We start from the raw sequence: 206537 nt of genomic DNA on the forward strand, positions 1-206537 counted from the left end.
ATCAGTCCTGAATATTCATTGGAAGGACTGATGCTGAAGCTGAAACTCCAATCCTTTGGCCACCTGATGCGAAGAACCAACTCATTGGAAAAGACCCTGGTACAGGAAAAGATTGAAGGCGGGAGGAGAAGGGGATGACAGAGGATGAGATGGTTGGATGGCATCACCGATGTGATGAACATGAATTTGAGTAGGCTCCGGGAATTGGTGATGGACAGGGAGGCCTGGTGTGCTGCAGTCCATGGGGTCGAAAAGAGTCGGACACGACTGAGCGACTAAATTGAACAGAACTTGAAACACAAGTGAAGTGTTATTGGAAGCCAGTCGCTCCTCCTCTGTGTGTTGACTATGACTGCTTTTGCAGGGCAATGGCCGGGGGAGAAGTTTAATGTGTTCCCCAAAGATAAAATGATTCACTGTTTGGTCCTTTACAGAAGATGTTCACAGGCTCCCAGTTCAAGAGAAAATGAAGGGTTAGTTGCTCAGTCGTGTCTGACTTTTTGCGATCCTATGGACTGTGCCCACCAGGCTCCTCTGTACATGGAATTCTCCTGGCAAGAATGCTGGAATAGGTGGCCATTCCCTTCTCCAGGGCATCTTCCTGACCAAAGGATCGAACCCAGGTCTCCTTCATTGCAGGCTGATTCTTTACCGTCTTCAGCCACCAGGGAAGCCGGGTTCAAAAGAAACAAACCTTGAAATTGGGAGTACTCTGGGGAAGATTCAGTTGGGGTTGCTGGTGGGAATCCCAGTCTAACCACCAACCAGTCACCTATCAGGCAAGGGACTGGGCCCTGTTCCATCTGAGTGTCCTTTTCTCCACCTATAAAATGCACGCAGACTCCTCCATTCAAGCCAGCACGGCTGGAAGGGCTCTGTTTATGAAGTCTGATCGCCATGCATCCCTTAGTGGGAAATAACTCTGCTTTTCTTGTTGTCCAGATGAGAGGCTGGGGGTGCTAAGGAGGAGGTGACAGTGTCATAGTGACCAAAGGGAGCTGGGACAAAGGACCCACCCTCTCCAGAAGCACGTGGAAGAGAAACAGCCTCTTTCTGCCAGAGGCTGTGTTTAGGGGCAGCTGGCACAGAGCAATTGCTAAGGCAGGGGGCTGCAGCCCGGGCGGGAGGGGGTAGCTCAAGAAGCAGCATTGCTGGGCTTCTGATGACTCCTCTCCCAACTCACTGGAGACAGGTCTGTACAAACACAGACATTCCAATCGTGTCCCTCACCAGCTCACCCCGTCAAAGCCAAGATCCCTACAGTGGCCCCGCAGGCCCCCAGAATCTGCATCAACCCTCTTTTGTTTCTGATCGAACTCCCCACCCCCACCCCTCCTCCCGCCGAGCTGCAGCATCCTTCTACCTGGCGGGGGTGGGGGTGGGGTGGGGACGACACCCTGGTATTTGTTGTTCCCTCTGCCAGAATGCCCTTCCACTGACTTCTGCACGGCTGTCTCCCCCACCTTCCTTGGGTCTCTGCTCCAATGCCACCTACTCAGTGAGGCCAACCCTGATGGCCTATTAAAAACTGCCCCCTTAACCCCCACCTTCCCAACAGAGTTTTTCTCCCCAGCACCTTCGCTAACTGACAGATACACGTTTCACACCTCATTTCCTTGCCGTCTATAAACCTTTGCCATGAGAACGTAAACTTCACGAGCAAAGGAATTTTACGTTCACTGTCTGGCACATAAGCAGGACCTAATGACCCTCTAGTGGATGATGAAATGATCAAATGTAATTAATTCATTAAATATGTCAACTTAAAAGTATTTACAACCTAAAAGTTGAGAGTTATGTTTTATTCGGTGGCAACTCTTAGGACTTCAAGCCTGGGCGGCAGCATCTCAAGTTAACCTGAGAAACTGCTCAGAGGAGGTGAGGGTAGGAGCCAGGTTATACAGAAGTTCTGCAACAAAGGGCAGGTAGCTGCTGCTGCTGCTGCTAAGTCGCTTCAGTCGTGTCCGACTCTGTGCGACCCCATAGACGGTAGCCCACCAGGCTCCGCCGTCCCTAGGATTCTCCAGGCAAGAACACTGGAGTGGGTTGCCATTTCCTTCTCCAGTGCATGAAAGGGAAAAGTGAAAGTGAAGTCGCTCAGTTGTGTCTGACTCTTAGTGACCCCATGGACTGTAGCCTACCAGGCTCCTCCGCCCATGGGATTTTCCAGGCAAGAGTACTGGAGTGGGGTGCCACTGCCTTCTCCGAAGTGCAGGTAGGCTGAACATTAAAAGATTATTGTTAATGAAAGGAAACCAGATGTCCCAAGTTAAGGAATGTAGTGCTTTTCTACGTATGGGAGGATGCAAGGCTCACTGAACTCAGTCCTTTCATAGGCACCTCAGCCACTTGGGGTCCGTTTCCTGTGTTTTTCACATCCTGAGCTTCCTTGGGGCTCGCCAGCTCACACTGGAGGGCTGCTATTGCTGACTGTGACATCCTTGTTTACTGATATGGCAGGAAACATTCCATTCCTCAAATACAATGAGCAATTATTTTTAATTAAGAATTACTTTTTGCTACCAGGGATAGCGGCTGTCTTTGTGATACATTTCCTTCTTCATTTAATTATCCCCACAGCCCTGGGTTGGGGGCACTCTCATATTTTCGTATTTTTGGCTGAGGAAACTGAGCCCAGAAAGGTGCCAGGGCCACCCTATCCATAAGGAGCCCGGGCTCCATTTACTAGGAGAGCAGTGTTAGCCCCATCTCACCAGGGGACTGAACCACCAGGACCTGATGGGTGGTGGTCTTTCTCCCAAAGCCCGTCCTTACCAAAGCAAAATAACTGGAGGAAGAACCCAAAGTGGTAAACACAGCCGTTTTAATGGTTTCCATACACACACCCGGTTCAGGATGACAGTGCCAGGTATGGGGGGCAGGCAGCAGCTGCTGTCCCCGCTCCCCTCAAGTGTCTCAGGGCGCTATGTCCCGGCCCCGGGTGCCCTGGGGCTTGCGGAAAGACCGCAGAAGCCGATCAGGCTTCATTCACCCCAGCCTGCCTGCTGTCTTTGCCACCTAAGGACAGCATTTGTCACCTGCCTGCTGGGCTCCACCCCCAGCTAGGCGAGCTCGGATTCTCGCCGTCCTGGGGTCAAGGCTGCAGCGCCGGGGCGTGTTTGCCGAAGGTCTCGCTGACGCACGGGGACAGGAGAAGATGACGTCGCTTGCCACAGCTGGTGGCATGGGCAAGGGCACCACCTGGGGGGCGGGGGGCGGGGGCGGGGTCCGGTCCTTTCTGGCCCCCATCCCCGAAGGTCGCTGCCCCTGCCCGCGGCCCTCAGTAGGGGTAGGGGGACACGGCGATGAGCAGGACAAAGACGCTCTGGTGGCGCGGCGCCGCGGCGCGCACGGTGAGCCGGTAGAGGCCTGCGCGGGTGAGCGCGCGGCGGGTGTAAACGGCGCCGTATCCGGCGCGCAGCGGGCGCAGCGCGAAGGGGCTGCGTGGGTCGGGTTCGAGCACACTGAGCTCCGTGCGGTTGGCTGGGACCCCGGCCTCGGAGAAGGCGGCCAGCCGGGCCACGTCGTGGAGGGCGCGCACGCCCAGGGGCAGCGGCAACAGCTTGTACTGCAGCGTGGAGGGGCCGCCCGAACTGCAGTCCTGGGAGCAGCGCCGGAAGCACGTCCTGCGGGACAAACAGACAGACCGACTCCGGGTTGCCTTCCGCGGGGCCCCGGCCGCCCGCATAAACCAGACTCCAGCCCCAACTCCAGCAGTTCAGCTGTGAGCTGTCCGACCACCACCTCGCAAGCCCCATGCCTCTACAAGTGTCACTGTTAGCCCATTTTAGAGAGCAGCAAACTGAGGCCTCAAGAAGCCAGAGACCTGCCCTTTACCACCCGAACAGGTCCCCCATCAGTGATAAGCCCTCTAGGCACTCCGGAACCCCAGAACTGGCTCTGGATTTGCAGCGGAGTAAGGGAGGTTTCTCTCTTAGCTCAGTTGGTAAAGAATCTGCCTGCAATGCAGGAGACCTGGGTTTGATCCCTGGCTCGAGAAGATCCCCTGGAGAAGGAAATGGCAACCCACTCCAGTATTCTTGCCTAGAGAAACCCATGGACAGAGGAGCCTGGCTGGCTACAGTCCATGGGCTCGCAAGGAGTCCGACACGACCTAGCGACTAAACCATCACCACACCAAGGGGGTTCAACCTTGCCAAGGGCGCCCACTCTCTCTTGCCTCCCCTCCCCCACTCCCAAACCTCAGCCTAGGTTTCGTGATTAATAGAGCCCCGGGCAGGTCGTCACCCAAGATCCTCGTGCCCTGACAGCTGCAGCTCCTGCCAGCCAAGGTCCCTTTCTGCGCATCTTTATGAGTATCTGTAGCCCTAGTGAGAGACCTGGAGGAAGTGTGTTTTGTGTTTATGTGGCTGTGTGTGTTTGAGTCCTCGGGTTTTGTGTGGGGTTCTGGGTGGAGTTTATGCGCCTGTGCATGTGTTCCTGTGTCCACTTTCCTGCATGGATTTACGTGTTCCCACGTGTCCCTGTGTGTCCATCCCCCAGCATCCCTCCCTCCCAGTTCTCTCCCAGCTCTGCCCTCTCCCTGCGCTCCGTGCTTAGAGGAAGCAGCGCTGTGCAGGAAATGATAACCATTCAAGTGAGTTCACAACCCAAATGGCTGCAGGAAGAGTGCTTTTCTTGATGGCATGTTGCCCTTGAGCTCAGGAGCCCTGCCCAGGAGTTCTGGCAGGGTTGACCCTCTGGCCCTTCGAAGGCCTCTGGCCCGAGACAGGGCCTTCCTGGAGGAGGAATCGGGCTCTCCAGGAGCCGGAGTGGCCCACTGCCCAGCTCCTGGCAGACAATCCGCCCCCACCCCTCCACTCCCAGCCAGCTCAGCCCTTACCCGGGGCTGGAGCCCTGCCGGTAGGTGGTGGGGCACGGCGTGTCCACACACTGGTAGCTGCCACGGGTGTTGAAGCACATCTGGCTGGGCCCGCACTCGATGCCATCCTCCTCACACTCGTTGATGTCTGGGCAGGGAGGTGGGTGAGGAGAGCAGGGTGAAGACATGGGGCAAAGGGGAAGAGCCCAAGGCAGGAGCCAGGGAGGCGTGGGGGGCGCGGGTTAGGTGGGAGAGTGCTGCACTCAGAGGACAGCGAGGCGGGCAGCCCCTTGCCCGGTTCCCAGCCAGCCTGACACTGTGACAGCCCAGCTGGCAGGCCCCTGGCACCTCCCTGTCTCTCCAGGTGGGTACTCTGGGGTCCGCGGAGCCTGGAGCTGGGGTGGAGAGGCTGAGGGAGACGATGACTGCCCTAGGACCCCGAGAGGCCATGGCCAGTGATCCTTCCCTGCTCTCCCCATCCCCGTGGGAGCCCCACCCTCTCAGAGGCCATTCAGTGACCCCCACGATAGAGAGTGAGGCATGGAGACTGGCAAGGCAGACACGGGGGTTCCTGCTTTATAGAGAAGCAGCAGCTAGACCAGCTCCAGAGCACCTTAGGGGAAATGTGCTGGCCTGGGGCTTAGAGGACTTCCCTTCTACTCCCAGCAGCCGCTGCCTTGCTGAGCATGGGCTCTGCGCCCACCCTCCTCATCCAAACATTTATTGGAGGGGCCGTGTGAGCCCCACCTCGCCAGGAGGCTGAGGCACAGAGAGGTGAAGCGAGTTGTCCAGGGACACACAGCCCAGCTGCTTTCAGAGCCTGTCCACAACAATTTCTTAGCTCCTGCTGGGAGTGTGTGCCCCGCCCTGGCTCTGGCCACCTGGGGGGGGGGCAGCACATACCCCCTACCTGCCCCTCTGTCACAGGAGATGGTTGAGAGGGGACTGAGATGGAGAGAGCAGACTGGGTGAGAGATGCCCCTTCCTGCTCACCCTGGCAGTTCTTCCCGCTGGGGAGGAGGCGGTAGCCTGCGGGGCAGAGGCACTGGTAGCTACCCTCTGTGTTTCGGCAGGCGTGTTGGCACAGGTTTCTCACGCGGCACTCGTCCAGGTCTGGCCCCGGGGCGGGGTAGGGGGGTGCGGGCAGAGAAACACTGAGTCACAAATGCCCAGGTGGCCGCACGCCTGCCCGCCGAGCTCGGGACAAGCCAGGGAGATCCCCTGCTTAGGCACCAGGAATTTTTCCCTGCCATGCCCCTTCCCTGGTGGCTCAGACGGTAAAGTGTCTGCCTACAATGCGGGATATCCGGGTTCAGTCCCTGGGTCGGGAAGATCCCCTGGAGAAGGAAACAGCAACCCATTCCAGTATTCTTGCCTGGAAAGTCCCATGGAGAGAGGAGCCTGGCAGGCTGCGGTCTGTAGGGTTGCAAAGAGTCGGACACGACTGAGCAACTTCACTTTCATGCCCCACCCAACCCTGGATGGGGAGGTTGGGAGAGTCCCTGGCTCCATGTGCACCAAGCCATTGGGTGGGGATGAGGGGCAGACAGCGCTCCCAGGACAGACGGTTCTGTCCAGGCAGTGACGCTGAAACACACCTGCCTTCCAAGCTACCTTCCCCCTTCACCTCTCTGCAGCCCAGCGCCAGTCTGCCTCCACACAAGGGGCCTCAACATGCACGACTCTGTAGCACTCCCTAGTCCCTGGTCACCTTCTCAGGTCAACCTGGAACATTCTCCTTCCCTCCCTGATTGCTTCACCTCTGAGCACCCATAGGAGGGTTCCTCCAAGTGGGTTCCCGGGAACACTTGCCCTCCCTCTGGGTAATGTGAATGTGAAAGTCGCTCAGTCATGTCCGACTCTTTGCAACTCCATGGACTATACAGTCCATGGAATTCTCCAGGCCAGAATACTGGAGTGGGTAGTCTTTCCCTTCTCCAGGGGATCTTCCCAACCCAGGGATCAAACCCAGGTCTCCTGCATTGCAGGCAGATTCTTTACCAGCTGAGCCACAAGGGGTAAAGTAGTCCTGAAGTCAAATGGTTTGGAAAACGCTCCACCCACTTTGGAAGCCCCCTGCCCATTGGCACAGCCAGGCTTCCAAGAAACCATGTAGTGAGGAGCCAGCTGTCTGCCTGCGTTGCCCATCCCACTTTCCTGTGAACCCTGGGTTTCTGAACACGGGCGTGGTGCCCACACGCCCAGCCCGGGGGCCTGAGACAGCACAGCGGGGTGTGTCCCGGGGGTGGTCTTACCCGTGCAGATGCCGTTCTGCCGGATGAAGCCGGGCGGGCACCAGGCCCAGCCCACGCTCAGGGCTCTGGGGCCCAGTCGGAGGGAGACCCAGGCATGGTAGGACCCCCCGGGCTTGGGGGCACGGGCCCGCAGCCAGGGAACCAGGGGGTCCCGGTGGTTGACGGTGGTCACGTTTGGTCCACTGCGCTCCAGCGGGGTGCAAGTCTTGCCATCGTGGAGGAGAGTCTGGCCCGGCGGGCACAGGCAGCGGTAGCCGCCCTGGAGGTTGTGGCACTGGTAGGCGCAGAGCCCAGGCAGCTGCAGGCACTCGTTGATATCTGGAGGGGAGCAGGGCCAGGCCGGGTGCCCAGGCGGCTCAGGGTTGTGCTGTTCCGCCTGGCTCCAACCATCTCTCTTGCTCTCCAGCCTTTCCCAGAATCCAGCTGCCTCACCCCTTGCACACCAACCTGCCACCAAGCCTTCCCTCTCTGCACCCCCAGCCTCCTCTCCCCTTCCAGGATCTACTGTTCTGAGAGGTTCCCATCTCCACCTGAGCCCCTGACCCCACGGTTCCTCGAAGCTCCTCCCTTCAGCCTCCAGGCTCATTCTTGGCAAAGCTTCTCTGAGACCCATCCACCTCTCACCACCCTCCTCCCCCGCCTAGGCCCCTAGGGAAGGTGACCTTGCTGGGCAGGGGGTGGGAAACAGCAGGCGAAGCACAGATCAGGCACGTGCTGGGTGCACAATTGGTCTTGGCTGCTATTTCTGTTCATTGAACTCAAGTGTCACCCTTGTTATAACGGCCCCTGCCTTTGAGCTGGGGGTACTGACCAGGGTCCCAGCGAGGGGGTGGCTCTCCCCGTACCTAGACAGGGCAGGCCGAGGCCCTGGACCCTGTAGCCCCTGGGGCAGCCGCAGCGGTGCCCGCCTGGGATGTTCTCACAAATCTGGTTGTAGTGACACTCGTCTGTCTGCTCCAGACACTCGTCCACATCTGGAAAGGCAGGAGCAAGGGTGGGCCGGGTTGGGGGGTGTGGGGGGAGGGTTGCTGAGCCCAGAGCCCCTCCCCCAGGACACATCACACATCCCACCATCTGGGCCTCATCCCTGTCTACTTCTTCAACTTCAGTGCCAGCAGGTGGAATGCCAGCCTTTGCAACCACTACTTTTAATTATACCAGGTTTGGAGCATAAGAAGGGTCTGAGTTCAAAGGAAGGAAGGGGCTTAAAAGGTGGGCTTTGGAGGCAGGGGGCTTCCCTGGTGGCTCTGACAGTGAAGAATCTGCCTGTAATGCAGGAGACCTGAGTTCCATCCCTGGGTGGGGAAGGTCCCCTGGAGAAAGGAATGGCAACCCACTCCGGTATTCTTGCCTGGGAAATCCCATTGCCTGGCAGGCCGGCTACAGTCCATGGGGTCCCAAAGAGTCAGACACGACTGAGCGGCTTAATGCTTTTGGAGGCAGAGCCCCAGGTTTGGACTGAACTCTGCCATGTCTCTTGATCCTTGAGTCAGGAACTTCCCCTCCCCGTGCCTCAATTTCCTCATCTGTAAAAAGGGGTCACGACAGGACTCCGTCATGGAGTCACGGGGAGAACGCTGGCTCATGCATGTGAAGAGTTTAGGACCCCAGTGTATGGGCGGAGCTCAAAGTATGGTGAGAAAGAAGGAAGGGAGTGCAGGAAGAAGACGGGAGGCAGAGGAGTCCTGCAAACAGTCACCAAAATGGAGTGACTGCCTCTTCTGAGTCCAAACTGACCACGCTCTCCCCACTCACTGATGGCCTCTCTCAGAGGAACCAGAAAAAAGAAAGGAAGTGAAGTTGCTCAGTCGTGTCCGACTCTGCGGTCCCATGGACTGTAGCCCTACCAGGCTCGTCTATCCATGGAATTTTCGAGGCAAGAGTACTGGAGTGGGTTGCCATTTCCTTCCCCAGGGGCTCTTTCTGACCCAGGGATCGAACCTGTCTCCAGCATTGCAGGCAGATGATTTTACCATCTGAGCCACCAGGGAAGCCCGAGGACCCACCATCATGAAAGCCTAGAATGCTAGGGCAGGAAGGACCTTAGAAGTCACGTATCCAGGGCTGGAACCTCAGTTTTGTCTCGAAGCGCAGCTGCAGTAGTCACTGTAGCTGGAGAAGCTGTGTTAAGAAGGATGCTGAGGCTGGACCACGACCCATGAGGGGAGATGGTAGCAGAGGTAGCCTGTGTTTGCCATCCCTGACCTGGCCCCCCTTCAACAGATGGATGACAAACCTGAAAAGGAGCAGACACTTGCCAAGGGTACCAGCAGCCAGGCTGGGTCAGGACTCGGACCTTCTGTGCCCAGCTCAGGCTTCCTCCCCAGCCTCTCTGGGTTCCTTCTGCCAAAAAGACTTCCAGCTTCCCTGAAGGCCCAGCGTCCCAGTGACACACAACAGGCTCTCTGCTGTGCCCTGGCAACCACTGGGCTCCCAGGAGCAGGACAGTTCAGCCCCCTGCCCTGATCACCTTCACAACTGGCTCCATCGGCAGCCACCCGGAAGCCAGGCCTGCAGTCGGGCAGGCAGTGGTAGGACCCCAGCAGGTTCACACAGCGCTGATCCTCTTGGCAAAGGTCGGCCTCCCACGCACACTCGTCCACATCTGGGGGTAGGGGGGCGGGGTGCATGAACACTTGTTCCCAGGCCCAGCCCACCCACACAGGCTTTGTCCCCTCAGGCCCAGACGCCCCTGGCAGGAAGGTCCCCGCCCCTCTTGCTAGCGCTGGCCATCATCTCAGCACCCCCAGGAGCACAGAGCCCAACCCGAGAGGCCCTGGGCCTTGGCCTGTGGCATCTGAAGTGAGGCTGCAGACAGCACCCTTTGGTGCCTGAAGCCACCCAGCAGTGCCAGACCCCACTGGTGGGATGGAGAACACAGGCGGAGCATCATTGTCTATACCACGGCTCACAGTCAGCTTTGTCGTCCAGCAACTTCGATAAGGGGGCAAATAGACCAGGAGGGGCAGGTGGGTGTCAGCATACTTCCAGTTGACCGGAAATGCCCGCTGAGGGCCGGGAAGGCTTCTCAGGGGGTGTGCGTGCTGTGAGCACGTGTATATCTTTGAGGAGCCCCCTCACCCCCAAGTACTTGAGTCTCCCCACTCTGAGGCCCTCAAAACAGCAAGTTCTCCATGAGAACAGGGCATTGGAACCCCTCAGCTCACGTCCCCTGAGGGGGATTCCAAGCCCGGAATCTCCCTGCGCGCACCTGGGCCTGGTCCCTGGAGAGCCTCTCCCCACCGGGGGCCCACTCACCTCTGCAGGTCCTTTCATCCCTGGCCAGGGCGAAGCCAGCCGGGCAGGAGCAGGAGAAACGGCCAGGTGTGTTGTGGCAGGAGTGGGAGCAGGGCCGGGGGCCGTCAGAGCACTCGTCCCTGTCTGTTGGGAGGGGAGAGGTCTGGCGGACTGTGCTCCTAGGCTCTCCCGCCAGCTTGCCCCTCCTAGGCCAGGATGCCTCCCTTGTCCGTGCCGGGGTGGGGAGGGTGCTCACCCACACAGAACTCTCCCTGGGCGTCCAGCTCAAAGCCCTCCGGGCAGCCGACCTCATTCTCTTCTGCAAGGCAAAGGGGACAGGCCCTGAGTTCATGCGGGCCCCAGTGCCCAAGGGGCCTGGGGAGATACTGCCCAGGCTCATCTGGGGGCCCTGGCTGGAGTCGTGGGAGCTGGGGAGACGGACAGGGCCTCACCAGCTTGCAGGGCCGTGGAGAGCTGGAAGCGCAGGGCCTCGGCCTCGGGGTCGAAGGCCGAGCTGATAGCGGAGGCCCGTAGGTGCTGCACCAGCTGGGGCTGGGGGCCCTGGGCTGCACTGTACCGGATGCTGTGGTTGCAGCGCAGGAATGAGCGGAGGCTGTCCTGCAGGAAGCTCTGCGTGGAGCCCACGAAGAGCCGGCCAGGCCCCGTCTGCACGTACTGCTCCTGGAAGTCCTGGGCAGAGTGTGGAGCAGGGGGACGAGGACATCAGGGTACCAACTTCCAAGGGGCAAGGGACCCTCAGTCCCCGACTGCAGACGCGGGCCTGGTGGGCCTTTCAGCTCTGCTTCCAACCATCTGGGTGGGCTCCCTCAGGCTCTCGGGGAAGCTGGACCCAGAGCATCCTCCTGCTGGGGGGCGGGTCCTCCCCTAAGTCTAGCCAGGCCAGGCCCAGACCCTGCTGGACGGCCCGGAAGGAAAGTGGGCCTGGCTCCTTGGGACGACAGTGGCGGGCTTGGGACGCGTTGGGGCAGGACCTCCCACTCTCCCTCGCCCACCCCACCTGCACAGCCCAGGGCTCGCCCTCCCCACCTGCACTTGCAGATCTGCGTCCGCTAGGCTCTCGGGGACGATGCCATTGACCACCACGTCGAGGAGCAGGAGGCCATTGGGATCCAGGCCCCGGGCCACCTGGGTCATCGTGAGCAGCTCCCCTGTAACCCACCCCACCCCCCAAGGCTGGAGTCACCGTGGGGGAGAGGCCCAGGGCTCAGACCTCAGCCCCACCCGGCCCACCTTGGGGGAGACCCCCCCCCAGCCCCCCACTTACCTGTGGCAAACTCCACATGCGACTCCTGCTGGAAGCTGCCGCCCGTCAGGGAGTGGCCATTCACGGCGTCTCCACTCTCTCCAGCCAGAGCCCAGTAGATGGGGGCAATGGTGACCACGAGCACCCGCATCAGAGGCCCTGGACGACGGGGTGGACACAGAGGCCAGCTCCTAAGGGCAGCGGCTCTCCCACTCAAGGTCCCTCTGTGGCTCTGTATTGCCCAATAGGAGAGATCGGTCCCTTCTCTCCCCACCCAGGCCCAGCCTCGTGATTACCTGGGCCAGAACCTGGGAAGTGGTGAAGACAATATCTGCTTCATGGACTAATTGTGAAAATTAGCAAAATATATTTATGCAGAGAAGTCAATTTAGTATTCAACTGAGTTCAATAAATACTGGGGGCTACTGGGTCACCACAGAGCCCAGAACTCTACAGACCATCACTGTATACATGCTGGACCAAGTTGAAAATTAACCAAGTCTCCTAACTTGTAGACACCTTCCATAAGAGCCTGGGAGACACAGGATTGTTCCAAACCACTGACTTGGAAAAAGGAGCCCCCCCCCCGCAAAATGTCCTGGACAAGGATTCTGAGATCTCCCGTGAAGCTCAGCCTCCACTTGGGGCAGGTGGGATCTGGGACTGGGGGAAGGGGGAAACCTGCTGGCTTGGGGCCAGGCATGGTCCAGCTTCTTGGCCAAACTGCTGGCTCAGAAGAGGCGCAAGAGGGCTGATGTTCACAGGAGCCAGCCAGGCCCCCGTGCCTGGGAGCAGAACCTTCTCCGCCTCTGTGTCTCTGCTTCCACTAAATAGAGCCTGAGCGCCTGGCCTCGGGCCAGAAGCTTCTCCATGGCTCCTGCTCCTGCAGCTGGAAGAAAAGCAGCTGCATCTGGGCAGTGTCTCACTCGCTCTCTGCCGACAGCAGCCTGGAGTGATCCCCTGCAGCCCCGCCCCAACCCCCCCAGCCAGGGCTGACAGAGTCTGTGGTCAAGGGCAGAGCTGGAGGGGCTGCTTGTAGCAAAACCCCTCTCAGCACGACCCTCTCCTTGCTCTGGGCCCCCATGAGGGATGTAGGAGCCCCTGGGCTGGGTGAGATGGTAGGGTCTGTTACAGCAGCGTTTATAATGTCTCTCCAGAACATTCCATCTGTGTGCATGCTAAGTCGCTTTAGTCGTGTCCCATTCTCTGTGACCCTATGGACTGTAACCCACCGGCCTCCCCTGTCTGTGGGATTTCCCGGGCAAGAATACTGGAGTGGGTTGCCATGCCCTCCTCCAGAGGATCTTCCCGACCCATTGAACCTGTGTCTCTTACATCTCCTGCATTGGAAGGTGGGGTCTTTGCACTAGCACCAGCTGGGAAGCCCATTTGCTTAGAACACACTATTTTATGAATCAATTTGAGAGTGGATATTTCTTGATACTCCAGGCCTTCTAGATAATTTTATTCTCCACGTTCCCCGTGTCCATCCCCTCCATCCTGAATCCCTTACTCCTTACTGGTGATCCCTTGGCTTCCCTAGCAGCTCTTGCCTTAACAGTGGAGAAAACCTCCCACGGCAATCAATGGTGGCAAAAAGTCATGATCTGACCCCGCATTCATATAAACCTGGTCATTTCACACTCTCTCAGGCTGATTTTTTAAAAAATGTATCTGGCTGCTCCAGGTCTTAGTTGCAGCACACGAACTGTTAGTTGCAGCATCCAGGATCTAGTTCCCTGACCAGGGATCGAACCCTGGCCCCCTGCATTGGGGGCGTGGAGTCTTAGCCACAGGGCCACCTAGCAAGTCCCCCTCGGGCTGATTTTAAATGCGGTTATTTTGTTTGGTTGGGGGCTTCGGGGTGGAGAGGAAGTGGTTTGCACCTCCACCCACTTTGGTTTGGATTCAGCTGGAGTCAGAGGGTCCTCTGGCCCCCACTTACCCACACTCGCGGGGATGTTGCTGATGCTACTGCGGATGGTGGTGACCCCGGAACGTGCCTCCTGTTGCACGCTGGTGTTGAGGAAGGCTGCGCCAAATTTCTGGCCATTGATCACCCCGATCATGCTGCCCAGGCTCCCCCGGGGCTCCCCTGTGAGGAAGGAAGAGAACAAGAGCAACACTATCCACCTCTGTGCCCTCAAGGATATGCAGATGCTGTTGTCCACTTTCCTGAAGGAGTAAACTGAGGCTCAGAGAGAGGCAGTAACTTGCTCAAGGACACGCGGCTCGTAGGTGATGAATTCAACACTTAGGGGGTCCTGGCTTTGAGAGAGACGGGGGCATTTAAGAGGAAGCCCTTGCAGAGATGATGCCAGCTTCTCGTTCCAATACCTTCTTGAAAAGCTGGGCAAGTCAGGCTCCCATGCCACACTGGAGTTGGTTCCTCTATAAAATGAGGAGGTGGGACCACAGATGTGCCAAATACCTGTTGGGTTCTAAAATGCCAGGTGATGGGGGGTGGTGACTGGCACATTGGAGGAGCCAGGGTGGAGAGGCAGGGCGCCGAGCCAGGAACTAAATGCCGCCACCTGAACACCTCCCATTCCATCAGTGTAGTCCTGGCTCCAGCCACCCTGCCGCTGGCCCCGCTGGGATGGGCTGGGTTTCTAGCAGCCGCCAGGCAGTCTGCTAGCAGACGCTCTTGAACACTAATCAAATGGTCGGTACGGACACAGGGGGGTGCTTCCTCTGCTTAATGGGCCAGCTGTCTCATCTGGACAGATGGCATTCCAGGGGGCAAAAGAACAGAAGCTAGCCTGACTCTCCGCTCACCAGCCCTCGGGGGAAATTAACAAGAAATTGCCAATGATCTGTCGAAAAAATAACATAAAACACTCAACTGCCAAGATCCTAAGTGGGTAAATCAGGGGGCTGGTTGATTTTGGATTCCAGGAAGCAGTGCCATTGCCTGCTGGGATTTGATGAGATTTGATGCCCATCTGGTATGTCTCCTGTCAATATCCGCAGCTCTAGGGTTTATTGGGGGAATAGGGAAAGGCCGTGAACTTAACCCTGGCCTTGTAATAAGGGGGCAAGGAAGGTAAAAAGGCAGAGTATGGCCCTGGCAGCTGTAGAAGGGGACAGCACCTGGAGGCCAGGGATGACAAGCCACTGTCAGCTTTCTCAGGTATGGGGTGACTCAGCAGCTTCTTGTCCCCCACAGGGCCAGGATGCTGCCCCCATCCTGGAGAGGGGTAGGGGGCCTCGAAGCCTTTGGGCGTCTTTTACCTAGCAATGTTGCTTAAGGGAATGTATCCTAAAGAAATATCCAGGCCAGCACACAAAGATGTGCACTACACCATGGTTTTCAGAGGGGAAACTGGAAAAGAAAAAACTGTTGCTTGTTTAATGAAGCCAACAGCAATTATGTTTTTAAAATGTTCCTATAGGACTTCCCTGGTGGTCCTGTGGTTAAGACTCAGCACTCCCAACCCAGGAAGCACGGGTTCAATCCCTGATCAAGGAAGATCTCACTGCTGTGTGGTGCAGCCAAAAAAATGTTTTTTTTTTATTAAAAATAAAAATGTTCCTATGAAATGATATGAAACCATCACAGAAGATGTGGACTAGGCTTACCGTCATGGAATATTGTCCGTAATAGAGTAACAAAGATGGCAGGTCGTAAACACAACTTGAACTTTTGACCTCATTTGTAAAAAGAAAAAAAGTGTATCTCTTTACGTTCAGAGAAAAGGGTAAAAATATACACCCCCAATAATTACCTGAGCTATTTCTGATAACTGAATGATCAGAGATAATTGATCACTATTTTTTTCTTCATGGATTTTAAAAAATTTTCTGGTCTTTCTACAGTTAGCATATATAAGTTAATATAATAATAAAAATTAGTTGTTTCCATTAAAAAAGTAAAGAAGCTGTTATGGACTGAACTGTGTCCTCCTAAAAGGATGTGTTGAAGTCCTAACCCTCAGTACCTGAGTGTGTGACCTTATTTGAAGATAGGGTCTGCACAGAGGTAAGCAAGTTAACACGAGGTCAGGAAAGTGGGCCCTAATCTGATATGACTGGGGTCCTTATACAGAGGGGAATTGTAGAGGCAGACATGAGCACAGGAGGAATGCCATGTGATCATGGAGGCAGAGACGGAAGTGATGCTTCTACAACCAAGGAGGTCTAATGACCATCACCAGGGACTTCCCTGGTGGTCCAGTGGATAAAACTCTGCACTTCCTTTGTGGGGGCCTTGGGTTTGATCCCTGGTCAAGGAATAAGATATGCATGCCGTGTGGTGTGGCCAAAAAATAAGAATCAAAATAAAGACTTCCAGCAAACTACCAGAAGCTAGAGGAGAGGGCTGGATAAATTCTCTATTACAGATTTTGGAAGCAACCAACTGTGCTGACACCTTGATCTTAGATTTCCACCCTCCTGCGAGATCATACATTTCTGTTCCTTCAGGCCACCCGGTTTGAGCTATTTTGTTATGGCAGCCACAGGAAACTAACCCAGAGGCCATGTGAAGAGCTTTGTGGTTTGGGGTGGGAGCTTTTCAACAGGACAGGGTAAGAACTGAAATAAAGGGAAGGTCTGCTCAGACCTGCAGTTGCTCTAGAGACAGCATCTGTGGCCGGGTGTCTGAGAACCACTGGGTTTTCAGAATTGCATGCTTCCGTGTTCCATCCCCGCCTTCAGGAAATGAGGAGGCCAAAAAGGCCAGAAAGGGTCCCAACGTTGGTTGGCAGTGGGTTTCGAGTGGGTTTTCAAGTGCAAAGTGTCGATTGCCAATCCAAGTCAGTGTGGAGGTGCTGCATGGAGAAGTGCTCTGTGGAGAAGGAATCTGATGTTGTGTGTGGTGATAGATTAGTGATGTCTGCCATGGACACGGACAGAGCCACAGAGCCACAAATATGGAATATTTCCTACAGATGCACAGAAAGAATATATTTTGTGACTTTCATTTATGCAATCTCAGTCATTTTAGTGCAGTTTCTCAGCATAGTCCTTTACCAAATTTTAAAGTTTGATCTGACCCAAAGGAAAAGGGAGCTGACTGAGGAGACCTGAGATGTCAGGGTTTAGCAACACCAGAAGGCAGCATCCATTACTGACCACCTGCCACAGCCGGGCAGAGCTCGGGGCAACTCTAATTCACAGACCTCACCACAACCCCCAAGGTGGGCACCATGCACACTCTTGCTTTACTCTGCCACATTATAGGGTTGCGTGTGCCCAAAGGGGCTTCCCAGGTGGCTCAATGGGTAAATAACCCGCCTGGCAATGCAGGAGATGCAGGCAGACGTGGGTTTAATCACCAGGTCAGGAAGGATCCCCTGGAGGAGGGCATGGCAACCCACTCCAGTATTCTTGCCTGGAGAATCCCCATGGACAGAGGAGCCTGGTGGGCTACAGTCCATGGGATCACAAGATACAACTGAAGCGACTGAGCACGCATGCACTCAATCCTTTGTGTCCAAACAAAGGACACCAGTCTGTGCCAGCTAAGCTGGAAGGGCTAGGATCCAAGAGGAGCAGCAAACACTCAGCATTTCAGAGCCTCAGTTTCCCCAGGTGTAAAGGGTAGGGTAGACAAGGTGACCTCTTAAGGCCCTCTAAGCTGGTTCATTCTAAGTGTGTGACTCCAAGCAAAGAGAAGAAGAGTCAGGGAGCTGACAGGACACAGAGCCAGGAGCCCCCCAAGCAACACACAGATCCCCGTCGGGCAGGGGATCCCACCCCCATCCATGAAGATCTGAGCAGGGGCGCCTCATACCTCTCACGACCAGGAACGCCCGGGCCGTGGCAGAGCCCAGGAGGTTGTGAGCGACGCACTCATACGGGCCCGCATCTCTGTCCTCCACTCGCTCCAGCCACAGGCTCCCGTCTGGCAGGGTCTGGAGCCGCCCACTGGCCTGCAAGGGCTGGCCCGCTCGCAGCCATTCCACCGTGGGCACTGGCTCTCCGGAAGCCTGGCACCGCAGGGCCACAGCATCCCCGGATCTCACTGTCACGTCCTGGGGCTTCACCTGGAACATGGGGGCACCTGCGGGAGGCCCAGGACAGCTTTCAGGAACATCTCAGTATTTTTGCACACAGGCTGAGCACGCAGATATTGAAGGTTCAGTTGTAGACCACCACGACAAAGCAAGGATCACAATAAAACAAATCATGTGAACCTTTCGGTTTCCTAATGCATACAGGAAGTATGTTTAGGGAATTTCCTGGCAGTTCAGTGGTTAAGACTCCACACGTCCACTGCAGGGGGCACGGGTTTGATCCCTGGTCAGGGAATTTAAGATCCTGCATGTCATTTGGTGTGGACAAAAAAAAAATAAGGAGAAGGAAAAAAAAAGTCCATTTACACTATACTGTAGTCTATTAAGCGTGCAATAGCATTATGCCAAAAAGAGCAATCTATCTATCTTAATTTCAAGATAATTGACGACTAAAAATGCTGACCATCCTCTGAGCCTTCAGTGAGTCATAATCTTTTTGGTGGGAGGATTTGAACTTGTTCAAGAATTATCAAAATGTGACACAGAGATACTAAGTGAGCCAATGCTGTTGGGAAAATGGTGCTCCCAGACTTGCTCAACGTAGGGCTGCCACAAGCCTTCAGTTTGTAAAAAATGCAATATTTGCAAAGTGCAATAAAGTGGAGCACAATAAAACGAGGCGTGCCTGTATTTAAGTGGCCCATATTCATTCAGACTAGAAAACACAGAGGCTAAGGACCCTCCCACTCCAATACTCATTTCGGAGTGTTTCCTTCTTGACAGTGTTTCCTTATGAGAATGTGATCCAATTGCCCTTTCTTTCTCTTTCTTCTTCCTTAATTCTATAACAGATCATAAGGACCTTTCATGGCATTACGTATTCGTCTTTAGTGACCACTTGGTGTTCCACTGTTTGGACAGGTTACAATTTGCTGAACCGGGTCCCTATTGGAGGACACTGAGCTTGTTTCCAGTGAAGCCCTGACGTCTGCCGGAAGTGCCTCTGCTTGACACCAGGGTACACAGCAGACAAGGACTCTGTCACCCACAGGTGAGCGATTCTCACCGAGGCACACCCTGATCCTCAGGTTTCTCCTCTGAAGATACTCATTCCTGTCTACACACTACCATGGACTCCCCAGAATGGCTAGACTGAAAAGGATGGAGATGCCCAGTGCTGGTGAGGCCCAGCCGAACTCTCACCCCGCGGGGGGGAAGCGTGTCATCACCGCGGACACCGTTTGCCAGCGTATTGGTTTCCTGTGGCTGCTGAAACAAATGGCCACAGACTTGATGGTTTAAAACAGCAAAAATTTGTCCTCACACAGTTCTGGAGGCCACAAGTCCCAGGTCAATCGTTTCTTGGGGCTAAAGTCAAGGTGCTATTCTCCTTTCAGAGCTCCATGGGAGGAGCTGTTCCTTGCTTCTTATAGCTTTCGAGGGGCTTCTAGCAATCTGTGGCTTGAATCCCGTGGCTGAATCACTACATCGTCTACCTCCATCTTAACATCTTATTCCCTCCTCTTGCTTCCTCCCTCTGTGTGTGTGTGTGTGTCTTTCTAATGTCCCTCTGCTTCTCTCTTACAAGCATACTTGCTAGCATTCAGAGCTCACCAAGGCAATTCAAGACAACCTCCTTATCTCAAGATCCTTAACTTAATTGCGTCTGCAAAGATTCTTTTTCCAAGTAAGATAATATTATACGGGAAACGGATCCAACAAAGAAGAGATACGTGTATACGTATAACTGAATCACTTTGCTGTACATCTGAAACGAACACAACACTATCAATCAACTATATTCCAAAATAAAATAAAAAGTAAATTAAAAAAAAAAATCACAGGTCCTGGAGACTAGGATGTGGCCGCATCTTTGGGAGCCATGCGTAGCCTTCCACAGCCAGTATGGCAATTCTGCTCCCGTGTGTGAATTTTCTCACTTGAAAACCTGTGGGGACTTCCTTGGAGGTCCAGTGGTTAAGACTCCACGCTTCCAGTGTAGGAGGTATGGGTTCGATCCTTGGTCAGGGAGCTAGGATCCCACATGCCACGCAGTGAGGACAGGAAAAAATTGTGTAAAAACCATATAAGATAAAATTTACCATCTTACTCGTCTTTAAGGACACAGTTCGGTTGTGTTGAGTGTATTCACATTTTGTGCAACTGTCATCACCATTCACCCGCAGAACTTTCTCATTTTGCCAGACCGAAACTCTGTATCCATTAAACACTAAATCCACATTCCCCACACCCAGCCCTTGGCACCCACCGTCTTACTCCCCATTTCTATGAATCTGATTACTCTAGGGACCTCATACAATTAGAATTATATAGTATCTGTCTCTTTGCGACTGGCTTATTTCATTTAATGTAATGTCCTCCAGGTTCGTCCGTGCCATAGCATGTGACGAGTTTCCTTCTTTTTAAAGGGTGGAGCGTTTTTAATAAGAATGGGTAGGTTTTATGGTATATAAATTGTGTGTCAATAAAGCTATATTTTTTTAAAAGGCAAAGCTCTGGACAAGTGATTCCCTTGGGTGGGGGTAGAGACCGCAAGGTGGCATGATGAGAGGAGGGTCAGGGAACGGATGCTGCTCTGTTTTTGGATCTTGTTACGAAAACTCACTGAGGGGAACTGATACTGCTCTGTTTTTGGATCTTGTTACGAAAACTCACTGAGTCACACTCTTGCAACATGTGCCCTCCTCTTTGTGTGTTAATCTTCAACACAGTTTCATTAAACATCCCTACTTATTTCTGTTTTGTAAATAAGTTCATTTGTACCATATTTTTCTGATTCCACAAAAAAGAGAAACCATATGGTATTTGTCTTTCTCTGTCTAATTTACTTCATTCACTATGACAATCTCTGGGTTCATTCATGTTTCTGCAAATGGCATTCCTTCATCCCAGAGTTGAGGGGAGGGGTAAACTGAGAGATGGGGATTGACATATACACACTACTATATATAAAACAGATAACTAAAAAGGACCTATTGTATAGCAAAGGGAGCTCCATACTCTATGTGGGATGACCTATATGGGAAAAGAATCTTAGAAAAGAGTGGATATAAGTGTATGCATGACTGTTTCACTTTACTGTACAGCAGAAACTAACACAACATTATATTAATAAATCAACTATACTCCAATAAAAATTTTAAAAATTCTTATTTAGACTGTTTCATAAGGTTATTCTGAGGCTCATGTGGTGCTTTGTTAGTTATAAGCTGCTTGGCAAATGTAGGAGCTGTCACGATCATCTTGGTGACAGTTTTGAGTTCCTTTTTTTAACGTTTTATTTATTTGGCTGTGCCACGCAGCGTGTGGGATCTTAGTTGCCCAGCCAGGGATCAAATTCATATCCCCTGCATTGGAAGCGTGGAGACTTAACTAGTGCACCACCAGGGAAGTCCCTTGAATTCTGAATAAACAGGTTCCCCCAGGCCTGGCTTCTGGGTCCCCAGGACTCACCAGCCTGACTGACACCCCACGCTGGGGAGACAATTCATGGGACTTCCACTGTGTGTTCTGAGTAAATATTCAGAATGGCCCTCCTGTCCTATCAGACAGCCACATCCTCAGCACATCTGCCCCCTGAGGACCCCTGTCACCTGGTGCCCCACACCCAGGGCCCAGGAAAGGCGGCCCCGAGACTCACTCTGCAGCGCAAGGACCACCACTTTCTCCACCACGCCCAGCTCGTTCTCTGCCAGGCACTGGTACTGTCCTGCGTCGTCCATCTGCGGGCGGGCACGGGAGGGGGTGTGGCGTTCAGGAGAGGAGGGAGAGGTGGGCGGGGAGCATCTGGGGACAGCTGGACACAGGAAGGGGCCCCTGGAGCAAGGCACACCTAACCAGGAAGGAGCTGAGAGCCCAAACCAGCCAGGGGCCGGCAGATTCCATCAGCAGGGAAGCCATGGGCGCTACTCAATAGAATCCGGAGAGGAAGCTCCTGCCCCTTTCACACCTGCAGCTTAAGGGTGGTGGCGGTTCATGGCTCTAAGTGGAGCCACGTGCTGCCAAAGCATGCTTGAGATCCACCTCTTCTAAATTACGTATATTAAAGTATTATGACTCCATAGCACGTTATTAGGGATGCCTTTTTAAATAAAAAGTTTGGGCAACACTGAGTTAGACAAGAACAGGTTTCTGAACTGCAGGCTCCTCGGGTGCACAGCTGCAAGACTTCCGGGAAAGGAGGGAGGGTTTACGGCACTTCCCAGCCCTGGTGATAGGGAAGATTTCGTCCTAGGATATCCATGACCACGGCAATGAGTCAACTCGGGAAGAATGCTGGCTCAGATTCACTTTCAAGGGGGCAGTACCGCCATGAGATGGAGCTGGGGGCAGCCAAGGCCAGGGTCCACACCCAGAAGATCATATCCGGGAGGCCGCTCCCAAGGGACTGTAAGCGGGAGGCATGGCATGCAATTAAGAGTGCAGAGTTGGGCGTCAGTCTAAGATAAGACCAGCTCTGGCTCCCCTGCTTACCATATTAAGCCCATTACTAGTGCATGACTGTGTCTCTGGAGACTCAGTTTCCCCATCTCTAAAATGGGGATGATAGGATTTTTGTAAGCATAAATGAGATCACGCTCACTAAGTGCGAGGCACAGTACCTGGCCCCACACTGTAAATATGCAGGTCACGGAAGCCCTGTTGCTGCTACTGTAGCTGCCTTGATACCGGTCTGAGACGGGCTCCCAAATGGGTGAGATCAAAGACCTCTAAAGTAAGTCCATGACAGCGCCAAACTGTAGGTTTCTGTGCAACCACTGAGACTTGGGACACAGAAGCGAAGGTGGGCAGACTGTCTCTGAGCTCCAGGCTTTGCAAACAGCGTGGAGTAGGAATCAGGATACCTTGGGTGGGGTCTTGACTCAGATGCTTACTGACTGTGGACCTCTCTGACCCTCAGTGTCTTCATCTGTAAAATGGGGCACTCTTACCTGCTTACTCTGCTCCATGGGGTGGTTATCGATTATATATATTAGCATTACCGAGGGGCCAGTCACTCTCAGATACCTGGTGCGGGTCATCTCACTGATTTCTCACAGCACATCTATGAGGTGGGATGATTATTAGCCCCATTGAATGGATAAGGTAATTGAGGCACAGAGAAGTGAAGCCATTGGCTGGAGGTTGCCCTAGGTAGTTGGGGGAGAATCTCTGGGTATGGGCAGGAAAGTGCTTGGTAGACTATATCAGGTGGTGCCAACCTACTAAACAACTGTCTTGGGCCATCAGACAGAGCGGAGGTTGTCCTGGGTGGCCCCAGCCCAGCCCCGGGCCCCGCCTTGCCTCCGTCCTGCGGATGATCAGCGAGCCATTCTGCAGCCGGTGCCGGAGCCGGCCGCCCCGCAGAGGAAGGCCATCTTTGATCCAGTAGATGTCAGGCACCGGGTCTCCACGGACCGCACAGTCCAGCCGGACGCTGCCTCCGACGGGTTCCACCAGGTAGGAAAATGACTCCCCTTGTAGGACGGGGGCCTCTGTGTCAGGTGACATTGAACAGGGGGTCAGAAAGGAGGTTCCCTTTAGGTTAAGCTTTCCATGAATCCATCCCCAAAGGCCTGCCTGCCAGACCCCAAGGAACCACAGAGGCTCCTGCTGGTTCGACATGGCTGTGTAAAGTCAATGCTTTAGGGACAGCAAACAACCTCCATGTCATGGGTCAAGTGCACTAGCTTGGCAGTGGCTGCCAGGCACACTGTGCTGAGAAGGATTTGAAGTAGAGTGGGAATAGTGCTACGACTGATTAGTGATGCCTGAGACAGGCACAGGAGGGGAGAAATGCTATGAGTGTCATATGCTTGTAGGGTATTTTGGAAAACAAGGATGACATGGTCATTAGGACACCTCTGTCGGACACAGCAACACTAACACGTTTCCGATTCTCATTCCATGATGCTTAAACCACTCTTGGCTGCCCTGTGCCGGTTTTCACCCTTGCTGGTTTCCTGAGGTTGTTTCTACCAACAGTAGAGTCCTGGTGCCGTGGGCAGCTCATTCTGTCCATTGGGCCCACCCTCCCATCCTAAAGTTGAGTCTACATGTCACGGTGCCATGAGGGTTACTGGGCTGCTCCTGGGGGAGGAGGGCTGTGGGGGGCAACTGGAAAACTGGCGAGATTCTCGCTTTGTTTGCCAGGCCCCCGGCCCCCTTCCACACTTACCTCGTTCAGCTAAGGGCAGTGCTGAAGGTCAATGGGTCAGATCTCATTCTACCTACAGCTGGGGCATCTGGGTACGCTAAGTCACTTCACTCTGTACAACCTTATGGACTATAGCCCATCAGGCTCCTCTGTCCAAGGGCTTCTCCAGGCAAGAATCCTGGAGTAGGTAGCCATGGCCTCCTCCAGGGGATCTTCCCGACCTAGGAATTGAATCCTCATCTCTTAGGTCTACCTGCACTGGCAGGTGGGTTCTTTACCATTAGTGCCACCTGGGAAGGCCCGGGACAGCTGGGGAGGGTAAAAAGCACTGATGCCAGGGCCTCGTCTTTACTGGTTGGGTGAAATCTGGGCCTTGGGGTTTTATGAAGTCCCCCGGGAGATTCCAAAGCCCAACCAGGGTGGAGAGGTACTGGTTCAGAGATCAGGAGACCGGTTTCTTAGAAAAACCACTAGAATGGGTCACAAGAAGCCTGGAGAAAGACCATAGGGTCACTCCCTACCCTTCACGTGGACGAAGCTGACCGCCTGCACGCGGCCCACTCTGTTCTCTGCCCAGCAGACGTAGGTCCCGCTGTCCTCTCTCGTGACTGCCGCCCGCTGCAGCGTGCTGCCCCCATCCTGCTCGGACACCCCTTCTGTGGCAGAGAAAGAGACGCCCCTTGGATTTCTGAGCTCAGAGTGCCGGGACCTCTTGCCCAGAACACTTAACTCAGGCCTAGGTATCCAGCAGGTGCTTCATAAAGGCACAAAGTGTCCCTTTTCCTGCTGGAAGCCTAAGCAAGTCAGACCTGATCATGGCAGGCACAGGCCACGTTAGAGGATGCTGTTGAGGACCTGCCTTTTCTCATTTTCAAGTTCACGCTGAGTTTGATGAGTGGCCCAGTGTAGGTCTTTGGGGACCTATTAACACGTGACACTTGTAGAGATGATGCCACGGTTTACATACAGATAGGTGCTATGACCAGCCTTTGATTTCCCTGTCATCATTCGACACGGTCCCTACCTCAGGAATAAGGGCAGGTGCTACACTGATGGGCCATTTACTCCAGGCGAGGCCCTGCCAGGCGTGCCTCCTGCATTAAATCATTCTGCCCTCAGGATCACACAGTTCTCTCCATTTTAAGATGAAGAGCAGGGTTCACAGGGGCTGAATCTCTCTCCCAAGCTCCCTGCCCAGGAAGTCGTGGGGTTGAAGCAAAGCTTTCTGCAGGTGTGCAAACAGGAGCCGCACACGTTCCCCAGCACCTGGACTAGGAGGGTCTGAAAATATCATTTGCAGTGGAAGGGGCTTAGCAATCATCCATTCAGCAGACACTTATTGAGCACCTACTCTATATACCACAGGGCCTGGATAGACCTTGTCTCTGCTTAGTCGCTGAATCGTGTCCGACTGCGACCCCATGGACTGAAGCACACCAGGCCTCCCTGTCCCTTACTATCTCCCAGAGTTTGCCAGGTTCGTGTCCATTGAGTCGGTGATGCTATCCAACCCCTGGGCCTCCTGAAATAGGGCCTGGGATGCAGGTGGGAGGAAAGAGCTCCCCAGGAAAGGAGTTTGCTGAGGGGCTGGGCTGGAGCTCGGTCCCTGTTCCCGGCCCGGAGGTCTCCAGAGTTGAGTCTTTTTTGCAGGCAGCTTCTTGTCGGGTCTGACCTGTGACTGGTCACGTAGGGCCGCGTGTGTTTGCCCTGTTCCTCCCACGCAGGGCCAAGTCTGGAGACCCAGAACCCACAGGCTGACTGGCACCCTCTTCCCCATCCTCTTCAACCTCCCAGGGCCCGGGTCCCTGTCCCGCCTGCCCCCAGCCGGCCGAGACCTGTGACCAGCCGGTTGTTGATGGTCCAGCCTATTCGGGGTGTAGGGCTGCCCCGGGCTGCACAGCGAAGCCACAGCCTGTCCCCGAGGCGCAGGCTGCGGTCCCCGGGCAGGGTGGTGAAGACAGGAGGGGCCAGGATAGTGAGATGCACTCGACGGCGGGCACGGCCCACGGCGTTCTCAGCAGTACAGGTGTAAGTGCCAGCGTCCTGGCTCTGCGGGCAAAGGGAGGGGTCAGCCTGAGAACTGCTCCTGCTCCAGCACAGGCCAGAATGTCCCCCGGGGACCTGCTCCTGGGAAGGTTCCCATGGACCATGCCGCCCAGAGAGGCAAAGTGACTTGCCCCAGGTCACACAGCTGGCAAACGGCTCAGCTTTACCATTGCATCTCCCTGCCACCTTCATATGGCTAGGCATCGTTTTTCTTTCTTTGGACCGTGCCGTGTGCGGTTTGCAGGATCTTAGTTCCCCACCCAGGGATGGATCACATGCCCCCTGCTTTGGGAGCACAGAGTCTTAACCACTTGACTGCCAGGGAAGTCCTGGCTATGCGCTTTGATGAAATAACATTTATATTTTAAGGCAGGACAAGAAAAATGAAACATCAGATTCTCTCTCCGTGTCTTTTCGGGCCTCCCCTTCCCCTGCCTAAAGTGTGTTACCCATTAACCAGACCTCCTCAAAGACGGACGTGCCTGCTCGGCTGTAAAGAACAATCTTTCTTCTTTCCTCTGACGATAGCAACATAACTTCTTAAAAGAAGAGCATTCTTTCCCAGCTCTCTAAGCGGGTCATGGTGACTCGCCGCTCATTTTGTACTTGCTTACCTGGAGTATGTGTCTTTGGTGAACTTTATCTAAAATACCAGTATCTCATTTTGATGTACGATTCGTTGTCTTAAAAATGTATGTGACTGTGTCTTTGATGTCTAACAGGTCCCCTGGGTTATAATCCTCGGTTGGGCTCAAATAAAATTCCCTTTTTAAAAAAAATTCTTCATTTGATTGTTTATTGAATTTTCAGCCTTTATCATCCAGGCCCAACTACACGCTCCTAAGAGTCACCATTTGCTGAGCACCTATTATGTGTGCAGGACGGGACCTGAGCTCGCCTCATCCATCATCCCTGAAGCCAGTCCTTCTCTGAGAGGAGACGTCCGACGCGCATATCAACAGGGCTCAGCACTGCACATCTGGCTCCCTGTGTGGCAGGATCCCTGCCTTCGAGACCCCCTCCAGGTGTGCCCGCCCAGCAGCCCCCAGCTCATCTGACTGGAGAGCGACCTTTTGTCATTATAGAACATGATGCATGCTGGTGGGGGAAGGGGGCCCAGGTCCCATCCACACCCGTGGTTCAGGCTGAGAACAGTAGGGGCAGTTTGGGGACATTAAGTCATTGCCATGCACCCCTCTCCTTTCCTCCAGAGCTCCTTCCCTCCCCAGGAACTAGCCACAGAGGTCCTGATCCAAATCTCCATGCTGCCTCTTGGCAACAGCATGTCTTGAACACCGGGGTACACTCTGAACCTCAGTTTCCTCATCTGTTGTTGTTGAGTCACTAAGTTGCTTCTGACTCTGAGATCCCATGGACTGTAGCCCACCAGGCTCCTCTGTCCATGGGATTTCCCCGGCAAGAATACTGGAGTGGGTTGCCATTTCCTTCTCCAGGGGATCTTCCTGACCCAGGGATTGAACTTGGGTCTCCCGCATTGGCAGGCAGATTCTTTACCACTGAGCCACCCGGGAAGCACTTCCTCATCTGTGGGGGGGGGTGATAATACCTACTTCCCCAGAGTCTAGGATTAAGAAATGGCGCGGGGTTCAGCACAGGGCATGACACACAGTAGGTGCTCAGCAGGTGTCTGCTGCTTCCGCTGTCACTATCATTTCCCGGGGCCAGGCCCTCACCTCCGAGTTTTTCACCAACAGCTCCCCGGAAGGCTGGATAGTGAACTTCCCCTCGGCTCCGGACACAGGCTGGCCATCCTTTTCCCAAGTGATGTTAGGCTCGGGGCTGCCGCTGGCGGTGCAGGGCAAGAGGGCGTGGGCGCCTTTGGTGATGGACAGGTTGGGGAGGCCAGTCTTGATCACAGGTGGGACTGTGGGGGGAGAGGGAGTTCGCTCGGGGACTGGGTCTGGCCTGGGGTGGCTTGCCCCTGTCCCAGTGCCCATGGGACTTGGCACACCCTCAGCCCCTTCTTCAACCTCACCTGCTGTACCCACCACTGTCCCTTGGTCATAAGCCATTGCCTGTGGTCTGCACAACCTGGGGATTTTCTCGAGTTTGGTGAAGCTGTGATATAGTGATCCCATTCACACACATGCACACACAAAGACTAACACGACAGAAATGGCTGTTGCTACTGCAAAGCCAACGTGAACGAAGGAAAACCAGACTCGTTTCCCACGAGAGGCCAGAGGAAGCAGAGAGGACCGGAGTTACTGTCTGAAGCCAGACCTTGGGTGCAAAAATGGGAGATGTGTTCCTTGAATTCCTTCCAGAACCACAAGCCTTCTGGGATAGGCATGGACACAGGGACATGCCCCGCCTGGGACCAGAGCCAAGCAGAGACCAGAGGGGGTCTCAGGAGTCTCAAAGCCCCTAGCTCACGGGGGTCCACTTTGGTCCCCCTCCCCGGGCCCACCTTGCACCACCAGCCGAGTCTTCCCCACGGCACTGCCTGCGCTGTTCTGGGCGAGGCAGAAATAGTTTCCAGCATCCTCTGGGCTGACATGGATAATCCGCAGCTGTCCACCGGCTAGGACCTGGGTACCGGCCCCTGGATTTGGTGGGGAGGAATTGGGAGCCGGTGGCTGGGGCAGCAGGACCCCCGAGGAGGGCAGGAAGGCTGCTTGGGCAGTTTGGTCTGACCAAGCAAGTGACTTGCTGTGGTCACAGGTTGACCGGGGCACAGAGTGAGCCTGGAAGCTGAACCCAGAGCCCGTCCGGGCTGTCCCCCTCCTCAATCCCCCAACCCAGCCACCGAGTGCTCAGGCAGAATGAAGGGCTCTGGGCTGGTGAGGAAAGACAGGCTGGCAGGAGGTGGGTGCCATGCCTCTGGGCGGGGCACGGGCTTTCCAGACCTCCCCGCAGGAGTGGGCAGCCCCGGGACAGGAAGGAGGACCCCAGGAGGGGACTCACCTGCAGGCAAGCTGAGCCCCTCCTTCTGCCAGGTGATGCTCGGCCGGGGGATGCCCGAGGCCTCGCAGGGCAGCAGCACCTCCTCCTCGGCCACCGCCCAGACCACACTGGGCAGTGGCTTCACCACGGGGGAAGCTGCAAAGGAACAGGGCGGCAGAGGTCCCTGAGGACACCTCCAACCGGGGGCTGTCTGAGCACCAGAGAGAGAGGCTTCTAAAGGGAACAGAGGGTTCTGGAAACCTCGGAATGGTAAACACAGGCAGGCTGAGTCTTTTCTCCCAGGGAATCCCCTAGCCCTCCACCTGCTCCCCTGCCTCCAGGGCCACGGGTGTCTGGCCTGGGGACGCTTACCTTGCACGGTGAGGACCACGTGCTTGTGGGCCATGCCTGCAGAGTTATGGGCCATGCAGGTGTAGCGGCCAGTGTGGATGGGGAGGGCCTGCCCGATTTCCAGGGCCCCTGTGGATGGGAATGGGACACAGAGAGGGATGAGGGGACCCGGAACAGACCTCCCAGGGAAGAAGCCGGCTGGGCTCTTACACATCCCACCCTGGTGTCTCTGTTGCAGATTGCTCAACCTGCCTCCCTGCCCATTTGTAAGGAGCATGGGGGAAATTGGGCCGGCCTCTCTCCCTTCCCAGAGCATAACCATGGGAAGATCCCTTCTGCTCTCTGCACCTTCCAGTCTCTGGGCCAGGTGTACAATGTGGAATCACACAGGATGGTCTTTAGACCTTTCTGGCTGTGATGTGCCAGGATCTGCCACTGCCCCACCTGGAATCCCTGGCCCACCCCCACCTTAGCAAGTTTCCACAGGCCTTCACGCTGCTGTCCTTATTGTGTGTGGCTCACAATTTGCCTCCTCCAGGAAGCCCTCCTGGGTTACCACCTCCTCTGTCCTCCCTTTGCCCTCTCTGCCTCAGTGTTGGCTGCTCAGTGAACACCATTTTAACCTTCCCAGACTGTAAGCTGTACCTTAACAGTCAGGTAAGGTGGTTTCTAAATCATCCCCTATAGACCCCTGAGGGCCTCCTGAGTGGGCAAGGGAAGCGAGGCCTGCCTGACTCTGGACCACTCTGCAGCACATACCCCAGCCCCAAATGGAACCAGAACCTAGCTTCTCTCACGTGTCCAGCTTCCTCATAGCCACTTGTCAGAAGGAAGCGTTCTATTGCTTTGAAAGAGTTGGACAACTACAGATCTGGCCAATGGTTCACACACTTTAGGATTTCCCTAACCAATCAGCTAACAAATATACTTAATTTGGAGAATCCCCGTAAAGTTGCCAACTTTTTATTTTGAAAAGCAAAGACACGTAAGTCACATCTACTACTACTTAAGTCACATCACATCTACAATCACCTTAATTTCATAAAAACTTTCAACCCCAAATTATTAAGAAAAGCATGATTTCAGGATAAAGGACAATTCTAATGAGCTAAAACCAGCTTTATGAAAACTCTCACACAGCTATTGTCTTTCTCATTTTGTCATTAAGCAGCACCGATTTACCAGCTAGCATCAGGGACCGACTGATGAACGTCAACACTCCAGTGAATGGACGGGGAGACCCAGAGAGGATCAGGGGCTTCTCCCGGGTCACATGGTGAGGGGATGGCAGAGTCGGGCCAGAACTTTCCATCTTGCTCAACCTCCAGGCCCCAGTGGGCTGCTTTCACAGCCTCTGCCCAGTGTCCCTTAGTGTCCCCTCAGCAGCGGTCCACGTGGCTCACCCTTACCCACCTGAAGGTGACACACGGTAGCCGTTCCCTCGCACCCCCAGCCGGGTGCCTGCTTTGCTCCAGGACACGACTGGGGCCGGCACGCCCGTGCTGTGGCACGTGAGGACCACGGGCGCCATCATTGTCACGGTGAAGTCTGTCTGGTCGTCGGCAATGGTGGGAGGCACTGAAACACAAGTCAGGGCTCGAGGTCCCCTGGGGAACACAGAGCCATGGGGCCAGGCGGGTGAGAAGGACAGACAGACACGAGGGACATCAGTGATGAGGGGCCAGGGAGCGAGGCTCAGCAGAGAGGTAGTCACATTTGTTCACTCAGCTGTGTTTTGCTGGGCATGGGGGATAGTTATGAACAGCTTCCTAGAGATACTAGCCAGGTATCTCAGGGGGCGTTTCACAAGACAAGGGCGCTTGGTGGGGGCACAGAGTTGGGGAGCCAGAGAAGGCCCTCGGGGGACATGACATTTAACCTGAGATCTGAAGGAAGAGCAGGTGGTGTTGCCTGGGTGAAGGGAAGGGTGTCCGCTGCAGAGGGAACAGCATGTGCAAAGGTCCCCGAGGTAAGGAACAAAAAGCTGAGCTGAACCTGGGGGTCAGCAGGGCTGACCTTGTGAGCCCAGGTGACACTGAGCTCCCTATCCTGAGGGGAGTGGGCAGCCATGGTGGGAGGGGCTCTTATCTGGGGTGATGACAAGGTCAGATTTGGGTTCAGAACATTCTGGATTTAGGGAGAAGCCTCTCCTACAAGCTCCCACAGACTGTGCTGGAGTCAGGTTATGTCAGTGTGGGAGGGCAGGATCAGAGAGGGCTTCCTGGAGGAGGTGATTCGGGAAGCAAAGAAAGACTGGGGGGGAATCCTCAGGTCCTTGCAGGTGGACAGAGCGCCCAGGAGAGGGAGGCACTGTCCTCAATCTTCACCCCTGACCATGAACTTCCCGTAAACCATCAGCCCTGACCATGAACTCACCATGAACCGTCACCCAGTAGAGTCTGCGGGCCTCGCCCACTTCATTGCTCACCACACACTCAAACTGGCCTGAGTCCTGGGGCCTGGGGGCTTCGAGGAGCAAGGCGTTGGAGGGCAGGAGTCTGGACAGACAGACAGACACTCATGTGCTAAGTGACTGGCTTGGCTGACCTGAAACCAGCCAGCCATGACTTCCCTGCCCAGGAGCTTGGAGGCGGGGCGTGTGTCTCCTGACCGTTTTCCCTTCCCGTATCTGGCCCCCCACTGCCGACTCGATAAGTTTCTCCTAGAATTTTCCACCTCCTAAGGTCTTGCTGTTGAGTTTGTGGGCAGTTTTAATGTCTGCCCCTGGGTTTCTCCATAATCCTAGAAAGTTTTCTACAGTTACCACCTAGGATAACTTCTGCAATAGCAACCACATCCAAAGCCCTGATTAGAACCGCTTGTGTTCACTGAACACCTGTCTCTTCACAAAGCTCCACGATGACCTGGCACCTAACACAACAAATACCTGGTGAATTCATTGCTGAACTGATCCCCTTAATCCTCCCAGGGATCAGTTCAGGATCAGATTTCAGAAACAGGGAGACCAAGGCTGCTACAGGCACTATGGGTTCAGTCTCAGCCAGCATGAACTTAAGCTTCTAGGTGGGTTTTTAAATAGTGACTGAAGTGGTTTCAAAGGCCATATATTCTCCATTTGTCTGTATGTCCCCAATGCCCCCACCTCCTACCGAGCATCTCCTGTAAAGACCTCCTTGCCCCCGGAGGTCCGGACACAAAAGTTCTGGTGCTGGCTTTGGTGAGTGAGACCCAAGCACGTCCCAACCTCAGTTCTGACCCAGCTCCCTCCCTGTCTGTGAGATGAGCAAGCCCTCCTCCACCCTGAGGATCTCACGATGTCCCTGGAAGGTCCAGCTCAGCACCTGTAGGTGCCCTGCTGCAGGCGGAAGTCCAGCTTCTGTCTGTCCTTCCACCAAGCCACGAGGGGCTTGGGGGAGCCACTGGCCTCACAGGGCAGTGAGGCTGGGGTGTGAGCAGTCAGGATCAGGTTGGAGGGGCCGGGGGCGATGGCTGGAGGCTCTGGGGAGAAAGCAGTGATCAGGATACAGGGTGCGGAATGCGGGCAGGGGCAGGGGGTCTGGCGGGGATGTGCCCAGAGACGAAGTCGAGGAGCAGGGTTTACTCTTATCCCTTTCAATCCACCCCCGAGGAAGCAGGGACTGGGAGGCAGGAGAAACTCCTGGAGCGGGTCTTCCAATGGGCTCCCAAAGCTGGGGTGATGGGACCTTGGCTCACCCTTGAAGTTGGCATCTCCCTAACTACCTCTCCTTGAATGGGGCCTCCAGGGCAAAATTCCCCAGCAGCTTGCCTGAGGCCAGATTAGAGCCTCTGGCTCAGTGATTCTGAGTGTTATACAGCTTGTACATCTTTTATCACTCAATATAATAGTATAGTAGTAAGTGTACATGTTTGCATAAAAACAAATATGCATCCTTGAGTATACACACTCAAAACTTTTAACCAATGGGCTTCATGGTCTAAAGACATTTGGAGACCGTTGGTCTTGGCTCCTACAGCTAGGATGACCCAGAAACTAAGCAGGACCCCACCCAGACAGGGGGTGGGTGCTGAAGGCAAAAAACACACCTTCTTCCCTTGTCTACCTACCGAAGACCCGGAGGTCACGACCCTGCCGATCTGAACCTGCAGGGTTGGATGCCAGGCAGAGATAGTGACCGGCGTCCTGGGCGAGGACTGGCTGGATCCTCAGGGAACCGTCAGGCAGAACTTGAAACCTGGAACACAGGGAGGGGACCCCTGGTGGTGTCTCCAGCAAGACCCTCCCCTCGGTCCCTCACTTTTCCAGCAAGAGGATGCCAACTCAGGAATCCTGCAGGTTTGAGGCCAAGGTCAGGGTGGGGTGGGGGTCACGACCATGGGCAGCAATCCACATGGTAACCTAGAATCAGAAAGGGTGAGAGGGGCTGCTTCTGGCCTTCCATGCTCCCATCTAGACCCTGCCTCCCCTCAAGAGCCAGCAGGCAGTGGTACCCCCTCTCTTTCTGAGAACAGCCTCTAGATCAGGTCTGGCAACTGCCCTTTCCCAGGGGCCTTGTCTGTACTCTGTGATCCCACCCCTGGCCACAGCCGATTGGACTGGGGACAAACACGCTCCGCAGGCTGGCCAATGGAATTCTCTGAGCTGGGAATCTGGAACTGGGATTCACAGACAGCTCTCCAGGCTCTGCAACTTGTGTGAACCAAGGAGTTATCACTTGGGCGGGGTGGGAGGCTGGTGGGGGAGCATCCCTAACCTGTTTACAGAGAAAGAAGGCATAGAAAATTGATCTGAGGGACAGAGAGGCCTGAAACCCGCACACGGAAACAGAGACTAGCAAGCAAGAGTCAAAACCAGACACAGACAGACAGACAGACAGGAGTTCTCAGGCCTTTAACCAATGGGCATGCCTGCCTTTGGGTTCTGAGAAGACTCATGTCCTTCCTGCTCCAACTGCCCAGGTGGGCTTCCATTTACAACCTGCAGAGAGGGCTCAGGTACCCCTCCCTAAGGCCCTCCCTTGCCAGCACCCACCTGGGGCTCCAGGGATCCAGGGGGACCCCGTCCTTTCGCCAGCTTACAAGGGGCTTGGGGGCACCATTTGCCTGGCAGGGCAGCAGGGTCGTCTGGTTCACGGAGGCGTTCACTATAGGCGGTCCTGGCTGGATGGTGGGCACCGCTGGAGGAGGGGCACAGAGGGAGCGGGTGCTGGGAGTCCATCACTCTCTGGAGAGTGGGCAGGGTGGGTGGGGTGGGAGCACTCACTGTGGACCTCCACGTGGAAGGCCAGGCTGGTGCTGCCTGCCGCGTTGCGGGCTATGCAGCTGTAGTTGCCGCTGTCAGCCGTGCTCAGGGCCTGCAGCTGGAGGAATCTGCCCTCCTCGGGGAACTGGGTGTGGGCATCCGCCTGTAGAGACCCCCCACGGTGGCAGACCCTCACCAGTGTGGGGCAGGGCCTGGCCAGCCCCCCAGGCAGCAGGGTCACGAAACCAGTGGGACTGGCCCGCAGCCCCTGCACTGGTGCCCAGCTGAGAACTCTCTGGGGAAACAGGCTCCTTTGGGAGGGAAGGGCATCCTCCCTGGAGCTCTGCCTTCAGGCCTGTTGCAGGGGGCTCACGCTCAGACCAGGAGCTGAAGCCTCCCTCAGATCTACAATCCTGGAATCCACTGCCGTAAATGGACTGCATTTCAGGGGTGACACAGAGAACCTCGAGAATGGGCCCCAGGCCATACAGTCACAAGGCCTGGCTCAAAGGTACAGTACAGACAGGCGTCAGAAGTCCTGAGTGCAAACCTTAGCCTTGTCTCAGTGGCCGCATAACCAATATGAGGTGATAATAATATAACAATTTAACAGGGTGGAGATACAATTTAACAGTCAGGAGTTATGCACAGTGCCAGCAACGAACAGGCTCCTGGCACCTGGGAGCCAGTCTGCTCAGGGTCTGGGGCCCGAGAGGGACAGAAGGCAGCGCCCCAGGGTGCCCAGCCTGGCACCCACCTGCAGCAGGATACCTTCTCGATGCCACTCGATCTCTGGCGCTGGGTCTGCCTCCACCGAGCACTCTAGAACCAGCTGTCCTGGGGCCAGGCCAACCACAAAGCGGGGGCCACGGGGCCCAATGACATTTGGGGGGGCTGGTGGGGCAGGCAGAGAGGGCATGAGAGATGGACTTGCCTCTGCCCGTCCCATCCTGCCTTCCTCTCCTGCCCCACTCCGGCACCCCATACCTTGAACTCTGACCTGGAAGCTCTTCTCCACTTCACCGGCAGGGCTGTGGGCCAAGCAAGTGTACAGCCCAGCATCGCCCACCTGGGGATGGAGCAGGGTGAGCAGCTGCCTCTGGCCCCAGCCTGCCCGCCTCCTGACCTGGCTTCTCACCTACAAAGCTAAGGGCCCAGGACTCAGACTCAGGCCACAAACCCATTCTCCTCTCTGGGACTTTCCTTCCCTATTACTGTCTCACCCTTGTTTCAGGGCTAAGGTGGAGCTCGTCTCCTCCAGGAAGTCCCCCTTGACTGTACCAGTTCTTTTATGGTTGGGCTAGGGATTTATCTGGTTTCCGCATCAGCCTTGAGTCAGACCTGACTGGGGGTTCCCAAGGGCATGGCCCCAGGCCAAGGGGGTCATCTTCACATTCTCACACCCCAAACAAAAGTGGAGCTTGGCCGAACCTTGCCTAGTGCTGCTGGGCCCCTGCCCTCCCCTCTGCAGCCTCGTCCCATGGCAGCTGGGGCAGCCGCACCTCCACACTCTCCACCCGGAGCACCCGCCTGGCCCCTGCGCCATCCTCTGGCCTGCTCAGGGCCTGCCCATCCTTGTGCCAGGTGATGTTGGGTGCAGGGGTGCCCCGGGCATCGCACAAGAGCTCCAAAGGGGTTCCAGGGGTCAGCAACAGTTCTTCGGGCTGGTCTGAGTCCTCGATGTAGGGGGGATCTGCAAGACACCCCACCCTGGGTCAGCCTTGGGGACATGCCAGGAGCACTGGGAGCTGGGGCTCCTCCCCTCCCCCACCATCCCGATGCTGACAGAAGATGGGGCCGCAAACAGGCGGTGGTGATCGAGTTGCTGCTGCTGATGTTTAGTTCTTCACTCGTGTCCAACTCTTTGCGACTCCATGGACTGTAGCCCACCTGGCTCCTCTATCCATGGGATTTCCCAGGCAAGAATACTGGAGGGGATAGCCACTTCCTTCTCCAGGGGATCTTCCCTACCCAGGGATCAAACCCATGTCTCCTGCATTGCAGGCGGATTCTTTACCACTGAACCACCAGGGAAGATCTGGTGATGGTGTTGGAGGGTCCTAAAGGCATCAGACCACAGGCGCATCTGCCTGGGGCAATTATTTGTGCTTTAAAACCAACCAGGAAACAGTATGAAGGGAGATGCATCTTTTCAATGTGGCACAGCTCTTGCAAAATCTTGTGCTTGAGACCCAGAGCCCCGAGACCTCAGTGGCTTTTTTCCTTCTTTACAAGGTTTGGGTGATGAGAGTGGGGGGCACAGCCCCAGGGGAACAAAGAATCTGGGCCCCCGGACACTGCAGCCGGGTCAGCAAGACCTGTTCCCTAAGCCCCAGTGGGCCTCTGGGGTGCTCACCTCGCTCACCACCTTCTCCATCGCCCCCCCACCCCGAGGACTCCTCTGCCACCCCAAGCCCAGAAAAGCTGGCACTGGGGGCAGGGGACTCACCCATCACTGTCAGCTGGAAGTGCCTCCTGGCTTCCCCTGCCTCGCTCACGGCCACGCAGGAGTAGGTCCCCGCATCCCCCGCTTCCACTGCCTCCAGCAGCAGGCCAGGCCCGTACTCCAGGCTCTGGGGCAACAATGGTTCCCCATCCTTCATCCATGACACAAAGGGCAGGGGGCTTCCCCGGGCTTCACATGGGAGGAACACCAGGGAGCCATGGACCACCGCCACGTCATTCTGGAACTCGACCGGCTCCAGGACTGGGGGCACTGTGCAGAGCCAAAGAGTGGGCACGAGTCAGTTTATCTGATGCCAGGTGGCCCCTGGACCCTTGCACAGGCTGTAACTATTGGCCAGAGTGCCCTTCTCCCGGTCTATTCCTTCTTATCTCCAGTCCTCGACTTAGACCTCACCTCCTCCAGGAAGCCTTCCCTGAACCCCCGAGGCCAGGTGAGGTGCCCTCTCTGTGCTCCCCTGGCATCCTCTCCTTCCCCTGGTATCACCAGTCATCTGGAATTTTAATTGTCTTTCTACAGAGCTGTTTTCCTCACTGACCTCCTAGTGTCAGCAGCCACCTCTGCTCACAGCCATATCCTGGGCGGCCCTGGCACACTAGTGTCCAAGAACCACTTGTGAGATCAGTGAAAGAGTAATTGAATGAACCAGAGGCTGAGTGTGTGTCTTGCCTTGACACCCCTGAGGGCCAACCCTTGGTTCCATACAGATGGGCAGAGGGGAGGGGACAGGGCCTTGATTCTCACCCCAAGGCCAAAGGACCCGGTAACCCACCCCCTGCTCCGTACCGAGCACCTGCAAGACGAAGTGCCTTTCAGCCACACCTGCTGGGCTCGCGGCCACACAGGTGAAGACGCCCGAATCTGCCAGTTGCACCTGGGAAATCCTGAAGCCCTCGAGCAAAGCGGGGGATGAGAGTGGGGTGGGGGGAGAAAGAGAGAGAGGGATTCAGTCCCCCTTCTCTTCCATCCTGTCCCCAACATCTCACCGGCCAGAGGGGTGGGCTCTGAAACATACACCTGACCAGGCCTGCCTCTGCTTAAACCCCCAGAAGGAAGCCCAGACTCCCCACCCCCAGTGCTGCCGCCTTCTCTTCCCATCTCACTCTGCACCCAGACTTCCTGCTTCCCAAATTCTGAAGCTCCACCATCCCTCCCCAGGGTGGCCTGCTATCCCCGAACCCTTTCTTCTAGACAATTCCGCTCAGCTTTCAGGACTCATCAAACATCTCTACTCACTGTCTCCACTGCCTGAACCCCTACTGTCTGTTGAACCCCCTTTCACCCTGACCACTCCTCCTGAGTTGCCTTTGTCAGTGTCCACAGTGACCCTGAAATGTCTGTTATACCCGCCCTAATGCTGGCAACCTGGGCACAGCCCACACTCGCTCCCCTGGGGACTGCAGCCTGTCCCGGCTTCCAACACCACCTGTTTGCTGACCATCTCCAGCACCTATCTCTTAAACTCCCAACCAGAGTATCCAGTGCATGGTTTCCACCTTTCCTTATGTCCAAGAATCTCTCCAGCCAACATGTGGGAAGAGAGCCCAGGTCTCAACTTGCCTCAACCTGCTTCTCCCACTGTGGACCCGTCTCAGAAAATGAGAACTCAGCCTTCCAAGTTCCCGGATAAAGACCCCAGAGCCCTGCTCAACTCCACCCACCATCTCTCCTCTCTCCACGACACCACCAGCTGGACCACCTCCAGCACCCCCGTCACATGGCTCTGACCCAGGCCCCCCCACCGCCTCTCACCTGGATTATGACCGAAGCCCCAGCACACCCTCCTACTGAGCCCTCAGCGCTATAGTCTGCTGTAAAGTACAGTCTGCCTACAGTACAGTCTGCTGTCCACACTGCAGCCTCAGTCACAACCCCAAAGAAATGAAAGTAGAAGCTCAAGTGAATATGTGTACTGCGATGTTCACAGCAGCATTATTCACACAACTGCTGAAACGTGGATGCAATCCAAGTGTCCACTGATGAGTGAGTGGATAAAGGAAATGTGTTCTACACATACCACTTGATATTATTCAGCCTTAAATATCAGGGAGGAAAATTTGACACAAGCTACAGCATGGATGATCCCTGGATTGCAAAGATCCCCTAGAGGAGGAAATGGCAACCCACTCCAGTATCCTGGCCTGGGAAATCCCCATGGACAGAGGAGCCTGGCGGACTACAGTCCATGGGGTCGCAGAAAGAGTAGGACACGACTTAGTGACTAAACAGCAACATGGACGAATCTTGAAAACATGATGCTAAGTGAAATAAACCTGTCACAGAGGACAACTATTGCACGATACCACTTACAGGAGGGACTTAGAATAAGGCAAATTCATAGAGACAGAAAGTACAATGCTGGATGCCAGCAGATGCGGAGGGGGTGGGGAATTGGTGTTTAATGGGTCAGAGTTGCAGTTTGGGATGATGCAAAGGTCTGGAGAAGGATGATGGTGATGGCTGCCCAACAGTGTGAATGTCCTTAATGCCCCTGAACAGTGCACTTAAAAATGGTAGATTTTTCTATTATGTATATTCTACCACTACAGACACAAAAGTCGAGCCACATCATGAGGCTTCTCCGCTGAAAACCCTCTCAGGGCTCTCCGTCTCTCCTTAGGAAACCCAAGTCTTTTGAAGCACCTATAAAGCCCTATGTCACCTGACCGACCTCTCCTTCATTAACCCTCCGACTCTGTTCCTAGAACACACGGCCACATGCCCACCTCAGGGCCTTTGAACCTGCTCTTCCCGCCTGGGGGCTCTTTCCCGTGGAAGCCACTAGCCTCCCCTTCTTATCTCGTTCCACATCTGCTCAAGGGTCATCTCCTCTGAGTCCCTGCCTCTGGCCACCCTAAAACTGCCCTCCACGGCCACTTCCTCTTCCCTCACCCGAGCACACATCTCTCGTGACATGTCACTTTTATACTTGTCTACTTTGCATCCCCATCCATCCCCACAACTAGGGTGGAGCAGAGGCTTTGTCTTGCTCACTGCTCCATCCCAGTGCCTGGAACTGCACCTGGGACAGCAAGCACTCCGGAAGTGCTGCTGAATGCGTGAAGACTTTGCTCAGGTACCTTCTTCCAGGAAGCTTTCCCTGATTTCTCCTACCAGGGCTAGGGTGAGTCAGGTGCAACCAGATGTCATCACCCGGATCTGTGCCTCCCCCACTGGGCTGTGAAAACCTGAGGGCAGAGGCCACTTTCATTTCTGGAGTTCCATTTGGGACCTCTCGTCCCCCTCATCAAAAATGTCTATATGTTTATATTATTTTCAGTCTAAAAGCCATTCAGTTGTGTTTTTAAGCAAGCCGCTTGAGGAGGATGTCTGGGGTACTGGCTGGTGGGCCAGGGAACCGCCACCTTACCGAAGAGTGCGGCCGGAGCTGTGGAGGTGGGTGCGGTAGGAGAGCGGAAGGGGCAAGCCGTCCTTGAGCCAGCTCATGTGGATAGGCGGGGAGCCCCGGACGGGGCACGCCATGCTCACCAGATCGCCAAGCCTGTGCACCAGGGTCCCCGCACCCTCTGGCCCCTGCTCGATGGTGGGAGGCACTGGTGGGTGGGCAGAGAGGAGAGAAGGAGCAGTGACGGGGTCAGAGAGCTGGACCATAAAGAAGTCTGAGTGCCAGAGAATTGATGCTTTCAAACTGTGGTGCTAAAGGAGACTCCTGAGAGTCCCTTGGACTGCAAGGAGATCCAACCAGTCCACCCTAAAGGAAATCAGTCCTGAATATTCATTGGAAGGACTGATGCCGAAGCTCCAATACTTTGGCCACCTGATTCAAAGAGCCGACTCACTGGAAAAGACCCTGAGGCTGGAAATGATGGAAGGCAGGAGGAGAAGTGGGCAAGAGAGGATGAGATGGTTTGATGGCATCACAGACTCAGTGGACAATGAGTTTGCCCAAGCTCTGGGATACGGTGAAGGACAGGGAAGCCCAGCGTGCTGCAGTCCATGGGGTCACAGAGAGTCGGACACGAACGAGCGACTGAACAACAACAAGAGGGAGGGGGTCAGGGGAAGGGAGGTGGGCCCCCCTCCAAGGAAGTCCCAGGAGATGGCACTGGTACCTAGACTTCTGCCACCAGCAATCATCAAGTGGCAATCACCACGTGGTTCTTAGAGCCACATCCACCCCCGGTGAGGAGGACACCCGTGGTGTGGGGGTGTGGCCTCACCCTGTGGGTCTCTCCTTAATCCCCTGACTCACTCGCTGTACCCCTGGGGCAGTTGTGCCCCGGCCTGAGGAGGAGTCAGAGGCCCAGAGAGGCCAGACATGCCCGGCTCGCAGAGGGGGCGTGGATGGAGGTTCACAGGTCCCCCCATCAGGGCCCTGTCTGCACCCTCCAGACGCCCCAGGGGAGGCCCCATGTTGGCCGGGCCGCTGCCATCCTGGGACGGCTGGACTGCCTGCCTCTCCTCGCCCTCAGCCGCTCACCCAGCACGTTGACGGTGTGGAGCCTGGCGTCCTCGCCGGCCGCATTGCGGGCCACGCAGGTGTAGGCACCCGAGTCCGAGGCCCTCAGGCCCTTCAGCACCAGGGAGCTGTCGTCCAGGTAGAACCTGTCACGGGGAGAGAGAGCCGGGAGGCAGGCGTGTGAGGACACGCAGGCTTGCCGCCTGGGATGGGGAGGGTGCTGGCCAGGCCTTACCGGAGGTGGGGGCCCACTCTATGGTCCAGCGGGCCGCCATCCTTCAGCCAGACCACGTCCGGTGGGGGCTGCCCGTCGGCCTCGCAGTCCAGCTGCACGTCCTGCCCCTCCAGGACGCTGTGCTCCTGAGTGGTACCTGAGCTCCGGATCTGGGGGGCCACTGTGGCAGGGGCTGCGGTGAGGCCCTGGGGTAGAGGCAGGGCTGGTGTGTGTGGGAGGGTGGGACATGGGGGGCTCAGGGTGCAGACGTACCCAGCACGGCCACCACGAAGTCCTTGTGGGCCTCAGCCTGGGCGTTCTCGGCCACGCACGTGTAGGTACCAGCCTGGTCTGGCTGCAGGTGACTCAGCTGGAGGCGGCCCCCCCGGGAGACCATACCACGTGCCATGCTGCTCTCTGCAGGAAGGAGGGGCATGGCTGGACTTTACCTGCTCAGACCCATTGCCTCAGGTGCCACTATTGGGCCCAGACACAAAAGTCACGTGACTCCCTGGGAGGGTGGTGGATCCCCACTCACAAGGCTGGAAAGACCCCGGGAACCCTTGAATTACCCACCCCTTTCTTACTCTCATAGGGAAACTGAGGCCCAGACATCACAGCCTTCCCCAGCCTGGGCGCCTTTGATTGCTCCAGTCCTTATAACCAACCCTTGAGTACACCCTTCCACTGGGGACATTTCTCCCCAAGGGATCCCACTCCCTTTATTGTCAAGGACTTGCTCCTCTTCCTGTTGACTCTCGGGCCCAGCTCATCTCCCACCTCCTTTCCAATCTTTCCCCCCGCCCCCGTGGATCACGGCAAATCAGCCACTCACTGACCTTGATGTGAGTCAATCGAGGGGCTCCTCTGAGCCTCTGCTCAGACTGCACCTCCCACCCCCGGCCTGGAATGCCTCCCCCTCATGTTCTGCAGCGGCACCTCTGCCCCAAAGTCTTCTTTAACTGCACCAGCCCAGGCTGGTCTGCCGTCTCTCAGATCCTCATCTGTCCAGCCAGCCTTTCAGCACCAAATGTATTGAGCAACTACTACATATCCAACAGTGAGCTCAGGAATCAAAGATGGGTGAAAGGTGGTCCCTGTCCTCAAGGAGTTCAAAATGCATCAGAGACAGTGACACAAGCACAAGCCCGTGTGAAACCCTGACGGAGCCTGGAGAGACGAGGCCGGGCTTCTGGAGGAGGTGAGTCTCAGCTGAGACTTGAAAGTTGGTATGAATCAGCCAGGTGAAAGTGGAGGTGGTTCAGGGAGCCCAGGGTGGGTATTTCAGGAAGGAAACAGCATGTGCCAGGAGCTGAAGGCCAGAGAGGAGAGAGCCCAGAGCAACTCCACTGCCAGGCAGATATCAAAGAGGAAGGAAAGCATATGCCATGCGCTTGTACAAGAACATTCACGCATGTTATCCCTCACAGCCAAAGGTGGAAACAACACAAATGTCCAGATGGATAAACAAAACGTGATATATCCACACACTGGAATGTTCAACCATAAAAATGAATGAAAAAAAAAAGCGTAAAGGATGAAGAACTGACACATGCTACAACATGGACGAACCTTGAAAACATGGTGCTAAATGGAATAAGAGGCCACATGTTGTGTGATTCCACGTGTTACATGAAGTGTCCAGAACAGGCAAATTTATAAAGACAAAGTAGGTTAGGGGGTGGCTAGAGTGGCTATGAATGAAGGTAATGGTAAGGGATTTCCTTTGGGTGGTAAACATGTTCCAAAATTATAAACAACAAGGTCCTACTGTATAGCACAGGGAATTGTTCAATATCCTGTGATAAACCATAATGGAAAAGAATGTTAAAAAGAATATGTGTGTATATATATATATACATATATATATATACATATGGGCATGCATGCATGTTCAGTTGTGTCTGACTCTGCACGCCATGGACAGTAGCCAACCAGACGCCTCTGTCCATGGGATTCTCCAGGCCAGAATACTGGAGGGAGCTGCCATTTCCTTCTCCAGGGGGTCTTCCCCACCCAGGGATCAAACTCACATCTCCTGCAATGACAGGCAGATTCTTTAAGATTCTTTACCACTGAGCCACCTGGGAAGCCTATATATATATATCTATGTATATATATATCTATGTATATATATCTCTCTCTATATATCTCTATATATACATATATATATATAACTGAATCACTTTGCCGTACAGCAGAAATTAACACAACATTGTAAATCAACTATACAACTATACTACAATAAAAAGGAAAAATTAAATACACAGTTAAAAAAAATGTTCCAAAATTGATTGTGGGTGTGATCTGTGAATACACAGAAAACAACTGAAGAATACATTTTAATTGGGTAAACTGTATAGTATGTGAATTGTATCTCAGTAAAGCTGTTGTTGAGAGAGACAGACAGACATAGGCACATGCAAGGAGCTGAGAGCAGCTGGATCTGTCTGGAGTACAGAGCAGGGCAGAGAGGGGCTGGCCCCGGCCAGTGGGCCCTGGCCCTGGAGGGCCTCCCGGGCTGTGGTCCTGAGGACTCCAGCCACGGAAGGATTTTCAACAGATAACTGACGCACCCAGACCTGCCCTTTGCCATCCCTTCTGCCCCAGTGGAGCCTGCATTGAGTGAGGCCTGGACGGGGCCCAGGAGACGAGTGTAGGGGCTGTGCCCTCACCCAGGGGTGTGGACCGTGGGGGCTGAGATGGGAAAGGCTATGGGGGGGAGCAGGGCTGGCCCCAGAGGTGTTTACATTGACAAGACGAGGCACCTACTGACTGGTGGGCGGGTGGGTTAGGGGAGAGTAAGAGTGGGGTAAGCATGAAGCCCTGTATGGGGGTGACCAAAAGCTGGGCTGGACAGAGCTGAGGTGCTGGAGGAAGAGCAGCCTTGGGGGCCAATGTGGAGCCCAGGGTCAAGCCAGCTGTACCCTCAGCACTCACTCTGTGTTCTGTCCTATGGACACAAACACAGGAGCCGCCAAGCCCCCATATGAATGGTCCTCAATGTTGGGATTTCAAGGCCAATGGGGTTGACAGACAAATGGGGGAATGGATCAACAAGGTGCTGCCAGCTTTTGATCTTTTTGCTAAGCAAGTACAGTTACAAATCCAACCAACTATCCCCTTCAGCTTTCATGCCATTTCATTAAATGAATTTGTTGTTGTTGTTTTAGTTGCTAAGTCGTATCTGACTCTTTTGCGACCCCATGGACTGCAGCCCGCCAGGCTCCTCTGTCCATGGGATTTCCCAGGCAAGAATACTGGAGTGGGTTGCCATTTCATTCTCCAGGGGATCTTCCCAAGGATCTAACCTGTGTCTCCCGCATTGGCAGGCAGGTTCTTTACCGCTGAGGTACCAGAAAAACCCCAAACAAAGAAATACTTGGCACCAAAATGATAAGGACTGATGGACTCACCAACAGGCATCCTGTCCTTCAGCCAAGTGACAGTAGGTGCAGGGACCCCGGTCACATCACAGCTCAGGACCAGGGGGCTCCCAGCCACCTGGCTCACGGTCTCCGTCTCTGGGTTCTCAAACGTTGGGGGCACTGCAGGAGAGAAGCCAGATTCCCAGAGTCCTATGACTCTGCCCCCTACTTCCTTCCTCTCAGGCTGATCAGGGATGCCTGAGAAGCACTGCCCTGTGGTCAGGAGCTGACATTTTATGTTTTGCCATTGATGCGGATGTGAGTTGTTTTATTCACAAACGTAAATACGACCAGCAGCTGGCTATTGCAAAACGTTTACAAAGCAGAGCCCAGAGGGGGACCACTTAGCCCAAGGATGGTAAACATGTGACTATTACACCAGCAGGCGTTAACCTAGGCCAGGGCAGACATCACTAATTGATCCCAACACTCTCCTGCTCAGCCAGCATGAAGTCATGCACCACAGGCAGCCACTGCCAGTGGAACACAGATGGCTGTGCTCAGGATGAAACATCTTCTCTCTCAAGGACCAGACATTCCACCCTCCCCCTGTTCATCAAGGTGGCCATCAGGAGAAGGAGCTATGAGCTTTGAGCAGCAGACCTGATATCAACAATTTTCAACACCAATATTCAGTATGGTCGGGGTTGGATCCATCCACTGTCCCCATGCTGGGGAAGCTGCAGGCGTTGGCATCTGCAGCAGATAGCGGGTGTCTCTCTACCTGTCCTTCCCATCTAGCACAGGGTCACTCAGGTAGAAACTACATTTCCCAGTCTCCTTTTCAGCCTGCTGTGGCCAGCTGCTCAAGTTCTCTATGTATGTTCATTTCTGCTTCACAGGCTGGAATACAATGCAACATGTGTGTGCTGAATCACTTCAGTCGTGTCTGACTCTGTGACCCCATGGACTGTAGCCTACCAGGCTCCTCTGTCCATGGGATTCTCCAGGCAAGAGTACTGGAGTGGACTGCCATACCCTCCTCCAGGGGATCTTTCTGACTCAGGGATCAAACCTGAGTCTCTTATGTCTCCTGCATTGGCAGGCAGTTTCTTTACCCCTAGCGCCACCTGGGAAAGCCCAAAGATGCAATGCAGACGGGGACAACCCCCAGGCAATGGGAGATCAATAGGATGGAAGGATCTTGGTCCCTAAATCAGTATTTGGTAAGTCCAGAGCTACCCTCCAGCCCAGACGCTCACTTCTAAGCTTTTGGATGAGAGAGGTAAACTTCTCTCTTCCTTGATGCACTATATTTTGGGGTCTTTTTGTTACACAGCTGGGTCTATACCCTAACTGATACAACATCTGACCACAAGAAAATCTGGCCAAGGCTTCATCCCTTGCTTCCCTAGGCAGTTCCGACAAGCTCTCCCTTCACCCCCAGCTTGAGCCACCCGCAATGAAATGCCCAGCTATGTTCCATCTTGGGCTGCTAGAGCAGGTGCCTCAGGGCTCTGGTGGGGATGACATGGCCCCAGGACCCGAGGGTCTGATCTCTCAGGCTTCTGTCCCCGTGCTCCCATCCTGGGCCCTGTGCTCAGCTATTTCTAGACACAGTCATGGCAGACCACAGATGGAGCGCTTTCTGTGTGCCTAATAGGCAGGGCCTGTTTTTGGCTCCTTTTACTGAAGGTAAATCTGAGGCTCAAAGGGACAAGGTCACTCAGAGCAAGTCATCAGTGGAGTCCTGTTCAGATCCTGGTCTTTTCAATTCCAGATCTTGTGCCCTAAACACTCAGCAACACGCTTCCCTTTTCAGCCACTGCCCTTCCCATCCTTCGTAGCCCCATGTGCTGCCAGGGGTCCCACAGTGGTGCTCGCAGGCTGGCCCCCAGCTTACCCTGGACCGTGAGGCTGAAGGCCCGCATGGCCTCCCCGGCTGCATTGCTGACTCTACAGCTGTATAAACCTTTATCCGACACCTGGGACAGAGAGCACGTGATGACAGTGTGCTTGCAGTGGGGGTGGGCTCCCCCAAAACCTCCAGGCCCCAGAACCTTCCAGAGCAGGACTCCCCAAGTATACTGGTCGTGCCTGGGGCCCAAGGGGAGATGGGACCTTCTGGCCTTTCCCAAAGCCTAGAGATGCAGGAGGGATGAGAGAAGGTGGGTGCAGAGGACCCACACCTCACCCTCCCCTGGGCCTCTGTGCCAAGTGAGCCAGGGGGAGAAGGTTCCCTCGCTGTGGGGATGGAGCTGAACCTGGAGAGGGGAGCCCTGGGTACAGTTCCAGAGGAACAGCAAATATTCACCTAGCGGACACTTGTGGGTATCTAATCCACACCAGGGAGGGGAGTGAGGAGGAAGAGACTCCCCGGAATTCATAACTAGAGGGGCCTGGAGAGGCTTCTGGATCCTGGGGAAACAGGCGGGCAGCAGGGCCCAGATCTGCTTGAAGTCGTTCTGAGGGTCGGTGTCGAGCCAGACCTGGGGTCCGGTGCTCTTTCCACATCTCCCGCCCCCGAGGCTACCAATCACCTTGGATTGGGGCCCTTTGGGCCGAGGAGGCAACAGCCCCCAATCCTGCCATCCAGATGCCCACCTCCCCCTGGTACACCAGGAGGTGACATCCCCAGGGCTGCCCAGGGCTGCCCGTACCACCAGACAGCTCACCTGGGCATCCTGGATCTCCAGCCTCTGCCCACCCAGCAGAGCCTGGGTTCGCTCTGTCAGGACCAGGGGTTGCCCGTCCTTCTCCCAGACCACAGTCGGCTCGGGGAGCGCGTCTGTCTCACAGCTCAGGACGGCCTTGTCCCCCGCACTCACCAGGACCGCATTCTGGAGTCTGCTGGGCACCTGCCTGAAGGTGGGGGGGACTGGGGCAGGAGAGGAGCCGAGTGAGGGGCCGAGGCCTTCCCCTGTCCACCCTAACCCCCTGCAGGTTAACTGTCTACGGAGAGAAAGGGTCACACAGCGGACCCCACCCCAGGGGATGGCACAGACCCAGGGGGCTGGACTAAGAGAATCCAGGCCAGCGCACCAAAGACCTGCTGGGTGACCTGGGAAGTGCCCCTTGCCCTCTCTGGGCTCAGCCTCCCAGTTGGGGTACATGCATGCTGAGTTACGTCGGTTGAGTCCGACTCTTACGACCCCGTGGACTGTGGCCCGCCAGCCTCCTCTGTCCATGGGATTTCCCAGGCAAGAATCCTGCAGCGGGGCTCTGTTTCCTTCTCCAGGGGATCTTTCCGACCCAGGGATTGAACCCTGCATTGGCAGGCGGATTCTTTGCCACTGAGCCACCAGGGAAGCCCTGGCACTGGGCTAAATGTTCACATACCATCATCTAATCCTTAAACCAACCATCACCTTATAGTGATGGGAGTCTCAAGGCTCAGAGAGGGAGAGTGACTTGCCCAAGGTCACAGAGCAAGAAAGCGCACTGCTGAATTTCAAACCCAAGGGCGTCCAAGACTAATAACCAGGAACCTAACCCACGGTGCCCCTAGATATCACTGCAGCAGAGGGCACAGTGTGTCCCAGGCTCCCCCGGGGCCGGCTGTCCCTCTTCTGACTGTGCTGATGGAGGGGTGTGAGGGCTGATGGAAGGAGTGGGGGACAGTGCAGGTGGGGGGACAGACGGCACGTACCCAGCACGCTAAGCTGCACCAGCTTCTGGTCTCGGCCGGCGGCGTTGAGGGCCTCACACACGTACATCCCAGAGTCCGATAGCTGAGCCCGAGCCAGCTGCAGGGTGTGGGTGCCTGCAAGGGGTGGGGGGGGAGCCAGCGCTTGGCACCCGTGAAGAGGCCCCAGTCCCCAGACCCCACACCCACAATCCTAAAGCCCTCCCAGACCCCCAGTTCTAGTCCCAGACTTACTAGTCCCAGAGAGGCTACTTGGCTTCCCCATAGAGCCTCTGAGCCGGGCCCCCTGCCTCAGTTTACCCACCCGGCAGGAGGAAGACCTCTTCTCCCAGGGAGAGGGTCCGGCTGTCCTTGTACCAAGTGACCTCGGGGCTGGGGTGAGCACGGACGTCACAGGGGAGGGAGACGCTGCTGTTGAGGGTGGCGGTGACCTGTTCCGAGTTCAGACCTGCGATTCGTGGTGGGACTGTCCCCGCGGGGCCACCGAAATAAAGAAAGACATGACAATGCAGACCGGCAGGGAGCCGACGGCCACAGGGTGACACACGGGGCCTTCCGGGGCTCCTGGCACTTCAAACCAGCTCCTATTCATCTTCCTCATCTTGTAGAGGAGATCGTGGGGCTCAGAGGTCAGAGAGGGAGAGTCATTTTTCCAAGGTCACTCAGCTGCTCAGTGGCAGGGCCAGAATATCCATTCAATTCAGGCGTGAGTCCTAGACCTCAAGTTCCCAACGCCGTCATCCCTCTGCCCCTGAGGCCACAGCTGCCCCATGTCTGGAGCCAGAGCTCTCAGCCCCTGAGATGCACATGTCGCAGGAACGCAGAGGTTGAGAGGGCTGACTCCAGGGCAGGGAGACCCGCACTGAGTGGCATCTCCGAGCCTGTTTCCATGGCCCTAAAATGGGGCCCACCTCTCAGCTTTGAGCCCAGGAAAGTAAGTCCCCTCATAGTAAGTGATCAATCGTGGTGCTGGAAAGGTCTCGCTCTTCTGAGAGCCTCCGAAGTTGCTTAAGATGATCTAGTGGCCAGGTCCCCCAGAGCTCTCTGTCCTGGGGCAAGGTTGGCACAGGCCCAGAGCCCAGGACCCTGGAAGGACCACGGCGGTCTGCCTGTCTGCCTGGTGAGCCCACGGAGCGCACCAGGGCCGACCCAGAGGACCAGCCCCTGCTCAGCTGGGGAACCCGCAGGGGCTGCCCGCTCGCCCGGCTCACCTTGCACCCTGAGTGTGAAGAGCTTCTCTGCGGAGCCCGCTGGGTTCTTGGCCACACACATGTAGCTGGCAGCGTCCGCCGCTTCTGCCGTGGAAACCTGAGGGTACATGTCGCCAACCTGATGGCCCTGGGCCCCTCAGGAACTGCGAGGGCTCCCTCCCACCCACCCCAGGCACAGCAGGCACCAGGCGGAGGCCCCTCAGAAGACCATCTTTGTCTACATGGAGCAATGCTTAGGGAGGTCACCCCACGTCCAGCTGGGGCTTTCTGTGACATTCAGGGGGTGTGAGGCTGACAGATGAGTCCTTGTAGCAAACTGGGTGGTGACAACGGTCCCCTCCCCCAGCCCCGAGGAGGGTGCTCTGTGCTGTGCTGGGCTCCAGGGGTCCATGTAGGGGTGTCTGGATGCTGGGGGCCCGAGGTGCTGCCTGAGGTCCCGGGTGCCCGCACGGCTCTGTGGGCATCCGATGGCCTTCCTAAGGAAGGCTGCCCTGTGCCAGGCTGGCTCCAGATGTGCAGCCTCTGCTCCTGTTCAGGGGCCACGAGCAGCCCTACAAGGCTCCTCTCATACGATTCTTTGGCGAATTAAATAATTAAGTAAAAGTGAAAGAAAGTAAAAGTGCAAGTCGCTCAGTCGTGTCCGACTCTTTGCGGCCCCATGGACTATACAGTCCACGGAATTCTCCAGCCCAGAATACTGGAATGGGTAGCCTTTCCCTTCTCCAGGGGATCTTCCCAACCCAGAGACTGAATCTAGGTCTCCCTCATCGCAGGCATATTCTTTACCAGCTGAGCCACAGGGAATCCCAAGAATACTGGAATGGGTAGCCGATCCCTTCTCCAGGGGATCTTCGCAACCAAGGATAATTAATTAAACCTTGAAGTAAATCCCAGGGGCTCCAACACAGTTCCAAGCAAAGAGCTTCGGATGATGGCAGTTCATTGGTCCCCAGACAAACGGAACTGAGTCGTGGCAGCAGCTACATTTATTTATTTATTTTTTGATCTTGCCACAGGGCATGGGAGATCCTAGTTCTCCAACGAGGGATCGAACTCAGGCCCCCTTGCAGTGGAAGCACTGGAAACGCAGAGTCTTTTTTGCTTTTGTTTTTAAATAAGTTTTTTTTTTAAGCATTTTTGGCCACACCCTGCAGCATGAGGGATCTTGGTTCTGCCCCCCAACCAGGGACTGAACCCAAGCCCTTTACTGGAAGGAAGGCAGAGTCTTAACCACTGGACGGCCAGGGAAGTCAGCCTCCACCTTTAGCCTGAGCAGGGGTTAGGGGGTCGCCCTGACCTGTAAGATTCGCCCGTCTTCCAGGACCTGCAGCTGTGGGCCTGGGGAGAAAGGCAGCCCATTCTGGAGCCACGAGATGGTGGGCGCAGGGTTGCCCAGGGCTGGGCAATACAGGTTGACGGTGCTGTTGGCGTTGACGGTCACCTCTTCTACAAGCTCCTCCGTTTCACCCAGGATCACAGGTGGGGCTGGGGGCGGGGAGAAGTGGGTGAGGAGCGGGCAGTCTCCTTGGGAAAGGCCCCAAGAGGAGCGGGGCATGGAGACCAGAGCTCTTGGTGCCAGGTGCTGGCTGGGGCTCCTTGAACCCCGCTCACCAAGCCCTTCCGAGCCCTGAGGCAGCTAAGGAATCTAGGGCACAGAGAGGGCTGTGATTCACTCAAGGTCACACAGCTAGCAAGCAGCTCATGTGTGCTGAGTCACTCAGCCATGTCCAACTCTGCAATCTCATGGACCGTAGCCTGCCAGGCTCCCTTGTCCCTGGGATTCTCCAGGCAAGAATACTAGAGTGGGTAGCCATTCCCTTCTCCAGGGGATCTTCCCAACCCGAGGACGGAACCCATGTCTCCTGCCTTGCAGGTGGACTCTCTGCTGTCTGACCACCAGGGAAACCCCAGGAAGAAGCTCACTTGGAATCTGAACCCAGTCCGGTCTGGTTTCAGGGTCTGAGCCCGAAAGCTCTGCATCGTCCACTTCGGAGAACGGCAGGACTACATCTGCTCTCTACTTGGGCCCCCTTCTGGAGGTGGGGTGCCCTCATGGGGCCTTAGACCTGAGCCCACCCCCTGCCACCCACCCCCTGCCAGGCCACTCACTCAGTACCAGCAGCTCGTAGTGCAGCCAGTCCTCGCCCACCTCGTTGGAGGCCCTGCATGAGTACCTTCCCCCATCCTCTGCCCGTACCAGGGGGATCTGCAGGACCCGGCCTCCTGCGGGGACATGGGGGAGATAGAGGTCTGAGCAAGAACCAAGAAACCTGCCCTTTTCCCTGGAGGGGACCTGGGACACATCCCCTCCCCCTCCCCCACTTCACCTGTGCCATGCAGAGAAGCACCTGCTGTGCCCGGGTCAGTTAAAGTGCAGTAACGACTTGCTCTGTGCCAGGCCCTGGGCTGAGCATTTCCCCCGGCCTCTGACTCTGTGTGCTGTCACTACCCCCATCTTACAGATGGAAAAACTGAGGCTTCCTAGGAGTACCTGGCAGGGCCGAGCCCAGCTCCTTAATAAAGGCAAAGAGAAGAGGCAGAGAGCTGGGCAGAGGCTCTCAGGAGGCTGTAGTGGTTGGAGGTGGGGGCTCTTGAGGGGTGTCACCTGGGACCCTCTGTGATTGAGAGCCAGCCAGGGCCAGACTCTGGCATCTAGGGGGCTGGAACTGGTCTCTAGCAGGAGCAGGGTTCAGGTCACTCTGTGCTCAGAATCCTGGGTTGGGGGGTGGCCGACCCAAGATGTGATGGGCTGTAAGCAGGATTAGAACCAGGGGCTCATTATATGCAGAGCCAAGGGATGGTAGCCTAGACTGGGGAAGCCGTGGCTGTGGTCAAGGGAAAGGTCACTTAATGAGTGAGATTAATCTATGATCAGGGCCAGAATTAAGGTCAGCAGTGACTATGACCACTGTGTGCCCAGGATTAGGGGTTCTGTGGCCAGGGTCAGAGGCCAGTGGTGGGACTGGGGGGTTAGCATGTGACTGAGCTCTCTGTGTCCCCAGGTCAGAGGGCAGTGGCCATTTAAGGGGTCAGTTACATCTTTCTGTAAGCGCTGCCTCTCCCAGATCTCCAAGGGGTCGCCTTCTTTCACAAGCACCAAAGTCCAAACCCCGGCATGACTCTGTTCAGCCTACAACCCACCTCATCCTTCCCTCTACCACCAGCGTCACCACTGACCCACGCCTGGCAGGGCACCGTGCGACTGCAAGCCAGGTGACCACCCCATCCAGGCTCTGTGTCTGGGATTCCTCCCAGTCTTGGACCCCGCCAGCGAAGCCAGGCGTTTCTAAGCCCCATCCCCAGAGCCCTTTAATTCAAAGCTGTCCATAAAAAACTATTCTAAGATAAAGCAGTTGTTTAGGCAGGACATGGAAACAACTTAGATGCCCATTGACTGATGAGTGAATAAAAAACATGTGGTACATAAACACAATGGAATATTACTCAACCATAAAAAAGAAGGGATCTGAGTCAGTATTAGTGAGGTGGATGAACCTAGAGCTTGTTATATACACAGTGAAGTAAGTCAGAAAGAGAAAAACAAATGTAGTATATTAACACATCTATATGGAATCTAGAAAAATGATACTGATGAACCTATCTGAGGGGAAGGAATGGGGATGCAGATGTAGGAATAGACCTGTGGACACAGCAGGGGAGGCAGAGAGTGGGACAAATGGAGAAAGTTGCATCAGCATAAATACAAAATATCCATAAGATGGATAGCTGGTGAGAAGCTGCTGTGAGGCACAGGGAGCCCAGCCTGGTGCTCGGTGATGACCTGGAGGGGTGGGGTGGGGGAGGGGAGGGAGGCGTGTACTGTATGATTATGGCTGATTCGCGTTTTGCATGGCAAAAACCAGTACAACACTGCAAAAATTAAAAATTTTTTTAAATATAAAAAGAAAAAGTGTTTATGTTCTTTAAAAAAAAAAGCAAATAACTTTAAAAGATTCTTTACCAACTGAGCTATCAGGGAAGCCCAACTTTAAATAACCAAATATTTAAAGTAGGAAAAAGGCATAAGAAGGTCACGTGACAACCTAGAGGGGTGGGAGGTGGGAGGGAGATTCAAGAGGGAGGGGACATACATATGCTTACGGCTGATTCATGTTGATATATGGCGGAAACCAACACAATGTTGTAAAGCAACTATCCTTCAATTAAAAATGAATAATTTTTTGTTTAAGTCACATGAGCCATGATCTTGGGTCCTGGGTGGGCGTCAGAGCCCCATGAGAGCTTCTTCAACATTTGGGGTCTTAATAAAGGAACTGCCCCCTCCCTCCAGAAAAAGGGGTCAAGACATTACAGATCTCGAAGCCCGGAGGTGGGCATGGTGCAGATGAGGACCTCTGTTCTAACCAGGGGCAGGAGGGGATCCTGTTCTTGCCTTCAGACTAGTAAAGGACTTCTAGCCCCAGTTTATGAAAGGTGGCTGAGGTCCAGAGTGGTCACATGCCCTGCCTGGGGTTAGACAGCAAGCAGCAGGCAGGAGACCTCAGGCCGCATCGAAAGGCAGAGGAGACCGGCTCTGGTGTGGGAGTGACCCGGGTGCCCCCCTGTAAAGGACCCGCTCTTCCATGCAGCCCTGGCCTACCTTGCAGAACAGACACCCCGTCCTCGATCGAGAGGGGGTGTTCCCCCCTGTACCAGGTGAGCTCGGGGGCTGGCACCGCATTGGTGTCGCAGTACAGGTAGGCGGGGCTGTTCTCCACGATCTGCCGATATTCCGTCACTCCACCCCGGGCCTCTTCCTCCCGGAACGGGGTCTCAAAGTCTGCAGTGGCATCGCCCACCTTCTGGAACATGGGGGGTACTGGGGGGCGGGGGACAAAGCCGTCAAGACACACCGTTGAGAGATGGGCATGAATCTCTGCTCAGAGATTCCCGTGCCAGCCTCCCCCAGGCAGGGAAATTCCACCGTTTGAGCCTATCCCTTCCATCAAAGCAGTTCTGCTTTTCTTTAATGGTCTTTTCTCCTTTATTATCAGTTAATTTTTTTTAAGATCTTTTTTTCTGATGCAGACCATTTTTAAAAAGTCTTTATTGAATCTGTTACAATATTGCTTCTGTTTTATGCTTTGTTTTTTTTGGCCACGAGGCCTGTGGGATCTGAGTTCTCAGACCAGGAACCCACACCCGCTGCACTGGAAGGGGAAGTCTTAACCACTGGACCGTCAGGAACGTTCCCTGATCACCCATATTTTACAAAGGTAAAACTAAGGCCTGGGGGGCAGTGATGTCCCGGTCCCCAGGTCAGTTCATGAAAGACCCCAGGCCAGGGTTCGGGGGCGCCAGATGTGCAGACAGCGATGAGAAGAGAGCCCTCCTGCCAGGCCGCCCCAGAAGCACCGACACCTCCCAAGTCCCACTGACCCCTGCCCCACACACCTTGGATGAGCACGTTGAAGTCCTGGTCATCCTCGCCTGCCACGTTGGTGGCTACGCACAGGTATCGCCCAGAATCCGAGACCTGCGTGGGCTGGATCTGGAGCAGCCGTCCTTCGCCGAGGATGTGGACACGCTGGTTGGGGGTCACGGGCTGGAGGTGGAAAGAGGGGGGACGGATATCAGGAATGAGGGCTAGAAAGCACCCAGATGAGTGTACTTAGATTTTCATACGATTTTTAAAACACCCTGACAATTCTGTAACACCAGACCCACAGAATGCAAAAATTAGAAGAGAATTCAGTGAGTAAATATAGGGTTTCATGTTTGTGAGACTTGTTTTCTAAAGAGTTGAACTTCTTATTAAAATATAAAGGACAGGGCAGGGCCCAGGACAGCTCTGGGGCCTGCTGCTATGCCTGCCTTTTCTGGAAGTTTCTGCAGACGAGGGGGACCCAAACTGAGAATCTGAGACCTCCAGGGGCTCCTGAGCTCACCTGTCCATCCTTGTACCAGCTGATGGTGGGTGGGGGCATGGCCCAGCACTCACACTCCAGCGTCAAGGTGCTGTTGACCTTGGTCTTCACTTCCTTCACACTGACTTCCCCCAAGGGGTCATCTTTGGAGATGGAAGGGGGGACTGAAAACCATAAGGGAGTCTGAGGAGCAGGCTGGGAGAAGAGGTGTTGAGACCCTGCAGCCCCCGGCCCCAGCCCAGAAATGGGGGACTGGCTCCCCAGAGCAGAGGAACAGGGAGCCTGCAAACCCACATGCTCCTGGGGAGAGATGGTTATGGGACAGGGCAGGTCTGAGGCAGGGGAATTCCTGGGGTGACCTCTGGGGATCCTTCCAGGGGTACCAGGTCTCCAGCTCCGGGTGCTATTATTGCACTGCAGTGTGAGTGGCAGAAGGAAGCCAGGACTGCTGTGGGTCTAGGAATCCATGTGGCCCAGTCCTAACTCACTGGTTCCTTCCTCCTAAGTTCTAGGCCCTAAATGGACCAAGCTGGCCTGGCTGGCCAGTGACCATCAGAGGAGACAAGTCACATGAAGGCATCTGGGGTGTCAACCACAGCCGCAGCATTCCCAGGCAGCCTCCTGCCCACCCAGCTGGTGCCCTGGAGGGTCCCTGACTCACTGAGGACTTCCACATGGTAGTTCTTCATGGCCTCGCCCAGATCATTGGTAACCACACAAGTGTACTGGCCCGCGTCTTCCTTCTGGGCATTCAGGATCTGCAGCCCGTGGGTGCCTGCTTGGGGTAGGGCAGCGGCCAGGGTCATCCCCAGGCTCCCTGCCTCTGACCCAGCCTGATGACATGTCACCTGCCCCTCCCCTCCTTGCCTCCCATCCCCTCGAGGGCATCACCTGGGAGCAGCTGGATGTTGTTCGAGGCCTCAAAGGGGGCCCCGTCCTTCATCCAGGTGATGGTGGGGAAGGGAAAGGCCAGGGCCTCACAGATCAGAGAGATGGGGTTGTTGATGGTCACGGTCACCTCCTCGTCCATGCTGTCCTCTGTCACTCCCAGGATGGTGGGAACCACTGCGGTGGGGCAGGGGGTGTGCTCCTGTTTGAACAGAGATCCCCCACCCTGGGCCCGAGGACCTGGAAAAGTCTGAGAGCCTGGTGCTGGACTTCAGTGCTGTTGTTTGCATTACACAGATGGGAAACGAGGCTCAGAAGAACCACGCCCTGTGCGGCCAGACTTCAGTTCAGGCCTGGGTGGCCCAGAGCCCAGGCTCTCCCTTACTAAGCAACATCATAGGGGAAGTTGGTCAAGTCTGCCTCTATCTCCCCAACAGGCCCTTAACATCCATGTGTGTGTAGGTTCAGTCATGTCTAACTCTTTATGACCCCGTGGACTGCAGCACGTCAGGCTCCTCTGTCCATGGGATTTCCCAGGCAAGAACACTGGACTGGGTTGCCATGCCCTCCTCCAGGGGATCTTCCTGACCCAGGGATCGAACCCGGGTCTCCTGCGTCTCCTGCATTGCAGGTGGATTCTTTACCACTGGGCCATCTGGGAAGTCATACCAACAGCATTTTGAGAAACAGTTCTGTCTAATCTTCTAGAACCCTGTTTCTCCTAATGAGACAGTTCTTGCTGATGGCTCTTGGGAGAATGACTGCCTGGGTGTAGGCCCCCACCCTGAGACCTGGAGTCTCGTCACCTCTCTAAGCCTCACAGCTTCATTGGTGACGGGGGGACAAACACATCTCCCACCTCCTAGGGTTGCTATAAAGATTCAGCTAGCCAGGGGGACGCCCTGGTGGGCCAGCGGTTAGGACTCCGCCTTCCAGTGCACGGGGGTCAGGTTCGATCCCTACTCGGGTAACTAAGATCCTACATGCTGCACGGTGCGCCCCCCGCCCCCATTCAACTAATCAGGCCTGTCCAAATGCCTTGTAGTAGATGTTTAGCCAATACACCTGCTATTATTACTTTTGCTGTTGTTGACATGGAAGAAACAAAAGTAAAGTGCTTTGTGGGAAGCTGCCTGTAAGGAGTTGGTCACCTTGGTTTTCCCTTCTGCTTGAATCTATGGTCACCAGGAGATGTTCAGCACTCACCCAGGACGCTAAGCTGGAAATGCTTGGTCTTCTCCCCTACGGCATTGGCTGCAATGCAGGAGTAGTGGCCTGCACTAGACAGGTTGGCCTGGAGGACCCGTAGGAGGGCTCCATCTGGAGAAACAAGGTGGGTGTCTCCACTAGCTAGGGGTCGGCCATCTTTGAACCATGTGACCTTGGGCTGTGGGTGGCCTGTAGGCAGAGGAGAGAGGCAGGTGAAACGATTCAGCAGGTTTTGACCAGGTCAAACCAGAGGTCAGCAGCTGCTCCGAGATGGGGTGGGAGACATCGTTCTCCATCTCGGTCCAGAGGCCCGTGAAGCAGGGCAAGACACAGAGGCAGCCATCAAACCTGGCCTGGACCCTTTCCTATGTGATTTGGTTACCATTTCCTTTCGCAGGTTGTGGGCAGGGATGGCTTGGTACAGACAGGCAGGACATAAAGGCAAATTATTCCTTCCATCCATCCATCCATTGTCCATTCATTCATCTACCCATCATCTACCCATCCATTCTTCCATTCATCTACCCATCTACCCATCCATCCATCCATCTATCCATTCATCTACCCATCCATCTATTCATTCATCTATCCATTTACCCATCCATTCATCTACCCACCCCACTCCATCCATCCATCCTTTATCCCTTCATACATACACACATTCACCCATTTACCCATCCATCCATTCATCCATCTATCCATCCATCTCTCCCAGGCCACAAGCATTAATGGGAGCCTATTTTGCCAGGCACTGGGGGAACCATGGTGACAAGATAGTTCTTGGTTCTCATGGAGCTCAGAGCTTGGCTGGGGTAAACAGATGTCACAAGGCCACTATGGCCCAGTGTGGCCAATGCTGGGACAGGGGAGCGCTAGGACCTTGTAGGAGAATAGTGGAGAAATGACTCCAGAAAGAATGAAGAGACCCAGTTGTGGATGTGACTGGTGATGGAAGTAAAGTCTGATGTTGTAAAGAACAATGTTGCATAGGAACCTGGAATGTTAGGTCCATGAATCAAAGTAAATTGGAAGTGGTCAAACAAGAGATGGCAAGAGTGAACATCAACATTTTAGGAATCAAGGAACTAAAATGGACTGGAATGGGTGAATTTAATTCAGATGACCATTGTATCTACTACTGTGGGCAAGATCCCTTAGAAGAAACGTAGTAGCCCTCATAGTCAACAAAAGAGTCCGAAATGCAGTACTTGGATGCAATCTCAAAAATGACGGAATCATCTCTGTTCATTTCCAAGGCAAACCAGTCAATATCACAGTAATCCAAGTCTATGACCCTACCAGTAATGCTGAAGAAGCTGAAGTTGAACAGTTCTATGAAGACCTACAAGACCTTTTAGAACTAATACCCAAAAAAGATGTTCTTTTCATCATTGGGGACTGGAATGCAAAAGTAGGAAGTCAAGAGATACCTGGAGTAACAGGCATATTTGGCCTTGGAGTACAGAATGAAGCAGGGCAAAGTTTAACAGAGTTTTGCCAAGAGAACACACTGGTCATAGCAAACACCCTCTTCCAACAACACAAGAGAAGACTCTACACATGCACATCACCAGATGGCCAACACCGAAATCAGATTGATTATATTCTTTGCAGCCAAAGATGGAGAAGTTCTATACAGTCAGCAAAAACAAGACTGGGAACTAACTGGCTCAGATCATGAACTCATTGCAAAATTCAGATTTAAATTGAAGAAAGTAGGGAAAACCACTAGACCATTCAGGAATGACCTAAATCAAATCCCTTATGAGTATAAAGTGAAGTGACAAACAGATTCAAGGGATTAGATCTGATAGACAGAGTGCCTGAAGAACTATGGACTGAGGTTCATAACATTGTACAGGAAGCAGTGATCAAGGCCATTGCCAAGAAAAAGAAATGCAAAATGGTTGTTTGAGAATGCCTTATAAATAGCTGAGAAAAGAAGAGAAGCGAAAGGCAAAGGAGAATAGGAAAGATATACCCATCTGAATGCAGAGTTCCAAAGAACAGCACAGAGAGATAAAAAAACCTTCCTCAGTGATCAAAGCAAAGAAATAGAGGAAAACAATAGAATGGGAGAGACTAGAGATCTCTTCAAGAAAATTAGAGATACCAAGGGAACATTTCATGCAAAAATGGGCACAATGAAGGACAGAAACAGTAGGGATCTAACAGAAGCAGAAGATATTAAGAAGAGGTGGCAACAATACACAGAAGAACTATACAAAAAAGATCTTCACGACCCAGATAATCACGATGGTGTGATCACTCACCTAGAGCCAAACACCCTGGAATGTGAAGTCAAGGGGGCCTTAGTAAGCATCACCAGGAACAAAGCTAGTGGAGGTGATGGAATTTCAATTGACCTATTTCAAATCTTAAAAGATGATGCTGTGAAAGTGCTGCACTCAATACACCAGAACATTTGGAAAACTCAACAGTGGCCACAGGACTGGAAAAGGTAAGTTTTCATTCCAACCCCAAAGAAAGGCAATGTCAAAAAATGCTCAAACTACCACATAATTGCACTCATCTCACACGTTAGCAACGTAATGCTCAAAATTCTCCAAGCCAGGCTTCAATAGTACTTGAACCCTGAACCTCCAGATGTTCAAGCTGGATTTAGAAAAGGCAGAGGAATGAGAGATCAAATTGCCAACATCCACTGGATCATCAGAAAAGCAAGAGAATTCCAGAAAAACATCTATTTCTGCTTTATTGACTATGCCAAAGCCTTTAACTGTGTGGATCACAATAAACTGTGGGAAATTCTTAAAGAGAAGAGAATACCAGCCTACCTGACCTGCCTCCTGAGAAATCTGTATGCAGGACAAGAAGCAACAGTTAGAAATGGACATGGAACAATAGACTGGTTCCAAATCAGGAAAGGAGTACATCAAGGCTGTGTATTGTCACACTGCTTATTTAACTTATATGCAGTACATCATGCAAAATGCTGGGCTGGATGAAGCACAAGCTGGAATCAAGATTGCTGGGAGAAATATCAATAACCTCAGATATGCAGATGACAACACCCTTGTGGCAGAAAGCAAAGAACTAAAGAGCCTCTTGATGAAAGTGAAAGAGGAGAGTGAGAAAGTTGGCTTAAAGCTCAACATTCAGAAAACTAAGATCATGGCATCCGGTCCCATCACTTCATGGCAAATAGATGGGGAAACAATGAAAACAGTTGAAGACTATTTTTGGGGGGCTCCAAAATCACTGCAGATGGTGACTACAGCCATGAAATTAAAAGACACTTGCTCCTTGGAAGAAAAGCTATGACAAACCTAGACAGCATATTAAAAAGCAGAGACATTACTTTGAAAACAAAGGTCCATCTAGTCAAGACTATGGTTTTTCCAGTAGTCATATATGGATGTGAGAGTTGGACCATAAAGAAAGCCAAGCACAGAAGAATTGATGCTTTTGAACTGTGGTGTTGGAGAAGACTCTTGAGAGTCCCTTGGACAGCAAGGAGATCCAACCAGTCAATCCTAAAGGAAATCAGTTGTGAATACTCATTGGAAGGACTGATGCCGAAGCTGAAACTCCAATATTTGGCCACCTGATGCGAAGAGCTGAGTCACTGCAAAAGACCCTGATGCTGGGAAAAATTGAAGGTGGAAGGAGAAGGGGATGCCAGAGGATGAGATGGTTGGATGGCATCACCGACTTAATGGACATGAGTTTGAGCAAGCTCCTGGAGTTGGTGATGGACAGGGAAGCCTGGCGTGCTGCAGTCCATGGGGCTGCATAGAGTCAGACCTGGCTGAGCGACTGAACTGAACTGAACTGAACTGAGGACCTTGGAGGCTGAGCTCTGCAGTCAGATGAGTAGGGAAGAGTGTTTGTGGCAGAGGCACAGAGAGTGAAAAGTCCAAGATGGCAAGAGACACTCTGCAGGGAACAGCAGGGCAGGGGGCAGGCACCCCAGATCTCTGAGGACCCCCTCCTCCCAACAGCTGCCTCTTCACCCTCCTGCAGTCCACTGTGTGTCCCTTACCTGAGACATTGCACATCAGGTGGGCCGTCTCCCCCTCAGGGACCTTGACTGCCTCCTCCAGGTCCTCCTTCTCAATACTGGGAGGAACTGCAAGAAGCAGGGAAGACAAACGCTCACTGACTGGGCTGAACAATCACAGAGCAGGAAGCCAAGCACCCATGGTACCTGTCTTCCATTTCCCCATTCCCTCACAGCTGTTGCCATGGGGCAGGGAGTCTAATAAAAATTTGCAGCTGGCTGAGGCAAATACCAGTGCCTCTGGGAGGAGGCCCCAGTCAGAGGAAGGCAGTTGGGTGGCATTGAAAATCTTTGCCCCCTTTCATTTTGGGCTAGTTCTGGTTGTTTCTGGAAAGCTCTATGGCAGCCTCCGAGAAGAGGCTGCTGATGAGGCAAAGAAGACAAGGCTTGGCCTCTCCCTCCTGTCTGTGCTGGGTCCACCCCCAGAGGCTCCCAGGCTGGGAGGAAGGATGGGTTGGCGCCCGTGAGAACCAGGCGGTGACGTACCCAGGACTTCCACGCTGAAGTTCCTCCGCGCCTCTCCAGCCTCGTTGCTGGCCAGGCAGGAATAGAGGCCTCTGTCTTGCTCCTGAGCCTGGGTCAGCTTCAGCATCCAGCCACCTGGGAAGCAGGGGAGTGGGCTCCAAGCACAGCTGTGAGCAGCCTTCTGTCCCAAGCTGAGCCCAGGCTGCCCACCAGGAAGAAGAGCATGCTGGGCATTATATTTAGATGTTTATGTGTCTGCCTCCCACAGTGTTCCATTCCTCAGAGAGGGAAACTGAGACCCAGAGGTTCAACAGATGGATGGAGCCCTCTGGACATTAGTCCTTGCTGTTGTTTAGTCACTAAGTCGTGTCCAACACTTTTGCAATCCCATGGACTGCAGCCTGCAAGTCTCCTCTATCCATGGGATTTCCCAGGCAAGAAAACTGGAGTGGGTTGCCATTTCCTCCTCTGGAGGATCTTCCCAACCCATGGATCAAGCCCTCATCTCCCAAAATAGCAGGTGAATTCTTTACCACTGAGCCACCAGGGAAGCCTGGATATTAGGGTAAACTTCTCTTAAGCTTCCAGGGTGACTCAGATGGTAAAGAGTCTGCCTGCAATGTGGGACATCTGGGTTCAGTCCCTGGGTTGGGAAGATCCCCTGGAGGAGGGCATGGCAACCCACTCCAGTATTCTTGCCTGGAGAATCCCCATGGACAGAGGAGCTTGGCGGGCTACAGTCCATGGGGTCGCAAAGACTTGGACACAACTGATTGACTAAGCACAACAAGCACAGGGTAAACTTGACCTTGTTCTAGTAAGAAGACTCTGTCACCTGGCTACCCTCTCCTCTGTGGATTGACTAGAGCTGAAAGCACAGCGATGGTTTATGCAGTCCTGGCTTGGATCAGAACCCCATTCTACCCTGATGGACCTGGTAAAAGGCTGCCTTCTCCCAAGGACCTCTCAGAGATGAACCAGCTCCTCTCAGAGGAACACAAGGCTCTCTAAGACCAGCCCAAGGAAAGCAGATATATAGAACTTGTCATCACAGCTACTCCTGCACCCAGGGCAGACATCACTAATTAATCACCACTCTCCTTTCTGCTGAACCCAGATGCAATCTCCGAATTCATCTCATCACAATGAATATTGCAGCCCCTACCAAGTGATATGAAGTGATACATGAGGGGAAACTTATTTACCATCCCAGCTTGGGCTGCATGGAATAATTGATGGGTCATTGAGGCTGAGCTTCAGTGGGCCTGGAAGTCCTTGCAAGATTCTGACGGGATACTGCCTCTTGGGCCTCAGTTTCCCCATTTGTATTCCAGCAAGAACCATCACAACCAGCTTTGTGAAGAAGATGAGCAGTAGTCAGAGGAGAAAGTGCTTGGATCAGCATTTCTAAAAGTTTGCTACAGATCCATGGGAAGTTATATAAGCTCAGTGAGAATTTTTTTGCTGCAGGACTTATCAGAACCTTGACTATGCAAGTGGTTCCTGTGGGTCTCCAGGAAAATCGAACAGGAAGCCTTTTCCAGACTTATTTAAATCCTTTTTTTTTTTTCTGGAGCACCTCATCTGACCAGCGTTTTGGGGTGCACTCTTGGGAGACTAAGAGCTGAAATGATTATCCCAACCACACCAGGCAGGGCAGGATCAGAGATCACAGGCACGTGATGGACAGAGGCAGAAGCTGAGTATCAGACCTTACCTGCTAAGAGGTAGGTGTTCTCCCCAGGGCTGACGGGCTCCTCCCCTCGGAACCAGCGGACCCCTGGTGGTGGGACGCCCGTGGCTTCACAAAACAGTGACAAGGGGCTGTGCAGGGTGGTTGTGACATTGGTCAGTGGGCCCAAGTCGCCAATGAGCTCTGGGGGCACTAGATACAGAGAAGGAGCCACATTCAGGATGCAGATGGAGGCTGTATGCTCTTTCCTGCCTTCCCACTGGCCTCGCCAAGGAACCCCCACCCCCAACCTCAGAGCTGCTCCCACTGAAGGGGGTGAGTGGTGGCCACAGGCTGGACTCTGGCATCAGGCGGGAGCCTCAGTTTCCCTGACCCCTCAGAGGACCGCCAAGAGAATCCGACAAGGACATGTGTGAAGCCCTTAGCTCAGACCCTGGTATGGAGCAAAACTGAGCAAAGGAGACAGAAATCATAGCCACGGGGAACACAGACAGGACCCCAGATCCACACAGCAGAGTCCCATTCAGAAAAGAAGCCCCACTCTATTAGGAAGGGACAGGTAGGCGAGGCCTGGGGTCCCAGCAACGCTGGCGATATGATGAGAAGATCCTCCCTAAAGGACCCCTGCCCACCTCTCTCCTTGTCTCTTCCCACTCCCTGCCTCCACCCTGAGGTATGCAGTAGGAGCTCAGTAAAAGATTAGAATCACGAGGCTGTTCTAGCTACTCTGCTCCAGGCCTCCGCAGAGTCTGTTCCCTCTGCCCAACACTCTTCTTCTCACCTCAGCTCCCAATGAACTCCAACTTAGCCTTTACATTTCAGCTTTAAAGGTCACCTTCTACAGGAAGCCACCCTGACTTCCTAAGACAGATGACGGTCTAGCTGATCTCTTAGGGGTGCCCAAATCCCAACATCACATATGAACCATACAGGATAAAGACTACCCAGAATAGAGCAGGGAAACAGCAAAGGAGAGAGAGAAGGAGGGACTTCCCTGGTGGTCCAGTGGCTAAGACTGTGGGCTCCCAGTGCAGGGGGGCCCAAGTTCAATCCCTGGTAAGGGAACTAGCTCCCACATGCTGCAACTAAAGATTCCACAGGTGGCAACTAAGTTCTGGTGCAGCCAAATAAGTAAACAAATAACTTTTTTAAGTGGGTGGAGGGAAATGAGGGCTATTTGGAGCCGGTCCTGATTTTTAGAGCAGTGTTTGCAGCTTCCCCTGACAGCAGCCTTCACCAGAGGCCTGGCTCCTGGCAGAACAAGGAGGTAGCCCCAGGAACACGGAGATGGAGGCAGCCTTGCCCCTTCCTGCCCTCCCCCGTAGGCAGCTGGTCCTCACCGAGCACGGAGAGCAAAAACCTCCGCTCGGCCCTCCCGGCCTCGTTCTCGGCCACGCAGGTGTAGCGCCCGGCGTGGGCGGCCTGAGCCCGCTCCACGTGCAGACTCTGGCCCTGGTTCTGCAGCCGCAGGCCGAGCTCGGCCACCACGGGCCAGCCGTCCCACTCCCACGTCACCCTGGGCGGGGGTTTCCCTGTGGCGTTGCATTCCAGGCTGGCCTCCTTGTCCTGAACCACGGACACCTCCGCGTAGGGCTCCGGGGGCCCGGCAATCTGCGGAGGAACTGGGGTGGGGAGAAGGCACGTCGGGGGGAAAGGGGCCACTGGGCACCACGCCTCAGGCCAGGCTCAGGGATCGCCTCCATCTGGCCTGTGTTCCCCCTGCCTCCCGCTGGCTGTGTGACCGTAGTCAGGTGACCTCACCTGTCCAGGCCTCCACTTTACATCTCTATAATGGGATCACCATGGTACCCCAGCCCCCTCTCCCATACCCTGGGAATCACAGGAGGGCCTGCCGTTTGGACAATGAGCTCATAGCACCGTCCTGAAGATTTGTAAGGACTTTTCTTCCTTAGAAACCAGGGGCATCTAAACAGTTGTTAGGCCTGGTGGTGGGGGTGGGGGATAGTTTCACAGGTGGGATTCTCCCCAAGACGTTGGACAGTAGTTTCCTTGGTTTTATTTTCTAGAATGATTTCTATAAGGCTGAGGTATTTAATTTTATCCCCCACAGGATAAGTAGATGGAGACTTGAGTTTCCATCACATATAGGAACTTCATATCAGTTTTACATTTCTTTAGTTTACAGCTGTTTCAAGCTGTGGTTTCCTTTGTCTCTCTGGGCCACTGGGGGTCTCTTGGCATCAGGTTGCTTGCTCTCTCACGGTCAGGAGCTATAAGAAGCTGACTTGGAGGGGGCAGTTAAAATGGCAGTAATCGAAAGGGGGACAAGAGAATCCAGCTTCTGTCTTTGCTTGGGTTTGGGGGGGTGAGGTCTGCCCTGCTGGGGTGCCTGGTGGCCCATCCTTCCACTTGGTCCAGGTCACCCCAGTCTGACTCACCGTACACCACCAGCTGCTGATCCTGGCTGCTGTTTCCAGCGACGTTGCTGCAGTCACAGGTGTACGTTCCCTCCTGAGCCGGCTGGGCCTGTCCCAGATACAGCAGCCGCCCCACAGCTGACACCTGCCCCAGGCTGGCCCCCTCCCCGGGCAGGGGCTGACCTGGATGCATAAGAAAGAAGCCCCTGTCCCTGGTCCTTCCACCTTGAACATCTGTCCTCTCATCCATCCTGGCCAACTCCTGTTCATCCCACAGATGCCCACTAAATGTCACCTCCACCAGGAAGACTTCCCTGAGCACCAAACCTGATCCCAGAACCCCCTCTGATAACCCACAACTCTGAGCTTCTCCCCAACCCAGCTCTACCTACAGGTGGCACATCTGAATCCTGCCCTGGCCTGGGCTGTCCTGGAGGGCAGACTCTGCCTCACTTTCCCCCTGGGGTCCTTGGAGGCTCTCCAGGGCCTGGCATATAATGGGGCTCAGTGAAGGCTATTGAGTGAATGACCCATCTGTCTAGCTACAGTGGTGGGGGAGGGAAGCCAAGCAGCAGGCACACCTGGCAGCAAGGAGACTGCGATGCAGGGAAGGATTTTGTAACCCTGGAGGCACTAACTTCCCCCCTGCACCTGGCACCTGTTCACGGAGGTGCAGCCCTCGGCTCCCATCCTCCAGCAGCACGTGTCCCAGCCGGGGGAGGGGCCTGTGTGCACACACGACAGGCTTCCTCGCTCTTATAGTCTATTCTCTGTCCACGCTCTCTCCCCTGGTGATCTCAGCTTGTCTTGTCACTTCCGGATTTATTCTTAGCCCAGACCTCTCCTCTGAGCTCCAGACACCTCTGTCTGACTGCCCACTTAACATCTCATTCGGTGTCTAACAGATCTGAAGATGAAAATGCTACAAACTCCCGGTCTGGCCCTTAAACCTGCCCTCACAGCCTCTCCATCTCGGAGATGGTAGCAACTTGCTCGATTGCCAGGCCAAAACTCCAGGTCATCCTCGACTCCTCGTTCTTCTTAGCCCCTCATCCCAGCCACCAGGAAATCCTGCCAGCATCGCCTCTGAAATGCATCCAGAAGACTGTGGCCCCCTCTCAAAATCTCCTGGCTACCCACCTAGTCCGAGTGCCAGTTTCTCTTGCCTGGAGTCCTTGCAGAAGCCCCCTCACTGGCATCCTGCTCCCACCCTTGCTCCCAATGGTCTGTTCTTATCATGCTGGCAGGAACCTATAAGTACAAATGGGACTGTGTCCCTCCTTTCCCCAGATTCTTAAAACAGCTCATCTCACTCAAGGTAAAAGCTGGAATCCTTACCACAGCCTTTGATCCAGCCGTCATAGCTCATGTGACCATCTTGAGCTGAATCAGCTGCAGCCCCACTGACCCCCTGTTGTTCTTCAAACACACTTGACTCACTCCTGCCCCAGGGCCTTTGCACCTGCTATCACCGCTGCCTGGGATGCTTTTCCCTACAGTAGTCTCATGTTCATCCCTCACCTTCTTCATGTCTGCTTGGTCAAATGTCCCTGACCACTAAACTTAAAATTGCAAATCCCACCCCTCCCCCAGCAATCTTCTCTTTCTTGGCTTATATTTTTCTCCATAGCATTTATCACATCAGGTATTAAGTCATTTACAGGCACACCTCAGAAATAGCACAGTTTCAGTTCCAGACTACTGCAATAAAGCAAGTATCGAAGCAAGTCACATGAATTTTTGGTTCCCCGGTGCATATATGTTGATAATATAGTCTGTTAAGTGTGCAATATTATGTGAAAAGAAAACAATGTACATAACTTAATTAAAAATATTTTAAAATCCTAACCATCATCTGAACCTTCAACAAGTCATAAACTTTCTTCAATAGTAACATCAGAGATCACTGATCACAGATCACCATAACAGACATAATAAGTCGTAATGAAGTCATAAATACTGTGGGCATTATCAGAATGTGACAGAGACCCAAAGTGAGCAAATGCTGTTGGAAAAATGACACCAGTAGACTTTTTGGAGGCAGGGTTGCCATAAACCTTCAATTTGTAAAATACATAACACCTGTGAAACTCTAAACACAGTGCATTAAAACGAGGTATGTCTGTATTCGTTTTTCATTTATTATCTGACTGTCTTGATCCACTGCTGCATTTCTAGCACCTAGAATGATGCCTGGCACAGATAGGCTCTCAATAAATACTAGTTAAATGAATGAATTCCAAATATTCACTGAGCATTTGTTTTGTATCAGGCACTGCTAAGCCACTGCTGAATTCCCAGACAATGCCTCCTGGGGATCAGGGGCTCATGGAGGAGCAGACATTGAAGGACTAAGGTGGGTGACATGACAAGTTAACACACAGGGGTGGTGTCAAGGAGGCCCCTCTCCCTAGACTTGGGGGGAAGGGAGGTCAGGGAGGGCTTCCTGGAAGAAGAGACATCTGATGGAGGGGAGGCCTGAGATCAGTCTAGCTCGCATTGGCTGAGAAGGGGCTGGAGGGGGGAGGGGGCTTCTGTAACTAGCACCTGCACCCATTTCCATCTCAGCCAGGGTCTGAAGCAAGGGCAGGGAGCAGCCTGGATGGGTGGGGCAGTGAGCCTGGGGCTCAGCCAGCCTACCGTCCTTCTTCCAGGAGATCTTGGGGAAGGGAACGCCCCAACAATCGCAGGAGAGCCTGGCAGGGTGCCCCTCGGTCACGGTTAGGATGCGTGGCTCCCTTGAGGGGAACACTGGAGGGACTGAGTAAAAACAGAACAGAGGTGAGGAGGGCAGGAAGCTGGGGACTGGGGTGAGAAAGAGACCCCAGGGAGAGGGTGGAGTGGAGGAAGGCTGTATCCTGAGACCCATTCAAGGCAGCACCGCCCTCCGCCCTGGGCTTGAGAGCCAGCCCCGACAGAGGCAGGGGGAGGGACCCCAGCCCAGCCCAGCCCGGGAGACCCTCACCCCAGACATTGAGGTTGTAGTGCTTCTCCGAGCGGCCCACTTGGTTCAGTGCCTCACAGGTGTAGCGGCCCGTATCCCCCACCTCGGCTCTGTCCACCTGGCCAAGAGCAAAAACCACCCATCAGTGGGGGCAGCGCAGAGAGGGTGTCACATCTGTGTGACCCTGGGCCCGTCACTTTCCCTCACCGAGCCCACGCTCCCACCTGGAACCTGGGGGTTGATAAACCAATGGTAACACCGCTGTACCTCCGGCACCGGGAAGTTTCTGGGAGCTAGGGGCTTGGTGGCCCTGCCAGCCTCACCCCACTTCACATCCACAGCCCTGTCCCAAGGGGGAGGCGGAGGGGGCCCTGTCTCAGGGCTCAGATCCTGACCTGGGGGATAATGGAGCCGAGCTGTGGCTTTGAAAAATGAAAGGAAGGAGGGAGCGGTATTCCAGGCAGAGGAAGCCAAACTGAAGGTGCTCGGAGTTAGGAATGATCATATCACAAAGTGTAGAGGGCTGGGGGAAGAAGGAGCAGGCTGGAGCGGAGCATGCCCCCCAAAAGCTTGGAGCTGTGCCCCCGCTCCCCTAGCTGACGTGGATGAGCTGTTCTCTGGGGCAAGCGGGGACCACACAGGCATTCTCTAGAATTCTCCCAGCCAGCCCAGGAGAAAGGTGTCAGTGTGCTCCCAGGTGAGAGACCTGAGGCCAGTGACGACCAGACAGGATGTAACTGCCACAGTCAGGAGGAGACAGCTAAAAGTGAGATCCGGGCTGACTCTAGACTCCCTGACTCTAATTAACCCTTGCCTTGCCAGGCCGGGTGAAGGGCCTTAAATGCCCAAAGACAAGAAGGCTTTCCAGCAAGGAGTGAAAAAGGGATGGAAAGCTTTGGGGGAAAGGGAAGGTGCTGAGAAGGACTGATGCTGAAGCTGAAAGTCCAGTACTTTGGCCACGTGATGCAAAGAACTGACTGATTGGAGAAGACCCTGATGCTGGGAAAGATTGAAGGAGGGAGGAGAAGGGGACAACAGAGGATGAGATGGTTAGATGGCATCACTGACTCAATGGACGTGAGTTTGAGTAAACTCTGGGAGTTGGTGATGGACAGGGAGGCCTAGTGTGCTGCAGTCCATGGGGTTGTAAAGAGTCGGACTCGACTGAGCGACTAAACTGAACTGAACTGAACTGAGGGGGCTAAGAGAAGCTCCCAGAGCTCAGTCCTGGGGCTTCGCTCTCCATCCTGCTTCGGCTGGAAGCAGCTCTGCCGGGTCCAGGGACTGGATGGGCTGCAAGTCGAGATGAGCTGAACTGATGCTGGAGAGGGCGTCCCAGCCTGCCCAGGTCAGGGCTCAGCTCCGCTCACGGTGGGGCCCTCCTTGGTGGCCTGGGAGGCCGCACACCTCCAGCAAGGCCTTGTCTGCAGAGAGGTGGACACCGGGCCGGGGCTCCAGGGCGTGGCCGTCTTTGCGCCAGCTCAGCACAGGAGGGGGCACAGCATGGCTCTGGCACTCCAGGGCCACGGACTCATTGGCCACAACAGACACGTTCTGCTCTTCTCCGAGGATGCTGGGGGGTGCTGCAGGAGGGGGCGGGGCAGGGGCTGTCTCAGGCAGGTGAGTCGAGTCACGTCCTGAGTCAGGCCCCCCCCTGCATCCAGTAGCCAGAAGCAAACACGGGGGAGGGGAGGGGCTGTGAGGATGGGGGCCACCCCCTGAACTGAAGCCCTCTTGTCCTCCTCTCAACGACCGGCAGAGGAGACCCCCAAACCTGAATAGGATGGTGGGTTATGACGTCAATATTCTGAATATGATTTTGTACTTTACTTTTATAAATTTTTTTAAAAAGAAACTTTAATCTTTATTTATTTAAGGTCTTAGGCCAGGCCACACACAGCATATGGGATCTTAGTTCCCTGATCAGGGATCAAACCCATGCCCCCTCCATTGGGAGCCCAGAGTCTTAACCCCTGGACCACCAGGGAAGACCCCTGATTTTGTACTTTAGCTGTATCAGATGTTACCACTGAAGAAAGGGCCCACCAGCCCACCAGTCCATTACAGGTGAGTTGACAGCTTAAGACATGGCTCAGGGGGGGTCCAACGGACCCCTACATGAAGGCAGACGCAGTCTCAGGACAGACCTGGCACATCCATCCCTGGGGATGCCACAGTCCCACTGTCTTGAGCCTCCAGCCCACACCCAGCAGCCTCCGGGGCCCAGGACTCACTGTAGACAAACAGGATGACGTCCCGGCGGTCCTCGCCCACTGCATTCACGGCTACGCAGGAGTAGCTGCCAGAGTCGGAGACCCGGGCACGGGCCAGCATGAGGACCTGGCCCCCAGGGAAGACCTGTGCCCCAGAAGAAAGTCCACAGGCGATCAGTCCCCTTCACAAGCTGGCACTGCTGGCAGGTGTACCTGGTAGCCTGCCCCAAGGCCCCGAGGGGAACTGTGAGCTATACCCAGACCTCAGGACCTCTGCTGGCTGGTGGGCAATTCCATCGGCCCTGAGGAGGGGTCCCCTGGGGAGTAGGGCTGGGGCTGGGAGCCCTTGAAATATGGCCAGCCCCCAGGTATAAGAGGCATGACAGATTTCAAAGGGTTTGTACAAAAAGAATATAAGATGCCTAGTTGATGTTTTATAATGATCACGTGATACAGTGATATTTTTTGGATGTACTGGGTGAACTAAAATGTATTTTTTATACAGCAGTTTTTAAAATATTCCCTTTTTATATAGCCAAAGGATATTCTGTTTGCTTGTTTCTTAGTTTATCCATTCATTTACTTTGGCTGCACCGTGCAGCTTGCAGGATCTTAGTTCCCTGATCTGGGATCAAACCCCTGCCCCTTGCAGTGGAAGCATGGAGTCCTAATAACCGGATAGTCAGGAAATGCCCTAAAATGTATTATTAAAATTGGTTTCACCTGTGTCTTTTTACTCAGTCTAATGCAATTACTAGAAAATTTTAAATTATATATTTGGTTCCTAACATATATTACATTAATATTACGTTATGTTCAGGTCAGTCGCTCAGTCGTGTCCGACTCTTTGCGACCCCATGGACTGCAGCACGCCAGGCTTCCCTGTCCATTCCATGCATAACGCTATGTATGTTATGTTACACTATATTATATTAGATCTTATATTGGTGGCGGACCTTGTTCTTGGAGACCATCTGGCTCCTGACTCCTTTTAGCGGCTCTCCTTCCTCCCTGCAGCCAACCATCCTGGGCCATCACTCTTGCCCTCTCCCCCCAGGGCTCCCAGGCCCTGACCTCCGTTCCCAGCACCTGCTGAGGCACCAGAGAGGTGAGCTGGGACCCCCACCCCCACTGACCTGGAGACCGGCGGTCCCTGCAGTGGACACGGGGTTTCCATCCTTCAGCCACATCAGCAGGGGGCTGGGAGACCCGGTGGCGTTACAGGTCAGCCGAACCGGGCTGTGGAGCAGCACGGGGCCTGGGAGGCTGGGCGGCAGCGTGATGCGTGGGGGCACTGCGGGGCGAGGGCGACACAGGGCACCAGCTGAGCCCCGCTGAGGGTGAAGCAGGCAGGGTCCCTGGCCGGGCACCCCCGCAGGAATGTATGGCCACTAACGAAAGCTCAGGGACAGCCACTCCCAACATGGGCAGGGCACTCCACGGGTCTCGAGGCTGCTCGTTTCATCCTTCAGACCCCACAGACGGGAAATCGAGGCTTAGAGAGGGCCAGTGACCTGCCCGAGGTTGACCCGCCAGGAGCTGGCAGAAGCAGCCCTTGAACTTGGGCCTCCTGGTTACCATGAGGTCATCATGATGCCGATAGTGTAGGGGTCACAGGGGTTGAGAATGCCCGGGCAGGTTTTGGTTCTCGACTCAGAGGTATCAGATGAAACACTGGCCTAGAGGCAGCCCCTCATGGGCAGAAAATGGTTAGAAGATTCAGTTGTATCTGGGAGGCATGAGCCATGATGCCCAGGGTCCCGGTCTCCTTTCCAGCCACCCAGCCCCTGCTCTCAGGATAAAGGCCCGGTCTCTCTAGCTTCCATCTGGTTGCCAGCACCACCTGACCCCTCCTCTGACTGATCGGTAAGCTCCAGGCCCCCAGCTCCCAAAGATGCCTCCCAGGACTCCCCAGACCAGGTCAACGCCTTGTTCCAGGCATTCAGTTGTACCTCACTTTTCCTAGCTCTCATCATAATTGTCATGAAACAGTTACTTGGGTGAGTAACCAGTTACTGTACCCTGCTCTAGACCAGAAGCTCCTGGGTCTGTCTTGTTCAGGGCCGCAGCCCCAGGGTCTGCCCAGAGCTCCATACAGTCACGGCTCATTTTCCTGTGCTTCACTTTCCTGCACTTTGCAGATGCTGCATTTTCTTTACAGATTGAAGTTTGTGACAACCCTTCCTGAGCAAGTCTGTTGGTGCCATTTTTCCAAAAATGTTTGCTCACTTCAGGTCTCTGTCATATTTTGCTAATCCTTGCAATATTTCAAACTTTTTCATTACTGGTATATTTGTCACAGTGATCAGTGATCTTTGATGTTACTATGACTCACCCAAGGCTCAGATGATAGCGGTTTTTAGCAACAAAGTACTTTTTAATTAAGGTATGTCCATTTTTTAGACACAATGCTATTGCACATGTAATAGACTGCAGTACAGTGTATATAGAACTTTTCTATGCATTGGGAAGCCAAAAAAACTCATGTGACTTGCTTTATTTTGGTATTTGCTTTATTGTGGTGGTCTGGAACCAAACCTGCAATATCTCTGAGTTGTGTCTGTACCCAATAAATGTGGTTGGATAGAAGAGGGACAGATGGAGGAATCGATGTTTGAACAGATGAATGGTTGGGGGAGGGACAGCTGGATGGTTAGATGGATGGGTGGGTTAGATGGGCAGAGAATTGAACGGTTGGTTGAATCAATGCATGGACAGTTGGGTGTTTCCATGTGTAGATGGAAGAATGGATATATGAGTGGATGGGTGGATAAATGATAGATGGAAGGAAGGAAGGAAAGATGAATGAAAGGAAGGATGGATGCATGGATGATGGATGGAAGGATGGGTGGTGGATGGAAGAACGGAAGGATGAATGGATGAGAGATGGAGGAAAAGACAGGGACAAACGGATGGGCAACAACTTTGGGGACAAATCCCTTTAGTCGTGGGCAGCTCACCATTGACCCTCAGGCTGTACTGCAGCTCTGTGCTGCCCGCCACATTAGATGCCACACAGCGGTAGCTCCCAGCATCGGAAAGCTGGGCTTGCTCAATGAGAAGAACTCTCCCATCAGGTGACACTATCACTCCATTCCAGGCAGAGACAGGCTGGCGGCCCTTAAACCAGGAGATATCTGGAGAAGAGAAGAGAGATGCAAGGGTCCCTGCCAGCCTTTCAGAGTGTGCCTCTGTCCTGGGCATCCGAGAGAGGCTTCCGGGGTGCCCACATGGTGCGACTTTATTTCAGGCACTGGAGAAAGCGTCTAAGGAAGATGGATGGGAGCAGAATACGGCAGTTGTCTGAGATGGAATTGAAGGCAGAGAGGGACACTGGCTGGAGCAGCCAGGAGCAAGAACAGTTAAAGCCAGCCTGGCCCCTTCACATCTTCCCCCTGCCAGGAGACCACCCACAAGGCAGATCTTTAGAAGAGAACACAAGACACCCCAAAACAGCAGCCTCATCATTACGGATCAACTGTGAATAGATACATGGGCCCCAGGTGCATAGCAGCACTATTCACAATAACTGAGATAAGGAAACAGCCTAAATGTCCATCAACAGATGGATGGATAAAGAAGATGTGGTACATATATACAATGGAATGTTACACAGCCATGAAAAGGAACAAAATAATGCCATTTGCAGCAGCATGGACGGAACTAGAGATTATCATACTAAGTGAAGTAAAGACAAAAAAAAAAACAGAAATAGAAAGACAAATACCATATGATATCACTTATATGTAGAATCTAAAATATGATACAAATGAACCTATCCATGAAACAAAAACAGACTCACAGAAGTAGAGAACAGATTTGTGTTTGCCAAGGGGGTGCAGGGGAGGGAGAGGGATGGAGTGGAAGGCTGGGGTCAGCAGATGTAAGTATCATGTGTAGGATGGAGAAACAACAAGGTCCTACTGTACAGCACAGAGAACTATATTCAGTATCTTATGAGAAACCACAATGGAAAAGAATATTTATAAAGAATGTACATATATATGTACAACTGAATCACTTTGCTGTACAGCAGCAATTAACACAACATTGTAAATTAATTGTACTGCAATTAAAAAATAAAGTTAATAAAGAGATTATAAATACATAAGGACCGACTGTATCTTCAACTCCCTTCCATCCCGCCAGGGCCCAGGCCAGAACAGGGTTCCCCCATGGCAGAGGACTAATACCCCCAGGGCTCACTATCCCAGGCAAAGCAGGGTTGCTGTGGTTCTGATGGGGGACAGGAAATGGACCCTTTTCCTGGGCCCATCCAGTCTGCTGCGCATTCACACCCAGCCCCAGCTCCCAGCCCTTTGCTCAACCACTGGTCTAGAGAAGAGTCTCATCCCCCAGCCTAGCGGCAGCCCAAGAAACCACAAACTCAGCAGAAACCCTGCAGGTTTGTTTCAGACACCAGCGCAAAGGCTCTGGGCCCTGGTGTGTAATGGGCATGAGATAAACAGCTGCTGAGAAGGACGAGGGGAACATGGAGAGGGAAGGGGAGGGTCTGCTGATTTCATGCTCAGCCAGAGCAGTGCCTGGAGCCCTGGCTGACCTCTTCAGATGGGAACTGGGGTTGGCTGGAGGTGGCTTTCAGACAAGAGGAGGGGTCTTACTTACCAGGAGAGGGCACGCCAGCAGCCAGGCACTCCAAGGTCACAGAGGCATTTTCTAGCACCGCCTTGTTGACCAGGCCCGGCTCGATGTTGGGAGGCACTAGGGGAGACAAAGAGAGCCTGGCTTTCGGGGTGAGGCTCCAGGCAGCTCATCTCAGCCACCCCAAGACCCCTCCCCAGCCTTCCCAAGGGGGCCTAGGCAATAAGGCACCCCAACGGCTCACATTTGCTGATTAAGGAACCCCCTCCTGGACCAAGCCCAAGAACAAAGGCGCTGGGAGGCAAGCTTTATTTCAATCGTACAAGGATGACCCTGGCACCCAACCCCCCCAACCCCCAGGAGCAGCCAGCATCAGGCACAGTGGGGAGGTGGACCCCAGGGACCCCAGGCAGTCATGAGGGGTGACAAGGGCAAGGATGTGTCCATATACCCAAGGACCTAAATGAGCCCTCAGATGAATAAAACAAGCAAAGATGTGAATGAATGAGAACAGGCAGTCCACTGAAAGTCTAACAGAAAGCAATCAAAAGGGAGGCTTCCCTGGTGGCTTAGTGGTAAGGAATCCGCCTGCCAAAGCAGGAGATGTGGGTTCGATCCCCGGTCTGGGAAGATCCCACTTGACATGTGGCAACTAAGCCCGTGGGCCACGACTACTGGTCCTGTGCTCTAGAGCCCATGAGCAGCAACTGCTGAGCCTACGTGCCACAACTACTGAAGCCCACGCGCCCTAGAACCCATGTGCCACAAGAGAGGCCACTGCAATAAGAAGCCGACCGCAACTCGAGAGTAGCCCCTGCTGGCCGCAGCTAGAGGAAAAGCCCGCGCAACAACAGAGAACCAGCACAGCCAAAAAAAATAAATAGATAGATAAAATTATATATATATACACACACATATATATAAACAACCAAAAGGGACCGCAGTAAATGACTTTCTACTTATTTTATCTTATTGTCCGCGTCGCAGAGCATGTGGGATCATAGTTCCCTGACCAAGGATCAAACCCTTTCCCCCTGCAGTGGAAGCGTAGAGTCTTAACCACTGGACTGCCAGGGAAGTCCCATCGACGTCTAAAGTTAAGTACGCGACATTGATTTTAGGACCCCCAGCCATCTCGGACCTCTGGCAGCAGCCCCGTGGGCCCTTAACCACCCACCACCCCAGTCATAGTCTCCTTACCTAACACCCTGAGCGTCACTGCCCTCCTGCTCTCCCCAGCCAGGTTAGTGGCGACACAAGTGTAGGTGCCTTCGTCCTTCAGGTCCACCTTCTCGATCTGGGTGGACAGGGGGAAGGGCAGGTGTGTACCAGGGGGGTGGGCGGGGCCCGGGGTCAGGGCAGTCAGAGCAACACTGGGATATGGCGAGTGGACAGGCTGCTGCTGACCCCAGCACAGGAGAAAGTGAGGATGGGCACAAGCTTGCTTCTGGGGTGGAGTTCTGAGCCCCGCTTTCAGATCCCAGAGGATTCCTCTGATCTTGGGGGGTACTCCCTTCCCCCCACTTTCTCCCTCTGGCCACTCCAACTCTGGGGACCTGGTCAAGGCTAAGGGCTCCCTTCCCTCTTCAGAACCAGCACCCCAGCGTCCCCTGAGCATTTCCAGGATGAATGGACATTGTTTGTTCTGCCCTCAGGCTGCCAGGGCCCCTCTTGAGCTCTCCAGGACCCCAAAAAGCAGCTGATTCATCTGTGCAGCTATCCCACCAACCCTGGGGCCCTTGCACATACCTGCAGGCTCCCCCCCGAGGCTGCCAGAGCCACCCCATCCTTCCACCAGCGGAGGCTTGGGGTAGGCACCCCAGTCCCTGCACATCGGAGGGTCACAGGCTGCAGGAAAGGGGCTGTGATGTTCTCACCCCCAACTATGACCACCGATGGGAGCTCTGGGCAGAGGAGAGGCAGGGAGGCCCAGTCAGGGTCAGGAGGGGTGCAGTGGGCACCCAGAAACCTCCTCAATGCCTGGGTAGTGAGGGAGTGGCCTTGTAGGGCTGGCCTCTAGCTTCCCCCCACTCAACCCTCCACACACCTGACCTTGTGGGGAAGAGCACCAGGCTGGGAGCCAGCAGAGCAGGTCTTTCCCTTTGAAATTCTCCCACCCACCATCCATCATCTATCATCCATCATAGATCCATTAGTCCATCCATCATCCATCCATCCATCCATCCATTCATAAACCATCATTCATCCAGCAATTCATCATCCATCCATCCATCAACCACCCACCCATCATCCATCATCCATCCATATGTGTACTGTGTCCCTCACTGCACCAGGCACAGGGACACAGCAGAGAAAGCTCTGTGCTGCCCCCAGAGCTCCCAAGCTGGGCAGGAGAGATGAACAACCAAACAAATAATTTCAATACAATAGGTGGGGGTGTTATGGTCATGAAGGACTGAGCAGTGCGGATTATAACCATGTTGGAATCAAGGAGGGCTTCCTGGAGGAAAGGAAGATCTAAAAAGACAGATCTAAAAGACAGAGAGGAGCTAAGCAGGCAAAGAAGACTGTTCCAGGCAGAGGAAACAGCATTTGCAGGCTTGAGATAAGAAAGCCAATGTATTTGTAGAGTTGAATGAAGTTCGTTGTGGTCAGCATAAAGAGAGCAAATGGGGCAGGAGAGGCTGGGGAGAGGATCGTGGGCCTGTGGACTGGGGAGACATCAAGCATAGTGAGAAACTGAGGCCCCGCTCACGTCTGTGTCTCTTTGGTGAGCTGGGGAGTCCAGCCCAGAAATGCCATCCTGAGCAGACCAGCACCCCACCCTGCCCAAGTCTACGAGGCCTGCCAAAGGCGCAGATGACCATGGCCCTCTGGCTTCACCCACCCCAGCCCTGGGACCCCAGGCCCCCTCACCATGCACAGAGAGCTCCACCTCGGCCCCAGCCGTGCCGGCCTCGTTGGTGGCCTGGCAGGCGAAGAGACCCGCGTGGCCCAGCTCCACGCGATCGATGTGCAGCACGGTCCCCTGCCAGGCCACCTCCACCCCGGGCAGCTCCTCAGCTGGGCGGCCATTCTGCAGCCACCTAGAATGTGGCGGGGAGGGGAACAGGTCACTCTGAGGCCGGGGCAGGCAGGGGAGACGGGACAGGCCAAGAGGTCAGGCACATCTCTCTGCTGCTCTCACGTCCCTGGCTCCGTGGCCTTCTTCAAACTTCTGGGAGGCGGAGTATCTCCCATCCCCACCCCTCCAAGCATGCTCTTTGCCCACCTCCCACCCCCCCGTTCTGGTCTCCACACCCCATACGCACTGGATCGTGGGCACTGGGGAGCCCGAAGCCTGGCAGGGAAGGTCCAGGGACTGTCCCACGAGGATGGTCACCTGGCTCAAGCCTTCAGCCACCAGGAGCTGCGGGGCAACTGCAGACAGGAGCCACCATTGGGTGTCTGGAGTTTAGAAAATGCCAGCCTCCAGCCCTCCCAAGTTCCTGTGCCACCGGAGGAAGGCCCAAGCTCCACCTCACCCTTCAAGTCTCCCTATAAGTGGCCCCTCCTCCAGGAGGCCTTCCAGAACCACCCAAGTTCGGCCTCCCCACCAGAGCGGTCTGTTTATTCAGTGTCTGTCTTCCCACCAGACCCAGGGCTCAGGAGTTCCGTCTGCCTGTTCCCTGACTTATCTCGGATTTAATGGTGGGAAGAAGCTGGCAAAAGCCCTGCCCACTTGTCCTGGGACTGGTGCCCACCACCCAGCTTTGGGCCTCAGGGAGTTAGTTCCCCATCAAGAGCATCTCCTGGAAGACAGGTGTCCTCCTTCCAGGGGTGGTGTCCTCCACCCAGGTGTCCTCCTCCACTACCTGGGTGGTGACCTAGCCCAGAGTACTGGGAGGGAACAGGGACCCTTGAACCTGGGAATTAACCCCGTCAACCCGGGAGCTCCGAAGGGCCCCTGCCCAAGGTCACAGTGCCCTCACGTCTCATGCCCTGGTCACTTCTCCCCCAGCTTCCATCCCCTCCGCACACAGCCGGAGTGCGAGGAGGGGCCCCCGGCCCAGTGACGCGAGTGGGGCAGGCCTGGGCTCACCCTGCACCTCCACGGAGTAGTGCAGCACAGCCTCCCCCGCGGGGCTGCTGGCCACGCAGCTGTACAGGCCTCCGGAAGCCTCCCCCAGGCTCTGCAGGCTCAGCACGCCGCCGCCCGCCTCCAGCCACGTCCTGTTGCTCTCCACCACAGGCAGCCCATCGTGGTACCAGGAGACGGCGGGGGTTGGGTAGCCTCTGGCCACACACTCGAGGGTCAAGGGCCTCCCAGCCACAGCCTTCACCACTTGAGGCCCTTCGCCAGCGCCCTCGATGGTGGGTGAGACTAGGGGAGAGCCGGCGGGGAGGGGGTGCTGTTCAGGGCCCAGTAGCCTGGTTAAGCCTCTCCCCGATCCCACCCCAGGTGAAACATCTCCTCCCTGCTCCGCTAGCTGAAAGCCCCGTTCAGACCTCACCTCCTCCTCCAAGCCTCCCCCAAACCCCTGGCTGGAAGCACCCTCTCCATCCTCTGTCTCTTGGTGGCACCCCCTCATTGCCCCCTACTCTGCCTGCATCTTCTCTCCATGCCTTGCTCCCCCCATGAGCTCATCTTCCGCAGAACACTCATCTCTGCGTATCCTCAGGAGGTCTCCATATCCACTGAACCCCAAATGATGGGCTCCCCCAGGCCCAAAACCAGAGCCTCTGCTCCTACTGGTCCCCTTCTTGGTCCAAGGAAGTGAACCAACCCTAGTCCAGGTGACCCAGCCTGTGGGGGCTCCTAACTCAGCCAGGGATGGCCAAGTGGGTAGCTCGGGAAGGGGGGCTTCTCTCTTCCCATTGGGGAGGGCGCCCCAAGTTGCTAAGCCCATGGAGCCATTGCTAGGAGACATCAGGCAATGAAGGACCAAGGATGGGCTTCTCAACATTGTGTGGGTCACAAGCCCCACTGAAAACACACATGGGCATTGTCCATCGACTTCCAGGAGGTCCTCAGATCCCTGAGTTGGCAGCTGAGCTCACTCTCAGAGGTGGCCCACAGACCCCAGACACCCCAGCTTCCCTTTGGGGTCCCCAGGGCTCTAGCACCCAAGCCCTGGGCATCTTTGGAGACCAGACCTCCAGAGCTGATCCTTCGAGAGGAAGCAGAAGGACCACACTGGCCTACATTCCGCCCACTCAGACTTCACCTGCTCAGACCCATCCCTGCCCATCTACACACACCCTGTCCTCTGAGTTCTTTGTGTGCCCTCAGAGCCAAGACCCTCCACGCAGGCCAATGCCCAGGTTAACAGCACATTGTCTATAGTCAGGGCTTCCCTGGTGGCTCAGACAGTAAACAATCTGCCTGTGATGCGGGAGACCAGAGTTCAATCCCTGGGCCGGGAAGATCCCCTGGAGGAGGAAATGGCAACCCACTCCAGTATCCTGCCTGGTGAATCCCATGGACAGAGGAGCCTGGCGGGCCATACGGTTGCAAAGAGTCAGACATGACTGAGCGACTAACACTTTCACTTTATCTATAGTCAGACCCTCTAGGTGTGAACCAGGTCCTCTCACCTCCTAGTGGGGTGACCTGGGTCAGTCCTAGAGCCCACTAGACTCACCCATGAGTTGGAAGACCAGGGCCCTAGTCCCTGAGATGAAATTAGCAGTTGCTGTGATGAGCCCCAGGGGGCCTGGACCACAGTAAGTGATTAATCAAGAGCAGTTAGTTATTAGTGGTGGTCTTGGGGGTCTGGATGCAAGTTTCTGAAAAGCCCTAAACCACGAGCTGACTTCTCCACTGGGCTCTCCCTGGGCCCCAAGACAGGCCTGTCTCCTGGTCTTAGTTTCCTGTCTGGCCAGGGGAGGTTGGATGAGATGACCCTCCTCCCCAGGGTAACTCTTCAATCTTATTATCTTGGGCCTTTGGCCACTCCCCTTGCCCACTGTGGAGCCAGACAGAGCCCACTGTGGTTCAGAGTCCTCCCACCGTTCCCCCCAGCTGACCCTTGCTCCTGCCATGACCCTGGGCTGCTCACCGTAAACCTCCAGCCGGGTGGTCTTCTCCACGACCCCCACGGCGTTGCTGGCCTTGCAGCTGTAGGTGCCAGCATCCGAGCCCTGGGCCCGCTCCAGCTGCAGCTGCCTGCCGCCTCTGGTGTAGACCACCTCAGTGCTGGGGACCAGGGGGTCCCCATCCTTGAACCAGGTGATGTCGGGCATGGGCACCCCTCGGGCCTCGCACAGGAACCACACGGGGTGGCCCTCCATGACGGCCACCTCGCTTGTCTCATTGGAGCCCCAGATGGTAGGAGGTGCTGAAGACAGTGGGGGCGAGAGAAGGTCACAGGGAGCCTGCCCAGCGCCGAGGCGGCTAGTGTCCCGCCCCTTGCAGCCCCCATGCCCCTGCCCTTGGGTCACAGCACCAGACCCATCACAAGCTTCCACTGCAGGGGTCAGGGAGGGGCGGGGGACTCAGGACAGACGGGAGAGGCCAGCTCGGGACATGCTGACGTGGAAGGCAAGCGTGGCCATTGCAAGAGGTGCAGGAGGTGGGGCAGGGGCCGCAGGTCAGGCTCTGGACGCCCCCACCCACCGCCTGCCTGTAAGTGGCTGTATGACCTGGATAGGTCACTTTCTCTGGGGTTCAGCCTCCTCATCTGTAAAACGAGGGGCTGAACTGGATCAGGGGTCCCACGGGGCAGGTCACACACCACGGGTGGTACCCAAGGGGGCCCTTGGGACACACGGACATGCATCTCATAACAGAACAGTTAGCCCTTCCCTAATCTCCTCCTGGCCTGATGACGACAAAGGAAAAGGCGGTTTGGCGTGTCTGGTGTGACTGTGTTCTTAACCTTTCCAGCACTTTCTATTCTGCACTTTCTACCACATGCAGGCAGCTCATCCCTCTTTGGTGGCATTTGTTTTCACAGCTTCCTCCCACAAAGGCCAAGCAGCCCTGGTTCCCACTTCCCTTTGAAATATCCAACATCCTTTTAGGTAACTGGGTTTCAGTGAAAAGAAAAGTGACTTGATTTAAAGAAACTACCATCCAGAGTGTACCAGGGATAGGAGAACTTGGGAAGCTCGGATGGGGACGATGGGATTTGGGGAATGTTTCAGATTCCCTCTGTCCGTCCCCTTCCGGTTTTACTGGACTTGGGGGCGGACTCCTCAGAGACCCCCATTTCTGCCCTCACTCTCCCTCCACGCAGTGGGCAGCCCGTGGTGAGGCCGGGAAGGGGCTGGGCTCACTGTAGATTCTGAGCTGAAAGTCCTTGGTCTGCTGGCCGGCTGGGCTGAAGGCCACACACTGGTACCAGCCCTCATCTCCCAGGTGACTGTTGGTGATTCTGAGAACCTGGCCGTCCTCCTGAAGCTGGACATGAGGCTCCCCCAGAAAGACAGATCTGGAAAAAGATGGTTGAGAGAAGTAAGGCCAAGGTGCTGGCAGGGGCGGGCTGCACAGAGGGGGCCTGCTGCTTGGGAAAAGGAAGACTGGAAGACTCACAGTCGCTGCAAAGTACCAACAACCCAAGTGCCCATCAATGGATAAATGGATAAACAAAATGTGGTCCTTCCCTACAACGGAATATTATTCAGCCGTTAAAAGGAATGAGGTAGCGTGGTTGTAGTGTGAAGGAACTTCGAAAGCTGTGTGCTAAGGGCAAGAAGCCAGACATGAAAAGACGCATACTGTGTGACTGCAGGAAATTAATACAAAATAGAGGGGAATCCGTAGAGACAGAAAGCAGGTTAGTGGTTGCCAGGAGCTGGGGGTGAGGAAGGAACAGAGGAGTGACTGTTCATGGGTGTGGGGCCTCTTTTGGGGGTGATGAAATATTCTGGAACCAGATAGAGCTGACGGATTGCAACCCTATGGAGGTACTACGCACACCGAATTGTGCACTTTAGGTAAAGTGAAGTGAAGTGAAAGTCACTCAGTCGTGTCTGACCCTTTGCAACCCCATGGACTTATAGCGTCCATGGGATTCTCCAGGCCAGAATGCTGGAGTGGGTAGATTTTCCAGAGTATCTTCCCAATTCAGGGATCAAACCCAGGTCTCTTGCATTGCAGGTGGATTCTTTACCAGCTGAGCCACAAGGGAAGCAATGGTAAACTTCCATTTCAGAATGACAAACATCATTTGAATACCTAAAAATTATTTTAAAAAACCTTTAAAAATACTTTTGAAAAAGTTTTAAAAATAAAAGGAAGGCTGGCCAAGTGATGAGAAGACTCTGCCCATGGAAAGCAGGGTCTCACCTGGGTGATCTCTGCCTGGGGCCTGGGTGGCTCATGCAACGCCTGTCAAACCCCATCTCTGCAGTTCACCTCCCCAGAGGACACCCCGCCACACACACTCCACCCGGCCCATGTTATCCACCAGGGGCCACTCACTGCCCGTCCTTGGTCCATTCCACCTGGGGTGTGGGGACCCCCGAGGTCCGGCACTCCAGCTCCACCCCTGCACCAGCCAGGCCCACCACCTCCTGGGCAGCCTCAGCTCCAAACACCGAAGGTGGGACTAGGGGCGAGAAAGGGTTGGGGTGAGGTGGTGAAAAATCCTCAGCTCCTACGATCCCTGCCTGCCCCAGGGCCTTTGCCTGTGCAGGTCCCCTGCCTGCCCACCCTTCCCTTCTCCCACTCGACCCTTGTGGGAAGTTCCCCCAAACCCCTGGCCAAGCAGCCCCGGCTCTGTGCATCCTCAGCGCCTGCACTGCTGTTCTGTATAACATGATTCAACAGCAGTGACACAGCTGTGCCATGGGCTCCTCTGTGCCCCCAGCTCCAAGCGGGCAGTACCCCCCTCCACACACACACGCCTAAAAGGAGAGGGGTCGCCGCAGGGCCAGACCCCCTGGGAGCTGGGGGAGCTCTGCCTCACTCACTGAGCACAAGCAGATCGAAGTCCCTCTGCGCAATCCCGGCCTGGTTCTCAGCCCGGCAGGAATAGAGGCCAGAGTCGCCCTCCTGGATCCTGGGAAAGTGGAGGGCCCGGGCTCCATCCAGGAGGCTGTGGCCGCCCACGGCGGGGATCTGAGCAGAAGAGGCCCGGGGGAGCTGGTGTGGGGGGTTGGTCCGGCCAGCCCCTAGCCCCCAGCAGTAGTGAGGAAACCAAGGCCCAGGGAGCTGGTCTGTGACTGGAACCCAGAATGGTGCTGTGCCCTCTCCACCATGCAGCCCTCCAGGCTTCATCGTGGAACCATAGTGAAGGGACCCCCGTGGTCCTGAGTCCCCCAGTGTATTCCCAAAGACACCTGTCCCCTTGCCACATCTCCCAGCCACATCTGGTTACATGCAGGAACCCATCCAGAAGGCCTGCACCCTGTACATATTCCACCCCGTCCATATCCCACCCCGAGCCTGTCCACCCCTGGGGGACACCCACCTGCCGCCCATCCTTGAGCCATGTGATCTCGGGGGCCGGGAAGCCGTTGGCGTCACACTCCAGCGTCAGGGACTGCCCGGCCATGCCCGACACGTTGGCCCTGGGCCCATCCTCCTGGAGGCTAGGGGGCACTTGGGAGAAGGAGAAGCAGAGGAGCCGCCCCTCGGCAGGTCAGCCGCGGCCAGGACCCCGGCTGGGCCGTTCTTCCTGGCCTGGAGGGCGGTCCCGACTCCCTCCGCTTCCCCAGCTTCTGGGGTCCCCAGCTTCCAGGACGCCCATTCCAGACCCTGGCCGTCAGGAGCCGCGTGTACCTGGGGATGGCCACGGTGGCCTCGCCCTGGGACCTCGCCCTGGTCGAGCCCAGGAACTCTCTACTCGCTCTGACATTCCGCTCACTAAGATGCAGGAGCCACCAGCTCCATCCGGTTCTCCACCCTGACGGTTGTCATGGTCACCAAGGAGGGTGCCTAGGGGACCACCCCGCCCCCCGCCCACGGAGTCAGAGTCTCTCTAGGTGGGGCCTGGGTATGTCTTTGAAACAAACTTCCCAGGCAAGTCATTATGGGCAAGCGGGCGTGGCTGGTTATGGGGGCGGGGGCGGAAGGTGGTTCAATTAGGAACCCATTATTAAAAGGGCTTCTCTCACCCCCTCTGTGAGCCCAAGTTGAGGGAAGGGCTCCCCTCCCCTTGCACACAGCACCCTGGATGAGGGGGTCGGGTACCAGGGAGACATGTGGGCCTTGGGAAGTGGGACTATGAGCCTCAGGTAGTTTCAGCAGCTTTAGTGGGAGGTGGGCTTTGACCATTGGTGAGCATTCTAAAGGAGATTCACTCCTAGCCCATTTTAAAGTCATTTATGGAATTCCAGGGTCTCCTTCCTCTGTCTCCATGGGGGCTCTCTGCATGAAGAAAGCACTCTCCCAACAACACCCTCAAGCCCTCCCCGACAAGCAAGAGGGACAGAGGAGCAAGGACCTGTATCCTCCGGGCACTAAGCTCTCAGGCCAGGAAGCCGGCGCTGCCCCACCCTGGCACCCCAGGGTACCATCAGGAGGTGTGTACCAGCCACTCCCCACCCGCCAGCTCTGGGGTCCCTACTCACCATAGACCAGCAGCTTGGCTCTCCTGGACGCGGAGCCCGCCTCGTTGGTGGCCTGGCACTCGTAGTCTCCGCCGTCGGAAGGAGTGACGGAGGCCAGGAACAGGGAGCCTTCGTCCAGCACCGCCAGGCCGGGCCGGCCACGCAGCGGCTCGGACGACGGGCCCTTCCGCCACGTGACCTGCGGCTTGGGTGTCCCTGTCAGGGCACCGGGTCGTAAGCACCGACACCCTGTCTCCTTCCCGGTCCACACCCACACTGCCCACCCCCCCAACCCGGGTGCAAGCGTCACTGACCCTCCAGGAGAGGGTCGTCTCAGATCCCTCCCGGTCCCCAGGCTGGGAGAGCTGCTTCTAGAGCTGTAGGTGCCCACACAGCCGGCCCCTCCCACCCCGGGCTGCGCATCCACACGGCCTCCCAGAGCCCCCAGAAGCCGGCTCCCTTCTCAGAGGACCCACCCCACCTGGAACTGCACCCTCACGGGCCCTCCCACCTCCCGCCCCTACCCTGCGTCTTCCTTTGCCCCCCACCTACAACTTTCTAATGTATATAAGATGCACTTTTTTTTTTACGCTATATATGTATTTTTTGGTCTATTGTCTATTTCCCCCCACAAGTTCCGGGGTCTCTGATTTGTGCCCCGCTGCACCCCCAGCTGCAACCCCAGCCCCTGGCACCCGGTAGGTGCTACAGGAAAGAAACCAGTCCTCCATGCTCAGCCTTGGTCTTGTCCCATTGGATCATCACATAAACGGTGGAGGCCCCGGCTAGGCCTGGCCTGCTCTTCCCCTCTGAGGCACGAGGTGGGGGCACTGCTGGCCACACACCCCCGTCCCCGTGAGCATCACCATCCCCCAGAATACCCTTCTCCATCATCCCTCATGTTGCACTGTCCAGAGTCTGGCTCTGCCACCGGACTGTCGGCTCACAAGGCCTGGCACACAGTGGGTGCGGGATAAACAGCCGGGGCACACAGTAGGTCCTCAGATCAGTGTTGAAGGCATGACCCAGTCTGCCAAGCAGCACACATGCCCGAGAGGCGAGAGGCCCGGTGGTCACAGCCTGGCCCCAGCTCTGCAGAGGCGCCGAGCGACCTCAGGACAAAAGGCAGCCCTTACCCACGGCCCTGTCCACTGCGCCCTCCCCTCCCTTCCTGCCTCCACAAGGGCCCAGGAAGAGGGCAGTCTGCCTCCGTCACCCGCATCTGGAGCACAGTCATCGCCAAACACCGTCATCACGAGCGGCACCCCCGCTTTGTCTGCCCACTCCCCTGGCAGCTCAGGGCTCTTTGTAAACACACTCTGTCTGCCTCAGTTGCTCTCTTATCCTTGCTGTTGGAAGGAGAGGCGGGAGGCACCTCACTTGAAGGGAATGGGGAGGGAGAGCTGATATCAAGAGGCGGCACATTCAGGCTCCCCTGGTGGTCCAGTGGTTAAGAATCCGCCTGCCAACTCAGGAGACACGTGTTCGATCCCTGCTCCGGGAAGATCGCACATGCCACAGAGCAACAAAGGCCTGTGCACCGCAACTACTGAGCCCACGTGTCAAGAGCCCATCACTTCATGGCACATAGATGGGCAAACAGTGGCAACAGTGGCTGACTTTATTGTTCTGTGCTCCAAAATCACTGCAGATGGTGACTGCAGCCATGAAATTAAAAGACGCTTGCTCCTTGGAAGAAAAGCTATGACCAACGTAGATAGCATATTAAAAAGCAGAGACATTACTTTGCAAACAAAGGTCCATCTGGTCAAAGCTATGGTTTTTCCAGTGGTTGTGTATGGATGTGAGAGTTGGACCATAAAGAAAGCTGAGCGCCGATGAATTGAAGCTTTTGAACCATGGTGTTGGAGAAGACTCTTGAGAGTCCCTTGGACTGCAAGGAGATCCAAGTAGTCCATCCTAAAGGAAACCAAGCCTGAATATTCATTGGAAGGACTGATGTTGAAGTTGAAACTCCAATACTTTGGCCACCTGATGCAAAGAACTGACTCATTTGAAAAGACCCTGATGCTGGGAAAGATTGAAGGCGGGAGGAGAAGGGGACGACAGAGGATGAGATGGTTGGATGGCATCACCGACTCAATGGAAACGAGTTTGAGTAGGCTCTGGGAGTTGGTTATGGACAGGGAGGCCTGGTGTGCTGCAGTCCATGGGGTCGCAAAGACTTGGGCACGACTGAGCAACTCAACTGAACTGAAATGTGCGTGAGTACCCTAAACACTCCTTGCTGTTACCAGATACTAACACAAGGTGGCGGCCTGGTCAAGAGCAAGACGATGGTCCCTTCAGGTGGTCGGCGCCCAGGGCTCCAGTGTTTAGTTGCTCAGTGGCGAATGCCTCTTTGCCACCCCATGGACTATGGCCCGCGAGGCTCTTCCATCCATGGGATTCTCCAGGCGAGAATACTGGAGTGGGTAGCCATGCCCTCCTCCCAGTCATCTTCTCGACCCAGGGATCGAACCTCTGTCTCCTGCCTCTCCAGCACTGCAGGCGGATTCTTTACCAGCTGAGCTACCATGGAAGCCCATGGCTCCCAGCCGCCTCCTACCTCCCCCTCCCCCCTCCCCGTCCCTTTCCGAGGACTTCCCCAGGCCCTGAGCAACAAGGAAGTGCAGTGCCAACTGGAATCTGCTTTCCTAGCTCCGGCCAGTCTTCCTGTAAGCTACCACTTGCTCCCCGGACACCCAGACGCCTCCTCTCCAAGAGAACACTGTCCACATACAGAGGAGACATTTAGGCCGTTTTGGTCCAAAGCCAGAAGAAGCAACTCGGGCTGGCACCCACTGGGTGCCACTGGGTGCCACTGGGAGGCTTCACAGCTGGTAGAATCGCTCCAAGCATTCAACACATTTCCCCAAGCCCCTACTGTGTGCCAGGCATGGTGCTGGGACTTAGTACTGCAGTCCACAGCAGCCATCTGTGGAGGGACAGGTGTGACCCCACTGGACAGCTGAGAAAACTGAGGCTCAGAAAGGACATGTGACCTGCCCGGCACTGGGCAGTTGACCAGGGATGGCGACCTTGATCCTGCACTGTGCTGTTGCCCGAAGAGGGCCCCCAAGGGACGGTTTGCCCAGAACCCTGTGGATCCATGCTCTTTGAGAAAGTCTGGGGCTGGGGGAGAGGCTGGAGCCACAAGCCCTGATCCCAGGACCCTGGGGCCTTCCTCAGCCCCAGGTGTTACAATTCCTGGGCACAGAGGGACTCAGGGCTTAACAGGTACTCGGACCTAGGGGTTAAAGCATATTATACTCTGTGAGTCATCTTCCAGCTGTGTGACCTCAGGCAAGCTGCTTACCCTCTCTGAGCCTAAATTGCCCCTAATGAAAAAGAGCTAATGCTAATACCCATCTTATAGGGTTGTGGATGGGATGAAGTGCCCAGCCTGGCAGGTGGAATTGGGGACCCCATAACCCTCCATACCCATGGGCACTGCCCACAGTGAGTGACCCAGGGCGCTGGAAAGTGGCTGGGTTTTCTCCCCCGCCCGGCCCGCCCAGGGCCCAGCCTCACCTCTGGCAGGGCACGGCAGGCTGGCGTTCTCTCCTGCTACCCTCTCCAGCAGGCCGCTGGTCTCATCGGCCCCCCAGTGTGGTGGCTCTGGTGGGAGGTGATGTGGCCATACTCACACCCCCAAACCCAAAGCCTGGTGCTCCCCACAGGAGCCCAGGGCCTTGGGGGGAGAGAGCATTCCCTTCAGAACCTCAGCTGGAGTAATGGGTGCAAGCCCTGCACCCCAGCCCTCAGCCTCAGGGCCAGAAGTGTCAGCTCACCTTCCCCCCAGGGTGGTCCATGGAACAGCCTTTAGGGCCACACACAACACCCCCAGGCTCAGGGGCTGAGCTCGGGCATCCGGCCCCTCCAGCAGTAGCTTTCTGCGTGTGTTTCAGATTCATCAGAGCGAACAGGCTAGCCCCAGGGATCCAGAACTTTCTTTGCACCAGACATTTCACACGCATTCTCGCACTGACCCCTCACATATTATTGGACACATTTTATGGGGTCAGAGAATGTAAATGACTGGCCGATGGTTGTCCAGCTGGAAAGTGGGAGAAGCTGGCCCCAGGCCCAGGCGTCTGCTCTTCAATCACCAACCCCAGGGCGCCAGCAGCCCACCCCGAGGAAGGAATCCCGCCCCCGCAACCCGAGGCTGGTGAGAGCTGCCTGATGCGGCCTCAGGTCTGGGGGGAAGAAGGGGTCCAGCAGCTCAGAAGCCCAGGCAGCTGCAAGGGGCTGCAGAAGGTGGGGGGCCGGGGAGCTCTGGGGGTCGGGGGCCACTCACCCAGCACCCTGAGCTGCAGCTCCCAGGCGTCCACCCCGGCGCTGCTGGACGCCTCGCAGCGGTACGTCCCCGCATCGGAGGTTCGGATGGCTGCGAAGTGGATGGATCCCTCGGGCCCCTCGCCCCGCAGGGCCACCCCATCCTTGGACCAGCTCACCCGGGGCTCTGGGTTGCCCTCGGCCACACAGTTCAGGTCCACGGCTTCTCCCACCAGCACCTTCAGGACCCGTGGGCCCGGCTGCACCTGGGGGGGCACTGACAGGACCACGGGGAGGGGGTTCAGGGCGGGGGTTCCAGATGGGGGGGATGCAGAGGCCAGACCCACAGAGCAGGCCCGGCCTGCTCGGGGCTCCTCGCCTCCCTGGACGTCACCAACCTGCAAGGGGGCAGGGGGTGATCTGAGGCCGATCGCTCCTCGGTTTTCAGGAAACGACATTAGGACACCTTGTGTGGACCCCTCCCCACCCCCAAGAAGGAGAGCCATCACCCTTTCCCCTGAACAACCGTGCTCTCATCAAAGCATCGCTCCTCCATGCTTGGCTTACTTCCCCACCCCGCCCCAGCACCCACCCCCACCCCCGGGCTTGCCCCCAGCACCGTGTGAGAATCACCAGCTGGGAAACGCCAGCTCAGTGTGGCCCGGGGACACCGAGGCCCAGGGGGCAGCAGGCATGAGCAGGGGGCCTCAAATCCTAGCCCTGCCCCTCGAGGTCACAGGATCCTGCATTGGCCGGGGCCTCAGTAGCTCCTCCTCGCAAAGTTGCCCCGGGTGCAACAGGACATGGCATCAGAATGGCCAGCAAGGAGCCTGGTCCATAGTGGTGCCTAAAACGTAGCGGCTTAGACCCACTCTCGGGGTTCCCAGCTCGCTCTTTTCCTTTCTCTGGGGTGGGGTGGGAGCAAGGGAGATGATGGGTTTCATTTCTTCCACATTTTCTGTTTTCAAGTCCCATCCTCCATCCCAGTTGGTCCCTTCCACGGGTGGGTGATGCCATGCCCATTTTTCAGATGAAGAAACTGAGACTCAGAAAGGTTATGTGACTCGACCAGAGTCATCCACTCCATATTGGCTAACAGGAGCTGGACTGTGTCTGGATGAGCAGGAATCCAAGTGGTTTCCATGCAGCCAGACTGGGTGAGCCCGGGAGAATTCTCGAAGACTTGGCAAAGTGTCCTGGGCCCTCAGGGGAAGTTAAGGACACCCACTCCCTTCCCAGCTTCAGAGGAGGAGCCCAACAATAAGACCATCCATGGGAGCTGGCCCCTGGGTAGAGACTGGCTCCCCCACCCCCAGCCCAGAGCCTTGCTGTCCAGGAGCACAAGGGTGGACAGGGTGCCCAACACCCCCTGAAAACACTAACAGGTTCCACTGTGCTGAGTACCTGAAGTCATCAGTACCCTTACTGTGGGATAGGCGTTATTGCCTCTATTTTGTAGACGAGGAATCCAAGGCTCAGAGAGGCCAAGCAGCTGGCCTAAGGTCACACAGCCAGTCAGTGGCAGGGTCAGCATTCAAACCCAGCTCTGCTCATCCTCCTGCCCCCTGCTTCCCTGTTTCCTGTGCTGTGCTATGGTTAGTCTCTCAGTCGTGTCTGACTCTGTGCGACCCCATGGACTGTAGCCCACCAGGCTCCTCTGTCCATGGGATTCTCCAGGCAAGAATACTGGAGTGGGTTGCCACGCCCTCCTCCAGGGGATCTTCCCAAACCAGGGATCGAACCCAGCTCTGCCGCACAGCAGGCGGGTTCTTTAACATCCGAACCACCTTCTTTCATACGCTCATGTAAACACACAGCGAAGCTTTGAGCCCTTCCCTCTCTGAACCTCAGTCTGTCCACCTGTAACATGGGGAGTTAACCCTAGAGCAGGGGTTGGCTCTTTCTGGAAAGGGCCAGAGAGTAAATATCTTAGGCTCTGCAGGCCAGATGGTCTCTGTCTCAGCTACTAACTTTCCCGTTTCAGCGTGAAGGCAGCCACAGACGCTACATAACCGAACGTGTGTGGAGGCGCTCCAGTGAAGCTTGTATTAATGGACACTGAAGAACTGAGTTTCATAGAAGTTTCATATGTCACATTATTTGCCTTTTCTCCCCCAATCATTAGAAAACGCAGACATCATTCTTCACTCGTGGGCCAAATGAGAACAGCCTGTAGGCAAGAAGTGGCTGAGGCTGTGGTTGGTGGACCCGGGTCTCAGATGACTCACTGGGGCTCTCGGCGGTGACAGGCTCCCTGCGTATTTGGTGGAGTGACTCCACTGGGCGGTTTCTGTGAATGGGACCTGGACCCACTCCTGGGCCCCCACCTGGGCTGGGCCCCAGCATCCCTTCCGTGGGTCACCCTCCCAACCCCTAAATTCCTGCCGCCTTGGGATCCCACCTTCGGTTCTCAGGGGGGAGCTCTGAAGAGCCTGTCTGAGCTCAACCAAGGGGTACAGGAGAGGGGAGGAATAGGGGTGGGGAGAAGGAGAGACAAGACTTGAAAAAGACAGGAACTAGGGTAGACGGAGCACACGTTGGAAGCCCATGAAAAGGTGACAGAGCCTGGCATGGGGATGGGGAGAAACACCAAAAGGCCCGAGAAAGATGGGGGCAGGGGGACACGTGGTGAGACGGAGGCTGCCAGCCAGGGCCCTACCTTGCACCCTGAGGATGTAGTACTGAGTAGCGGACCCGGCAGGGTTACTGGCCATGCATTCGTAGAGGCCGCTGTCACTGACCTGGGCCTGGGCCAGACGCAGGGAGCCCAGCAGGAGGAGGTGATGCCTGAGGAAATGAGGGACACTGGTGAGACCCCCAACCAACCCCACATCTGCTAGAAAGGTCTCATGACCCAACTTGAACCAGCTGCTTCCTCCAGGAAGCCTAGCAGGACTGAGGCAGTATCCACCACCCACCCTTCACTTCTCCCGCTGCCCTGCTTCCAGTTCCCCAAACCACCAGGCCAAGGCCAGGTCCACTCCAACTGGTGTAAGAGACAAAGAGCCATAGGCTAGGAGTCCCCTGGCTGGGTTTGACTTCAAACTCCAATTTTGAGCTGAATAAAGCAAGTCCCTTCACCTCGTGGAGCCTCTGTTTCCTCATCTATAAAATGGGTACATTAAGGAGTGCTGTGACTGGAGCTGGTGAACAGATTCTATGTGGGCTCAGTCCAAGGCCTGGCACCTGGTCTCCATTAAGTCCCCCTCTTCTAATGCACACACGTACTATCCCTCAACCCTGCCCTGAGAGGCGGGAAGGAGGCCTCGCTTGGAGGACCCCTGGCTTCCAGGGAGAAGCTGCAGGCAAGAGGCCCTCTGCATCTAAGGGTCAGGTTCACCCAGACTCTGATAACAGTGCTTTTTGGTGTCCAGCTGTCTGGTGCTGTGCTGGGCTCTTGGGAGGAAGCTGTGAGGTTCCTCTATCACTGCCCTCCCCACTCCAGCCCACCTGCTGAAGTCACCTGGCCCCCATCCCACAGAGATCTGGGACCCTCAGCCAGGCTCCTGCAGCTGGACTGGACCCCAGGGGACCCCTGCAGACATGATATCACTGGCCCATATGTGCTGGCTCCATGTAGCCCTGCCCCCATAGAACTGGGAGGACAGCTGCGGCCCCTGACCCCAGCTGGCCCCGAGTGCAAGCAGCCAGCATAGGGGTGGGGGACCCCCAAGGGCCAGTCCCTTCCCTGCCTGTGCTCATCAGGGTCCAGCTGGGCTCCAATCCCGGTCCCCACTCCCCTGTCAGCTGAGTCTCAGATTCCTCCCATGCAAAACAGGGGTGACAGCAGTCCCCCATTTACTAAGCAGCTGCAAGCAAAGTACTGGGCATACACTTATCCACCAGGTCGATATTGTTGGCAATTCACTCTCTGTGCCATCTTGGGCCACTAGCTTTGCCCTGCGGGTCCCCTGTCTCCCCATCTGTAAAGTGGGGTTGTAATCCCCCCTGCCCAATAACCCCCTCCTCTAGTTTGCCCTGAGCATCCAGCGGGCACCTGGGGCAAGTTCTCTGAGGACAGCCGTGAGTGACACACCAGCTGGCGGTCTCTAGAGCCCAGGCACCGGGCTGGGGCCAACTGGCTCCGACCTCGTGCTGCCATGTGCCTGCTGTGTGACGTTGGTTAAGTCACTCCACCTTTCTGTGTTTTGGTGTCTCCTTTAGGGGGTGGGGGGAAATAAGACAGAAGTAATGCTCCTTCCTCATAGGGTTTTCCAGAGAACTGAAAGCCCTAGTTCACAGCACGGTGCCTAGAACAGTGTGAGTGTGTGCTTAGTTGCTCAGTTGTGTCCCACTCTTTGCGACCTCATGGGCTGCATGCAGCCCGCTAGGTTCCTTTGTTCATGGGATTTCCCAGCAAGAATACTGGAGTGGGTAGTCATTCCCTTCTCCAGGGGATCTTCCAGACCCAAGAACAGAGACTCACTCAACCAAGGTTAGCTGTTACCACGGTGACGACAGTGCATCCAAGACAATATGCAACACAATTTTGCATTGTTTAAAACTCATATAAATGGCAAAATGTATATGTGTGTGGGTCCAATTCATTCATTTTTCACTGTTGCATGGTAGTCTTCTGTGTGAATTTACCACACTTGATTAATTAGTTCTCCTTTTGGTGTACATTTAAACATCTAGATTTTTTTCCTTTCCTCCAGCCCTTCTTTCCTTCCTTTGTTCTTTCTTTCACCACCAGAGTTCTCTGCACACTAACATATGTGTCCCCCATGCACAGGAGCCGGCCTCCTAGGCCATACATAGGCTTGCACACCGTCAGCTCTCACAGAGACTATCACTCCCTGCTGCAGGGCAGGGCTTCTTATCAGAATTTTCCAGACACATGCGAAACATACATATTCCCAGGCCCCAGCCAGATTTGGGGGGAGGAGGATGGAATCAGGGTTGCACCAAGGCCCTCTGGGGTCCACCCCTCAGGAGCATTGCCCTGGGACACAGGGAAGTGTCCCTGCCCCACAAAAGTGACCCGGAGGAGCAGAGAGGAGCCAGGCTTTGACAGCAAGTGCCACCGCCCCCACCCATGAACCACCATGCAGCCTCTTGCAGCTGACCTTTGGGCCAAGGACTCCCTCTCCCCGAGCCTCAGTGCCCTCACCTGGGGGCACAGGGTACGGTACGTACGAAGTGACACGATGCACACAAAGTCCATGATCCCTGGGACACAGTAAGTGCTCCACACACAGCTCCGCTGTTAGTGAAAAACCCACCCCCAGCGTGTCCATGTGCTCGTTCCCAGCCCCCGATCAGTAGATCCCTGAGTCTTCCAAAGTGGAAGAAAAAGGAGCAGAAACACCACACAGATGTCTGTTTGTCCCAGTGACAAGTAAACATCTCCCCTGTGCGGCTCCACTCCCCTGGCTTGGCTTTTCTCATCCACCGTGGTTGTGTTCTATTTTTTTCAGTTAAGTAATGTCAACATCCAACAACACAAGCCAAATCAGTGTGAAGCTGAAACATACACACTTAATCACACTTGGGGTGGTGACATGGCTCCTTCGGGGACTTTGCTGCGAACCTCGACTAGCCAAGCAGGAGCCCCTGGGTCAGTGGAAAGATGTCTGGGCTGAGCACCAGAGTTCTGGATCCAAGGTCCCATTCTGCGCTAGGCATGCTGTGCAACCTCAGATAGGGCACACAACATCTCTGAGCCCCAACTTCTTCATATTTGAAAAGGCAGCTCTGGACTCCTTTTATCTCAGAGGTTGCGTTCTAGTCCTTCTAAGAACTTTAGAGACTAAAGGACCTCTTGCTCCCTCCTTCAGCAAGCCCTTAAAAGGATAGGAAGTGGGAGCTTCTGGGGAAAGAAAAAAAACAATAATGAAAGAAACTTCCAAAAGTGAAACAATTCTCAACAATAAAAAAGGCCTCTTGTCTTTCTCACGATGAGCCCCAGGTCATTTCCTAGAAAGGGAAGGCTGCTTGCTATATCACAGAGGAGGGGAAGGAGAGGAGGGAGACTCCATCTTAAAGATGGTCAAGCTGAGACCTCTAGAGACCCCTCCATCGCAGCCTTCACCACACTGGCTTGTGACCACCTGTCACCTGCGGGCCCTAAGAGGACACGTTTCCATCCACCTTATTTGCCTTTGTATCCCCAGAACCTAGCCCAGACCTGGCACAGAGTAGACCCCACTCAGACCAGACTTAGGACAAAGGTGTGGGGCCTGGGATGGACCAGAGAGGACCTGGAGGTTTGGGGGTTCCAGGGCAGCCCTTCTGAACCACCCAAACCCCATGCCCCTTGCACGCTCTCTCTCTCTCTCCACGTTCCCAAGGCTTCTTAAGGTTTGGGGGCTACAACCTCCGGGCACAGGGGTGGGCACGGGCAGGGGCGAGGTGGGAGGAAGTGGGGAGAGGGCTGCCGTGTGCTTGGTGCCCGTGGTGTAATTAGCAGCAGACTCCCATCGTGGTGAGAGCAGCCAGATGGCTCCAAGTGGCGCCCAGAAGAAAACACGGAGAGGTTCGAGGGGAATTTCCTGTTTATGATGTGCACTGGGGTTGAGCCTTCACTGCTGGCTGTGCGGTTCACACAGCCACGCAGATGGCAGGGGACGGTGGGGGTGAGATCCACTTACCCTGCCGGGTCCCCCCCGGCCCTGAGAGCTCCAAGGGGGATATACCTGCCCGGAGAAGCCAGAGGGCATTGGGTAGAAAGTGCAAACCCCAGGCCACACCTTTGCTGCAACCCAGCTAGGGGTCACCTCTCCAGGCAGCTGCCTCTGCTGCCCTAGGTGGACCCCTGCTGTCACACAAAGGCTCTTGGAGCCACGATGGTATTTATCACATCTGCAGCCACCTGTCACTCTCTGATGGCTCCGTGAGGAGAGGGGCCAGGTGTGCCCAGGTTCCTGCCATGTCCCCTGCCCTTAGCACAGGCACTGGCCCATAACAGGTGCTCGATAAATATTTGATGGCAAATCCCAACTGTCCCTGTCCACACACACACACACATCCCTTCCCACCTTCGCTCACAGTGTTTCCCACACCCCATCCTGTCTCAGCACTGCTCTCCCGCCTGCCAGGTCCCCTTCAAGGCAGCGCAGCCTCCAGCTCCTCCAGGAAGCCTTCCCTGGTGAGACCATGCAGGTTAGTTACACTTCCCCTGCTCTGAGTTCTGTGGAGCCAAGTTCTGCCAATTGCTCGTTCATTCATTGATTCACTCATCTGACAAAGAGTCACTGGGTTCAAGGTGGGCCAGACGCCGCCGGGGCGGAGTGAATGCCCCCTGTCCTCAAGTTGCTGGGAGTCTGGGTGGTTGGTCTACGCACAGTCCCTCTTGCTGGGTCCCACGCTTGTCCTGCTGCCCTTGTTTCTAAGCGGTCCATCCAACCTCCTCTGCGATCAGAGCCTTCCGGGAGGAGGTTGTCAAATGAATAAACAGCACCCACCGCAGAACCAAGCCAGCCAGAGGCTGATCCTCACCCACAGCACATAGCAGAGCTGGGCAGCGCTCAACAGATGCCCACCGCATATCACTACATGCTGGCCACACGTCTGCTGGGCCAGGGCGGGGTCTGAGCCCGGGGGCAAGGACTGCCCCCCTCCCCCCCGGCACCACTCAGCCTGAAGAGCACCTTCACCCATCCACAGAGGCCACTCTGACCATCAAGCATATCATAGACCCTTGTAAGGAAGCTCCAAACAGAAACCCCAAGCTGGAGCAATTCAGGAAGAGGGGCCTGATGCCAATCGAAGGGCCAAGCAAAATACGTGAGTACGGGGCTGAACGCACATCCCCTGAGCCCGTGTAACATAAACCCTGAGACGGCTAATAGGTGATGGCTGTCAACCCTCAGATGCTTCCTATGCACCACCGTGGAGCTCAGCACTTCCACGTACACTTGAAACTCCCCAAATCCAAATGTGCAAGGCAGGCAGATCACCCCGAGGCAGGGGTGACCCTGTCATCACCCTTTTCACAGAGGGGAAAACTGAGACCCAGAGGGATGAAGCGCTGCTGTGCACAGGCCGCCCAGACACCAGACTAGGAGTCAGCGTGAGTTAGGGAGATCCAGCAAGGTCAAGACCCCCGCGGGGGGCCCCTGGGCAGTCCCTGCCGTGCCACTGGCTTGCAATGGGGAGCGCTTTTCTCTGGGATCGCCAGAACCCAGTTGCGGCCCCCTCCCCTCCTCTGAGCCAGGAGGGGCAGTGAGTGTCCCGCTGCCCTGCAGCATCCCCAGGGGCAGTGAGTGTCCCGCTGCCCTGCAGCATCCCCAGGGGCAGTGAGTGTCCCGCTGCCCTGCAGCATCCCCAGGGGCAGTGAGTGTCCCGCTGCCCTGCAGCATCCCCAGGGGCAGTGAGTGTCCCGCTGCCCTGCAGCATCCCCAGGGGCAGTGAGTGTCCCGCTGCCCTGCAGCACCCCCAGACGCTCCGTTCTTTCACTGTTCCCTCCCCTCCCCCGCAACGCGGCTGGCTTGGCCCCGTGTGGATCCTGGCCGGCTGCCCCCGGGAGCCAGAGCCGGAGCCAGGAGCACTTACAGCTGTCCCAGCTACACATCAGAACCACAAACAAACATTGTTGCCTAGCAACACCGCCTCGCCCCAGCATCCCCGGGCTGAGTCAAGGGACCAGAGCCACTAGGCGCTCTCCGGCCACCATCGCCGGTTCAACACTTTCATTTCTCAGATGGGAAGACTGAGGCCCAGAGAGGGGGAAGGGTCTTGTTCAAGTTCACTCAGGGAGCTGGGGGCACGGCTGGGAGGGTACTCAAGGTCTTTTGCCACCTGACATCATGCACAGCCTGGACCCATGTCTTCTCTGTCTTAGACAGTCCTGGGCACGAAGATGCTCAATAAATCCTGCAGACTTCAATTCTGAATTCACAACTCCAGTGGTTTTTTTCCCAAACAGCAGTCCCACAGGGTAAGAGGCACCCGGTGACTATTCCCAGCCTTGGACTCAGCCCTCGGCTTTTGGGGCTCTACCCCAAGGAAACGATCCAGGAGATAAAGAGAAGCATTTGTGCAAAGGCGTTCCAACAGCCCCATTTATTATCACCAAAAACTGGCAACAGTGCATCTGCCTCAAACAGAGGAAGAGCTTAGCAACCGTGAGAGCTGAATGCCCGGAATGTTATTTTGCCCTTTCAATGAAAAGCAATGACATGGGTCAGGATGAATCTAGGAAATGGGTAAATGTGGGAAAATGTGGAAAAATCAGTGATGAGGGCAGGATAGAAGATGCACTCAGTTTAATTCTCTAAAAGCATCTATAAGAATACATTAGAAGGGGTGGTGGACACAGGTGGATGGTTTAGAGTTTCAGGGGTATTCAGTTTCCTACTGCGTTTTATTTCCATTAGGACTTTCTGACTCAGGAGGTCAAGTCTCCTTGAGTCCAGAATATTCTCTAGAATCTCCAGAGAAAGCAGTGGCCTGCCTGACCTTGGCCCAGAAGCCTGATATATGTGTGTCCACGTGTTCTCACGCCTGCCTCTCTGGTGTGTCTGTGTGCCTGTCCATAAATGTTTGCGTCTGTGTCTATGTCACAGCTGGAAGCAAGATTGCCGGGAGAAATATCAATAACCTCAGGTATGCGGACATGCAGATGACATCACCCTTACGGCAGAAAGCGAAGAGGAACTGAAGAGCCTCTTGATGAAAGTGAAAGAAGAGAGTGAAAAAGCTGGCTTAAAGCTCAACATTCAAAGAACGAAGATCATGGCATCTGGTCCCATCACTTCATGGCAAATAGATGGGGAAACAATGCAAACAGTGACAGACTTTATTTTCTCGGGCTCCAAAATCACTGCAGTTGGTGACTGCAGCCATGAAATTAAAAGATGCTTGCTCCTTGGAAGAACAGCTATGACAAAACTAGACAGCATATTAAAAAGCAGAGACATTACTTTGCTGACAAACATCTGTTTTGTCAAAGCTATGGTTTTTCCAGTAGTCATGTATGGATGTGAGATTTGGACAATAAAGAAAGCTGGGCGCTGAAGAACTGATACTTTCGAACTGTGGTGTTGGAGAAGACTCTTGAGAGTCCCTTGGACTGCAAGGTCCTAAAGGAAATCACTTCTGAATATTCACTGGAAGGACTGATGCTGAAGCTGAAACTCCAATACTTTGGCCACCTGATGCGAAGAGCTGACTCACTTGAAAAGACTCTGATGCTAGGAAAGATTGAAGGCAGGAGGAGAAGGGGACGACAGAGGATGAGATGGTTGGATGGCATCACCGGCTCGATGGACGTGAGTTTGAGTAAGCTCTGGGAGTTGGTGATGGACAGGGTGGCCTGGCATGCTGCAGTCCATGGAGTCGCAAAGAATCGGACACGAATGAGCGACTGAACTGAACTGACTGTGTCTGTGTCAGTGTGCATGGCCATGTGTCTGTGTCTCTGCCTGTTCTTGTGTATTCATGTCTGTAAGTGTCTGTGCACGCCTACGTGTGTCTCCGCACGCGCACATGTGTGCCAGGGTCGGCACAGCATCAGGAAAGAGCGGCCCTGGGCAACCCTTGCAGTTCAGGCCTTCCCCCTGCCCTCTATCAGCAGAGGACAGAAGAAGGGGCCACTGCAAAAGAGGCGTGTGGCTCAGCCAGGCGGAAAGGGTGTGGCAGAAGAGGGGTGTGGCTCAACTGTGCGGAAGGTTCTCAGGTTTTGGAGGCAGATGGTCACCCACGACTCCTCAGAATAAGTTCTCAAGCATGCAGAATGCCAGCTTTGAAGCTGAGCCTTGGTGGAACAGGAGCGGCAGGGTGTCCCTGGGAGATGGAAAAGGTGGAGGAGGAAGAGGGGAAGAGGAGCGGGCAGCGAGGCCACCCCCTCGCCTGCACCATCACTGCTCTGTGTGTGCGTCCCACAGGTTTGTTCTTTTAACTTTTTCTTTTATACTGGGGCATAGCCGATTAACAATGCTGTGATAGTTTCAGGTGGACAACACGGGGACTCAGCCATAGGTATACATGTATCCATTCTCCCCCAAACTCCCCTTCCAGCCAGGCTGCCAGAGTTCCCTGTGCTACACAGTAGGTCCTTGTTGGTTGTCCATTTTAAATGTAGCAGTGCGTCCATGCCCATCCCAAACTCTCTAGCTATCCCTCCCCCAGACCTTTCCCCTTATGTGTGTGCCTAGTCACTCAGTCGTGTCCGACTCTTTGCGACCCCATGGCCCACCAGTCTCCTCTGTCCATGGGGATTCTCCAGGCCTGAATACTGGTATGGGTTGCCATGCCCTCCTCCAGGGGATCTCCCCAACCCAGGGATCGAACCCAGGTCTCCCACATTGCAGGCGGATTCTTTACCAGCTGAGCTACCAGGGAAGCCCATCCTTGCCCCATGGGTGTTTCAAATCCTCATTTTCTGGCTGAATGGCCATGGGACTAAGGGAACTGTGTGTCTGGCAAGAAAACTGAGCTCTATTCTGTTCAGGGAAGTTGTCAGATGCCACAGGGAGGCCCAGAAAACCACAGGGACACAGAACCCATGAATGAAGTTAAGTTACAATCAAAAGTCGGTGAAGTTATTATTCACAATTGCCAGCAAGAGGACACAGACCAAGTGTCCATCAGCTGGTGAATAAATCAACAAAAGGTGGTCCATCACCACAACAGAATACTCTTCAGCCATAAAAAAGAATGAAGTCCTGACACCTGCTGCAACACGCAGGAACCTCAAAAACATGGTTCTCGGTGAAAGGAGCCAGACGCAAAAGGTCACATTGTTCATGATTACATTTATGTGAACCGTCCAGAGCAGATCAATCCAAAGGCAGAAAGCAAATGAGTGGTTGCCAAGGGCTGAGCTGGGGTGGGGAAGGGATGAGAAGTGGCCGCCAACCAGTGTGGGGATATTTTCGTGGAGGAGGGCGCTGGAAATGTTCTAAAATTAATTGTGATGATGGTTACTAAAAAAAATATAATTGGAAAGCATGTGAATTATATCTCAATACAGCTTTCCTATTGAAAAAGGTCAGTGAGAATTAAATGGGATGATAGATATGATGATGATAATTTTTAAAAGCTGGAAATGATGCTTTAGTTTCCAGCAGCAGCAGGAAAATGATATCAAAGGGGGTGATTTTCCACCGCTCACAATACACCAAGCATCGCACATTCATCACCGTATCTTGAAAGCAGGATTTAAACCGTGTCCACCTTACGGATGGAGAAACAGGCCAAGAGGAGCCAGGGGCCACCTGAGGCCACACGACTAATACATAACCAGTCAGCATCCGCACGCAGGTCTGATTTAATGCCAGAGTCTTCGCCCTTCACCCCAGCCCCACCCCCCAGGCATATTTTGCCTCTTCATGTAGGTGAACTCCCGGAATCTCACAAATCTCAAGAGAAAACCATAAGCCAGCAAGAAGTGGAGGGGGCAAGGGAGAAATAACAGAACAAAACCCTAGGATTGCAAAAGCAGCTCTCACAGATTTATGGTTCCCGGCTGATCTATTAACGTATCACAACAAGGAGGGGCAAACAAATGGGAATTGCGATTCTCCATTTCAGTAACAAGCCAGAAATAAACAAGCACCCGCCGGCGGCTGTCCAGCCAAAGGGCTAGGACTGGGCTTTCTGGGGAGAGAGGCAGGTTCCTCCAGCCCCCACTCCCACCCACGACACGGAGCCGCCAGAGACACGGGAGGGCATGGTGGCAGGGGGCGGCACAGAATCAGCCCGGGCACCGGACCCCAGCCGCACTCAGGTGTGCCGGCTTCCAGGACTGGGAGGGTCACCAAACAGATGTTCTGAGAGGCAGAGCCCCGTGTGTGGGTGTCGGGGGGGGGGTGGAGGCTACAGCGCAGGCTACTCTGAGACCTTCTCCATCTGGAACGTCTCAGAGACCTCGCCAGAACTGATGTCACCAGCTGGAGCTGCCCCCTCGCCCCACCCCCACCCTGCGAGAGTCAAGGGCCCCAGGAGTTCTGAGGCCTTCTTGTCGGGAACCACCCTGCTTTACATCCCTGTCTGAGGGTGGGGGTTCGGCCTGGCTTTGAAGGACAGCTTCCTCCCTCTCCCCTCTCTCCCAGGACCCCTGAACGCCTGGCTGCCAGACACCGGGTTGGAGGAGCAGGCAAGGATGGAGAGCATGTGTCTTGCCCAGGAAAGCAGTCCCAACCATGGCATTCCAACTTTGCTAGCTGAGTGACCACGAGCAGCTCACCCCACCTGGCTGAGCCTCATTTCCACTCAGGTAGCAAGGGCTGCTGAGCAGCTAGGAGGCGATCCTTGGCTGTGTGGGAAGGGCCATGTGCGTGTTATTTCAGAGGCCTCGCCCCTCTGAAGGGCATCCATGCTCCCTTAGAGGCCAGTGGGTGAAAAACACTTCCTGTGGATTCAGTTGCATATCCTCCCCATACACAGGGTCCCACACATCAGCTGGGTCACTGGACACTTTGAGGTCAGTTTCCCCAAACATCAATCTCTGTCCATCCTCGGACCTGAGGCCACGCAGTTGGGGTTACCTGTCGGTGATGGGCAGCATGGGGCGGGAGTCCTTGGTCCAGGTGACCAGTGGGGGTGGAGAGCCTTGAGCCTCACAGTCAAGGGTCACCTCATCACCAGCCTTGGCTGTGACCCTCAGAGGCTTGTCTGCTTCGTGTGACCCATTCACGAGGATCCTGGGCTTGGCTGTGGGTGGAAGCATGCAGGGAGTGTGAGCAGGGTGGGAAGCCATGGGATACGGCCCGGAGAGGACCAGCGTGGCTCCCCTAGGAAGCTGAGGCAGTACTGCCACCCCAGAGGTGCAGAGGAGAGTGGGCTCTGCTGTATCAGGAGAGCATAGGTTTCGGGTTGGACTCAGATCTGATGGTTTCCCCCAGCCTCTCCTCCACCTGTCCACCCCACCCTTCTTCTGGAAGCTCATCTCGCTTTGCTGACCCCAGCACAACATCTACATTCCTCTAGCTTCTCTCCATCTTGCTCCCCTTCCCTGGGGACATTCTGGCAGGTTCTTTCCTCCCTCCTTTCTCTTCCTTCTTGGCCTGGATCATCCTATTTATCCTCAATAATAAATGGGATTAACCATCAGCTGATGCCCAATCTCTCTCCGCGCTTAGGGCCCGAGGGGAACCCTGGTTCCAAACAGTTCAATACACAATTAATTACTTAATGGCAGTTGTGATGGGCACTAAGAAGGGGACATTCCAGAGAGTTCAGCCCGAAGGATCAGAGAGCACTGAGATCTGACTGATGGGAGAAGTCAGTGGACCGGAAGTGAGGGAAGGGCACGCCAACAGAAGGAATTGTGCACACAAAGGCCCTGAGGCAGGACGGATCATTTAAGAAATTGAAAGGTGGCCAGAGGTTCTGGGCACGAAGAGTCAAAGAGTCCTGGACAAAGGTGGGCAAGGGGGCTGCTGAGGGGTGGGAGTTCCGTGTAGGGCTTTGTGTCTTTCCCAGGCTTGTTAATATGAAGGTCTCTCCCCCTCCCCATCCAGTTACTGAGCTGGAACCATTCTTCAGAGCATGTCCATACTGCTGGGGACAGTGCTCAGAGGGAGGACAGCTTTGGCCTTCAGACAGGAAGAATTTAGAGGCAGCGCTGCTGACAGGGTGCCAGGAAGATGCAGGGGAGGTCAGGTTGTGCTTGCCCCTGCCTCCACACCTGCCCAGCCCCTCTCCCAGGACAGGGGTGGCCATCACTCACTGTTGACAGAAAGCCGCATCTCCTGGCTGGAGAAGCCCACTGCATTGGTGGCCGTGCAGACATAGGCCCCTGCGTCCTGGACAGACGGCCGGGGGATGACCAGGGTGCCATCCATGCTCACATTGTAGTGGGAATCCCCGAAGGCCAGGGCATTGGTCTCCTGCAACAGAGTCACAGGTGACATCAGCAGAGCCCACCTCCCATGGCAACTTGCATCACTCCTCTCCCCATGATCACTGGGCCTACCTCTCTGGTTACCTTTATGGTAACAGGCTTCACCTACCTTGGTCCAGGTGATGGTGGGGGTGGGAACTCCTGAGGCTACACAGGGGAGAGAGGCTGGAACGCCTTCATTGGTGATATGGTGAGTGGCAGTGGACTGGATTCTAGGTGGCACTTTTAAAAACAAACCAATTTCATAAACCAGAGTTCACAGCAGCATTGTTCACAATAGCCAAAAGGTGGGAACAATCCAAGTAGCCGTCAGAAGGTGATGGATAAACAGAATGAGATGTGTACATATGGAATATTATTCAGCCTTAAAAAAGGAACAAATGTCTTATACATAGTACAACATGGATGAACCTTGACAATATTATGCAAAGTGAAATAAGCCAGACATGGAAGGACAAATCCTGTAAGATTCCACTTATGGGAGATACCTAGAACAGGCAAATTCATAGAGGCAGGAAGCAGAATGGTGGTGGCCAGGGGCTGGGGAAGGGGAAATGCAGAGTTGGTGGGTACAGTTTCAACTTGCAAAGTTGAAAACGTTCTAGAGAGGGATGGTGGTGATGGTTGTGAAACTGTGCCCCATGGAGTTAAAAACCCATCCCAAAACTGAGCCCCATGGGGTTAACAATACTGGCAACTAACAGAAATTCTTGAGCTTATCTTATAGCTTGCTGCATACCCTTCTGCTTGAGCCTGTCTTCACTGAGCAAGCTCGGTTAATTATTTCATTGCAAATTGCATATCCTCCAAGCTTCATGTAGCCTAAACAATAAGATGTTTGCCTGAGTTGTTTTCCAGGAAAACAACTGGAAGTCAGCTGTGTTTAGTTAGAGTACAAGCCAGCTAAGACTGGTTGGGACCACTGACCCTAAAACTGGGTCTACACAGGTGTCTGATAAGTGACTTTTTGACATCAGAGGGCCAAAAGCCCCACCCTCAGATCACGCTAGGCGCCTCCATTTTTGGACATGTCTCTCATGAAGAAGCAAGTCACCCAGGTACACCTGCACAGAATACTGATGACCTCGCCCTTTCCCTGTCTGCAGTCACCTTTTCCCATGCCTAAGACCACCCTACTTCTTTAATAAATATCCTAAGCCTCTGGCCTTTGAGGAGGCCAGTCTGAGACTTATTCTCCTGTTTCCTCACTTAACTGCCTTGTGAACACACCCTTTCTCTGCAGTAAACCTCAGCATCTCAGTGTTCTGGCTTGTTGCATTCTGGGCAAGGGTCTTTCCAGATGGCGCTAGCGGTAAAGAACCCACCTGCCAATGCAGGAGACATAAGAGACACAGGTTCGATCCTGGGTCAGGAAGATGCCCTGGAGGAGGGCATGGCAACCCACTCCAGTATTCTTGCTTAGAGAATCCCCAGGACAGAGGAACCTGGCGAGCTATGATCCACAGGGTCGCAAAGAGTCGGACACGACTGACGCGACAGCACACACAAGCATGCTTGCTGGGCCAACGACCCTGGTGGCACAACAGTGGGAATGCCACTTATGCTGCTTAATTTAGGCCACTAAACTGTATACTTTCAAATGGTCAGAATGGTAAGCTTTATATCATGTATATTTTATCAGGATTTTAAAAAAACGTTTTAGCAGGAGAACATAGCCGCCACTGCTGTGAATTCGTGTCCCAGACAGAGGGCAGCCTGTGTCTAGGAACCAGCTGTGCTGTTTTTTCACTGTGGGACTTTGGATAAATCACTTGATCTTTTGGTACCCGTATTCCTTGATCAGCAAAAAAAAAAAAGCCAAATTAACCTCAATTCCCTGCTCACTCTCTGGGGATGGACAGATGAGAAACAGCAGAAAAGAATGTTCACAGGACAGAGTGAACTTGAAAACAAGTGCAGAATCCATCCTGGGAACCCTCCAGATTTCCAGGCGTTAAAATGGGGTGGGGCGGGGTGGGGGGGTGTCTGCAGGAGGAGTAGGGGAGGGGAACCGGGCATGGAGAAATCAGACCCGGGAGGGAAGGCCAGAAGCCAAGGGCTCTGACGGTAACACTAAGTTCCTTCCGGGGAATGCCCTTCTGGATTCTCCCAGGTGGCCAAAGCCAGCAAGTCAAGCAGTATTTGTTGAATGGAAGTGAAATGAGCCAGGAGAGGGGAGCTTGATCGCTTCCTCCACAGAGGGGGCTGTGTGCAGGGCAGGAATTGAGGGGGAGGCTTTCTGCAGAGGCAGCCCTCGCTGATGGCATGGTTTACTGAGTTACCTCCATCTTGGGGCCTCAGCTTCCTTAACTTCAAAGTATGGAGGCTCTTAAACCCTCCACTTGGAGCTGTTAGGAAAACTAGACGCACAGAACCTCTTAGAGGTCTGGACGTGACACATACCCCACTTTTGGTCACTGTTTTTACTTGGAAGTATAAAGAGACAGGACAGCTGCGTTCTAGACCAAGCCTCCTGAGCTTCGGTTTTCCACTACAAAATGGGGAATGATGAGTTCTTCCCACTCATCCCTCAGGGGTTTAATAAAACAAGTGAAACAAACAAACAAAAAGAGGATATTGATGTATGCAGTGAGTGACAAAACGTAACTGGACTTAAACTTCTTGTTTTACGTTAAAAAGAACAGTGGTACCTGGTTGGGTGGTGAAGGGAAACAGGGACCCTGCCACACTGTGGATGGGAAAGTAATTGGGCAAATACACGAAAAGCCCTAAAAATGTGCAGTCTCTGTGAGTCAAAACTCAATTCCACATCAATAGTGTATCCTAGGGAAAGACCTGGTCACATGGGCAAAGGTGGGGCATCAGGACATTTATCCCCAGGTGTTCGTGCAGATGAGACACTGGACAGGGTTGGGGGGCAGGATAGATACACCTGGTTCATCCAAACAGGGGACATGCAGCCTGAAACCAACGCTTCTGAGTCTTATTAACAGAAAACACGCCATATATCGTCACGAGAAACACTTGGGTTGCAAGATGGTAATATTACGTGGTGATTCCAGTTGGTTTCTAAATATTTCTATGTATGTGTATACAAAGGATTTATGCATAATTTATATACAGAATATATATCGTGCAAAAATAACGTATACAACATATATAAAGAATATAATGTATACGTAAATGTATATGCACATTTATAATATATAAATGTGTATAAATATATACACAGTGTGTATTGTGTGTATGTGTACATGTGAAGCGTGTATGTGTATAACGTATAAAAGATACACAACGAGTGTAAAATTTGTCCGGTTCTTCTTAGTGACCGGTTGTATGGCTGGTTTTGTTTTGGAAGCTTTTTGGTTTGGGGGGGTTTTTGGTCCAGTCTTTAAATTTCCTACAGTGAATATGTACAGTGTGTGCAATCTCTTTAAGCAAAGGTGTTCAAGATCAAGTTCCCCTTGGGCACCTTCACCCATCCCCTCCTGCCCCCCGCCACCAGCCCAGGACTCACCCTGAACAACCAGCTGCACATCCCTATGCTGAGAGCCGGCCGTGTTGCTGACCACACAGCTGTACCTGCCGGCGTCCTCCAACAATGCCTGGTCAAGGTGGAGGCTGCCGTCTGCCCGGATGGAATGCCGGCTGCCCGGTGGGAGCTGGTAGGGGCGAAGAAGAATCAGCTTGGACCAAGGGCCCCACTCAGAGCCGCTAAGAGAACTCCAGAAACCTCACTGCTCACCAGCCCAGCAGGGAGCAGCCTGGGTAGAGAGGCCAGGGGTTTGCAGAGAGGGTGGGGGGCCTGGGGGTGACACTCTCATCCCTTCCCAGATAGTCATGAGCCCCCACAGACCCTCGGGGCCAGGTGGGTCTGACCCCCGGCATACCCTTGACCCTGCTCGCCCAAGGTCCACTGGTCCCGGGCAAGACACCTGACTCAAGGGCGCTGAGAGGAGCCCCTCCTGGGAGGGTGGGCTTGGGGCCAGAGCCTTCACTGAGTCAGGACTGGAGCTCCGAGGCCGTCCACACCAAGGCCACAGAGAGGAGAGACAGCCCATCCTCGGGGAGACAACTGAGCCATGCAGAGTGGAGCGGAGGTGCAGCAGCATCAGCTGTGGTCCCAGAGAGAGCGGCTCCTGGTGGCTGGCCAGGTGTGTCCCCATCAGGACTGGGGTGGGGCAGGGGAAGCTGGTCCAGAATGGGGCCTGGGGCCACCTCTGCAGAGATGCCCAGTCAGTCCATCCTTGGTGAGGACCGTTCTGCCAGGTGAGCCCGTTCTGGGCTTCCCTGTCTCTGTCCCTCGATCCTGGCTGCACATTCTGCACTCAGGTTCTGTGAGAGGCTCCCGGGCTGTCTTGGGACCCCTTGGGGCTGAGTGAGCTTGAGGGGGCTTCTGCTCTTTGCCCCCGGCATCTGGGCAGGTGCAGGCCCACCCAGTGTCCCCGCTGAGCTAAAACAGGCTCTGCATCTCCGGTCACTCCCTGTCCTGGCGTGGACGAGGCCCAGGGCCACCTCTTCCCTCATGCCCATCGGATTCTACTGGGGAGCGCTCCTCCCTGCCCCAGCCCATGTGCCCAGGGAGGGTCCTCCTCCTGGTGATCCTGCAGAGGGGTCACCCACATGATCAGCCTCCACAAAGCCCGCCCACTCTGCGAGTTGGACACTGTCTGTTCTCTTGCATCAGGGGCTGGGACAGCGGGGATGGGACCAGGGCAGCAATCTGGCCACACAGTTGTTGCCTCCCCTGGGTGTCCAGCATCTTCTTGGGTGTCTTCTGGGGTGAGGGCACCTTTTTTATAACTTCCTGGGCACAAGGACCTCAGATGTCTGAGGACAGACCAGAGAATGGAAGAGTGGAGGAAATGGAGGAAAGAAGGAGTGAATGGAGAAGGGAAATATAGAGGGACCCAGGTGGCTCAGCAGTGAAGAATCCATCTGTCTATGCAGGAGACTCAGGTCCAGTCCCTTAGAAAGGAAGATCCCCTGGAGGAGGAAATGGCAACCGACTCCAGTACTCTTGCCTGGAGAATCCCATGGACGGAGGAGCCTGGCGGGCTACAGTCCATAGGGTCGCAAAGAGTCGGACACAACTTAATGACTAAACAACAGCAACAACAAAGAAAACCAGATCAATGGGAATGGGTCAAGCAGCCACTGTGCACCCAGCAGTGTGCCAGGCAGCTGGGGTAAATGCTCAGTTGCACAGATCTCATCTCTGTCCTGGAACCATCAGAATGGGGGTGATGGATGAATGCATTGTGTCTGTGCCCCCACTAAACTGCTGCTCCCCAGTCACAGCACAAATGAAGCACCAGCTCCTCCGGTCAAGGACTCGAGAGAGTGAAGGATGCTATTAGTGCATTATCAGAGAAAGTTCTGGTAAGAGGCAGGGAAGGAAGAAGACACTCCAAAACAGGGGAACTGCAAAGCGGAGGCCGAGGTGTGAACGTGACAGCTCCCTCCCCACAACATTGCCCACAGCACCCAGAGGGACCCAGCACTCACAGGCATGCCAGCCTTGAGCCAGCGCCTCTCGGGGCGGGGCCTCCCAGCCAGGACGATACAGGGCAGGGACACTGGCTGCCTCTCCAGCACCCGGACGGTGGAGGCGCTGCTGGCGATCTGTGGGGGGACTGCAGGGAGAGGAGACGGTGTTGGTACACTGGCTTCCTGTGGAAATCCAGGCCCTCACTCCCCTCTTTCTCCTCCCCAGGGAACCCAGAGAAGCATCAGGATTGGGAATCCCAAAGGGTCAAAGGGCACACTTCTTGGGGCACACTACCCAGAAAGTAGGGGTCCAGATGCTCTTCTAGGAGAACCTGGCTGTGGACACTCCTGTCCCAAAGGACTGGCAGCCATGGGGGCCTCCCTGGAGGGCCCAGTGTCCCCACCAAACCCCCTCTCTCCAGATCCACCAGCGAACCATGTCCAATCACGAGCAGGTGGGCCTCTGCCTGGACCTTCCCAAAGACATTTTGAGCTTCACAGACATATGGGGCCTGGTCTTCAGGGACCACACCTGAGGGGCAGGAAAAGGCAGACCTGACTGTCAGAACACATCCTGGCTCCAGCCCCCACAGGCTCCAGCTCCCCAGATACCAACAGCACCCTTGGCACACCCTGGCCCTGCAGAGGTCAGGTAGGGGGTCTGGGATGGCAGGAAGGAGAAGGATAGGGGGTACAGCCGGGCCTTGGAAAGGTGAGAAGGCCTAGGCTTGCTCATGTGTAGAATGGGGATAATTTATCAATAACTGCACCTTGTAGTATGATTAGGAAGGATCAATAGATGATGCAAATATAGTGCTCAGCATCCGGCCTGGCACAGTAGTGAAAATGATGGTGATAATGATGGTGGTGGTGATGGTATTGAGGGTGATGATAGTGATGGTAGTGATGGTGATGATGGTGGTGATAGTTATGATGGTGATGGTGATGATGATGGTGGTGGTGATGATGGAGATTATATTGATAAAGAGATAATTAGGAAGATGATGGTGGTGATGGTGATGATGACAATGATGATGATGGTGAGAATGGTGGTGGTGGTGATGATGGTGGTGGTGATGATGGTGGTGGTGATGGAGATGATGGTGGTGGTGATGATGACAGTAGTGATGGTGATGAGGGTGATGATGATGGTGATGATGGTGGTGGTAAAGATGGAGATGATAATGATAAAGATGGTGGTGATGATGATGATCATGGTGGTGATGGTGATGATGATGGTGAGGATGATGATGATGACGGTGGTGGTGGTGATGGTGATGATGATGGTGAGGATGGTAGTGATGGTGATGATGGTTAGGATGGTGATGGTGATGGTGGTGTTGGTGATATGGTGGTGATGGTGATGATGGTGGTGGTGATGATGATGGTAGTGATGGTGATGATAGTGGTGATGGTGATGATGGTGGTGGTGGTGGTAATGATGGTGATGATGATGGTGAGGATGGTAGTGATGGTGATGATGGTTAGGATGGTGATGGTGATGGTGGTGTTGGTGATATGGTGGTGATGGTGATGATGGTGGTGGTGATGATGATGGTAGTGATGGTGATGATAGTGGTGATGGTGATGATGGCGGTGGTGGTGGTAATGATGGTGATGATGATGGTGGTGGTGATGATGGAATTGATAATGATAAAGATGATAATGAGGAAGATGATGGTGACAATGGTGGTGACAATGATGATGGTGATGATGATGAGGATGGTGATGATGGTGAGGATGATAATGGTGAGTATGGTGATGGTGATGATGGCTATCACATATAATACTTAATATGTGTCAGACACTGTGCTAAGGGATTTATGTGTATTACTCACACAGTAGCTCCTTAAGGTGGACTGTTGTTAAACCAGGGTGGGAGGTACTGTCACTATCACTAGTGTGACTGGTTCAGAGGAGTGGAATGACATGACCAGAGTCACTCGGCTGGAATATGACCCTACATTAGCCTCACCCATGGTCGGCACTAGGGGTAAGCATCCTGTTCCCAGTTGCCCAGTCTGGGGGCTTAGGGTGTCAGAAGCCTTTCTGTCTCCCCTGCCCACCCTCCCCCAGCCCCAATCTCTTACTTTCAAAGAACAGCACCCCTGAATCGGGCCACCCAGTCCTGCTGCCCGGCCCGGGCCCCAGAGGCTGGTCATCTCCACGGCGCCAGGTGATGGTAGGTGGTGGGCGACCCGAGGCCCGGCATGCCAGGAGGGCGCTCCTCCCCAGTTCCACGGTGACATCCTGGGGCAGCTCCAACAGCTGCGGTGCATCTGCAGGGAGGCGACAGTCAGCCTTGCCCAGTGGCTGGACCTGCCCGGCCCCAAGGGCACTGTTCCGAGGCCTGCCTCCTCTCCCCTCGCTGGGGGATTTCCCTCTTCCAGCCTCTCCCTCAAGAACCTGACTCACATCCAGGGCTCCCGGGCCAACTTGAGTTTGGCAGGGTGCAGCCCTGGAGGGCTCCTGGGGACGATGAGGCAGAGGGAGCAGCCTTCGGAGGGATGAAGTCCTCAGACCTCACATGGCATCTCGGGGACCCTGCCTTGTCCCGCCATACAGGGGAGCAACACGCCTGCTCCTGCAGGTGACACCTCCCGGGAAGCCAGCTTGGAGGGGCTCCAAGTCATGCCTGACCACAGGAACCCACCAGCTCTGAGGGCCCCCCATGCCTTCCTCCTGGGCCACCAGAGTTTCTCTTCACGCATCTCCAGGACTCTGGCAACCATTTCCACGACCCCAAACAGCCAACTTCTTAGGGAGATTCTAGCTCATCTTTACTTCACTACATCCTTCTCTGCTTGTTGAATGTCTTGTAATAAGCATATAAATCTCTACTACGAAGTCAGAACAGGCCTATAAATAACTTGACCTTAGACTTTATGGTCCACATGGGACACTGGAGAGTGAAAAAGCCATCATAATAATTACACCAGGATAACAGACATCAACAAGGGCACCTGAATCATAAAAAAAATTCAAGCATCACATAAGGGTTTATCCTTCATCTTTGCTCCACACACTTCAAACCCCATGTCCTTGCCACTGTTAATGGTTTGTAGTGTTTCTTTCAAAAACTGTTTTCTAAGCATTGTCTTATTTTTATGATGGGGAGTGGGGGCATAGAAATAATCTATTTCCCCAAACAGAGACTCATAATCCTTTCCACTCTTCTGCTGGCCAGAAGTCGGCCCAACTCCAGACAGGTCCAGGCCCCATTCCCTGCAGCTTCTGGGCACTGTCCTCAGATCCCTGTCCCAGACCCCTGACCAGGAAGGACCCTGGCCTGTTCTGAACCCATCACAACCAGCATGGGGGAAAATCCTCCACCCCTTTGTTCTCGCCGTCTCTCTCCAGAAATCTCCCCCATGCATCCAAATCATGACATCAGATTTCCCTCTTGGCCTCGGGGAGCAGGGGAGTTCCAGGGAGATATAAACACAACTTGGAAAATCGCTGCAAGGAGGAAGACAGTCTTGGACCCGACCTCAGACACCACCCGCAAGTCGCTTTTCTTTCTCACTGGGGCCTGGCAGCTGTGGCGACTGAGAATCCAAGCAAGTATCTGCTCCGGGTGCCTCAGATGGGGTCACTGGTCCTGCAAAGCCCTGGCCCTGGGGACACAGCTTTCCTGTTTCCCTCCCCCCACCCTGAGTAGGTAGCTCCAGGGCCAGGTACCCCAGAGCCTGCCTCCCCGGCTCTACCCAGCGCACTGCAGGGCCCAACTCAAACCTCCCTCCTCCCGAAGGCCTCTCACTCTCCGTTTTTCTCACATTGCCTCTTGACCCTCTCCTTCCATAGCCAAAGAGCCCCGCTTTTTCTCCCAACTGTGGGGTATTAAAAAGCACACCCTCCTTCCCATTCTCCTCCCAATCCTGAACTTCACCTCCCTCCCCAAGAAGGGACAGCTGACTTATAATAGTGAGCAACTATCAAAGGGTTCCAGGCTTCCCTGATAGCTCTGCCTGCAGTGCAGGAGTCCCCGGTTCGATTCCTGGGTCAGGAAGATCCGCTGGAGAAGAGATAGGCTACCCACTCCAGTATTCTTGGGCTTCCCTTGTGGCTCAGCTGGTAAAGAATCCGCCTGCCATGCAGGAGACCTGGGTTCGATCCCTTGGTTGGGAAGATCCCCTGGAGAAGGGAAAGGCTACCACTCCAGTATTCTGGCCTGGAGAATTCCATGGACTGTATGGTCCATGGGGTCGCAAAGAGTCAGACAGAACTGAGCGACTTTCACATCACATCAAAAGGTAGTATCTGGAATGCCTACTCAGTGACAGGCATGATGATGGTACTTTAGAAGCATGACTTCATTCATGGTCTCAATAAACTCAAGAAGTGGGTATTCTCACAACCCCAGTTTGTTGTTGTCATTTAGTCACTAAGTTGTGTCCAACTCTTTGCAACCCCATGGACTGCAGCACGCCAGGCTTCCCTGTCCTTCACTATCTCCCGGAGTTTGCTCAAACTCATGTCCATTTAGTCGGTGATGCCATCCAACCATCTCATCTTCTGTTGCCTCTTCTCCTGCTGCCCTCAATCTTGATCTTCCCAGCATTAAGGTCTTTACCAATGAATTGGCTCTTTGCATCAGATGGCAAAAATATTGGTGCTTCAGCATCAGTCCTTCCAATGAATATTCAGGGTTGATTTCCTTTAAGATTGACTGATCTGATGTCCTGGCTGTCCAAGCGGCTCTCAAGAGTCTTCTCCAGCACCACCATTCGAAAGCCCATTTTACAGATGGGGAAACTGAGGGTCAGAGGGATTAAGACACCTGCCCCAGGTGCAGTTCAAAGTCAATGGTAGAGCTGGGGTCAGAGGCCAGATCCGGCTGCTGCTAAGACCCAGGCTCTCAGCCACTGCACCCCTGCATCGTGCTGGTACTTGGGCAAATTGTCATCTTTTCAGTCCTCTCTCAGAGGGGCAGTCAGTTAAATTCCAGAATCAGATCCCACCCAGAAAACTGTGACTCTGTCTCTTATGCAGCCTTCCCCCTGCTCATCACTGGAGCCTCCAAATAAGGTGGGGCCCCAGAACCCTGCACACAAGAGCTGGAGGGCCTCTGGTCCCTTTACTGTGCAGATGGGAGACTGAGATACAAAGGTGGGCCTGTGTGGGGCCCACACTGGTCCTGTGGCGTCTGGAGGTGGGGCGGGCTCCCAGCCCCGTGCCCTTCCCAGGGTCCCATCCACCAGGCTCAGCCACCTCTGCTTTCAGGCTCCAAGCCCCCGGCTCAGACTCTCAGGTGCCCCTCTGCAGGGAGGGACCATGCACTAGTTCCACAGCCACCAGGTTTTCCCAGCAATGGCCCTGTTTGCCTCGATCTCGAGCAGGTTTCCGGGGCAGGAGCTGTGAGTGCCCGAGAGAGCTAGACACACAGCAGCCGCCATGCTCTCTAATCTCATCATCTGACAGCTGCCGTGCGTTTGCAGGGAGGCAGCTCTGTCTGGGGAACCGGAAGCACCCAGCAAGAGAAAACAGCCCCGTGAAGGATGCCAGCCACCAGCCTGGGAGCGGGCAGAACAGGAGGGTGTGGCCAAAGCTGAGACTTAACAGCACTGATGAGCTATTCCCTCCACCCCCAGGGATTTTCCAAGGAAGTGCCATCGACAGAGGTGATGACTTCCTCTTACTTGGCCCCCCAGGCAAGGGACACCAGCCTGAAGGCCTGAAGCCCGGACAGGGCCCCTCCCCACCCCCGTTTCACGGCTTCTGCCCCACTGGGCACCCGTGGATGAACCCCTTCAGCACTCTGGACCTTAGATCCCGCTCCAGAAAGAGATAATTACATTCCCCCCAATTCCAGCACCTTAAAGTTCTAGGGTTCTCTATCATCATCTGGAGACCCTGGAGTCTCCCAGTCTCCTCCACCGTCCACCCAGTTCCCACGGCCCAGAGCCCTGGGTCAGAGCTTGTGGGGATGTGCCAGCTTGGGAAAAGGAGCTCTAATCAGTCTTGACTCAGCCTGCCCAGAAGGAGGGCGGGGGACCCAGACCCAAAGACTTGGCCGATGGGCTGGGTGACCACGGGAGGGGCTGGCCTCAGACCCTGCCCTGCTTATAGAGGGATTCCAGGGTCTCTTGGAAGGAGACAGGGCTGGGGATGGCTGCCACAGCCCCCACCTGGGAAGACCCCTTTCCCCACAGAAAGACCCTGCAGTGGAGCTGGAACCTCAGCCCCACTGGCCAGAAGTGCAGGATGACTCTCCTCCCTAAAAAAAAAAACAAAAACTTAAACTGTATTTTATGACTGTTTATAAAGACAAACACAATCCAGGCTGGATTCATCTTCATCTAGTTATTATTCTTCACTTCTTTTCTTTTCCTCCTGATGGCAAAAGAAATTAAAATCAGAGCCCTGTCCAGCGGCCCTAAAAGGGTCATGGGCTCTGGGCCCTTGCCTGACGGAGAAGCAGCCCGGATGCTGGCCCCAGAGCCCAGCTGTGTTTCTCTCCTGCTCCCCTTGGCTGGCCAGAGGGGCTTTGCTTTCACAGATGCACACCCGCCGCTCCCTTGCTCATCCACCCAGCAACCAAGCGCTTCCAAGTCAGGAATAAGAAGCAGAGACGAAAATGAGACGATAGAAAGAGGGCTGAGTGGGGACTTCCCTGGTGGTCCAGTGGTTGCGAATCTGCCTTGCAGCGCAGGGGACGCAGGTTCAGTCCCTGGCTGGGGAACTAAGATCCCACATACTGTGGGCCAACTAAGCCCAAGCACCACAGCTACTGAGCCCAAACGCCGCAACTAGAGAAGCCCGTGCACCGCGACGAAGATCCTGCGTGCCACAGCTAAGATCCGATGCAGTCGAATAAATAAAAATCCCAAAAATAAAGAAGGAAAGAGGGCTGAGTGAACATCCATTTCAAGAGAAACCAGCAGGACAAAGGGAACTGAGGTCAGAGTAGTTTTAAAATCGTAGAAAGAGCATTGAGCTCTAGGGGGGATGCTGGTTGGGGGGCCTGGGGGCACTGGAGACTGCCATGTAGCCTGGTCACCAGCCACGTGACAATCACGCCGTCTCACTCTGCCACACCAGGCCCTTGTCACCTGGCACGGCCCCCTGTACACTGGGTATTTATTTCAATCGAGTCCTGAGTGAAGCACATTCTCATTAAATCTCTCAAGGACCTTGTGAATAAGCCTCTGTCATCAGCAGCCCCATTTTACAGATGAGGAACGCGAGGCTCAGGAAGGTAAATAACTTGGCCAAACAAGCAGCAGGCCCTGGACCTCGATCCGGGACTCTTGTCTGCCAAATGCCAGGCCCAGAGGGGAGAGGCTCTCGAAGGCTGGGCCACACATGCGGGCACTCCCTGGCAGGTCAGGGGAAGGCTACCCTCCTGTCTGTAACCCGCCCCCACCACCCCACACCGCACCAATAACTCCAAGAAGCCAGTTCCCAGCTGAACAGCAGGAAGTGGGCACAGTGCCCCTCCGTTCTCAGCCCTGCAAGGCTCCGGCAGCCTGGCCAGGAAGGCTGCACCACAGCTGCCACCCAGATGGGCAGGAAATTCGATTTCCCACCACCACTGCCAGGCCAGCTCTCCCCAGACACACAGGTGTTGGGCCACAGTCCACCCCGTCCCTGACCTCAAGGCCAGAGGTCACAGTGGCCCTGTGCCCCAGATGCCTATCTCTGGGGTGCCCGCCACCTCCCTTCTCTGACATGGGGAAATGGCCTCCAGACCAACAGCTGACAGGTGAAGGAACGGGATAAGGCAGGCGGGTCGGCCAGGGCCCCAAAGAAATAAGGCTTTGCTGAAAAGGAATCAGACACAGAACAAAGGATGACCGCTTGTAACAACGCCTAGGGCAGCTGTCCCTGGAGCACCTTCTCTGCCTCTCCAGAACCCACCGACTAATCACAGTGACAGTGCCATCTGTCAGAGCCCTTCTTGTCCAAGGCCTTTCCTATCTCTCACTCACACAACATCCACAGACATTTTGTAGGTGAGCAGCCCGAGGCTCAGAGTGGAGGAGCAACGTCCGAGCTCACCCTGCTGGGAGCATCAGGACCAAGTCCAGGGGCTAAAAAGCCCAGACCCTGGGTTCAGATTCTGCCACTGGCCAGCTGTGTGATCCTGCACCAGTCACTTAACCTCTCTGTGCCTCATTTTCCCATCTGTGAAGGATAAAGTGGAACCCATTGCAAAGGGCTGGCATGAGGATTACAGGTTAGTACACGAAACGTGCTTAGAGCTGGCCTTGCTAAGGGCAGATTTCAGGGAAGACTTATTATATTTTTATCATCAGGCCCTATGGCTTTCCACACCCACCGCACCCCACCCAAGAGCCCAGCCACACAGACAGGGAAAGTCTGAGCACATCATTCTCCTTAGAAACCTCTCACCGCCTCCTCAGGACAAAGCCCAGACTCCACCGGGCTCGCTAGCCCAAGGCCAGGAGCGACCCACAGCTGGGCAGCCGGCCGCCTCGGCCTCGCCCCGCCGCATCCTCGATGCCTCACTCTCTGCCTGGCTTCTCTTGCCTTGGGGAGAGCTGCACGTGCTGTTCTCTTTGCCTGGAACACTGTCCCCGCAGCTCATCACCTGACTGCTTCTGGGTTCAGGTAGACATCGTCTCCGCCAAGAAGCCTTCCCGGACTCCAGTGCTGGCTTAGCCCCCTTCTCTGGGCACAGGCTCCACGGACGCCACTTCCAATTACTCGGTACACTGAGCATTCTAATTGTCTGTTTACTGTCTCTCTTCTTGGCACCAAGGACAACACAAGGGCAGATGCGGTTGCATTCCCAACACAGGGTCTGGGGCACAGGGCCTGGCCACCAGGTGACCACGTGCTGGAGGATGGCAACGATGGAACAGATGAATGAACGCTAAAGGCACCCCCAAGTGTGGGAGGATCCCCAAGCCTGAGATGGCACCGTCTCCCCCAGGGCCAGACCCTCCTGATTGAGCCTCCCTCGGGAGCCCCCTGGCCATCCCACCCGGCCCACTCAAGCCCATTCCCCATTCTCCGCACTTCCCCCGAACTCTCAGCACCTGTCTTTCCCGTCATGGCCACAGCCGACCCTCAGAGCCCCATCCGTTCCAGCTCGGCCCTCCAAGGAGCTGTGCCCACAACTTCCGAGCAATTCCCAGCGCCCGGGATCCAGGCCTGGAACCAAGACCTCATGGCAATCACAGCCAAGGCCATGTCCCAGCCACAGAAGAATCCAGACTCCCCATCTGTAAAAGGGGAATAATCACTTCTCCATTTATTAAACACCCATGATGGGCCAAACCCAGTGCTAAACGTTATGTGTCTGATTTCATTGAACCCTCACAGCTACTCAACAAAGGAAGCAGTGTGGTCAGCTCCGCTTTGTTGTTTTTTAGTTGCCAAGTCGTGTCTGACTCTTTTGTGACCCCAGGGACTATAGCCCGCCAGGCTCCTCTGTCCACAGGATTTCCCAGGCAAGAATACTGGAGTGGGTTACCCTTTCCTTCTCCAGGGGATCTTCCCGACTCAGCGATCAAACTCACTTCTCCTGTATTGCAAGCAGATTCTTTACCGCCGAGGCACCAGGGAAGCCCCCAGTTCCATTTTACAGATGGGGAAACTGAGAGTCAATGACTTGACCAAAGCACACAGATGGTCAGTGATGGAGACAAGACTGGAACTCGGGTCTCAGGGATGACGATGCCCAAGCTGGAGCCAAACTGTTTCCATGGTGGGCAATGTCCCCTGCTTCCTGGGATTCTCACTCTTGAGGGGTCTCTCCCACCCACCATGTACCAGGGTTAGTCCATGTGACCTATAGGATATAATAGGTGATGGTATGTCATTTCCAAGACTGTGACTGGCTATAAAGACTGTAGCTTCCATCTTGGATTCTCTCTCTCTATCCCTCTCAACTCACTTTCTCTAGGAAAACCCAGGTCATGGGAAACCTTCTGGAGAAGCCCATATGGGTAAGGAACAGAGGCTTCCTGACAAAAGCCTCATAAATGAGCTTAGGGTGGCTCCTCCAGCCCCAGTCAAGCCTTCAGATGACCGCATCCCCGACAAATGTAAGAAGTGCCATCCCATGAAAGACCCTGAGTCAGAACCAGAATCCTAACCCTCCAGAACTGTGCATCAACAGATGCTCGCTGTTTTAAGCCACAGAGTTTCAGGGCAATTTGTTACACAGCAAGTGGTAATGCACACACCATCTCCTTCTAAAATCCCTACTCCACGTGCTCTGGATCCAAATGATGCAAATTCCCCGCTGGCAGGCTACAGGGTAGCATTCTCTCCTCCCTGCTCAGAGGTAGGGCAGGTGACAGAGCACGGGTGGGGACAAGCTGTACACTCACGTCCAACCTCCAGCCGGATTTCTGCAGAGGCGTCGCCCAACTCATTGACAGCTCGGCAGGTATAGACGCCAGCGTCCCTCTCACGAACCACCGGGATCCGCAGCATCCCAAAGCTGGAGTCCTCAGGGGCCAGAATCATTTCAAGATCCCCTGGACCAAAGATGAGAAAACATCAGGTAGGTACCCATGGTTGTCGCAGGAAGCCAGGGGATCAGGCTGCCTTCCTGACCCTGGGTTCCTGCAGCTCCACAAGGCTGGGACCTCAGAGGGGTGTGGGTGAGGTAAAGACTCCCTCCACCCCGCAATCAGGACCCCTATTGTTTAATGGGTACAGATTTTCAGTTTTGCTAAATGAAAAGAGTTCTGGTAATGGGTGGTGGTGATGGTTGTACAGCAATGTGAATATACCTAAAAACTGTTAAGATGGTAATGGATATGTTATGCACAGTTCACCACAATTAAAAAAAATTTCAAGTCAGCACCCCTGAGTCCAGTTCCCTGAGTCCCTCTGTTGGCCAAGCGTGAGTCTCAGCCTGCCCCCTTGCGTGTGACAGGTTCATTTCCCAAGAACACCTTGCCTGGGTCTCCCTCCTGGGTCCCCGCCCTCTGCCCAGGGGCAGACTGAGGCTCGGGTCAGCTCTGGGAGAAGCCCCCGCCCACTCCCCCAGTTCTGCCTCACTCATGCCTTATTCTCATTTCTCTTACTGTTCCCTGACTCCCACCCCTCCAGGCTCCTAAGGCCTGAGGGATCTCCCTGATTTTGAACCTTTTTTACAACTTAATTTCTTTGTTTTTAAAATTGTGGTAAATATACATAACACAAGATTTTACTGTTTTAAGCACTGAGTGTCCAATTCAGCAGGATCGCGTACATCCCCATGATCCATTCACAAAACTTTTTCATCTTCTCAAATGGAAGCCCTACTTATTAAACACTAACTCCCCATTTTCCCCTCCCCAAGCCCCTGGCATCCATCTTTCTCCTCTCTGTCTCTAAATTTGCACATACTAGGTATTTCTTATAAGAGAGCCCACTCAATTAAGTGGAATCATATAATATTTGTCCTTCAGTGTCTGGATTATTTCACTTAGCATCATGTTTTCAAGGTTCATCTATGTTGTATCAAAATTGCATTCTTTTTTTCCAAATAAGAAAATCTTTTTATTTTTTAAGTTTTTACTACTTAAATACCCCATACTAGAGCAAATGTTTCTGAAAATGTCACAGATAAAAGATTTTTTTCTTCATTTGGCCAATTAGAAGTAGGGGGAAATTTCTACACAATAGTTGCTATGGGCCTGATTTTTTTTCCAATTTTTTTCTGTTTGTCATGGGAGTCAAATTAAGAAAAAATTTAATTATGGTTTAAAAACTCATAAAATTTATTATCTTAATCATTTTCAAGTGTATAGTTCAATGGTAACTATATTCACATTGTTGTATAACTTGAATTTCATTCCTTCTTAAGGCTGAATAACATTCCAAGGGGTAGTGTGTGTCTGTGCTCAGTCGTGTCCGACTCTTTACGACCCCATGGACTGTAGCCCACCAGTCTCCTCTGTCCATGGGATTTTCCAGGCAATACTGAACTGGGTGGCCACTGCCCTATCCAGAGAGGATTTTCCTGATCCAGGGATCAAACTGGCATCTCTGGCATCTCCTGCATTGGCAGGCAGATTCTATACCACTAGTACCACCTGGGAAGCTGTTCCACTGGGAGATCCCCCTTTAAAAAGGCAGCTCCTGGGCTGGGCTGGTAGAGCTCCCACCACGCCCTGAGGAAGGAGTCCCGAGGCCTCTGCCGCCACTAGCTGGTCACCACAGACAAAATGCTCAAACTGAGCTAACACTGACTGTCAGTGTCGAGGTGAGGCTCTGCTGAGATCACAGACAGGTACTGCCAAGGCTGGGGTGTGTCTGGGTGGGAGGAGGCTGTGCTTGAGAAGGAGTCCAGGGTCCTTCCCTGAAAAGTCCGAGGCAGGAGCCCCGGGACCCAGGTCCACTGGTGTGGGCGCAAGAGCGGCTCCTGTCGATCAAACTCCGGCTCAGGGTCCAACACACAGAAAACCCTCTACACCCACTAATTCAGAAAAGCCTCACAACAGAACGCTCACCACGACTGCCAGCTCTCTGATAATCACAACATCTTCATCACCACCATTAAGGACACTGAGCCCAGGCCGTGGGCCAGGCTCGTTCTAAACAATTTGCACATATGGACTCACTTAATCCTCACACAACCAACCTATCTCAGAGAATCCCCTGGTGGGCCAGTGGCCGGGACCTCGAGCTCCCAACGCAGGGGGCTCGAGTTCGATCCCTGGTCGGGGAGGGGGATCCCACCTGCCACAACCAAAGAGCCAGTGCGCAGCAACTAAGACCGGATGCAGCCAAATAAACAAGACAATGTTAGGGAGAAGACAAGCTGCCTCTGATTGCCCAGCTAAGGAAGCAGGCTCACAGATGCCAAGCCACTTGTCCGAGGCCACTCAGGGGGGCAGAATTCAAATCTGGGTCTACTCCAAATCCTGCTCCTGATCACAGAGCCAGTCTGCATCAGCTATACGGATACTGGGCTAGGGGCAACGGGGGCTGCTCGGAACAGTCCACTCTCCCCAGACACCCCATTCCAAGTGCCCCCATGACCGTCCTGGAAAGCTGATTCTCCAGGGCCCCCAGCAGGACACCTCTGCAGGCCCCTCTCCCCACCCAATCCATGTACCTCGATACCAGATGACCCGGGGCGGGGGCACCCCGGTCGCCTCGCACGCCAGCACTGCCTCCTCCCCTTCGGCAGCCAGTACCACGCCATTTACAGCCGACACGGATGGTGGGTCTGTGTGGGGAGCAGAAGGGGAATCGGGGACCAGGCCACAGACTCCCTAGAGCGACGGTGCCGTTCTCCCAGCTGGGGGAGGTGCAGAGGGCCCAGGGTGGGGCTAAGCACCTGCCTCCTCCCCACCCCCCACCAACCGGGACAGTCACCCCTAGAAAGATGCAGCCTCGGCCAGTTTTTAAATAGCCAGTTACTCCCAGGACTAAACTTCCTTCTTGTCCTCTTTGAACCTGGCATAAAAGGTGAGTTCTAAAATGCCCCACAGGGGCTGTCTGCCGCTCCCTGGCCTGACTCCAGCCAGCCTCCTGCTCCTTGCAGACCCTTGGACACCCCAGGGGCCGTTCCTACCTCGAGGCTTTTGCCCCACCCTGTCTCTCTCCCTGAAATGCTGTCCCCATTCCCGTCTGGTACAAGGGTTTGACCCTGTGTGTGCATTTCCTTCTCTGCCCAGCTACACGTCGCTCCATCACACCACCCTGCTCTGTGCTCGTCCCATACCTTCACCATCTGAAAGTACCTTATTTATCTGCTTGCATGTTCTGCTTTCTGCTTCCCCATTAGAATATAAGCTCTACCTGGTCAGGGATCCTGTGTTCATTATTATATCCCTGTGCCTGCCACACAGTGGATATTCTTAAGTATCTGTGGATGGGAAAGAGGAAGGGAGGGAGGGGGGAGGCAGGACTGGGAACCGTCTCCTGCAGATGCCCTTGACCCACGTACCTGTATAGTAGAGGGTGACCGTCTCTTCATCTCTGCCAATCTCATTAGCAGCCTGGCAGCTGTAACTCCCAGCATCCTCTGGGGCCACCCCCTGAATGATCAAGGTTCCCTGGGCATCCACACGGACTCTGGAGTTGTGCCATGAAACGTGTTCAACAGGAAGGGGCCAGTTAGATTGGGTCGCATGGGGTTGCCCCAGTCATTATTAAAAGCAGATTAATTAACAACATCACCGGTGACACCATTTTACACTGACTGCTTGCTCTGTGCCAGGCTCTGGGTTCATCACTTTTTATGTTCCTTTTCATTCATCGGGCTCAGAAAGGTAAGGTGACCTGCCCAGGAGCACACAGCCTGAATGGCAGAGGCAGAATGCAAGCACAGGTCTACCGGATTCTGCAGCTGGAACTCCTGACCCCAGAGCCCACATGAGGCATCGCTATGTTTCCCAAATGATCTCACTCCTGAGTCTCAAATCATCAGGAAGAAGGCGGGGCAAATGCCACGCCCCCATTTGCTACAGTTAAGAAGACTGAGGCCCAGAGAGGTTCCTATGGCCCTCACCTGCTATGCTCCGGCAGGGTGCGGCCCTCGCGGTTCCAGGAGATGTGGGGTGCAGGGTATCCGGAGGCCGAGCAGTGGACCCTCACCTCCATGCCCTGGGAGAAGTGCTGTGACCTGGTGTGGATGCTGACCTGCGGGGCCTCTGGAGGTCAAGGAGTGGACAGGTGGGGAGGAGCTTGTCAGAGCAGCCGTGTGGTCACAGGCACCCAGCCTGGGCCTCCTGCTCCTCCCCGCAGCCACAGACAGCGGAGACACGGGAAGGAAGGGCCCCGAGGCACCTGCATCCTTGGGAGAGGCTTCTCGGGGAACCGGGCTTGACCAGGCAGCCCCCAGGCCCATCCCCAGGCCACACGGGGACCCGAATTCCCTATAGCCCCTGGTGGGAGCCTTGAGCTCCCTGAATTTCTGCTCTGAGCTGAGCCCCTCCCATACCAGCAGCCTCGATATGGCCTCAGAATCTTTCTCAACACACTCTAAGCAGCCAATCCAGAGTCATTGGCACAAGAAGAAATTTGTTCCAACACACTCACTTTTACACTTGGGGGAGATAGTTTCCTAGAGGAGCAGGATCCGTTTAAATCCTGAGGGGACCTAAATCCTAGGTGAGTACCTAATCCAGGCACTAACCCTCTGGACGTGTTTCCTCTCACTGCCTCCTCCACCCCCAGCTGGTCGGTGCTACCCGAACCCTGCCAAACACATCTGATCTCTGGGCTTCCAGAAGTTTCTGGTGTCCCATCTCTGTCCTGCATATCAAGAGGGCTGGACAATGGAAGTGCTCAATGGCCTGGAAAGAGGACAGGACACAGTGAAATTGGCTTGGCTGGCAGCAGTAGAAATTTAGGTTAAATATGAGGATGAACTTCCCAACAGTGCCAAACCACGACACTTAGGCTGGGAGGTTATAGAATCCTCTTATTCCAGAGGTTGAGAAAATGCTGGAAGGGCTGATGCTGTCTGCCAGAGCTGATGTCTGAGCAGAGGGATGGACAGATGGGCTCCTGGAGAAATGCCAGGTAGTGAGCAGCCTCACCTCGCACCAGGAGCCAGACAGATGCCCTCGTGACTCCATTGGAGTTGCTGGCCATGCACTGGTACCGCCCGCCGTCGCTGGGGGTGGTGTTCCTGACCTCCAGGGATAGGTCGGCCAGCTGCCTGACTCTGCCCGTCGAGGCCGACAGGACTCTCCAGTCCCGGACCCAGGTCAGGTTGTAGGGGGCCTCGCCCAGGACCAGGCAGGACAGGATGGCGGTCTCTCCGGGGGACACGGTCACATTGGGGACAGGGACCAGCTGCGGCGGGGGGTCTGCAGGAACAGGAGCACAGGGGGCACTGAGGGGTTGGCACGGGGAGGGGGACATCCTGCAGACCCTGGTGGTGTCCAGACCCCTGAGTCCACTGTCTCCCCCAGCAGAGCAGTTCATCAGCATCTGCTCACCATGCCCGGACAATGCCACCCCACGGTCATCTCACACCAGCCAGGGGCTCTGTGTGTGTGTGTGCTTGTGTGTGTGTTCACGCATGTGCGCCTTATTTCCATACAACAGCCAATGGCAAAATTTAGCAAGAGTTAGCCCATTCTTCAGGGCTTTCCCAGTGGCTCAGTGGTGAAGAATCTGCCTGCCAATGCAGGAGACGTGGGTTCAATCCCTGGGTCAGGAAGATCCCCTAGAGAAGGAAATGGCAACCCACTCCAATATTCCTGCCTGGAAAATCCCGTGGACAGAGGAGCCTTGCAGGCTCCAATCCATGGGGTTTCAGAGTCAGACACGATGTAACGACTAAAATAAACAAACAACCCAAACTTCACACTCTTTGAGGCAATAATTCCACGAGTGTACATGCTCAGTCATTAAATTGTGTCCGGCTTTTTTGTGACCTCATGGACTGTAGCCTGCCAGGCTCCTCTGTCCATGGGATTTCCCAGGCAAGAATACTGTAGCAGGCTGCCATTTTCTTCTCCAGGGGATCTTCCCAACCCAGAGACTGAACCAGTTTCTCCTGCATCGGCAGACAGATTCTTTACTGCTGAACCACCTGGGAAGCCCCAATAATTCCGCACTGGTGGATGAAGCCTTGGAAATTACCCTCAACTGGAAAAGAGTAACAAGTACAGAGCTATTCTCTATACAAACAGCAGCAAATGTGGACTAAGGAAGGCCACTGTCCCCAAAGAAGAAAGAGCTTAGGAACACTCAATAAGAAAAAACTCTCAATAAGAAAAAACCATTAAGAAGTGACAACTCAGAGACCACCTAACCAGGGACAGTCTGCAGGACCTGCAGGAAAAAAGCTGGGTCCACATGCCAATGACCATGATGTTCAATGGGGAAATCTGACTCCGGACTTCAAATCAGGTTGTTGTAAGTACGTAGGATATTATCCCATTTTTCTGAAAATGCACGCATGGATAAAGGTCCAAAAAGAAGTAAAGCAAAACGCTGTCAAAGTCATCTCTAGAGTGGAGGGGTCACAAGTCATTTCCATCTTTTCTGTTGGCTTATATTTTCCAGTCTTCTTACAGGGAGCATGAGTGATTTTGAGTGAGTCTAGGAATGTAGAGTGACTGATCCCTCTATGTTCATTGGGTCCCTTTTCTTCAAGGCAGCTTTGTTGTTTAGTTGCTAAGCTGTGTCCGACTCTTTTGCAACCCCATGAGCTGTAGCCGGCCAGGTTCCTCTGTCCATGGGATTTTTCCAGGCAAGAATACTGGAGTGGGTTGCCATTTCCTCCTCCAGGGGATCTTCCCAACAGGGATTGAACCCGTGTCTCCTGCATTGGCAGGTGGATTCGTTACCACTGAGCCACTGGGAAAGCCCATCAAGGCAGCTTAGATTCATTATTTTAAAAATAAAGCCAATTTCATTGTAAGACGATCTGTGGCATTTCCAGCCTTCCTGAGTTCAGTGCTGCCATCGTGGCAGGATCTGGAGGCATTAAGGGTTTGGGATGAGATGGACGGTGGCCCTTGTAAGGACCTGGGGGCTGACCAAGAAGTCAAGTGGGTGGGATTGAGGCTGGGGACTGGGAGGCAGAGCCCGAGCTGGGGTTCTCAACCTTCCTGCAACCACAGGCCATTCGTGGGGCAGACAGTCCAAACCGGAGGCCAGCAGGCAGGTGCAGTGTGGGCATCGGGCTCTGGATGACAGACGGTCCCCAGCAGCTGGCTGGCACACTCACCCACAGATGGAGAAAGCCTGGGAGGCAATCCTACAGGGAAGAGTCAGGACGGGCCCAGGGGGACAGACCTGTGACGACGATCTGAGCCTTTGCTCGTCCGGTCCCAGCCTGGCTGACTGCCGTGCACTCATACGTGCCTTCTTCGGCCTTGGAGGCCCGTGGGATCTCCCAGCTGCTGTTCCCTGACTCCCTGCAAACACAGGACAGCTGGAGACACACAACCGCACTGCCTCCCATCAGGGTCCCCTGGCCTCATCCAGGCCTCCAGATGGGGGCTTGACCCCCTGAATCTTGTCCAGAAGGAGGCCCCAAGTCCTCTCGGAGACTTGGAAAGAAGAGATAGGCAGCTAAGGACATGCAAATCCCAACGATATGCTGTGTGACTCTGAGAAAGCCCCTTCCTCTCTCTGAGCCCCGGACTTCCAACCATAAGAGGGAAGGTCTCAGAGGGTCCTTCCCGCACTGACCAGCACAGAGCCGGGCCTTCACAGGTTGCGTTTTCAGAATCTGAGAAAGGCCTACGGCTCCTCCAAGGAGTGATGGCCCAGCAGCAGTGGGAGCCTCAGGGACCCACTCTCCCCCAACCCTGGCCAAGCTGGGAGGTGCCCAGCAGGACGACCAAGGTCCCACATGTGCCACCCACCCCCCCTTAGGTCCCTCCAGGGCATCAGGTCCCCAGGAGCCCTGGGACTAGGGACAATGGGCAGCCCTGAGCCACTCACCAAAAGCGCCTCTCCTCACCCAGCCTGGCTCCGTCCCGCCGCAGCTGTAGCCGGAAGGGGAGGGCGCTGTGCACAGAGCAGGAGACCTGCAGGGGCTGGTGTAGGTAGCCGTGGATCCTGGGGGGCATGCTGACCAGGGGGGCACCTGTGGGCAAGGACTAGCACTCAGGATTCCTCCCTGCCCTCACCCCGTCAGCCTGCCCTCGACACACCTAGCAACACAGAGACCCACAAGGATGACCCAGGGGCCAGAAGGCAGGGCTTCAATCTCTGGCTTCACCATCCGGTGGCCACTGAGAACAGGGGGCATCACCTCCCTAAGCCTCAGTTTTCACCTCTGTAAAATGGGTTAATGGCATTACTGACCTCATCGAGTTGTGGTGAGCTGCTGGTGAAAGATGGTGAGTGGGAAGCCCTTGGCACACACATGTGGCAGGGCCAACTCCTTCCATGAAGACTCATAGGGGTTTTACAGTTTGTGCCACCATTGTGTCAATTGTGTGGGAGACAGATAAGTCGAACCAGCCCTCAAATCTGATGAAATGCTCCCCAGACGGGACTCTCCAGGGGCCTGGGGAGGGCTGTGCATCGCTCGCCCTGCCTGCAGGGTCAGTTTTACTCACAAGCTGTGGGCGGGAAGCCTTTTTTTTTTAATTTAAAAATCAGCCTAGTTGGAGCATGGCTGTGAATACAGAGCTCACACACATTTTCGAGATAAAATAAGAGATTTCCATGTAATCTCACAGCTTCGGATGAGCCTCTGGGGACCCCCATCAGACGCCACTGCCTCCTCCCACCTGACCCCGGCCTTGGGGTGACACATAGTCTTTCCTTGCCTTTTGGAGTCACTTCAGGGGAAACGCCTGAGAACTGACCCCTGGGGTCAGTCTTGGGCCATCCATGCCTCGCTGGGCTTGTGGGGAACCCCTGCACTGCCCTCTCCTTCATCCCCCCCCAGAGATGCTCCGAGGGTGAGACAATGGGCCAGACCTCCTCTGAGCACAGCGCTGGGGGTGGGAGGGCGGTGGTGACATCATGTTACGGGCTCCCTGCCACTTCCCAGGGGAGAGGGGTGTCGGACCATCCAGCCACGTCCTCAGCTGTGCGCGCGACAGCCGCGACTCACCCCCACACACTGGAAGCCTCTGGCTCCCTCTTCCTTGAGCTGAAAGAAGCCCAGGGACCCCTGGGCCCCACCACCCCCACGTCTCCAAACCCAGAGTCTCTTGCTCCCAATCAAACTCCCAGCCTCTCAGACCTAGAAGGTGGGGGGAGCGGCAACCTCTCCCCCCAAAACTACATCCTTCCCCCACTCCACCCCTATCCTTTCTTTAATCTAGAGCTGACATGGAGACCAAAGGCCAGAACTTAACTCCCCAGCTCTGGGAGCCATCTGAGAAAAGAGGAGAGAGAGATAGAGGCTTCTTTAGTCCCCCTACTGAGATTCCTGCCTGAAAATGCCTCCTGAAAGCTGCAAAGGCCAAGGCAGGAGGAGCCCCAGGGGCCACAGCTGGGGAGTAGAGGCTGGGAGACTGAAGGAAGGGGTCCCAAGCCCCCAGCCCTGCGATGCCCTGTCCCACTCAGGTCCTCAAAGTCCCCCACCTCACCACGGGCATCTCACACCCTCTCTGCATCCCTAAGTGGCCAGGGGAGGCTGAGACCCCCAGCACTGTTGGTGTGGGATGTCAGTGTCACCCGCCTCTGAGCTCCTCCTGGGTCACTACCAGCGGAGTGGGAAGGGGGCAGGAGGAGGGAAGCAAGCCCAGTAAGGAGGCTGGTGCCCAGTGATCTCAGACCCCACTCCCCAGGACCAGAGGCAGATCTGGAAAGCCAAAGATGCTGCCTTGCCCTCCGGGAGCCTCCAGCCTGGATGCCAAGACCTCTGGGACACACGGGAAACCAGCAAAAGCCACACACGTGGGAAACAGCACAACACGACCAAAGGTGGGGACACAAGACGACTCATGCCTACAGTGCCATCACAGCGCCAGCAGCCACGAGGAGGGGTGTGGTTCATGGTTCCTACATCCTGGGTACAGCCTCTGAGCATCTAAGAGCCGTCCTGTCTGTTACGTACACTAGCTTATGCAACCCTCCAAGCAACCCTGTGAAATCAGTGGTCTCAGTTCCCCAGCAATAAAATGGGGACCATCTCAGAGCTGGTGTAAGAACACAGGGAGGTCAGCTAGGTGCCCTGTGATGACCTGGGACGGAGGTGGGGGAGGCCAAGAGGGAGGGGATACATGTATACATATAGTTGATTCCTGTTGTTGGACAGCAGAAACTAACACTGCATTGTAAAGCAAATAAACTCCAATTTTAAAAAATGAAAAAAAAGATGTTTATACAGAAGAAGGTAAATGAAGAAATTTATTACTATTTTGGTAACCTTGGGCTTCCCTGGTGTCTCAGACAGTCAAGAATTTGCCTGCAATGCAGGAGACCGAGGTTTAATCCCTGGTTCGAAAGATCCCCTGGAGAAGAGAATGGCTATCCAATCTGGTATTCTTGCCTGGAGAATTCCATGGACAGAGGAGCCTGGTGGGCCATGGTCCATGGGGTTGCAAAGAGTCGGACATAACTGAGCGACTAACACTTCACACTTCACTTCTTCAAGATCATTTCAAAATCAAAAGTTTGAAAAGATAGATTTTGCAAGGAGCATGCAAGGGATTATAAAAAGAAACCCTTTAGACCAGGAAGGGGGAGAAAAGGGGAACTAGTGTAAGCATTTAATGAACAAATGCATGGCAAGTTCTTGGCCCAGGATTGTCCCATGAGACATGCTCAAAATGGTGATTAGGTTAGTGTTACCATCGTTATGAAGATGACAGTAATTATGATTATGCAAGGGCATACCTATATTCACTGTCCTGCCCACTGTTGTGTCTACAGTTTGTAGAACCATGACTGATACAAAGTGAATGTTGAATGCACAGGAGGATGGATGGATGGATAGATGCATGGATGGATTTATGGATGCATAGACGACTTTGCAGTAAACCCTGGAGCTGAAAACTGCATCTGAAGCATCTCAGTATTCGGCATAATGTATTGCAGAGCCTGCAGTTTAATGAATAAATATTTCCTAATCTAATTGAATCAGAAAGCCTTCCAGGGAGAAATGAGCCTCCAAGGGAGCCAGGGAGCTGGGGGTGGTAGGAGTCAATTACTCACCTGGAGTCACCCCATGGTAGGAAACTCCAGAGACACGGAGGAGAGGGTTTCCCTCATGGTCCTGGCCCTTCACCTTGAGGTAGAAACGCTCCTGGGGGCTGTGGAAGGGCGGCCCACCCCACAGCTGGTGGGTTGATCCGTTGGAGAGGGGCTGCGTGGGCAAAGTCAGGAGGGACCGCCCTGAGCTGTGTGAGAGCTCCACTGAGTCCAGGCGGCCGGGCACCCGCAGGCCTGTGGAGTTGATCACCAGGGAGATGGGCACTCCTGCAGAGGAAAGGGCGGGGAAGGAGGTGCTGGCATCTGTGCTGGGCTCCACGAGGCTCCCCAAGCAGGGGCCCCACCCCAGGGCCATGGTTAGGGACCCAGGCTGCTTGGTCCACCTTCACCCATTCCCTCACCTTCTCTTCCCTGGGTCAAGGAATGCTGGGTGGGACAAGGAGAGAAGGGGGGTTGCTACTGTCCGTGGTCCTGAAATACCACTCTCCTCCGGCCCATGGCTTCCCATGATTGCATCACCTCTGCTCTGCAGACTGGGGCGCTCACAGAGCAAAACTGAGAAAGGGCACCCTCCCATCCCCCCGTTAGGTGTTGGCTGTCAGCCGACAGGCTCTGGGACCGGCCGAGGTGAGATACACACCCCAGTCTGGGGATGCTGACTGCCTGCTTGACTTTCCTGTGGTTTCCCTTCCCATCTCATTGGAAATGTACTTTCCACACTATCCCAGGAAAGCCAGCACTGGGCTTGGGTTTCATAATCTTCTAAGTTGATTTGGAAACTGTTAGGTCTCTCCCTTTTCAGATAGCTATTCTTTTTTTTTTGCCTCTCTCTCTCTCTGATCATAAACTGGGAACCAGAGGATGTGGTAGACATGATCCACGAAATGCCTTCCATCTTTTGAAAAAAATATCAAACAGTCTAGAAAGGGCATGTACAAATCTAGAAGTCCAGATTTCTTTGGAAAATCAAGTGTGTCAGTGCTGGGCTTCCTTCCCATGTTGCAATAACCAGCCAAAGGCACGTAGCCGCTGCTCCCGTGGCCCAGCCCCCACTGTTCAGCTAGCTGCAGCCTCCCCCACTCCCTGGTGCCCTGGGGTCAAGTGCCAATCCTTATTTATCATTTGCGATTGCCCTGCTGTTTTTCTCGCTTTTAAAAAATGTCTTGGATGGAGCCACATCTTTATCAAAAGCAGAAACCAAAGAGGGTCACATATGGCCCCCATTCCCCTCTCCCACGGGGGACCGTCCCTGAGGACCGCTCTGCTTTCAAACTCTCCCCCGCCACCTCCATAGCACTTCGCTTAGGATTTCTCATCCCTCTTGGCTTTCGAATGGGAGTTAAGTTTCTTTGCCTCCCTCCCACCTCCTTGCTGTTGGCAAAAACAAACCCAGAATGAACAAGCGGCCCACTTTTCATTTTGAAGATATCACTGCTGGTCCTGGCAGGGAAACCCATAAGGGCTGACAAGAATGACAAATGTCAGAGGACATACAGACTCAAAAGAAAGCTCTAAGGGCCCAGCACACACCACCTGGGGGCCACTACTCAGTGGTCCAGAGTTATCCTGACCTGGCCTTGTTGTTATTCAGTCCCTGAGTCCCACTCTCTGTGACCCCATTGACTGCAGCACGCCAGGCTTCCCTGTCCTTCACTGTCTCCCAGAGTTTGCTCAACCTTGTGTGCATTGAGTCCATGATGCCATCCAACCATCTCATCCTCTGTCACCCCCTCCTCCTCCTGCCCTCAATCTTTTCCAACACCAGAGTCTTTTCCAATGAGTTGGTTCTTCACATTAGGTGGACAAAGTATTGGAGCTTCAGCATCAGTCCTTCCAGTGAATATTCAGGGTTGATTTCCTTTAGGATGGACTGGTTTGGCCTCCTTGCATCCAAGGGACTCTCAAGAGTCTTCTCCAGAATCGCAATTTGAGAGAACCAATTCTTTGGTGATCAGCCTTTTTTATGGTCCAACTCTCACTTCCATACATGACTACTGGGAAAATCATATTTTTGACTATATGGACCTTCGTCAGCAAAGTGATGTCTCTGCTTTTTAATATGCTCTGACCTATTCCCTCCCATCTCTCTGTTCAGCTGGTCCCAGCAAAACCCTCCAAATGGCCCCATGGCAAGAGACCATATTTCTGAGCCCTGATGCTGGGAAAGATTGAAGGCAGGAGGAGAAGGGGGTGACAGAGGATGAGATAATTGGATGGCATCACTGACTCAATGGACATGAGTTTGAGAAAACTCCAGGAGATAGTGAGGAACAGGGAAGCCTGATGTGTTGCAGTTCATGGGGTCGCAAAAAGCTAAGACACGACTTAGCCCCCGAACAACAGCTTGATGTTCACTGGAAGAAGTGAGGCTCTAGACAGACAAATCTTGACAAAGAGAAAGGGAAAGGAGGGTAAGGGGGACAGCCTGAGCTCGTGGAGGCCTTGGGGGACAGAAAGGAAGTTCTAAAGGCAAACGGTCCCAGGGTCACCCTGGCTGGAACCCACAGAGTGGGTGCTAGCCCTGGGTGCAGTTCACTGTGATGTGAGAGAGGCTGGACCAACCCCTGCGAGCCCGCTCCATAGTCACAGGCTCATAGCTACCCCCCGGAACTGCACCCCCCCCATTCCCAAAGGTGAGCCCCACCCTTGCAGAAGGCAGCCTTGCATCGCCCCAGGGCCTGGAGCACCATACCTTGCAGGGGCCACTCGATGGTGTGGTTGAGGTCCAAGGATGGCTGAGTGGAGAAGCCAGCTCGGAAGTCGATGTTGCTGATGCCAGTGATCCTGACTGAATGGCGGCCACTGCTGTAGACCTAGCCCAGGCCCAGGCTCACGTCAACGGGGTGTCTGACCCCAGCCCCGCAGCTCCAGGTGGGAGGTGGCTGACCTGACCCAGCCGGGAGTCAGCAGCTGGAATTCTCCCGCCTTTGCAGATTTGTAGGTAACTCAGCTGCTCCCTGGGGACCCAGCACGATGCTCCCCCATTGAAGAGGAAGAAACCAGCTGCAGCACTGCCTGAGCGGGACTCTCAAAGCGGCCCTGCCGTTCCTGCTCCCCACCCCCGACATCCACAGGTCCCCTCTGTCCCGCTGCACATCTAACCCCTGCCTTGCCTTCCCCATTGGCACGAGAGCTCTCGGCCCAAAGATGCTCAGAACCTGAAGAACAGCAGTGCGTGCAGCGCCCATCACTGTGCCTGGCACCCAGGTGCTGTTGGTTTAGTCGCTTAGTCGTGTTTAACTTTTTGCAACCCCATGGACTGTAGCCCACTGGGCTCCCCTGTCCATAGCATTTCCCAGATGAGAATACTGGAGTGGGTTGCCATTTCCTTCTCCAGGGGATCTTCCCCACCCAGGAATTGAATCTGCATCTTCCAAGTCTCCTGCTTGGCAGGCAGGTTCCTAACAACTGAGCCACCAGGGAAGCCCAGCACACAGTAGGGGCTCCATAACTGTTTGCCTGATCAGCTAGAGCCATGTGCTCCCGAGACAGCAGCCCGCCCCATCCCAGGGTGCTTGGCCAAGATCTCTGCCCCCAGTCCCAGGCCCCCAGCCCCTGGCAGGTTAGAACAGACTCTGCTCCCCTGCCAGTCCTGTGCCTCTGAGCCCAAGGTCACCAGGCCTCTTCTGTGCACTCTTCAAAGGACAGGGTCCTGAACCATGAGCCCACCCCACCGCCCACCTCTGGATATTCGAGTGGTTTCTCCAAGTCCTTTGAAGTTCCCTCACCAACCCAAAACCACTCCACTTCTCTCACCGGCACAAAGCAGAATACTCCTCCTCTGATCTTGACCCTCTGCTTCTATTGATATGCCCACATCACTGGCCATGCTCCAACCCTCAGCTTCCCAGGGCCCTAGGCTCCCGAGGGCCCAGGCAACAGGAAGATGGTATCTCAGCTTGGTGAAGCTGGTCTCCCCAACCCCAGGAAGCCAAGGCCTCCTACCTTGATGGACCACAGCCCAGGATGCTCAGGCTTAAAGGCCACGACCTTGGCGGAGTCAGGGATGCTGAGGAGCACGTTGAGGCCGTCATCCCTCTGCAGGATCCTGCCTGTGGAAGCCCCAAGACCTGCTCAGCCCCCGACCCTTTTCTGGGGTTGGCAGAGCCCCCATCCCCAGGAACCCACAGCCCTCCAACACCAGCCTCGGACTTCCTAGAGGAACTGACAAGAGGCCTTTGGAGTTACCCAGGCCTCTCCTTCCTCCGGCTCTCCATCTTCATCCCTCCCCAGGTGCTGGCTGTATCCCTGGCCTCTGGACCAGAGTACCCAGGACATCCTTGGAGCACTACGGCACCAGGCAGCCAGGTCCAAATCACACAGACCCTGGAAGACCCTGACGAGTCATCCCACATCCCAGAGCACCCCCTTCCCATCTCTACACTGTGCCACTAATTCTTGCCCCACCGACTCTCCAGGCCACTGAAGAGAGAATCCAGGAAAGATGCCATGTGAATCTGGCAGCCTGGGGACTGTCATCATTTTAACTCCCCTCGCTGGGCTGCTAATGGCCTCCCTGCATCCTTACACACCATAGGCGCTTTTCTGCCCTCCACTCAGCATCTCCCATACCCTCCACACTCCTGGAGTCTTGTGTCCAAAATCCCCCGGCCTCCTCTCTGTCCCATCCTGGACTTTTATTTCAGTCTCACGGCCAAGGAGGAGGCCAGCCCTGGGGCGCACATACCCAGCGGGTCTCGGACTTCAATCTCGGGCCCTGGGCCACTCAGGGAGATGGTGACCTCCTTCAGGCTGGGGTCGAAGGGGATCTTCCACGTGTGCTCACCGCCCTCCTTGTGGTCCGTGGACAGCAGGTGCACCTTGGAAGCCTGGATGGCTGACTCCACCCACTTCAGCACCTGGGACGCAGGAGAGAGAGGCTGAAGCCAGCAGGTGCCCGTGATGCCTTGCTTGTGTCTGGCCCACTGGAGGTGGGTCCCTAGCAGGCTACCAGCTGTGTCCAGCGTCTGGTCCCCCGGTGAGTTTTAAGCAGCATGCAGGCTTTCCAGGTCACTTGAGGCCGTCACAGTCCCCACTGCCCTACACTGGACCTGATTCACACATCACTTCCCTCTTGGCCTGTGGTCTCAGAGCTGTGACACCTGAATGAAGGCATCCAGAGGACTCAGCTCAGAAGGAGCAAAGGGCACCCCTCTGCTGGGATGATACCCCTCCTTCATCACATGGCCAATTTCTATGACATCCATCACTTCCTCCAGGAAGCCCTCCTGGTGCTTCCTACACACCAATGCACCCTGGAAGTCCAGAATCTCCCCCAGAGCAATGTGATTCACCATTCCTGCCCAAGGGCCCTCAGACCACAACCCCCACCAGGCACCATGCTCTCTAAGTAGGACCATGTCTTCAAGTGGACAGTCTCCTCCTGACCCTTATCACAACACTGAGAAATCTAATATCCTTGGTTGTACAATTGCTTATTCATTCTAAAGTCTTATGTTTGGGGAACTCCCTGATAGTCCAGTGGTTAGGACTCCATGGTTTGACAGCTGAGGGCTGGGATTGCATCCCTGGTCAAGGAACTAAGATCCCACAAGCCTTGTGCATGGCATGGCCCAAAAAATTAAATTAAAATAAAAAAATACTAAAATCTTATGTTTGTGACAAGTCCCATTGAAAAATCAGGTGACAGATAACTCTCCAGAACATCATACTAGTTAGGCACACATTTAGAGTATGATTTCAGGAGGTTCTCAAATCCCCTCAAAGACCATCCCCCTAAGTGCATGGACCCCATATTAACAGCCCTGCATCCACTCTAAGATGGTCTCTGCCTGCCTGCTAAGTCACTTCAGTTGTGTCCCACTCTTTGCGACCCTATGGACCGTATCCCACCAGGCTCCTCTGTCCATGGGATTCTCCAGGAAAGAATACTGGAGTGGGTTGCCACGCCCTCCTCCAGGGAATCTTCCTGACCCAGGGATCCAACCTGCGTCTCTTATGTCTCCTGTCTTGGCAGGTGGGCTCTTTACCACTAGCACCACCTGGAAGCCCGAGATGGTCTCTACTAAGCACAAAATTATCTTGTTTCTCCAAGACTTACCACGGTCTCTAAGTCCCTCCGTTCTCTGGTTCACCCGTTCAACCTGACCCAAGGTCACGATGCTCCTGACGCCCCCATGTTTGCCGGGCTGGACCCTCGCCCCGTGCCCCCCTGGGCAGCTCCCCGCCCCCCACGCTCTTCTCTTTGCAGAAATCCCTGCCTCTTCCTCAGCAACCAACTCCTGGTTAGATTCACGCCCGTCATCCCTCTTGGCCTGGGAGTCCCATGCGGGCAGAGACCCTCTGCCGTGGCCCAGGCTAAGTGGCTGTGCAGGGTAAGGGTTCAGGACATGTGCTCACTGTGTGTGACACAGCAGGGCATACACCTTTTGAATAGGGTCCTCAAGCTCACCTCACAAATGCTCAACTCCACCCAGCCCCCACCCCAGCTCACACCGCCTCTTTAGCAATAGCTGAGCCACCCAGGTTCCAGTAAGAAAACCAAAAAAGAGGGAGGGGGGAACCTCTCCAGTCTTGAACCACCTCTTTTCAAGCCAAGTTACGTCAAGAAGCATCCTGTGCAAACCCTAAAACAGAATCAAAATAAAACACGAACTGACTGTACAACAAATTGATACCATAACCCCAATTTGAGGGAAAGGATTAGCTCCAAGTAAATCAGAAACCGAGGGGTTCCACTGTACTTTCTCAGTGAGAAGCACCCTGAGGACAAAAAAGGAAAGTGCAAAGAAACCTTTATTTAGTAGTTGGCAGTTGGCAGAACTAGTTGTATTGTGATTGTGAAATCGTTTTATGTCTCCAAGAGGAACTAAAGAGCCTCTTGATGAAGGTGAAAGAGGAGAGTGAAAAACCTGGCTTAAAACTCAATGTTCAAAAAACTAAGATCGTGGCATCCAGTCCCATCACTTCATGGCAAATAGAAGGGGGAAAAGCAGAAGCAGTGACATTTCATTTTCTTGGGCTCCAAAATCACTGTGGACGGTGACTGCAGCCATGAAATTAAAAGACGCTTGCTCCTTGGAAGGGAAGCTATGAGAAACCTAGACAACATATTCAAAAGCAGAGATATCATTTTGCCAACAAAGGTCCATACAGTCAAAGCTATGGTTTTTCCAGTAGTCAGGTACGGATGTGAGAGTTGGACCATAAAGACGGCTGAGTGCTAAAGAACTGATGCTTTTGAATTGTGGTGCTGGAGAAGACTCTTGAGAGTCCCTTGGACTGCAAGGAGATCAAACCAGTCAATCCTAAAGGAAATCAACCATGAATATTCATTGGAAGGACTAATTCTAAAGCTGAAGCTGTAATATTTTGGCCACCTGATGCAAAGAGCCAACTCACTGGAAAAGGCCCTGATGCTGGGAAAGACTGAGGGCTGGATGAGAAGGGGATGATAAAGGATGAAATGGTTGGATGGCATCACCTACTCAATAGACATAAATTTGAGCAAACTCCGGGAGACAGTGAAGGACAGGGAAGGAAGCTTGGCATGCTGCAGTCCATTGGGGTCACAAAGAGTCAGATATGACTTAGCAACTGAACAACAACAATAACAATCAGAACTAGCCATACTGTGGTTGTGAAACCATTTTATGTCTCTCGTAGCATAAAGCAAGGAAGGAAATCTCAATCAAGATTTTTTTCTTATGGCCAAGAGAGAGCTGCAAGGATTTTCTTTAAACATAAATTTATTCCAAGTCAATTTAGAACCCAGTGGTTTCTAACTACTGTTTTCCACCAGAGTTGCTTGAAGAAATGGCTGATTTCGGGTCTGGGGCAGGCAATATACAAGAAAAGCCTAGGACTACTGGTAATTTCATAAAGCAAGGAAGGTCTCAAAGACTAATGGGGACAGGCAATTCCCTGGTGGTCCAATGGTTAGGACACTGAGTTTTCACAGCCAAAGACACAGGTTCAATCCCTGGTCGGGGATCTAAGAGCCTGCAAGCTATGTGGCAAGGCAAAAAAACAAGACTAATGGAGACCTATCAGAAGGATATAGGAACCAGCACACAAGAGCTCCTGTTGGCTAAATTTGGGAGACTTTGAGCCTCCAAAACAATAATGAATTCAAACCACACTGAATTATACAATCTAAGGTTAGTCACTCAGTCCTGACTCTTTGTGACCCTCTGGACTGTAGCCTGACAGGCTCCTCTATCCATGGAATTTTCCAGGCAAGAATACTGGAGTGGATAGCCATTTCCTTTTCCAGGGGACCTTCCCGACCCAGGGACCAAACCCAGGTCTCCTGCATTGCAGGCTTATTCTTTACCATCTGAGCCACCGGGGAACAACCATGTAATCTACGTGCCACAAAAATACTCAAAAAAGAAAATCAAAATTCAGAACAATAAAACCTCATTTGCCACCAATAAAAGCAAATTCTTAATTAAAGAGAAAGAAGTGTGATCTCTAATTTTTCAGTAGGAATCGTGACTTCAGAGGAACCAAATCAACCAAATCACCCCTTTGGAGAAGCAAAGGCTCTTCTTAGTGGGAGAACGCCCATTAACAAATGTGGAAGGAATGATGCAATTAGTAAATCATCATTTTGCAACCTCCTAGTAAAATAATTGTTTCAGGCAAGCATCTTCAGTGAATGCTAAAACCATGAGATGAAAAGCTCCTGGGGAACTAGAGCTCCAGAGTGATCCCACCGACCCCTTGGGTCAGAAAGGAAAAAACAAAGGCTTGCAATGCAGAGAGCTGGCTGTCACCACTTTAACCTACCAAACTGGTCATCAGTAACGGGGACAATCAGACATCCTTTTCCTCCTGGTGTGATGCATAGAAAACACACACAGAGCTCCGAGGACGAAACACTCAGCCGCAAATGTCAGTCTCCATCTGATTAGTCATTCAAAGCTAACTTCCAGGCTCAGACGATAAAGAATCTGCCTGAAATGCAGGAGACCCGGGTTCGATTCCTGGGTCGGGAAGATCTCCTGGAGGAGGGAATGGCAACCCACTTCAGTATTCTTGCCTGGAGAATTCCATGGACAGAGGAGCCTGACAAGCTACAATCCATGGGGTCGCACAGAGTCGGACACGACTGAGTGACTAACACTTTCACCTTCCAGTTTAAAGGGAGTAAAGGAACAAGTGGAGGAGAAACGAACAATTTAGTGACACCATAAGGAAACAATCAGATGAATCCAGAACACAGGACATTGTATAATCAACGCCTCTCCAACAAGTTAGTAGCGTGAAAAAAGGATGGATCCCCTCCAGATTTAAGGAAACTTAACAGACATAACAACTTCATAAAATGCACAGCCCTTGATTAAAACCTGATTTAACATCTTGAGGACAAATAGAGAAATTTGAATATGGACTTGGCATCAGATGATACTTGCAAAGTACTATTCATTATTTAGGTGGCATCATGGGTTATGCTGAAGTCTATTTTTTTTAATCCACACTGAATGATTTATGGATAAGGTGTCATGATTCAACAAAAAGTATAGAAAGAGAAAGATGTAGCAGCTGGAGCAAAAATGTGAATTGCTAAATCTAGATAGTACTTTTTTTTTTTTACTTTTCAATATCTTTGACACTTCTCATAGAAAATTTTTAAGTAAAAATCATCTAAAAGGACAGAGTATATCTTTACAAGTATGACTTTAAAATATACCTGAGCAACCATAGTGCTATCCTGTCGCTTGCCAGCTCTAATCAACTGGAAGTGACTTCTTGGAACGCTGTTTGGAGAAATTCGAAGCCACATTCAGACTCAATTAGAAAAAGGTCTGTAATTGATTAGCAATGTCTGCCATGGATATGGAATTAGAAAGTGGTGTCTGGCATGCTACATATTGGTCATCCTTGCTCTAAACCACAGTTCTTCAGCTCTGCCTACCACGTGATCTTCCATGGAAGAGAAAGGGAACAGAAGGGAATTGGAAGAACTGATCAAGATTTGGAAAATGACTACGTTTTGCTGAGACCGAGCTGAAACATATGTGCCTAGATTTTACAGCTAGATTTCAGTTATCACGGGACAAGAATCCTGTGTTCTGAAACTCTTCTGTTTTTATGTTTGGAGCTACTTCATTCTTCTGTTTTTGCCTGACTTTCTAAATAATGTTTCTCTTAAAAAGATCCCACCTGTTTGGGTTAAGAAATGAAGACAAGGTTATTCGTCCGTGTGGGGGTGGACGGGATGTAGCAGCCAAGTCTCCCAGCTAGAAAGGCGCACAGAAGCTGGCCAAGTAAGTGAGGCAGCTCCCCCACAGCAAAGCAACAGCTCTGTGGCCATTGTCCCCTTCCCCGAGGCCAGGCCTTGTCAGGGGTCAGGAGGAAATCATAACCGAGCAAAGCTGGCAGGAGGTGGTGGCAGCGCCATTTCACAATTACCCAGACGCATCCCACACCCGCTACTGTGTTGCAACTGTCATGACAAGCTCTTTCTAGGATGTTTTGATGGAGAGAAGATGCCCAAGAGTTCAGGCTACTGAACCATGGAGAGAGGGCTGAGATGGGCCAGAAGGCCAGTGACCCCATCAGGAGGCAGCCCACCCACAAGGGCTGCCCTGTAACACATCACCGCTCCGGAGCTGGGGGTGCAGACCCTCTGGCCCACAGCAAGGTCAGACCCCCGCAGGCCTAGGCCTGGGAGCAAAGCCTGCTGGACCCGGCGATGGCTCTGGGGCTCAGAGAGGGATCTAGGGACACTCCTGAGCAGAGAGGCTTCATCAAGCAGGCTTAATGTTTATTTGCGAAGGTAATGACTTCCAGATGTCGGTAGGACCAGGGGGCCTGGGAGCCAGCAATGCGCTGGGGCTCGTTTCTGTGTCACTGATGGGGAAGGAATGAGAGAATCTGGCGCTGCTACCCTGGCCAGATGGTTGCTGCTCAGCCCTTCACAGCAGATAAATCACCACCACCACCACCACCCCCAACCAAAGCTCCTCCTGGACATCTGACAGCCAGAGAGGCTGAGGAAGCTGGGGCAGTGAGGCAGACGCGGGGTGGGGTGGGGGGCAGTCACTGAATGGACCTCAAGAGCCACGGATCAGAAAATTGAGGGCCTCTGCCAACTGGGCTTCATGGGGCACTGTCCCCAGGCTCTACCTTCCTGAGAACCTTATCCCGAGAGTGCTGTTACTCTTGCGGGGGGCTCCCTGGACCCCTGGGAGTGTGCACTCCCCATCGAAGCACAGGACCTGGAGATCCCGTGGCCACCACTAACTCTCACCCAGGGCTCCCTCCCAAGGGTGGGTCTTCCTCCCACCCTCGCCACCATCTCTCCAAGCAGGGGTCCTCATGACCCAACTGTGAACATGAGGAAACGGAGGCCCAGAGAGGTTAAGTGTCATGCTCGAGGTCACATAGCAGACAGATGGCAGAGTTGGAATGGAGTCTGAAGCCAGCATGTGACCTGACTCCCCCTCCCCCCGCCACCCCGACTCCCCGGGGAAGGATCCAGGACGGGGTCACCTCCAGGGCCTGTGTCTCCTCACCTGTTAATTCCACCTTTCCTCCCCCTCCCTCCCTCACTGTCTGAGGGATCAGTTCACCTTTCCCCTGGTTAATGCCCACCCTCACTGGCCATCGAAGGATGGCAAAAGCTCCAAAAGACCTCTGCCAGTGGGGAGAGGAGCTTCACCTTCCTTTCGTTCCTCCAGAATCTCAAAGGCAGAGAAAGGTAAATGCTTGAAAGCATGAGATCTAAGCTTGATGGACTGTCTCTCGGTGCCCTGCACCTAAAGCTGCCCTGGCGTGTAGTAGGTGCTCAATAAACGAAGAGAAACGTGAGTGCAAAATGCGCCACTCCTGCCACACCGGACATGCTCTGAAAAGTTCAAGGACAAACACAGGCAGGGTGTGGGCACTTTGGCAACTTTTAGCCGGGCAAAGGCACCATTCCCTCTCTCCTGGGGGTGGAGGTTGGTGGTGACCATTGCCAAATGTCTGGGGACATCTGGAAGGGGCCAGGCACAAGGTATGAAGCTGACAGATCATGGAGCTCTGTCCAGGGAGGGGAGGGACCCAGGGGCAACCAGCCCTGCCCATCGGAGGTCCCAGTGCATCAGACATGTGCTGCCCGGCCAGGCTCCCACGGCAGAAGGCTGGCACCAAGGCCAGGAGCCAGGGGCTTGCCCCAGGTTCCATGCCCTGAGTGAGAGGCTTGGAGAGACCAGCCCCACACCTGAGCAAGCCATCCTCCACCAACTCACCTGCTGCCTGAAGTCTGACTTGCCCCTGGCAGGAACCCAGTTCCCAAGCAACTGCCCAGATAAAATGCACCCCTAAACAAGGACCAAGCCATCACTCCACTCTGAAATGCTTCCCACCCTCGGCTTGGGCTGCTCGGTGCCAGAGCAGGCTGACATGCCAAAAGAAATAAATCCTGGCGTGTCGCAGAGAACCATAAACGCCATCTGTCAACAGGGAGTGAAGACGCTAACCTAAACACGGCCCTGGAGACGTAAATATACAGCACACGGGCTGGCTGGAGGCCACGCCGCGGCGGCCTCAGAGATGCTGTTCCTCCCACTCTCCTCTTCCTCCAGCCCGAGGGGCCCTATGTCATCGACTCGCCAGGTGTCTATGTCCATCGACCTACCAAGCGCCTGCTCCACGCTGGAGGCTGTGCCAGGTGCTGGGGACACAGTAGTAAATGGGACCTTAAGGGCCCTGCCCTTTGGGATCTCACAGCCTAACGGCATTAAATAATCGCACGGTTGTAAAATTATGATTATATAAAGCCCCCCAGGGAGCTTCGAGGAGGGTATGAAAGGAGACTTAATCTTGACAAAAATCGAAGAAGGCATGTTTCCACTCAGACTAGAAAGATGAGGAGCCTGGGGAGGAGGAGCTGGAAAAACCAGCTGCATGAGCAAAGGCCCTGAGGCAGAAAAGACACAGGGCATTGAAGAAAGAGCAGAGAGGCGGCAGCAGCAGGCAAGGTGGGGAAACACAGGCGATGGGCTGGGAGAGACAGAACTCAGGTCAGCACCTGGACAATGGGGGGGACCTGTCGGTCGGATTTGTTCTAGAGGATCCAGTGGGATGTAGGAGCTGGCTCACACAGGCTCAAGACAACAGATGGCAAGCATCACTTCCCATGCTCTATGACTTTACGACGGCAGCTTGGAATCAGCCCAAGGAGGAGTATTTACACCAGGGAAATGGGCATTTTTGTTCCTTCCAGAGAGAGATGGTCGTGAAACATTTACCAGCATGCCACTGGAAGGATGCTTCTGGCTTCTGGTGGGGAATGGACGTGTGGGGCAGAGGGAGAGCTGAGAGAGACCTGAGCAACTGACGGAGCCTGGAGGGGAGGGAGGGGGGTACCTGCTCCAAGACCGAGACCAGGACACAGACATCCAGTCAGCTGGGCCTTCGGCGGCCCTGCACGTCGGGCCACAGCGTCAAGCAAGCCCCTCCCTGCCAAGTCCCCAAGCACGGCTGACTGTCCCGGCAGCACAGCCTGAGTCTGACGGCCCCAGTGCTCCTCCAGCCACCCCTGGGCTCCTCGACTCTGGGGAGAAGCTCCCCTTAACATCCCTACTCTGCCGAGCTTTGCTAGATCCATGCTGCCAGCCTGGACTTGCTGGGGATCCCAGGTTAAAACCCAGGATATTCCTTCAGGCCCCACGCTTTTTTACCAGCAAAACAGAAACCTGCAGCACCTACTTTGGGGGTGAGTGAGAAGGTTCTACAAGACGATGTCAAAAAGCCCTGAGCACCAGGCCTCCTGCTGCAGGGCGAGCACTCAGCACTGCTCCTGGAAGCCAGCTGACGGGCGGAGCCGCCCAGGGACGCAACGTGTCGGGGCAGGCTCACCTCGGTCACCTGCTGCTTGTCCAGGTGGAACACCTGCCCAGAGCTGGTGGCAGCGATCTCCTCGTAAGCCAGGTAGCCAGGGTGGGTGCGGTCACCACAGTCCCCCGTCAGCACAAAGACTACCTAGAAGACAGATGGGCAGCCTGGCTCATGGTGTCCTCACCACCTTCAGGTGTGAATAGGGGGCCTGCAGACCAGGAGGGAGTGACCTGGAGGAAGCCCTGTCATCTCTCTGGGCTCGGGTGATACACCTGTGAAAAGGGAATGAGAGTTCCTGCCCCGTGGGGGTCAGGACTGATGCAGGTCACGTGCCCATCACAGGGCCAGGAATACAGTAGGAGCCCTTGCAAAATCTACAAGGAAGGGAGTGAAATCGACTCTGCTCCAAGTGGCCCCCGGACACCGCAGAGCTAGAAGAACCTTGGAGAACCCGCCTTTCTTCTAGATGAGAGAATAAAGGCACTCTCCCATCCAGAGAAGAGTCCCAGCTCTCGAGGTCTTCCCCAGGGATTCCTCCCTGCAGCACCACTCCCGCCCCCACCTCCCCCACTACTCGCTGTGACAGCCAGGAGCCAAAGCCCCAACGCATCTTCCAGACCCTGAGACAATGGGTGAAGAATGACAGACGGGGAGCAGAGGAGACGCCAGGAGGAAGATGGATCGCCCAGACTCGGACGGGGTGTGAAGGGAGCGGAGCGGTGTGGTCTGTATCAAAAGTGGGCCCCCGCCAGGGAGGCGTGAGCCTGGAGGATGGGGCCGGAGCATGAGAACACACTTGGACTTCGCAGCCCAGCTCCACCAGTGGGCTGGCCAGCGCGGCTGGTGGGGACTGGAACCCAGGCTGTGCAGGAGAAGCCCCAGCTCTGCTCTCCCGGCGGGGGCTTGGGGCTGCCCTCGGAGACCCCAGCGGCCCCTGGAGCCCCTGCCGGTAGCTCACCTGTGACTGTTTAAGCTGCAGAAGCCGCAGCACCTCGTCCTTCTTGTGGTAGTCCTTGGCGCGGGCGTCCGAGAAGACGTAGATGAAGGAGCCGGGGTTGGCCACCTCCACGGCAGCCTTGATGGCCCCCAAGCTCATCTCTGGGCAGTCCCCGCCTCCCTGCAGAACAGGGCGGGTCAGCAGCTGCCGTCCACCTCCTTCACGTGGGGCCCACCCGGGGAGGTGGGAGGAGGGGCATCCCCTTCAGCGGCTTCTGTCCCGCCTGTCCAGGGGCCCCTAACCCTTCCCTGAGACACACCCGCATCATCTATCATTCATTCATTCATTCATTCCTTCATTCACTCACTCATGCCCCAGGGACATGGTCCCTCCCATGGAGTCTGGCTGGGAGGCAGACTTTACATTAATAAACATGACACAGTTATTTAATTACCATGGTGATGAGTGCTACAAGTGGGGGAAGAAGGATGGAGCCACAGAAACATCTAACAAGTACACCAAAAAAGGCATGAGTGAGCCAAAGTGTGGAGGACAGGGGGTAGAAGGGCCACAGGGAAGGAGAGGGGAGGGGTGGGCAGAGGCAAACATTCAAAGCCGCCTTGTCAAGCCTTCTCGTTAACCTGCCCGGTGCATGCCTGCATGCTCAGTCACTGAGCCGTGTCCAGCTCTTTGCAACCCCATGGACTGTAGCCCACCAGGCTCCTCTGTCCATGGGATTTCCCAGGCAAGAATACTGGAGTGGAGTGCCGTTTCCTTCTCAAAGGGATCTATCTTCCTGACCCAGGGATCGGACCCAGGGATTGAACCCAAGTCTCTTACATTGACAGGTGGGTTCTTTATCACTGAGCTGGGAAGTGATATCACTGGGAAAACCAAACCCACCTTGGAGTCAGTCCCAAATAAACACACAGCCCTCCCTCCCCACTCACAAGCCGGGAGCTTTCTGCCTCCCCAGGTTTGCACACCCAGCACCAGAATCAGGATGTGCACATGGTAACCTCAGTAAAACGCTTCTCTCCTTGGTTCACTCATTTGTTCTATGTGCCGGGCCCTATTCTGGGCCCTGGGGGACTTGGCAGTGAGCTGGACACATCAGAGAATGCCCTGCATTCAGAAAGCTGGCAGGAGGAAAACAGAGGCTGTACCAGGGTATTCAGTGTGGCCAAAAAGCCCTGGTGGCCATGGGATGTCTGACCCAGGCTCGGGCTGGGTTTGGGGGTCTGAACTGACCTCTCTTGCCCCTTCCCTGGGGCTTCCCAGGCAGTGCTAGTGGTAAAGAACTTGCCTGCCAATGCAGAAGACATAAGAGACACAGGTCCCATCCCTGGGTCTGGCAGATGCCCTGGAGGAGGGCATGGCAACCCACTCCAGTATTCTTGCCTGGAGAATCCCATGGACAGAGGAGCCTGGTGGGCTACAGTCCATGGGGTAGCAGAGAGTAGGACACAACTGAGCGGCTTAGCATGCATACATCTTCCCTTAGCTGTCATATACCCTCTCCTTCCAACCCTGCATCCATGCGGTCAATAAGAAGACCTACTATGTGCCAGGCACAGGGACTCCTGTAGGTACTTGGTTCACAGAATAAAGGAAGGAACCCCAAGCAGTATGGAATCTCCAGGACCTCCAAGCTGAGGGGGAAGCCCCAGGCAGAGCTGGGTGGCAGGTCACTGTAGGAAGCACCATCTTGGCCCCAAGGTGTGGCAATAACCTGGGCCTCTGGCATGGACTGGGATGAAGGGCACAGGGGTCAGCAGCCAGGGGCGGGGCAGCCCACCTGCACGTAGAGTTCTCTCAGCTCCCTCTGAAACACCACTGGGTCCGCCGTGAGGGTCACCGGGCCGATATCTGTAGGGGAGAGAGAGAGGACCAGATGGGCTTGACCACCAGATGCACAACCTCTGTGGACTGGGCAGCAACTGAGAGGAGCCAAGGCCTGGACCTCAGAGATCCCCACAAGGCGGGGAGGGGCGAGGGAGCCCCTGCCAGGGTCAGATCTGGAAGAAAATATTTGCAAACGAAGCAATTGACGATGGCTTCGTCTCTGAAACACACAAATAGTACATGCAGCTTAACATCAAAAAAGCAAACAACCCAATCAAAAAGTAGGCAGAAGACCTAAACAGATGTTTCTCTAAAGAAGACGTAGGGATGGCTAAGAGGCTCAACATGAAAAGATGCTCAACATCACTAATTATTAGAGAAATGCAAATCAAAATGACAATGAGGTATCACCTCACAATGGTCAGATTGTCCATCAACAAAAAATCTACAAACGATGAATTCTGGAGGGGGTGTGGAGAAAAGGGAACCCTCCTACACTGTTGGTGGGAATGTAAAGTGATACAGCCACTATGGAGAACAGTCTGGAGGTTCCTCAAAAAACTAAAAGTAGAACTAACATATGACCCAGGAATCCCACTCCGGGGCAAACCCCTGGAAAAAACTATAATTCCAAAAGATACATGTACCCCAATGTTTATTGCAACACTATTTCCAGTAGCCGGGACATGGAAACAAACTAAACGTCCATCAACAGAAGAATGGATAAAGATGATGTGGTACATATATATAATGGAATGTTAGCCATAAAAAGGAATGAAATTGTGCCATTTGCAGAGACAGATTCCCTGGTGGCTCAGCAGTGAAGAATCCGCCTGCAATGCTGGAGACACGGGGAGACTCGGGTTCAGTCCCTGGGTTGGGAAGATCCCCCGGAGAAGGAAATGGCAACCCACTCCAGTGTTCTTGCCTGGAGAATCCCATGGACAGAGGAGCCTGGTGGGCTACAGTACATGGGGTCACAAAGAGTTGGACACAACTGAAGTGACTCAGCTTTCACACAGGCAGAAACTAACACAACATTTTAAAACAACTATACTCTGATTAAAAACGTTTTTTTAAAAAGAATTGTACTCAAATGTTCATAGCAGCTGTATTCACAATAGCCCAACACTGGAAACAAGCCAGCTGTCCATCAACTGGTGAATGAATAAACAAACTGCGGTACATTCATGTAATCAATGTAACTCAGCCAGAAAACAGAACAAGCTACCAATACAGGCAACCAGATGGATGAAACTCACAGATACAGTCTTGCACGAAAGAAGACAGACACAGAAAAGTGTCTACTATATGGTTCCATTTATAGAAAGCTCTGGAACTTGCAGAATTAGCTAAAGCTGAAGTATGTCAGAACAGGGATTGTTTAGGGGATAGAGAGATCAAAAGAACTGTCTGGGAAGGCAGAAGTGTTCTATACTGTGATGGAAATGTGGGTTCCCCGGGTGTATCCATTTGTCAAAAGTGTAAAGCAAAGATTTGCAGTATTTCAATGTTTGTAAATTTTACCTCATAAAAAAAGAACCACGAAAAATGATCATCGTTGAGTGGGGGAGTGGAGTGGGGAAGGAGCTGTAGAGGAAACAAGAACGGCAGGTTTTCAGGGTGTTTGGTGTTGCTGGGGGGTGGGGATATATCCACGTGTGCGTGCTCCATCGTGTCAGACTCTTCGTGATGCCAGGGACTGCAGCCCTCCAGGCTCCTCTGTCCGTGGAGTTTTCCAGGCAAGAATGCTAGAGTGGGTTGCCATTTCCTTCTCCAGGGGATCTTCTCAACCCAGGGATCGAGCCCACGTCTCTTGTGTCTCCTGCACTGAAGGCAGGTTCTTTACCGCTGAGCCACATGAGATACAGGGATTCATTACACTATTCTGCTTACTTTGTATATACTGGAAATTTTCCCTAATAAAAAGTCTTTTATTAAAGAGACGTCACTGAAAGCCACAGCTAACATAAGACAAGGCGACAAGTGCATGAACAGAAACAGAATTCCAACTCACCATGGGGACATGTGCACAGTGGGGGTCTTGCAAGGTGATGTGGACATCTGATTTCTTTAGGAAATAGTTCATCTGAGTTCTTGGTGAATTCTAGTAACGGGCTATTTTTAGTTCAAGAACTCTAAATTCCAATCACTCCCTAAAAAATATTCCCGTACTTGGCAACTCGTCAACCGACCTTAGTTCTTAGAAAATGAAGCGCATGGAATCATCCGGAATTCATCCACGGTTATCAAGGAAGAGTTTGGACACCAGCTTTTCTTCTGCAACCACAAGTCTGCTCTCTGTATCTGGGAGTCTGTTTCTGCCTCATAGATATATGTTCATTTGTGCTGTAGTTTAGATTCCACATATAAATGATTTCACATGGTATTTGTCTGACTTTCTTCACTTAGTATGATAATCTCTTAGGTCTGTCCATGTTGCTGCAAATGACATGACTTCATTCTTTTCATGGCTGAGTAAATATATATATATATATATTTTTTTTTTTTTTTGGCTGAATATATATATTTGGCTGTGTATATATATATTTATGCCACACTTCTACCCGGTGGCCCCTCCCTCTCTGCTGTATATTTATTCACCGTGTCCAACGCCTCCTTCTGCACCTGCTCTGGCCTTTACCAAGTCTTCTCCACCGCCTCCCTCCTTCTGAACTCTGCAGTGACTAATTCAGCCAAAACCTTGGCCTTTGACCTCAGACGGGCTTCCCTGCTAGCTCAGCTGGTAAAGAATCCACCTGCAGTGCAGGAGACTCTGGTTCAATTCTTGGGTCGGGAAGATCCTCTGGAGAAGGGATAAGCTACTCACTCCAGTATTCTTGGGCTTCCCTTGTGGCTCAGCTGGTAAAGAATCTGCCTGCAATTTGGGAGACCTGGGTTCAATCCCTGGATTGGGAAGATTCCCCTGGAGAAGGGAAAAACTACCCACTCCAGTATTCTGGGTCTGGAGAATTCTAAGGACTGTACAGCCCATGGGGTCGCAAAGAGTCAGACATGACTGAGCGACTTTCACTTGACCTCAGACAGATCTGATTGGAATTTTGGCTCCACCGTTCTCCTGCCATAGGGCTTCTCAGAGCTTACTACACAGTTTCAAGCCTCAGTTTCCCCATCTGTAAAACGAGGCATTTCTCCTCGCTGAGAACCATCATTGTGAGAATCCAGTGAAGCCAGGCAGGGAAGCACCATATGCTTGGCTCAGAACCAAAAGCTCAGCAACTGGGAGTTGGCCCTGATGATCTGAACATGTGATTCTTTGATCTTCCTTTTCTTTTCTTTTTTTTAATTTTATTGATGTATAGTTGATTTACAGTGTTGTATTAATTTCTGCTGAAAAGCAAAGTGATTCAGTTATACATATGTATTCTTTTTCATATTCTTTTTCATTATGGTTTATAATGTACTTAGTGTGTTTAGCCCCTGAGTCGTGTCCGACTCTTTGCAACCCCATGGATTACAGCCTGCCAGGCTCCTCTGTCCATGGGGATTCTCCAAGCAAGCATACTGGAGTGGGTTGCCATGCCCTCTTCCAGGGGATCTTCCCAACCTGGGTTTACCATAAGATATTAAATATAGCTATCTATGCTATACAGTAGGACCTTGTTGCTTATCCAGGGATTCCCCTGGTGGCTGCAATGAACGAGATCCAGCTTCAATCCCTGGGTTGGGAAGATTCCCTGGTGAAGGAAATGGCTACCCACTCCAGTATTCCTGCCTGGAGAATCCCATGGACAGAGGAGCTTAGCGGGCTACAGTCCATGGGGTCATAAAGAGCTGGACACAACTGAGCAACTAACACTTTCACTTTCATACATTCATTTAAAAATACATGACATTAATGATACTGACATTTCCTAAGCACTTACTGTGTATCAGCCCATGTGCTGAGATGTTGCCTGTATATTATTAGCTCACTGAATCCTCCCTCACATCTGGCAAAGCAACTCTTACCCACATTTCTCAGAGGAGAAATGAAAGCCCAGAGAAGCTAAGTAACTTGCCCAAAGACACACAACCAGTAAACAGCAGAGCTAGAATATTAGTTTTGTCATTGCTGTTCAATCACTAAGTCACGTCCAACTCTTTGAGGCGCCATGGACTGCAGCACTCAGGCTTCCCTGTCCTTCACTATCTCTTGGAGTTCGCTCAAATTCACGTCCACTGAGTCAGTGATGCTGTCTACCCATCTCATCCTCTGCCGCCCCCTTATCCTTTAGCCTTCAATCATTCCCAGCATCAAGGTCTTTTCCAATGAGTTGACTCTTCCCATGAGGTGGCCAAAGTATTGGAGCTTCAGCTTTGGCATCAGTCCTTCCAGTGAATATTCAGAGTTGATTTCCTTCAAAATTGAATATTAGCTTAGGCCTGAACAACTCCAAAATCTGAGTTCTTGACAACTGCTTCCTATGGAACTGTACATAGAAATTCCTGACATGAGAAGGGAATTCTACCAAGCAGAAATCATTACTCTTATTTTTACACATAACTTTCAAAATGTTCATGCATATTTGTAAATCTTATACAAATGCGTACTACTTGTAGCAGAAGTTCTGTTTATGTATAAATAACATACTCTTTTTAACTTGATTCCTTTCAGTGAACAACATATTGTAAGCATCTCTCCAGAAGGTCAAATACTCCGTTCAAAATCATTTTTAATGGCTACAAACTATTTCCTTTGGATAAATGTCTAGTAATGACTTGCCCATGTTGTTATGTTTCCAATTTTCATAATGAGCAACATTATTAAGAACATCTTTATCTTCATCACATTTAAGCACTAGTTCCATCGTTTCCTTGGGATACACTCCCATAAGCAGACTTGCTGGGCCAAAGGGAAGGGCATTTGTAAAGACTCTGGATGCAAATTCAGTAACACCATCATCGTCCTCCTTATCCCCAGACACTCCTGCCTCTGACCCATCTACTGTCAACGCCAGAGGGGCCGCCTCCATGGCCAGGTTTGCTCATATCACCCCTGTTCAGGAATCATCGGCAACTGCTCCTTGCCTGGAAACCAAGAGAAGCCTCTGCAGTGCCCAGTTCTTTTTTCAAAACGTGATATATATAGTCTTATTTTATTTGGCTGTACCAGGTCTTAGTTGCAGGACTGGATCTTCAGTTGCTACCTGGCTGTAGTTCCCCAGCCAGGAATCAAACCTCGGCCCCTGCATTGGGAGCACCAAGTCTTAACCATTGGACCATCAGGGAAGTCCTAGTGCCCGGTTCTGAATCTGGGAGGCCCTGCCCCCTCCATCACAATCTATAAGAAGGAATCTCTCAGCCTACCTGACAGTTCCCAAGGCTGGACCAGTGCTAGGCTGATCACATTCCCTCCCATTCACAGCATCATGAGATAGAGGCTTATCATAAATGTGCTCCAGTTGGAAGGACTGCCCTTTCTTCTGCAGTCCATCTGTTTCCTTCTTGGGGAGCTAAGGGTCACTCTTTCTTCCATGGAAAGATCAGCTCAGTTCAGTTGCTCAGTCATGTCTGATTCTTTGCAATCCCGTGGACTGCAGCACGCCAGGCTTTCCTGTCCATCACCAACTCCCGGAGCTTGCTCAAACTCATGTCCATAAAGTCAGTGATGCCATCCAACCATCTAGTTCTCTGTCGTCCCCTTCTCCTCCTGCCTTCAATCTTTCCCATAATCGGGGTCTTTTCTAGTGAGTCAGTTCTTCACAAAAGGTGGCCAAAGTATTGAAGTTTCTTGGAAGGATAATAGTAGTCAAAGGGAATTGATTCTCTCCATGGTTCTACTTGTCAAGTTAAAATGTAGGTCATCAGCTTCCTCTGGGATTTCCCCTCATTTCTCTTTTTTTTCAGTTTTTTTGTTTTAAAACAACTTTACTGGGTGGAGAAAACCAAAATGGGCAGCCCTGTAGTGGAAGGTGGGGAGAATGCCAGACCTACAGTCTAAAGTCTGACTTTCCATCATCAAGTCTGTTCTGAGATATTCTGTACTGAGAGGAAAGAAGATTCTTTGGGGAATTGCCCAATCCCAACTCCCCCACACCCCTCAGCAACGTTCCCCAACAGGAACCACCTCATCTAACCTCAGGGTGTCTCAGCCAGGGATTGTATGGCAAACACACGACACAGGAAATGTCAGGAGCCCTGGAGGACCCCCTGGGCTGGAGATCCCTGGAAAGGACTTTAAGGATTCTGTGTTAGTTTTCTGTTATTGCTATAACAAATGACTACAAACTCAGTGTCTTGAAACAACACACATTCATTTCTGGAGGTCAAGAGTCCTAACATCAAGGTGCTGGCAGGGCTGTGTTCCTTCCTGAGCCTCCAGGGGACAATCTGTTTCCTTGTCTTCTCCAGCTTTTGGAAGCTTCCTGCATTCCTTGGATCATGGTCTTTGCCCTCCATCTTCAAAGCCAGTAATGTAGCATCTTAAAATAGCTTCCTCTCCTGCTCTGTCATCGCATCTCCTTCACTTCTTCTGATTCTCCTGCCTCCCTCTTAGAAGGACCCTTGTGATTACAACGGGCCCAGCCACACAATCCAGAGTCATCTCTCCATCTCAGGATTCCTAACTTAGCCACTTCTACAAAGTCCCTTGTGCCATGACAAGTTCTGTGGGTATCTGGAAGGCATTATCTTGCCTACCTCAACCTCCACCATCCTGTCTCCTTCAAGAATGGGCTTGGACCCCTAGGTTCATAGCAGGACTATTTACAGCAGCCAAGATACAGAAACAACCTAAATGTCCACTGACAGAGGAGTAGATTTAAAATATGTGGTATATATACACAATGGGATACTACTCAGCCATAAAGAAGAATGAAATCATACCGTTTGCAGCAACATGGATGGACATAGAGATCATCATAATAAGTGAAGTAAGTCAGAAAGAGAAAGACAAATAACATATATCACTTATCTGTAGAATCTACAATATGACACAAATGAACTCATCTATGAAACAGAAACAGACTCACAGATATAGAGAACAGACTTGTGGGAGGGGGAGGGGCTGCAGGACAGAGGGATGGATTGGAAGTTTGGGATTAGCAAATGCTAACTGTTATACATATGATGGATAAGCAACAGGTCCTACTGTATGGCACAGGGAACTATATTCAATATCCTGTGATAAACCATAATGGAAAAGAATATATAATATGTATAACTGAATCACTTTTCTGTACAGCAGAACTTAACATCACAAAGTAACCATACTTTGATAAAATAAATTTTTAAAAAAGAAATGGGCTTGGGAAAAAATGATTTGACTACCAACCTATGTGCCAAACATAACAACGTTGAGGGTGAAGAGATCTGAAGACCCCAGCTTCAAAAAGATGGCGAAACTGAGGCCAGAGAAGGGAAAGGAGTCCTTCAAGGTCAAGTGGGAAGATCTGGCACAAGAATTGATTGACTACGTCATGCCAACAGTGATCCCTTCTCTTGTTCATCATCGTAGACCTCCTGTCAACCTCAGTGTCTGGCACGTGGTAAGTGCTTAATAAATACTGTCCAAATGAGTAAATGAACAATCTTTATTTACTCATAACAAATCCTGTTAGAGTATACTGTTTGAGCAGCCTCAAGTCAGGACCCAAGTTTTGTTTATCTTTCCATCCTATGCCCAGCACAATGCCAGGCATACAGTCAACACTCAGCAATTATTTGCTGGATGCGAAGCCTGTCTGATCCCCAGGCCCCCCATCACAGCATGCCTCTCGCTGCCCACCACTCAGAGAAACAGATCCAAAACGAGGTAGGAAACCAAAGGTGGTTTTTCAGGGCATGCAGAGGAGTTGGCCATATTAAGGGAGAGCTGGCCAGATAGACAAAAGTGTGTATCATTCTTCTTGAGGTAGAAGACAGGGCATTTTTAAAAGCTCTGCCCCAAGTTCTGAACAAAGAAGGCCCTCCGGGGAGAGCACACCTACACACACAGACACACTGATGCACAAAACTAGTCTGGTTTCCTCCTTGCACTGAACAAATAATCCTCAAGCCACCTCTGGGCGCTGACTGTTACTGACCAGTCCCATTATTCCAGGGCTGGACCAGCTATCAAGATGCCCAGACAGGGATGGGGGCACGAAGATCTTCTTTCCACCTGTCCTCCTTGCTGTCTGATTGTCCTCCCGCCCACCCATCCATCTACAGCTCCAGGCAGGGAGACAGAGATGGATGCCTTCTTGTCTTTCTCTGATGCTGGTCCACAGCTTTATTTTTCATTCCTGACACTTGCCGCAACATCATCACTCACCATCCCTAAGCTTCCAGGACAGGGTGCTTTCAGCAGGGGGGTGATTTCAAGATCTGCCTTTCAGCAGAACAGAGTGAGGTACCAGGACAGGGCAGGACACCCGGCATGTCTCCATGTGAGTCTGCCCACTGAGAGGGCTTCTTAAGCTCCTGTCCCTCTCCTTCCCTCACAGGGTCCAGGCAGGTTTGGCTCTGGATAAAAAGCCCTTCCTAGCATGATTTGATGTGGATGATGGTGGTGGTGCTGCCGATGCTGATGCTGGTGATGATGTTGATGATGATGGTGGTGGTGACGTTGATGATAATGTTGATGCTGATGACCCTGATGATGATGATGTGGTGGTGGTGGAGGTAGAAGTGGGTGATGACCCTAGCAGCAGTTTCAATGCATTGAGCCCTTATTATTTCACAGAGTTTAGCTCAGTCCTATTAACAGTTCCCTGTTAGAATTGAGGATGCCAAGACCTTGATGAAGGTCATACAACTCATAAGCGGTAGTTAATATCTGTACTAGTTTCCTGAAAGTATTAGCTGCTCAATCGTGTCCAACTCTTTGCAACCCTGTACGGTAGCCCACAAGGTTCCTCCATCCATGGAATTCTCCAGGCAAGAATACTGGAGTGGGTTGCCATTCCCTTCTGCAGGTTATCTTTCCAATCCAAGGATCAAACCCAGGTCTCCTGCATTGCAGGCAGATTCTTTACCGTCTGAGCCACTGGGGAAGCCCCACTAGTTTCCTGGGATCACTATTAATATAATAAAATATCACAAACTTGATGACTTTAAACAACAGAAGTGTATTCTCCCACATTCCTGGAGACTAGAAGTCCAAAAACAAGGTGTCAGCAGCCCATGTTTTCTCTGAAGGCTCTTGAGGAGAATCTGCTCCGTGCCGTCTTCCTCTCCACCTCTCCTGGTGCCGGCAATCCTCGGTGCTCCCTGACTTGTAGACATAGCATCACTCCAGTTCTGCCTCCATTGTCGCAGGGCCGCCTCCCTGTGCCTCTCCTCTCCTTATAAGGACACCAGTCACATTGGATTAAGGGCTCACTCTACTTCTGCATGACTTCATCTTGACTAATTACATCTTCAATTACCCTGTTTCCAAAAAAGGTCACATTTTGAGGCTCTAGGAAGGACAAGAATTCTCTGAGGACCATGTTCCATCTAGAATGATGTCCCAATGCACATAATTGGCTCCAAAGCCACCTAATTGGCTATACCGTCTCCCAGAATGATGGTGACGATGATGATAAGGAGAGCTACCATTGTTTTGATATTTATTAAGCGCCCAATTCTGTTCTAGGCACTTAATATACATTTGCTCAGAAAAAAAAATATATATATATAGCAACCTATAGCCTCCTATTTATTATCTCTGTTTTATAGATGAGAACTCGAGGGCTAGGAAGGGAAAGCAAACTTCTCAAGATCTTACAATGAGGAAGTTGCAGAGATGGGATTCAAACCTGGGTCCGTCCGACCCCAGATCCAAGCTCTCAACCACGCATGAAGCTGCAGACACTTGACACTTATTCCCCAGCCCCTCATTCCTGTTCCTGGACGGGGAGGGAGGTTCGTGACTGAAGGTGGGCACTTGCCAAACCGCTGGGCAGATGTGGCGTGCAGTCTCTCCGGGCAGGGCTCGCCGGCCACAGGGGTAATTAAACCCTGACCTTGGCTCTCCTTGTGCTGTCCTGGAGCATGCAAGCCCCAGAAACTGGCCCGGAACCATCTCTCCATAGGGAAGTTTTTTCCACTCAGCAAGAGGAGGGTGTGGAGCCTCTGGGACATGAGGATCAGGCACAAGAAGAATCACCCAGCCTTTCACGTGGGTGGTGGATGGTCCAGCCCCTCACCCAGTCTGTGCGTCCCAGTGGTCAAGGCCACAGTCAGGCACCAGAGGTCTGAACTCAGAGAGACCTCACATCCAGGACTCTTCCCCTAGTCTAGAATAATGTCTAGAATTCCATCTAGAATAATGTCCCAGTCCACGCAATTGGCTCCAAAGCCACATAATTGGCTATACTGAATCCCAGAATGATGGTGACGATGATGATGACGAAGCCAGTTACCATTGTTTTGATATTTATTAAGCACCCAATTCTGTTCTAGGCACTTAATATACATTTGCTCAGAAAAAAAATCATATTGCAACCTATAGCCTCCTCTTTATTATCTCTGTTTTATAGGTGAGAACTCGAGGGCTTAGGAGGGTAAAGCAAACTGCCCAAGGTCTTACAACGAGGAAGCTGCAGAGATGCTTCCCACCTCCTTGAAAGCAGGGCTTAGATCCTGGGGTCACTCCAGATGTGCACATGGCCCCTCCTCCAACTGCAGGGGCCCCACGCAGGGTCCCACCATCTGCCACCATGGTGGGCAAATTGTGTCCCCTCTCCGGGACTCAGTCCTCCCGTGTCTAAGAGGCAGGCACTGGAGAAAAGGAAGTCTGGTCTGCTAGAATTACAGCCCTGAGCCCAGCGCTGGCTGAATGGACTCCCTTGAAGACACCGCTGAAGGCAGACGAGGCGGGGCAGGAAGCAACTGGGTGGGTGGTTCTGTCCAAAGAGCTAAAATAGCCCCAGAACCTCAGAACCTTCCTCAGCTTCCTCCTTGGCATCCAGGAGTCCAGAATCCATGTCTCCTGAGAGACTCCTGGGGCTCTGATCACACGATGGACTCAGGCTCTGCCTTGAGCGTCTGCATCTGCCAGTCCCCCTATCTTCAGGGAGATGTTCGGATCTACACTCCTGCCAGCCTCAGAGCCATCGATTGTACTGTTCCCTCTGCCCACTGTGCTACCCTCGGTCCGATATGGACCCCCCGCTACCTACACCCAGGGCTTCCCTGGTGGCTCAGTTGGTAAAGAATCCACCTGCAATGCAGGAGACCCGGGTTTGACCCCTGGGTTGGGAAGATCCCTTGGAGAAGGAAATGCCAACCCACTCCAGTATTCTTGCCTGGGAAATCCCACGGACAGAGGAGCCTGGCGGGCTGCAGTTCATGGGGTCACAAAGAGCCAGACATGACTTAGCGACTACACCATCACCACCGTCCCCACACCCAGCCTTTCCCCATCCCAACTCAAAGGTCACTCCTGTCTCCCCACCTCTCAGAGCAGCCCAGGCCTCTTTGTTACAGGGACCACCCAGCGGTTAATGAACTTGGGCCCTTCTCTGGGGGCCTGGCGGGACTGACTGAAGGTGCCACAGCCCAAGCTGGCATCCTACCTGGTGCATCCTTCCTGGGCAATCCCCTGGGAATTGCATATGGAGCAAGTGAATTGTGAGTCTGTCAGGGATCTCTGGGGACCGAGTGGACCGAATGCACTCAGCCACCCCAGGCCTGCCGGGCAGGCGGCCCCCCACTCTCAGACTCACCGTGTCCTCATCCTCCTGCTTCTCCTCTCGGAGGCATGCCCAGCCCGCTCCTCTCCCCACACCCCTGCCCTGCACAGTCATGCTGGAAAGCTCAGGCAGGGACACTGCACTTCGATGAGGTGCCCTCAGTGACAGGGACAAGCCTGTCCAAGGAGAGATGCACTGGGGGGCAGGTCAAAGGGCTGGATTTTCTGCTCAGAGCAAAGACTGATTTATCTATTTCATGATGAGAAGTTTGGGAATAGCAGTGTCACTCCAGGGTGACAGTATATACTGGTATACACACACACACACACACACACACACACACACACACACACACACACACACACACACTGCTGCTGCTGCTGCTGCTGCTGCGTCGCTTCAGTCGTGTCCAACTCTGTGCGACCCCATAGACGGCAGCCCACCAGGCTCCGCCGTCCCTGGGATTCTCCAGGCAAGAATACTGGAGTGGGTTGCCATTTCCTTCTCTAGTGCATGAAAGTGAAAAGTGAAAGTGAAGTCGTTCAGTCGTGTCCGACTCTTAGCGACCCCATGGACTGTAGCCTACCAGGCTCCCCCATCCATGGGATTTTCCAGGCAAGAGTGCTGGAGTGGGGTGCTAATGCCTTCTCCGCACACACACACACATATACACAAACACATTAGAGCATGTGGCAAGGAGCCAAGTCACCCCACCTCACAGGCAATCCTGCCTACTGAACACGTTCACTTTGCCGGCCTGCATCCTGGCTCCTGCCCTGGTGGCTCAGTGGGAAAGAATGCACCTGCCAGTGCAGGAGACACAAGAGTCTCGGGCTTAATCCCTGGGTCGGGAAGATCCCCTGGAGAAAGAATTGGCAACCCACTCCAGTACTCTTGCCTGGGAAATCCCATGGACAGAGGAGCCTGGTGGGCTATAGTCCATGGGGTTGCAAAAGAGTCAGACACGACTGAGCGACTAAACAATGACAAGAATCCTGGCTGCTGACCAGCTAAAACCACCTCTTCCCTGCGGGAGGCTGGCAGGACACCTAGCAACCCAGAGAAGATGCTCAAACTCAGCCTCAATCAGACATACGCAAATTAAAACAGGTCACCATTTCTCACCTATCAGATTAGCAAAAACAGGAAGAGTGATGTCCCTGGATGCCAAAGAGGTTGGGAAAAGCAGTATCATACTCTCTAGGTAAGAGGGCAAGATGGTACGGCACTTTTGGAGGACAGTTTGCTGATGTCTATTCAAGTTTAAAATGCTCACATGCTTTAACAATGGCAATTGCAGTTCTGAGAACGTATCCAATAGCTATGCTTTTGTAAATGTGTGTGTGTATTGTATAGAAACTCAAAGCAACCTATTTTCCACAATATGAGAATGGCTGGATAAGTCAAGAGAAGATCAGTGAAGATCTCTCCATGTGGACACGGTGGGGGCAGGAGGGGTGGAATGAACTGGGAGACTGGTACTGACATACGTGCACTGGCATGTATAACACAGGTAGCTAGTGGGCACCTCCTGCTTAGAGCAGGGGGCTCAGCTTGGTGCTCTGTGGTGACCCAGAGGGGTGAGATGGGGAACAGGTGTGGGAGGGAGGGCTAGAGGGAGAGGATATATGTGTATATACAGTTTATTCACTTCATTGTGCAGCGGAAACTAACATAGCATGTAAAGCAACTATACCCCAATTTTAAAATAATTATTAATTAAAAAAAATTAAGATCTTCCCTGTAACACCTTCTATAGTCATGAAAACAATGGGGTGGATTGATATTTCCTAACATGGAAAGATACCCATGATATATTATGTGGGGCAGAAAAGCAGGTTGCAAAACTGTATGCATAATACCATCCCATTTTTATGTAATAAAAAAATGAAGGGTACATATGTATACAAGTGAATGACACACACACAGAGTCTGGAAGCACACAAAATTATTAAAAGTGTTTGCATCTCTTGAGAGTAGTGTTATTAGAACATTTAACAAGCATGTGTTAAATTTGTAATTTTTTGAGGAAACAATAATTTTAGTTATTCACTGAAAGAGCTAAGCCTTGATGCCAAAATTTGACAAAGAGCACAAAGAAAGAATATCACTTACTGATCACACATATTGAAACGAGTGGAGAAGTCCCAAACAAGACACTGGCAAATAGAATCCAGCTGTATACTAAAGAATAATCCTTGCTTGGTCATGGTGGATTATTAAGCAGGGAATGTGGAAATGGTTAAGAAGGAAAGAATCACATCAAGAGGTCAACAGGCAAAAGATCTCACAAACATCTCAGCAAAGCCAGAAAGTCACTGGCTAATACTGAGCACCCACCCTCACTTGGCTTTTTTTGTTTGCTTGTTTGTTGCTTTGTCAGATTTCAGTTCAGTGCTCAGCTGTATCTGACTCTTTTCGACCCTTTGAATTGTAGCCCACCAGGCTCCTCTGTCACGGAATTTTTCAGGTAAGAATACCGGAGTGGTTGCCATTTCCTCCTCCAAGGGATCTTCCAGACCCAGGGATCAAACCCACATGTCCTGTGTCTTATGCACTGCAGGCAGATTCTTTACCCACTGAACTATCGGGCTTTATTTGTTTCAGGGGTGTTTTTTATACCCTTGGTAAATTAAGAATGAGAGCTATCTTCCTCCATCTGATGAAGAAAACTTCAAATCAAGAACCAGCAAGAAAGACAATACAGTAAAGACAAGATCCACTTCAGCCATCGCTATTACTTAACACTGTTCTGAACGCTCTAGCTGCTAAATGGTACAAAACATTCCAAATGAGTGAACAGTTTGATTGGAAAAAAGGAAACAATATTATAATTTGGACAGGCTGTGGTTTTCAACCTAGAAAACTCAAGACATTACTCCCTCAAAAAAAATTAGAACTAGTCTTTTAAAATCCCTTCAGTAAGAAAGTTGGAAACAAAATAAATATATGAAAATAAATTGCTTTCCAACATACTAGCAATACTCATTTGCAAAAAATGTAATGAAAAAAAGTCCTGGTCAAAATAGTCATACAAAACCCCAAATATTTACAGATGACCTTAAAAAGAAATGGGTGGAACCTATAAGGGAAAAAGACTACAAGTTTTCAATAAAGGAAATAAATATGTAAAAAAAAAAAAAAAAAGGGAAGAGATCTCCAACACGGTGGAGCAGAGGTAAAGAATCCACCTGCCAGTGCAGGAGACACAAGAGTCTCGGGTTTAATCCCTGGGTGGGGAAAATCCCCTGGAGAAGGAAATAGCAGCCCACTCCAGCATTCTTGCCTGGGAAATCCCATGGACAGAGGAGCCTGGCGGGCTGCAGTCCATGGGGTCACAGAGTCAGACTCGACTGAGTAACTTAACAGGGCACACACACAGCACTCCTACATGGAAAAAATTAAATTTTTGTAATGATAATTCTTCCCCAAATCAAAATTTAACACAATTCTGAGCAAAATCACAGCAGGAAATTTTGGGGGGAAGTTGACTAAGTTTTTCCACTTTTCATCTGAAGAGAATCGTGTTCAAAAATATTTTGAAAATGAAAATGAATAAAAAAGAACATGAAGAAGGTCCCGGGCCAAGTAACTCTGGAAATGAGTTGCATCTACAAGACTAAAGGCAAAAGAACGGTAGTCTTGTTAATAAAGTTGTTTTCCATGGGGCGCAAGTTAGCAATGCTAAAACCACCATAAATGTGCACTGACGCCGCACAATTACGTCAGTGATGGTGGGTGGTGATGAAGAGAGCCAGGTTAGTCTCTGTCGGCGGAGGTTAGAGATAAGCAAGAGTAGGTTAGAGGGATCCACGTGGTAATGAAAGAGAGTTGGAGGCAGCAGAATGAACTCGTTCAGCTTAATCTAGATACAAATGGTAAATACAGAAATAGTTATAGATATAGGTACACACACAAGTTACATATACAACATGTATTTCTTGCTTCGTCAACTAAAGATACAGAAGCAGTGACAACCCAGTAGCAACAAGCACACCTCACACTCAGAGAAGTGAGAGGCGTGTGTCCAGTCACGTCCAACTCTTTGAGACTCCATGGACGGCAGCCTGCCAGGCTCCTCCGCCCATGGAATTCTCCAGGCAAGAATACTGCAGTGGGTTACCATTTTCTACTCCAGGGAATTTTCCCAACCCAGGGACTGAAACTACATCTCCTGTGTCTCCTGCATTGGCGGGCGAATTCTTTACCACTGTGCCACCTGGGAAGCACTCGGGTGCTGGTGTCTAATGCTGGCATCGAATACCATCTTTTAATAAACAGAACCAGGGTTCCTTGGAGAAACTGTTAATTCTAGAACTGGGGCAGGAAATACATGAGTCTGGAATAGCTTGTAGTGCCAGAAAGTAAGAAAGTGCTTTAAAAAAATAGCTCACAACAGTAAGTGTATGTCAAAGGTACACAGCGGCCAAATGAAAGTGCTTCCAATGAGTAAAGTTGGAAAAACTTGAGCAACAAAATAAACCCAGCAGTATTGGATTACAACCCAAAGAATAAAACAGTGAGTCCATACTGATACATACAAATGATTGAATAAACAAATAAATGGAGAGGAGTCAACTCTCTCATGCGGAAGATTTCCAAACAATTTTTGTAAATACTCCACATTCATGGAGGTGGATCACAACTCCCTACTTCTTAAGTGTGGGCTGCAAGGAGTGACTTTCTTCCAAAGAGGATAGTACAGAAAGGGAGAAAGAAAAGAGTAAACTTCTGTGAAGACACCTGACAACCTCGGCCAGGTGATCAAGGTCAGCGTCAACAGTGATAAGCCACACCGATAGCATGTACCCTTGACAGGGTATGATGAGAACAGTCTTGTTCCTCTGTGATCTTCCTCCCATTACCCAGTCTAACTGGAGAAAAACACCCAGCAAATTATGACAGAGGGACAAAACATCCGGGCAATACGCATTGAAACTGTCAAGGTCATCAAAAACAAAGGTTGAAAAACCATCACAACCAAAAGAAGCCTAAGGGACAGGCAGGTACATGTAACACGGGATCCTGCATGGGATCCTGAAACAGACTTTAGGGGAAATTTGAGGGAATCTGAATAAAGAATCAGTTCAGTTCAGTCGCTCAGTCATGTCCGACTCTTTGCGACCCCATGAACTGCAGCACCCCAGGCCTCCCTGTCCATCACCAACTCCTGGAGTCCACCCAAACCCACGTCCATCAAGTCGATGATGCCATACAACCATCTCATCCTCTGTTGCCCCCTTCTCCTCCTGCCCTCAATCTTTCCCAGCATCAGGGTCTTTTCTAATGAGTCAGCTCTTCGCATCAGGTGGCCAAAGTATTGGAGTTTCAGCTTCAACATCAGTCTTTCCAATGAACACCCAGGACTGATCTCCTTTAGGATGGACTGGTTGGATCTCCTTGCTGTCCAAGGGACTTTCAAGAGTCTTCTCCAACACCACAGTTCGAAAGCATCAATTCTTTGGCGCTCAGCTTTCTTTATAGTCCAACTCTCACATCCATACATGACCACTGGAAAAACCATAGCCTTGACTAGATGGACCCTTGTTGGCAAAGTAATGTCTCTGCTTTTTAATGTGCTATCTAGGTTGGTCATAACTTTCCTTCCAAGGAGTAAGCGTATTTTAATTTCATGGCTGCAATCACCATCTTCAGTGATTTTGGAGCCCAGAAAAATAAAGTCAGCCACTGTTTCCACAGTTTGCCCATCTATCTGCCATGAAGTGATGGGACCGGATGCCATGATCTTAGTTTTCTGAATGTTGAGCTCTAAGCCAACTTTTTCACTCTCCTCTTTCACTTTCATCAAGAGGCTCTTTAGTTCTTCACTTTCTGCCATAAGGGTGGTGTCACCTGCATATCTGAGGTTATTGTTACTTCTCCCAGCAATCTTGATTTCAGCTTGTGCTTCCTCTAGCCCAGCGTTTCTCATGATGTACTCTGCATATAAGTTGAATAAGCAGGGTGACAATATACAGCCTTGACGGACTCCTTTTCCTATTTAGAACTAGTCAGTTGTTCCATGTCCAGTTCTAACTGTTGCTTCATGACCCGCATACAGGTTTCTCAAGAGGCAGGTCAGGTGGTCTGGTATGCCCATCTCTTTCAGAATTTTCCGCAGTTTATTGTGATCCACACAGCCAAAGGCTTTGGCATAGTCAATAAAGCAGAGGTAGATGTTTTTCTGGAACTCTCTTGCTTTTTTGATGATCCAGCGGATGTTGGCAATTTGATCTCTGGTTCCTCTGCCAGAAGAGGAACTGAAGAATGGACTTTAGTTAATAATAATATTTAAATATTGGGTTGTTCAGTTCAGTTCAGTTCAGTCGCTCAGTCATGTCCGACTCTTTGCAACCCCATGGACTGCAGCACACCAGGCTTCCCTGTCCATCACCAGCTCCCGGAATTTACTCAAACTCATGTCCATTGAGTCGGGGATGCCACCAAACCATCTCATCCTCCGTTGTCCCCTTCTCCTCCCGCCTTCAATTTTTCCCAGCATCAGTTGAGATAAATGCACCATCGTAATGGAAAATGGTAATAATAGAGACAACAGGATGTTGGGTATATGGGAACTGCTGGACTATCTCTGCAATAATTCTGTAAATTTAAAACTGTTCTAAAATTAAAAGTTCATTAAAAATGAACTTTCCCTGGTGGTCTGTTGGTAAAGACTCTGCACTTCCACTGCAGGGTCACTGGTTTCATCCCTGGTCAGGGAACTAAGATCCTTCTGCACACCGTGGCAAAAAAGATAGAAATTAAACTGGTCAGCTGTGAGAGGATAATGGTACAGCATACATACACAATGGAAAATTATTCGACCACAAGAAAGAAAGAAAGAAATCCTGCTGTCTGGGACAACTTGGATGGACCTTGAGGGCGTTATGCTAAGCGAAATGAGTCAGATAGAGAAAGACAAATACAGTATGATCTCACTTATATTTGGAATCTAAAAAAAAAACCAAAAAACAAAATTCATAGAAACAGAGAAAAGTGGTGGTTTCCAGGAGTCGGGGAGGAGGAGAAATAAGGAGATGTTAGTTGAAGGGTACAAACTTGCAGTTATGAGATGAATAAGTTCTGGGAGTTGAATACAGAACATAGTAATTATCACTAATAATACTGTATTATGTACTTAAATATTGCCAAGAAAGTAGATCACAAATGTTCTCACCACAAAAAAGAAATGGTAATTATGTGACAAGATGGAAGCGTTAGCCAATGCTATGGTGGTAATCATTTTGCAATATATAAATGTATCAAATCAATACACTGGACATTTTAAACTAACACAATATTATGTGTCAACTGTATTTCAATAAGGCTGGGGGTAAATTTTTTTTAAAGACTAGGAGGAAGGATTTGCCCCATTATAAACCCAAATAATGAACGCAGTGTGCCCCTGGCACAAGAACTGTCATACAATAGGACAGAGTGGAAAGATAAATAAATTGATATAAAGTAATTTTGGATAAAGGCAGGATCCAAATAAATGAAAAAGAAAGGACTATCTGATAAAATGTACCCTAACCATGCATTATCCTGTTCTAGAAGAATCACATCAAATTAGTTTTAATACTATATGCTGATTTTTTTAATCCCAGGTTTAAAAAGTAAATATAAAGAGAAAAAAAGAGAACAAATGAAAAAACCTAGAACATTTACCTAACTGATTTTGTGATAAGAAAACAACATATCTTTCTAAGGATGAAAGTGAAGAAATTTACAAAGGGAAAAAGTCAATAGATTTGCTACATAAACATTTAAAACTTCAGAACATTAAGAACCACAAACATTAAAAGCCAAACAATCGGGGAAAATGCTACAACATACAAAACCATACAACAAAAACCAATAATATCATCAGTATAAAGTCCTCATACTGACTGATAAGAAAATCACTAAAAATCTCAAATGGAAAAATGAGTAAATGACAATTTATGAAAGAAGAAATTCACACACACAAAAAAATCTAGTGAATACTTGAAATTTTACTGAACCTCACTAGCAGTTAAAATCAGTAGAGATCATTTTCCATCTTTTGAATTAGGGGGGAAAATATTATTATCCTAATCCCTAAGGCTGGGGGCTTCCCAGGTGGCGCTAGTGGTAAAGAATCTGCCAGCCATTGTAGGAAATGCAACAGACTTGGGTTCAATCCCTGGGTTGGGAAGATCCCCTGAAGTGGGAAATGGCAACCCACTCTAGTGTTCTTGCCTAGAAAATTTAATGAACAGAGGAGCCTGGTGGGCAGAGGAGCCTGGCGGGCTACAGTGCATGCGGCTGAAAAGAGTCAGATGTGACTGAACACAAAAAAAACAAAACCACAATGCCCCTTTCCAGTTTATTAGCTGTTCGGGCTTCCCCAGTGGCTCAGCGGTAAAGAATCTGCTTGCCAGTGCTGGAGACATGGTTTGATCCTTGGGTCAGGAAGATCCCCTGGAGAAGGAAATGGCAACCCACTCCAATATTCTTGCCTGGGAAATCCCATGGACAGAGGAGCCCGGCAGGTTCCAGTCCATCGGGTTGCAAAGAGTCAGACAAGACTCAGCGTGTGAGCACACACACAGGACACTAGGGTTGAGGGTAGCCGCTCTGAAACGGTCCCCTCAGATGCTTCTGGTAGAAGCTGAAACTTCCAAAACATTTTGGAAAACAATTTGAAGAGTTGCCCCCCACTCAGTGTGTTTATATAATGACCTAGGAATTCTGCTTCCAGAACTTTAATCCAATGAAAAAAACAATCAAAGATGCAGACAAAGATTTACACACCAGAGTGCTTTTTGCGACATTTTAATAGAGAAAAACTGAAAACAACCTAAATTTCAGCCAAAATAAAACCATTAGCAAAATTCTAACTCTGCCATTTGGGAACGTACCATTTTTTTTTTTTTTTCGTTAAAAAAACATTTCCAAAGCACAGGTTCTGGTTTCTCTTGAAGCATGTGCCACCCAGAACCACTTGAAACTTGCCTTGCAAAGTATGGTCTCTGGGGTTTAATGTAGGGGTTTCCTTTAGGAAGACCCTCCCAGTACACAGCCCTGGGGGACCTGAGTGAGTGAGTGAAAGTCACTCAGTCGCTTCTGACTCTTTGCAACCCCGTGGGCTGTAGCCTGTCAAGCTCCTCTGTCCATGGAATCCTCCAGGCAAGAATACTGGAGTGGGTAGCCATTCCTTTCTCCAAGGGAATCTTCCCAACCCAGGGATCGAACCCAGGTCTCCCGCATTGCAGGCGGATTCTTTACCATCTGAGCCACAAGGGAAGCCCTGAACTGTCAGCTAAAACCCCAATCTCTCAGCCTCACTTCCACCAAAGGGAATTCCACCGGCCAATTCAAAAGCCACGGCCTAACCTAAACCACAGCTCCAATCCTTGCTCAGGAACACTCAGTGTCTGCTCAAAGCCCATAGAAGCATATCTAAGAGTCCTCAGTTCCGTGGTCATAGCGAAATGGAGCAGGACACTATGGTCCTTGCCACCACCGCCACCCCCATGTCCTCTGCCTGCCTTTTGTCTGTGTAAAAACTTTAGTCAAAGAATAAATTTAATCAGAGAAGTGTGAATATGCAGAAATAAGGGGAAACCGTCAAAGGAGACCAAATAATAACAATGTACTCATAAAGCATAGTCGAATATCTTTGGTTCCTTCTCAAGGGCTATAGATAATATTCTGAGCCATGTCCTGTGAGCTGTCTTGCAGATACTGAAACCTCCACCAGCTGGAGAAGTTAACTACATGATGCCCACACTGTAGCCATGACCCAAGCTGCCACGATTCCGAGAATGTGCCTCAAAGAAATGGAAACAGACCGACCCTGGAACTGAAGATTAAGCGCACCCAAAACAACCAAGATGATGCTGGTCAGACCACCGAGGATCAGTTTGAAGATGACTGTCAGAGCTGACTGTGCTGTTTCTGCATGTAGCCCCCTCCCTCCATCTACAAAAGCTTTTCCCCAGTGACTGTCAGTGGTGGTGGTTGGGGCTGGGGGGGTGTCGGCCTTTGGATGGATGTCCACCCTCTCCTGCCCAGTTGCCAGCATCTGAAATAAAGCAAACTTTCCTTTCCGCCAACACAGCCTGTTTATTGGCTTTTGAGCAGCAAGCAGCCAGACCCTACCTTTCACTAACAATAGCCTGGACCAATCTCGCCTCTCCCGGCTGCCCCATCTCACCTCTCCTACACCCAGGCTCCACATCCACAGACACCTGCCCCAACGTGTCAGCTGCCACTCAGCAAGCTCCATGTGTTTAGGAAGACCTCCATCCCTCTGTATCCTTGGCACCTAGCATCCCCCGGCAGGTGGTCAAAAGCTGATCAACCTCCCTTCATCGTCCTCAAGTTCTGCTCCAATGCTGTGTCCTCAGAGAGCCTTTGATGAGTCCCTTCCCTCACTAACCAACAGTCAGGAGCTGTCAGGAGGGACACCTGCTACTCTCTGCCTGGCTTGTCGCCAGCAGGCTGCCGGCTCCTTGGCGTGAACCTTGCCTGCTTCACACTGAGAGCCTCACAAGACTGTGCACACAGCAAGGGCTCAATAAACACTGAGGTTCCCCCTCCACTGGACCTGGGGTGTCTGTAGGGAGCATGGTTTGGGAAGCAGAGATGGGAAAGGGGGGTGGGATTTTTTTGTTTTGCAGAAGATGGAGTGAAGGTTAGAGGGTCACGCATGCTCTTAGCATCCAGAGAGGAGAGGAGATCTTGGGGTGGAACAAGGGCTTCAAGAAGATGATGGCCAGAGAGGGGATGGTGAGGACACTACGGGGCCCAGGACACTGTATGTGCTTCCAACAGACTGCTCTCCTGCCCACCAATGGAGCCAAGCATTTTAGAGACAAATATGGGTTGTTATTGTTCAGTCGTTCAGTCGTGTCCGACTCCTTGCGACCCCACGGAATTGCAGCACACCAGGCTTCCCTGTCCCTCAACATCTCCCTGAGTCTGCTCATACTCATGTTCACTGAATCAGTCAGAAATTATGTCAGTCTGGCAGGTGGCCTTGGGGAAGTCCTGTCTGTGTCCTGAGCCTCAGTCTCTCCAATTGTAAGAGTATGAGTGGATTAAATGATCTCTAAGCCCTTTCAGTGGATGATCTTTGGAAGCCCAAGAATGACCCAGAAAGGGAGTGAGAAAGTTAGGGGGACAGGGGATGAGCTGTGTTTGAGCTGGAGCCCCCAGGACACACCGCATGACGTCACAATTCCCCTAACCTCGCTCTTTCCTGACCTCCAGGTGGGAGCCAAGCTTCTGCTCTTCCCAGAAATCTTTCTAGACCCCTGGCTTCTGGGCTGTGAGCTGCAGAGCCTTACAGAGCCCAGAGCTCCTGGAAGCCGAGGGACTCCACACTCAGCCTGAGGGCTGTAAGGGGTTATGTCACACCCACCCTTACTCGGCTTTTCAAAAATCTCTAATGATGCCTTGATTGATCAACGAAAACGCTTCTGACAGGGCTTCCTAGCTCATCGAACCTCCGGTGCATTTCCTCGGCACAAGAACACTCTGCGATACAATTCTACAAAAAACTCTGCCATTTTTAGTTTTTGGCTTTAGAAAGCTATCCTTCTGAACAGGGAGGTGCCTAATGGAGAGACATGACAAGACGTTGTAAAATTAATCATAGGACCTGGTGGTGGGCAGACAGGTGTTCATGTTTTTTTTTTCTCTCCCTATGTTGCAAAGAGTCGGACACGACTGAGCGACTGAACTGATGCTGCTGTAAGTCTGAAGTTTTTCACTAAAAATGTTGGATAACAAGCAGTCCTGCCGTTCACAAGGTTGGGAGTCTGAGTCCACAGATCCACAGCTGTTTCTTTGAAACTCCCCACAGTGGGGTCTCCCAGGAGCCTTTTCAAGGGCATGGCCTTAACACTGAGCCGAAAGGTAGGGGGCGGGATGGGGGTGCTGTAAGGGGCAAGGTGCTGCCTGCAGGGGACAGAGGGTTAGGTGGGGGGGGGGGGCCTGGCAGTAAGTATAAAGTGGGTGGAGGCCACCTGGCTGCCGTTTTTCTCTCGAGAACAGGTGAGGGGCAATATGCAGGGTTTGGCTCCCGAATCCCACGATGGGAGCAAAGTCTAAGAACTAACACAGGGCAAACCCGCAAACCCAGCGGAGGCGCGCGCGTGCCAGGCCCTGGACGCCAAGGCCCCAGTTCAACATCTCAGCGAGTCTGGGAGGCAGTTCTCACCCCGTCGCCTAAGCGGGGAGGGTGAGGCTCCGGGAGGCAGGTCATTTGATGCAGTCGCACAGCCCGGAGGTGACCGCGCGGCTTTTGAAGGCAGTCCGCCCGCCTCTCCGTCACCCGCCTGACGACGCGGGCGGGGAGGCGCGGGAGAAGGGGAGAGCAGGTTCAGGGTTGTGGTGGGGAGGACGGGGCGGCTGCGAGGCCTGCCCCAGGTGCCGGGGCTCGCGTAGAGCGGTTGTGTGGAGAAGGCGACCCTACCGGGCCGCGGTGCCGCCGGCGGGCGTTCAGTGCGCCCCGGGCGCAGAGCGGGCGGGTGAGCGCACGGCGCCAGGGCGCCAGGTCAGGGGTGCGGGGGGCGCTACCTGGGTCGTGGAAGGGCACCAGCGCGTAGTTGGCGATGACCCGGCTGCCGTGGCTCAGGCTGCGCTCCAGAATGCGCGAGGCGCCGTCCATCACCTGCATCAGGTCGTCCCACATGGAGCCGGTGACGTCGAAGACGATGGCCAGGGTGGCACCCCCCGTGGCATGGGGCAGCGCCGTCCCGGGCTCGCCGACCACCGCCGCGGCGGCCGCGGAGACCGCCAGCAGCAGCCGTAGGAGCGGCGCCCGGGGCTTCATGCTGAGAGCGGCCGAGGGGCTGCGGCTGCCGCGGTGGAGGCGCGCGGGTCCTGGGGAGCGCGACCGCCCTGGTGCACCCAGCCGCCACCCGACGAGCGCTGCAGCCAGCCCCTCGCTCCGTCACGCCGCGGCCGGTGCGCGCGGGACCTGGGTTTGCGGCGGGGTCCCCCTGCTGGGAGCCCGAGGCGGGTCCTAGAGCCCACCCCGTTCAGGGTCACGGGCCCGCCTCCTCCGCTCCCCCCACCGTGACTCAAACTTTCCCGGCCCCACTGCTCGGCCGTCCAGACCCGAGGTTAGAGGAGGACGCGGAGCGGACGGCGGAAGGGAGCTGGGGCCCCGGCCAAGGCGGCGAGGGATGGGGACGCGCGGGACCCACTGGACACCTGCGCCTCCCGCCGACCGCGCGCCCCGCTGCGGGGGCAGGAGAAGGGGCGGACTGCGACTGCGCGTCCCCTGCCCTGGAGGTCTGCCCACGGCCCTAGCTTTTGTGGCTCCCTGCACCCAACCCCCTAAAAACTCTCCAACAGGCAGACACACACGCAAACACACACATGCACACACACGCACAAAATGCAACTCCTTTGCTTTCCGCAGGGATGCGTGCTTCCCAGTTATTGTCTGTTAGGACGGTTAACACAATCAAGCCACAGAAGTTGAGCGGCTACTACCTTGCTAAGCCTTATCACATAGTTACTATCTCCTCAGGGGATGGCTGCAACCCTAGAGGGAGGCATTAACACAGCCCATTTTACAGATGAGTAAACCGAAGCTTCCTCCTTTGCCCAAAAATCACCCAGCTCTCAAATAGCAGAGACTCGACTAGAAGCCAGGTCTAGAGGGGCCCCAACCCCCCTGGGCTCTGCTGCCTCTGCTAAGAGTTATAAGACATTGTCCGTAGGTCATCTGATGACTCCAGGTGGTGGGGCTAGCTCTCTGCCCACCGGTCTTGCTGGATCCCACGTGAGGGTTCTGGGTCACGGATGAGATGCTTGTGGTGCTGTCTGGGTCCCTATGGCCATCCTGTCCCAGACGGGGCTCCCTCCCACTAGCCGGAGAGAGTTGGGGCCCCACCACTGCTAACCCCAGGCTCCCGTGGCTTCTCTCTGTGCCTCTCTCCTGACTGGCCCATGAGTCCTTTGAAGGCAGGAATGCGTCTTGGTTCCCCAGATCAGACCCGCACCTCCAGTTCCCAGCCCAGTCCCTGGCACATGGTGGGGACTCACTCAGTATTGACTGAATAAATAAACAAGAGGGACTTTCCAGGTGGCTCAGTGGTAGAGAATCTGCCTGCCAATGCAGGAGATGTGGGTTCCATCCCTGGGTGGGGAAGAGTCCCTGGAGAAGGAAACGGCCACACACTCTAGTATTCTTGCCTGGGAAACCCATGGACAGAGGACCCTGGCAGGCTACAGTCCATGGGGTTGAAAAAGAGTCGAACACCACTTAGCAGCCAGACAACAAAATAAAGAAGAAACAGCTCTTGTGGGCCTGCCTGGTTTGGAGCGCCGTGGGAGGGAGCCATAGTCCTCTCACTTTTCAGCCCCTCCCCTGAGAACATCATGCTCCCAGGACAGGCACAGCCAGTCCCACGGACATGACTGAAGTTTCTGGTCTGTATGTGGGGCGAGGTGGTAGATTTCTCCAGACCCTGCCCTTCCGGAGCCCTCAACCAGGAAGAAGCCCCCCCGCCCCCGCACCTTCTTCTCATAATGTCCCCTTGCCCCCTCCATCTCAGCTCAGAGCCCACCTCTGAGGTTACTTCAGCACCTTGCCCTGTGACTCCAGGGCCCCCTGTCTGACCTCTTGTCCTAGCACTGCCCACCCGGTATCACCAGTGTCATCTCTGCTCCTCCCACCCCCACTGTGAGTTCCTTGGCAGCAGAGACTCCATACCTGCACATGCTAGACATCCAGGGAAGGTTTGCCACCTAAATGGGTCAGTGGGTATCAGAGAGGCCCAGTGGCTGGGCTCTGGCCATGGGGAGGGAAGCAACACACATCCTCAGGGACTCAGTTCAAGACTAGGACTAGACCAGGAGGACTCAGTTCAATACTAGGGCTAGACCAGGAGGACTCAGTTCAATACTAGGGCTAGACCAGGAGGACTCAGTTCAAGACTAGGGGTAGACCAGGAGGACTCAGTTCAATACTAGGACTAGACCAGGAGGACTGAGTTCAAGACTAGGGCTAGACCAGGAGGACTCAGTTCAAGACTAGGGCTAGACCAGGAGGACTCAGTTCAAGACTAGGGCTAGACCAGGAGGACTCAGTTCAAGACTAGGACTAGACCAGGAGGACTCAGTTCAATACTAGGGCTAGACCAGGAGGACTCAGTTCAATACTAGGGCTAGACCAGGAGGACTCAGTTCTAGACTAGGACTAGACCAGGAGGACTCAGTTCAATACTAGGGCTAGACCAGGAGGACTCAGTTCTAGACTAGGACTAGACCAGGAGGACTCAGTTCAATGCTAGGGCTAGACCAGGAGGACTCAGTTCTAGACTAGGACTAGACCAAGAGGACTCAGTTCAAGACTAGGGGTAGACCAGGAGGACTCAGTTCTAGACTAGGACTAGACCAGGAGGACTCAGTTCTACACTAGGCTAGACCAGGAGGACTCAGTTCTAGACTGTTTCATAAGAAGGACTAAGATCTGGGGAAAATTGTCTCTGGGGAGCTGCCTGTCTCACGGGATATGGTGGGAACCAAGAGTCTAGACCCAGGTGACAAAGAACTCGCAGTTAAGCTCATGGGCGGTTGAGTCACCTGCGCTTCTGAACATGGGCTCTTTAAATCTCCCTGGGCGGCTGTGGCTGGCCCCCGTGCGTGGGCAGGGCTGGGCCAGCTGCTGGAGAGAGAAGAGAGGCCCCAGCTGTGGGAAGGCAAAGGGGGACAGGAGCCAGGAGCCAGGCCCGGCTCACAGGCGCTGACATTCCAGGCCGTGTGCAGGGGGACCTTTGAGGACACACACGTCCCTTGGCCATTCACTCCACATACACTGGCTGAGCCCAAGCTGGGTTTCCGGCACTCTGCTAGGCACTGCTGGGGGAAGGAGGACGTACAGATGTGGAAGGCATGCCTCCCACCCTGGGGAGAAGAGACATGTAAACAAATCATTCTAAGTCAATGAGATAAGTGCTAATAGAGGAATGATCGAGAGCTCTGGGAGCTCAGAGGAAGGAGTGGTTGAGCCTAGAGGGTCAGAGGAGGCCACGGGGTGAGCATGAGCAGCCTTCAAGAATAAGAGGGAAGGGCATTCGAGGAGCAGGAACAGCATGTGCAAAGGCAGGAGGACACGAGAGACCCACTGCTAGCCCAAGCAACTGGAGGGCAACGGCAGAGGAGAGGACAGAGGCTGGCTCTTGAAGGGCCTCATGTGTCTTACAAAGGGACTGGAAGGCCCTGGGAGCTGTTGAAGACGGCCCTTTGGGAAGCAACCTGCTCCAGTCTGCCTTTCAGAGAGGTCACAGCGGCACAAGTTCAGAGCGTCAAGTTTGCAGATGCCAAGAAGCCGTAAGCCTTCTCCCCAGAGGAGCTGAGAGCAGACAGGACCCACAGAAAGCAAGACGCTTCTCAGGCAGATTGCCAGAACCATGGGCTCATGGATCTGAGTTCCCAGATAGCCCGGTGACCTCGAGCAAGACCCCTGCCCTCTCTGGCTCTTCTTTCCCCATTTGTAGGATTCTTGGAGGTGGAAGGGGGCCAACAAGATTACCTCCAGTGGTTCTTGCAGCCCCTCAACTCTAGAACCACTTCCGGGGTCCCTTGGAGACATAGGAAGGAGGCAAGGGAACTTGTCCACGATCATCATGGCAAAGCCTCTCTCTCCCTTCCCCTTCCCATGGAAAGGAGCCTTTGGCAAGCACCCAGCATCCAGGATGGCCCCACTGAGCCCCTCCGGGTGCTCAGTGCTCCACAAGAATGCAACTGTGGTCACCCAAGTGAAAAGGCCTTATAGCACCAAGTGTGAGCACAGGAGGCCAGAGAAAACATAACCAAACTCATCAATCAGCTTCTATCCCACTACCTTGACTTTATTGGCCGCCTGGGAGTCCACATTTTTGAACTCAAGATAATCCACATTTTTCCCCTGTTTGCAGAAGGAGCGGTCTCAGTGGGGCTATTTGTTTCCTAGCATACCACATGTTTGCTATGGAGAGCATCGTGGGTCTGGCCCGTCCACTTGAAGAAGGCATGCACTGTTATGGCTCCTCCCACCACTCTGAGCCTTGGCTTGGGAATCCAGTCCTGTCTACTGTGTTTACACTGGGATCCAAGACCAGCTGAGGGGCTGGATCAAAACCTGGGGCTCTAGACACTTGGCTGGTCCAAGAAAAGTGGCCCCTTCCCCAACCATGGGCCTTCCTTACCCTTCCTCACATCTCACTGCCTAAATGCATCCTAGTCTCAGCCATATTAGAGCCTCCTTGATTCTTTTTTTTTTTAATGTGGATCATTTTTAAAGTTTTTATTGAATTTGTTACAATATTGCTTCTGTTTTATGTTTTGGGATTTTTGGGCCAGGAGGCACGTGGATCTTAGCTCCCTGACCAAGGATCAAACCCAAACCCCCTGTGTTGGCAGGTGAAGTCTTAACCACTGGACTGCTAGGGAAGTCCCAAGCCTCTGTGATTCTAACACCCACTTCTCACCTTGTCCCACCCCAGTCTTCTCCCTGAAGGAAACTGCTCTTTTCCTCTGAAAGAGTAAAAATACTATGGATGGAGAGCACTTGCCACATCCTTATTGAGTGCCAGACAATCTGCATCACACCTTCTTGTTGCTGCTGCTGAGTCACTTCAGTCATGTCCGACTCTGTGCGACCCCAAAGACAGCAGCCCACCAGGCTCCTCCGTCCCTGGGATTCTCCAGGCAAGAATACTGGAGTGGGTTGCCATTTCCTTCTCCAGTGCATGAAAGGGAAAAGTGAAAGTGAAGTCGCTCAGTCGTGTCCGACTCTTAGCGACCCCATGGACTGTAGCCTACCAGGCTCCTGCGTCCATGGGATTTTCCAGGCAAGAGTACTGGAGTGGGGTGCCATTGCCTTCTCCAATCACACCTCCTTAGCTCTCCTCTAACAACCACGGAGGTCAATACTTACCCTTCATGTGACAGATGGGGAAACTGAGGCTCCAAGAGGGAAAGTCAAGTGTCCAGGCTCGACCTGGCATCCACACCCACCTTTCTCTAAGACCTGTGATCAGCTGCTCCACTCCATGCTACGTCAGAAATGTGGGGGGGTGACTTGTACAGGAGTCCCAACAAGCAGAACTTCTAGAGCTACAGTGGACTCTGGTGGGCAGCCCTTGGGCTGGACTTGGACTTACGTTCAGACCCTCAGCCCCTTTGAACTGCCGTAAAGTCATAGCCTGCCATGTTCCACCAAACTGCCTGGGGAAAATGAGAGGAGAGAGGAGCAATCACGTAGATAAGTCTGCCCATCCTTGTGTGACCACACACCCAGGGCTGGAGAGGTAGGAACCATCTCACAGCCTTTCTTCTCTCTTCTAGAAGGAATTGAAGAATTGAGGGGGGGCCCTGGAGGACAGGATTAGCAAGGATTTGAAGGAACTGACAAACAAGTCAGGAAGATGGAGCTACTGAGGATAAGAAGGAGGAGCCTGGGAGCCAGAATCATCATAGTGGTGTGTGGGCTCCAGGCAGCCAGGCACTTGAGTGATTTACTGCCAAATCCATCCCTCTGTGGGACCAGCCTCCAAGTCACATGTGCCCTAAGGAATGGTTTGAGACGGTCCCAAGAAATATTTGAGCAGCTTAAGAGTTACAGGAACTGTTGTTACTCATCCCCATGCCTCCAAGAATGAGCAATGAAAGGAGCTAAACCACAGCCAAGAGCTCCAGGACTTGCTCCCCACCACCCAGACCCGACCATCGTCCCCCAGATGGAGCTCAAGTGTCATCGAGCCCCTGATGCTGTCATCGGGGGGGAAGGAGCCCGCCTCATTGGCAAGGGGTCATTGCTCACTGTGCTGTATGCTAAGCCTTGTTGTCACTTATGGCCATGATGTCCCCTTTGTCATTGTCATCAGTGGCTGGGAAGAATATCCAGGGTGAGTTGAGGTCTCCTGTCCCTTTTATTCTTTTGTTCTCGCTCTCTCCCATAATTAAACGTTTCACTGAACTGCTTTGTGCATTTGGGCAGAAACTATTGACTTCTTACCCTAAAGTTTTCCCCATTTCTTCCTGGAAAGCTTGGCTTTCACCTTGGACTTTTGGGTTCAGGTGTCTACTTTCACTCTCCTCTGCAAGTGAAAGTCTGATGAGCTCGCTCACTCATGTGGTCCCAGTTCCCTGGCCAGTGGCTGAGCTGGGAATGGGAGTTGATGCAGTTCTGGCCAGTGGGACGTGAAGGGTATCTCCTGCTAGAGTGTTTCCAGAAGAGACACACAAAAGAACAAGGTCACTATCTGATTTGAAGGCTTATTCTAAAGCAACAGTAGTTAAGACAGAGTGGTATGGGCAAAAAGAAAGGTGATATCCTTCTGGCCGATGCATGCCGCTCTATGACAGAAACCAACACAACACTGTAAAGCAATTATCCTCCAATTTATAAAACAGAAAAGTGAATCAGCCAGTAGAACAGAAAAGAGAGTCCTGAGATAGATCTGCACATCCATGGGCAATTGATTTTTCTTCAAACTTTAAACTTCTTATTTTGTATTGGGGTGTAGCCGATTAACAATGTTGTGGTGGTTTCAGGTGAACAGCGAAGGGACTCAGCCAGACATATACATGTATCTATTCTCCCCCAAGCCCAGCAATTGATTTGTGACAGAGGTGCCAAAGGGAAAAGGACGTCTTTCTGAGCTAACAGTGTTGAAACAACTAGATATCCGATATCTGTGTGGAAAAAAATAATGAACCTGGATCCCAACCTCACACCATACACAAAAATGAAGTTAAGATGATTAGTAGGCCAAAGTGTAAAAGTTAAATTATAAAACTTCTAGAAAAAGAGGGACAAGGAAGAAAGAGCCACTCTTCTTCCACTCAGTGATGTCGTGTCTGCTTAGGCCCCCAGTAGCTCTGCAGCCTGAAACCATGAGGAAAGCCAGCCTGCGGGGAAGGAAAGAGCAAAGAGAAGAGACCTTTGGAGCTGCCCTAGGCGTGCCTTTCCTTCACAGGCAATGATGCATTTTCCTTCAGAGTTAAGCCAATCACATTGCATTCCCTTTCCTTGCAGCCAAAAGCTTCTCACTGAGACATGCCTGTCCTTCAGCATGGACACTCATAGCAGCATTATTCACATGGGCCAAAAGGAGAAAACAACCCAAATGTCCATCACAGACAAATGGATAAGCAACATACGGCATGTACTGTGCTCAGTCATGTCTGACTCTTCGTGACCCCAGGGACTGTAGCCCGCCAGGCTCCTCTGCCCATGGGGATTCTCCAGGCAAGAATACTGGAGTGAGTTGCCATGCCCTCCTCCAAGGGATCTTCCCAACCCAGTAATAAAACCCAGGTCTCCCGCATTGTAGGCAGATTCTTTACTGTCTGAGCCACCAGGGAAGCCCAAGAATACTGAAGTGGGTAGCCTATCCCTTCTCCAGGGGAACTTCTGAACACAGAATTCAAACTCGGGTTTCCTGCATTGCAGGCAGATTCTTTACCAGCTGAGCTACCAGGGGAGCCCCAAATATGGCATATTGTTCAACAATGAGAAGGAAAGGAGTTCTGACACATGCTACGATGTGGATGAACCTCAAAAACATTGTGAAAGAAGCCAGACACAAAAGCCCATATAATGGTATGATTCCATTTTATGGAACACATGTGTGGAATCTGGAAACATCCAGAATGTAAAATAGGCAAATCCATGGAAACGGAAGGCAGACTGGTAGCCCAGGGCTGGGGGTGGGAGCCTGGGGGAGCCACTGCTCAGTGGCTATGGGGGTTTCCTTCTGGGGTGATGAAAATGTTCTGCGACTGGATAGCAGTGATGGTTGGATAACACGATGAATATATGAACTGTCACTGAACTGTATGCTTTCAAATAACTAACATGGTGAATTTTATGGTATGTGCATTTCACCACAATAAAGAGACTTTTTTTAAGGCAGGATACGGCTGTCTGAGGAGGGTGAGTGGAAAAGCAGAGTAAGGCATTCTCAGTGGCTCAACTGGTAAAGAATCCATCTGCCGATGCAGGAGATGGCAAGAGAGGCAGGTTCGATCCCTGGGTCAGAAGATCTCCTGGAGAAAGAAATGACAAACCTGCTCCAGTCTTCTTGCCTGGAAAATTCCATGTACAGAGGAGCCTGGCGGGCTACGGTCCCTGGGTTGCGAAGTCGGACACAACTGAGTGCACATGCACGCATGCATGCACGCACGCACGCACAAGGATTAGGGGATCTAGGGAGGGCAGCCGGGGCCTTCCTCTGCCTCTGGGTAAAGCTAAGCTCAACCTCTGGGGGAGGATGATGGATTCATCCACCACCCAGGACCCCTGCCCTCTGAGTTTCTTTTCACTTCCTGCCAATTCAATTTGCCCTCAAGAGATCTCCAGCAAAAGATCCACAGTGTCGGGAAGACGCTGTCCATCAAGGAAACAGATTCATCCTAACAACTGAGCTGCGACCGCTGACCTTTGATTAAAACAGGGAATTGCAAAATAAATCAGATTAAAGATGTTTAAATTAATGGCGCCTGGAACTGCCTCCTAAGAAACCCCACTTGGAAAATCTGAAAGAGAGAAATGATGCTCGCCAGCCCAGACATCAAGTCATGACCTTCTCAGCATGAAGAGGAGCCGTGTGCCAAGCACCAAGATTTATGGGGTGGACTCCACTACAAAAGGCGATCTGGTGACCTTTCATTTGACATTTAGTAGATACAGGCTTATGTTGCAGGAGCAGAAGCTTTGGGAACAAAGTGGCTAGTGGCTGTTGCACGAATGTTCAATATACACCCTGTGGTGGACATTTGTTTTGAGTTTTGGCCAGCCACAATATTAAAATACAGTTACCTGATCTCCTGCCCTCTCCTGCAGCTGAAGCACAGGTGCTAGAGGCTGTGTCCATCAGATACCCTCTGCTGGCCTTTGGGGCCAGAGCCAGACACAATAAAGCTGCTGGCTCCTTGGTGGCAGTGTCAGCAAGATCAAGTTCCTGGTGTGGCAGGGGCAGTGGTACTAGCCACAGCCTTTAGTCATTGGACTGGGACCAGGAGGGCTTGTTTCCACCTGGTTAGCACCAAGTATGATTCCATGGCTCATGTGTGACCGCCCAACTGCGAGAACAGCAAAAGTTTGCCTCTGTTGCCTACAATTGACAACAGGGCTCCATGGCTTCAGGAAATGGATTTCAGCAGACGTCCCCTAACAAAGAAGGTCACGTGACCCAGGCTGAACTAATCATATTGTCCCATCTCTCCAGCTAGAGCGATTGGTCTAAAGGTGGTCATGTGAGCCAAGTGAAGCCAATCAAAATACTTTTCTGGGGTTGGTCTAGAGTTGGGCATGTGATCCAAGTGGAGCCAATCAACATCCTTCCCTGGGATATTTCTACTGGGGAAGAATCTTGCTTCTGGGCTGACAGAGCTCAAAGGCTGTGAGTAGGAGGGATGCCAGCAGTCATGTTCTGCACTTCCAGGTGGGGAGAGACCATCTGTAGTAGGAGGGAGGAGCCAGCAGAGACGAGAAGCAGAGAGAGGAAGAGAGGGAAGCGGATCACCCTTTGAGTCCTTGCTCCCCACCCCCTACTTTCTGTGGTGTGATCACAGGAACTGATAAGTTCTCTTTTCTTGTTTAGGCTTGTTTGGGCTGGGTTTCTGCCATTTGTAACAGAAGTCTGAAATACTGAAGGTGGAGAAATGTTGCTTTATTCAGGAGATGGCTTCATAGACTTGTCTTTCTCTTGTGATGGCAGCTGAGTTATCGTTAAAAGGAGCAAAATGCCTGAGCACTGAAGCATCTTTTGCAGACCTGGCTAGGGATAGTCAGTCAGCAAACAGGTTTTGAGCATCTTCCTAAAGTCAGATCTTGGCCTAGGCACTTTCACTGCACGCGAAATGACCTGGCATTCAGCAAGCATTCAATAATTGCTGGGTACAGCAAGCTATTATTATCATTGGTTCTAATTCTCCCCTTCCCATTTACAATTCAGAGAGCTGGTGGGGAGGGACGGAAGGAGGTGGGTTCAGGATTTGGGATGGATAGTTCCCCCTCTTTTTCCCTCAAACATTTCTAATTAAAGCCCTCCCCCCACCAAGTGATTCCTCCTAGTTCTGTGAACTTAACAAAGGGGAAAATATATTTTTTGATGTAACCAGACAACTGTGCGCTGAGGGAGTTGATGACCTGCTTTTGGAGGAAGTGATCCACTTTAAATACAGTACTTTCAAAATTAAGGAGTTCTCTGAATTCCAATGTGTAACCTTCTCGCCAAGTCTCCCCTGCTGGCGTAGGGAGCATAGTTCTGTGCCTTCTGGGCCTGGAAAGAAATAAACCCTACTCTCCCAAACTCCTGTAGGGTGTCCCCTAAATTAACGCCTTGAATGACAGCTTGGCCTCTGCCTGACCTTCAGGTCCAGCTCGGCAAGGTGTCATAGCCCGAAGAAATACAAGTGTGACTCAAAGGCATCAAAGAGTCAAGTCAGCCTTTACAGAAGGCTCTTGGAGTATTGGCAGAAGGGGAATTACACCTCCTAACATCTTGCCTAACTGTAAAAGTCCGCTTTCAACACATCTCCCCTGAAGTCATTCCATCCTCACAGCTGCACCTCTAAATTTCTCCTCTCCATGCCCTTCCACATCAAGTATTTTCTCCTTCATAGCAATGAATTCTTTTTAAAACGCAACTTAATTTAGCCCCTTTGACTTATCTCAACTTCTCTACCCATTAGCTTTTATCAGCCCAGAGTCTCAGAGAAAACAGCAAAATGTTCCTTAGGAGGTCAAGGGGGAAAGGAAGTGAAGACCCAGACTCTTTCAAGTTCCCCTCCTCAAAAATGTCGTGAGAGGAGTTCCTTGGTGGTCCAGGAGTTAAGAATGCACCTGCCAATGCAGGAGACAGAGGTTCGATCCCTGGTCTGGGGAGATTCCACATGCCATGGGGCAATTAAGCCTTTGTGCTGCAACTACTGAGCCCACACACCCTAGAGCCTGTGCTCTGCAACAAGAGAAGCCACCACAATAAGAAGTCTGTGCACCGTAACTAGGGAGTAATCCTCACTCACTGCACCTAGACCCAGTGCAGCTATGAATAAATAAATAGATTTTTTAAATGTCATGAGAGATGAAAAATAAGATTTTAAGCATATATGTGTTTGGATGTCCATAGGTGAGCTCTGAAACTCAGCTGTTAGCCATGAGCTCCCCTTTAGGAAGCAGGGGGACTGAGGTGATTCAAACAAATATGTGTCTGCCTCCCAAGACAGTGCAATGAACAACACCAATGCAGCCGTGAGGACTCAGTCTCTTGATGACCAAGGCGCCTTGTCCCTCAACTTTGTCCCCTATTTGAACAAATACTCTATGTGGTCACTCAGCATATCTCAGTAATTCATAGAACCAGCAAGGATACAGAAAAACTGAACATCACCAACAACCACCTTGATCTAATTGACATTCACAGAACACTCCACCCAACAACATCAGAACACACTGTCTTTTATATTGCAACTGGGACAGTCACAAAAAAAGACCAGATCTTGGGTCGTAACAAACCTGAAAATATATAAAGTATGTTCTCTGACCATAGTGGAATTAAACTAGAAATCAATAAGAAAAATGAGAAGACAATGTACCAAAATATTTGGGATGCAGGTAAAGAAGTGTTTAGGAGAAAGTTTGTAGCATTAAGTGTTCACATTGGAAAAAAAAGATCTCAGATCAATAATCTAGGCTTCCATTTTAAGAAACTAGAAAAGGGCTTAAGATAAATCTGAAGCATAAGGAAAGAAACAAAGGTAAGAGCTGACATCAGTAAAGTTGAAATCAGAAAAATGATAGAGGTGATCAGTGAAACTGAAGGTTGTTTCTTGGAAAAGATCAATAAAACTGATAAACTGCAAGCAAAACTGACAAAGGAAAAAAATCATCAATATCAGGAATGAGAGATAAGAGATCACTACAGGCACACAGATATTAAAAGAAGAACACATAATAGAACAATTCTGTGCACATAAGCCAAAATTTTAGATGAAATGGACAAATTCCTCAAAAAAAAAGTTTTTACAAAAGCTCACTCTCAAGTTGAAATAGACAACCTGACTCATCCTATAACTAATAAAGAAATTTAATTTATAATTCAAAACCCTTCCCAAAAGGAAGCCTCCTTGCCCAGATAATTTACTGGTAAATCATACCAAATATTCAAAGAAATTCTACCCAATAAAAGAGAAAGGAACACTTTGTAACTCATTTTATGACATCACCTGATACCAAAACTGGATAAAGACATACAATCAAAGACCAGCATTTCTCATAGGCAGAGATGCAAAACTCCTCAACAAAATATCAGCAAATTCAGAAATACAGAAAAAGAATAATATTCCAAGATCAAGTTGGGTTTATCCCAGGAATGTAAGACTAGTTCAGTGTTCAAAAGCAATCAGAGTAACCCACCATATGGTCAGCCTGAAAAAGAAAAGCCATGTGATTGTACCAATTGATTCAGAGAAAAAATTTGAGAAAATGTGGTATCCATTCTTGAAAAAGCTCTCATCAATAGAAATAGAAATAAATTGACCCACCCTGATAAATGGAATCTACAAAAAAAAACAAAAACAAAAACCCTACAGTTAACATCAGAGTTACTGCTGAGAGACTGAACACCCTCCGCCTTTGATTGGGAGCAAGGAAACAGTGCCCACTCTTTACCAACATCATGTTAGAAGTCCTAGTCAGCGTAATAAGGCAAGAAAAGTGGGAGAGGGAGCTGGCTGTAGCCTGGAAAGCAAGAAATAAAACTGCTCTTCCTTTGAGATGACATGATTGTCAGAATAGAAAATTCTGATGAATTTTTTAACTCCCACTCCCAACCCCCAAAATCCCAGAACTAAGAAGTGAGTTTACCTAGGTGGCAGGGTCAAGATCAACACAGAAAAATTCATCTTATTTATATATACTAGTAATGAACAACTGGAAATTTAAAAATTAAAATGCTGTTTTACAATAGTGCCTCAAAATGAGATAATTAGATATAAATCTGACAAAACATCTAGAGGATCCATACACTGAAAACTATAAGGTGTGGATGAAAGGAAGCAAAGGAAGTCTAAAGACATGAAAGGACGGGGGCTTCCCTGGTGGACCAGTGATGAAGGATCTGCCTTGCAATGCAAGAGACACTGGTTCAATCCCTGGTCCAGGAAGATCCCACATGCTGAGTGCAACCAAGCCCATGGGCCACAACTACTGAAGCCCATGTGCCTTGAGCCGGTGCTCCACAACAGGGGAAGCCCCTGCAGTGAGAAGCCCACACACCACAAACCAGTAACCCCTGCTCTCTGCAACTAGAGAAAGCCCGTGCAGCAGTGAAGACCCCGCACAGTCAAAAATAAATAAATGTTTTAAAAAATAAAAGAAATGAAAAGACAGATTGTGTTTATGGATTAGAAGACTCAGCCATGGTATCAATTCTGCACAAACTGGTCTGTAAACCCAATGCTATTCCAATACAGAACCTAGCAGTCTTTAAGATAGAAACAAACCAATTCTAAAATGTATACTGAAAGACAGGGAAATAAGAGCCAAAGCTATTTTGAAAAAGAGGCTACCATGGAAAGACTCGTGATAGTCAATTTTAAGATTTACTACACAGAGCTTATTGATCAAGTCAGTGTGGTACAGGTAAAGGAATAGCTACATACATCAATGGAGCAGAATAGAAGGTCCAGATATAGACACACATAATCACAGCCAGTTGGTTTTAGACAAAGATGAAAAGGCAAGTCAATGGACAGTCTTGGAACAATTGGATATCCATACGCAAAAACTCAACAATGATAAAAAAGATCCCTGACCAAAACTTCACACCCTATACAGAAATTAACTCAAATGAGTTGTAGATCTAAACATAAAAAAAAACATAAAACTATGAAACTCTTTGAAAAAACATAGAAGATAATATATTCATGATCTGAGGCTTCTTCTGTGTTGAAGAAGACACAAACAGATGGAAAGATACTCCATGTTCCTGGATTGGAAAAATCAATATTGTCAAAATGACTACACTACCCAAGACAATTGACAGATGATTCAATGCAATCCCTATCAAATAACCAATGGCATTTTTTACAGAACTAGAACAAAAAATCTTAAAATTTGACATAGCTATAGTCATCAAGACAGTATGGTTGGTCCTGGCACAAAAACAGAAATATAGATTAATGTAACAGGATAGAAGGCCCAGAAATAAACCCAAGCACCTCTGATCAATTAATCTGCAACAAAGGAAGCAAAATTATACAATGGTGGAAAAACAGTCTCTTCAACAAACGGTGCTGGGAATACTAAACAGCTACATATAAAAAAATTACATCAGATCATTTTTTAACACCACACACACAAAAAAAGGTCAAAATGGATTAGGGACCTAAACACAAGACCAAACACTATAAAACTTTTAGAGTAAAACATAGGCAGAACACACTCCAACATAAATTGCAGCAGTATCTTTTTCGATCCGTCTCCCAGAGTAATGGAAATAAAAACAAAAATAAACAAATGGGGACCTAATTAAGCTCAAAAGCTTTTGCACAGCAAAGGAAACCATAAACAAAATGAAAAGACAACCCACAGACAGAAAGAAAATATTTATAGATGATGTGACTGACAAGGGATTAGTCTCCAAAATCTACAAACAGCTCATGAAACTTAATATCATCAAAATAAACAATCCAATCAAAAAATGGGCAGAAGACCTAAATAGACATTTCTCCAAAGAAAACATACAGATGGCCAAGAGGCACATGAAAAGACGTGCAACATCCCTGACTATGAGAGAAATGCAAATCAAAACTACAATGAGACATCACCTCGCACCAGTCAGGATGGCTTTGAACAGAATGGAGCTTCCTTAAAAAACTAAAAATAGAGTTACTTAGGATCCTATAAAGCATTCAATTGTGGTGCTGGAGAAGACTCTTGAGAGTCCCTTGGATGACAAGAAGATCAAACCAGTCATTCCTAAAGGAAATCGACCTTGAATGTTCATTGGAAGGACTAGTGTTGAAGCTGAAGAAAAGACCCTGATCCTGGGAAGAGACATTGATGCTGGGAAAGATTGAAGGCAGGAGAAGGGGACGACAGAGGATGAGGTGGTTGGATGGCATCATTGACTCAATGGACATGAGTTTGAGCAAGCTCCAGGAGTTGGTGATGGACAGGGAAGCCTAGTGTGCTGCAATCCGTGGGGTCACAAGGAGTCAGTCATGATTTAGCAACCGAACAACAAATGCCCCTATAATCCCACTCCTGGACGAATATCAAGAGGGAAAAAAATGCCTGAAAGGATACTTACACCCGCGTGTTCATTGCAGCACTGCTTACAATAGCCAAGACATGGAAGCAACCTAAATGTCCCTAGTCAGGAGAATGGATAAAGAAGATGCAGTACAAATATATAATGAAATAATGCTCAGCCATTAAAAGGAATAATATGATGTCATTTGCAGCAGCATGGATGGACCTAGAGATTGTCATCCTGAGTGAAGTAAGTCAGACAGAGAAAGGGAAATATCATATGATGTTGCTTGCATGCAGAATCAAAAAAGAAACTATACAAATTAACTTCTTTACAAAATAGGAACAGACTTCCGTACTTAGAGAATGAACTCACTGTTACTAGTGGGGAAAGGCAGAGGGAAGGGATAGTTATGGAGTTTGGGATGGACATGGACACACTGCTATGTTTAAAACAGATAACCAACAAGGACCCACTGTACAGCACAGGGAACTCTGCTCAGTGTTATGTGGCAGCCTGGATGGGAGGGGAGTTTGGGGGAGAATGGATACATGTGTGCATATGGCTGAGTCCCTTCGCTGTACACCTGAAACTATCACAACATTGTTAATCGGATATACTCCAACATAAAATAAGTGTTGGTAGCTCAGTCATGTCTGACTCTGCAATCCCATGGACTGTAGCCCACCAGGCTCTTTTGTCCGTGGAATTTTTCAGGCAAGAATACTGGAGTGGGTTGCCATTCCCTTCTCCAGGGGATCTTCCCAACCCAGGGATCGAACCTGGGTCTCCTGCACTGCAGGCAGATTCTTTACCATCTGAGCTACCAGGGAAGCCCTCTTTTTATACAAAATAAAAAGTTTCTAAGACATCAAAAATGTTCATTCTGTGAAAGACAGTTAAGAGAATGAAAAGACAGGAACTTCCCTGGTGGTCTGGTGGTTAAAACTCTGCCTTGCCATGCAGGGTATGTGGGTTCAACCCCTGGTCTGGGAGCTAAGATCCTACCTGTCACAGAGCAACTAAGCCCACATCAAGCTAGAGAGTCCATGTACCTAATGAAAGGTCCCACATGACACAATGAAGATCCCTCATGCTGCAACTAAGACCCAAGGCAGCCAAATAAATAAATTTGTTTTTGAATGAGAGAGAATGAAAAACAAGCTACAGACTGGGAGAAAGCATTGGCAAATTGCACACCCAGCAAAGGACTGATATCCAGAAAATACAGAGAGCTATCAGGGGGTATAGCTCGGGGGTAGAGCATTTGACTGCAGGATGTATAAAGAACTCTCACAACTCAGCAGTAAAAAAACAAACAACCCCAAGAGGGCATATGAAAGGCATATGTTCAATACATTCAATATCATTAGACATCAGGGAAAGGCACTAGAATAGTGGGTGCGTGCTCAGTCGTGCCCGACTCTGCAACCCCATTGACTGTACCCACGAGGTTCCTCTGTCCATGGGATTTCCCAGGCAAGAATCCTGGAGTGGGTTGCTAGTTCCTTCTCCAGAGGATCTTCCCGAGCCAGGGATCGAACCTGTACCTCTTGTGTATCCTGCATTGCGGGTGGATTCTTTACCAACTGTGCCATCTGGGAAGCCCAGTAGGACAGCAAGATTTAAAAAAAAAAACAAACAAACAAACCAACAACACTAAATGCTAGTGAGGATGTGGAGGAACTGGAACTCTCATTCATTGGAGGTGGAAAAGCAAAAAGGCATAGACACTCTGGAAAACAGCTTTAACCGTTTTCATAAAGTTAAACATCCACTTGCTTTGTGACCCAACTGTCCCACTCTGAGATATTGACTCTAGAGAAATGAAAGTTTATGTTCGTACAAAAACATACATGAATGCTTATAGCAGCTCTATTCATAAACACCAAGTCTCAGAAATGACCCAAATATTATATTCTTCAGTGGGTGAATGGATATTCACATAGCCCCACATATTCATCCATAACATTCTGCAGCAAAGAGAGATGAACTATTAATACAAATAAGCAACAACGTGCCTGGATCTTAAGGCCATTGGGCTGAGAGAATGGAGGCAGCAAGGTTACATGCAGCATCTTGGTTCACACCCTCCAGAGCTTCCCAGGTGAAGTTGGAAACTAACCTCTACATGGAGGGCAGGAGAGACCTAAGAGGCAGATCATTCTAGACTGGTAGGTGGCAGGGTTAATAAGGGGCTTCTTTGGTGGCTCAGATGGTAAAAAATCCACCTGCAATGCAGGAGACCTGGGTTCAATCCCTGGGTTGGGAAGATCCCCTGGATAAGGGAACAGCTACCAACTCCATTATTCTGGCCTGGAGAATTCCATGGACAGAAGAGCCCTGGCAGGCTACAGTCTGTGATGTTGCAGAAGATTCTTGAGAGTCCCTGGAGCTGCAAGGAGATCAAACCAGTCCATCCTAAAGGAAATCAGTCCTCAATATTCATTGGAAGGACTAATGCTGAAGCTGAAGCTCCAATACTTTGGCCACCTGATGTAAAGAACTGACTTATTGGAAAAGACCCTGATGCTGGGAAAGATTGAAGGTGGGAGGAAAAGGGGATGACAGAGGATGAGATGGTTGGATGGCATCACCTACTCGATGGACATGTGTTTTGAGTAAGCTCTGGGAGTTGGTGATGGACAAGGAAGCCTGGAGTGTCACAATCCATGGGGTCGAAAAGAGTCAGACACGACTGAGCAACTAAACTGAACTGAACTGAAGGTTAATAAGCAAGGGGTGGGACTTTCCTGGTGGTCCAGTGGCTAAGACTCCAAGTTCCCAATGCAGGGGGCCTGGGATCAATCCTTGGTCAGATCGATCCTTGGTCAGGGAACTAGATCCCCCATGCTGAAACTAAGCTTCAGGACAGCCAAATAAATAAATAAATATTAAAAAAAAAAATAAGGAAGGGGATGGGCTTCCCAGGTGGCTCAGTGGTAAAGAATCCACCTGCCAATATAGGAGATGTGGGTTCAATCCCTGGGTCTGGAAGATTCCCTGGAGAAGGAAATGGCAAGCCACTCCAGCATCCTTGCCTGGAAAATCCCATGGACAGAGGAGCCTTGTGGGCTATAGTCCTAGGGGTGGCAAAGAGTCAGACACTACTTAGCGACTAAACCACAACAACAAAACAAGCAAGAGGGCTGACTTACCAGGCTAGTCTTGGGCTGCTGCAGGACAAGTAGATCTCCCTACCCACCTGCCAGAAGCTTAAAGTTTATATAGAGACCATCCCTGGGTTCGGTTGCTTCTACTGACCAGGTGGTCACAATTACACCTTACTCTCTCTAGGTCATGTCCTGGAGAACAGCTTCTACTGTGGGAAAGGTGGACAGAACTACACTCCAAGAACAGGGAAGGGCATGGCGTGTCTGATTGCCTGGATCCAGCTCTTGGGTGGACCAGCCATCACGTCCTCCTGATGATTCTCTCCAACACTGTTTGTTTCCATTTACATGACATTCACAAAAAGACGGAACTATTATAGTGATATAGTGATGAGAACAGGTCAGTGGTTACTGTGGGTTAGGAGAGGTGAGGGTGTGACTACAAGGGGATAGCATAAAGGAATGTGTTTCTTTTTTTGTTTGTTTGTTTATTTGTTTGTTTGGTCACACCACACAGCTTGTGGGTTAGTTCCCTGACCAAGCATTGAACCTGGGCCTCCAGAAGTAAGTGTGGAGTCCTAACCATTGGACTGTCAGGAAATTCGCATAAAGGAGGTTTTTCAGTGATAGAACTGTTTTGGATCCTGGTGGTGGCCATGGTTACACAAATTTATACATGTCTCTGGGAAAGATTGCAGGCAGGAGGAGAAGGGGATAACAGAATGAGATGGTTGGGTGGCATCACCAACTCAATAGACATGAGTTTGAGCAAGCTTCAAGAGTTGGTGAAGGACAGGGAAGCCTGACGTGCTGCAGTCCATGGGGTCACAAAGAGTCAGACATGACTGAGCGACTGAACAACAACAAAAAATGCACAGAAATGTACACCCCCAAAAATAATGTCAATTTTACTGCATTTCAATCCAAAAAATTAAATTTAAAAATACAGAAGCCTCAAAAAGTTAATGTAGATTAGTAAGGGCTATCAATATATAGTTACAAATAGAACTTTAAATGGTGTTTTAAATAAAAATATCTTATGATTTAAAAAAAGACATGTTCATTACAGAAAATTAGAAAAATGAAAGACACAGTGAAGTTTTAGACTCTCCCTGAACCAGTTTCCCAGGAATAAACGCTGCTCTTATCTGGATGAATACAACCTCGGACCTCTGTCTGCGCCTCGTGTCTCAGTCCGTTTGGGCCGCTATAACAAGAACACCATACACTGGGTGGCTGTAAAAAACAGAAATTTATTTTTTTACGGTTCTGGACTCTCGGAAGTCCAAGATCACGGCACCAGCGGATTTCGGTGTCTGGTGAGGGCCGCTTTCTGATTCAAGGACAGCCTTTTTCTCTCTGCGTCTTCACGTGGCTGAAGGGGCAAGGGAGCCCTCTGGGGCCTCTTATAAAGGGTGCAAATCCCATTCATGAGGCTCCACCGTCATGGCCTAATCCCCTCCCAAAGGCCCCGCCTCCTAATGCCATCGCCTTGAGGGTTAGCATTTCAACAGACGAATTGTGGGGGACACAGACATTCAGTCAATAGCATATGGGGTTTTCTTGGGGGGGGGGGTTAAATATTTATTTCATTTCTTATTGATTTATTTGGCTGCGCTGGGTCTTAATTGCAGCAGAAGGGCTCTAGTTCCCTGGCCAGGAATCAGACCTGCGCCCTCTGCACTGGGAGCTCATTGTCTTAGCTACTGGACCACCAGGGAAGTCCCCATATTGTTTTTAACAAGAATTACATCATTCTGTATCTACAGGTTTTTTATTTTTACCAACAATATGTCATTAAAGGGTCTTCTACCATCCAATTTTCAGTGACTGCTTAGTAATCCATTGGACCAGGAGTATAACATAACCTATTTAGCCAGTGCCCTACAATTAGACAGGTATGTTGTATCCTGTCTTTAATGCTCCATATGTGAAGGCAAATTTTTCAAAATGATGAAAATTCTCGTACAAATAAATCGTGTTTCATGGGCAACTTCATTAGCAAGGGAATTGGCAGGATGAAAAAGATTGGAGCTGTATATAGCTGCTGAAAGAAAGAATGTGGATATAGATTGCTAAATTAGATACAGCCATATCCCAAAGATACAGGGATCATCTTTGAGGTTATTTTCTAAATGACAGAAAAGAAAACCTACGTACCTCATCAGCTGTCTACAAATTAGCCTCTAACTTCACAGAGCTGTAAATTATCTGATCCTTGATTGATGGCAACTAGAAAGTCAAAGGAAACTACAACTCAAGAGAGAATTAGTTGACCCTCAGGTGGGCTTGTTAGAAAACACCCTTCCATGATATTGAAAGGATGCCCAGCCCTCTTTTTGCCTTATTTCCATTTTTTTAATTGTTTTTCTCAACACAATTAATTGTAATAATTGATATTACTTTTATGGACACTCAGTGAGCACAATGTACCTGAATTTTTACAAAATTTTCAATGGAAAATTTTCCACAAGCAGGTTTCTGAGTTGAAGAGAGTATGTATTTATGGCTTCTGATACATATTGTAAATTGTCTGATATATCTTTCCATCTGCAGTGGGAGGAAGTCTTTACTCTCCTCCACCCTCCCCAATATTGAAAGTTATTCTTAAAATCTGTACCAATATGGTAGATGAAAATGTATCAGACTTATTTTTATCTATACTTCTTGACTTACTAATAAAGTTGAACATTTTCAATATGCATATTGGCCAGGAAAACAGTGCTTTTAAGAAAATACAGCTTTGGGCTTCCCTGGTAGTTCAGCGGTTAAGACCCTGTGCTCCCAGTGCAGAGGGCCAGGGTTCAGTCTCTGGTCAGGGAACTAGATCCTCCATGCTGCAACTAAGACCTGGCGCAGTTAAATAAATAAATATCTTTTTAAAAGAAAATACAATTTAAAAATCCTATTATTATAACGTTAATATCCTTTTACTCAGCCTCTCTGAGCCTCTATTTTTTCATCTGTAAAATGGTGATAGTAATGCTGACCCCCAAGTTTGTTGCCATCGGTTGCCTAAAATCATCTCCCCAAAAACTCCTTGCCCTCGAATTCTTAACTCACAACTTTTTTTCTGGGGAGTCTGAAATTAAGACAAAGACTAAAGCACAAGTGAGCCGTGACCCCCAGCACAGAGCGGAGAGAACATTTCACCTTTAGATCTTTAGAGTTCCTGGGCCCTGAAGGTAAAGTCCCTGGGACAGGACTTTAGCCTCTGGCTCTTAGAGTTTATCTTAACAAAGGCCCTTCTGGCCACAGTGAAGCTTCCTGTGGAGGTCTGCCTGGAGGAGGAATGGCAATGAAGATCATTCGTTGAGTGTTTTCTCTCTTTCTTTTTTTCCTCCAGTTTTATTGAGGTGTGATTGACATACAGCACGGTGTAAGTTTAAGGTGACCGCTTCACGATCTGACTTACGCACAGCCTGAAACGATGACCACAATAAGTTCAGCGAACATCCATCATCTCATATCCATACAAAAGTAAAGAGTGTTGGGAGACTTCCCTGGTGGCCCAGTGGTTAAGGCTCTGCCTCTCACTGTAAGGGATGCAGGTTCAATCCCTGGTCGAGGAACCAAGATCCCACATGCCACAGGGCAACTAAGCCCTTGCACCACAGCTAGAGAAAGCCCATGTGTCACAACTACTGAGCCAGCATGCTCTAGAGCCCATATGAGAGCCCACGAGAGAAGCCTGTGTGCACCCCAATTAGAGAAAGCCCACAGGCTGCAAGGAAGACCCAGGGCAGCCAAAATAAAATATAATAATAATAAAGAAAGAATGCTGAGTGTTTTCCATGTGCAAAATTTCTGCACATCATCTGTGCAGGTCTCACACTGACAGATCCCAGGAGCCACTTCGAGGGTCTGTCCTTCATCAAACCCACGCTGGAGTGGAGTTTCCCTCCCTCCCAGGGATCTCTATGGGCTTGAAGTGAAGTCACTCAGTCGTGTCTGACTCTTTGCAACCCCACAGACTGTAGCCCACCAGGCTCCTCCATCCATGGAATTTTCCAGGCAAGTGTACTGGAGCGGGTTGCCATTTCCTTCTCCAGGGGATCTCCCCAACCCAAGGATCAAACTCGGGTCTCCCACATTGTAGGCAGATGCTTTACCATCTGAGCCACCAGGGAAGCCCTCTATGGGCTTGGTGAACCCCATCTCAAAGATTAGGGAGCACTTAAAAAGGAAGGATGGCCTGATACCTGCTACAACATGGATGGACCTCAAAAACCATGCTGAGCGGAAGGAGCCAGACACAAAGGAACAACTATTGCATGATTCTGTTTACATGAGACATCTAGAAGAGGCAAATCCATACAGCCAGAAAGGAGACTGGTGGCTGCCAAGGACTGGGGACGGGGGACAAGGAGAGTGACTGCATAATAGGAGCAGGGCTGCTTCTTAGGGTGATGAAAACATCTTGGAACTAGACAAGAGGTGATGGCTACACAACATCATGAAGGTACTAAATGCCACCTAATCGTATGCATTAAAATGGTTCATGAACAACTTTAAGTGATAGGAAATCTACCTCCATAAAAGAAGGTGACTCAGGGGACTTCCCTGGTGGTCCAGTGGTTAAGACTTCACGCTCCCGAGCAGGGGGCCCAGGTTCCATCCCCGATCAGGGAACTAAACTCCACCTACAACAACTAAGACCCTGCACAGCCAGATAAATAAATAGTATTTTAATGGCTCAGGACAGGAACAACTTTGCTGCCTAATGTCTAACTCGGAGTTTATACTCTCAGTTAACCACTGCAGATGGGCAGTCAGTAATACATAGTATCAGGAAGTAACGCTCAGACTTCATGGGAATAAAATGATCTTTTGTCCTGAGTTTTTGGTATGGATCTGTGATCTTTGAAGCCCATCCATTCCATCGGTATCACTTAGTTTGGTCTTCTACCTTTGTAGCGCCTTCACTGCACCACAGTGTTAAATATACGATTTTTTTCTATTGTAAAACACACACAACAGACACACAACGATGAGGGACAGAAGCTGCTCAGAGTCACCAGCTGGTGCTCCCGCTGCATCTGAATCTCGTCTGGTTGACACAAGGCCAGGGTGTGGTTACAAGGATACCCCGCCTGCGGTGGACCATAGGAACCAGGGCTCAGGAAGTAAGAGGCTGTATGTCCTCCTGGCTGGCATTCCCTGGAGAAGCTCCTTCCACTTGTGAAGAAATAGAGACGTGTTACAAATCATTTCATTTCACTTTATGGGAAGCATTTTATCATCCTTCTTCCATCCCCTGCAATCTTTCGAAGTTCTCAAGTTTCCCTCTGGTCCGAGTGATGCTCAGCCCTCTTTGCAGTGGGTATTGATCTGGGGAATTGCCAAGAATCGATTCTCCTAACAGAGGCTGCCAGACAGCAGGGCTGAATCTGAGGCAAACTCAACACAGGCCCTGGGACCAGCTTCCCCTCTGAATCCTTCAGGCTCCAGAAAAGCGGGGGTGGGGTGCGGGAAGCCACAAGGGCAAGGTCGGGTCTAAATCCCTCCTTAGATGTGCAGAGCAGCTTTGCCTGTAAGGCAGAGACCGTGGGCACCTGGGCCCCACCTGGGCGGGAGGCAGGGGCTTCCTCCCTGCTGTTTGCACAAAGCGCCCCTTTTGCACATCAAGGATTTTCAGGTTCTGGGATGCTCCCTGGGCAGGTGTGGGGAAAGCTGGAAGCAAGGCAGACGTTAGCACAGAGGGAGCCTGCCTCTGCTACTGCTTGGCTCAGCCGGCGCTCCTGACTCAAGGTACTTTCCTCTCGGACTCAGACCTGGGTAGAGGTCTAGACTGCAGTTTCTCCAGGGGCTGGGGCAGCCAGAAACAGAAGCTAGGAGCCATATTTCTGAACCAAAACTGGACTAAACACAAGGGCAGCAACTTTGGGGCAGGGAGAACAGGATAATAACAATAACATTAACTGCTTCCATTTACAAAGGGGTTCAGACACATCACTTTTATTGATTCTCACCCATGGCCCTTTGAGAAATGGACTTCTAGCTTCTATCAACCCCTTTTGACAGAGGAGGAAACTAAGGCTCGGCCAGGTTCATGATTCCATATTAGCCCAGATCCCACAGCTGGTAGGGGTGTAGCCAGGACTGGAACCCAGGGAAAGAAACATAGCTCTATTATGAGACTGGCAACTTCGGGAGAAGAAAGTAATCGTTCCTCACCCTTTGCCTCCCTGCGGTGTTTAATTTACAGCCAGATGGTACAGCAAGTGGGGTGGCTCGAAAATGTCTTGAGACTAGCCAAAAAATGCTGAAGACAGCGGGCTTTCCCAGGCCCCACCCTGCCCCTGGAATCCCAGGCCTCCCCGAGCCACGCGATGGTCCATCTGACCCCTCCTTGTGGAAGAAACCCTTGTCCCAAGACCAGCCAGGAGGCTGAGGGTGAGGGTCATGGAATGGGCTGGCTTGTCGCCTCTTTTTCTTCCTAGAGTGTCCAGGGCAAGGAGAGGCCAGCCAAGGACGCCCAGTTGGGGGCTGGCAGCTCCAGGGAGCCCAGGGTCAGATTTGCCTTTGTGTCCAGAAAGTGAGATCTCTCCACATTCAGACTTAGCCTGTTCCCTGGTGGAAAATTCCAGACTCTGGGAAGTGCTGCTTCCAGGCACCCTGAGAGAGAGGACACCAGGCCAAAACTGATGGATCACAGTGGTGGCTCTGGCTTTGCGTTCGGAAGGCCTAGCTTCAAATCTCGGCTCTTCCACGTATTTGCTGTGTGACTCTAGGGAAGTCACTGACCCTCTCTGAGACTCGGTTTCCTCCTCTGAAAATGGGGATGAGGACAGTAGCTGCAAAGTGGCTGGAGTAGGGGAGGGGGCAGCATCTGTATGTGGGCACCTCCTGGTTGCCCAGCCCCACCTAAGCTCTCCCTGCTCCGGTCACATGATTGCTAATGACAGCACCCTGCAAGCTGAGTCCTGAGATCAACCCCATTTGACAGCTCCAGGCCTGTCCAGGTGGCACCCGGGAACCCTATCCAGCTGACCCCGTCATTCCTGCAGCCCATCCCAATCCCTCCCACCTGCTCCTGCAGATCATGCCCGACTGGCTTCCTCGGGCAGGAACGGGTCCTCAGGCTCAGATATTCTCAGGGTCCACTGTCTCCAGCACCCAGCAGGTTGTGAGCAGGACCTTCCTCCCTGCGTCCAGCCCCTGCCTCCCTCCCCTTGTCTCCCCCAACCTGCCTCTGAGCTGCTTCTCCCTCCAGGCGCGAGGTCCTCACCCCACCTCCACGGACCCCGGCTGGACAAGGCCCCTTCCCTTGCACACCTCACCTCCCCAAGCAGCAGCATCTGGGAGAGACTAGAGACGGCCATCCACCGCCCAGATCTAGACTTAACAGAAGCTATCTCCCCGCACACCTGGCGTCTGGCCAAAGGCAGTTCTATTGGAGCCTGGAAGCCCTTTACAGACTGTAAGACGGGGACCTGCCGCTTCTCTCTGGGCCTCCATTTGTTGTTGTTCAGCTGCTACGTTGTGTCTGACTCTTTGCAGTCTCATGGACGGCAGCATGCCAGGCTTCCCTGTCTTTCACCACCTCCCAGAGGTTGTGCAAACTCATTGTCCATTGAGTCACTGATGCTATCCAACCATCTCATCCTCTGTCACCCTCTTCTCCTCCTGCCCTCAAACTTTCCCAGCATCAGCGTCTTTTCCAACAAGTTGGCTCTTCAAATCAGGCGGCCAAAGTACTGGAGCTTTAGCTTCAGCATCAGTCCTTCCAATGAATATTCAGGGTTGATTTCCTTTAATATTGACTGGTTTGATCTCCTTGCCAGTATTCTTGCCTGGAGAATCCGATGAACAGAGGAGCCTGGCAGGCTACAGTTCATGGGATTGCAAGAGTCGGACACGACTTAGCACTATCTTTCTTTTCTTTCTTTCCTTTGATATTGACTGGTTTTATCTCCTTGCAGTCCAAGGGACTCTCAAGAGTCTTCTCCAGCAGCAGAGTTTGAAAGCATCAGTTCAGTTCAGTTCAATTGCTCAGTCGTGTCCGACTCTTTGCAACCCCATGAATTGCAGCACGCCAGGCTTTGAAAGCATCAATTGGGGTGTAATGCTAGGATTGGCCTCAAGGGGGCACTGCCGCAAGGAGTAAACAAGATGATGGCTGAGAACCTAGCACCGTTCAGGGTGGCTATTAGCTTTACCATGCTCTCTTGTGTTAGGATTACTTTCTTGATAGAATGGGTGAGTTACAAAGAAGAGCCATGAGGCCAGGCTTCCCAAGAAGCACAGAAAGAGGGCTATAAGCTCAGACTGCCCAGGTCTGGGCTGGTACCGACTCCTGGAAGGTGGCCTGTGTCCCTTCTTTCTGTAGAGATTCGTATCCTGGAAAAATCTGACGCTTCGCTGACACGGAAGCAGTGGCCACTAGGTCCACATGCATTCCTCCCTCCCTCCGTGTGGCTGTCTCCTATAATTCTACCTCTGCATCTTTGCACCTGCTGTTCAGGTGCAAACATCTCAGTTCAGCCACTCAGTTATGTCTGACTCTTTGCGACCCCATGGACTGCAGCACGCCAGGCCTCCCCGTCCATCACCAACTCCCAGAGCTTGCTCAAACTCATGTCCATCAAGTCGGTGATGCCACCCAACCATCTCATCCTCTGTCGTCCCCTTCTCCTCCCACCTTCAATCTTTCCCAGCATCAGGATCTTTTCCAATGAGTCAGTTCTCCGCATCAGATATTGAAAGTATCAGAGCTTCGGTTTCAGCATCAGTCCTTCCAATGAATATTCAGCACTGATTTCCTTTAGGATGGACTGGTTGGATCTTCTTGCAGTTTCCCCATCTAGATCCTGCCATTCCTGAAGGCCAGCCACGCCCCTCCTCTTGCAGGAGGCCCCCAGGTGACTGCAAGTGGGGAGAAGGGCTCAACCCCACCCCATGGTGAGGTCCTTGGTTGACATCATCCACCTGCAGCTGAAGTTCATGACCCTATGGAATGTGTCCTGCTTATGAGGCCTGACCTTGTGGCTGGACAGTATACACATATGAGTCTTGGTTCATCCCTGCAGAAGCCAGACAAGGACTTCAGTCAGCCTGAGGCTGCTGCCTGGAAATCGCTCAGAAAACAGCCAGCGCTGGGTGAGTTGGTTTGAGGCATGCGCTTTGGTGTAGAATTCAGATCTCAGAGTGGACTGGAGGTTTTCCCTGACAATGAAGATGGTTCCTGCCTGGTGATGGAGAGCCTCACCCTTCTCCTCCCAGGCCAGTCCATTGCCCCTTCACCCCAGGTCCCGGCTCTGGCCTCTGAAGTCGCATAAATCTCCTTCTAAAGCAAGAAGGTTTTTGGATGCTTAACATATTAATTGAGTTCTCAGGATCCTCAAAAATTAAAGCATTCCTTCCACAATATGGCAGAGACCTCCCCTCACCTCTGGGGCAACCAACATTCTAAAGATTAAAAGGAGACACACTTGGCCAGATGGCAATTCTCCACTATTCCTCCCTGGTCTCCAAACAAAGCTGTTTTAGTTTTTTTTTGGCTGCACCTCACTGGCTTTTGGGATCTTAGTTCCCTGACAGAGTTAAACCCAGGCCCTGGCTTTGAAAGGGCAGAATCCTAACCACTGGACTGCCAGGGAATTCCCTACAGCTGTTTTCATCACATCTGTTACCTCTAAGATCTGCTTATGTGATGGCTTTATTTCAGGTCTCTAGGGAAAGGGAGGTGGGGGTTTAAACGGACTGTGAGGAGCTCTGGTGCCCCCCGCCTCTGGCAAGGTCCTTCCAGTGCCCAATGTGAGGCCAGCCTGCATAGAACCCACCCTCACTGAGGTTTCCCAGGGAGAACCCAACTAACGAAGTCTTACAGGGCCTCCTGGCCCAGGCGGGGCTCTGCCCCACCCACTAACTCCCTAATCCTTCAGCAAAAGGAGGCCCTTCCCCCAAGAGCACTTCACACTGGGTCCCCCAGTCCCCTGACCCTGTGGAGTGGGGCACAGCAGGAAAGGAAGAAGAAAAAGGAAGAGGGGCCTGGGAAGGCACGGGTAAGAAAAGGCCTCGTGGGAACACATTGCACTGTTGGGTTTTTACTAAATCACTTTGGCAAACATGAGAGTTTAGATGCAAACATTTGTAGGTGGCATCAGCTCATTTAAAATGACCCAGAGAATCACTCAGTGTATGAAGGTTGAATTAAAATGTTAAAATGTGGTTGTTGACACAAAGACCCTGGATGGTTTAATCATGTTGGAAGTGTGTTTATTTTGCTCCTAACAATCCCAGTGTAAATAGTCCAGGGCTGATGCAGCCCCTCCATGGGGTCAGGGGCCCAGGCACCAGGAAATCTGTTTTGGAATTCAAGGTCCAGCCAGAGGTAAGGGGGGAAAGGAAGGAAAGTTGTATTCATTGCTTTCTTTCCATTGGTCAGAACTGACTCACATGGTCACATTCAGCTCCAAGGGAGGCTGGGAAATGCAGTTCTTTTATCCATGCAGCCCAGGGCACAGCTAAACGGAGGTAGGGGGTGGGGAGGGGGGTGGATAAAGGCTATGGGAATAAGCAGAAGTCTCTACCATACCTATGCGAGCTCACTTTTCCTAAACTCAGGAGGCCTTCAAAGCCCTTTTCCATGCCACTTTCCTGACCAGGCTCCCCTAGACCAGGAGACTAGAGGATATACAATTTCTATTCCTGGATGTGAGACACTCACAGGCAAGTCTGGCTCAGTCTCTTATGTGGTCATTTCTCCTTTCTCCTGAGTCTTGATGTATAGATGTATAGGTTTTGTTTGTGTCCTCCAAGAATCTGTTTCCCCAGTCCTGTGGAAGTTCTATCTGGTCCACCCGGTTTACCAGGATGGCTCAGACGCCAGGCTAGAATACTGGAGTGGGTTGCCCCGCCCTTCTCCAGGGGATCTTCCTGACGCAGGGATCGAACCCAGGTCTCCCTCACTGCAGGAGGGTTCTATACCGGCTGAGCCACCAGGGAAGCCCAGATGTGGGGCAGGCACTGTCATAGTGGGATGTGTACCAGTGACAGGCAGACTGCAGGGGGCACCCCCCCAGGAGGGTGGCAGGGAGGGGGCGGCCATATCAAGGCAGGGGTCTGCATTGCATTCCCCACCCTCCATCCCACCGCCCGCTCTTTTTATCTCCTCTTCATGCCTAGTGATGCCCAGAGCTCTGGGAAGTAAGATTTAGGGAGATGACTCATTTCTGTCATGCAGACATGAGTTTGGGGTTTGGGAAGGGCATGGGGGATGGTGTGGGGAAAATCAGCCCATCTTGGGGGGTTCACCTATGCTAGTCTGAGCCAGCAGCTAGTCTGAGTCATCCTGGTAAACCAGGTGGCCCAGAGAGGAAGGAACTGGCCAGATCTGGGCCTCTACTGGGCTTCAACCCACAGGAAGTTGCCCAAGGTAGGCTGGCCCAGGGGGAGGTCAGTGCAGACTTCAACCTGACCCAGAACAAGAGATTATGACCCACCATGTGTCTTCAGAAGCAGAGGCTCTGACCCTTGTCCCTGTAGACACTTCCCAAGGTTGCCTGGAAAAGACCAGAGCCATCTCCAGCGACAGCTCCCACCCACTGAGAGCTAACCATACTCTGGCATCATTGCCCCAGCTGCTTTCACACCAGGCCTTTGAACCGGATCCCAGGCTTCCCTGAGAGAGGGTGCTCTCGCGCACACCCTGACTTTCAGTGCTTTGGTGGAATCGTGGAATCGGAGCATGCGTGCAGGTGTCAATTACCTCCAGTCCCCACCTCAAAGACAGTCCCTTAGGATATGAAACACCCCGCTTAGGAATCTGCTCTTCAGAAGGGGTCATATTAGCATTTTCAATATGTATTCCTATTAAAACCTACACCCCAGAGTTGATTCATTAACAAAGGGGTGCTAGAGATCATTTTTTGCAGGAGAAGTGTGAGGTGATAGAAATTAATGATTGATAGAAAGATCCCCAGAGCTCAGCATCTTCATACCCACTGGGAAGAGAACCCAAAGCCGGAGACTATGCTCTGGGGTCACTGGGGTCCTGAGTCCCCCCATCCCCTGGACAGACAAATGTTTTTAACCTTTTGCACCTGCTTGCTAGTAAATATTTGGACATTTGGCAGAATTTGACCTAAGACTTGTTTTTGTTGTAACATTTCATCTGGTGGGAAGATTGCTGGGAAAGGGCTATTGGAGTCATCACCTGCCTCTAATTAGAGCCCACATTTTTGCCAGAAGACCCTGTCAGTTACAACTCGCGCCCAATGTCAAGTGGTGGAGGCTGGCTGAGAACCAGGTCTAATTCGAGCACCTACACCCCTAATCACCATCCCACACTGCCTTTACATGTTGCCTTTGATTCACTCCCCTAGGTCTGGAGGAGGGCTTCCCAGGTGGCACTAGTGGTAAAGAACCCACCTGCCAATGCAGGAGACATAAAAGATGGGGGTTCAATCCCTGGGTTGGGAAATATGCCCTGGAGGAGGGCATGGCAACCCACTTACCTGGAGAATCCCATGAATAGAGGAGCCTGGAGGGCTACAGTCTATGGGGTCGCAAAGAGTCGGACACGACTGAAGCGACTTAGTATGCGTCTGAAGGAATTCTAGTGTCTTGAGTGAGGCTGGATGCTGGGTGCTCGGTGTGGCCATGGAGAGCACCATCTTTGTACCCTCTTCTCTGTGGCTGCTTCAACTCCAAAGTGGGAGTTACGTTGGGCCCTCCTCCAGCTTTGTCTCCCAGGTGGTATTGGTCTGACGATTCCTTTCACAAAACCAACTCTGAACCACAACCTGTTTTTGCAGGTGGTGGCTCATTCTAATGCTGGCAGCTTGATCTCATCAGCCTACACATGGGCATGTCTTTCAGGAGCCTTGGGCCCAGAGCGATAACATATTTCTAACCAGCGGTTACACCCTTAATGTGACATTGCATTTTATTGTCCTCCTAATTAACGCTTCCGCAGCAAACTCCAGAAGGCAAAGACTGTTCCCGCCTCTGATCCCCCAAACACCCGGCACATGGAGGGACCACACCAAGCGTGTCCAGCAAACATTTGGTCACTTAACTAGAGGGGAAAGAGGGGGTCCCTCCAAGATCCCAGGTTCCAGGCAGAGGGCAGCCACGCTGACTGCCAAACCGTGGGGTGCCTTTCTGAGAACCCCCACCAGGGCTACTTAGCTACCCACCTCCCCCCCCAAAACACCCCTCCGCTCAATAAGCAACAAGTCTCTGGGCCCTTGCACCTGACACATGACAGGTGCAAAAGTTACGTGCAGGGGAATATTTAGCCTGAGTCCCCGGCAAACTGAGGGTGGGTGCCTCTTTGGAACCCAGCTGGGGAATTGCCTGGTGGTCCAGGACTCAGCACTTTCACTATCGAGAGTCTGGGTTCAATCCCTGGTTGGAGAATTAGGATCCCATGAGCCACATAATGTGGCCAAAAAATAAAATAAAAATGAGAACCCAGCTGGTTGTCCCCCAGTGTCAACAGCTCCCCAGGGGTTCCAGCATGTGATCCCAGACCAGCAGCATCAGCAGGGCCTGGGAACTTGTTAGAAATGTACATTCCTAAGCCCCAGCTCAAACTCAGTTAATCAGAAACTCTGGCGGTGAGGCTGGCATCCTGGGTTTCCACAAGCTCCCGGGTGATTCCGACAACACTCAGTCCTGAGCACCACTTGTCTGGGCCCAGGTTTTCAAACATTGTTAAACCCTGTAGAGACCCGCAAGAGATGAAACAGGTGGGAATGGAAATGCTGGGGGTGACTCGAGGGGTGGGCTCGGGGTTCACTCTGCTGAGCCCATGGCTTCCATAGAAACTCTCCTGGAAACGCTCTGGTTTGCTCACTACACCCAAGCTTCTCACTCTGCATATTCTTTCTCTCAGGGCAACTGGGCGGACAACACCCAAAGCAAGAGAAAGGGTGTCACAGGAGGAAGAAGAAACCTACGATGAAACGAAAAAGAAACAGACAAAGCAACAGGTCCACACAAGGGAAGCAAAGACAGGTCAGGAAGCGTGTTTAATTGGCGTGACACGGACGACATACAACGGGAGCACGAGGGGAGGCCTGGGCATGCGACGTGGCTTCTGTCCACCCCAGGGTCCCACCCCACCCCCCGGCTGCACCACCAGGGCAAGGGCCTGCCCCTCCCCCAGAGACACCCACCAGCAGATTCAGACAGGACAGCACCCCGAAAGAAGTCCAGAGGGGCTGCGGAGGCAAACAAATGAAATCACCACCCAGGAAACATTGCTTTTTTTTTTTTTTTTTTGGTAAAAGTTGCCCAAATTCCTTTCCAAAGTCACAGGCTCTGGGTGGGGGCACCATGACCGTTCACATCTCCACTGGCCTTTCACCTTGACCAAGGGCTCTAATGGTTCCCCTCAAGGCTGCTCCCCACAACGGCCCTGTGATAGGGGTTGAGCAGAGACTCACTCCCATCTGACGGATGGAGAAACTGAGTCCCAATGAACAGCAGTGACTTGCCCAGAGTCCTGGAGAAAGCCGGTCACTGAGTCAGGCTGGGACCGGCCGTGGCAAAGACACAGGGAACACAGAAATGTGCAGCCTGGGTGGAGGGTGGCGGTTGGAGGCGGGTGGGTGGAAGGGATTCTGAGTTCGTCCCAATCCCGGGGGTCAGACCAAGCCTGAGATGCCCAGATGCCAAGACAGAAGCTGGGACCAGCTGTTTATTCAACAAAAGCCTTTTTATTCATTCAAAAATCAACCATTGGGTTTATTCCGCAGATATTAAAAAAGAGGGGCGGTGGGGGGCAAGGCTTCCCATCACAG

General features: G+C 52.6%; 1 protein-coding gene and 1 long non-coding RNA gene across 2 annotated transcripts; one reads left to right on the top strand and one right to left on the bottom strand.

The window, feature by feature from the left end:
- Positions 1–2807: 2807 nt before the first annotated feature.
- HMCN2 (hemicentin 2) lies at positions 2808–173408 on the bottom strand. The gene is made up of 98 exons (XM_081594769.1): positions 172983–173408; positions 148784–148854; positions 147007–147165; positions 146070–146192; positions 136942–137113; positions 136200–136306; positions 134947–135067; positions 132258–132521; positions 129081–129225; positions 128427–128548; positions 126212–126484; positions 125179–125320; positions 124615–124742; positions 123778–123891; positions 121055–121204; positions 112841–113029; positions 111187–111282; positions 110769–110896; positions 108778–108922; positions 105409–105521; positions 105126–105285; positions 103942–104107; positions 93168–93295; positions 90531–90785; positions 89762–89848; positions 86249–86443; positions 85147–85277; positions 84647–84794; positions 84156–84282; positions 83009–83163; positions 81790–82068; positions 79830–80111; positions 79060–79168; positions 78665–78834; positions 77537–77691; positions 76988–77084; positions 75812–75907; positions 74146–74322; positions 72322–72479; positions 71207–71330; positions 70380–70555; positions 68994–69090; positions 68669–68788; positions 66050–66211; positions 64991–65272; positions 63675–63842; positions 61979–62092; positions 61475–61561; positions 57466–57657; positions 56263–56436; positions 56033–56146; positions 55393–55535; positions 54899–55049; positions 54105–54323; positions 51614–51727; positions 50802–50989; positions 49505–49601; positions 48598–48759; positions 48297–48410; positions 47323–47525; positions 46551–46632; positions 44696–44827; positions 41553–41696; positions 41301–41460; positions 41087–41211; positions 40016–40199; positions 37432–37529; positions 36631–36897; positions 35684–35874; positions 35169–35250; positions 34939–35075; positions 34203–34344; positions 33972–34116; positions 33047–33174; positions 32302–32458; positions 31376–31497; positions 30413–30577; positions 29021–29128; positions 28670–28804; positions 28173–28307; positions 27436–27626; positions 25531–25744; positions 24217–24351; positions 22843–23033; positions 21200–21281; positions 17316–17585; positions 13524–13673; positions 11600–11737; positions 11362–11483; positions 10767–11004; positions 10571–10633; positions 10336–10458; positions 9548–9682; positions 7923–8051; positions 7078–7395; positions 5816–5935; positions 4844–4970; positions 2808–3626 (listed from the first exon to the last, which is right to left on the bottom strand). Exons 1-98 carry the CDS (start codon positions 173236–173238, stop codon positions 3281–3283), a joined length of 15225 nt encoding a protein of 5074 aa, XP_081450895.1. The 5' UTR covers positions 173239–173408; the 3' UTR covers positions 2808–3280.
- LOC145546810 (uncharacterized) lies at positions 85587–86821 on the top strand. Its single transcript, XR_014083286.1, has 2 exons — positions 85587–85697; positions 86015–86821. It is a non-coding gene; the product is annotated as an uncharacterized LOC145546810 (long non-coding RNA).
- Positions 173409–206537: the final 33129 nt, after the last annotated feature.

This window comes from Giraffa tippelskirchi, chromosome 4, assembly GCF_054371585.1.
Source record: "Giraffa tippelskirchi isolate mGirTip1 chromosome 4, T2T-mGirTip1v1.2.pri, whole genome shotgun sequence".
NCBI classification, from domain to species: Eukaryota; Metazoa; Chordata; class Mammalia; order Artiodactyla; family Giraffidae; genus Giraffa; species Giraffa tippelskirchi.

Bases quoted from the DNA above. Each gene is read 5' to 3' on its own strand.
- HMCN2 (XM_081594769.1), bottom strand. From the start codon at position 173,238: ATGAAGCCCCGGGCGCCGCTCCTACGGCTGCTGCTGGCGGTCTCCGCG. The intron at 105,522-108,777 runs GTGAGTCCTGGG...TGTTTTTAAAAG, and splicing joins TGTGCAGCTGGTTGTTCAGG to TGCCACCTAGAATCCAGTCC. The intron at 44,828-46,550 runs GTAAGCTGGGGG...TCTCTCCTGCAG, and splicing joins CTTCAGCCTCACGGTCCAGG to TGCCCCCAACGTTTGAGAAC.